The sequence below is a fragment of the Tetrao urogallus genome (assembly GCF_951394365.1).
Source record: "Tetrao urogallus genome assembly, chromosome: 7".
Taxonomy (NCBI): Eukaryota; Metazoa; Chordata; class Aves; order Galliformes; family Phasianidae; genus Tetrao; species Tetrao urogallus.
The window spans coordinates 17372333-17578507 of NC_136820.1; the positions used below are offsets into that span (position 1 = coordinate 17372333).

The window sequence follows — 206175 nt, forward strand, 5'->3', positions numbered from 1 at the left end:
CTTCTGATTTTTCTGAACCATAGTTATTCTACAAGCGGAGAGAGCTGATGCTGCTCCTAACTCTTCATTGCATTAATAAGTGAAACTCTTAGCCCAAAGATAGCAAAAACCATTCAATTCTTCAAAAATAGTCTACAAGTGGAAATCATATATGCTGCAGAAAAAAAAAACAAAAACAAAAACAAAACAGCTTTTTGCTAAGGGTTTCAGTTTTACAGTTATTGCTCTTCTGATATGGGAAGCATGCTGACTTCAAGTATTTGTCCTTGTCATATATATTTATTTTTCTGAGATCATTAGTTTCATTTGAAAGCTCAATATTTCATATAGATAGTTATAGATATCTAGTTATAGATAGTGTATCTGAAAAACTAATAGTGATGAACTTATTTAATCACTGTATTGTTTTGTGGGAAGATGATTTTTAAGAATCTCTCTGTGTTATTTACATCATTTAACTGTTGATCTAGCATTCTTGTAACAAAAGAATGTAAAAGAACCTATTACTCCTGTTTTCAGAAGTGCAGCGGACACGACTCAGTTGTATTCCCTTATTCTATTGTGAGACTTTGTGATTTTGCACTAACACTCTTGAAAAACCCAATCCTCCTTCTAGCCTTTCTTATCTCGCAGTGCAATACAAGGCATTACAAACTGAGACATTTCATATCAGAAAGCCATCAGTAGAAAAAGGTGGATATTCTTGAAATTTATATTACCTTACTTTCTGTGTTTGGACTATTTCTTTGATGCTTATGAATTAGTGCTAGCTATTCTAATACAGTGCTTCTTCTTTTAAACAAATGTTTCCCAGAGTACATGCTTACTACTTGTCCTGTGTAGCAAATATTCAAAGGTTTCAAGGAATAGCTGTAGCAATTGCAGGAGAATTGTATAAATTACCATCTCTTTTGGTTTTTTTCCTCCTCTCAGTACATCTCTTACTATAATTAGCCAGCATTTAACAGCAAATGTTTGCTTTGGTTAAATTATTCAGAACATTTATTTTACTTGTCAAAGGTTAGATCAGGTTGTTGTTTGAACTGGTAATTAAATGCAGCCTAATACATGGTCGTGTTTATATGTGCTATCAGCCCTGTTTCCACCTTATTCTGTATAATTTTATAATAGTAAAGGCTGACATTTAGACATAAAACTCAAATTCTGTTTGCTTGTAAAGGGAGCTAAGACTTTGCTTCTACATTGCATACATCTGTATGCTGAAGAAAATTAAGACTACCATTGTTTGAAATATCACAGATATGGATTCCCTTTTTGTAAAATTAACATTCCTCCGTGCTGCTTTGTGAAGGCCTTTTATATATTTTAGTCTGTTTATTTATAAAGTCATTACACAGCATCTGGAATGTATTAATTATTTTTCAGAGATGAAGATAAGGTGGATAAGTGCAGAACTGTCTTTTTCTAGGAATCCAGGGGGCCACAAGTATAAACAGAGGGCTGGAGCACCTCTCCTATGAAGATGGGCTGAGTAGTATGGGCTTGTTCAGTCTGGAGAAGAGAATGCTTTGGGGAGATCTCATTGTGACTGTTCAGGGCCTAAAAGGGGTTTATAGGAAAGCTGGAAAGGAATTCTTTATCAGGGAATGTTCTACACAGATAAAAAAGGTAGAGTTAGATTAGACAGTAGGAAGAAATTATTTACTCAGAGGGTGGTGAGGCACTGGCACAGGCTGCCCAGAGAATCTGTGGATGCTCCATCCTTGGAAGATTTCAAAGCCAGGTTGGATGGGGCCCTGGGCAGCCTGAGCTGGTGGGTGGCAGCCCTGCCCATGGCAGGGGATTAAACTATTATTGCTTTAAGAGCCCTTCCAACCCGAACTGTGCTATAATTCTAATAGAATACCAAAAAAAGTCACAGGAACATATAGTATATTTAAATTGCATTACCATATCCTTACCAGAAATATGCATAAAGCTACAGTGCAGAAGAGTTCTTAAAAGTAATTCTGCTTATTGCCTAATAAACAGAATGAAAATAATTATGTAGTTGAATCAGATGAGCAAACAAAGTCTCAAGGTGAAAACTTTTTGTGAACTGTACATTTACATTAGAGCACTGAGACTGCCTGCCTATCCTAATAAAATCAATGGGAGTTTTGAGGAGGACAGAATTTGGTCTATAGTCTTTCATAACAAGTTCACAAACTATTTTTACCACAGTGAAATTACAGTCAATCGAATAGTCATTTATATCATGTATTTGTTTGCTTTTTATTTCAGCAATGTTTATTTTGTTAAGTTTGAAGAAGAGTAAATTACAGAGCTTTTTTAAGTTTTTGAGCTCATATGCTTAATATTGTCCAATACATATGAAAGGTAGAAATATTTTTTTTTTTGGTCCAGATATAAGCACTACAGTGAAAGACTGATTTTTCAGTAACTTCTTTTTCCCTACTTTATGTAGACAAGTATTCCTGCCTTTTTCAGTACATTTTTGTTCCAGCTTTCTCTTTGTGAGACTAACGTAGTGATTTATATACATTTCAAACGACCTTATTTCTGAGCATTTCTAAAACATTTTTGAAAATTCTTAACTGTTGAACTTAATGTACTGAAAGTACAATTTTTGAAAGTCTCATAGTTCTGTCAAATCAGAACAACGCTGATTCATATCTTGTTAAGAAACAATTCAGACTTCATGGTAGTGAAGAAATTCTAATTTATCCACTTGGTGATTCCCAGACTATGTTATGTGCTTGCAAAAGCTGAGATAGTGTCTACATCTTTTTTCTTATTTCTATCTTAGAAAGCCAAAATTGACAACTTAGTTCGTACATATGTGATCTCAGAGTAGCTGAATTTATTATATTTTTCACCTTTCCTTCTCATAATCATATTTTGTAATAAAGCTGGCATAAGCCACCAAGAGCCTCAATATAGAAAGAATAAAGAGTAAAAACAGAGTTATAAGTTGAAGAGTATTCTTGATTATAATTATAGCGTTCCTTGCATGACACTAAAGAAACTCGATCTATGGTGTTCAATTTGTTGATTTACAGCTTGTTAAATTTTTATACTTTATGGCTGTGGGAGGTAGCTAAAAACAAGAAAATATACTGTGCTCTTACAGAAATTATTTTGACCTCTAGGTAAAGTACATTTATTTGTGTATACATCATCTGAACTGTGAGCTATTTTGATTGATGTAATAGATTGCATATACATATGGCATACAAAGGCCCTAGGTTAGGCTAGAGTTCTGGGCTCTTTCAGGAGGGACTAGCTAAATATAAATAGAATCAAAATGATTAAATTGATTTTAAGTTGTACAGAAGTGTCATATGGGTGTAAGTTGTGAGACAGAAATGACAGACTGCATGCCTTTAATTAGGAAAACTGGTCTTAAGTTAAATAATTACCGTACTAAAATCTCAGAAGTATTTCCGTATCACTTTGCACAAGGACTACATGGAGATGTAAACCAGTGTAATTCTTTCTCATGGTGTCTTCGAGATCATTGATAAAATGAGTGTTCACTGATGTATTTTGTGTTTGAACCAAGGAGTTTGGCAAATACATAGTATTTCAATGGCAAAAGAATGAACCAACCAGAACCAAAATCTTTATTCTTTTCTGCACGTCTCTCCTGACCATTCCTGTTGGACTAAAATAAATAAGTAACCTAAATCATTCCTTCTCTTTCCTTATTAAAAGCTTTACCAAACACAAAGGCAATGTTGAATTTAAAGGAGGCAAGTCAATAATACTTCTTGGAAGGCTAAATTTGTAGCTTTGTATGTGGCATTTTTTAGAAAACTGTTGAGAATATTGTATTGTTTACATATTTGAATGGGTAAGGAGAGTCTTACATTGACTTCTGTGGGGAGAAAAAGATGAGGTGGCACAGTGAGGGAGTACTAGTCTATCTTTCTGTATTATTTGCCCTCAGTTACATTTTATGCTGTGGCTCTTATTTCTGATGAAACTCTGGCAAAAATTCAAAGTCAAAAAATGGCAAGTACTGTTAAAGTTGCCTAGTGTTCTTGTATCCAGTGCTCCACTTATAAACGTGGCTGCTAAAACTGAAAGGAATTTACGATTTTCTTTCGCAGCAAAGAACTAGGACTTCCTAAGAACAACTATATGGAGGAGCGATTTTTGTGTGATCCTGTGTGGAGGCAGGAATTGGACTCAATGATCCTTATGAGTCTTTTCCAACTCCAGTTCTATGGTTCTTCCTGAGAAATCTGAGAGATTCAAGCCTTCCTGGAAAAATGTGGAATTGCTGGATTTTTTTGACAGAGAATATTCATCTCAGCTAGGCAATCTGTCATCTGTCCTTTTATGACAGATTTGTTGGTCTGCTTTTTCCTTCCTTTCCATTAGGAAGCTAAGAACACCTTCTACTGTCTCTTAGGAGAAAAAGGAAGATGAGTAGTACAAGGGCTGCTCTGAAAGTAATGACTCCTGATTTATTATTTTGGTCTACAACGTCAGAGGTGGATGTTGGTGGTATGGCAGTAGAAGTTGAACCTTCACACCAATATTCCATTATATGTTGTTGTCAGATGGCAGGTAGCAGCTGAGGAGCACTCTGGCAAAATGGCGGCTGTCATGGGAATGTGGATGAAGCAAAAGTGTGTCATTGAATTCCTCCATGTGGAAAAAAATGGCACCCATTAACATTCATTGACGCTTGCTGAACATTTTTGGAGACCAGACAGCGGATGTGAGTACAGTGAGGCAGTGCATGGTGTGTTTCAGAAGTGGCAACAGCGACATGAAAACCTGTGTTGCATATAAGCAGGCACAGCTATCACACTGCAAAATAGTGTCTCAATCAGCTCATCCACACATACTGGCTTATGGTGGTGACTATGTTGAAAAATAGTGTTGTATAGCTGAGAATTTGCTCTATCAAATAGTGTTATTTTGCTCTTTGTATCTGTTGTATTGTCCATGGAAATAAATAGGAGGCATTACTTTCAGAGCAATCTACCTATACAACAGACCAACATTTAGCTGCTTTAGGATGCGCAGCCTTGCTATTAAGTAAAAGAGTCAAGTGAGAATTGCTCACACCTGTATTCTCTGCATGCTTGTTTTCTTTCCTTCTGGATCCTGTTCAAAATTCTGATTTCACTCTCTTTATTTGTCTAAGTGATTCATAGCCTGGCCTCTGTTACATCACATCTGCATCTAAGCTATTGATAGAAATGCAACCCTGTCGCAAAAAGTACATCCTCCTAGATTTTTGCTGTGACCAGTTTCATGTGACCAGTTTTAAGTATGAGAGTCTGCAGTAGGATAAAAAAATGTGAAAGAAATTTGTTGTTAGTTTACATTTCTTACATTTGGAGATAAAGAAGTTAAGATTTGTCAGAAGACCGAAAAATGAAACAAACAAACCCAAAACCAAAAGAACTGGAAATTATGTGAAAACAACTCTTTTCTCCAGGAGGACTGTCAGTGTTAATGGCTATCACTGTTTATAATTTATACATTAAATATTATTAAAAAGTCATAGTTTTCTTGTCCTTGTGTTAGATGATTATCTGCGAAGGCTTTCTAAAAACAAATAGAAAAATTTAATCAAGGAGGCATCTAACCATATCTTGTTTACATCTGTTATATTCTTTTAATAAAATTGGCTTAAAAGCTTAGCCTCAAAGGTGATGCAAGCTTTCTGTAAAGCATAATGACAGCTGTTGTTCCAGTACAATTCTGCAAATCTGATTGCAGTTTCTTGGGAATTCCATTTCGTTTTTGGTTTGTAATGATATTCAGACAACACAGGGAGATTCAGTCATGTCATAGTGGGTGGTGAATTAGAGAGACCTCTCAACTAAGCTTAGCATGTTTAGGAGTCATCAGTCTATTGTATCACTTATTAAGAATTGAGAAACTTTGAAAAATCCTATCTGTAATTTTGCTCTGCTTCCCCAAAGCAGAACATACACAATTCTCAAGGCAACTCTTAGCCTCCTAATACCTGTGATCTTGTCTAAGGTCTCATCCTGATACTGAGGTGTTGGCAAAAAGTGTTGTGTGAAGTAAGGCTTCTGCTTCTTACTGTGTGGTGTGTGCTTGACCCACTTCTAAGGCAAAGTAGCCCTGGGATTTAGTGTAAAGAGAATAGAACTTGATGGTGGCAGCTGTTTCTGATGAAACAAATTTACTGCCAAACCAAAAAGCCCTTTAACTAATAAACTGTGCCTTGGTTTTATTAATACTGTCCCCTCTGGACTTTATTTCTGAATTAGTTTATATTAAACATGCTTATTTGGTGCCCTGAATTGTAGGGTATATTTCTAACATTCTGCAGAATTAAATATTTCTTTGTAGAGCCAGACTTGTGTTTCTTACAAACTTGCAAAGACTGTTTTCCTACTTGGTGCTTAAGACCTGCATCTGATTCAGGTTTTGAGGCGCTGCTGCCAGCGTGTGTTCAGTGCACCATGCTGCTTGTACTGGTGACTTCTACGCATGTGTTTTATGTGCTGTGGCAACGAGCAAAGACTACACAGAAAATATTTTAGGGGGAATAAATGCCTCCAAACAACAGCATGATTTCTATAATGTGCTACAGCAACCATGTCTGCCTTGCTTCTCTGTGTCTGAAGACTTCGGCAGTACCACTTGTTCCCTTGACAGCTTGATGTGCAGCTACAGAAAAGCATAGAACATATCATCCAACTGCTCAGAAATTTGAATGGAGTGTAAAAGATAGGGAGGGGATAGGAAAATGACTTGTAACTGATAACGCTGTGTTAAGAGATCAAGAATTTAAAGAAGGAAGGGTATTGCACTGTAGTTTTCTGCTATTCATAACAATACTACCCCTGACAGGAGTTAGTTTTGAGTTACTGAACACCAGAAACAGAAAAAATGCTGCACCAAAGTTCTCTGTCTGAAAAAGGAAGAAAAACATTCCTTGTCACCATCTTAGTAACATGGAATGCAATAGTACATTCTTACTAAAACAAGTAAAACAGCAGGAGTGATACCGTGGTACAGTGCTTTCTTGCAGTCAACTGCCAGCATGGTTATCACGGTTCATCTGTACCTTGTGTTTCCAAGTCATAGGGGTTATTTGCTTTTCAAGTCTTTTATTCTGCTCTGCTTTACTTAGGGATTGCTGTGTGAACTGAATTAGATGTCAGCACCTCGTCTTGGCTTTCCATTTCCACCCAGTTTTCCTCTGCAGCTGTGCCCATTTGCATTCAATCACAGAGACTGAATTGTGTACATGAACGTGGCTCATGCTTCTTCACATTATTAACTTTGTTGTAAGATGCAAAATGAATTCTGTCTCTTTTTGCTCCTTTGAAAGCGGCTATGAAATTTTGTCCTTTTTCCTTAGCTAGTGGAGCTTACACTAACTTTCTCTGTACCTCAGTGTGAGGCCACGCTGCTTTAGTATCTGCATATCTAGAAGAGAAATATTTGATGTAAATGCCTCCGTGCGTGCATGAACACGCTGGTGTTTCTATAAAAATTGTCAGCCCCTGTAGAAAACTGTTTTCTAAAAATAGTGAAAGAATAAAAGGCTGAATCCTGGATTAATTGCTTAGTACTCTAAAGCTGTGATATCCTAGAAACTTACTTCATTGAATACACTTTTAGTGTCTAAGCTAGTTACTATCATTTCGGGTAAGGCTGCAGGCTAAGCTGCCATTTTTTACAGCTCACTGTTTTGATGATTTCTTTCAGCCTTGACATTTTTTGGCCTTTTGAGTTACATATGTATTACTAAAACATAAAGTATGTAGCATAGCATGGTGCCTGTGTATTTCTGAAAGTAAAACTCTTAAATAGTTAAAAGCAGTCATTTCCATACTATAAACAACAGTAAACTACTTTAATATCTTAACTGTGTTTGGAAGGACAGTACTTTAATTTCAGTTACATTGAAATGTTTTGTAACCAGGTAAATAAAATGTATTCTGTAATAGAATAAACAAGCAGATTGCTTGGTTTAATGGGTTTCCAATTTGGTATGATACATTTTAATAGGAATAGGGCTTTTAGCACTTCTAGATTACTGTAAGAGGAGGTAGTAGCTTCACAGTTAAGTAATGTAAAGATCTGAAATCTCGTGTATTTCTTGTCCTTCATTTCAGTCTTTCTTCCACTAATGAACAACATTTTGATTTTTCAGTCATGCCATAGGCTGTATTTTGTAGATTCCTACTAGTCTTGTTGTTCCTTTCTATCTACACCAGCCAGATGTCAACCCTCATAGGCTGTCCATATAAAGATGGATACTTTACTGCAGCTTAGATCTTACTGGCATCGTATGATGGGAGATTTACTTCATATACCTGTAAATAAAGCTACATCTTGTTTTTATCAATTTTTTTTTAAAGTAATATGATATTGTTGATTCACCTTCAAATTGTAATCCACTTGTTCATATCCTTTTAATCAAAGAATAACTTTCTTTGTGTTAAGTGCAAGGCCTTCATTACTCCTGGTAAAATTCTGGTTAATCTTGCAATAAGATGGCTTTGACTCAGCAGAGTCAACTGTCCTGTTTCTATGCAGGTACTTTTGCCTGTAGAAAGAAAATAGCACCAATGGTCAGTTAAACTACACACTTTGAGGGCAGTATTCATTTAGTCAAAGCTACTATATGAAATTACTTTAAGCTGAATTGTATCTGATTATTTCAAAAGAACTAATTTATCTTGTCTCTAATCTTTCTTTGAGCTAACCCATATGTATTTTAAATGATGCTGTGTCGGTAATCTGATTTGCAATGGAATCATTTAGCAAAGAGTAAAGCATAAAACACTTCACCTGCCTTTCCGTCTTTGGTAAATCTCCCTTTCCTTTAAATAAGAGATCAAATCTTTCCGTTGTTTTCTTCTTCCAACTAACTTGTGTATATGTGTATATTTACATGATAAATGAAGAATGTTTATTTCTTGTTCCTTGTGTTCCTTATTCATTTTCTTTCTGATTTGACCACATGACTTTGTGCTTCAATATACACAACCTGCATTATTTGATCTTTTTACTTTTAGTGCATTCTGCTCAAGTTTTGGGTCATTCGTGGTTTAGCTAAATTCATGTAATTCTATCTTCTGTCCTTCCTGTGCATTGGGATACACTACATATAATATAAGAGAGCTCTCATAAAGAGTTGGCCAAGTTTCCTGAGTTCCTGTCATCCCTTGGCTTTGTTTCTTTCAAAAAATAATAATAATAATAATAATAAAAATAATAATAAAAAATAAAAAAAAAATTGAAATTTGTTTTGTTGAAATCTTGTTCCTCTTATTGCCATGTTTTTTCACCTTTTTCCTTTCCTAAGAATCATAAACTTTGTCCTTCTAAGATCACTTCTACTAGAAATTTTCATCTTTTTGAGTTAATTTCTACTTGTGGCTTAGAGTCCAGTTCATTTTAATCCAGTGACCTACTCTTCTGCTTTTTCCAACTCCTTTCTCAAAGTATAAACAAGTGAAATTAAAGTTCTCTTTCGTCAGCTTATCCAAGCCATTGTCCAGCCAGTTTCCATTTCCATTATGTCTTCTGTAGTGTTACAGTCTTCCTTCTTCTATTACCCCTATTTTCAACCTTCTCCAGTATTCTAACTTCCAAGTAAATGTAGATGTCTGTTTACAAGGGACTGCTCTCACTCATTTGACTGGTATATTCTTTCAGAGTAAATAATTCTGCTCTTTATTACTATTCTAGTAATGATTTATTTCATTAAATCTTACTTGTTATGCCAATTCAGTTATAATTTTGATCACATGTAAGGATTATCAGCTCCTCTTGTTTATTCCCCATATTACTGTTGTTAGTAAACAGACTTCAGCTGCGCTAAAAAGATTGGCCTCGCACTCCCTCTTCCTCTCCCTCTCCTCCTCCTCTTTTTATTTCCTTTTTTGAGATACATAGTACCACCTACTGAACTGTAGCACTGGGAACTTAACATGGTTGATACTTTTTGTACTTTGTCATCATTTTCAGAGCTGGAGAGAAGCAGTAAATGTCGAATGTTCATAGTGTTAGAGTGTTGTTGACAAGATTGGTAGGGGGATATGTTTATTGTGTACAGTGGTAAACAGTGCATAAGGTTTTCAATCCTCTCTGCTTTATTTACCCTATTTCTTCCTGAATCAAACTAGCATATCTTGCAGTGTCACATAGCCTCAAGAAAACCATAAGCTAGAAACTGCAGGAGCTTGTTCCCATCTTGCTGCAAATACATTGAAGATTCCATGTCTACTAAATTAGGAGAATATAACTTACTTATGATAGCTTTGTGGGTTTACTTAGCGTTTTATATTTTAACTCATAGCATAAAAAAAGCTTTTAACTATCATGTGAATTACCAAGAGAATACATTGTCATGATCCCCAGCTATTTATACTGTTTCTTATCCGTGACATTTTAATTCACTGCTGAATTTATACTTTGCATGTCTAAGTACTGTTAAGACATGAAAGTTGTAGGGTTAAATCTGTAGACAGTGCTTTAAAGCTCCTATGATAATTGTTCTTAGGTATGTATTCCTTTACTGTGGCTCTTGAGACAACTGTTTAATAGACAACATTTGAATAATACAAATGTGCGGTTGGTAAAAATGGATTACGGTTTCAGGGTGGTACCAATGGGTGATATTTAATATTGAATGACATGTATTAAGACAAATGCTTTTATATATAATTTATTTGGCATTGTAAATGCATTTATCTTGTGAGATACAGACCCCCTGTTGCCACATGAAGTATTCTGGAAAGGTTCAGAGTAAATAAATAATAAAACCACTTTGATATACAATCTAACAATATTAAATATTAAGACTTTCACATGATTGATTTTAATACTTAATTAACTTATTTAAAGTCCAATGTAACTCTGTTTTTGTATTAAAGATTAGACAGGCAGAAGTTAAAATGCAGGAAATGTTATTAAATGGGACAAAATTAATTGCATTTCATGATCTTCAGACTCACTGGCTGTTAACCTGTCCATCAGTGCAGTGATCATGTTTGTTTTGTTCCGGATCCCAGCTGATGGTAATGTTAATCAGCTTTACCATGTCAGTCCATTTTTATGTTTGCGTCATTCTATTTTAATGATACATAATCTGATACATTTTATAAAAGAAAACAAACTTGCTTTATGCTAGTCGAAGTTTGTCAAGTTGTGCATTTTTCTTCAGAGTTAGTAAATGTTCCTCCTGAAACGTGTTTCCTCAAAGTGTTAACAACCTGTGGAAGTGCCTGAGTAGCATCCCTGCTGGGTTTCATTGCAGCTGGTTTTAACCTAGGTAGCAGGTTTTCTGTATATAAATAGAGGTGGTGGCAGTGGAGGGTTGTATGTTCTGTAAGAGGTGGGCTCAGATGAGGAAGAGCAGAATCACTCCATGGATGCTCAGCACCCTCTCCCGCTCGGCCTTCTACTGAGAGCAAACCTGGTATCTGGAATTGCTTCTAGATTATTTGCAAGTCATCTGCACTCCATTGCTTTAAATATACACAATGCATGTTTATACTCCTAATATTTAATTTCATATCTACTGTAAAATATTTTTTGTATTCTGTTCTCACTTCAGTGTGCTAACATGCTTGATTACTTCATAAGCTGCAAATGAGGGGCAGAATTATGAACCCTCATAACATGATGCTGTCAAACTCAACAAAACATGCACAAGACCATTACGACATCAGACGCTTTTCGTTGGGTCATTTTAATCAATTTGACTTCAGAGGGCAGCTAATTTATCACTTAGCTAAACAAGTATTTCCTCTACTTGTCATCAATTTAAGTAATTAAAATGGTAAACTTTGCTACATGGCATGAAATAAACGCCCAAAGATAATTTGAAGTAGGTAGATGATACAGTCTAACAGGATGAATGCAAAGTATTGTTTAAATACTTTCCTACACTTCAGTAGTTTGCAGAAATGTCATATTCCAGTAACGCTGCTTGTACTGATATATACCCTTATATACTGATTTTAACCCTTAGCTTATGCAGTGCTTAGTTTCTTCCACTAAGATTGAACATTTGTTTGTTTCCTTTCTTCACACATTAAAGTTTTTACTTTTTTATTTTATTGTTTGGGGATCAGAGGATGACAGAAAACGTGAGTGAGACATGTTCTCAGGAACGTACCTTGTTAGTTCAAGTAAGCCTGCAGACCTCACATTGTATCCTCTCAGCAATCTTAGTTTTCCTAAGAGTGTTTTCAAGTTGTACAGGAAACTGGTTTGGAGACCTCAGTCGGAATTTGTGCAGTTTTCCTACCCCGATGCTATGGACCTCTTCCAGCATGTGGTTTCTCTTCTTTCATTGAACCATAAGGGGAAGGGAAGAGAGAGCAAATGGGCATCAGAAGTGCTTCTGACTTCCCATTTCTGTTTTTCTGTTTGGTTGCACATTCTAAACAACCATTCTTGTTTTGTTCAAACAATATGAATATTCTTCACTAGCTATGAGTTTTTGTATGTTTTGGTTTATCTTGTGCACACAGATTGATTAAATCATTTTAAATTTCTATGCAGAGATAGATGATAAAGGATAACATTTCAGAATTGGTTTAGTTTATTTTGAAATTGAAATCATTCAGTAACTATTTTTGAAACAAAGTGTGTTACCTATATTTGTTTCAATAGTTATTGCAAATAAAGAGGTAAATTAAGGTCTTATGGCTTAAAATAAAATACTATGTTTATGTTCAGATTGAGAACATGATAGTTTTGAATTTATGATATTTTTTTTTACAATGGAGTAGTCTTGTATTTCGCTCATTTGGTAACAAATAGTCTTGCTGCTTTAAAAAACAAACGAACAAACAAAAATACCTCTATGAAGTTTGGTTTTGTTACGAGCATTTCAACTTCTGATTGAATGTTCATTATGATTAGTCTATTACATGAACATTTATTATAATCAAATCACAGAGGACTCTGCTGTTTTGTGCTCTACTGGCTATAGTGATATTCTTCTATGTTTATGTAATACATGCTTTTGCCATGTTTTGCCCAGTTCCTGTCTGGGTGACAAGTGCACCACTGACACTTCAGCTAAAATAGAAGCAAATCTCACAGAGACTTTTGACTTAGTCTTGTATTTCTAGCTAGCAGATAATTAATAGGACAGGTAGTTGATTTCTGTTGTGCAGAAGGAGGTTGTTAGTAAGGTGGAAGTAAATGTTAGTAAAGTTTTTCCTAATGAAAGCAGGCCGATATTTTATGCTGTCTATATATATATATATATATATATTGTCCATATATCTATGCTGGACTGAGGAGGAGACCATGTTGGAGTGTATTATAAGGTGGTATCTCCACAGGTTTTTTTATATCCAGAAGATTTCCATGTTTGTGTCTTTAAGCCAATTTCATGGGATTTTGGGTTGTTTCTGTTGAGAACCTGCACTGACAAGTCACAGGTTTACCAACAAGGTGCCTTTTCTACTGTTGAAAACCAGACTGGGTTCATTCAACGTGGTCAGTGAGGAGTTGACATGTGGTGCTGCCATAGGTGGAGGCATCTGAGCTCTGGGCCATGTGCTGGATGCATCCAAAAGTACTGCAGGGCTTTCTCTGCTCTCACACTTAGAGAGAGGAGCCAAACACAACACTTATCTGCCTTGGGCTCACGGGTGGGTTCATGTCTCCTTTCATTCCCCTAAACGAGGTAAATGTTTCTTATGCAGCCCTAATTATGTTTCCATGTATATTAAAGAATAGTAGAACTCCCAGTGCTGGGAAGGGTGTCTGCTCTTCGTCTTTTTTAGGCCATCATGTTTGAAGAAAATTAGTAGGAATAGATAATAAAGTCACTGTTAGCTCTGACTGAGAGTCTATGTAGGCAGTATCAAGTCTTGTAAGCTAATTGAATTTCAGAGGATTTTAATAACATTTTTATTGTTTCACATTGAAAATGCTTTTAACTTACATCTTAGTTAATATGAGCAATATGTTATAGGCCATTACGAATCAACCACAAACCTGTAAAGAATTAATCTTTCTCAGAGTAAGATCCCGAGAGTAATCATAATTATTTAATAGTTTGCTTTGTTCTTTCTTAGAAGAGCTGAAAAGAACTTAAGTATGGAACTATAAAGGAAATTGCTTGGACTATCACTAAAGCTAATAGTGATACTTTTTTTAAACACTAATCAAATGTATCCATAAACAAACACAAGTAACTGATTAAATCACCATTTGAGTATCAATAGTAAATCTCTTTAGCTTTAAAATTGCTGTAACTGTCTGTAAAGTAAATTATGGCTCTTACATGTTGTAAAGGTATGGTATTTGGGGAGTATTAAAAAAATAAATAAATAAAAATGAGAGAGAGAGAGAAAGAGAGAAGGTACAAACAGAAAAGAGGACAAAGGAGAAACTTATCAGAGCCGATTTCTTACTGTATTACTCATACGAATGAAAGAAAATGTAAGTCCAAAGCAGATTTTTTTCTTAAAGTGGTGGCTGGTAATAAGGAGATTTTGAGCCTGATTCTCGATCTGAAAAGCTAGTAGCATTGTGCCTTACTTAGATATGTCGTGAAGGACCATGACAACAAAAAGTTAAACTGTAGCAGAATGGTGTAAATGAACCTTTAAAGGTCATGCGTTAGAAAGGCACCAGCAGTGATACAGCAAAGACAACAGGAGAAGCCACAAGAATTCCAATAGGAGAAAAGTGTAAACATATCTTTCTACAATTTTTTCTTTAAATAAATAATCAACTTTTAATTGTTACAAGTTTTTCATTTATTTATTTAAAATATCAAGTAATTCTAAACATCTGCCAGTATTATGTAGTCATAGGACTGCAGGCAAGCATTGAGATATTGTTTAAATAACTAGTAAGTTTTCAAATGCTTCTCTTGAAGTTATTATTCATGAATTTTCTGTGATTATGGTTAATAAATCACATACAAAGCATATGAAGTGTACTTGCATTCGTAATGTGTTTTTTGAGATCAACCAAAGACTTGTTAAAGGCCTTTCTGTATTTGTGGTGCTTTTTCTCTGAGGCCATGATTTAGGTTTAGTTTGTGTAGCAGTGGTAATGAGAAGATGGTTGGGCTGGATGATCTTACAGGTTGTTTCCAACCTTGTGATTCTATGATTCTATGATTATTTGATTGTAAAATTTGCCATAAATATGTACCACTGCAAATGCAGGCAGTCCTGCCTTCCCTCAGTTCCAAGCACCATCAGATAATGTTTTAGCTAGAAAGTAGCAACAGATGATCATTTGTTTATTGTTAGTAAACTGAAGTCATTAAGCGTACGTGGTCAGTGCCTTATAGGAACCATAGGAAAAGCATAATTAAAGTGATTTTTGAATTGGTAATATACCAATCCTGAAACTATAGGACCATACCTCTTTGTATATTTCTTCTTAAATATGATTTTCTTGGAGTTAGAACTTTAAATATTGTAAACTAAGCAGCTACAGGAGATGATACTTAAAACTAAAGTGGCAGCAACAGGCCAATGTTAGCTCCGTCTCTCTCAAGCTGTTAATAAATTGCTGTGTACTGACCAAAAAGCTGTCTCAAAAAATGTATTCCTGCATTGTGATAATGCACTTGAAAGGTCATTTCTCTGTCTTACCTCTCTGACCATAACACCATCTGCTTCTCCCTTTTTATTGGCATCCTGTTTTTCATTGCAGCAAATATTAGCTTAAAATGTACTTCACATGAGCTTCTAACATCGTTCTTGGTCATTTGTGTGTTACTGATTTGTATTCCATTCAGGCTGTGATGATGAACTTGTATAACCCTCTTGTTGGGTTTTCACTGACCTGCTTTATCTCCTTTTGTTCTTAATTTTGGGAAGAACTTCTTTATAAATATTAACTAATTAGCTGATTAAGTTTCTTCAAATGTTTCCTTAACATCACCTTACTACAAAGCTAATAGAAATCTTGATTAAACTGAAATCATCATACCAATCATTATCTGAGGTTTCTAAAATATAAATACGGTTAAAAGAAAAATGTTTTTCTAGGATGAGGTGTTCTGAATCCAGAAGGATGTGATGATGGCTGTTACCTCAGCTTTGCTCTACAACCTTCATTGTTCCCACAGCCTAGCATCAATTGTTTTTGTAAGGAGATGGAAAGGGGAGCTGAGAAAGCTAGAAAAGGAAGGAGAGACTCCTGCCGCAACTCACTGTCCCTCTAAACAATATATGCGTTTTATTTGCATGTGATTGTTGAGAGCTACTATAACAATTCTTTTGGACTTTAAGTAACAAAATATTTGAAGGGAAATGCCATTATTCTTCTATTTAGCATCTAATGATGATTTTCTACCTGGAAAGTAAGGAAAGATTTTTAAGTATTTTAAATTGTGAATTGTGTTATGGCAAAGTAGTTAAAGAAACACTGTTTGTTTCTTCTTTTCCTCCAGATAAATATCCTTCAGTGGAAATTATTGCCAGTATGTATCAATCTGTATCTGAAACCAGACACCCTTTGCAAACAGAGGAACAAGAAGTAGGCATTGATCCCTTGCAGAGTTACTTGAACAAAACAGAGGAAGGTGAGTTTTGTATTTCTGTGGGGATGTTTTATTTTAACTTTATACCTACAAACATAATGTGTCGTGATGACTATACCTGTCATAATTTCTTTAATTTTCCCAATGAAGTTGACAAGAAAACTTAAAGAACATTTCACAGTTTGTGTAGTACACTCTGTACTAAGTACTAAGGAAAACCACGAAAAGTCAACTTTCAATTTCAGACAGAAACATTAGCCAAATGTTTAATGCTCTGTCATCCTTTTTTAATCATAAACCAAACACTGATTTCAGCATAAGAATATTGAAATAAAGCATGGCTTTGAGTTACTTTTTGAAAGATGGGCTCTTTCACAATTGCTCTGGTTCCAGGGTTTTTTACCTCTTTGTTTATTCAAACTGTGATAAAGTGAAATGCATTATTTTGGAAGAGTTTATAGAAATAAAAAGGGTGATTTTCATATTTTTTTGTTTGACCTTCTTTTGATAAGAATATTGTCATATATACTTATTTTTTAAAATGCTGAAAGTTGAGGTAGAATGAATAGACTCTTAACAGCAGAAGCTACTTTGTAACCCGAAATAAATTTTAAAATGCAATGTAATGAACAGTGAGAGCAAAATACTTGCATAACGCAATGCATGCCTGCCCCGCTTTTCTTTTCTACTTATTTGCTAGTGGTGACAGTATAGTTGGTTCGAAGAAAGTGATAAGCTTAACAAGAAGCCAAGATCCTTGTCATGAAAACATTCCTCAAGTACTCAGTTAGACACAATGGCACCTTAACTACCTGCAATTTTCCAGTCATTGAGCACATGTACCAGGAGGGCAAACTAAAAAATGTGTTTTAAATTACTGAGTTGAAACAACTTTGTCACATTTCTTAAGTCCCTCACCCACATCAACCATTCTTTGTAGGTGTATCTGTCTATAAATCTTCTGTTTATTAGTGCTTAATAAGAAAGCTATGTCAAGATTTGCTTAGTCAGTTTTACTACTTCAGTTTAGAAGAAGCCAGTGCGTTGCTTTAAAATACGTGGGTAAAACTTCATTGCTCCTTTGAGGGTTTTTTTGTTGTTGTTGTTTGTTTGCTTTTTCTTCATGGCTTTATAAAGCTTTTTGAGTATCAAAAAGTTAGAATGAACATCTAGGGGACAGTATTTTAAAACCTGATGATTAAATGAAATAGCTTTTTCACGTCAGTGTTCTTCCTCTGTTATATTTGACATCTTAACAGTATAAAGCCACGTTGGTCTGACAAACTAAAAGCAATTTTATAAGTATTTCTAGATACTTGAAAATAATCCGTTGCAATAACCTAAAATAAAAACCGTTTTCCTGAGGAAGTATAGTTTGCTTCTACTTTACACCAATCAAGAAAGATGAGCTTTTTCTTCTGATTTTTTTCCCTGAAAATATTGGAAATTTTCTCAACTCCACTTCAAGGAAAACCAAAATTTTTATCCTGTGAAAAAAACTCGGTAAATTAATTTTAGCCTTTATTGTGCCAGAAATGATTAGTTACCTTGACTGAAAAGGTTTCTCGTTTTTATCCCAACCTTAACATCTCTATGACATACAAAGTTATTGGTATTGAATTGATGTTTAAAAGTGCCATTAATTCATTTACCCCAAATGTTCATTAACAATGTAAATGTATGCTGATGTTCTATGAGACAAGGAAGTGACTAATGACTCTTCGCACTAACAACACTTAAAATGAATAGAAACTTTAGATAGCTAATCTTGAAGTAATCAAGACCCTCATTCAGCCTGGCATCTCTGTATGCTCTAAAACAGCTGTCAACTGTTAAAAATATATACACAACACCACATACGCACATGCAAAGATAAAGATATGTAAATACATGGTTCCCCAAGTCATAAAGGTTACCAACTATGGTACATTTTTGATGTTCTATCTATGTAAATATTTTATATAAAGCATCCATTTCATCTTCATTTTTGTGATTTTTTTTTTATTTTTTTTTTACTGTGAGACACATACTGCATTTTAATTTGAAACTTTATATATCCAAACTAAATATTTGAAGTTTTAATATTTGATTTTAAATAAAACATATATTTATGCCGTGTTACGTCTTTGAGCATCAAGGTATGGCATCATTTTTGTCCATCTGGCCTGGTTACAAGTTCACAATAAGGAAGTAATCAGTGTTTTGCAAATGATGTATCTAACTGTTGAAACAAAATAATTAATACTTAGGGGGTGGATGGAGAATTGTCTCAATTCATATTGTGATATATATGCACAGCCTTTCTTCCTTTTGCATATGCATTTTCTAACAGTAGCTCTGCAGCGTATTAGAAAATTGTATGAATCCTTATCTCATTGAAGCAAAATGTGAAGTCCCACTTAAAAATACCGTAGTATACTATGAGGATGGGGAAGATGCAGCCATTTCTTTAATACAAAAAAGACCTTGCATAGTTGAAGTTGCTTGAATTTAGCAAAGGGATTCTAATGTGTGAAAGCTGTGTTTAAGTAAACGCATTATTGCTTTAGTAGGAAAAATTGATCAATGTTCTATATAATATTCTGAAATACCAGGACATGTTTGAAGCTGAGCTGAGTGCTTGAAGGATTACCGTGGAGACAAAGTTATAGAAGTCTTCACTGGGATGAGGTAATAAAGCACACCACTATTAAGTACACTGAAAATAAGTACATAATAATAGAGCTAGTCTGATTTGCTAATGTATGCGGAGGACTGTGTTAAGTGTTTGTAGCTGATACTGAAATGTAGAAATGGGAGATATAATGTCCAGTTGAAATTGTCTCCTAAGGCACTCATAGAAAAGAAACCTTGGAAATTTGTGGATTGTTGTTAAGTATAACTGGCTGTTAATATACATAGATTAGGTTTTTTTCATTTACGGTCAGTGAGGAAGAATGTGGTGGATGGGGTTCCAGAAGGATGTTTATTTAGTGTAGCAGTACTTATTGCTTTTATTAAAATTTCTGTGAAGTTACAGAAGGAAAACGTGTTTTATTAAAGATATGGCTGTTAGCACAGTGAAGGGCTAACACTGAATTCAAAGCATTTTTGAGATTTTAGATAAGTGCCCTGTGAATAATAAGATTTCAGTAGGAGGATTTAATGTTGCAAATGCAACATTGATAGATAGACAGATTGTCTATCTCAACAAATAAAACTAGAACACAATAGATGAGGTAAATTTAGAGAAAGATCGAGGTATTCATATAAAGGTTTGTTTAACTGTGGTTCTTTGAATGTTGATTTACGACAAATCATGAGAATGTGCTTGTTTGCAATTTTACAAAGTCAGGTTTCTAGTTAACAGTTTACAAACTGTTAACTAGGCTACAAACTAGCTTTCTACTTAGCAGTCAAGAGTTTTCTTATTCTCCTGCAATACTTAAATATTAAAAAGAATAGGATATATTATTTCATTTTTTTTTTATTTTTTTCAATATAAACGAATGCATGTTCATTGCATATATTCAATCATATATGCTTTTAAATTGCAGTTTTAATAACTAGCAAAAATTATGAGAATGGGATTCTCATTTTTGCAGCCTTTCAATTCAAATGGTATTTTTTAATAATTTTAGGAACGTTATATTTGGGTTTATAACTTTTGGATCTTAGTGTATTGTCATTTGTGTGCTTGTACCTATAACTTTTTCCTTACTTTTGACTATAATAAGTAGGTGTTATCTTAATACTTCTTGTGTTCAAAAAGTTTCCATGGTGTTGTTCATTTTATTCATTTCATTTTGTATGAATCTAGTTATCTTCATCAGAATAATATGGTGAATCTTTTTGGTCTCCAGATGACACTACAAACAATGAATATAGGATGGGAAATTTCAGAAGCTTTACTCTTCTACTTTATCCTTCTGTGCTACATCTAACAAACACTTTGTTCATTTCCAAATGCTTCAGGTTTATATTACATTTGAACAGATTAATTAGGGTAACTTTCTGAGCTGCAGTAAATTTTTACTCAAAGTTATAGAACTCTCCACATTCTGACACAAGTTTTGAAGAATGTAGTTGGTAGTATTCCCATTTCATTCATGTAATAAGAAAGTTGATCCTCTAAGGACAGACTGGAACAATGCGTTTAACACTCTTCAATTTAATTTGCTCAATATCACAATTAATACAATTAAGGTCACTTGAAACTATTAACGAATTGGGTAATTTACTTTAACAATGTCAGTGTGTTCTCACAATTACATTTGCTTTAATTAGTGTACAAGCTATTATTTAATAGCATACTTCAGATAGAAAAATGTAATGTGTTCTTTGTTCTTAGTAGAAGAAAAGGGGAAACCTTTAATGGGTACAGTGTTTTGGATTTCCTATTTGGGGGGTATATTTCTTGTCTAACAGCTTTAACTGGTGGTGAGAACAGAGAAGGATGGCATAGCTGGAAGGATAAAGATAACTATTAAAGTGTACGATTGATATTAATCTAGTTAAAATAGATCAGTTGCTCACCTCACACTTACCATTGCATCCCTTGTGATTTTCAAGGCTGTCATGAAAAAAAAGTGAGATAGTAGAACATTCATGTTTCCATTTTGACCTTATTCTGTGAGTTTCCATTTTTCCTTTTGGAAGAATTTTGCTGTTCTGGTATAAACCTCATTACCTTGATCACTACGGAGTCTTGCTGTATAAAACCATACCTTACATCATAGTTTGAACAACTTGATTTTTGCCATATTATACAGAAAACATGCAAAAAGCAGAGGGAAACAAAGTAACAAAATAAATGTTCACCTTCAGAGAACCAAATAAGGGGCACATGCTGTCAAATAATTTCCCCAAATTTTAAGTATGATTCACATGGGGACTATTTTGATCTCAGATACATCCTTTTACAATCATTCTGGTGTTAAGAGAGTTACTGGTGGCAGAAAATTATTGTCTCCTATTCAGTCAATAGCTATTCAGTCTTATTATTTTCTACCCTTGAAATCCTCCTCAGTTTGCCCTGTATGGCATTCATCCACATCTGTGTTTTGAGAGATCACCTCAGTGGTTACACGTATAAGAAACAACCACAGAGGTCCAGACCTCTCTGTGTGAGAAGTACTTTCGTAGGTGAAAGCAACTGAGAAAACAAATACAGTGAGTATTTGAGGCTCTATTAGTTTTATATTAATATTTTTCTACAGTGTGTTGTATGACATCATGTGTGTCACATAGTGTATGTTCTTTCATCTTCTCTCCAGAGAAGGAAAAGTATGTGGGGTACAGCATTGTTTTTAAGAGGCCTCACTGTGTCCCAGCAGCACAGCTCTTTCTAGGGCTCATCGTTCAGAGCTGCTGGGGCTTCTCTGCCCAGGCTCTGCTTCTCCATCACAGGCACAGGTGTAAAGATTGGAGGTATGCTAGAGAGAAAAGTACCGTCTTTGATTTGCTTTGTATTTTATGAATTAAAACAGGAAGGTTGTTACATCTTCGAGCACCATATGCTAACATAACAAGCATTTTAATATTAATTTACTAATAACAACTACTGTTTAGTTTGCTTTTAATTGAGCTGCAACAGGATTGTAGTGACAAAGGCTATTGAAGCTACACGGTACATCCTGAGTTAACTCAGTCTGTCACTAGCTCCTTCTTAAAGATCTTGGTTTTCTCTTCAGGATTTAGTTATACTGCAGAGTTCTCACTAATCAGATGCAGACTGTGTGTGTGCCCGAGGTGGTGTGTGTCAAACACAGCTTCAGAGTAGAAGTCCTTGAACTGAAGTTCTTTCAATGCCTGTTGGTCCAGAGTGGTCCAGCTACATGAATTCCAGTTTTGAGATAATGTGTTACAGATAATCAGTACAAGAACTATGTAGGAAACCTGTATTCAGTGGCTTATACGATATATGAAAAGACCTTTTGGTTGGCAGTGTCTGTAGAAGCAGAATAAATCTAAACTGATCATTTTGAAAGTTCTCCTCAGCATCACTGCACAGAAGGTAAGGCCTGCCTCACAAGTAACACTGGGAATCCTCCTCTATTCGGTCTTGTCAGCTGGGAGCTTCCAGTTCTTTCCAGATGCCGGCCTGCCCAAATACTGGCATAAATTACTTATCAGTCTCATCATTCTCTTAACTCCTCATGTCCTTACTTAGGGAAATGCTGGTTTCAGTGTTTCTTTTTCCTAGCTTCTCCCAAATCCAGGTTAAACCTCATCTAGCTAGCTCTCATCTTGTTTCCTATTATATCTGTAATATAACATATGTGCTGTAAAAACAAATGGTGCAATTTGAATGAAAAAGAAAGATTTTTTTAACTAAATTTGATATGCTGATAGAAGCTTAAAATACCAAGCTGAAAATTCCATTTTAACTGTAGTAACCTCTTGACATCCATACAGAAGAATCTTTTTAATAAATACTTTATAAATTTAATGTCAAAACTACTTCATTATTAAAAGTTATACAGAAGTCAGTGCAATCATTCTTTGAATGTTTTACTCAGATTTGATGTAAAAATGTAGTATGAAGGCTAGTATATGTAAACACTTCAAATATTAAGTGTTTGATGCAATGATCAGATTATGTTAAATGGCTATATCTCTTACGCATGCAAAAGGCAGGTTTTCTCAATTTAAAAAAATTGAACTGTACAAGCTTGATTTTCTTTGTGTATGTATAAAAAAAGACTAGTAAATCAGAATTCTAGCTGAGGCCAGCATGATTGGTACAGGATAATAATTAAATGTTTGTGTTCCCTTCTGTCCTTTCATACACAAAACTGTAATTTACAAAGCTGTTTGTAAATTGTATGCAGCTAGCTGATATTACATACCCCTGCACCTGAGATTAAGTGTATGTTTAAACATTTTGAAAGAGTTAAACTGCCACAGATTTGATTATATTAGAAATTGATTGCTCTATATAGCAGAAATCTGTCAGCATAGACAGAATCTTTCCTACCTTTTGTATTTGTGGATGTTTGTAAAAATCTGGAATTCCTTATTTTAAAAATTAAAAAGTTTGACATGCTTTTATTTAAGTGATATTACCAAGTGATACTGCACAGCTTCAATTTTAGGCTTCTCATTAGCTTGTAAGCCTTATTCTTCAGCCACCTTGAATGCCCCTGTCGTCCTTTGTGCACATGCAGAGCTCAGAGGTGTGGGAGAGGAATAAAAGTGCCATCATACCAAATAATTTTGTACTACTTAAAATAAGTTAAATGTGTATTAGTTATTGACAATCTGGCCTTTTAACAAAGAAAAATAAGCCTACGGTTAGGTTGCCACTGCTACAAACTAAACAGCTGATACTTTAATGAACAACATACTGAGGGCCATCCAGGACATAAGGCAAATTAAGCAGGTTACAAACTGCATATCTTCTGTTTAGATATAGGAGATCTCCCCAGCTCTGACAATTAGCTCTACTGATCAGGCAAGCAGACAGACAGAAACAGAAGGAGGCCATTTGTATCAATTTGAGGAACAGAGCTAGTAATGAAGTAAAATATTCCTACCAGATATTTTCAACTCTGCTTTGGAACTGATATTTCTAATTGCTGGTTTCATCTTAAGAATAACAAACAAATAAATATGTGCTGCTTAACAAAAGCATATTTTCTCTTGTTTACAAATTGAGAGCAAAGGAATAATAATACTTCTTACCCACAGGGTTTTTAAAAAAGGAGAAAACATTTTCTGGACATACAAACAAATATGGATCTTGGTAACCTGACAGCTTTGTTTAAACGTTGAATTTGAGTTTCCTTTCATGAAAATCTTTTCAAAGTACAGCAATTCAGCTGTGAAAACCTGAATACATTAATGATGACAAAGAACCTCTGGAATGAGCCAACATTTGTTGTTGTTCTTTTACAACATTTCCTGATGAATTGCACATACAAAAAGTGTTGCAGGTTATTTTAATTTTCCTTTCTTACTTTGATAATAAATGTCTCCACTGTTTACCTTTTCAGTTAAAGTACCTTATTATTACTAATCAGCTTTAATTATTTATAATAAAATGACTGTGAAAGATTTTTCTTTGATGTAGAGAAAGTCAGGGACCTGATCCTGATCCTATTAAAATTAATGGCAGGGTTCCAAATGACGGTAAAGGCAATGAGCCTGAGTGCCCTTATTGCTTAGGTGAAGCAATAATTCAGCCCATGATACTGAATTTAGATTCAGTATTTGGATTTCCTTAATTTTGGAAGTGTCCAGATTTCAAGTATTTGGTCTCATGATTTGACTGCTCAGAAGCAAGAGTACATATAACTGTTAAAGCCCCGGTCTTCATTTTGCACATCAGATATGAAGAAAAAGAAAAAAAAAAAGAAAAAAAAAAGAAAAAAAAAAGGGTAAATATACAGGATTGTTGGAGACTATCATATCTCTAAACAAAAATAAAGGCTAAAACAGAGGGAATGAAATGTGTAGAGACTTACTATTTTTTTTTTATTTCTTCCCAGTCAACAAAATAGCAAACCAAGCTACTGTAAAACAATAAAACCATGTAGATGTGGCATTGAGAGTCATGGTTTGGTGGGCATAGTGGGCTTTGGTTGGATTTAGTGATCATAGAGGTCTTTTCCAACCTTTGTGATTCTATGATTCTATGATTTTAAATTGTACTGAATACGAAGTGAGATGTATCAGATGCCTGTAGGTGAGCTGATGTTTAAATCATTTTATATAAGTGAACTAATTCTGGGATTTGTTTCTAAATATTTGAAGCCTAAGATTTATATCTGTGTATATACATATACACACACACATTCTGAAAAAATATTGAACACTCTGTCAGAGTCTAGAATACATTTTAGTTATTCACGACTATCCCTGTTCAGCTTTTTAATCATGTCAGAAGTTTGGGTCATTGCAACAGTAATCATGTGACTATAATGTTTCAAGTGCAACACAGATGACACAAAAGGATATAGCAAAATAAGTTTATTTTTACTATTTGTGACAATCACACAATCTTATGATGTAATTTATGCCCCATAGCTTGATCTGTTTATAAAGAGCAGTGGGATTTTAGGTTTTCTTTTGCATCTCTGTGCTTACTTCATCTTGTTAGAAGCCATCTCATTCCAGAGAAGCTAAGAAATGAATTATCATATCCATATGTACAATAATAACACTCTATATTCTCATACAATCAGAAATCTGAAACAGGCAAAATGATAGGCCTGATTCATACATGAAGTCAGGTTCAGAAACTGAACCCAGATCATTCAAAGTTCAGAGAGCTACTTCAGTGACCATGCTGTTCTTTGTTTCATGCTTCTTTGAGTCAGGTAGCTAATTCACTGAAAAAAATCATAAATTTGGTACATATCAGAGTACACCCACGACATTTTCATGTTTTGTATACAAACTCACAATAAATATGTACCTGTCAGTCTTCATGAATTTCAGCTAAAAGTATTTTTGGTAACTGTCATGTAGAAAATATTTTCAAAGAAATAGATCAGTGTCACCTTTTCAGTATTATAAGTTATCACATAAAGTTAAAATGTTTTAAACGTGTTAAAGTATTCTCTAAACTTTGCTAAACCATAGCAAAATATGGAGGTATACATGTGAGTGTTACTATTAAAACATGTTGTGGCCACAAGTTTAAGGAATGCTGCTCTAACTTGGTGACATATTTACCAAGGTTGATTTAGTTTTATATCATGATTTTCTACCTTGGCACTGCTAGCTCCTGTCTTTAAAAGAGTCAAAATAGTAGAATTTCCTAAGAGAATTTCCAATGTTAGCACTGCATTCTGCTCTTACTGTTTCGTTCTGCCATTAGGTACTGTGGGCATTGACATACTGTGTTGGCTTGACGTACTGCTCAGTGTCATTTGTGAATCAGTTAACACAGTGCTAGCTTCGTGTTTCCCCTCCAACTCCTCTTGAGGTACATGGAATACCTATGTCTTTGATATTTATTGGAACATAGGTGGGAAGGTTAAAAATCAAATTCAACTTCTGTAAAATATAATGGCCACTTAAATTTTTTCAAAAATTTCTCTAATTTTCTTCTTTTAAATATCTTAAGTCTGTACAAACAGTTTGTAGTTAAATTCTTCTGCTTGAATACTGGAGTGAAATGCAATAATATATAAACTGGGACAGGAGGTCTGCACTCAAATTTTTTACCAAGTCCCAGCCCGTTAAGTGCAAATGGGACCACATAAACAAAATGCTATCAGTAGCCCTGTGTGATAAGTTTATCCACTAAAATTTGGATATTCCATTACAAATTAATGTTTTTGATCTTCCTAGAAGTTAAAAGGCACAGACTTCATCCAGATAAAGCTTTTGTGGTGGTGATAATTCTTTTCTTCTGAAAAACTGGATTTATAATGGAATCAATGATTTAAACTTAGGAAATATGAACTGTATGGTGTTTCAGTTCTAAGTGCAATTGAAGGAATAGAGTTCTCATGTAAGACAATTAATGCTATAATTTTGATGATGTGAAAACATCTGAGTTTCATTATGCATACTTTCTGTGTGTAAGCCATAGTATTTCAAGGCACCGTCATTGCTTTTGTTTACTTTTCATCTGAAATATTTAAAGGGTGGAGCAATGGAACATAAATCTGTCCATTAGTGGACATTTCTACTTTGCACTCAAATGAATTTTCATCAAATTTGATTTGATGACTGGTGGCCAGAGCACATGCTATCTTAATGGAAAAGGAAAGCAAATTGAGAAACAGGACTACCTCCAAACTTCTGTTACCCAGTATTAACTCATTCTTTATGAAGTACAAAAGGAAATACTGCTTTGCAAATGCATACAAAACTCCATTCTGAATTATCACATCAATATGTCCACAAAATTATCACAGAAGGGTTAGAAGGAACCTTGAGAGATCAAGTCCAACCCCCCCTGCTAAAGCAGGTTTTCTGCAGTAGGTTGCACAGGTAGTCATCAAGACAGGTCTTGAATATCTCCATAGGCAGAGACTCCACAACTTCTCTGAGCAATCCAAATCAGCTACAGTAAGAGATTTCATTGCCACTTCATTGGGATTTCCCATATCATTGGGAAATTTTGAAGTATTGATTGTTGGTATTCTAAAAATAATGCTCATGAAGATTAGTTTGGTTCTTTTACTTATTTGAATAGAAAAATGTGATGTAAGTCAGATATTGTATGGTAGAAGATTCAGTTCTGTTTTGGGATTCTTGTGACTAACCAGTCAGAACTTTTATTTTCAGTATTCTGGAATTAAAATTGAAGGTTTTCAGTATGATTAATGTATTTTATAAATTTGGATTTAAGATGAAGACATGACAGTTTCAGCTTTGGCATTTGCATAAACTAAAGTTACACCATTGTAGCTGCTTCATCAAGAGAATGTTTCTTTAAATAAGTTGCTTTGTAGTGTACTTTTATCAGAAGTAAATTTCTATTTTGGGAAAGTACCATATAAAGCCTGTATTAAGTGCTCCATTACTCCCTCTCATTTACTTAATTTCTGCAGGAAAAAAAATGTTATTTCTGTGGGGGAAAAAAATAAAAATAAAAATGGTCTGCAGCAGATTTTTCATTCCAGAATTAATACCTTTGTGATTCTCTAAGCCCTCTAGACACAGCAAATTTGGGAAGATACTTGCAAGTTTTCTTCTATTTCTTGTTCATAACTGTCAGTTTAAATTTCAGAATCATATGGAAAAGTAATCCTGCATTTGGTTTCTGACTTTAACATTACTTATCTAAGTACAATTTTCTGGTTTTGCATATTAATCTATTCCTTGCTAAAACTGTAGCTCAGAGGAACAGCTTTGAAACTTTTGAACCTACAATTTTATTTTTTATTGTAAAGTAATATATAAAGTTGAATTTAAGTTGGATATTCTACTAACTGTGACAAACTGCTAACTATAAAATACATAAAAGTTTGAGGATGTTGAGTTGATTGTCAACTGATAATATATATACAGAAGTTACTCTAAAAGTAACGCCTCCTATTTATTTCCATGGAAACTTCAACATATTCGAAGGGGGTAATGGCATTATTTGATTGTGCAAATTCTCAGCTACTGATCAGTGTTCTCACACTGATCCATAAACATTCACCAAATGTTGGTGAATATCAGTGGGTGCTATTTTTTCCACATGAAGGAATTCAGTTCCACACCTTTGCTTCATGTGCACTTTCACATCAGATGCCATTCTGTTCAGCTGCCCCTCTGCTGCCATCTGGCGCATGTCAACAACATGTAACAGAACATTGGTGGGAACGTTCAACCTCTACTGCCGTACCACCAACATCCACATCATGGGCCAATGTAATAAAATGGGAGGCATTACTTTTAGAGCAGCCCTCTTGTATAAGAAAGCGACAGTAAATATTTACAACAGTACTGAATCTTAAGACAGAAAGTGTTGACATCTGAAAATCATGTAATAAATTACGTGTACAGAGGTGGTTTATTCTAGCATAAGGGACCTCTCACAGTATGGATCCTACAGCAGCACAAATAGTGTCAAATTTCCTGAAATTTTGATGTTTTTTGATTTGGGAGCTTACTGTAATGACACTGAGTCTTTGCTGCAAGAGAAGAGAAGAGCAGTTACATTCGTTCTTTATTAATTTGATTCTGCCATGCTACAATCTTCCTTGGAAAATAGGCATAATTAGTAATGATTAGAAATATTATTAAACCCACTTTTAAAGTATAATTGAAACTTGGAAGGTTAGTTGAGACACCAGAGGTCTGCCGTGAATCATTGCAAAGAGAACAGAATTGTACCAATGCCATGTTTAGATACCTGCCAGAGCCCCTCCTGGCTTATCACCTTATTTACTCTTGATGACTCAGCCCAAGCTGCTAGAAGAAAGTTTGCCCAGCTTGTTAATTCTTCCTCTGTTTAAGTCTTTGACCCTTAAGTTTATAAATTGACACCATTTTGCACCAAAAATGATGAATACATTTTGGGACATGTTAACTTGTTTTAGTGGTTCTCATTACCAGCCTGTATTGAGTCCAAATCTTGTTACTGTTTTAATGAAGTTAAAGAAAAGCAAAATTTGAGAGTGTCAGATTGGGTTTGATTTTTTCCTTTTTCAGACCATATATATCAGTGCTCCAAAGGCCTGTCTTGTGGCTGGTTCAAACAAAATAGAAACACATGTAAAAGATCCCATTCTGAGAAATATTGACTAATTTCAGGCAAAATTCTTTTCATTTGATGTTTACAAATAGCACTTTTTAAACTTTGCCTAGAGGTAGGGAGGGAGGAGCATTTCAAAAATGAGATGTTTAAGTAAAATGACTACAAAAGGATGTAATCTTCCATTTTAGTGTATTTCTTCTGAATAAGTTATGCTCTAATAAAAATTAAAGAGCAAGTTACATTTCGAAGATCAGGTCATCGTAATTCATTGACATTAGGCCACATAACTGAATAATGTCTTACTTCAGTGAAATACATCAAATGAGATCAACAATTATGACTCATAAACATGCCTCGCAGGCATAAAGCAGCAGGGAATTAGCATGTGAGGCTGATAAATATGCATGTAAATAAGCTCCCAAAGGAATAACATGGGTTTGATTGATAGGTTTAGAATTGGAACATATGTAAACCCCTTTATTCCTCATTCTGGTGTAGCTAAGTAAAGATGCGTTTTACTTGTTAAAAGTTTCAATAACTTTGTAAATCTTAATGCCACATCTGCTTTTGTGTGTGCAGGCACGTGTGGGTGTCACTTGTGAGATTGATTGAATTGTCTACAGGGTAGATGCCCTCACTTGAATTGTAGTGTTTGTGTATGTATACTGTAGTGCTTGTGTATGTGAATGCACATATATGAGTATTTGAATACTACGTACTAGGAGGAGTGGAGCAAAACATTATTTGAGGATTATGATCAGAACGTTTAACTTTTGAAGCTTGTTTTATAAGTAAAAAATTGAGTTGTGAGTTTTGGCATATTCACCGGTATATTTATTTTTGCAAATCCTTTCTGCATTGAAGGTAATTACTGTTTATATCACAGAAAGTTCTAGTGCTGCCGTGTTTAAAAGTCTGGCAGGGATTCTTTATTTACTTCCATTTTTGTTGGCGTCTTGCAGCTTGAACTCTTATCTACAACTTCAAAGTACCTATCACAGCAGTATCTTTATGTTTGATCAGCTCAAGTGTTTATGCTGTGCAGAGATTTACATCTGTATTGTTAGAAGTGTATATAACATACTTTGTGTTTATAAAACATTAATACTTTGGTTTGCCAAATATAGACCAATTGGTTGCCATGTCATGTGACCTAGCATACATCTGCTTTATTACCATTCCCTGCTATTAGGCAGTAGAAACTTTTCCAACTGATGCACTCACACCGATGTTACATCATAATATAATTATGCTAAAGTAATCTTAGAGCAATGGCATGTGATATGCAAATACATTTTCAATATTATGAGGTATGTACCGACTGTAGATTTTAGTTGGGTATGTTTTATAGCTAAAATAGTCATTCTGAGAAATTTAAGATGGGGTTGGTACCAGAGATTATCATTGTTCACATGTGAAAAACTCTGTTCTCTAATACTTGTCTTTTGCTTACATGTACCTTTCTGTGGAAATAAAGGTTGAGCAAAAAGACTTTCAGCTGTTCACATTTATAGAGTAGTAGGGAATATATTTTCCAGTTCCGATCAGTAAATTCAGGAGCTACTGTTTAGTTCTGAAAACTGGCTCATTTTGCTGCTTAAAAAGAAAAATAAAAAATAAAATTGTAGCACTTAGAGACATCAGAATCGATTCTAGTGTGGGTTCTCATGAAGCAATTTATAGCTACCCTGTACAATTTATATAGAAATACTCCAACACCATAAACTGCTTAACTCAGAATGTTAACAGGCTGTGACATCAAGAAAAAATGAGCACTGTATATAGCCATGGGGAGGGGGGCAGCAGAGAGGGATTTCGTGCAACAGAGATGAATAAGCAGATTGCTGTCTGGAACTCTGATGGACCATGTTTCTAGCTGTGTAGCACTGTCCTATTTCACAGAGCATGCCTAGATATCTCTTGAGCCAACAGAAATAAAAAATATAACACTTTTTTTTTCTTTTTTCTTTTTTTTTTTCCCTAACAATGTGCCCTTTTTACACTCAGGACCTTGACAGACTGTCATTCAGTTTCCACTCCCCATGAGGAATGTCCTTGAATGGCTCAAGAGAAGCCATAAAATTGTTACTACGTATTTTTCATTCACCTCTAGAATTTTCCACATTTTATCCAACATGTGTGAAGCCACTGGGAAATATGGTTAAATGAGTTAAGCAGACATCACCCATCTGTGCATCTTAGGGAAAATAAAAACAGTGCTGTCCCTTGGAAATCTTTCTTGGTACATAACCAAAATCCAACAAAAAGCCACCAGTTTGAAGCTAAACCTAGGCAAGGCTCTTGTAGAAAGGAAGGGAGAAGCACTTTGAAAAAAGTTTGCTTCTTCTACCTCACCCCCAGTCTTCCTGGTGTGTTGCCTTTCATAATGCAAGGTGGTCCTGGCAACTGGGCTCTTTTGGAATTCCTGAAGGCTATTGGGCACACAAGAAAACACACCTACAGATCCTACCTACTTCAGCCAGTGTTAAAAACCTGGCATTCAGCCTCAGCTCTGAATTTTAGTTAATGCACAAGCAAAAAATACCTTTTTGTAGGCTTTGCCCTGTTTGTGCAAGTGTTATATAATTCTAGATAGAGGGCATCTTAATAACTATACATTTCCAAAAGTCTTGAGCCACCCATTTATATTGTTCATTGTTATCCTTTCTACTACTAAAGTGACTGGTAATTTGTATCTCTCAAACAGTTCCCGCTTGGATTTCTCATGTACTGAAAAGTCAGATGCCTGACATTACTGTGTAAAGTTAAGTGCTTGGGGTTAATGAATGGCATTAAATTTTATGAGGTCATGTCCAGTAGATGTTAAAAGAAGCTTAAGGGAACTTTATCACTGATAGAAATTAACAGTTGGCATGAAAGAATGCCTGAGGGAATTCAGTTCTAAGCAAAAATAAAATTAGTGGTATAAAAACTAAAATATAGAGTCATTGTGATTAATGTAAACACTTTTGTTAGGTAATTGGTTACGTGTTGCAGTAAAAGAAATGAGACCTCACAGTTTGAAAGGAAATAATATTATTGTATTTAGAAAGCAATTAATGCTTGTAGTCAAATAAGAAAAATCTACATCACCTACAATATTTATATTCTTTCAGTACACAAATAACCTTTGGGGCTGTATTTATCAAATACCACTTATTTACATTAGGTTTTTCTTTGGGCAAAATGTGTTTTCCCTAGTGGAGTATGTTATTTTGTTTCATTAAACCTTTATTTCTACTCACATGCGTTGCTTATATTACAGACCAAATGAGTACATACTGTGTGCTGAAGTCATCTAAGGTTTGTGTTTTGGAGTGACTGATGGATGGCATGAAAATTCTGTTTAAAAAAGAAAATGGCTACATTAACTTATGGATAGATCTGTTTTGCATAATTATGTGGGGAACTATTCAGTAATTACACTAGTATTCACATGCTGTAATTTTCGTCTTCTTTATTCGCTGTCATTCCAATGAGTGGAAATGGAAAACTTATTCAGACATACATCCTTTCTTACTCTGCCTTACAACCTGCAGTCACGGTGTGTAGTACTTTCAGACAGCATCTGTACAGCTCAGGTAAGACAACGATTGTCTTAAATTTGATGTTCACTGCGTGTAAATTCTGCACTCGATCTTCCAAGTCTAAGGACCCTTTGGATACGCCTGAGTGACTTGTTAGTTTCACATCAGTTGAGGTCTCTGCTTTCTGGACACTTGGAGGTAACAGTGTCAACCATGATGAGAACATAGGGCTTTATGATTAAGAGTCAGTTTTTGTACGAGAGCTTCTTGTCTCTGTGGTTGTACAGAAAGGTACCTACTCTGTTATCCAATATAGCAAATCACCACCAAATCCCTAATTTGGAAAGGGAAAGCTGAAGAAAAAGTAAAACTAATTTAGAATGTGTTGTCCCTCAGGACTGTGCTGTTGCTCTCTTCTGTTGCTTTTATGACTTAGTATGAAGTAAATACCTGAATCACATCTTGTCTCATTTTCCTTATTTGGTGCTTGGTCAAAAAATCCAGTGTCAGATAGTTAGTGTGACCATCTGCTTGGTGACGTGTTCATTTTGCACTCAGGCTGTTATCACTTTGGCTAATAGACGTGGTGTGTTTTCTGTCTTAGTGAGCTGGTATGACTATCTAGAAAAACTGACTGCTCCTAAACATTTGTCCTATTATTGTGTAAAATAATCATCAACCTTTTAGAAAACTTGAGTAAAATTGTAGTCAACAAGAAAAATCCAGTTATACTGATCTAATTTTGAAGTCTTGTAATGCTTGTATCTCCGAATACTTTGTACTTGCATCCTTGGTTCCACTTTGAAGCCCTCCCCCGGGGCTTTACCTAGTCATTGGCCTCACAGGAGGGTAAGAAAGAAGAATGGAAATCTGTCCCATGATGTGTTTTATACTTCTGCCTGGAAAAGTTTTATGGGGAATTTTTCTCAATACCTACAGCAGTGGGACTGTTATTCTACAGCCTACCCTACATTATAGTGAATAGAAACGTTTTGTCATTCTGCTTGTCACTGAGATGTATTTTTATATTCTGACGTTGCTGTGGACTTTCATCTGTTAGACATCTAGAGCTTGCTGCTAATGCATATATATCTTTGCTCTTCAAGTTTCTCCGGATCTGTCATTTACAAAATGCATCTGCTTTTGCACCAGCAAAGTACACAGTTGGTGCTCTCCAATTAACTAAGGCATGATTTAAAAGAATTTTGATTAACATCTAGTGTTTTCATTATGTTTTGGCATATTTTGATTTGACAGTTTAAAAGCTCTAGCTCAGTACTTCCTTTATACAGTTCTGTGGTATTTTTCTCCACTAGCAAAATTTATAAAAAATGTAGAGTCCTGTTTCATTTTAGAGTCTCCTGAAGTATGTGTCTACTGGACACATAATGTATTCTGAGTATTAGCAACCTTACTTAGATAGCCTTGTATTAGGAGCCAAGAGCTTCCTGACATCATCTTATGCAGCCATGTTATACAAAGCCAGGTGGTTTTAGGCTCAGATGTCCTTTTTTGGTGCAGGTTCCTCCTACACAGCTGATTGGATTGGGTTAAAGGCTATTCCATCCGGAATGTCTCTTTCAGGGTTGAATATTTAAAGCTGTGAGGCAGTGTTTTTTGTCTGCAGTTTGCTGGCTTTCTTCAGGCTGTTTTCCTCAAGTGTGCCTTGTATTGATGCTATGATAGGGTGAAAGTATCCTAATATTTTTATTTTTATTTTTCTAACTGTGAACTACAAGTGTCTTATGTCTACAGTTTGTTATTGATGGAACATCTCCTTTAAGTTTTGCCCACATAACATTAAACTTTAACTAAAGACTGTGTTGCTTCTTCAAAATCATTTGCACAATAGGTTTCTAAAAAGGTGAAAAAAATGTGCTTTCTGTTATGTTACAAATGATAGGTAGGTAATGAAGTAAAAACCATATGAATTTCCAAGGTGTCACATTCATCTTCGAATTAAACCATTGGTAATCCCTTTACTTTTTTTTATGTGTGTAAGAAATCCATATTAGCCTGTTGGGCCTACTGAAGTGACTGAAGCAATTGTGTGGGAGCCTTGAGAAGAGTGCAACAGCTGGTATCAGAGTCCTGGAGCCCTCCTGCTGCTTCAAGCAGTGCAAAATGGAGCTGTGTTAGAGAGAAGGCAGCAGAGCAGTGCCTCAGTGCCTCCGTGTGGCTCTAGGTGGCTTTGGAACTGGCTGTTTCCACCATGGGCCTTTCCCCACTTCATATGGAGTATTCATAAGATCGCAGCGTTTGAGAAATGTTAACGCATTGCCTGCATCTCTCTGACAACTTCCTAATGTCAAATTTCAGATCTGTTTTCTCTTCCTCAGAGCTGAAACCAAAAGCTGAAATGCTGACTCTTGGGGATAGTGCCAGTCCCTCCATGGATGCTAAGCAGCTCCTCTGATTTTAATTCCTCGTATACCTGAATTTTCCAAGCTGTTATACCGTAGCTTCCTTTAATAGGAAGCTGCAGAGAAACAAGAATTCTTCCTGTTTTTTTTTTTTTAACCTCTGGTCCTGTCCATCATGAAAGCCTCTGATCAAGTGCAGGAGGTGAGGCTGCATGTTACTGCCATGTGGCTTCCTAGCCAGACTGGCTTTCCTCCTGATAAACGTATTCTTTTCAGATGAAAAGCTGGCTTCTGGTTGAAAGGGCAATTCTGTTTCAATAAAAGAGCACTTAATCCCTTCTCGTTTGTCTTATGCTATCATTTAATCTTGGCAAAACAGCAGTGTTCAGAAACTTCTACTCCATCTTTCTCAGCTCTGTTTTTTTCCTAGACTCACTGGATTATGCATTTCGCTTTTGAGTATGAAAATCAAACTATGCTTGCTTATTATCCTAAACAGACAGATTACATTTATCTATAAGATACAAACAGGGTTAAAAATAGGATGTAATTGAAGTAAATTAAGGACAATAGTAGCCTTCAAACATATAAAGAGGTGGTATGTTTTTCTTATTGTCAGTTTAAATGGTCTCTGGAGACCACCTTTTTACACTGATTGTGCATGTCTAAGATTAAGCAAAGCTGTATGACCAGTGCTATCTCAGGAGGATGCTGAGTCATTAACTCATGTTTATTGCCTCTTGCCATCTTTAGATTATTGCAATTTATAGCTCAAAGGCCTTTTAGGCTGTTTATAAGTTAAAATTAGCTAAATTCTTCTGGATGCAAGTGATAAGTCACTCTGCACTTATATATCATGGATTATAAGTTCCTAGCAATGATTCCAGACTACTTCTAAGATTTTTCTTTCTGTGCAAAGTCTAATTGTGGTACTTGTCTCTACTTGTATATATTACTCTATCGTCTGTTTTGCTAGATCTGCTGTTTGCTATTTTGTTTTCGGTATATGCTCATAAAGAATTTATTGAAGTTAGACATTATATTATTTATTAAGGCATCCACTTCAACCACACATTTAACACACTGCATTATAGTATTTGTCACATTTGATGGTGACCTAGGAGCTTGTTTGGGTTATATATTGTAAATGATCAGCAACATTAGGTAGCAGATACAGACTGCAGTACAGAGCCTGTGAATAGAATTGAGCATAATAATTGGGCGCTTAGACCAAGGACAGGTCTGCACTGCAAAAAACGAAAGACTGAAAAAATGTTAGAAGAATCATGTTCTACCTTATCCTGTGGATTATTTTTTTTTTCTTTAACCAGTCTAATTGCTGCTGGTAACAAATTCAGTTCAGGCATTACTGGGCTAAATGCTTATTGACTGCAGTGGAAGTTGCATTTGCTTATATAAGCTAGTATTTTGTATTTCCTATTGAATGGGAAGTAAAGCTCTTTTTCCCTGCTACGTGCATTTCCTGAAGAGTTTGTATCACACTTAGATTTGCCCTTCCCATTGTGCTTAAAGAGATTATGTTAAAGCACCTCTGGATGTAAATTGTTTAAGGTATTAGTACTTAACAATCACCTGACAACTCTTATCAGGCATTCTTATGAATTACTTCAGTGGTATTAGAGTAAAATTCCCTTTTCTATGTATTTTACTGTTCTAGTTTAGAATGCAGTGGATAGTTCAGCCTATTTTAGTAATTACAGAAGCTTAGACACTTAATCAGGAAACAAAATGTAATAAATAAGTGTTTTGAACATATTTATTGCTATTTTAAATTGAGCTGCAAGGAACTACATTCCTTAAACACCGATGCTACACTCTGATTTTGAAATCAGTCAACTGGAGGTTTATATACACTTTCCCATCCACTCTTTTTCACACACACATTTTGCATTTGAAAAAGGGGTATGCAAACGTGGAGGCTAACCTAATGACAGGGCTGGTATCAAGATTTGTGAACACTCGGAATCAGTTTCATTTAGAATGGAAACCCTCTTATTTTTGCATGTCTTAATTTGGACTGAAGTGCGTTGATAAAATTATTTCAAATAGAGCTTTTGCCTGGAGAATACGCAAAGTTCACTTGTGTAAGCGTATACGCATAGGCAATTGTGATTTGATATGCAGAGATCATAGTAGATGCCACTTGATTGTCGTAAATCGTAAATCAGCGATTCAAAAGACACCAGAATTGACTGGGCTGGAGCAACATGCAATACAACATATTCTTCTTATCTCTGTAAGTTTTTGTTCGTAACAGCAAACCAGTGTGTCTGCCTATCATATTGTTCAACAGCTCTGCTGCCTTTCTGTAGGGCTAAAACAGGCTTTGATTTTGCACCTTTGTGTCAGCGTTGTGTGCTTACTTTCAAATGTCACCAGCTTTCACTATTGCAAAATTAGCATATGCGCGGGTACTCCATTGTGTTTTGTGTTTGTGTTCCTTTCCTAACTTGCATAAGCTTGGAGAGGGAAAAAACACTGTTAATGCTAAGTGTATGTTTTTCATACTTATATCTAAGGGTAATCAAATGAAATATTTCCCCATGTAAGACATTTAGACATTTGTACTTCTGATCATAAAGTCCTGCAGCTGATTATCAGCAAGATCTGCTAACTAGCACAGTGTATCATTTTTTTATTCAATTCCTAGCAAATATTTTAGGGCACATTAGTTAGAACTGAAATGGTAACAAAAAAAAAAAAATTATGTAGCAGGCACCGTGCACATTGGAAGTTTTTACGTATTGCTAAATGAATTTGAAAGAAGGGGCAGAGAGTCAAGTTTGCATCTGAAAGGCTACTCACCAAATTGCGTTGTGTTTGTTTTGCAAAACTTCAGGAACTTGCTCAGACTGAAATGTTCTTCAACTTTCCAACCTAATAATTATTTTATAAATATCAGAAGTGCAGTGCACTTAATTCTTTAGCTGAAGGCATTATTTTCAGTTTCTGTGCACTGCTTCAAGCTTGCTCCATTTAATCATTTTAAAAGCTTATTTGGTGCAAATTGAGTTTAACACTGTAGTTGCAGGGGTGTTATGTAAAAAGTCCGGAAGATCGCTGCTGTGCAGGGTTTGTCGTACAAGCGATTGAGCTCCGGAGTTCAGCGGAGACTGAATCATCCTAAACTCTGCAGCACCCTCTATTGACGCCATGCAGCAATGCCGTGTGCGTCGCTTCTTTATTGCCAGGAGATCTATCAAAAGACGGGACAGAGAAATCAATAGCTTCGCTACATTTTACTTTTCAAAGAGCGAGTTTATGTAGCTAAATCTTAATTTACCTTATGTTTGGGGTATTACTTCCCTTTTTCTTTTTATTTCTTCTACTGCCATTCTGGTCTCTCCAATGGACCTGAATCAGAAAGCTTCAGTCTTACTTATCTTGTATTTATTTTATTTTATTTTATTTCGCTGCGGAGATCCTGAAGACTTTACAAACTGCAGATTTGGTGCAGTCGAAATGCAAATTGTCTCTTCTTTTGTAAACCCTTCAATTGTCAGACTGCTCTCTTTCAAAATAATAGAGGAGCCTGGAATCGCCCGTGCTAAAATTAAGAATTTATAACTGTATGGAACAGATGTTTTCATAAACATTTGCTATAATTAATTTCAACTAGGGGATTGAAGGAACAAAGCAGTTTTTCCCTCTTCAAAACTTTATTGCCTTTTCCCCATACAGCAAACTCAGAAATCTTTGCTTTAATATTGTTAATGAAACAAATTTACTCTTCTGTTTGGTTTTCATTGTGAAAAAGGAAGGCTTAAATTGAAGAAGATAGTGACCTTTGGAACAATGGACAGTTATGTTGAATTTGAGACACTGCATATAAAGAATTAAAATACAGTGTATTTCTTTAGGTGCTCGTTTCTGAGACTAAAACTCTGTGTTGTCAATTGTCAAAGCTTCCTACATATTAGAATAAATTTTATGCAGATCACTTTGATGAATATGTATCTGTGGAGTAAATAGTACGAAGGAATTTTATGTTTGTAGAGTTGTGAACCTTGATGTTACAAAAAGGAAAAGGAGTCTCGTGGCATTATATATAGTTTTAATGCATAGTAAAATGCTTATTGTATGTTGATTACCCCTTTATACTCACAATAAAGGTCTGCAATCTGTTAAGCAATTTTTTTTTTTTGTTTGCATTATGTGAGAAACACATTTTGACTAAAATTATTCTTCCATATTTGTATTGTCACTAGTTTTTCAGGGATATTGCTTGAAATTTATATAGATTAGGATTCGAATTTTGGTGCTTTCGTGAAGAAGTAAAAAATACCCATACATTATTCTTCTGTTTTTACTAGTTTCTATATATCACATAAACATCATCTAGGGAGAAAAAAAAATGTTTAAAGTTTTAAAATAAGCACAGCTTAATTGTTTTGCACCTGAAAGAAGCGGTGCAGCTGCAAGGATTTTTTGAGCAAAGTAGAATTCCTGACTGATCTGTCATCTATAAAGTGTGCAAAGAAAAATAGGTAGCTGTCATTAAAATTACATTTCAGCTTTCAATAACCATTTAATGAGTAGCGTAATTATATAAGTATGGTACCTCAAGTACTTCACTCAATAATTAAAAATAATCTCATCTTTAAAGTGAAAGCGCTATAATTATTATTTGACTTAACCAGGACCACTGTTATGATCTCCAGTGGCACCTCAGATTGTTCAAAGTGGTTTTGAAAGTATAAATTAAAATTGGATAAATCATTAAATTATTAAGCTTTAAATATCTGAAAATGAATATAGAGTGGAATTTGGAAGTCATGTTGTAAGAACTGACAACCTTAGACTGCAAGCATGTATTTGTGTTAAAATTTTCCTTGTCTTTAATCATGAAACACCACATTAATGATTGGGTATTTTATATCAACTAGAACTTGAATTTTCACAATTATTAAATACCATTTTTAAAGAAGACCTTAGATTAGAATACAAAGAAAATATTAAGCAGAGTGCAAACGTGTCAGCAAAGTGATCTATATCCATTTTGATACTTGTGAGCAGGGGAATGCACAGTTTGATTTCCTAAGTGGGATCACTTTTATCACCAATTCCTAAGCTGACAGCCATAAAACCCTTTCATAGTTGACATAAGATTAGTAAATAGTTTATTGCTATATAAATAGAAACATGCTGTATACCCACAAGTAGTCGTGCATGTGTGTACACACCGATACATATAGAGAAAAGACATTTTTTTCATATCAAAAAATGATACATAGTTTAAAAAGACAAGAATTTGGATTCTGATTCTTTTTTAAATGTTAAAAGTACATCCGTGGAGTAAAGGAATTTCAGTTAAGCTTCTTGTCTTGGACCTTTGGTTGTTATCTGTTTCCATGGTCTTCTCTATGAGGAATCCTGTACTGGATTTTTGTATCTTATGTAAGACAGCTGTTTTCAGAGCTGATTCCTTATTGAAGGAGATGATTGAGCAACTTGTGATCCCCAATGGTTCTTCACATGCTTTTCCACTCACTGAGCACTAGTGTAAGCTTAAGGTGCTCATTGTGCCTGCTATATACCCATTGCCTCTTCCTGCTCTCAAAATTAGTGGCTCTACAATGCTTCTTATTGCCAGAAGCAGAAACTATGTGCAGCACCTTAACAAAGGTTTTTTTTTGGAGTGAGGTTATATTACAGTTTGTTAAAGATAAAAATACAAAATAGTATGCTACATCTATAGTATGTTTCATCTATTTTATGTCTACAGTCTCAAATGTTCTTAGAGAAGAAGTTACTGCAGGTGACAAACCGATGTGTTCTGCGTGAATCTAGTACTGTAATAAACATATAATTTACAACTCCTTATCCGTGCATCTCTGAAATCCAAAGAAGATTACTTTTGAAATGTTCTTTTTTATTAAAAGCATCAATTTCTAGTTATGCTAATTTCTTTTGAAACAGCTTCCAGCTGTGTCCAGTAGTTTCAGCTCCTAGCCACCTAAGTACCAACTCCCTTTAGCCCTGAGTCTCCATCTAAAAGCAAAGTCAACTAAAATACAGCAATAGAATTGATTTTTTTCCAGCAGAAAGAGTATTCGTTTCCAGGGAAAGGAGTTTCTCCAGTTAGATCAGCAGTAAGAAAGATACTCAGAATGTATTCAGTCCCTTTGAAGGAACTGCCTTGTTTCATTATCGCAGTAAAGCCCAATGACTTGGGTTGGAAAGCTGGGCACTGTAGCCTTCCTTACTTTGATACAAGTGCTGCCTATAAAACTGGATATTTCCACTCCCTTTCTTCTGTAAGTGCAATAAGATTTAATTTAGTTTGTTGGGATTGGTTTTTTTGGGTTGGTTGTTTTTTTTTTGTTGTTGTTTTGTTTTGTTTTGTTTTGTTTTGTTTTGTTTTGTTTTGTTTCTCCAGCTATTGCATTTGAGTTCAGAATCCTTCTTGGGATGTTTGGGACAGGATTGGTAGAGAGCATCTTTTTTTGTTTTTTTCAGTCTAGCCTTTTCCATTTTTGAGGCTTGGGATCTAAAGATTAATATGATCCAGAATCAATTAATGTTTCTAAAGGAGACCACAAATTCAGTTATGAGAATCATGAACCTTGTATTCATAACTCTTAAGTATATACCCTAATTTGACTAGAAAGTTGAATCATTATCACTGCAGATGCACATGACCTCTGAATTCCATCCGGAGTCTACCAGACCTTTCAAACACTAGGATAACTGGAACTTTCCTGAGGAGAGGTGATCTAGGGCATGGACTCCCACAGCTTATTGTCATTAGTGAAATACGTGTCCAATTGCTCTTATTAATTGTTGACTAAACGCTTACCAGGATTTGCTGGAAAGTCTTTCAGATACCAGTAGGTGAAATTTAAGAAATCTTTTTAAGTTAATGAGTACTTTCCACTTTGTGTTATCATTTTTAGCAGTTTTAACAAAAGGCATTGAATCATCTGTCAAGATATTATTAACAGAAATATTTCTCTTAAAGAGAATGAAATAAGGGGGGGGGGAAGGCCATTTCACTAATTCATGTTTCTGAGAGTGCTGGAAGTACATAGTCCTGGACAGTTTTGATAGCTGCTACTAATGACAGTATGGAACAGCAAATGTGGCTCTCAGAAAAAAAACAACAGTAACTTGTATGAATGATATTTATTAATGCCAGGTGTACCATTAAGAATGCTGAAGTATTGAAGTGGTCATTTACAGAAGGGAAATTATTGGGGTTTTTTTCTGAAAGAATGTTTCAGAATAAAGAATGATACATATAGAGTTGTTTGTGAAGGACAGCTGACTGCAGCCATGTCTTTTAAGTCTTAGTAGATATCAGACCACAGATGTTGTTGCGTCCTGTTGCGTCCTGATGAAAGAAAATATTTTTTACTGAAAATCTACTTTTCTTCACTAGTTGATCCTTTGGGCAGGACAAATGGTATTGCAGAAAGATGATAAAGGCCTTGAATTTTTTGTGATAGTATTGAAGTAGGAAGAAGATCTTGTTGCCATTCTTATGTTCAAAAAGATCTTTTTTAGCATATAAACATAGCATTGTGAATGAGCTTCCTTTTCAGTCTGATTTTTCCCTTTTGAATTTTGAACCTTCCAGAACTATAATCTGAATAACAGAGCACGAGAATGTAGCCAAACTCCCAGAAATAAATGTATGTGTTCTTATCAGTTCCATAGATGAATTTCCCAGGCTCTTCTCTGTTTCTCTTCTGGACCTCATGTCATAAAATATTCTTTTCTCATCATAGCAGAGTATGTTTTGTAACAATAGTGGAAGAAGATTTTTTTTTCCAATGGTTTGTTGATTCAAAATGAGTGAAGAGTGAAGGGAGGAATTGGCACTTCATACTTTATAAAATGCTAGATGTTAAGTTTCTGAATGGTCATTCTTGAATTACTAATTACAAATCTGGATCCAAGTAATCATTTCCTATTTCACACTTAAACAAACAAACACTTTCACACAACCCTGCCACTAAAATACAGAAATCTGAGATTTCACTGGGGACACGTTCTTTTGAGGGACATATTTTCATGGCACATGGGTTTTTACTTTGATTTTGAAAGTTGATCATCAAAAACAAACTGAGTAATTTTGATTTTCACAACTTAACTGTTTTTATTGGAAAATTTGCCACAATAGGTACCATCTCTGTACACTACATTCTTTGCCAAGGTAGAATCAGGCCATAAGCATAAAGAGAACATAAAGACAGTTATTTTCATAGACTAAGCAGGTCAAACTATCAACCTGACCTAACAAGACTCATCACTAAACATTAGTTCCACATTCACATATCTCTTAAATAACTCCGGGGACAGGAATTCACTGGTCAGCCCCTTCCAGCCCTCTCTCTGAAAAAATTCTTCCTAAGGTCCAGTGTAAACTTCCCCTGGTGCAACCTGAGACCATTTATTGTGTTCCACCACTTGTCACCTGAGAAAAGGGTCCATATGCTTTTCTTTCCATCTTGTCCTAGGAATCTAATTCTGCTTTATCCACCAAGTTCTGTCACTCTCCAAAGACTTAGGAGAGGTGAAACAAGACTTGTTCACAGTTCTTGTGATGGTTCTTAATGGCTTTTATTATTTATCCACTCAAGTCTCTGCCTCATCTACAAACAGAAGCATCATACTGAATATAATTCTCTTTCTGGACTTGCGGCTGATAGTTTTGCAGTTTGGTCTGCTAGAAATACAGCGTCTTATTGTATCCATTTTGCTTTGAAGGAAAAGACAGAAAGAAGTTGGTATCAGTAAGCAGAACAGAGCCTGTAAAGGTGCCTGATGCTATCTATAAATGCATTAAGGAAATACACAAAGACATAGAAGAATTATTAAGCTGCATGACAAGTTATGCAACAGTAAATAGTATGAAACAGAGCATGAATAAATTTTATTTGAAAAATAGAAGATTTCTTCTGGCTTTTAATAATCCTTCAGTAGAAGCACTTATCACATAGAAGAAGGACTCCTAGTGCTTGCTTTCTCTGTTTCACTCTGCTATGTATGCTTTTATGTCTCAAGACATAAAACCAGATGTTTTACAGACATATTACTTAGGTAATTTCAGAGAAACTTTGAACATCTGCTATGAAAAAAAAAATACTGCTGTTACACAGTCAGCTCAACATTTTTCACAATATAGATGAACTTTTACATTCTTTGTAAAATCATAGTCATCTATTTATATGGTATAGTTCTTTGGCTTTATTCTAGTAAAATTGTATTTAGTAAGTTGAGAAGGGCCTCGAATGAAACTTGCAGTAATATTAAGTCTTAGATTGCCAGAACAGTCAGGCTCCAAATTGAATATACTGGCCAGTTGTTTCAGTTGCCAGCTGTAAGAATTTGAAGGTGCAAAACTGAGCTTTGACTAAGTAAGTTTTGTCATAAACTAAAATTAGCATGTGCAGTAAAATCGATTGTAACACTTATTGTATTATTTATTATCATGATCTGTGTTATAACAAAGGCTTCTCACTTCTATTTTGTATTAGGAGGATCGAATGAGAATGGAAGCACACAGCACACCTCAGATTCTGCTGGAACATTTATTTCTTACAGGTTGGTAATTTGTTATACTAATTTTCTAATTTTAATAAGCTTGAATGTAATAAGCAACATAACCTATTTAAAGCAAAAAAGCAGGTCTGTATCTTTCAAGATTATTGTACAACCTAAATTGCAACAGTTAGTAGACTGAAGATGAAGGATTTAATTAAGAATTATCTGAAAAACTTGTTTTCTAGATTATTATTTTTTGAGACTTTTTTTCAAAATATTCAACTGAGGAAAATTTTGGACATCTGAAAGCCTAAATACTTTTTTCTCTAAGGTATGCAGTAAAGTAGAAATTCTCACCTAAGTTAATAGAAGCTAAATGCTGAAATTTTTAAGTGATCAGGGTCACCTTTCTGATTTTCTCAAAAGTAACTGCATTTGCAGGCAAAATGGAACTCTATTTGTTGGTTACTACAATTAAAATATAAAACAAAACCATAAGATTTCTTAAATTCTGGGACTAATCTTTCAATTCCGTTAGTAGTAAATACCAGTTAAAGAAGTATAGTACTGAGCAGCTTTGCACAGCACTGTCAGTAAGCTTGAGTCTTGCTTGGATAAGTACTGGAGGATGTCTTGTACTTGAAAGCAAAGCAACGTAATTGGCAGATCTGTAGTTTCATCTTTCAGCCAGCAAAATACTGCCTCTGCTACAAATGCTAAATCTTTGTCCTTGTGACTGATAATTAATAGTAAGATTTGTGCTAACTAGAATTACTGCATCTGATTTCAATGCTGAAGCATGGGAAAATAAAGCAAGCCTACCATCATATTATTTTGTATTCACTGAAGTAAACTGTGATGATTGGCCTCTATTTATTTCTCTGTTTGTAGTCTGTTGTAACTTGTACTTCAAGGGGATGGGGCAGGCAGGGGGAACTTGCCTGTTTGCCTTGTCCTGGCTATGGCTAGATAGGAATATAGCATGCTCCTAGGCCACCAAGCTGTGCTCAGTATGAGCAGTCCTCAGGTTGGGATGACCAGTGGGGACAGAAGTTGAGAACTTGTTGCAGACTGGTGACAGATTGCTGACAAAGCAGGGAGAAAGCAGGCTTTCATTGAGGATGTTAAAAAGAAAGAATTCTCATGATGACCCAGATGGAACGCAAAGAGCTTGCTGCAATTCAGACACCCAGACAAAACTTCTGGGCTGAGAGCAAGGTTAGACAAAAGGATGTGCCTGCAGGGATGCTTTTGGCCAGTGGAACCAAATCCTTGCAATTTTCTGTATGCTAGTAAGTCCGTGGTTCTGTTTTCTGTTCTGATGAAACCTAGTTTGTATGATAAAAACCCTTTGGGGACCGTTAGGATGTCCATTTTAAGAATATTGTGTTAGCAGATCCATTTCAGGGTTCTGCCTTACTCAGTTTTGTCTTGTATTGTATTCTCTAACTTATGCAGCATACAATTTAATTTAAAAAGTGGGGTCAAAAATTCCACTGACAATATTTCTGTGCTCTTCAGATCCAAAGCCTATACACATACAGCGACCATGTGCTGGTTTTGACTAGGAGAGAGTTAATTTTCTTTATGTCTCAAACATTGCTGTGTTCTGGATTTGTGATGAAAACAGTGCTGATTACACTGGGATGTTTTAGTTGTTGCTGAGCAGTGCTTTCATAGAGCCAAGGACTTTTCTGTTTCTCATGCTGCCCTGCCAGCAAGGATCTGGGTGTGCACGAGGATCTGGGAGGGTACACAGCCAGGACAGCTGACCCAAGCTGACCAAAGGGATATTTCACACCATATGGCATCATACTGAGCAATAAAACTGGGAGAAAAGAGGAAAAGTCGAGGACGTTTGCAGTTATGGTGTTTATCTTCCCAAGTAACCATTAGATGCAATGAAGCCCTGCTTTCCTGGAAATGGCTGAACATCTGCCTGCCGATGGGAAGAAGTGAATGAATTCCATATTTTCTTTCCTTGCAGGCACAGCTTTTGCTTTGCGTATTGAGCTGTCTTTATTTCAACCCAAGTGTTTTCTCAGTTTATCTATCCAGTTCTTTCCCCCATCTCTGTGGGGTGGAATGAGCAAGTGACTGTGGGGCACTCATATGCCTGATGGTGTTAAATGTCGACAGGCCACGAAGCAGCCTCTCAAAAGGAGGCAGGACAGAATTTAGTCAGATCAACAAAAGGAAAAGGTTGAGAGCTCTTCTCTGCCATTAATTCCAGGACACTTATAACTGAAAGCTGTTAACTCCAGAGACCAGCTGTTGTGCCTGCCAAAATTAAGTTTGGGAAAGAAACTGCAGCTAGACTCTGGTTCCATGAGTTATGCTGTGGGGCTGGGTTCCTAAACCCTCTCATCCTACCCCTGGCACTCACCAGTCATTGAGCTGGTCCAGTGGATTTGAACGAGCCCATCTGGGGTGAGTTTAGTGGTGATTTAGTTCATGCTGTCATCCTCATGAAAGTTTGAGTGAGTACCAGTGTCAGGGGAAGGAAAGCAGCTAGAAATAAGTGGTTGGATGGAGAGTGGCATCATTTCCTTTGGTCAGCCTAAACCATAGCAAATCGTCCAGTTGAGTCAGTCTGTGGTTCACTGATGGAGTGCAACCCAAGACATTATTGGTGCAGAATCCCATGGATTGATCAGGCATAAGACACCCAGATTGTACACTGTGCAGCATCTTCTTTGCATTGATTCAGTCAGATAGCTAATGGGCAATTGTTCCAGAGCTGGAGAATTTGATGTTTAGCACTTACTTGTTGGTCTCAGGACTTACACTTATATGCTTATGGATCTTATGCATGTACCTTTTCAGTACTTTAGGAATTTTATGCCTTGTAAAAATTAATTAGGACAGTTCTTACAGTGTTCTAAACCTATTCCAGTGTTTTAAAACATCTTCAATGCTCCACAAATAAGCAGAGGATAAAGCTGGCTGTTGTATCTTCGTATTCCTTAGTCCAAAGTGAATATAATAAATAAACATGACGTTGACGATGAATTCCACTGGAAAATGATCATATTCTGTCAGAGAAGATTACAACACAACTTGCAAAACTGAAGTCAATTAACATTTTAAAAGGAGCTCCATATATCACTGCCAGAGTATTATTGTTGCAATTAGAGGCAAGATGATAAAGCAAGATAGTACAGTATGTATATGTGTATGTGCATATATAAATAAAAGAAACATCTAGCTTTTAATAGTTACCAGGCTAGCACCATTTTTAAGTAATTTTACAGTGTTTTAGTTATGAAATGAATGTTTCCTGCTCAGTGGCAAGTAACAGCCATCATACTATGAGACAGGCTGTAAATTTGCTGGTTGAGTTGAATATTGTATTGATAGTTACAGTTCTGGGCTGCACATTACGTAAAAATGAGCAGCTAATACCTTATGAAAGATTAAAAGTGAATCTTAAACTACCTTGAAAGTTAACGATGGTAAATGTAACGAAGAAATGTTATTTCTTTAAGGACTCATTAGAGATTTTGATTTAGCTGTCAACAAGTATTGTTTCAGTAAATTACTCATTTGATAAAACTGATGATAGTCTAGTTTATCCAATGTGTTTCAGTCTACTCGACTTAAAAGAAATTGGCTAGTGGATTTTGCTGTAAAAGAGACAAGGTCTTCTGTGGATCTTGATAGATGTCATGATTGCAGAAGGCTAACAGATACAAATTCTATGAGAAATTTTCACTACTAAAGCTGTTTTAAGTTTTTTCAGTTTATTTAGGTGAAGAGGGACGTTTTAATATGGTGGTGTCATCTTAGAGTGTGTGGTTCTTGCTTGCATTGGTCACAGCACAGAGTTAATGCTGCTTATGTTCAGATAGTAAGCATTTCCCTCCAGGTCATAAAGTTTCTAAGTAATGTAAGTGAAAAGCATGCGTGAGTGGCACATATTCCTAAATATTCTGCAAGTTTGAATGTATCCTGACTGGTCACAGAATTTTCTAATTGGTCTTCAGGTCCTGATGGAAAAGTTTGTACTCTTGAGAAGATGCCTTACTAATAAGATGCTATGGAAATTCTTTCCTAGAACTATGTTATCAAAATTTGAAGTTCAGCATTAGAAAAAAAAAAATAAAATTAAAATAGACATTTCATAATCTCTAAGATACTTGGGAAATTTTGAGCTTCAGTGTGCTGTAATATTTCATTGCTATGGATGAAGCCTTGTCTGGATGTGCAAATTGGCTGGACTTTGCCAAAAGGAAAAGAAAAATAGGTGTGGATCTCTAGTTTCAGTATCTGCAATGCAGTGCCACTGGAAAGTAGAAATACTGTCTTTCTCTTGCCTTCCCAAGGGCAGCTGACCTTCTCCTCGCCAAAGAGGTGAACCCCTTGCCAGCACATATGACTACAGACTATTACATTAATCTGTTTAGCCTCAGTACCAGCTGCTTGCATGTTTTTAATTATCTTATTAGATGGTATAACAGTGACCTATGAAATAAAATGAAGGTGAGTATTTTTTAACTTTATTTTACAGGCTATTTTTCTAAATATATTTTAATGACCTAATTATGACTTTTAGGGAGAGCCATTGATGCAGACATTCAATTTGGCTGATAGAATCTAACATCCCAAGGACACTTACTTTCTTCCAAGGTGGATTTGTACATTAATACTGCTTCTAATAAATATATTGCCTAAGAAAAGCTCTCTTTTCATACTTGCATTGTTAACTTACTGTATGATTCAGAGACCCCTGACTACTATGCTGGATAATTTCTTACTACATCTCTGCACTTTTATATAGATTTAATTTCTACCCCACGTATCAGGATTAAGTTAATTCATGTGTGGCTTAATTCCATGCTTAAACATGTAAAGATTGCACAAAGTTGTGGGATATATAGTCAATATATATTCTTCCTTCCGCTGATATTTAACCTAGGCAGCAGATTTAAGAAATACTTTGTTGTTCCATTTTCTTACCCTGACTTCTTACAGATATTGCTTGCCAGATGTTTTCTCTCTTACTGCAAAAAGGCAATGTGGTCCTGCTGGCTGAGGCATGTTTCTTGTGCACCAGCCAACAACTACAGGACTGATTTTGAGCACACAGAAGAAAGACAGCAAAGGGTGCAAGCTGTTTCTCCCTGTTTCCACTCCTTTCCAAAATTGGGTAGTGAAAGTAGTTTGACTCCTGTTTGACCTATGGCTTTTCTTGGCAGCTGAGTGAGAAATCACTACATAGACTCTGTCCGTATATGCAAAGGGGTAGGCAACATATTCCTCCACCTTGCAGAAAATTCTTGTTTTAATCTGATAGGAAACAACTTTTTCCGTCTACACGCACCTATTAGTCTTGTTACTACAAAGGTGTGTTCCTTTACTGTTTTACCTGTAAGATATCCTCATGCTTATATAACCTATTTTTCCTGACTTTATACACTGTGTGACCACACGTAATCAAGAGCTGGAAAAGGCAAGCTCTTTTTTCCCTTTGGGATTTAAAATATTTTAAGATTCGAAAATCATAGAGTAAAAAGTAAGACGCTTCTGTTCTGTAAGGACAATTCTCAGCACTTATGTCTTTCCACTCTTTCCACAGTGCAGTAGTAAATCTGGCATCCATGTTTGTTTTGTCTCACAAAGCATCTTGGTTGATGCCGTTTATTTGCAAAGAGGCGTTTTCACTACAAGTCTATTTTGTCTGAGCCTCTGAAACTCATAATTATTATATTCTGAATGTGCTTATAATCTTTTCCTGGATGTAATGGTTTGTGCCAGTAGTCTCATTTTTTCCCTGTTGGTGAAGAAGTTTGCAATTCCATCTTGCAGATTTCTTATTTCCAGCAAGAGAAAGTGACTTCTTGCTCTGATAACAGTTTTGCTCCAGAAGCCTTTTTTTTTTCCAATCCAAGAAGACCACTTTAGCACCTACCGGGAGCTTGGAAAATTTCCATTTTCCTCTGAATTCTTCCAAAATTATTTTAATTACTTTTCCTGCTCAAGGGCCCTTACACAACTTCTTGTCAGGCCTCTTCTATTGGATCCTGCTATCCAAAGGAATTTGTTAAGAAGTTACTAAGACAAGTAAGAAGAAATTGTCGCTGAGGAATTCAGTCCCTACAAGGAATACGTGTTCTCTAAGATCCAGACATTTTGGGAAATATAAATTGTGTATTTTTTGAGCTTGTGTGTGTGTGTTCATATAACAAGGCTGCATGCACATGAACTAAAAAAAACTTGTGGAGATGTGGTTAGCTGCATGTCTAGAAGGGAGAAGCAACAAGGGAGAATTAACACTAGAAATATGAGTTAGACCGAAGCAGCACAAGTAGTCTATCTTTAGCTGAACAGTTACTAGCAAGGTAGGTGAATTATCAGTGAAATGTTTAAAAATTGATTGGATGCTTCACCTTCCCATGCTTGCATCTCTCCCTTTGCTCTAGTGAAGGTTAGCAACCTTGCTTCAACCAGGTGCCTGGATGTTAGCGGACAGACTTTGAGTGACATGGTGAGGACTGCCATGCCCAGAGCAGGAGATAGAATTCTACTCAGGAGACTTAGAAAGTGAAAAAAAAAAGAAAAAAAAAAGAAGTCCTATCTATGTATACAAGGAACTTCAAAGGTCCTGGTGGCATAACTACAACGGTTAAACTACAAGGCCTGGAATGTACAACTGACAGATCAGTAACAATACATATTAAAAATAGAATAATAAAATGACCACTGTGCAGTTCCTGCCACTGAACATGATGTCTAAATTTTGTTTTGTGGTTCTGGTGAAATTGAGACTTCCAGCTGGCTGTAAGAGTTCTTGCCAGATCATAGAATCATAGAATCATAGAACCCTTAGAGTTGGAAGGGACCTTTAAAGGTCATCTAGTCTAACTCCCCTGCAATGAACAAGGACATCCACAGCTACATCAGGTTGCGCTGGACTTGATTCAAACTCACTTTGAAAGTTTCCAAGGATGGGGCATCAACCACATCACTGGGCAACCTGTTCCATTGCCTCATCTCCTTCACTGTAAAAGGATCACCTGCCTTGACCTGCTGACCACAATGCTTTTGATGCAACCCACAATACAGTTGCCTTTTTGAACTGTAAGGGCACATTGGTGACACATGTCTAGCTTGCTATCCACTAGTACTCCCAAGTCTTTTTTGGCAGGGCTGTGCTCAATTCTTTCATTCTCCAGCCTGTATTCATTCTGGGATTTGCCTCAACCTAGGTTTAAGACTTTGCATTTGGTTATGTTGAACCTCATGAGGTTCACCTGGGCCCAATGCTCAAGCCTGTCTAGGTCCCTCTGAAAATGACATCCTATTCCTCTGGTGTGACACCACACCCCACAGCTTGGTACAACAGCAAGCTTGCTGAGGGTGTACTCTACCCCACTGTCAATGTCACTGATGAATATATGAGAGGATCGGCCCCAGCACTGACCTCTGGGGAACACCATTCATCACTGATCTCCATCCAGACATTGAGCCACTGACCACCAGTCTCTGGAATCAATTGTGCAGCCAGTTCTTCATCCACTGAACAGTCCACCCATCAAATTCATATATTTCCACTTAGGAGAGGAGGATGTGGGGTACCATGTCAAAGGACTACTGAAGTCCAGACGACATCAGTGGCTCTTCCTTTGTCCATTGATGCAGTGACACCATCATAAAAGGCCACTGGGCTGGTCAAACAGGATTTGCTCTTGGTAAAACCGTGCTTTGTTCTCCCGTACCACATCCCAGTCTTCCATATGCCTTAGCACTGCTTCTACGAAAGCTAAAGAAGACCAGGGTTAGAAGGAAAGTGAATGGATTCATGATCCATTACAGAGATGAAAGAAAATAAAGTTTTGAGTACAGAGTTCTGTACCCGATGAAATGCTGTTGCAGGTAGAGATTTGCTGACCACAAAGACTTTTGTTTCCTCTCCGGTCTACACTTGCACGCATGCTATCAGCTTCAATAATGTTAGGTTTTTGCTTATGTTAAGGAAATGATTTTACATTTATTCATCCAAACCTTTTTAACTCTATGTCAGCCAAAACTAAGTGAAACCCTAAAAGCTTAGAAAACCTGGCCTTCGAATTGTGAGCCTCCTAGTAGTGCAGCTATGAGGAACAACATCAAAAAAGACATATATTTTCCAAGAAGAGCAATAAGCTTTCACATGAAAGCATTCAAGTAGATTTTCAGGATATCAAATATAAATCTGTGTATTTTGGAAATGTTTATGTTTTAGAAACTTTCTGCTTATTGCTTGATACTACATTTCAATTGCTTTTTTTTCAGGTTTTTATAGAAAAAATTCTGTTTTCATTACACTCCTGGCTTTTGCTTCACTTCTTTCTCAAATGTTCTTTTTATGGCCTAATAAATAATACAAACTATGCATGCTTCTTGGATATATGCATCACATTTGAACAGAGCTCTTGCATTTGAATGTAAATACTTTATTCACTTACTGATGTTCCTATCGATAAAGACCTCATATTGCAAAACATATCACATGATAATCAGTGGACTTTTCTTCTTTCTGATGGACTGTTAGCCTGTTGCTTCGTTGGGTGCCTCCCAGGAACTGAGTTTGGGTCTCAGCACTTTAAAAGGTACATTCAGAAGAAAAATACATGAGACAAAATAACTATACACACTGTATAATAAGTTGTCAGGTACAGGTTTCTTCATTATCTGTTGTTTGAAATGAAATTTCAGTAATCATGGATAGTAACATTAGCCAGTAGGTCCTAGCCCTTGCAGTCCCAGAACATAATCTTCAGTGACGTAGATTTTAGTTCACTGTGCTTGTTCCTCATTTACATTTCTACATTTTTATGAGTTTTTGTGCCTTCCCTGGTGTTTGATGTTGTTTGAACATCATGGTACAAAAATATTTTTTATACTATTGTTAAACTTCGGAAGACTGCATTTGTATGCATCAGCAGCAGTATTTCATAAATCAGTATGTATAGAAGTTAGCTGGCATTGTTTGCCAGAATATCTGTGCTGTATCACTTTTTCTCTTTTGTCTTCTTTCTGTTTTTGAAAAGGGTATTTATTTTGTAATGAGCTTAGGTAGGCTAAGGTGTTATTCTGCATATCTGTTATTGGTGTATATGATTTACCATTGTGATGCAGATTAAAATTAAGCAAAAGACCTTGAGGCTGATACTCCACTATAGGCTCTCAGTGGAAGAATGTCTTTGTTACCTATACACCAAAACTCCCACAGCTCAGCATTGCCTCAGTAAAACTCCAGGAACTGTTATTCCAGAATTATTTTCTAGGCTTCTCGTTCCTTTCCTTACAGTGTATTGTCAGACAGTGACTCTTCTCTTTGAAAACTTCAGATTTTTTTCTCTCAAAACCTAATGTTGTGTCCTCAAAACCTAAGATGTGTCCTGTTGGAAAGAAAGAATAAATATATATGGTTTGCTGAGAGATCAACCTCATTTTATATAAGAAAAAAAGTATGTGTGCCAGAGCAGGCCCCAACATAAAATTAATTCAGAGACAGACTCAAACTCTGCCATGCTTATGGTAGAAATACGTGTTTCAAGAGATGAGAATTAAGAAAAAAACCTTGCAGAACAGATCTGCAGCCTTCATCCCCTCCATTTTGCTTGGTTTTTCATCTAAATAATCCAACTGTCTCAACGAATATTTTACATTGAACCTTCACTGCGTAGATACACCATATGAAATTAAGTTTTTTAAAGGAACATTAATCTAATTACTTTTTCCCCATAGGTTTTACATTATTAAAAGTTTACAGTATGTACCACAACCTATTAGACTGCGTGTTTAAACAAGTGAGAATATAAAATAAAAATGTGTACAAAGTAACCAGAAAACACTAACATTTATATTTACCTATATTTTAATTGTACGACTTAAAAGTGCTACTATAACACATTATTATGCATTTAATTTTCTACTTTGATTAGAAGCAATTGCATGTTCTTATTCACAGTTTAAGTCACTCCAACTGGCCGTAGAAGCAAATGGGATGCAACTTCAGTGAAGCAAATGGGATGTGGTAGACTTGATCTGTGATCTTTATTGCTCATTTCCCTTTGACCGATGAGATTTCTACAAGCCTGGGTTAACAAGGCTCAGATATATTAGTTTTACAGAGCGGGGCCATATCATTTCTGAAATTATTCTTTTAGAATTGAAAGTTTGTTGATATTGCATGGTGTTGCCATTACTGAAACAGTCTCTACAATTGCGAGGTTTCATTTATTACCTTTAATTCAAAATATCTGAGAAACAAATTAGTGGATGCTCTTCAGAAAGGATTTTAGATATCATTTAGCTTTCCTAAAACTGTGACAGATTCCAACTTCTATTTACACAAAAGTCTTTTTTTCTGTCACATATAACTTTCCGTTTTAGTTATCCCAGCAGCCAAGGCAGGATGGAGAGGAGATATAATCTTGCCAAATTTCTTTTGGCTGTTTTAAATGCAATTTTGTTCAAAATATGTTTGGAATTGCATTATAAGTTTCTTTTAAAAAGCATAATGTCATCTGCACTAATACAATTTGAGAAGTGTTGAAATTACTGCATAGCAATCACTCTCGACAGTTAGTGAAAAAAATAACCTTTTGAGGTTTCTTCCTCTTTATTCCTTCTATTTGCAGTTGCACAGGTTCGAACCTTTTACTGACTCAGCTGACATCTCAGTATTTTGAATGACTCTGTAGAATGTGGTCCACTTTTAGAACAATGTGAATAGCTTCAGAATTTGACCTGTTTTGTGCACAGGGGAAAGCATCACTCTCAAAGCACTGCTACCTTAGGGAGGCAGCTTGGCAGAAGTTATAATGGCCAATGATGCTACAAAATTTACAATGGCAAATGAAGAATATTATGCATGATAGAAACAGGAGGGTTATTTAGATAGGCATAATATACTGTAGTTACTGAAGTATAAATGACTATCAAAGAAAAGGCCAGATTTTTCTCAAGCTGTGTCTGCTATATACCATACGCTGTATTTAGAGGAGGTAGAATTGTGGTAAACAATCAGGCAGCTCGCTGCAGAAGATTGGGATGTAGAGGAGATACAGAAGCAGTGAAATGAGTAGATAGGCTTTCTGACTTATAGACCAGGGGATGTGGCAACAAGGAAGGAAGTTTCCCCACACTACTGTAGTTACTAGTGCTATTTTAGTCACTTGGGAATATTGGTAGCAGAAGCTAAAAGTCAGCTTCAGTCATCATTGTTCTTATCCCAAGTACATTTGCTTTTCAGTGAATTAATAATGAAGTTCTGGGAACGAACAACCATTTTTTAGAAAACTGTGAAATCGTAGAATCACCAAGGTTGGAAAAGACCTCCAAGGTCATCCAGTCCAGCCCATGTTGGTCCTGGCTGAAAGGTGATGGTGCATTTGTAAGCACAAGTCTAGTCCTAGCGTGGATGATGAGTTTCCTCCTATCTCAGAGGAGCAGAACTATAATGGTATGATCCATTCCCAGCAACTGTATCTTATAATTCTTTTTCAGAAACTGCACAAGTTCTATCTAAACCAAAGTTTAAAAAAAGTCCTTCTCGCAACTCAGCTTATAAGACTGAAAACTGTCTAAATTTAGCTTGCATATATTTAGGGCAGTTTTTAAAGCAAGAATTTGTTACTATTTAGTATAACCTATTCTGTGACTTTAACTGCTGAAGAAAGTCTGGTGAGATCTTACCCTGGAGTCACAATAATAGTTTCCCTCTTTCTGGTTTCATTTGGTCTCCCAGGGAGAAGTAATAGTCTCCCTTGTGACAGTCAGAGAAGGAGATGTTCACCTTAAGGACATGCAATGAAAATAAATCAGAAACACATTTCCTTGCACATAGCCCAGCTCTTTGCATTGCAGTTGCCATTAGAATTTTAGAGAGGATGGAGAATGTCTGTCAGGAAGTCTAGGGCCACTAGGACCATCACTTGAGCTTATGCTGTTCTTGAGATTCGTTTCAGTAGAAGGTGCAGGAAATATAGATTTAATTCTTTTATTCAAACTCAGTAGATGGTTTGGGACAATTAATTTCCAATTGTTTCCCAGTAGAACAGATTTACTTGTATATTAATGAGGCACAGGTGTTAGGCCCCTGGTGCCTGCATGCCTGGGAGGCATATTTAGGTTGTTTATCTAGTCAGCCATAGGTACTGCAAGGTACTCAAGCTTGCCTTTAACAGTTTATACAGTGAAGCTTTTTAATTTTTTGATGTTTTTTTAAATTTGCTAGCACCTGTTAAAATTTTAAAACTGATCATGTAGAAAGAAGTAGGAGTGATTTCAATAGTAAATAGCACTAAATGTTAAAGAAAGTCATCTTCTATTATGCTTAACTGCCCAGCTTGACATTAAGAAGAAAAGAAGGTTCATTTAAGCAAATATGTCATGTGAGGAGCTAATACAGTCAACAGTATACTTTTCTATTGCATATTTTTGGAATAGGTACTTCTTTGTCTAGAGCTGAAACATGAATGCGCTTATATTAATATTCATTTTTCTTGTTTATTCACTGAACTGCAGTACCAACATTTTAGAGGAAATGGAATAGCCTCCATAGACATTATGAATTTCAGTAGCTGGCATAATTATAGCGATCTACATATTCATTAAATCCAAAGAAGAAATGTGTCCAAAAAGACAGCCATGCGTTTAGAAATGGCACACAACTAAATATATACATTTTAAAAGAGTTGCTTTTCTCTCCTTATCCAAAATTGTGTAGTGTCATATCGTCCTTAAATCAGCTGTGGCTTTTTTTTTCCTTTTTTTCTTTTTTTCTTTTTTTTGCATAAATGTTCATTCCTTTTGCTTTTGAACACAGTAAAGAATGGGAAGAACTATTTGTAAACAACAATTACTTGGCAACTATACGGCTGAAGGGGATTAATGGGCAGCTGAGAAGCAGCAGGTTCCGTAGTGTTTGCTGGAAGGTAAGAAGAGAAAATATTTATTTACAGTTTGTGGTTGCAATATATCAACACATTACCTGATGCGCTAGAAGATTATTGATGCAAAGAATCATGAATTTTCCAGCAGACTTCATCCCAATGTTTTCCTCCTCGGTTTTGTAATTCATAGGACATTTGCTAATCATATTGAGTTGCCTTAAAGCTGAATTGTGAGTGATAGCAAATGATTCCTTGGAAAGACTATCTTTGTGTTGGGTGTTACGTTTAAAATTGAGTACAATACAGCAGTTTCTCCTGTCAGCGTCTGCACATTTAAACCATGCAATGGAAGTAGAAAAGTTTCTCTGAATTCATGTTTCATGGTATGGAAATTTAAACTCCTTTAAAATCAGTTGGATGCTTCTCCTAAAACTTCTTCCCAGAGAAATGAGAAAATGAGGACCAACCCCTTTTATCATGACTGGAGAAAAAAGGCAGGAACACAAAAGATGCTTAGAGGTTCCTCACTACATTTTTCAATAGTTGCAGAGAAAGGCAGGGAGAAAAAGTACAGTTGCACTGAGGTGCTATATAATGTCCAGAAGAGCTGTGTTGCACTGGCATCTGATGTAGCTTTGATAATAGAGAACATTTTTCCTGGTAGAATTGCTCTGTGTTAGCATCAATAATTTAAATGACCTCACTTGGAATCTCAACCTTGACTTTTGAAAAGAACATTGAAATACACTTTGTCCATTAAATAAACAAATTTCAAAAAAAAGCTTCATGTATATGGATGGCATTGAACAAATTTAAAGATAATAAAGATAATGAATAATTCTAGAAATTAGACTGGTTTTATTTGCATGTCCTGAAATGGGTTAGGACTCTGTTTCAAATTGTTTATTTTGAAGATGCTATCAGTGCTTTCGTTAACTTCTAAAATACATCTTTTTAGCAATTTGAGAATGTTGGGTTTTTTTTGTCAATATTTGCTGTTTCATAATCCTTTATAATATGTACACGAAAGCATATTTTAAAAATGAAGAAAACACTTATTTTGCTTTATTTTAGATGCAATTAAATAGCATTTTCCAATAGATGTTTCTTTCTAGCCTCATTTAAACAGAAATCTGAAAGAACTGAGATGTAGATATTCTCAAGGATTTTTTGCACAATTAAATCTTTTGAGTTTTTCACAGAATTTTAGAATGTACTTCTTTTATATAGACTAAGATTTACCCTTTCCTCATTTCTTAGGCAGAGTCTCTTTCTGAGTGGTTAGTTTCTGCTCAGCACTCATACTTGGTTTTGGCATGTTACAGCAACTCCTCAATGTCATGTAAATAGCTCTAAGATTTATATATTCATTTTTATCCCTTCTTTGCATTTTGTTTCTGCCTTGGAAGTCACAGTCAACTCTACTAGAGCTGCTACAGCTTACAAACTTGAGTTTGTGGTATCAATAGGATCTAATAATTTCTCTTGTATAATAGAACTGTAATTGTTTCTAGCTTGTTTGTTTATTGACTGGAAAGTCCTAAAGTCAGGATTATTCTATAGGTCTTTACTTCCTTTTCCCTAATTGTAGAATATTTGTGCGTCCTTCCTTCAGTCTTCAGATTATGCTATCTGGTGGGATTTATATGAAAAGCTGTATTACATTGATTAAATTAATTGTTTTTATTTTGATTTGTTAATAGTTGTTTCTGGAGGTGCTACCCCAAGACAGAAGTCAATGGATTAAAAACACTTCAGAATTAAGAACTTCATATAATAAGATAAAAGAAATCGTAAGTTGGTATAAAATAGATTCTCATGATTTCATGTAGGTACAAATGCTTGTAGTATAGTATGGAAAGATTTAATTTTTTTCTGTTCTTATCCAGCACATTACAAACCCTCGAAAAGCAGGACAGCAAGATCTGATAATCAACAATCCGCTCTCTCAGGATGAGGGGGTAAGTTAACCCTTTGTTCTATAAATGTATTTCCTACAATTATCATCATCATCATCCTGACATCTCTAATAAGAAAGCAGAAAGTATTTTCAAAGTTGTGACACTTCACTGAGAGTTTAATTTTAGGCAACTTTATTTTTATACATTGCTTTTTTACTCCATTTTATTATATGTAGAAGGATATTCAGTATGTTATACCTCATATCTTCAAGCATGTCTGCTAATGACATTTTTTTAGCTTCTTACCATTTTTGAAAGTTCATTTTTTTGGGGGGGAATGGGGAGGGCAAGTTTTCTTAAAAATCTTCATGTGATTAAAATAATTTGTTTGGCAGTATTTAAGATATTTACACCTGGAAAGACTTTCACAGATCTCTCTGATGGAGGGGTCCTACGTTGTTCACAAGCAGAAGCCCATATTTGTTTGTATTTAGAGTAGTTTTCTGTTTCGTATTTAATACAGAAGGAGAGATGTTTGAATAGGTTTGCTGAAACGTGGAAGCATTGATCATAGGCACCTTTGTGGTTCTGCAGCCAGTATGACTGTATATGCCATCAAACCTTTGTTGAACGCAGTTGTACAGAAAGTTGTATCACATGCAAAAGATTTAAAGTGGTCTTGTAGTTTATGATAATACTCAGCAACACAACCTTCTTTCTGCCTGTGATTATCTTTTGAGGAGAGAAAACAAAGGTTGACATGTCAGGGACACAGTCTGTAAAACAAAGCCACAGGACAAATCAGACATAGGGATAAAGAGCTGAGTGCCTTTCAGTCTCTAAACATTTTACCTTTTGTGTTCTGGGTTTTCCTTTCTTTTTAGCAATCAAGATTCTGTTTCCTTTGCATTTTGGTTTGATGAACCATTTGGATAGGGGAAGGAAAGAGAGTTTCAAAATGTGATCTAGGTCCAATTAATAAGATACTGTCAAGGATACATAATAGTTTTAAATATTTTTGTTTTCTTCACATTTTGTGATGCAAATATAGATGCTAATTAACATTTTACTTTGTTATTTTATCTTTCTTCTGCGAGCTAGCACTGGTATACTTTCCCTTTTCTTTCTGTGCAACCTAAGCATCATTGAATGCAATACTGCACAAGCAGAGTGGTTACAATCGTTAACAGAGAAGGAAGAAATTCTGAGAGTATTGTAACACTCTGCTTGTACAGTATTGCATTCAGTGATGCTGCTTCTGCTGCTATCTGAGAGCTATCCTAAATGAAAATACTGCTATAGATTCTGTTCCTTCTATACTTAGATCAGTATGGCCAGGCTACCAATTCTACAATAGGATAGGCTCCTACACTACGCTTTCTCAGGCATACAAACAACATTTGCTGACACCTGGCAGGTTAGCTTTTGCAAAATATTGCTAAGCAAGCCGCGGAAACAAAAAAGAGATAATGGAAATGATTATAAAAACAGATACAGAAGAAACTAAATGTGCTCCAGACATATAAATAACTATAAATTATATATAAATTATAAATTAATAATAAATTAATATATATATAATAAATATATATATAATATAATAATATATAATATATAAATTATAAATTAAATTATAAAATTACATATATAAACTATAAACAAAATATAAATATTTTATAATATTTATGTTGACAATGAGCTTCAAAGATTCTGATTTTAAATAAAAAAGCCTTTCTAGAATAGCCAGTTTTGTTCTGCTCTATTTGTACAATTAGAATGGTATCATTTTCATTATAGGTGTTTAATCATATACATTCCTTATTTGATTTTTCCTTCACTAAGACAAAGTAGCTTGGTTGCAAACAATTTTTTAGCATGGAAATTATTGCAGCTTCTAATTAGAGTCCATATACTCATAGGAGAAATGTAGCACAATGAACTGGACCTTCTTCAGTTCAGCTATTGGTTCTTGTGAGTTTGAATTTACTCCACTTTACTACATATTCTTACAAGTAACTCAAAAAACCTGCAGCCTTCCACCAAATTAATACAGTAAGCAAAGAAGTAGGATCCATAAACTTACATGTTTTCATCCTGATATAAACTGACTTTTTAGGATACTACAGACAAGTCACTAACATTCTTTTTCACCCCCCAAAAATTAATGTGCGTTTCCAGGATTGGTGAGGATTAATTAGTTAATATTTGTACAGTATTTTGTTGTACAAAGCAAAGCCTCATATATTAGTACAAGCCTTTGTTTCATATAATTATTTTTCCTTATTTCAGAGTCTTTGGAATAAATTTTTCCAGGATAAAGAGCTTCGAGCAATGATTGAACAAGATGTAACAAGAACGTATGTAGATCTTTAAAGAAATTTCTAAATATAAATGTAGATTCTGTATTTTTATGTGGTATATATTATATAGTGTTTTCTTGACTTAAGATAGTGTAAATGTCAGGACTGTTGAACATGAATGTGTAGAAACATACATTAAATGTATAAAAATACAGCTTTCTTGGAGTGAAGAGTGAGAAAATTGAGTTAAACATTAAACCCTGGAGATTTATTGGTATCATTGAAGAAAAGCTCTTCTAAATTAAGATATTAGGAAATGTATTACTATATGAAATCTAAAATAGAGTTTTCCATGTGAAGCAGAGAAAAGGAAAGAGAAAAAGGAAGGTCTTTTAACTCAGTTATTATCATAATAAAAGATTGAACAGATGAGTTTCTGTAATTCTTAACACTTATTCAATCAATAATAAGAAAAACTGTGAAATTAGTAAGGAAAATGTCAATGATATAGAGAAGTTAAGCATTTCTATTTTAATTATCACTTTTCTATTGTCATTTGTCGCATATGCCTTTTGTCCTGTGTCTGTCTTTCCGTCTTCCTGGCCCTTAAGTTATTCCTATTTGGTAACCTTTCTTCAGATGGAACACTGTTCCTGAAAGCATTTCTTTTTAGAGTTGTAGCATTGACTGATATCTAAATCTAATTACGTTCAATTACTGTTTTGGTACCATAGAAAATTTTACTGTATGCAAACACTTTATTGTAACTTGAAAAAAGCAGTGATAGTCTCAGACTGTTCAAATCCCAAGCTCACACGTTTTCATTTACAGAAACAAAGTCAGCCAGAAGAAATCACTGCTCTCTGGTTTTCAGAGATTTTACATGTCTGTCCCTAGACCCGCTCTTGAATGCATTTTTGCCATGAGATGTGTAATTAAAATCTGAATATGTTTTCATGTACGTTCTCACAGATGGCATTTTTTGTTTGTTAAAGGGAACAGTTCAGGATGTTCTAAGATTAAAATATATACATATCTAAAACGTAATTGTAGAATGAAAAGTTGTGTGAAGGGTATGTTTCATGTAGGATCATTTTTAAAAATGCATATACGAAGTCCAGGCTATCTCTCTGACAAATAGTAGAGCGAGTAATGTTCAGCAATGCCAGTAATAGACACCAATAAGATGATTATTTATTAATATTAAATATTGTACTTAACACTTGTATGAAACAATAGCAGAATGTGTCATAAATATTGACGTAAGTCAAACCAGAAGCAAAATTTATTAGTAGCATGATATTATTTTGCAGAGCATGTGCATTTATGTGTACACTATATAACCTATATCTTTTATATTTATATGCTAATCATAAAACATTTTATGTTTTTATATATATATGGATGTAAACTAGTATTGTTGTAAGAAGTGATAACCTTGGCTCTGTTCCTTGTCTTCAATGTTGTACTTTACATTTCTGTTCTCTGAACAAATTTATGGAGTTATAATATAAAGATCTGGCAATAAATTTCAGTGCTGTTGATTATAGTTTTAAATACTTATTATATTCAATTATCAACATCAATACCTTCTAAATTTTATTTCTTATTTAAAGTATAGCTTTTTATTCTTTGTCAGTGAGTTCAATACTCCATCTAACGGCATTAACTTAACAATGCTGAATAGTGTGATGATGACTATTCACACAGTATCGAATCACAGAGTTCTGTCTTTGGTTGAGAGCCTCTTTTCTGTCTGCACCCAAATTTCTTTTACAAAGTATTTGTGTGTCCTTTTATTTTGTTGCCAACCTAAGTTTCTTCATTGTCAAAGTTTGGCTGACACCCATGGAAGGGGCTCCTAAGTGGATAAAACTAATGTTTTAAAAAATAACTAACTCACACTGATCTTCTCTTTCAAAAAGCAAGGATTTGAAATTTGAACACACTTTTTTTTTTTTTTTTTTTTTTTTTTTTTTTTTTTTTTTTTAACTAGCAATTAGGGTGAAACATTTTAGTAAAATTCCCGTTCCCTTGTGCTGTCTTTCTCAGAGTTATAATTAAATGTAATATTCTGGTATTCATAGAAAGTTGTATTCTTGCCTTGCCTGGCTTGAGGACACTGTATTTCTAAAACAGTGCTTTAGTCATAAAATGACATTCTCCATAAAAATCCGTCCTGAACTAAGAGTTCCCTCATGATCTCTTGTATTTACATTTACCATAATTAATATTTCAGCCAGCTTATTCATGAGTTTTTTTATTATCCTTTCTGTCACAATCTCTGGTATTACTAGATCCTCACAGATATCTCTGTGTATTTTTGAGTTTTCTTTGTTAGTCTTCTCTTTCTAAAACTCATAGGGCAGGACTGAATAACAGTCCTTCAGAAATAATCTCTTCAAACCCCTAAATTATGTCGATTGCCATCTGCTGTAATGCACCTTTTTGGTCTCAGCTGTGTCCTTCCTCTACAGTAATGTGATTAGTACAAGTACATACAAGTATCCAAATGTTGGTCTACCATTACCCCCACCAGGTGCCAGGAAAATGTTACACTATTCATCCCAATGCCTTTCTCAGTACTTCCATGTTCTGTGTTCAAACCGTAATGTCTTCTGTGCCTTGGCTCTTGCATCAGATCTTTCATCCAAGGATTTCAAAGCACCTTTCTAGCTATTTCTATCATTCCTTGTTATTACCTCTGTGAGATGACCACAGTATTTGTTAAAACTCGTAGTTTTATTGCATGTAATCTTTTGTAATTACTTGTTTTTTCTCTGTGATAAGCTTTACAAGAGTCAATAAAACTGGTCTAAAGTTTAGCACTGTAGCTAAGACCTTGGAAACAGGCAAGGCAAATGTTTCTTGAAGAAAACTTTCCTCCAGTCCATGTGACTTCATTTTGAAATTGACAATATTATAACCTTTATATCAGAAGTCTATTCTGAATCCTAACGTCATTGTCTTCCATTTTCCCTTCTCCAACTTTACCTTTTCTTTTGTCGTTCTACCTTTCCAGATTTATTTTTTTAATTTGCTATTATTCCACATAGTTGGATGTGGTTTGGGGTGTTTGCTTCGTAAAATATTTTTGCCATCTAGTTACCTCTTCAGTAAGCATAGAAACACTTTTATTTGTGCACTTACTCATTAAAGTGCATCCTGCATAATCAGTTTCTTTCCTGCTTCCAGCAGTCAGTGAACAGAATGCTTTGTGAAAGTAGCTTCAGAATAGTTACAGGTTACAAAAGCATGCATTTTCCCGAATAACAGGATTTTCCCATAAGCTTTTTCCCCCTTTCCTCACATTAAAACTACGTCATACCATGCCAAAGTATCCAGTGTTTTTGTAATTTTATTAGAGAAAGCTCCTAAAGACAGTGAAATGCCACATAACCAAAGATGCCAGTAAGATATGTTGGAGCTTTTACTGGAGCTGAAGAAAATTAGGCTGTCAGTTTTCATGTCAACTGTAAGATATTTCATTAATCTTGCCTTTAATATGCTTTTAATTTCTCAGATATGCATGAAATACTCGAATTTTATGTGTATGCTCCTTCTGGCACACTCCAATTTTATTCCAGCGTAGAACTGGAAATTCTATGAATTTCTTTAACATATTGTAGCTTTTGTACTCTTCTGCACAGCATTGATCTTAAGAGGAATGAAGAACTGTTCTTGAAACTGCAGGACAGACTGATGATCCAGTTACAGCTAACAGCCCAACATAGAAGAAAAAATATGAGAATTTCATATGAGCTGTGATAGTGTCTGTGGAGATTTGTTCTTCGGTGCTTAGATTTTCAGTACCTGAATCAAGTTAATCACCAGTTTTGGGAGGGAGGTGGTGTTTGGGAGTTGGGCTTTGCTGATCACACATCCACAAGTTTTAGTTTTGGTAGTGTGAGACTGACAGCCAGTCGAGCACTATCTTGGTGCTTAACTTAAGTTAGTTTTGGGATGCTGTGCTGCCTGAGACCGGAGCCATCTGATCTATTGGGTTTAACAGTACACATTCACGATCTTTACTTCAGGATCATTTCAGCATACTCTTGTTCTGTCTCCTTTCATTTTGTTTCAAGCCAGCTTGTGTTCATGACATGGAATTTGAGAAGCAAAGGATCTTGATTGTCCAGGCACCTCAGAATGGACTCACACAGGACACTGTTTTATTTGGATTAAATTCTTCAAGTTGTTCATATTTTTAGTGGATTGGTGATTAGAGAAACCTGACTATTAAAGCAACCTGTCATTTCATTTCATTCCAGCATCTATCTAGTTTTCAAAATGATGAAAAACATTGCACATTTGAATATAACCACTGATATCATCATGTAATAAACTGATGTATATTAAACACTGATCAGAAATTTAGTTGAAGAACAAATAAAATAAGTCCTTCCAAGTATTCGTATTCCAGCAGCACCAACAATTTAAAGAGAGATGGGAAAACAGACAGGAGAGATGTCTTACTTCTGTCTTACCTAAAAATATTTGTGGAACACCAGTGGCTGCGATTTTCTGGGCTATACTGCTTACTGTTGTTGTATTTCTTCATTTTCAGTTTTCCTGAAATGCAGTATTTCCAGCAAGAGAATGTGAGGAAAATTCTTACAGATGTTCTGTTCTGCTATGCCAGAGAAAATGAGCAGTTGCTCTATAAACAGGTAATGAAAATATAGTACAGGTGGCATTCATTTACTCAACATTTTCTGTATGGTTTGACAATAATGTAGTTCTGTTGTATCTGAAGTTGTATCCTAATGCTATAGTAATCAAAGAGCTGCTTGTCAGCTGTACAGTAAGAAAAGTAACATTGAATAACATATGCTTTCTCCTCATAAGGCAGTCCCTCAAATTGTTTTCTTTAAGGTTTCTTAGTCATCTAACTTCAAAACCCTTTATAAACAACATCCTCTACTTCAATGCTGGTAAAATAAAAAGAATAAAAAGAAGCTTTCTTGGTATGCAGCGGCATTAAAAATGGCACTGAATAAACAAACAAAACAAAAAAAAAACTTCTGAAAATTTACTGCTTTTTTATATAGTGTTTTATATACTTTATATACTTTATATACTTTTTTATATAGTATTTTAAGTTCTTCCTCAAAGTGATAGTGCTATGCTACATAAAAGATAGCCATGCAGCAACCAAATGCGGTGCAGCTGATAAATGTCTATTGACTGAAGAAGGGTGCTGACACATACCACTTTTATGGCACTGCCACAAGATACTGCTCACACCATTTTTGTCAAAATGGCAAAGGTAGCCTTTAAAACCACTGAATATACATCCAGATGAGAAGAAATTTAATGTTTCTTCTGAATGTTTGGAAGTGAATATGAGCTTGATACTGAATTAATGTAGCAAGACCAATATGCAAAATTATAGATGTAAGTATATTTGTATTTGTTTCCTCAGGCTATTAACTGTGGGGAGAGTATGGACTGTCAAACTGAGGGATACTGTGTGCATGGACAAAGGCTAAACTGTAGAGCAGCAAGCTTTAGGTAGGACAAAATCTTAAGTAAATGTGAAGACTTTTATAACACACTATGTGCTCTCTGGCATGGTCTGCGACCATCCTGTCCCTAGCCAGGAAATTTGTTGTGGTTCATGACATGACCTACGCATACAAATTCAAGAACCAGATACTTATATCAAAAATCAAATATATAGTGATCAAACATGTAAAATCTCCATGAACCAGTTACTTTTTATGTTTCACAGACTCTGAGCAAGGAAAAGTCATGCATAATAGTAAGAAAAATAAGATTAGTGAACTGTGTTTTAAAGGGCACTGCTACAGGAAATATTTCAGCAGTATTCAGCCTCCTCTTTCTAGTGAATATAGGCCAGAGTACTGATGATGGGAAAATGGAAGAATATATTCTCGCTAATGTAGTCTATCATTTATTGAACAAGAAGTATTATTTTACTCTTTGATACGACTTAAAAGGACTTAATTACCCTCTGTTCATATTTAAAATCCTCTTGATTCCTCACCAAGAAATAATACCTTCCTACATAAGGATGGAATATTTAGCCAGATCAAATTTTAAAAAAAGAAAGCCCTGAGTTTCATCACAAGCTGTTAAAGCTATTATTTTCTACTAGGTGACACCCTGTTTAACATAGACCATATTGTTAATAGTTATGGGATTTTATTGAATTAATGAGACTGTTATCATGTAGTAGAATGTCTTGCTGAGTTAATTGAAACTGCAGAGATTATATAAATGGTATTAATGAACTTTGACTGCCTGATGCCTCAGCTTTAATAAAGACTGCTTGGTGGGCTAAATGAACATAGGCAGATAAAAGAACAGGTTCAATTTTCTGAGCCTACAGGCTGTTGACAAAGAAAACTTCTTTACCTCTGTTTTCAACTGGTGTTCATTGCATCAGTAATGCAGTAATTTCAGGATGGTGTTGCTACAGGACAACTACACTTTACCATCTTTAAATTGCATAAACTGAAATAAATTTGAATTATGAAAAATGGTGTATTTATTATCTCCGAAGTGATTCATTGTATCATCCAAGTCTTATGGTGCTGTGCCACGTCCACAAAATAGCAGATGATTGTGGTTTTCCTCTTTTTATGAAGATGTCACTTTTGTCACATGCTATCTCTTTTTCTTTCTTCATTCTAAAAGACCCTTTCTTTTACAATTGCTGAGCTTGTGTTGGTAACAATCCTGCTTTTTTGTCCACAAGTTCTTCTCTTTTAGATATCATTTATTTTACGATCATCAGTTCTCTTCTGAGAATTAGCTAGTAGTAAACAGAATTTGTGGTGGTAACAGGACATATCTTTTTCTCTTTTATCAAATATCTATGCAGTAGTCAGCCTTCCTGTCCTACAAGTTTGCTTGGTTGTTTTTACCATTTACTCACCATGATGAGGTTAATTAAATCAAAGCATAGTGTATTTTCTTGAAGATAACAAAAGTTCATCAGTAAATAATCTCTTTCAAGATGCTTTCTCTGCAGTAGCCAGAATGCAAAGCCCAAATTCTGAATTTTGCCTTCGTATTCAGTACCCATCACAGGACTGGTCCTGTTGTTCTCTTGCACTTGTATGACCACATGCTAGAGCTATATTTGCTATCATCATTATGATAGTTGACAATAAATGACAAGTTATTTCTGTTAACAACTGTTTCTCTTCCAAATATTTGGAAAAAGTTCTTATTCCTAGAGAATTTGCATTCCTACAAAGCATTTGCATTTATTTGCAATTCCTAAATACATTTGCATTCCTAAAATATTTACAATATTTTATAGAAATAAATACATAGCACCAGTATATATTCTAAGAAGAATCAGTGTTTGCTTAATTTGCATATATGCATGAAAGTTGTCTTTGTAGTAGGCTTTGTTGTTTTTTGACAATCATGGAGTAGAATTTTATTTGGTGGAGAAAGAAGCATTTCTGTCTCTACTCAAATAGAACATAATGTTGGGAAACTGTATTAGAGATTTTTAAAGACAGAATCGTCACTGGGATCATTGAATTTTTAAATAGCAGCTGTAAATGCAACATTTAAAGAGAACAGTATATTGTACTTGAAAATGAGTAAAACTTACTGTTAACACTCTTCTGTAAGACTGGTGCCAAAATTCTGGTCATAGGTACTCTGAAAAGAAATAGGGACAATTAAGCTAAATCACTAGGCTGACCATTATTCACTCATGATTTTATTAACCTTAGAGAAGCCAATATAATTTTGAAATGCATCAATTCACTTTTCATAGTAGAAGTGCTGTATTTCTGGTTTTCTTTCTAAACCACAGACTGCACTATGAAATCAATATTTTGTTGCAGCTGGGAAGTGTCATAAAATTATCTGAGCTCTGTCAACTTATTTATTAACACTAAAGAGTTTTAGTAAAATGCAGCATTGAAAAAAATATGTATATGCATATTACATTGGTGGCTTTTCTTGCCAAGTTAAAAATCTCTAAACATTTGAAGTATTCTTGTAACTGAAAGATCAGAGGTATCTTTTTGAAATCCTGATATTTCATCATCTGTTTGTTTTGTTTTTGTTGTATGTGGGCAGCCACATTAGGATTCTGCTTTATTATATAGTTGATACATTATTATGTTGGAAGAATGTATGATGTGCTTTTATCTTTTATAACTAATTCTTATTTTATGTCCTCTTTCTTTTTCTTCTACTTCTGTGTTTACAGCTTAGGTGATATTAGATAGTCAAGTTTTTGGCATTTCCATTTCTCTTATTTCATGTTAGTACGTGAAGGTGAATAAAAGAGTAGACGTGGAGCTGTTAATTATCTGAGGTCTGTGAATATGTGTGGAAGTACAGCTCATGTTATCAACAGTTTATTTAAGTATTTTGCCATTTCTATTTATCTTTCAATTGTGGACCTCTCTCCCTGTCTCTCCTATTTATTTCTTGGTACGACCATACGACTTTCAGAAATATGAAGCTCTCAGTTTGTTATTTTAACTATATTGTTGTGTTTGGGAATTTTTTATATTCTCTCCCGAAATCAAGTGGCTACATGAGAATCTTGGATTTCACCCTTTTTTGGTTGTTTGTTTGTTTTGTTTCAATTGAATTTCTGTTTAGCCTTCATTTTTTGAAGATTCTGAAATCAGAAGGGAAAGAAAAACTTCAGTCATCAGTAGACTTGCTGATTTTAGCTTTGCCTAGTGGCTATTGTGGCAGCCCTACAGCCACTTGGCTGTGGCCATTTGAGCAATGTCAGTCCTAAGAAATGGAAATTTTCCCAGGGTTTCAGCTGACAGCACACAAAGACATTTACATCACCACCACCACCTGTTTTTTTCCTCATTACTGCCAAATATTGGAATTTCCTCCTACGAATAAATGAGATTCATTAGCATGTAGTAGAGATAGATGGATTGATAGGATAGACAATTGTCTTCCACATCTGTCTGAGTCATCTTCTCTCAGCTCGGTTTGAACTGCTTAAGGAAAATCTCCAGTATTTCCAATAAAAGTCAAAGGGTATTTTTCTGGTACTGGATCTGCCTAATATGTATGATGCTGGCTTTAAATGCTACATATAAAATCACAGTTCTACAGCTGAGACCTGTTGGGAGAGTATTCCTAGAATTCAAATCATAATCTCTTTGACTGAGATCTTAATAATATGCAAAGATACTGCCCAGAGAATCCCAACAAACCAAAACAGTGAGATTTGCTAAGATTCTGACTGTGGTAAAGGCACAAACCAAGACCATAGCAAGCAGAGGAAGAGCCAGTTTTGGAATCCAAAAGCTCCAGACAATGTGCAAGATTTTGGAGGCTTGAATGCCTCTAGGAATGGGGTATCCACAGCTTCTGTGGGCAACGTGTTCCAAAGCCTCACAGCCCATTGTGTACATAAATACAGGTCTGTAATGGAACAGTTCCAGATCTCCTATACGTTCCTTTAATAGCGAGCTTATTTTTAATATTAACATAATGACTTTTTAAGTGCTATATTAAAAAAAAGGTAAAAAAGACTGTTTTTCATGTCCATAGCAATGGAATTTTAATTTTTTAATTACCCAAATAGCTGCCCTAATCTCTTCTACTGCTGTGCTGGTTTTGGAACATTATCAAGTAAAGCACAATTATAAATTTTTGTAATTTGTCCTTATTGCAGATCTTTGTACTATACATCATTATTATAATTAACATAAATAAAATTTATATTTATGAATATAGATCTTGGAGCAAATTGCCAGGTGCAGGGTTGCCTACCACTGCCAATTTGTTGTCTGTCGTGTTAGAAAAAGGGAGAATAACTTGTCTTCTCATATTTTAGCAGAATAAACACTTGTATTTAATCAGAATTTAGAATAAAAATCATTGCATATAAAACCATTTTTTTAAAAAGAAAATAAATGGTCATGTGTTCACCTGTGCCTGGTGTTACTGGCTGCTTGATGCTGTGCATGAACATGAATGAAAACTCTTACTATACTTTGCATCTTTTTATGTTTAGGGTATGCATGAACTCTTAGCTCCCATTGTCTTTATCCTGCATTGTGACCACCAAGCTTTTTCACATGCCAGTGAAGCTGCACAACCAAGGCAAGCATACTGTTTTATTCTTAAAGTATTTAAATATTTTTCTTCTTTTAATAAAATATATAAAGTTTGCTGGACTAGAACATATAAATATGTGTTTTTTGATTATTATTTATAATTAAGAAATGGACCTAAAAAAACTGTTACATCTTTGTGCTTTTAGGGGAATGCTTTTATTTCATTTTCCGTACCATAGCTTCTGAAAGGGGTTTTTAAAGTGTAGACAGTGGTTGGTTCACAGCTGTTAGCCAGGGAACCCAACAAACCCAAAGGAAAACCTTAATCAAAAAGGTTATGTACATACTGTTTTTCCTCATGGTTTCTTATTGCCAGGAAAAGCTTAGTGTTGTCATTGCAGATAGAAAGTGGAGTACCAAAATGGTCTTAGAATGCACACATTAACAACTGTCTTTCCTTAAATCTTAAAAGACAAAATCAACGATGTAGATAAGTTGCTGTGATTGATATTTCTTTCAGTATCTGCAGTACTGTAGCTGCAATACCTGACTATGGTTTGTCATGGTAGTAACAGTAAGTTTAAGTATTGTTTCTCCATTTCAATCAAGCAGTGTGTGCACATATTTATTCACTTATATATAAAGTGCTACATCACATATGCTTGTCTGCTAACCGAGTTCAGATGCTTTTTTTCTTCCTTTATATGTAAACCTTTAAAGAAAACCAACAAAGCACTGGTTTCCTGCTTGAATCATTTGTGATATTTGATCAATTTCTTTGTCTTTTTTTATCATTACCTAAGGAGTCTACTGTTGAAGAAAAAACAGTTTAATTACGTATGCCATATAATATTGTACTCCACAATATGATTGTCCAAACGTAGTATTAGTGTAAGGATGGAATTTATTTACAAGTATGTATTTTATTCAGTGTATGTCTTCAGATATCCTGAAATTCCCTAGAAAATGCTCTTCACTGCAAAGTAACTCAAAATTACCATATGTTACGCAGAGCATTCTGTTCCACTGCCACTGAAAAAGTAGACCTACACAGCAAAGTAGATGGAAAAGAGGTGCTGTCACTGATTAATTGCTGTTAAAGTACAATAAAATACAGGCTATTAAAACAAAATAAATTAATGTTTTGATACTGCATATTTGACCAGTAACCATATTTTTTTGTTGTTGTTTTGGACAAACAGTGATAGATTGTGCAGCAATCAATTATTCTAGATCAAGCATACTCAAATAATACATTGTGACATTCAGTAATTTGTTATTTGGAATAATTAGATGGTTACTTCATTGTAGTGTAGACAAGGCAGCTAATTTGTTTTTGATCTTTATAAAAAGGAAAGACTTCATTTGTTCAATGGAGTCGCTCTTTTTAATTAAAAAGGCTAGTTTTCTCATCTGCTCTTTATATGAAAGTTAGCTTATAAATACATAATATTACATACAGAACACTGACCAAAAATAAACATTCACATTTAGATTGTTCACTGTTGATTTTTGCAGTGAGGAAATGAAAGTTCTTTTGAATCCTGAATATCTGGAACATGATGCCTAGTAAGTCTAAACAACTTCCTTTACATTTAATTTACTCTTATTATTAAATAATGTAATACATTATTTAACACCATGTTTCTGGATTTTCCCCTTTCAGTGCAATGTTCACACGTCTTATGAAGACTGCAGAGCATTGGTTTTCAACTTTTGAGCATGACAGTCAGAAGGTAAATATTACCTTAAAAAGTACTGTTTTTATTCTTAAGCAAATGTGGTTTTTAATAGGATTGAAGTAATTTGAAGACGATAATATATTTTCTCTTAAAGCAACTTTTTTTCTCTTAACCATCTCTTTTTGTCAACGATTTTCTTTTCCTTCCTTTTTTTCTTCTTGGCCTGAGCATGTTCTAAGGCAATGTCTGTGCCCTTTGATCACATGTGTAGCTTTTCACTGCAGCTAGTATGCTTCTTCTTTTCATGGAAAACCTTTTTCTATGTATAGTTCTACAGAGCTTTTTGTTTTCTATTATTTTTCCTGTCCTCTTTGAACTCTTTGCAGAGCTATCTAGTCCTTGCCTGTAATAACCATTTTTCATGCACGGCAGATTTAACAATTCCTTATGTCCATTTTGCCTCAGTCAGGTGCTTGAAATTTTCTTCAATTACATTTTTTCTGTCGTCACATCACACCAGCGAGAGGAAGGAAGAGGTGACAAGATTCTCAAAGATTCTCTTTCCCTTTTTATACCTCTCTTCTTTAATGCTGAAAAATGTTTTTTTGCTAAAGTGTAGATAGAAGACTCTAGCAAAACATCTGTGTTGCAGGTGTCCAAAAATTTCAGTGTGTTATATACTAAAAGAATTAGGCTCTAGACTCAGTTCCAGCTTGATGTACTTCATCGTTTTTCACTGAAACCATGGGGCAAGTAAAGTTAATGAAAAAAGCAGTAAGAATTTGGTCATTTTTTGATACCTATTTTTTGTGCACCTATCAGTGCACAAAAAACTATACTCGCAAACTTTAATTAGCGTGTACTAGTTTTGCAGATGGTTGGTCTGTCAGTTGAAGTAAAAGATAGTTGTCCAAGTGCTATTTAAAGGCTTCTTTTGTATTTAAATTTTTAAATGTATTTATGTATATATTTTACACAACATGGAGCGTTGGTATCTTAAGTCCCAGAAGGTATACCTGCCATAGTGAGTAATGCAGGCAGGCTTGTTGGTAACAGTGGACAAGGAAAAGTCTGAAATACCCAGCCTCAGTCTTTATTGGCAACTGCTTTTTACACATCTTGAGCAGATGGATTGGAAGGTGTATGGGAACTGTTGAGTCACTGCCTGAACCACTGATTGATCACCTGAGGCAAGGACTGAGTCAGCCATGGGAGCACAGGTGAAAGCAATTCAGCTGTGTGACTGGAAAGGGTGGAGCCTGGCTGCATCTCTCCTAGACCTCATTTAAGGGTGACTGCCACTGGGAAGGATCTCTTTCTGGAGATTCCTCTTCTGTGGTGTTTTCTTTGTGAACCTAGATCTTTAGATACAGGTGAGTATTGCTTCCCTGTTTGGTTGGTTTTCTATTTTTGCCATGATAATTTTTCCAGTTGTAACATCAACTGTAACAGCAGATAAGAAAGGCTGGGGGAGCAATGTTCTTATCACTGTCAGTGAAGATCAGGTTTGCGACCACCTGAGGAAACTGAACATCTGCTAAGTCCATGGGTCCCAGAGTCCTGAGGGACCCGTATTGGCTGACATACTCGCTAAGTCACTCTCAATGATATTAGAAAAGTCATGGCAGCCAGTTGAAGTCCCTGGTGACAGGAAAAAGCCAATATAGCACCCACTTTTAAGAAGGGTAGCAAGTACGATCCAGGGAACTACAGCCTGTCAGTCTCTGTGTTAGTGAAGGTCATGGAACTGATCTTCCTGGAAGCTATGCTAAGGCACATGGATTGTGAGAGACCACCACCAGAGAGTGGTGGTCAGTGACTCAGTGTCTGAATGGAGATTAGTGGTGAGTTGTGCCCTTCAGGTGTTAGTGCAGGGAGTGGTGCTCTTCAGCATCTTCATCAGTGACATCAGCAATGGAATTGAGTGTGCTCTCTGCAAGTTTGCAGATGACACCAAGCTGTGAAGTGCAGTTGGCGCATCTGAGAGATAAGATGCCATTTAGAGAGATCTAGATAGGCTCAAGAACTGGACCCATGTGAGTCTCATGAAGGTCAATAAATCCAAATGCAAAAATTTGCATCTGGACCAAGGCAAATCCTGCTGTCTTACAAGCTAGGACATGTAAGGATAGATCATAGTCCAGCCAAAAGGGACCTGGGGATACTAGTGGATGGCAGCTGGACATGAACCAGCAGTGTGCCCTCAGAGCCCAGAAAGCCAACCATATCCTGAGCTGCATCAAAAGAAGTGTGGCCAGTATGTCAGGGGAGGTGACCCCCCACCTCTCCACTGCCCTGACATCCCTGTTCATTGCAGGGGAGTTGGACCAGATGACCTTTAAAGCTCCCTTCCAGCTCAAACAATTCTGATTTCATTATTCTCTATCTACAGTTATAAATTACCATTTGGATTTAGGTTTTACATAATTTTCAGTAACTGCAGATAAAGCATATGAGATACAAATTTTATGAACTTATTACATAGTCACTTTTATTCTAACAATAAAGCTGTGAGACACTTCTCTGTGCATAGCTTTTCAGAATTCAGTGTATTCAAACATATTTGTTCCAATTTCTGTCACAAATGTGGTGAAGTTTGAGGTTGAATTTTCTTCCAGGAAATAACTAGGTCGGCTTACAGATTTACAGTGCCTGGGTAGAAGGTGAAAGTTTACATTGCCCTTTCTAGTTCTTTCATGGCATAAAAAATTAATAATGCAAAGCACATGGATTAATATCTAATTGTTTGTTCTTGTTCTTTGCAAACATGTATAATCTTTAATAATCCTTTCTTGTACGTATTCTTTTTACAATCATGACTGTGGATTGGCTACATAATGAAGTCTGGATCTTCACAAATGAAGCAATGAAAGCATGTGCTCTGAGATACGTGTTACATTTTATAGCCTCTAACAGTTGGTTCCATTACTCCCAATTGCCATTAGAGGAGCTTCTCCAGCTATGGCATTCCCTAGTGGTTAATGAGAGAAATCTGTCCGTGTTTTATACTTGCGCTATGTCCTAGCCTCTCTTTACAACTGTAGCATTTGTTTCCTAAATGCATGAATATATAAGTTGTATTAATATCAGATACCAGCCATTCCAATATGTGTTCTGTTAGGTAATGTTCTGTGGCAGGATTTAGTGATTCTGTTCCTAATACTTAAAGTTTTCAGTTGCATTTCACAGATATCCATATTTAAACTGTCAGAAGTGAATCTGATGCTGTCTTGTTAATAGCATAGCAAATATCTGAGCTGTCCTTTTTGTCTTTTTATTGTGAACTGCATTCCTTTGGGATTGATAATTTCTATTTCAAGGTAGCAGTAGATGGCTAACCCTGTGTAAGGTTTGCCAAGACTTAGGAGCTCATAAAAAAAGAAGAGCTTTGTCCCTTGTGGCATGGTAATAAGTAGTGAGTATGAGTGTGGGCACACAGATTCTGAATTTTAGGCAGAGACACTGCAAGTCATTTCTACTTAAGCATTTTAATGGATTAGTTGTCTTAGTTCATTTGAGCATCTTTCTGTTTGGGAGATGTCTTTCATGTTTGATGTGATTTTTTTTTTATTTTTCTATTTATTTTTTTTTTAGCAATTTCAATTGACTGAATTTACCTTTTTTTTTTTTTTTTTTTTTTTTTTTTTTTCCAAACAAACTGCATGAAAGGAGGTAACAAACTTCTCTTACAGACTTTAGTCGTTCACCAGATATCTTCATGCCCCAAATCATGAGGCACAGACAGTCTGTACATTGACTATTATTATCTTCCTGCCCACAGAGGTTGTCATGCTTTGAAGATTTCTGTTAATGGAGTTAATTTCTGTGGTTCTGATGAACTGCATTTTGATGGACACCATTTACTTACCCTGTGATTTTAAAAATGGCAAGGCAGCATATATTATTTGATGCTCTTAACCGTGCTGATTTTCACGGTCAGCAGTGCGTCCATGCTGAATTATGCACAAATGTTGTGAGATACAAGTAACTTCTTTTGGGCACTCATCCTTAGGAGGAAGTTTGCATTAGTTTTGGTAATCTGAATCTTCTGACACTTGAGTTTGTCTTGTAATTTTGTAAAGATGGCTATAAACCCACAGACAACTAATGGTGTAAAGGCTGATTTAGGCAACTACCTAGTCTTGCTTTAAAACATCTGATAGTTTGAAAGAGTCTAATGTTGAGATTTCTAGATAAGAATTTATGCCTATAAAAATTTTTTGCTTCTGTCTGTGTTCAGAGGAGAGTATTGCTGGCCTCTTCTCCTTAGTGGCTAGTACCACTAGTTTCTGATTATCTTTCATGAGTCAACACTCTTCTTACTTTTTTCACTTCTTAGGAAAGGAAATAGGAATCTTTTTTTTCCAAGTCACAGATTTATTTAATTATCATCACAGGCTTGTTGCTTCATCTGCATGTTTTTTTTGACTTATGTGCTAAATTTGGTGAATGTCTTTTTTTAATATGAGATTGCTCTTTTGTGAAGGTCATTCTTTCAGTATTTCTTGAAGCATTTATTCAAATATGGTTACTTCACTTGCATCCATGATTCACATATTCTACATAGCTGTTATGCTTTCCATGATATAACTGTTCAGCTTGAATATTCTTCTCTTCTTTTAATTAACAAATATTAAAAAAAAAAGTTTACTCATTAAGGAAGTTAGTAATAAACAATAGGTAGGAGAAATGCCCTTTCACAAAATACATTTGACTATAAAGAACATTAGTATTTAAATAATAAACAGCATTTCCAATTGACCCTTAAGATACTAGAAGTTTTATTTTAAATTTCTCTTTGGCAGAACACAAAAGTTTTTGAATGAAACAATCCCATTTCAGTGAACCTTGTTTGACAGACTGTGAGGGAGCTTTGGTCAAGTGATTTGCTAGGACACCTGAGTTGAACGTCTCTTGCTACTACAATAGCGTTGCAAAACCACTGCATTATAGTAGACAGATCATTCCCTTTGCTGAAGTTGTCATAGCAAAGCAATAATGATGCAGATTTTAAGATGCAATTTATAATTTATCAGATCCTTAAATAAAAGCATTTTACCTGAAATCAGCATTCAGCATCACATTCTATTTTCTACAGTACAGAAATGGAATAATTAAGAGCAAAAATTTCAAGCAAAGGAGATCAACAAAAGCCTGTTTTTGTAAGCTATTTGATAGAGATTATTAGATGTTAAGTGTCCACTTGAATATTAAACCATGTTATAAGTAATTGTGAAATATGCAGACTGCTCTTTTTCCTCTTAAATTGCTGATGGAGAGAGAAGAGGATTGAAGAGGGGACAATACCATAGGAAACAACCTTGGAGATAGTTTATACAACAGAAAAAAAAAAACACCTTTCTTTGTTATCAAGTGTTAGAAATAATGTACTCTTCACTGAACTGAACCAAGTGAAGCTGTCTTTCAACAGTTATAGCAGTAATTAAGTTGTCTTAAAATATTAACCCTTTGACCTTGATAATGCTTCTCTGTCAATACAATGAACAAAAGTACATAAAAATAAGAACCATTTTTTAAATAAAGCTTTCAGTTCTGAGAGCCATGATTACAAATTGAAACAAAATCTTCGTGGAATCTTCTTACTATTCCAATCTTCTTTCTAATTTTCTAACATTTTCTAATAACTTTAGCATTGCTCCTAACAGGTTAATTCTTCATTTCCCTTTCCCCTATCTTTCTCTTGAAATGTCTGATTTATTCTTTTTTGTTTCTTATCCTCCTTTCCATGGGTTTCTGATTTAGGATGCCTATGCTCCAGTAGTTTTCTTCCTCTGTTTTCACCTGCGTGTGTCATCTTACAGATTGTGACATAATTAACACAACCTTTGAGTCCAGCCAGCTGCATTTTTATCCTTAAGTTCATCTTACTGCTCTATTTCTTTGTGGCTTTAAAGATTTTTCTAATCTTTTATTAAAGATTTTTATATATTGAGGTACCACCACATGATTTTCTGAGTAAGGAAAGCCTGTTTAGAAAGGTTATTTAAAAATAAGTTATTTGCTGTTTGGAATGCAGCTTACTGTCCTGTGAGGGCATATATTCTCTACAAAGTTACTATTCATCTGTATTTTTTTTTGGTCTGACAAGTACTGCTTATATTAAAGCTGATTATTCTAGCTGTCAACACTTTATCAGCATGTGGAAAGTAAAGCACGTACATAGATTTGACTTGGAGAACAAGGGAATGAAATGCCTGGGGAAGGGAAACCCACAATAGGTGCCACAGAAGTGGTTACTTGAAATTGCTCTTTTTTTGGAAAAGGAAAAGACTATTGATATTTTTAAGTTTATTTTGACACCAGAGATTTTAAGTCAAAAAATTTCTGTAGCATAGGTAAACAGCAAGGGGTGTTCAATTTTTTTTTTTCCTGTTTTCTGTGCTTGCAGGAGAAAGATGTGATGATTACACCTATGCCATTTGCAAGGCCACAGGACTTAGGCCCGTCTATTGCTATTGTAACTAAAGTAAACCAAATTCAGGATCAGCTGCTGAAGAAACATGATATTGAGCTGTATATGCATCTGAACCGACTGGAAATTGCTCCACAGATCTACGGACTGTAAGTGTTTGTATCACTTTACTTAATTCCTTCTAGTTTTATTTCATTGTGAAGGATGATTTTGTCCTGAAATTTATAATTAGAGGAATGAGGGTAAGAAGTACTTAACTCTTAGACCTTATTTAATTGGCAGCATTACAGTGAATAAACCACACAGATATTTGTGACAATGATGTTCCCTCTGCAGATTGAGTCCCTGCAGTTCTATACTGGGGGACTTGTAAAAGATTCTCGTTGCAGTTATGAAGTATATATTCAGTTGTGAATATTATCACATATTCTACCTGTGATTTTCCTGTAAAAAGTAATAGAGCAACAGGAGACAAGGGATGGAGGAGGACAAAAATTACCAGCATTGAGTAGTTTGCTTAATTTTTTTTTTTTTTTTTTTTTACCAATTCACTCACTGTCAGTGAACTTTCCCCTGTCGCAGTAATGGAGGTTTGGATACTGGTATTGCAGGTTTTGTGGGGAATGTTAAAAGATGTGACATAATGATGATAAACTGTACACAGAGTTAGCTCAGGTAGTCCTTGTTCCATTAAAGTGGCTCAGGTCTGTTCAGCTAGCTTTGTCCTGTGTGACCCCATTCTTGGGGGGGGGGGGGGGGGGGGTTAAGGTCAGCTGTGACTTTAGAGGTTTAGAGGCTTTGTCAATGTATGTTTTCAGTGTGGTGTACAAACCACACATGGCTGCTATTTAGGTGAATCTAAAGCATACAACTTGCACGAACTATGAGGTATTGTGAGTTGACTGTGATTTTGAGAAAGAATTTTGCCTTCGTAATCTGGAATTATAGACAGATTATTCATTTTGATCATTCCTTAAGGGGCAAGTTGTATTTATAGTTGCAGTGACAGAAAAGTAAACTTTTTCCAACTTTTTGCAATGACTTAAAATTAACATGAAGTTTGCCTTGAATCACAAAACAAAAACTTTCATACGTAGGACAGAATTGCCAAAAGTAATTGTGAATTACATTTAACAACTTGATAGAAAATGTGAAAAGGAAGAGAAAAGGAGTCTTATTGCAGAACATAACTGCAATACTTACAAATAAAGTCTAATTTGATGTTATCATAAACTGAAATACTGCTGAGACATAATATGCCTTCAAGATAAGAGTTGAACTGCAGATTAGTCACAGACTTGCAAAGAGCATAGGAAGGCAAATTTAATTCTACAAAACTCGCCTCAATGGTTTTGATATCACTGGGCTACAGGGAGAGGAAGAATAAACTAAAGAAACTCAAGGTATTAAGAGCACAAAGAGGATAGTTTGTCTTATTAAAGCATTTTTTTTGCATAATGTGGAATTTTGTGGTTTTTTAGTATGCTTACTAGTCTGGAAGAGAAAGCAGGCATTGCTGATAAACTTCAGGGATAGCAATGAGTAGGTGGGTGGTGTAAATAACTAGGAAAACAAAAAAGCCAGGGTGACTCTGTTTTCTGAAGGCTTATGAAAACACACAAAATAAGATAAACCTCAGAAATTTGCAAACATATTTTGGGGCAAAAGTAATTTGTACTGTGGATGTTCAGTTTAATATTTTGCCTTTCAGTGAGAAATAATTGAAAGAAAAAAATTAGGCTTAGCTCAAAAATGTGACATTACAATTGCAGAAGAACGGTGCAGTCTGGTGTGGCATAAATAGAACTGAATCTGAATAAAGAAACTTACAGTTAAGGGAATGAATTATGAGAGAGAGCTTCAGGCTGACTATCAGGAAAACCTTACTAACGGGGAACTGTTAGACTGTAAAAAAAAAAAAAAAAAAAAAAAAAAAAAAAAATTTCAAAATTAACAATGGGAAAAACCATCAGAATATTTTAAACACAGGCTTTTGAAATGCTCTCAGAAGTTGATAGTATTGTAAAGAACAAATCTGTGTTGGCAAAAAAGGAAAGTAGGTTGCAAGTGAGGTCACATCCTTCTCTGATTTCTGATTTAATATAGAGGACAAGATATTAATATGCTGCTGGAGGAAAGTATCATCACAAAAGGCTTTCATTTAGTGGCAGTCTGCCCTAGCCTGAGCAAGTTATACAGTCTACTTATTTAAAAATGCAGTCATTTCTACTTTGGATCTTCTTGTAAACTTCTGTGGTAAGATAGAAATTCTTGCTTACTCTTTCTATTTTCATGAAGTTGGTTTTTAACCTTTAATTTTCCCAAGTAGTCATTTCTTTATCAAACAGCATGGCCAGGACATCAGGTACCCCAGTCTGTTCTGTAATTCCATGTTCGGAAATGTTCCTTTAAAATAAAGTGTAGCTACCCACTTCTTGAAAGTATGCTCGCTTGCTAACAAGAGCAGTTTTAACTGACATTTCTGTACTTGGAGTATGACTCATTAAATATCATTACTGTCCAGTGGTGCAAAGGTGTGATGCCATTTTTATGTACAGTACATATTACAGTGTTTATTAGAGCTAGTCCTCTGTTAACCATTGCGTCATTAGCTGTGTGGAAAGGCTGAACAGCCTGAGTCTATTCAGCCTGGGGAAGAGAAGACTGAGAGGGGATCTGATAAATGGTTATAAATATCTAAAGAGAGGTGGGGGGCAAATGGGTGAAACCAGACTCTTCTCAGTGGTGTGTAGTAGATCAGACAAGGAGTAAAGGCCTAAAACTTGAAGATAGGAAGTTGCGTGCTAACATGTGGAAGAACTTCTACACAGTAAGGGTGATGGAGCACTGGAGCAGGTTGTCCGGTGATGTTGTGGAGTCTCCTTCTGTGGAGATAAGACCCATCTGAACGCCAAACTGTGCAACCTGTTGTGGGGTACATGCTTTCCAAGGGAGTTGGACTCGATGATCTCTTGAGGTTCCGACCAAGCCCTGTGATTCTGTGAAAATGAAACTTCTCTGATACTTGCTGTTTTGCGAAGTTCTTGCTTATGAGAGTGGATTGCTTTATCTTCTGGAAGGCAGTATTGAGCAGACTTCGCATTACCTAGCTATCTCATTTCATTGCTGAACAGAAAGAAAACTGTGGTAGGTCAAGTAAGATGTATTATTGCTCTGGCTATGCCATATTTTTGTTCTGTGGTGATGCACATTGATGTTATGTGCAGTAGCATTAAGACAGGTATTTTTTTTAAGTAGAAATTTTATGAGATAGCAGATTAATTCACTTGCAGTCAACCACAGCATGTCCCAGTGATAATTATTCAGCTGTTATTAATATCAGCTAAAATGGAACCAGCAATACACAGATAAAGGCTTTTGTCCTATCATTCTTCAGTCTTCTTTATTTGCTATGGAGTTTTTTGACCTTAAGATAATGTTTTGCAGAATAACATTGTTTAACGTGCCTGGTATCACTGCAAATTGCATGCATTCTAACCAAACTATAATAATTATCTAATCACATCTAATTTTCTACTTTGTAAAGTAAAGTACAAGAATAGTTGGGAAGTAAAATTGAATTGATTACATTAACAGCTCACTGCCACGCTTTCTGATAATAAACTTTTCTCTAAATAAAAACAAAAAAGCTGAAATTGAACAGAAAGATTAGATACTCTGAAGGGCTGACAGTTTCAATATTTAGTTTAATTACAAAATTAGATGAGTTAGAAAAGATTAATGTACTAGATGATATGGTATTCTAATGTTAATTTCCTTGACCCTTACATCTAATTCATGTTAAAGTAAAAAATAATTATTGCAACACCATTCTGCAGCTTCTGCAGTGGGCAGTGTTTGCAGTGACAAATTAAGCAGGTCACCTTCCCAGAGCGAGACAGAAACAAAGGCTGAAGAAGTCCTAAAACGCGGATATATGAAGACATTTTCCTCCATTCTCAATTTGTAGTAGAGGATTTCTTTTAGACTTCATTTAAAAGATTAATCAATTGGGAGAGCCCCTCATAATATCATTATAACTACTTTATTTTATGTAGTGGGAGTTTCAAAGTGAATTATATTCATATTACATCACATGAAATTCATATAGAACTGCATGCAATAAGTACAACCAGCTCATGAAAATATATATGACACACACACAACGGTAATGACAAGGCATAAATATGAAGTCCTTTATTTAAGAACAGAAATTAACTGATGGCATAAACTCACTAGCTTCTGCATCAAAACTCTGATGGCAGATTATATGCTGATGGTATACTGGTTGAGGAAACTCTTAAGCACACATCCATCTAACAAAAAAGCACTTGCAGAAATAAGTGTAAATATTTCATGATAGCTTAATCTCAGTACAAAAGAGGCCTTCTCAGAACATTCAGTGTCAATGACTTTGCCTCCCACTGCCACTGTACTTTCCGATGATCAGATAGTCGTACTGCATACTGCACTTTGAGATTCAGTTTCAGCCCTTTAGGCTGATACCGCAGTTATACCTCAGAAGAAAACTCTCATGAAGCAAAGGGGGGAAAAAAAAAAATGAAGAGAAGGTTACAAACCAAGTCACAAGGTACATTTGAAGCTAGCATTAGAAAGGTTATGTTACAGCAAAATCAAAGCAGGTGTGCTGCTCCACTATTACTATTCTTAGTTGCTTTGCTGTGAGCACTGCTATGGGGCGTCCACCTGTTTTAGTTTCTCTCCCATTCCATTATGGTACCAGGCAGTATTCTTTTCTGTAACTGTATTGGTCTCTGGAGAGAGAATTTAAAGGATTTAAACAGCAGCAGCAAAGAACCATAAATCATATTCATTTTATCCAGGGGAAAAAAAAAAAAAAATGCTCATCAGATTGAGTAAAAATCTTCATGATCTTCAGTTAAAGTTGAATTGCCAGTCTTTCAAAACAAAACAAAAAAAAAAAAAAAAAAAAAAACCAACTTTTTGAAGATCATCTAGGGTGCCTGGATTTGTTTTTGACATTTCACAAAGGGGGAAAAAAAAAAGTATAAAAGGAAACAGAAATAGTATATAGCATGGCCAAAACCGATTCCAGTTTCTCTGTGATTTTTAATCCAATGTCATCAATTAATTGGACAGCGATTACGATGTAACCAACTTCAATATACTGTGCTTGCAGGAAGAGAGCCACCAAAATCTGGCCCTACTATTAAAATAAATGAATATTTAGTATCAGTGATGACTGAGACTAAGTAAATACAAAATCTTGATGAACGAAGAACTAATTCTCATTTAAATTACATGAAATGAATTGGGAAATTAGTACCAGTTACTGGTATTTCTGGTTGAATTCCAGTAATTATGTAGATCGCTCCAAAAGCAATGCCTCCTGTTTATTTCCATGGAAACTACAACAGATACGAAAAGGACAATAATAATACTTAATAAAGCAAATTCTCATCTATACAGCACTATTTTTCAACAGTCACCACCATAAACTATCCATTTTTTGCCAGCAATTGGCATGAGCCTGCATGCTGCGCTCATAAAAATTCTTTATTGCTATCTGGAATGCGGCTTGCCTTTCATGTTGCTGTCACCAATGCTGAAACACCCACCCACCACCTCACTGTGCTCATATCCACTGTTTGGTCTCCATAAACATCCAGCAAGCATCAATGAATGTCAGCTGACGCCATTTTTCCTTCATCAAGGAATTTGGTCACACACTTTTGCTTCATCTGCACTTCCTTGTCAAATGCCATTTTTTCAGAGTGCCTCTCTTCTATGATCTGTTGCACAGCAACAACATGTGATGGAATACTGGCAGGAAGTTTCAGCCTCTACTGCCATACCACCAAAATTTGCCTCTGAAATTGTGGGACAACATAATAAAACAGGAGGCTTCTGAAGCAGCCCTCATATATTTTCTTCTTGAATTGAAGCATTACATATAAAAAAGATTTTAATGTCGTTTATGTCCTATTCTGTCTGTCAGTAGAATGCTTGAAAGGGCTTAATGTCAGATGTAAAGGGTTTTTTAAGAAAGGTTACAATCCACTGTCAGTTCCACAAATTAAAAAAAGATACAGTCTACTGGATTTTTAAATGAAATTTTTGGGAAGTGATACAGAGGTCTGAAGACTTTAGTATGATTTTTATCTTGTGTAGTGACATAAACATTTTCTTACAATAATTAAGTTGAAAATAAAGTGACAGAGGAAAATAAATCTGAAGCTATTTTAGGAAGTCTCAGTATATTTTCATGGAGACAGGAGTTGCTTCATCTGTTGATGTCTCAGTTGTGTTGCAGTGGTTTACTATATATCAAAGGGTTTGCTTTATGCAAGTAAACTTTGGGTATTTCTTGAAGTATCAAGGTAGATATCTCACTTTCAGGAAACAAGCAAATGGTCCGTACCTCTGGGTGTTGCTTTTCTTCTGTTTTAAAATGTGACTACCCATCTTTTGTTTTCTAATATGATGGATAAGTTTCCCCAGGAAGCTTTCTGATTTGTTGACTGAAATATTTTCATCATTGCTTTTTTGTGTCACTTGGTTTTTCCATTCTTGTTGTGTATTAGGTTGAAAATTATAGAGTATAGTATATCCTATTTCCCCACTCTCACAAGTAGTACTGTAGATTTACTTTAGACTTAAGATTTGAGCATATAATATACATAATGTGAATGCCTACTCTATAAACGGAATGAGGGACTGGCTGAGGTGTCAAAAGTGTTCATTGGACTTTTAGTCACCTGCCACCTAATTATGTGCTGAGAAGATAATGAGTAGTACTGGATAGCTGTGAGGATAGAATGAAGATTTGTCATCGTGTTGTTCCTTGATGCAGGTGATGAGCTTCTCATATGAAGCACGGAAAGCTGTCTTTATGTGGGAAAGAAGCAAGCAAGAGGGCCTCCGTTTTTACTTTCATCGTACAGCCATAAAAAAAATCTGGTCACGTATAACATAAGTAGTCTTCCAGACCAGTGGATTTGAATAGGGTATCTTCTGAAGCCTGTGATGAAATTGGGAGAAATATATAGAGGTGTTTGGAAGTCTGCCTTTGTCTTTCTAGTCAATAGCTATAAAGCAGAAATTTAAGGTGCCCTGTATCAAGTATGGACTTCTCCTTTGCTTTTCTTATACCTAAATCACATCAGCAATTCAAGTTAATCAGTGCTGTTTAATTTAGTGCATCATTTTGTTTCCTTCAAGGACACAAATCTTACTCAAAGGTAGTGGAACAGAGGTTAAGTAGCTGTTGCAGGAAACAATTACCTCAGGCGTATGCCTAGAAATGGTATTGAGCTAACATGTCCATGTTAACTTGGTGCAGCAGTTTGGAATTAAGCATTTGCTAGCAACCAGAGCATTTTGCATAGAATCCATTCTGCGGATAATTCATGGTTTGATTTACCAGTGCTTCATTCTGACTAATTCATAACTTTCTATCTGATTCAAGTTAGAACGGACATGCATATATATATTATTAGCACATCCTTTATTTTCCTGTGGAGACATATTATTACAGCTGATAATGAAGTAATGAATAGTTCCATGTGCACCATACAGGAAGGGAAGATCATCTTGTCATCAGTCTCTAAGATAAAAGCTGATCCTCGAGAGTCATGATAACCTAAAGGCTAATGCACAGAGAAAGGAGATGTACAAGGATGAATTTCTACTAGAATGCAGAGAAAAGCCTCATCATCAGTAATGGCAAGATGCCGAAGACAAAACTTGGCAACAGTTTTAAATTGTAAAATTTAAAAACTATTATTTGTTCTTTAAGAACAGCTAGGATCAAATGAATGGTGCAGATAAGAGGAATTTTAATAAAAATCCTTGAACAAGTGAGCATGAAATACTTAATGCATGACCTAGGTCTGCTGGAAGCGCAGGAGATAAATTTCATTTGGAGAAAAAAAATAAAAAGACATTTTGAGTAGTTATCTTTTTCTTCCATGTTAGAACAAACTAAGCCATTTTTTATTTTCATGGAAGAGTGGGGAGAGGAATGACACAGAACTGCATTTGAGAAAAGTGGTAGGGTACTGCCTACAGATGTGGGATGACTACTTCAGGGAAGGCATGGCCTTCAATGTATCTCCATTGATCTAGGAGGACATGTTGGTATGCAAGCTCTTGATGATTTTCGTCTGAATCCTTAGTTTTAATGGAAAATTATATCCTGAAAGCACAATGAAAATCTTATCAAAAATTAATAAACCATAATTTTGTAGTAATACAGCCAGTCTGCATTGTCTCTAGAAGCCTGCATTTGCTAAGTGGAATGCAGATAACTGGGGGGGATGTCTCTACAATGTCAGCAATTAAAAAGAATGCTCTTTTTCTGCTTTTTCTCCCCACTAAAGTAGTAGCTTGCCAGCTAATCAAGTCATCCTGTCTGCCTGTGATCTGAGAATAGTTCTTGAGCAGTGATTTCTATCCCTATGGACAATTCTTCCTCTCTCCAGTCTAACCAAATGTTACAGGCTGAGGTGAGGGAATTAAGGGAGGGGGGAAAAAAAAAAAGTGAGGGAGATGGGATGAATTCTGCATGGAACCTATATAACATGGATTTTTTTTTTTTCATTCTGAATCTTCTCTGACATACCTATTTTACTGGGAGTTCTTCATCTGGATAAACATATGTCAGTTTTGGAAATGTATTCAATCTAAAAAGATCCTGCTTGGAAAATAATACCATAAACTGTACTAAATTCTAAAATGAGCAAACTCAATAATAGTTCTCCATGACCTTGTGAACCTCTTTCCAACATTTGCTTTAGTTGTAGAAGCTTCAGCAATTTAGAAAAAAAAAAAAAGCTTGCTCCAAATACGTGCGTGCCTTGAGTATCTTTTAAGGTTCCAGTGTGCCAATGTGTTTTTGAGCAAGAAGTATCCTATGAAATATTAAAGCAGGCTAGCTATATCTGAAGAATAAAATCCATTAACACAGGTTACAGGAACAGGTTGCTCAGGAGTACTGCTGTTAATTAGGGAGCACAATTTTGTGTAACTTTTGCATATTATGAATTTGCAATCCTACTCTAGGTAAAGGATGAGAAATGATGATTGGCAAAATTTCTAAAAATAGTATTATGTTACCATACTAACACCATAAAGATCATTACAGTATTTCATCGCGTTGCTTAGTGAATGTGACAGCATGAGGCCTTAAATGGTTGAGTTATAAAATTTAGCATGAAAATCCCAAAATTTCTGCAGAAAGAGGAAATCTGTACACAACACTGCAAAATAGAATTGCTCAGTATGGAAGAATGAAAACAAACAAGAGCAGGAGCTGGTTTCAGACACATTTTGAGATCAATGACTGAATCATACTTGAATTTTTAGAAAAAGTCAAGGGTATTGTTCTATTTTCTTCCTCTGAAAATACTCTTAAAATATCATTTCCAGCTTGATATTAACTCCTTATGGTACCTTCCTTGAATTTCCAGAGTAATGTTAATAAGGAATGAAGCCAGTGCATGCACCTAGGCCTTATTATTCAGCACTGAATGTATTGACAGCTGTACATTAGATCTTCACAGACTTCATAGAAGCAATCCTATATAATATCAGGAAATTACCAACACCACCTAGGAAAGTATACAAGAGAGTGTCTCTTTTCACAGGCCTTACGCTGGCATCTGTAATTTTTATTTATCTGCTTCTCTTTACTTCTCATCACTTCATTTGAAACTAGGACCATGATAGCGTGCTTTCTATGATTAGCTTTGTACAAATATTTTTCTTCTTGAAATCTGACCTGTCTACAATGATCTTTGAATGCCACACAAGCAAGGTATGCTGTTACTGAAAAGAGGGAGAAAGAACAGAAATTTGTTATTGTATTTGTTGTCCATTAAGCTTATAATTGAACAGAACACAAAATAACATCCTATATGGGATAACTCAAATCAAGCCATTTTGCCCATTGTCTCTCTTACTTCTGAGCAAAATCACAATAGTAACTGGACAACAGAAGAAAAGAATTCCCACAGTTTGTAACATTTCAAGGTACTTTATACACAGAAGCATAAATGAGGACACATTTACGTGTATAGACTGAACAGATGAAAAGACAATAGCTTCTGTGATCTTAACAATTCTATGTATTAGTATTAACGGTTTTGACAGATTAATATATTGAAAACTTGCTTAAAATTAATTGAAATAAAATTAATTGAAATATTTCATTTTCCTTTTTCAATAACTATAATCAGAAAAACCTTTTTTAATAGTGTATTCACAAATCCAGCCAAAGTAGTTAGCACTACATCTTGCTTTACTGTACTTTTATCTGAGCTATGGGACTTTCCCACTGAAATATATCCTCTGATTTATCTTCTGTCTAAACTACTTTTTACGTTATGACTGTGCTGCAGTCTTTTATATTCCCTGTGACATCATGAGACAGCTGTGTTACATTGTGTTTAAGCAGTACTAAACCTTTAAACTTTAAACGAATATTTTTCTTCTTGGAGGTATAAATAGAATATGTAATAAGGATCTGTGGGATATGCAATTAATGTCACTTGTGAGGAGAGGCCTTCATGATGCACTTGGGTTTTGGCACTCTTAAATTATGAGCTCTTTACTAGACTCATGGGATAAATTCCATATCCCCCAGATGCTTATTATGTATCTTCCATGTCCCTTAATTCCTATTAGCTGGATTAGGAGTTGTTGTGATGTTGAGGTTTATGGTAATTTAACTGGGATGTTTCTTGGTTATCAATAAATAAACTTCAAAAGTTTAGTAATTTTTATTTTCTAGCAATTCCAATGTGAATAGCTGTAACAATTTACATAAGATGCTAGTTGGATGTACTAAAAAATTTGGTCAGTTGTGCACATTAGTGTATCCATTATCTAAATTTTTAAAAACATGCAAATGAATAAAAGTGAAAGATTTCAATAGGAAAGAATGAGCCAAAGTGTAAGGTTTTAGGGTAACCAAGATGGTATTTCCTTTTGCTTCCAAAAAACTATTTGCCTAGAGAATAAATATTTTGTTGCTCAATGATGATGTTATTAATGTTGTAGTCTCAATCATTACCTGGGGAGTTTGTCAAACTGGTACAGAATGGCCTAGATTAGTTATCAACTCAAGAGCGAATAAGATTTTTAAAAGACTCAATAAAGTCCAGTGATTAATTGTTATATACTCTAATTCATGCCTATCCCATTTTATCTAATTTAATAAAAGTCTGAAATGATGATTAATCCTTTAACACCAGCAGTTGCTGGTACATCCATTATATGTCCAATCTGAATTCCTCTGCCAAGGAGTTAACTACTATTTTGAACTTGGTGTGAAAAATATCATTATAAATTTCATTAACCTGATCATCAAATTTAAAAAAGTCAACTCATAAAATCCATTACTACATATCATGCATCGAAGATTAAAAACTGGTCCTCAGTGGGCAGGAATAGCCAGGATTTAATTCCCATAGCATATGTTTAAAGTGCTCATATGACATTATTGTATCTGTAATTATCAGAATTTTATGTTTATTAACCCAAGTGAATTAAGAGTCTTGTTTTGAGTAAAATTTAGCATGCGTGTTAAATTGACCATTAATTCTGAGCAAATCAATGTATACGTATTTACAACAAATTAAAAATATTTGTTTAGGATATTGTAATAATTTTTGTGTTTAGAGAATTGCGTTCCTGTAATTTTTCATTCTTGGATGAAATAATTTACTTCTTCAGTGTTTCCAGTTGGCTGTCTTGGTGTAAATTCCCATGCCTGACATTGATTTAAGTCTTCTGGGGGAAACTTGAAATATTTCATGTTTGCACTGTATCTCAACTACAAATGAGTCTTCATCTTCAATTAGGTGTTTTTTTCCAAATAGGTAATATAGCACTGTTCTTCACTGCTGCTTGGCCCTCTGTGAGAGAGACTTCCCTATCCTGTGCATTAAATATGCCTGAGGAGAGGAAATAGGCACAGAAATTCACACCTCTCCACAGTGTTCATAGGTTTGTAAGTGTAAGGGTACGATAGACGTTCTGTTAAGGCATGAAAGATATGATACCTGAATTAAACAGTTTAGAAAAAAGCTAACAGTACAAATAGGAAAATGTTATGAAAGCCTTTGTAGAAGTCACCTGTGACCTAGATGCAAGTTCTTTCAAAAATAACCTACTGCAAAGTTCAGTTCACCAATATAATTCAAATTCTCTTGTATTCATAGCATTCATAACTCCCCCATTTCAACCAGTTCAATGCACTGTTTAAAATGTGGTTGGACTTCCCAGTCTGGCTCCTACAGGTGCCTTTGCTGAACCAACTCTGGTTTCTGCTGTCTGTACTGGGCACAGATGTAACTTCAGATATTTAGAACTGTTACAACTGTCACTGCACACTGCAGGAAGACATGCAGCTTTACTGCTTGGTGTAGTTTCACCTTACACATCCTTTCATGACCTGTCCCAATCATTGCATCTATTTCACTTGTTCTCTGGACAGAAAATGATGAAGTCAGAAGGATTAAAGAGACCCCTTTTCATCCCCAACCTACCTGCCTGGTGAAACACCTTTTTACAGACACCTAGTATCACATCAGCTGCTGATCACAGCAGTACAGAAGTGTTTCAGAACAGCCAAAGAGACTCCTAAGAGATCTTTATTATGTACTTGGATTTGGGGGCGTTGGATTTGGAAGTGCATATTTGCACTGTAAAGTTTAGGTTCCCTTGGCGTAAAGAAAGGAGGAAAACGCCCAGATGATTTTATTCTTGGATGGACCAAATCTTCTTTCTAAAGTTCATCTTCAAATCAAAAAAGTTTGTCCATTGTGAAATCCTTGCCTTTGCAACCTTGTTGATTGAATTATCTTTGATCTATTTTTTGATGTTATCTTTGATCTAAATTATCTTTTGATCTATTAAATGCCAGGCTTAGAGCAGCTCTTTCTTCTAACAAATGTTTTAAATGTCTGCAGTACCTCACATAACCTCTACCACCCTGAGGGAAAAAAAAAATTCTCCATAGAGGTTGCAGTGGATATGAAGAAGTAGCATCTCCCAAGAATTTATCTCTGTGGACTTTAATAATACCCAGCAATCTTTCATGGGATCCTAAAAGATTTTGTAACTTTTTTGAGTGTTTGAACATTACAGAAAATTACTTTCCCTGGGCTTTTTAGAGGAGTTAATTATCACATTTGGGAAAAGAAGAGCAGTGCTACATTTCCTTAAGAGAGAGTTAAGAGGTTAAAGTTAAGGTTACTGATAAAGAGAAATGAATATTTGCTTTACTTTGGTTTTAGTCTCAGATATCGTTCGTATGTCCATTTCAAGAAAGAAAAGTGCAGTATTTTTTTTCTTGAGGTGCTATCAATACATGGCTTTCAGGCAGAGGTAACTGCTCTTTGGCTGCTGAATCGCATCAGAAGTGAAACAGTGCAAAAAAAAAAAAAAAAAATTCACAGATACATCTGAATCATCCAAGTGCCCATTCATTTGATTATTTTTTTCTTAAATTTCAGAACTGGTAAAAATTACATGATTTTCACAAAAGGCACAGAAGTTTGGGAGCAAATCAAGCTCTCATCAGAATGCTTCACTATGAGAGTGGTGAGGTGCTGGAACAGGCTGCCCAGAGAAGTTGCGGATGCCCCGTGGCATCCTGGAGTTGTTCAAGGCCAGTTTGGATGGGGCCCTGGGCAACTTGCTCAGTATTAAAGGGGGAGGTTGGTGGCCCTGCCTGTGGTCAGGCTTGATCCTTGAGGTCCCTTCCAACAGGGGCCATTCTGTTACTGTTACTCACACATTGAGTGAAGATTTGGGTCAAGACAAGGAGACGAATGAGGGAGAAATGAGATATAGGGGAAGTCCTACGTGTAAGGCCAGAATTGCTGAATCTGGAGGATATAAGTTGCATTTTCAGAGTAGTTCAGACATTAAATAATGCTGGAGGTCCAGTTGCAGCAATCATATGGTAATCAAAGGAGTGAAATTAATACCCAATTTTAAACCTGAACATGGATGTTGTATTTAAGTTAAATAGATAAAGAGTAGCCTAAAACACATACTACTTCAGTCTTTGTGTATTTGCAGGTGTGGGTGAAGCATTACAAAAGCATATACTATTTAAAAAAAAAATATATATATATTTCTTTAGCTAACTCCTTGGTAACATTCGAGTGGAAGAAAAGAAAATAAAGATGTAGTTTAACTGATTTTGATGTGTGTGTGTGTGAGGGGGGAACGAAGGTTCTTCCTTTTTTCCCTGTTTCCTCCAGTTATAAAAATTACACTGATTACACATCATAAAGCCTATCTGTAATAAAACGCATCAGCTGGCCAAGGTTTTCATCGCTCACTCAATAATCCATTAATACAGCAACGCTGCCCAGGCATCTTTATAATACCAACTCGGAGGTAATTTTAATCAGCTAGACCAGCTGGTATTTAACAGCAGCTGCTGGAGATGCCACAAATATACTCAATAGCTGACATCTTTATTTGCAGTTTTTCAAGGGGAGAAGAGATCCTCCTGTGGTTACTTATATTGAGCTTTTTTTTTTTATTATTACATATATAAGTGTTGGTACTGGAGGATAATACCTGAATAAAGGAGTGAATAGAGTTAAAAAATAAAATTATACTCTTGGAATCAGAGGGCTTTTTCATGAAATCTTCATAAATGAACAGAAAAATAAAGAGTAGATGCTGGCTTTGTTGGAGTGTAGAGCCTTTTCCTGGTACAGTTACACTAAGCTCAGACATTGCTTGCAGCATAAAATGTGCTTTGTGGTGCTGCACTGCCCTGTCTTACTGAAGATTTTCTGTCTCTCTATGCCAAAAATAAGTGAAAAATAATGCTTTTGATAGAATAAAGTGATTCCTGCTCACACGTGTTCAATTTCAACTGACACGTGCTTCTTTTGTCCTCAGTTTTGGTTTAAAGTGCATGCAGGAGTATATATGTGTATATATCTATGCTTAAGTACACGGATGTTTGTGTATAAATAATACACGGTATGTTTATTTGTACTTCTCATCTCTTATAAAGCTGAGTAAAGTGCTGCTTTCTGCAGCAGTAAACGTGGAATACAATTTCTCACTGGGTTGAGGGGGGACTAGCAGAGGCAACACGAAGTTAACAGTCACAAACACATTATAAATAAAAATTTAATTACACTTGGGGGAGCTCAGCTTACAAAGCTCACAAATCCATAATGGAGCTTTCTGGTAATAAAGGCCTGATCTGTTTGTTAAACTACAATATCCCTGTCCTTCTGTATCTCTTCTTTTGTATAAAACTTTAATTTCTCCATTGCTTACCAATTGCAAAAAGGACTGACTTCACTGGTAAACAGTTTTTTTCTGTCAGATACCAAATGTTATCTTTCTTTATTAAGCAAATAGTTGTAGCTCTTAGGTAGGGCAGGGGAGGTGCAATAAGAAGTGTGAGGATATCTATTTTTTGTTGACTATAATGTGGCAGAGTGGATGGAGATACATTTAATATCAATTTGACTTGCTGGAGGTAGGCTTTTGCTAATGTATGAACAAATTCTAATGTAGCAGTTTCTTTGTTATGAAGATAGCAGTCATGAATGAGGAAGAAAATGTGCTCTTATTAAACTTGTTGAAGATGTAAGTGCTCCTAGAACAGTAAAATGAAAAGTACTAGGCAGTTTTATTTCTTTCTTTTAGACTCAGAATCTCATAGGTGAACACGGGGAGGGAGACAAAAGAAACTAACTTGAGTACATGGATATTAATCCTTAAAAAAAAATTAGAGGTTATACTAGTCATTTGTAGGTAACTCATTTATAATTCTCAGTGAGGTACTTTTCTGATCAAATACAGATGTGTCTGAGGCTGTGACTGACTGCTTCAACTTCAAATCCAGCAGTAGAATGAATTACTGCAGTTGTGATTTGACTAAAAAATACTTAGCAAACATGTTTTCTCTTATTTATTCTGAAAACAGTCTGTTTAAGTTTGTTTAGTGTGTTTGACAACAGACAGTTTGATATATTGCCGGGCACAGCAGTAGGTTGGACTTGAGTAGTATTAGCTTTCAGTGTTTTGATTAATGGTAATCGTTTCAATGAAAAGGCATGTTTTACGTACATCTCGTAGTTCTGAAAAACAGAAGTTAACTTGCAAGATCTGTAATTACTGTTCTGAGTTAGCATATAAAAAAAGCTTCAAGAGCATGCAGGCAAATCACAGTAGGGCTTTTGTACGTCTGTTTATTTCGTACTGTATTACATTTTGCATTTTGTAGCTTTTAAACAGTAATTTTTGTCTAAGAAAATAAATCTTAGTTTTCATCTCTTGTTGAATGCTGCAATGTGTTTAAGACATATTTCTGAATTCCACATTGTAATTCAAATCTTAGTACGGTGAAATTTTTTCTTTCCAATCATCAATAACAATAAAAGAAGGTCAACTTGGAGACTCACCTGTCTCCTCTAATCCCAGCAGTCCTATAGGGAAGAAAAAGCTATCTGTACACCTTGAAAGACTGTTTTCTCTGGTTAGAAAAATACTTACTTATCCCACTCGCAGAATGCATTTCTAGTTTTCTTAAGATGCTTTTTTGTGTGAAAAATAAATATTTCATTTTCAGTGTATATTCAGGAAAAAGGGGAAAACTGATTATTTTTGTATTTAGGTAAATAAAGGATTGTAATGATATGTTTAGATGTAAGGGATATAGTACAGGATGTCAACTATTATTACTAATGCCATCTTTCATTTATATAGAACTTTCATCCTAAAAGACTGTAGTTTCTAGAAAATGTAGATTTAAGCCAAAAACACAATTAAAAATATATTTCCTTGTCCCGGCATGTTAGCTTCAAAGTATTGTGTGTCACTTTAACAGACAGTACCAAAATATCTTTCTTCTGCTTTGCAGATGCAAAAATGTACCTTGAAATGGGTATGCTGAAAATACTGTTAAACCATCTCTAGAAGAAGAGGAAATTGGTTTTATAGGTTCCTCGTTTTATGGCATGCTTTCTTCTCAGATTTTAATATTTTGCAACACGTTCTGAAAGAAGAAATGAATAGATAGTGCTTTTCTACATCTGAAACATGTAGGGGCATCACAACCTACCTGAATTGTTCCCTAGGCAGTATTAAAAAGAAAGCAGTAATATCTAAATTGTAGAGGGAGGCAACTAGATTTCTAAGTGTGGCGCCAATGTTTGTAGTCAACAATGAGACATAAAAAAATTGTAGCCTGTGTTGATAACTGCAGGGTTTGAGGCTTGTATTATTAGAGCTCGCCTAAAAGTATTAACACACAACTCATGTATAGCCTTTGTATAAGCTATGTTCTATTATATATTTGGGGGGGAAATAAAAATCTGTAAAGCATGAAATTGTGGTGTTTCAAAATGATTATTTCTAAAAGTGAATTATCTCATCTCATAGTAGTACTAGCTTGGATTTCCATGTTAGATGTCAGGTGGTTTATTTCTGAGCAAAATACAAATTAATAAGTGTACATTTTAATACTTACCTAAACCAGTGACAAGAAAATAAATACTACTTTTTATTTACCTTGCAGTTAACAACCATGTGTCATTGTGGCATCTTTTATTGAAAGGAACTTTATTTAAGTAGCATAAACTTGTTGGATGGGCTTCAATTAAATGATGATTTGTTAATGCAAATGTGTAGCGAATGACTGGTAGTACATCTGTCTCTTCATCCATAGGCCATTACTGTGCAGCATTAGCACATGATTGTAAAAAACTGGAAATCATTATATGCAGGTAGTACATATTCAATCAATTCTGACCTTATGTCTCCGACGAAATAAAAAAAAAAGTATGCAATGTAAATGATATTTAATCTGAACACACACAAAAAAAAAAAGAGAGAGAGAGAGACAGAGAGAATCCTTGAATATCTGTGATTCAAGCTGTTAGATGATGTGAGGTGACTGCTGTTTGGGATTGATTGTTATTGGTGGCCCCAGTGGGGAACAGCCAGCACATTAATCCTGTGTTACTCCTCCCTCATGCTCCTCCAATCCAAATAGTATTTTTGTTTATATTAGGAAATAAATACTGTTCTGTTTATTTTAAAATTCCTCTCTTTTGGAGATTGAAAGGAAAAAGCTCTGTGTTGATGACCAATGTTAACCAGTTAAGCAGGCAGGGACAATTAATACAACAAAAAATTGTACAATTAGCTTCAGCTCCATAAGTGTCTAATGAGCCATTTGTCAGTCTTTTGGTGAAATAAACTACTCTATCTTAATTCTCCACTCTTGCAGCAAATAAATAGAAGTTATGAAACACCCGGGCACCAATAAAATATAATTTATTTTGCAGGGCATGGCAGAACTCCTTACATATCTAAAATGAGCATGTTATTTACAAACGACTTGTAATACTCATATAAAAAAAGAGGATTTCATTCTACAGTAGATATGTTTCCTTCCTGATTTGTTCAATCATTTAAATATATAATTGCTCCTAAAGGCATGTGAGTTAAAATGACTTCTCCTGATGTGATTAACTCATAAAGCCAAAAAGAAGCTCAGAAAGGAACCTGTGAAATGCTACGGATCGGCAGTCTGCAACACAAAACATTGCAAACATTAGGAAGGACAAATTATTTCCTTTTTAGAATACTTCTTTTCTGCTGTTCCATTCCTGCCCTTCCTGGACTTTTCAGATGTACAGATACTATGTCATTAAAAAAAACCACAGTGGCAATTGCTGTTCAAATACCTTGGTTGGTTTTGATGAAAACGGGGGCTGCAGGAAGGCTGTCTGCAATATGATTAGCTGTGAAGAGCAAGGTTATTCTGCTTTCCTTTCCCATTCAGAGTAGCCTCTTTCCAACAGAAATTGGTGTAAATATTTCCGGCCACTTAAGTCTTTCTCACTCGTAATTTTAAAGGAACGTCGTCTATGATTTAGTTCAGTTGTGTGATGTCTTTCTGACCAAATATCTTGCTATGCTGTATTAAAACTGTGGTCAATAAGTATTTAAACAAAAGACATAAAAAAAAGAGGATAGACCAGAAAATGGATAGAGCTCTGTTACTCAATTTCATTCAGAATGAAGATCCTCTGTTCAGAAGGAGGGAATTTTTCAAAGAGCAGAAGCCGAAGGGACACAAGTCCTCCTGAGAGACCAGGAGAGAGGAGCAAGATGGCTGGTGTTGTGTGGATAGAGGAGGAGAGAATAGGGAGGGAATATCAGTGTGAGTGGAGGTGGGATTTACTTTGTGGAACGAGGCTTGAAGAAGCCTCAGATGTTTTTGGCAGATGAAATGTTTATGTGCATAGATGCATATGTATAGCCAGTTCCATTGCTTTCAGGTGGAGATGTTTTGCACATAGGAAAGCAATTAGTTTAGGCATCTAGAAAAGTGATTAGGGAAATCCATATGGAGACTTTCAAAGCTATATATGATGTTTAGATATAATGGTAATTTCAAGATGGAACAGCAGTGGGTTTTTGTATTCATTTTTATGAAGGTAACAAGCCAGGTTCAGAGAAATGTTGAATAAAAAGAATCATGACCAACAAAAACTAATCCCAGAAAATTGTGGACAGTTTTAATTCAGATAGAAACTATATTGGTAATAGAAGGCCCACCATACAAAAATGGGGCAGACCATTTACGAAATTGCTGTAAGTGGGAAGTCAGCATTTCTGTGGGATCAACTGAGATAATTGAAAAGGTTATTGTACAAGAGTATTGGGAGAACGCTGTCCTTGGGTAAAACACCTTGCTGTAGACAAGGTAGACAACATCTATTGCTCTCCCCCCCATTTAGCCAGTCTGTGATGACATCATAGAATGCTAAGAGGTTGGTCATGATTTCTCCTTGGTGAAACCATGTCGACTACTCCTGATAACCTTCTCTTCCAATTGCTTGGAGATGGCATCCAGAACAAGTTGTTCCATCACCTTTCCAGGGATGGAGGTGAGGCTGACTGGCCTGTAGTTCCCAGTAGATCCTGATAAATATGTATATGGTGTTTGTAGGTGTTTGTTTTTCCCTTTTGCTTAATTCCCTCAGTATATAGGTTACTTTTATAACAATAATTAGCAAATGATAATTGAAAAGATTTTAATTGATGCCTACTGTAAATGTTTTCCATAACAAAATATTTTCCATAAAAAATAGTGTAGTTGAGATTAAAATTCAACTTCTGTTACAAAGTACTGTTTTCACTGGTCCTTAACTCCAAGTCATCTCCTTTGGAATTTCTCTTGTTTTTGAACCAAATCATTCATTTTGAAGGAAAGCTGCAACTAGTGTTAAGTGAATATCAAACAGCTATAGTGTATTTGCAGAATAAAATGAAATAAGATGAAATAAAAAATCAAATGAAATATAACAAAATATATATTTAAAGGTGTTTTATTTTGATATTTACATAAAACAAATTCTACCAACCATCGCTCCTCAAATAGACTTGAAGGACCAATTCCATTATTCTTGTAAGGTCTTAGAATTTATGGTTTATTGATGTTTAAAAAACTACGTCTGAGGAATTTTTACAGATGCTTGAACATGAAAAACGGAAAAATAATTTGATCTCTTTATTTATGTACTGCCACTAGGTGGCAATATTAGTGATACCTGTCCACCAGCCAGATGAGATGTAACTGGTAAAATACAAGTTGATAGAGCAGGAGAAATGGTGATGTTTTTGCTTTTCCAGGTGTCTGATAATAGATTGAAAGTGAGTTCATGCTAGGAGCAACTAAATTGATTAGCTGTGTGAAGGACATGTTATCAGGCTTCCAGTACTTCCAGAAAAGATAGAAAAGAGTTAATGCCATTATAATAAGTACTTTTAAGACCTCATCTGAAGTGCCTATGCATTTCTGGTAAACTGTTCAAGAAAGATCAACCCAAACTGCTTAAGTGTGGCTGCTAGCTCTGAGTTTTCCCTTTCTTCTGATCAGCATCACTTTACAAGGGGAGCATAACTGAGTTTGACTTACCTAGCCAATTGCAGCAGAAGGTGAGAGGACGTGATTGGTCTTTAGAAATGTGTCAGGGAATAAATACAGAGTAAGTTGGACAGTGTTACCAAAAGTAAAATGATGGAAACGGTATCAGATTTATATACTGAATATCTGAAGGTTGCTAACTATTGTAGGAGTGAGATTTATGCGTGTGTGATGACAAGCATAAGAAGAACAAGAAATGTCATTACAGGATCAATCTTAATAAAAACCAACCCTATAACACATTGACCACAACAACAGGGAAGTGGACTAAATGAGATGGAGCTATCTTCCAATCCTAGAAGGTTGGTCAGTGAATTTTTGTGTCTGTCTCCTAATCGCAGACATCCAGTGTTAATCCAGATGTGGCATTTTCAACTGCTAGTCTTATAAAAGGATCTTAATGTTTATACCCGTATGTTGTAGCATTTGCTTCATGATGGCTTGTTTATAGAGGTTCAATACAGTCTGTACTGGTTACTTGGTGAAGCTTTTTCTCTTAGTTTGAAAGGTGTTATTGCTGGTGTTTTCCCCAGAAAAATTCCTTTACTGGGGAAATCTGCAATTTTTCAGTTCTGAATGATAATATTTATTATTTACACTTAAGTCAGAAACAGGCATGTGTTGTGTGAAGTGCTTATTTTCAAGAATTCCCACAGTATTTGGGAGCTTTTTGTGTTTTCCTTTCTGTAAGCAGTGAAGTTATCATGGGGTTAAAAGATCACAGTGATTCTGTGCTAAGGCATCTGCAAAAACTTTCTAGCAGAGCCTAATAAAGCCCTGCCCCATTTGTGACATACCAAATCACATTCTCCTTGCCTGGTCTGACAACCACAGCTCTTAAACAGCTGCTGGGGTAATTTGCATAAAGGAGATTGTAAATGTCTCATTGGAACGCATGCAGCGCAATCCACCCAAAAACCACTGCCTGAACACCAGGAAAAGAAGATTGTAGTCATAAAAATTGTGGCTCTCATGATTTTAGATTATGGTCTCCACAGTCTTACAGCTTTTGCAAATACCAAGCTTTTGTTCAAAAAAAAAAGTTTCATTTACCGATACAGAACAATACAAACAGATGCCATGTTGCTCTCTTGACTCAGTCTAGCAGAAAATTGACTTCTGCAGAAAAGGTAGATGTTGACCCCTCCTCAGATTTTCACCCTAGTGATGAGTGAATTGGTCCAATTTAAACTATCTATAATAAAACTGGTTAAAAAAAACTTTATGGTAGCGAAAGGGAAACAAAGGAAATGCAGAATGAAGTTAATTTAATAAGAGGATTCAATAAAGAGTAAACAATGCATAAGTTGATACAATATGTTAATTGTCTGCCTACATCTGCTATGTTTTATGATGCATATTTTCATAGAAATTAATATTAAAGCGGTACATATTTTCATGAAAATCAGAATTAAAAGGGATATACTTGCAGAACTAGGGATTTTACAACATGGTAGGAATTGTCTTAATGCATTTCCTTAGTTTTAATGGTATACGTTTAAATTGGAGCATTGAAGCATTGTTCTCTTTGTCTTGAAAGAACTTGAATGGAGTAGTTTGGCACGATGATGAAACTGTTGGTGTTATATACCTAACTATACAATAGGAAACCCTCTGCAGAGGTAGTGCCTGCTTCTGTTAAAGCCACTAGTTCATTGATATTGTATTCTCAACCAGAGCTCTGCCCAATTTCTAGTGCAAGTTGAGACTTTTTAGGTGGTGCCTCCTCTTTTTGAACACTTCCTCCAGTCTCAGTTCCTGGAAACACATTTCATGCAGTTACACCAGTCTCAGTTGCATCACCATCATAAGTAGAAAACGACTAGTAGCGATAGAGTAAGTTGTCATTCTCCTTTTACTCCAGTTTTTAATCATCCAGAGTGCATAAGTTTATTAACACCCAAGTCACCTATATCTTTGCAATTAAAAGTTTACTTACTATCTCAGTTTCCTATAATCAAAAGTTTGGTATATATCTGTGCAATGACACAGTGGACAGCAATTGTTTCAATGCTGTTGAGTTTTAAAATTCATTATAAACACTGAATTAATTTTATAGTCAAAAGATTATACAAGAGGGATATGTTTGAAAAAAACTAACAAAGTGAACACTTTCGCCTTGTGTAAATTCCAAGTGGTTTAGAAAAAGTTTATCAAATCACTTGAAAGATTTGACAAGTCTCTTTGTTTAGCAAGATATTTAAGACAATGATAGTACATCAGTAGTGCAAGTTCAACATTGGTAGACATCTTGTCTGACTTCAACAATAAAAATGTATTTTAAAATAAATTTAACATTGGACTTTAATAAGATTCGCCATTGGTACCTCATGAATTTTTCTGAGATCCTACTACTACACATACTTTCATCACTTGCTTGTGGTTACTGAAAAATGCAGGAAATATGTAACTGAAGATACATGCTTCGTTTACTCAGACCGCTACGGACTCATATATTACAGCTCATAATGATGTAACTGGCTAATGACGTAGCAAAACAAGATGTGTAAATAGTAACAAAATCCTTACAGAAGTAACTATTATGATTGAAGAGGTATGCAGGTTTTCATGAGCACAAGCCTTTTTTCAGTTCTAAAGTAGAACTACCGTATTGAAAAGCCAGTTTTTAGATAAGGTTATTGCTCTGAGTTAAAGTAGTATCAGCTAATCAATCTGAAAAGTATTTGAATACAATACATCTCAAGTGTGAAGCTTGTAACAGGAAACAAATAAACATATAAATAAAAGATAATGCTGCAAGGATAGCCCACATCTGGAAAATTATTTTTAAATTCCTTGATCCAAGTTAGAGCTCTTGCTGAGTCAGCCTGCTTTGGGCAACAAAAGTTTGCTAAACTCTTCATGAACAGATCCTTTTCTGTATGAAAGTAAAATCCATAAATGATTTATTGGTAACAGCAACCCTTTAAAAGCAGGCATGGAATCATATCACTAAGACTGTGGAATATTATCTGAGACAGTAAGAAAGTTGCTAATGATAGTTGGCAAGTGTTGTCACAACCTGGTTTAGCTGACAGAGATGGATGCTACCCCTCAGAATATGCATTCTACCTGTCACAGCCAACTAAATACTCAATAGCATAATTTCCTTCAAATAAAATATCACATCCCAAGCAATCAGGAGCAAGAATCCAGTAGAGAAGGTGTGCCTAGAGGAAATGTTGAAATTATCAAGATTCAGTGAGTTCAGCTGTAAGATTACCTCTCTGTTCCCATTAACTGAAGGAAATTGTCAGTCTGGAGGCTGGTTTCCAGTGCTAGATGTTGTGTTGCATGGGATGATCCTTTGTTTAACAGACAAATGCATTTGGCTCCACTAGAATGGTTGTAGCACCAGGCATGTTTCTGGCTTCCTACCTTCCAGTCATGTTGTGCTTCATTGTTTTGGAACATAGAAGAGCATGGTCAGATAAATTAGCCTTTAGATACAACTAACTTCCAGCCCTTTCTTTTCATACCTTGACTTAGGGATCATTTATTGTGCTTCTGATCACATCCCTCCTTTCTGTCTGTTTCTCTTTCGAAACTCAGCAGCAGTCTGCTGAAGAGCCTACCTCCATTCATGGAAATCCTTTCTATGAGCAGGTGTTCACCTCTTACCCTATGAGATGGACACCTCTCCTGTCTGCATCTGCCAATCATAGGAAAAGACAGAGGATTAGGATGTCAGGTCCATTTAATGGACCAAGAAACAATTCTGAAATGTCCCTTGTATGCCTCTTTCATCAGCACTGAGTATTTGTAGCTTCAGAAAAATGTTTCTCTTCAGAAATAAGTTAAAATATAGTTTTAAGAAAAAAATTTCAAAGAATAAAGAGAGCAACAGAGTTCAAATTAGCACAGTTTTGAGAAGACTATTTCAACTGTGTAAATGTGCAGCAGATTTTCTGTTTCTGAAGCTGTGGACCATTGTAATAAAATAAGTGGCATTACTTTTGGAGCAGCATTCTTATATATTCTTATATATATATAACATATATAATATATAGCATTCTTATAAATTCTTATATAGCCTCCCTCTGCACCAGATGCTAATTCTATAGTGCTTCCTACTCTTTTTAATAAGAACTAACTTGTTGCATCCCAGCTGTGGACAAGCTCGAAGTTGTCTTTGATTGCAAACGTTTTGATTCTGAGTGGCCACATATTCTGGCCACAAAACAAAAGAACCATTAAAATAAGCATTGTTTTTAACAAACATTTTGTACTGTGAGAAGGCGGCTCATGAAATTGCTAGCTTATGTACCTGTCAGTTCAGCTGACCAGAGTGTCAGCAATGCTGCCCTGCAGTCCCTCTGCTGCTAGCTATACATTTCAAGCATGCAGTAATATGTAACTCATAGGTGTATAAAATCATAATAGAACATTTCATCATGTCTAAATAAGGACAGGTGCGTGCTCTCTGAATGGTTAACCATTGAAAACATTCAATACAAGGCATTTGACACTAATTTTACTGGTCAAATCTTCCTCTGAAAGAAGCCTGCGTTGACAAGCCATTTGCTAGGAGCCTTCTGCAGAGTGAGCCTGGCTTGATGGGTCGTCGCATAAGCTACTTGACATTTGTCCCCAGTCAGACCCATGCCACATGAAAAATTTACTCAGGCGAGGGGCTCCCAGGAATAAACAGTTCTCTAGTGTTGCTCACAGGGGACTCGGCAAGGTGAGCGGAACTTCAACTTGTCACGGATGCACTGTTCTGACAAACATAAGTAGATGCTAATGGCTAAATCGTGACAGAATAAAGTCCCTCAACCATATGGCTAATTGCCACAACAATATCTTCAGTGTTATTAATCAAGTTTTCATAGTGTGCCATGATAATTGGAATAATTAGAAACAGCGTAGGCATTGCTTGCCTCCGCCACACATACTGCAGACGGGGACGTGGAACAACCACAATTGCACTTTCTGTGCAGCGTTGTTTAATGCTTTCCTTTCCAGCAAATACTATAGTTAATTAATGAATTAGCAGTTTGCTACCAGAGTGTTTTACTGCTAGCAATCCTTCCATAGGGTCACATAGGTAGCTAAATGAGACCACTAAGCCCCTTGTGCACCTCTTAAAAGATGCAGTGTTCCCATACGAATACAACTACACAGCACAGAACTCCACCAGATATAAGTACTTCATTTCACAAATATTGGAATTCTTACTCTTGTAGCTAATACGTAAAATTACTTGTTTGGAGCATGTATAAAAAGGATAAAATAACCTGAAATATGTTGTGGATTTTTTAACTGTTTACATGAAAGAAAGTGTTTGATAATGTCACCATAAACTTAAAGGAAAAAGAATTTAGCAAATGTCAATATACATGCATAAAATGAAAACTTCTACTTTTTTTTTTTTAAAGTGGGAAAAACTGAAACTCTGGTTTAGTTGTATCTGTGTCTTAACATATCAATATTGCTAGATGTAAACAGTTACACCAATTATAAGTACCATACTGTTACTTGCCTTGATAATGGGATCAGCCTCCAACTTACATTCTGCCTTAGATCTAAATTTATAAGTAAAGTGTCGATTCTAATTCTTTTGTTTATGTTAAGCAGCTAGATCAACATTTTTTATGCTGCCTCTTGGAATAGCCTCACTCAATTCTTACATTCAGAGGTATGACAGCAGGGAAAAATGCTTGGTTTTCCTCAGTGCGTGCATCAACATGTAGTTGACTGGTCACTAAAACTGGCAGATTGATGATGATGACTCCCTTTGTTGGATATATGAAGGCATTTAGCTAGACTAATAGATTGAAATGGACTGCTGCATGTATGGCCTCTGAACAGCTTCATAATTCAGTTTTAGAGTATACAATAGATATAATATTGTATTCAGTAATGATATAAATCTTCTCTCCTCATTTCAAAAACTAAATAAATTTCTTCTCTGCAGTGGAAAGCCACCAAGAGATTTGGAAATGTCCTGTGCTTAATTGTAAAGAAATCTGCAGAAGTAACTTCTCAATTTGGGTAGGAAGTGAGAATTCCATCAATTTTAGGTGTATTTTTGAGTCTCAAAGGGAAAGGGTCTCTGAAATGTGTCTCACATCATGATGAGAATAAGAAGAAAAACCCAAATTCTCTCTGCGCTGAGGGCTGCCATTGAGGTGATCCTGGCCACAGCAGGCATTAGCTCCAAATGTGAAATTTCTAATAGAGTTACTTCATCTACAGAGCTGCTATAAAGCTGGGTGCTCCAGTCATTCATGAAAAATACCCAAGAAAATTCTGGATGCGCAGCAAAGATTTAAATAAGTGGAATTAGAAGGAAAAAAAGACTCAAGTGAATTGATAAACTGGTGGCGGTCTGAGGTATGTTGCCTAATTAACTTGAGTACAACATGTTTTTATAGGCAGATAGCTTCTGAAGAATTAAAATAAGTTTTATCTCCTGAAAGTTTTATTGTAATTTTTACTTAGCATACCAGAAAAAAATTTATCTGTTACAACATTGCAATGCAGAGTTACAGAAAGGTGATTCAGTTGCAGATTTCATTTTTTAATGGACAAAAAGGCATTTTATTTAATAATCTCAGAGGTAGAAAATAAAAACAGAGGCTTGATAATATTTTATCACTACTTTCTTGTTTGCTTTAAAGTTCTTGAAAAATTCTCCCTCTTCCTCGTATGTTAAAATAGACAGTTTTTAGATGACATCTTGTTCAAGTAGATTCTACAGAGACAAATAATAACTCTGGGAGATTTAATATTATGGATCAATGAAACATTGTAGGATTCCTATTCTAAAGAGACTGTACAAAAGGATTCGTGTATCTTTTAAAGCTACTGCATGCATCTTGAATCAATGGATAAAGCTATTAGCAAATTTATTTTATCATCTTAAGAACTGTGCTTCAATTACAACACTGAGAGTTGTTTTTCTAATATAATTTCTCCACTTTAAAACCAAATTTAATCATTGCTGTTTAAAGATGGAAAACTTGGGGGTTGGAGTTCCTAATTGCTAATAGCTGATAGCAGTAGGAACTTCACTAATTTAGAAGTGCCTCTTTTGTTTCAATAGCTTTATTGCAGCAAATAGTGTTTAAAATCATTCACGTGTAATTATTTTTGTTAAAAAAAAGAAAATGTTTTTGCTACTCTGCGGTGATTTTCCAAACAAACTGTACATGTATCATTAGTATTTAGTACTGTAGGTTTGAATTACACAGATACAAGAGCAGTAAGAATTCAGTAGTCGCATCTTCGTGTTCTTATATTTTTTTCTTCTGAATGCATATTAGTCATTAAATTATGTCTTTATCAGGGACGAAGTCCCCGTGTCCTTGCACTTCATACTTTGTTGCTGACTTCAAAAGATTTTTTTATTGCAGATTATAACACTCCCCTTTGGTCATTCTAGTTTATCACAACTTTATCATACTAAACTTTGCGTTTTAAATCTGGGTATTGCCCAAGCTGTAAAAAATTTAGTCAGTTTGCAGAAACACAGCAGTGTTCTTCAGTATCTTTCCATTGAATAAAAGCACAGGTTAACCCAGATAATTTTTAAATGAATCATAGTGTAGCAGCTGGATCCCTAGTGTTGTTACAACAGTATTTTGCCCAACGTTTGAAAAATGGATGAGTAACCTTGTTCTTTGATATGTGTTGTAAACTTGACAAAAACTTGACCAAAGAATCCTAACAAGTGTCTAGCTCTAATGTCTTTTTAAAAAATTAATAATGGCAGAAACTACTATTATTATTATGGTCACTGGACTACTGCACAATGAGAGGTCCTTGAGAGCAGTCCTGTGAAGAAGGACCTGGAGGTCTTGATAGATGAAAAACTTAACATGAGCCAGCAGTGTGCCCTTGTGGCTCGGAAGGCATCTGGTATCTTGGGCTCCATCAGCAGAGGGGTGGCCAGCAGGGACAGGGAGGTGATTGTACCCCTCTACTCTGCTCTTGTGAGGTCCCATCTGGAGTACTGTGTCGAAGAGCGTAGCCACCAGTACAAAAAAGACAGGGAGACAGGGAGTTGGAGAGGGTCCAGAGGAGGGCCACGAATATGATCAGGGGACTGGAGCACCTCCCCTATGAAGACAGGCTGAGGGAGCTGGGCTTGTTCAGACTGGAGAAAAGAAGGCTGCGGGGTGACCTCATTGCATTTCAATACCTAAAGGGAGCCTACAAAGAGAAAGGGTTGATAACAGCTGGACAAGGTTTTAAATTGAGGGAGGGGAGATTCAGGTTGGATGTCGGGGAGAAATTCTTTACAGAGAGAGTGGTGAGGTGCTGGAACAGGCTGCTCAGAGAGGCTGTGGATGCCCCATCCATGGAGGTGTTCAAGGCCAGATTGGATGGGGCCCTGGGCAGCCTGGTCTAGTATTAAATGTGGAGTTTGGTGGCCCTGCCTGTGGCAGGGGGGTTAGAGATTCATGATCCTTGAGGTCCCTTCCAAACCTTGATTCTGTGATTGTGTTATTCTGTTGCTGCAGATAACAATAGGAATAGAACAGTTTTATTCGTCCTCCCCAGTAATGACTGGTCAGTAAATTGTTATATCCCAGTAACTTGATGTGATGTCTTTCACGCTTATACAAACATAGGTGTTGTGTATGTGAAATACTGAAATTGTTTTACGTTGAATTTAGGAGAAATGGAAAAGAAACTAAGCAATGTTCTCTCTTCCCACTGCAAAGAGTTCTGTTAAATGCTACCTTAATGCAAATCATCCATTTTTCTCTCTGAGGAAGTGGATAACTTGTTTCTGTTTTTTCTTTTCACATTCAAGTTCTTAGCTCTGTTTCTGAAGTTTCTAGTGTTATGGAAAGTCCATTGCAGACTTCTCTCTGATCCTAATCAAAACATTTTTAAAATCAGTTAACAAGCTAATGAGAAAGATTATTTTTACTTTTCTGTTCCACTGACCTTCAGTCTGGTGGTATCTAAAAACAAATAGCCTCTTAAACTGTGGAAAGAACTGTCTGTAACCTAACCAACACCTTATAACAAGCTAAAACTGATAGAGGTTAGAACTGATAATTAAAGCAGTCGTGTTCTTAAAATGTATTATTGCATAATTACTGTTACAAATAAGTTTAGATTCAAGCTTTACCAGAAATTGACCGCTGTAAATTTTATGTGGGAACCATCAACAAAACCTGAAAATAGAACTACCTCTTTAAAAACAGTTTGAGTATGCAGAGAAACTAGAACTGTTCTAGAGAAAAAAATCAAAAGAAAGTTGTCCATTTAATAAAGAGAAGGTGAGCCATTTTACATACAAGCTAAAAGCTTGTTTGAGTCAGTCATATTTACTGGAGCTTTAGACCAAGATCAGTCAACTACATTTCAAAATCATGACAGCAACCCAAGATTTTAAAGTTCATTGTTCTGAATTCCTACCTTTATCAAACAATCACTGAAACAAAATTATATTATATATATCCAGAATTTTGGAGTAACATGCAACCAAGATTCAAATGTAGCAAATAACCAGATATCCGGGTTTCTCCAGTGGTTTACTAGTAACTGTGGGGTTTTTATTTTTGCTTATGGGGTCACTGGGGCCTAGCAAGGAGCGGCTGGCTGCTTATGACAATCTTTTGGTGTATATTATGAATGCATTTTTGGTGTATGATTTTATATATTACTAGCCTAACACTGCTCAGCAAGACTGAAAATAGTTGTATTAGAGAGGTAATGTACATAAAGATGAGATAGCAATCCTGCTGGCATAATTCTTAACTAGGATTGCTTTTTTTTAGTATTAGTTCTTTCCATTTATACTGTTTCCATTTACTCAGTTGCCATTCAGTAACTGTGGAGTAGGAACATTCAGCGGAAGTTTAAAACCTGCAATACATTTTAGTGAGTACAGTCATTGATACTTTGTAAAAATGCTTGCTTTAAGTTCCTTCTCACTGAGGCATCATTGGAGAATGACATGACACTTGACATGGAGAAACATACGCTTTGGGATGGCTGTGTGAAGGAGCAAAATGTATAATTCTTGTCATCATTAAGTGGATTTCCAAACAGCAAAATAGAACTGTAACCATTCATAATGATACAACAGGCTGTAACTGCATAAAAGAGGAAAACCATAGCACAAACGTGAAGGGAGATTGGTGTCTCCCTGTCAGGGGCACTACGATGGCAGGTGCTACTCCAGGAGGTGGCTGCAGGTTGGCAGCAGCCATATGTGACAGCAGCAGTCAAAGAAAGTCTGCAGCCAAGGGCAGCACTGGTGAACAGGTCACCTAAAGTTAGTTAGGTACTGGAGCAGAAAGCTACCCAAAGCAGGCTAGTACATTCAGTGTTTTTATCGTAATGTATTTCTAGCAATTTTAAGCAGTACTGCTTAAAGATACAAAGGCATATTTTTCATTAAGTGCATCACCTGATTACCCTGCCCTAACCCAATCACTTGATATTTTCAAAATTTCACCTTTTGATTGAACTCATCCCTCTCCCTTCGGGCTCACATTGGCAACCAGCAAACCAGGGACCATTTCTGGTACTGAATGTCCCTCTGTTGAGGGCGCTTTTGCTGTGCATTTGTAGCTGTGATTGTGTTCTCATCCATACAAGTGCTCCAAGCCCCACTGCAGCAGTGGAATCCCTGTGGCAGGAGATGGCCAGCCTGTTGCTAACAGCCTGCCCAGCATCCCACGCAGGAGTCCTAAGGTGGGAAATGCAGGTGTTTGAGCACAGAGCACAGGCACTGGCTCTGCCCAGAGTAGTACTCGCTGCTTGGCGCTGAACTGTTAAATTCTTGATTCACCATAGAGCTTTAAATTCTTTAGAATGTTGTTGTTCCGCGTCCTTTTTCCATATCTTATTTTTATAAAAGCAGATCACAGCTGAAGTCTGTGCTGCTACCCTTTCTCCTAAATTATTGACCATGACTTTCCATAGTAAATTGTGATGGCTACAAATGTTTGCTTGAACATAATTCATGGCAGAGCTTAAAGAGACAGAGCCTACGTGTAATTTTCTCAGTCAGTAAACAACTGATGTTAATTTTGGCATTTCTCAGCTTTTGAGTGCTTAGTTTTGATAAGATGGTGTTTCTTTCAATACTTGATCCATTGAATTAATTTTCTTATTTAAAGAAAGCAACAAAACTTTTACTGAAAAAGAAGATTTCCTGCAAAATACTACTGACCCTCTCCTTCTCCAGAGGACTTCCCCTCCTGAGCCCTGCAGGCAATGGAAACCAGATTGCAGCATCCTCCTCCAGTGCAGCATTGAGTGGTGCCAGCCATGGCAAGGGGTGGCGCTGCAGGGGGCAGCACACATCAGTGCCAGTTCCTACACAGGGCATTGGGGTGAGAAGGGTGGGAGGGTGAATTCTGCACAGGCATGGCAGTGGTGTGAGTTAGGAAGAGAACATGCTTGTGGAAACCTGCATTCTACTAAGCTTGCATCAACTGAGGAGGCATCGAATGTGGGCATTTTTATTTGTTTTTAATATGCACAGAAAAAGGAAATACCAGAAACCTTATTATTTTCACTTCAGATCTTAGCAAACTGTTTGGGGGAAAAAAAAATCAGCACGGGCAGAATTATTTTTTTTACTGAATTAAAAAAATCAAGCCATGAGTAGAGGCTTAGGTTGCGAATCGTACTGAATACTAAATTTAACAAAAGCATATCTGGCTGAAAACAGACTCTTACAGTAGAAGGTTTTAGGCAACTTATTGACAAACACTGGTTTCTGCACAAAATCATTCACAAGTATCTGCAGAATGGACGCGGAGCAGCTGCATGTCCCAGGCCATGCCTGGCCTCTCCTGGCATGGTGGTTTATCAGACTCCTGCTGATTTCCTGGTGCTGCTTTGTTCTTATAAAAGGACAAACTAAGCCCCTACTAAGCTCTCTGAAATGCTTTGTGTGGAACCATTTCTTACTTATTTTTTTTTAAGAATTTTCTCCGAAAAGACAGAGAAGGTAACCGGCTACATATATGCAACAGAAAAGCTGTCTGTAGTTAAAGTAAGTTAATTTTATCAAGGCTTGGAGAATAGTCTGGTAAGTCCCAGTCAGTATGGTTGTGATTTTAGTTAAAACTGGTGAAGCTGGATCATTGCCTTGTTTAATGGCTTTACTAGAGCACAGTTTTCTCCTGCTTTCTCTGTATGTAAGGCCATTAATGAATCATTATCTATTGTCAGCAATTACTGATGTCTTGAGAATATTGTTTTAATTATATAGAAATTAAAAGTAGAAAATACAGTTACATATGCTACAGTGTAGGTGGTAGTACCTTGCTATATTATGGCTTTAAAGAATCTGTGCTTTTGCAGATTTTAATGGCTGAGGGTGTCTGGTAAAATATGAATTATTGTATGATAGCACGCGATAAAAGATATACTAGTGTGAGCCTCACAGTCTGCAGGTGTAACAGATGTAAGGCAAGATTAACAGGACAGAACAATAATTAAACCACAGACAGCAATCTCAGAAAAAAAAAAAAAAGCTTTCCGTGTCCAATGCAATTATTAAGTGTTTCTGAAATTCTCTGCAAATATTTGTAAAAGCAATAGAAATGTGTTCATTTGAAAGAGAGCTTTTCAGTACAGACACTTACTTTAAGGAATTAAGAACCTTTTTTTGGAATATAAAAGCTGACTGAAGTCCTGTGACAGCATGGTTCATAAGCAATACAGTCCTTGGTTTATTGATGCTAAGAGCTAAACACTGCTAAAGAAAATGAGAGAGCAATTAGTATATATGCATTTAGAACAGTGAGTTGCATACTCCCTTTAGGACAGGAGCATTCAAATAATTAACGATAATATTATGGTTGCAAAAGGAAGTCCAGTTGTTCTTTGGCAGCCTACATCTGTGAAACATGATACCTCTGGGGACTGAGAATTAATTTTCCCAGGAGAAAGTGTAAAAGCAGGAGGAAAAAAAAAAGAATGACTTCTGCTTGAGCAGAATAAACCTGCATCTACAAACGATTAACACTGCATAATGAAGTAGTAAAGAAGCAAAAGAGATTTCTAATAAAAGACTAATAACAAATCCCATTACACTGCGGTGTATTTTTTCCCTTGAAGTGTATTAGATGGCTAGCAAAGCTTCTGCGTGAGAACTGGTTAGTTGCAGGCAAAGTCAGCTAGAATGCTTCAAGCTTAGCTCTAATTCTGTTCCTAACAGTTTGTTTAACATTTAAAGTTGTGGTTTTACAGGTGGGAGAGGTTGTTAATGGAAGCAATAGGCTTCACACAGAGTTTGGGTAATGTTTGTGTCACTGTAGGGTAATAGTCTCCTGTGGGCTAGACACTGTAGGGTAACATGCTGCTATGTGGTAAAGGCCCCTACCTGCAGCTGACATGGTATTAAATGTACACAGATCACTCCAAAAGTAATGCCTCTATTTATTCCCATGGAAAATACAGCAGATACAAAGAGTACAGTAGCACTCTTTTATAGAACTAATTATCAGCTACAAAAGACTATTTTTCAACACAGTCACCACCATTATCTGTACATTTTCATCAGCAACAGACAAGAGGCTGCTTGCCGTGCTTTACAAGAATTTGCACCAGCAGCAGTGGCTCGCTGTTGCCTCTGCTGAAACACAACCCCACAACCCAGTGCTTTGCTGTGCTCGCATCCACTGTTTGATCTGCGTAAATATGAAGCAAGCATCGATGAATGTCAACGGGTGCCATTTTTTCTGCATGGAGGCATTCAGTTCCACACCTTTGCTTCATGCACACTTCCATGTCAGACGCTGCTCTGTCACACTGCCCCTCTGCTGCCATCTGTTGCACAGCAACAAAATGCAAGGGAATATTGGTGGGAAGATTCAGCCTCTACTGCAGCACTTCCAACGTCCTCTGATGTTGTGGGCCAACGTGGTTAAATAAGATGCATCACTTTCAGAGCAGCCCTTGTAATAGATAAGTCCTGCATTTTGTTAACTGGTCTTCTGACTTTGCATTCTGCAGCCTGAAAATATGTCCTTCTAGGGAAAGGGTTCGATCAGAGAAGCAAATACCAGAGTTTTGGTTTTGTCGTAGCTAATATTGTGGCTGTTATAATTACTATGCTAAAAGAAGTTACAAGAGCTTAGAACGTAAATGTTGGATGTGAAGATAATAAGAATTAGATAAGACTGTTTTTTGAAATCGCTTATTTTCAATTTTAAGAGGGAACGTTCTTGCTGGGAATAATACTCTGTGCAGTGATCTCTATGTCTGTAACATGGACATTTTTATGGGTTATATACACAATGGCAGAGCATACAATAGTTTGAATGAACAAAACTTCAATTAACAAAACAGTAGCTTTCAGTCTCTATTGAAAGAGAGTACAGATTGTCACTCACCTGACATGCTGAGATCCATTTATGCAGCAGTGAACTTTTATTACCAGAAAAAAAAATTTTTTAATAATTAAAAAAAAAATTTTTTTTAAAACCATAGATGCCTTGAAACAACAAGTTCTGGTACAAAAGTGGTTAAACACAAATCCTCAAAAGTGAAACTAATCTTCATGAAATTTCCAGTTACCTTTTTGGAAAGTTTTGTGAATTTTATAGAATGACTCAATTTGCTAAGCAGAAATTCACAATCAGTCTGTTTTTTGTCACTGAGTAAACAGATTCTGCATGAGTAGAAATTTGCATATCCCAGCTATGAACGTAATTCATTATTTTTAAGTCCATTTTATAATAATTATTCTGGGATTGATGTACTAACTCCTTCGCAGCTTTTACAATTGCAACCTTAGATGATTCTTGCTAGCTAAAAAGGTACCAAAGTAATGGTTCTGTTTTGGAATAGGAAAGGGAAGTGCCTGTCTCGAGGTCAGCAAGTAGGCCAGTGTAAGAGCCAGAACTGCATATGAGAAAGCTTGAGAAATTTTCTTCTGCATCTCAGTCTTCTAGTCTCAAGCAAATGTTGCCTTAGTCAGACAGATTTTCCCCTTTTTCTATGAAAACAGCAGAGGTATGATCAGGACTTAATGCTGTAGTCTACTTGCAGATTATCACTAAATCTGGTAAAGATTTAAATGATGTTTAGTCAAAAAAGAATCTGTTGCATATTTATCATGGATCTGCAGACACTGCTTTCGAAAAGGGAGCAAGGCTCTTCAGAGCAAGTGTGGGCTGATCCATTTTCACTGTTGTTTATCATCTGCCTTCAATTGGCTCTCACTTGCCGGAGGTTTTCAGGGCTTTTAGAAACCACTGGCTTCACACAGCTTCCCTGTTCCAGGCCATTCTTGCATGACATGGTCTTACTTCCATCTTCAAAGAATATCACATCAATTGCTCAAAAATACAGTACGTGGAATTGGTGTGATATTTCTTTTAAGGTTGACCTATGTAATAGTAATCAGTGAACCACTACAGTCAGTACCGTATTGCTTCCCTTAATGTAAATACAATAATATTTCCAAAAACACGAGTAAGTAATTCTCATATACCTTCCGAATTTGCAAAATTTGCTGGTAAAACACTTTGTATTGTAGCTGATCCTGTGGTATATATACTGCCTTCCCAATATTTGTCAAAATGCAAGGGTGCAACTCACGTCTTTTCTTTTTTTCAGACGGTGGGTAAGGCTGCTCTTTGGACGTGAATTCCCACTCCAAGACCTTCTTGTTGTCTGGGACGCTCTATTTGCTGACAGTATCACCCTGAATTTAGTTGACTACATTTTTGTAGCCATGTTGTTATATATTAGAGATGCCTGTGAGTATCACTTTTCTCATGATCTTTTAAGAATGCCAACCTATTTTTCGCAGAAAAAATTTCATTGTGATTTTTTTAACAAACTGAAAATCCTTTTAGATGCCATGAGAGGAGCCATTTGTTTTCAGATGCAGTCTGCTGTGTTTACGAAATAAATTGTATCTGAGAGTTAAATGCAGGTTTGTTTTCTGGGTAGTTCTGTGTTTTTCTATGGAGTTGCAGACTGTGTGTGGGAAGTGACTCAGGTATGTATAGAGCTCCACCTTCTGACAAAGCTGATGAATTGAGTAAAGCCTCTGATGCTGGAGATGCATCTTTTGCTGTTCTGCGAAAATGCATAAGACAATGACTCATAATTTTCCAGGTTATATCTTGGATATATCTGGTTATATCTGTGTAAAAAGATGAGTAACAATTACAAAATACTTGTATTTTATCCTAGAGTGGTGTCTTCAAAAAACTGATTATTTCGTTTTATTGTATTTAATCATACATGAAATTATGTGCTAAGGTGAGTTCTTAAAGGCTGCTGATGAGCAAAAAATACATGAAGGTGAGCTAAAGGAAATCCCAAAAATGTCACTAGTGTATGTAACTGTGAATGAGAGGAAGAAGATATATTATTTAAAAGATTTGTACTTATGCCTCATCATATTTTGCAGAGAATTCTATGTATAAGTTTGCCGCAGCAAAGTATGTGTTTTGCAGTCAGATGCATGTCTGTCATTAAATATATGAATTCTTTAGCATGCTGTTCAGTGTTAATTATATACAATCTGTAAATTTTAGCTTCTAACAAGGTCACATATTTGACACAATTTTGTATTCTAGGACACATAAAGTTTTCAGCTTCTGTGGTTCCTATTTTAGGGTCCAATCTTGAAAATATAACATGCATTTACTTTACACATACTGTCATTTCATTGCCTGCCATAGAACTTCATGTGGGTTTTTTTTTTGTTGCCTTTTAATAAACATTTAGCATATAGAGCTGCTTTACATTCTTCTAAAAGAAGTGGATGCTTAATTCAGCAAAGAGATTTCAAAATAAATAGTTCTGTTTCAGGATTATCTAATTCCAAATCTTTGTCTGAAATTTCAGTCTCCTTTATGCAGTAAACTGAAATAATCCTTAAAATTTTGGTATAGTTATATGGTGCAGATACATGTAAAAATATTTCTTAACATCAGCATTTTATTTTGTGCCATCATTTCTCTTTAAAAACACTTTAGAAATATATTTGTAAGCACTCTGTCTCTCCTAGAGGAGAGAAGATTGTTTTGGAGTTGTTTTGTTTTGCTTTCTCGTGCTGACACACAAGTATCGGTATGAGGTAACTAAAAAAGTAAGCTAAAAATGTATTACAGGCATCGGTATGAAATCGGTCTCCCTCTTTTCTCTGAAATCCCAGCTTTAATAAATAAAGTAGCAAATGGCTTTAACAGTGAGTACATTTGCTTGGATGATAGGCAAAGATATCTCATCAAGACAGCTAATATTGTTTCTTTCCATAGTTGGATTAAATCAGTTACTCTAAGCTTAGTAGGTTGGGGAAACAAAAAATACCCTATCAGAAGTGTTGTAAAGTTGAATATATTTTTAACTTCAAACTCAGAGATTTCTTGACTTTATAAAAGTCAACTTTCCTTACCTATCTGTAAAGATTTTTGTTTCTGTTTTCCCTTTTATTTATATTAATATTTGAGCTGAGTTCAAAGTTCTGTTGTGACATTTTTAAAAACATTCTCAAATAAGTTTCTAAAAACTTCATTCGCTGAAAGGAAATGTTAGCTCAAAATCCACCATGATATTGATCTTCTATAAATAAACCATCTGTAAACTTTCAGTTTAAAGACACTGAAACAATGAAAATAGGAATGTAAATCTTAAGAAATTACGTTACAAAAAATATCAAACATAAGCCATAATAATGATAAATTACTGAAAGCATTTGAGAGTTTAAAAGTGATGCAGATGCTTTTATACCAGCACAATGGGGAATGGGGAAGAAGTAGCTAATTTAGGAATTGCTGGATCTTTTTTGGTTTTCTTATTGTATTGACAAGGACATGGTTTTAAGAAAGTAGCTTATCTGCTATATATTTCTTTTTATTATTATGATATTTTAAAATTCTGTTACACAAGTTATGTCTTATTTAATGAGAGTGTAACGTTTTGATTGCTTGATTACTGTGCATACACAAAACATAGTTGAAATGACTTGATTGTTTTAAAGACTGCTGATATGTAGTGATGTGTACAGCCATTCTGTGAACAGCTCTGTTCTGTTTAACATCTGTATCCATGCAGAGCTTTATTCTTGCAGTGGTAATCCTCACAAACCAAGTGTCCAGTCATGTACCAAGCTACTGGTGAGTTTTAATAAATTATTTCCTTGGATTCTTTGGAAGAAAAACACCTTTGTTTAAAAGTGTGTCAAATCTAAATGGGTGTGTTACTAATTTTTCACTGATATGGACTGAACGTGAGCAGTTAGTTGTTCATGAAATCAGAATGGAAAGGAGAGCTCAGTGCAAAGAATGTGTATGTATTTTATATACTTACCTTCCCTTCAGGAATCTAATTTTGACTGATGAGTGTTTGAATAAGTATACTTTTATCACGTTCCCACTCGATAAGAAAGACTAGTTATGAGCATTATTAGCATATACTTTTTCTTACCTAAAAGCACCCTGAATATTTTAAGAGAAATAAAGGAACCATAGCCTCTTCTTAGAGGAGTTGATTTGTTATTTTTGTTATAGTGCAAGATGTTCACATAATCTATGTTTAACTCAATTTAGGTCTACTAAATAGAACATAGCAATGCGTGAAGCAGCAGGGGAAAGTAGTCACACCATTCCTGGGTTAGGAAGTCATCTTCATACAGGATTGGCAGCATCAGACGTGAAACTCTGAACAAATGACAGGTGGCAGTAAATTAGGGCTTGATTGAGGACAAGTACAGTTAGTTTTCCACTTTTTTGACTGGTGCTTGCATCCAATAATGGTTATTGGACCAATAGAGAAAAGTCAGTCTTTATAAAGCAGAAGAGAAAGCAACTTAATGTTCCTCTGGGCACTGCGTAGCAAATATTAATCAAAAGGCAATAAGGTTGCTTTTTTTATCACAGGAGTTTCTATGCTGCTTTCCCTAGAAATACCAATCACATTTTTCTCTGGCAAAGTGATAACTGGTTTTCACAGTGTGAGTTGAATCCAGATGTGACTCTTGCAAAGATGTTGAGTGAAGGACAAGCACAGAGTGGCAACCATCAAGCTTATATGACAAAGCAGTAGATGGTCTTTCACCCTGTGCAGTAGCACCATCCAGCTATGGCTGAGACAGGAGAAATTGGTATTGTAGAGTCTTCCTCCAGAAACTTCGTCCTGGGTTTGATTCTCAGAAATCCTTTTAACTCTTCATTTACAGAAAAGGAGAGGGTTGGATTTTTTTATCTGCTATTTTCTGCATCATTTTTAAGAACATTGCCACTTTCTTTGATAATATCAAACGTTTCGTCCTTAAAAGCCAAAGATAGTTCACTCTTGAAATGAAGAAGGATACCAATAGGTGTTTCAGCAAAGTAATCCCTTTAACCCAATATTATCCAGCAAATAGAGCACTAGCAGTGATATTCTTTTCTGCAACAATTTCTACACGAAAAAGGAAGAGCTGAATGTATGAGAAAATCCCTAACAATAAAATAGAAGTTAGCAGGCCTTCCTCATTAAGGTCCAAGTTTTTTAAACATATCAGTGGTGGCAAGGATTCATTTTAAAACTGATCTTTTAGGGAGCATAGGGGACTAAGTTGGTGACATAAAAGTTGTTGTTTTTTTTTTTTAAATTGTTCGATTGTTTCTCTATTCTACATTTCAAAAAATTAATAGAGTAAGTGCCTTCTGTTTGAAAATATCAGTTTTTGTCAGGGTTCAAGTCTGTGCCATTAAAAAAAATCAGATTTTTTAATATTTAGTTTTCTCTGTATCAGTGCGACAGCAAATAACTCTTCCAGGACAAATAAAGGAAGAATAATTTAATCAATTTTCCGTTGCAAAATAGAACATGTACTGACGTCCTCAAAACAGAAATGTATTGGTTTTAATACCTGTCATTTATAAGAGTACACATAATGTGCTATCCATTGTCAGTATTTTTATTTGCTTTGGTAAAAAGGTATAATCATAACTGTAGTACAGTATCTGAAATTTGATTTACACGGGAGAATTGGATTGGTTGTGTAATATGTGTTGCTGGTATTATGCTCCTCTGAAAGATCTCTGACTGAGACCATTGTATTGTGTTCATTATGCCACTCTGTGACTTCAAGAAGAAAAAAACAGGTACCTGAATATGAACAAGAAAAACAAAGGATAGGAAAAGAACAGGCAGAACAGATAAAGAATGAGTAGGATAAGTGAGTGCTTTACAAATGAAAGCAGATGTATGAAATTACAAGCTGTCGGATCAGCAACGGAAATGAAGATGATAAAGTGGTTCCCTACACAGATTATAATTATTCATTTTGCCCAGTCCTGCATCTTTTCCCCGTAATCCTCTTGTTGAGGGAGGAAAGGTATGGGAGGATATGAGGCTTATTCACATGAAAGAAAAGAATGTAAAGCATTTAAATCTCTCTGTCCACAGAACAATCATTTATTTTGCCTTTTATTGATTCAAAATAAGTCTATGTTTGCAGGATCTTTTCTGGTGTGGAAGCCTGATTAGAAGTATTTCTTGTTACAACTAAAGTTCTCAGAATAGTAGTCTGTTAAAAATTTCATTATAATTATTAGCGTTTGAGTCTGTCTTTATATTGCACAGTGCAAGCACCAGTAACAGGCATTGCTTTGACAGCTGTGGCAGATGGATTGCCTGGATTTAGATGGTGCAAAAGAAATGAAGTAGTTTACACAGACCTGCCTGAAAAGATGTCTTTAATAATTGCACTCATAATGAGATTGATTTGGAAAAAAAAAAAAAAAAAAAGAAAGAAAGAAACAGAAGATGACAGTGACAAGCAAAGAACTGTATAGAATATACTTAGCTTCATATAAAATCAACTTCCTAAAAATTTCCAAATAAGTAAAAAATTCTTCTTAATGTTAGCAGTGTATTTTCGTTCTAAGTATTTCTGAAATGCAAATCTAACCTTTTCCCTTTGTACTTAACATTCCATAAAAAGTTTTTTGATTTACTAGAAAACAGGGAGTTGTTTACCTCAGTTTATATTTGCATATGAATGTGCGATTACATGTGTGAGTGCGTATATCTGTCTATGTGCATAAGAATACGATAAAATATATTTCAGCAAAGAATTATCAGAACGGGGAAAAGTTACCATATAAGCAGGACCTCACATATTAACACCTCTGGATATAACATCCACAAGTGAGTGGTTGAAAAGCCAGTGTCCACTTTTGGTTTTGTACCTCCACTGACAGTATTTCCCCCACCTCCACTGGCTCTGGCTGAGTTTCCATGCACACCTTACAAAGAAGTGTCTAAATTTTTAGGCACCTAAATCTGGAAGTGAATCCTAATATAAAGGTCTATGAAATACAGTCAATGGTAGATGTAACGATAATGCCATTTTTTTTTACCCTAATGATATTGGATCAAGTGTAAGTCAAAGGACGTGGTAATACAGTATCAACTTTTAGTCTGAGCTCTGCTTGAATTTGGAGTCTTCATGAGGGAAAAGGCAGCTACATTTGAACTGTCATAAATTTGCAGGGAATAACATAATAAAATTTTGTTTTTTCACTTTCATTGTAGTGATATCAAGTAATTATCAGACCTGTCTGGGACTTCTGATGCATTACCCTCCTATTGGAGACGTTCACTCCCTTATCCTAAGAGCACTTTTCCTTCGAGATCCAAAGGTGAGAGGCTGGATCTGTAAACATGGGAAATGAATCTCTTTAATAGAATGTTCTGAATGCTATGACATTAATAACAACTTATATTTTGATGGGTAGACTATAGTTTTATGTTTCTTTTTCCTTGACAAGCTGAAGAAGGGGGCTGATAAACAAGAATGAAATAAAGTTTCTTTACTCTTAAAAGAATTCCATCCTATTAATGCATTAAACTTCTACAGGAACTCAGGTAAGTGCAGGTGTTTATGCTCCTTTGCTTGGTATTCTGCACAGACGTATTTCATCAGAGTACACTTTTGAGGGAAACTGGTATTTTATATATTAATCCTAGTAACTAAAAACTTTTTTTTGAGATGTCTACAGATGAATCACTGTTAATCCTTAAAACACTGCCCACGTACAATATATAATATGTTATGTGATGACTTTCAATTAAAAATGAGTATCATTTGTTAACAACCTGAAAAGATTCACAGAAATAAAAAATATAAATTTATAAATTTAAAGTTTGTGATACACTCAGCTATATTACAAAATTGATTAACTATTTGCTGATTTAGAAGGGCATGCATATGTATATGGTTATTATACATGTTCAGTATCCACAATATAGTAGATAAAGTGTGTGAGGCAAAGTCGCACTTGATATTCTTTTCAATATTCAGATTTTTGGCAGACAGCAGAATTTGTGCTACTGGTTTTGAACTGTCTTTGAGCACGTCCCATTAGTAAGCTGCCAGTGTAAAGTTTGATTCCCCTCATCTCCTGATTCAAGTCACCTTTGAAAGTGAAAAATTCAGCACTTCTGCACTCTGACTGTTTTCTGCAAAATTTCATTCAGTACCAATGTTTACACTTTTGTGGATTAAGAAAAAAATTGTCTCTTTGTTTCTGTATCAGTTTTTTGCAGAAATCAGCTTTCTTTACAGCTGCTTTCTTTACAGCTGTTTTCTTCATTCCTCTCGGGCACAAAGATTTCTTTCATGACGAGAAATATATCATCTTTTAAGTGTGTAAGAAAGTTTTTAATGTTAGAACTCAAGAATTTTTCTTAAGATTTAGACAGCAGTCTGTGAAATCAAACTGCCAGCATTTATTTAAGTACTCCATGAGCAAAACAAGATAGAACTATTTTTTAGAGGAAAGACATAGAGGGAGGGAAATTGTGCTGAGATATTGTGCTCAATCCGTACGTAATCTGCTGTTTAGCAAAGGAATATGTTAAAAGGAAGAAAAATTACTAATTATTCAACTGTGTTCCAAAGTATCCTAGGCAGTATACAAACTATACAACCAGCAAAATGGACCAAAGTAAGCCTCCAGTATCCTATGAAAGAAGTTTGATCACTGTTCTGCTTCTCACTCTCTTGTCTGAAGCAGAGTGAAATTGTCAGGCTCATAAGGCCTTGGCATCCTAATAATTCACATTCTCAGATGTGCCTAAAATCACTTTCAGAGAAATGATGGGTGTAGGACCTTATTGTGTCTTTCAGATAGTTCTCCCTTCAGTCAGGTGAATAAGCCGTTAACACTCTTTTGTGCAAATGTTCCTCCTTTCTGAGCTCTACTTAGCTGTTTGGGAAATACTCTAAAGATTAGAAAGCTAGGATTTCCGCAGAATAGAGAGCCCAAAGGAATTCATAGCTGCTTCTCATTTTACATTGGGTTTTTGGGTTGAGACTATATTAACAAGTTTGGACTTCCTTTAATAAGGAAGGAAGGTTTTCTATTCAAAAGGATTTCTCTAAATGAAAAATTACCTTCTGGTCAGAGAGGGAAGTATATATCCAATGCAGTAACAAGTACCTGTGGTTTTTTTTTTAATCTTTCTCGAGATGTAATTTAAAGTTTCACTTATGTGTCTCTAAGCATATACTGGTTTAACCCAACATATTTCTAAAATGGGAGTCTGTCTACTGTGGCTTGTTATTCTGTGTGGTCCAAGAACTACTTATAAACATTTTCCCAGTCTGTCAAAATTTTTCATTAGTGAGAATGAAAGGGAAGACTCAACAAGACATCATGGGTGCTGCAGGAGTTAAAAATCAGTACACAGATTATGTACCAATGTAAGTGGGAAAATTAGAATACCTTTTTTTTGTTTTCTGCATAAAGATAATTCAGTTTGCCTTTATTCCCTGAGCAGATAAAAGGAGATTGCAAAAAAAGACAAGGAGATTTTAGTCAGTAGTGTAACTTGCAAGCGATGATTAGCAAATTCATTGCTTAATGATTTTTCTTCCTCCTTTGATGTTTTCCTGCGCATTTCTCCATCAACCACTTCTAGCTTCTAATGGGAAATTACATTTAGTTTGGTGCAATTTCCATCTTTTGAGCCAGAACTGAATTGTTCTGTATTGTATATCTTCCAGGATTTTGCTTGATTTTTAATGTGTGAAGTGGGATATTGTTGCATAGTCCAGTGGCTTAATTCATTATTTGTTGAACATAACAAGTATGTTAAGTGTCATTCCAAATATCTGAGGCAAGTTTGCTCTCTGCACCTTGGAGCTTGGATTCGCGGCTAGGCAGGAAATGCAGTAGAGAAATTATGGATAGGTGTAAATAGCAATCTGCCTTTTAAAGGTTTGTTAGTAAATGTTATCTTTGGGTGATGGCACGAACATAAAACTGAGAGGTTTTTTTGAGAAGTAGGTCTCTCATAGGTTGTAAAGTAGTCCATGTGGACTTCTTCATGTGGCATTCCTGTCCATAGCTTCTGATTCTGGAGATAATCAGAAATTGCTCCTCTGATACAGTCTTATTTATTACAGTGTTATTTCTGCTTCTGTTTTCTTCATCTATCATAACCGATAACTTCATCTTACTTATTTGCCTTGTAGATTATCAGGAAAGGTAAACTGTGGCTTGATGGACCCAGCATTTTTTGTTTGCTGCATTGCAATGCAGACCTCGCTAGGAGAAAACCTAATTATCAGAAGAAAATGAGACCATTTTTTTTCTTACAGATGAACAAATAACATTTCCTGACCTTCTGTGGAATCAAACTTCACCAGAAATGTTAGCAAAATCCAGTAATAACTGTAGTATGAAATGTTTTGTACTTGCCCTTACAGCAGCTCTGCTTTTGACTTAGTGGACCCTTGTTGGCAGTTGGGCTAGGAGGACATTCCCAGTTCTACATCCCCAATCTATTCCAGTACCATTGAAAGGAAATACAGAGTTATATAATAGCTGGAACCAAGTAAACACACCTGTCTCTGATAGGTGGGCTGAAAGACTGATTTTATAGCTTTGAGTATGGGTCAGTGTACAACAATTGAATTTAATCTCAATTAATGAAAATCTCAAATCAGAATTGTTGTCTTCAGATAGGGTGATATTGTTAACCTGCTTAGCAGAGTGTTTGTTTCACATCTCTACTCTTTGAACAGGTCATTACCTCAATTATTTATATGAATAGTAATATTGAATGAATTAAAGTTAGTTCTGTGAAATTACAGTCCTTTCAAATCTTGAAGTCGAGCTCCTCATGAAGGAATGGAGTTTTGTAAGTATGCTTATGTGAAATGAGAAAATAAAGCTAGGTTTTTTTCTGAAGGTGTATATCTCTGTATTTAATATTCCATTATATATTTTCAATTTTTTTGCACATATCTAAACCATTGAGTACTGCTAATTTTCTTTTAAGACTGAATTTTAAGTACTGTTAAGTACTTGTTAATTTTCAAAGCAAAATCTGCAAAATTAAGAAGTAGATAGACAGAGATAGGGCAGCAGAAAAATATAAAGTGATTAAAAAACATAGTTCTAACTAAAGTTGTTCAAATAAAAAAAAATTAAAAAACCCAATTAGAAACAAAAGTCATAGAAAATGTGAACATATTGTGTTCCTTAAATAACCAGATGTTCTTTCCTTCCTGAAGGCAGCCAGGGCTAGGAATAAAAGGTTTAAAACTATTGTTTTAAGTTAACTGTGAATTTTGCAAATCTGTTTTCACCCTTTAGCAAATAAAATTCTAATACAGCAACATAAGCAAAGTAATTTTCATCTTTGGGTGTGCTTATTTCTATGTTGTTCTGTGTTGAAGTGTTAACCTTATCACAATGACTTATTACAAATCTAAAGCACAACGCAGAATATTTCCATTTCACATTACATACTAAGAGCCTGACAACCATCCTTTGTCTGAAAGTGTACTGTATTCTTAGTATTTTGTCAAATATGTTTGCTTTCAGATATTTTAACATAGTGAATTACACTGTCAAACAAGCTTGTTAGGAGTTTTATTCAATGGACACACTGCTTATCATAAGCCATTGATTTTAAAAAGAGAGAAAGAAAGGGGCTGTATTTGGTCAGTGGAAATTGTTACTTATGCTAATAATATTATTATTACTGCTGCTGCTATTTTTTCAACACTGTATTTTGAGGTATTTGCTGACATTGAAAATGGTGACAGAAGTTTTACAGACTATTAAATTCTAAGTAAATCCATGACATTTAAAATAAGTTGTATTACCTCATCATGACTGAAGTTACAGGGACTGACAGAAAACTTAAGCAACAATTTATGGTTATGATCATTCTATAATGATCAGTCAGAGAAATTTACATTCCAGTTTTTAACACTTCAGAATCTGAGCAGTAAATGACAAGGGGGAAACATATTACTGAAATTTTGAACTGAACTCTTTCTTTGTGCATGAATTTTCAGCTGAATTTTCTTCTTAAGTAGCTGCCACCGTCTCAGAGTTTTCTCCAAGCTAGTTTCATGTGCCTGAAAGGCTGTTGAGTTTCACTTTCTTCTTCAGATGGATCCTTTTCTATACACTCATTAACTGAGGTGCTGCTGCAGAGCTGCAACTGGCCTTTGAAAGCTGCCGTTATGTCAGTGTTGTTTGTTTCGCTGTTTGTGGCAGGAGAAAAACAGGTTTGAGGTTGTTTTGTTTGTTTGTTAGCATTGTCTATGCAATCTGGCATTAATTACCTCTCTTTAATGACCAGATTTCAGCCAATCAGAAGTTAGAATCTGGCAGGTTTTGGACATTAGCAGCTCATTAATTCCTACCAACTCAGAAAGGTACTGCATGGGGTGGTTAGTCCATTTTGTCAGAGTACCAAAAGAAGAAGGGAGGGCTGAACAAATGATTTATTTTCCCTTTTTCTTTTTTTTTTCTTTTTTTTTTCTTTCTTTTTTTTTTTTTCCTATCATAAAGAACGTGACTTATTTTTCAGGAGATTCACAACAATACATCAGGAGTTTGAGGAGGTTGAGTCAGCCTGGGATGATGAGTATCTCAAAGTAATGTGAGGTGCTGATATGAGTAAGGTCAGCTGTGCTTTTAATGAGAGTCACTTTCACAGGGACGGTGACTGGTAAAGGAAATGATGTGTTGCAGTACAGTTTAATACGTGTCTTTTCATTTTGGAGAAGAGAATTAGGAGAAACAGACAAATGCATTTTCTTTTAGTGATTCAGTGGCATTACACAGTGAACTTCTGTTTCCCTTAATGTCTGAAAGATTAAAGTCTCGGATGTTTAATAGATAGATCTTAATGAAAATGTGTCAGGATCTGGTTTTACAACCACATTATGTTCCTTGTGGTGAACCTAAGTATTCTGATGGTCTTATTTCCCAATTTGCAGCTACAAGGTTAAATATAATTTAAACACTTCCTTTTGAATAAATGGAGATTTTTTCTTTAACTGCATGGTAGGCTTTCTAATGAAGGCCTATACAACTTCAGTACTGCATATATTTTATATATTTATTAACTTATTCTTTCTGCTCTTGAATTCAGAAAGTTTTGCTTTCCATTTGAAAAGTTATTTTGTTTCATTAAGAGAATAAAATATGACAAGCAGCTATGAGTTTAATGATAAATTACTTGGTATAACTGTTGCTATAGTACCACATAAAAATAGTTTACTGTGGATTAAAAATCCTCTTTGTTTTTGTACAGTTGTTTGAAAACCTGTTCCCATTGTACCTATGTTTTTTAAAATACAAAAAAAAAAAAATCTTTTGTGTTCAGTACTCATAGTACAGTAACTTTTTCATCTGTCTCAATGTCAATTCATAGAGTCATAGAATCATTAGGGTTGGGAAAGACCTCTGTGATCATCTAGGCAGACTCTTCACCTATCTTCAATATTGCCCACTAAACTATGTCCGTAAGTACTACGTCTACCCTTTCCTTGAACACCTCCAGGGGCCATGTCTCCACCACTTCCCTGGGCAGCCTATTGCAGTAACTCACTGCTCTTTCAGATAATAATTTTTTCCTAATATCCAACTTCAACGTCCCATGACATAACTTGTGAGTACTCCTTCCAGCCTCCTTTCAGGGAGTTGTAGAGAGCAATAAAGTATTTCCTGAGTCTCTTCCAGACTGAACAATCCCAGTTCCTTCAGCCTCTCCCCATAAAATTTGTGTTCCAGACCACTTACCAGCTTTGTTGCCCTTCTCAGGCAATCTCTCCAAAAAAGTTAACCATTTAATCAACCCACTATGAAATAGTCACTATCTTCAAAGTATCTTGTGTGTCATAAGTAATGCTTTCAGAAAAAAATTCCTGGAAAGTAAGTAGTTAATTAGTCATTTGTGCATGAGAAATCCTTCAAAGTCTTCCTTATTCTTCAATTTCATACATAACATAGTAGTCATCACTCTAAGGAGAAAGCTGGTATTTTCAATTGCCAAAGACATTGCTGGTTAAAGCATCACTCTCTTGTTAGTGTTGTATACAGAGGCCAGTTATATAGATAAGAACGCACAAGTATTATATTAATTCAAGTTAAACAACCATTGCTCTTAAATGTATGGAAAAAATTGAGGGAAATAATGCAAGATAAAGCTAAGTTTCGTTACAGTGACATGTCTCGTAGTTGAGCTGTGTTGCAGATAAGATGATGCAGAAATAAAGCACTCATCCCAGCTATACATAGGGCCAAGTGAACACCACTGCAATCTACTTCTGAAAATGGAAAGATATTCAGCAAGGAGGGCATGTTCATGTAGTTGTTTTCACTGCTGATGCAAGCTGCTGGTCTGGAGGACAGTGAGGTTGATGGTGGTATGCTTGGCGATTTCTGTGCCCATAGGAAGTGTATAATCTTTCACAGGAGACACCAAAAGGTGAGTCAGAAACTACTGTTTCTGCCATTGACTGGAATTCAAGCAAATATACGATCATGCTGTATAGAATAGCAAGTAACAGCCATTATTCTATAAATAGTCATGGCAGTTGCTGGTCAGTCAGCACGACCAAGAATTGCAAACATGAGGGGGAAAAAAGTGTATTTTTTAACCTTCTTTTCAGATTTCATAAATAGCTCTTTTATGAAGGAGTCTTCTCTATTAGCAACAGAAAGCAAGAGCTGCGGCAACATCATGTTCATCCAGAGGGCTGACGGAGGAAAAATTCGGAAATGGGAAAGGAATTGTTCTTCTGTGTTGATAAGTGTTACTGTTAATTTCATTGGGAATTCATAAGCTCAGTCATGTAGTATAACAATCTTTTCAAAAGACAGGTTGGAAGAGAAAGTTCTATTTGGAAGCTGAAACTTCAAATAGTTCCTTCTCTTTGAGCAAAGCAATACCCTTAGTAGCAAAGTAAAAGCAATTCCGATTATATTTTATGTTAAAGTAAGGAATAGAAGCGTTTTAAGCTCTTAATTACTCTTGTTACCAATAAAACTTACTGCACGTGAATTTCTTGGGGCTGCTTCTTTCAGATGATTGGTTTGCTTCTGTTTAAAAAGTCATATGAAGCTACTGACCCTCTCCTAAAGAGTAATGATATATCTATAAAATTACCACATTAAAATGTATTTAACAGTGTTAGAGAGAGGTGATTATGGTTCTTGTGTGCAAACTGACAATTCAATTAATCACTTCTAGTTTGCAAGGTAGTTTGTCAAAAGGAAGCACTTAAAGCACTCTGACTCTACCTAATCAAAAGTTCTCTGTATCATAATTTGTTTCTTTGACTAAAATTGCAAAACACAAACTGTGAGTTATATAAAAATAGATTCATAATCTTCCAATAATCTATGGAAGATTAGCTACTGAGTCATATCTAGTCAAGTAGGATGGAATTTAAGTTCAATCTCTTCTGATATAAATATGGATATATTGATGGTGTATTGACACAGCTTATGTTATTAATTGTCCTATACAAAAGTTATTTGATTGAATCTGTTTGTATTGTAAAACGCTTCTAAAAGAACAAAATATTTTCAAGATAGAAGTGCAAATGGTGTAGACTCTCCTTTGCCAACAGTTTTTATGGAAAATTAGATTTAGAGAATTAGGGTAAGTTTCTTGGTCTTTCTTAGGAAGCAGAGTGGTAAAAATGGCTCTCCCGTGCCCCCTCATTGCTGGAATCACAAAATGAAACAAATTGCTTATCCCACAGCACCAGGAACTTAGCAAGTCCCTTCTGTTTTAGAGGAAAGGACACCAATGTTGTATTCCTTCTATGGTGTTGTGTGCATGAGGCTCTTTGAAAAAGCCTTCTTCACTCCCTAGGGACTGGTTTCAAGTGCTTTACTTGGCATATTATGCATAGAACATAAATTATTCAGTTTCTTTTCCATGTGGCAGTCGTAACCAAAGAAACTTTTTTCTTTTTTTTCAGGTGTGTGAGATTTGTGTACAAGCATGTGTCTGGAGAAGTCATAATACTGAAAGTGTGGTTAACAAGGGTTTTATCGGTATAAACCTAGGATAACTGCATTCCTCACAAAACCATCAGTGAGTTACGCAGGTTGTCCAAAACGAGTGCCAATAAAACCATAATATGGTAGCTTTTCTGTACATAAAGATGTCATATTTTAAATATCATAATTTGGAACATTCCAGGGTTTAAAGCAAGGCTCTTGAAAAGCCTGGATCTTTCCTCCACAGTTGTAAAACTCTTGTTCTAACCACACGGGGCTGCAAGATGCCAGTGTGTAAATCTGTCATGGGGTAGGGCTGAGCGCTGTCAGATTTATATCTCACTATTTAGTTAATTTATTTCTTAAAACCTAGGGTTCGGTTGAAAAGTAGATGATGATTAAGAGGCAGATTTAAAAGGTACTTAAGTGATTCTGTTTATGCAAGACAGGGATTTTACGCAGGTTATGAACTTGAGCATTGGCAAGTTGGAGTCTTTTTGTATGGAATATCAATAAAAGCTGATATGGATTGATTTGGTCTACCAAATGCAATACAGTGTAAAATGATAAATCGAAAAAAAAAAAAAAAAACAGGCTTTTGAGTGAGTTAGGACAAGGATCTTAAACAGGCAACTAGAAATTTCTTTCAGTCAAGTCACTGAAGTATTTTTAAATCTCGCTTGTCATTTCTTCATTTCTATATCTCTTGTCATAGAATGCCCATGTGAGAGAAAGCATGTGTACGTGATGTTAAAAACAGACCATAATGCAGAGTATTTACAATATCATCCTGGTATTTGAATTTTCTAGTTGCCCGGGGGATGAAGGGCTGTCACGGAACAAAACTGGAGATAATTTATTTCAGATTGATCAGAGTTCGGGGGTTTCTTCCTGCCTTGACTCAATTAGCAGAATTTTTTCCTTCTCAGTTCTTTCTGCGATTTTTTCTTATTTCAGAAATTTCTCCCTAATTTTTCTTCATAAGCAATTAAATATGATAATTCTTCATGCTGTTATTGCATTGTAAATAACAAGTTCTGCGACTGAGACCCACAGCATCTTTCTGAAAAATGTAAACAGGAAGTATTATTCCCAGTTTGAGAATTATGGTGTTTCTGTGCCAAAGTCAGTATTAGTGTACAGATCTCCTGACTCCTGTGATTAGAGAAAGTTCTTTATTATTTCTGTGCATGATATTTTCCATGCTGTTCTACTATCATATCTAGGGCTGATAGATGCAGACTGTCAGCCTATGTCTTGGATAATATTTAACCATTGGCATTGAACCACTTTAAAATTGGCACATTATGTCCTCTAATGCCTCAGTTGTTTGGTTCTTTCTAGTAAGTACTTAACTCTGTGGTTTGTAGGTGGGTGATGGAGTACCTTTTGTGCTTCAACAAATTGTTCATTCCAGAGAATGAATATCTAGGAGGAGAAAGATGAGAGTTTTGTTTTGGGAGTGGCATATGCTTTGGGTGCTCTAGAGTTTGGGATGGCTTTACAGTTAGTATACGAAATATTTTGTCCTGTTTATGTAATGTGAAGCTATTGCTTATACCCTGTAAGTCAAGTCTTCAAGTGGAGTCAGATTCTTGGATAACTGACAAACAAATAAAAAGAGGAAAAGTTAAATTCTCACTGCAGCTAGGCTATTAAGTAATCATTAGTATGCAGTTCATATTAATTATCAGTGAATTATCAGTGAAAAACTGCTGCAGAACTGAACAAAATGCAAAGATGCTTATCCATGTCTGAGTTGCTGTATTCTACCTCTGTTCCCTGACCAATTTTTCCCTTCTTTTTGTCTCTTTTATTTAAGAAACAAGTACAGGTGATGTAAGTGGAAAAGGTATAGCTTTGCAGACCCCTTCATCGTTACTGAATGTAGGCTCAGGTGTTCCTCCAAATTCAATTAGAAACAAATGAAAGGGGAAAAAAATAATTTTAATACAGAAATATTTAGCCTTTGTGAGGATTATAAAAAAAATAATATTCTACTATAAGTAAAGAAGAGAAAAAGGAACAAAGTGTCTCCTTAAAAATATATTTTAAATAAAAAAGGCAACATTGGATCTTTCTCTTTTTTGTATATGTTTAGTTCAGTTTGTTCTTTGTTCTAGGCTTAAAATATTATTCATTTAGAAGAAAAAAAAAAGAAAAGATGTGTAAGCATTTGTTTAATATACTGAGAGAAACTGCTTAAAAAAAAAAAAGAAAGAAAAGTCCCGTTTGGCTCTGGTGAGATAATTATTTCAGCGAGACTATTGCTGTGCGGATGTGTAATTCACCGTTGCTGTTCTGTTTGTTTTTTCCTCTGTTACATTTAGGTTATCTGGTTTCAGATACAATCTATTAAGTGGAGTATTTTTCAGTAGTTGAGGTTTTCCCACCTGTCTACCCTAAAACACCTGCAACATATGTTTGTGTAACCCTGCGATGCTCTGTGTTTTGGGCCCCGGGAAATTCCCCCAGAGCTTTCTGCTTATAAACAGCTGAGCAATTCATTTCTCTAATGACAAGTGCTTTTCCCTCGGCATTGAGGCAATAGCATGTTCAACTGAAATAAGCTTCATTTTTCATCAGACATATTGAAAATCTTTTTTCATTGTCTCTCTTATTCCGGGCCTTCCGATTTTGTGCAGAATTAGATTAGATTTTTTTTTTTTTTTCTGTTAATATGCAAGAAAGGGTGAAAAGGAAACACCTAGACAAAGAAAATAATGTTGAATACAATCCTCCGCTGGCACCTGCATGGAAGCTTCTGCAAATAACGTGTATTCAAATGGTTAAATGTTACGATACAGCATAATGTGGTTTCCCCAATGCACTGCAAGAGCAGTGTGCCCATGAATGGTTTCGCACAGCTCTGTGGACAATCTTATGCAGTATGTCCCTGGAGGCCCATAATGGAAGGGGCAATACTGGAGATTTTAAGTGTACAAAGCACAGCCCCTCACAGATGGGAGTTTTGAGAGTTTTTCAGCAGTTTCTGCGAGTTTAAGGAATTCCTCCTGCATTCCGTGGGATTCTGACCCCATCCTCAGCTCCTTCACCTGGGAGAAGAGTGGGTATGGGTATGGGTATGGGTATGGGTATGGGTATGGGTATGGGTATGGGTATGGGTATGGGTATGGGTATGGGTATGGGTATGGGTATGGGTATGGGTATGGGTATGGGTATGGGTATGGGTATGGGTATGGGTATGGGTATGGGTATGGGTATGGGTGAACTCCAGCCCTTCTCCCATAAAGCAATGCAGAAGGTCCCCAGCAACTCCCCACTAGCTTTATGTGTGTTTGGAGAAGTACATTTACAACCTCTAAATAAAGCTCTGTATTCTAATATTAGGATGGAGTCCGGTGTACCTAAAATACCTGAAACATACTTAGATATCTTTTCAATTGGAGCTGTGGCTAATACATGCTTAAAAGACATACAAAAAAACTATACATGTATGTTGTTTTGAAAACTTTGAAGTCCAAAACTGCACTTGTGCCTACATGCGCTTCTGTATCTGTATTTAGTGTGTGATTCCTCTAAAAGTATGAACGTGGCTGTTTCCACCACTTTAAGCTTACTTTAGGTAGAAATGTAAGAACAGAAGAATTATAAAGCCAGCAGACTGCTACCAAAGATGGGTGTGGGAAGAGGGATTTGTAGTACTGGCACAGGCAGCTTTTCTCTAGTATTTCTGCACTGTTTCCCTTAGAAAGGAAAAAAAAACTGAATGTGTTAATCTGTTTAATGCCCTCACACAATTTATTAGGAGATTTCAACAATTTAGTAATTCGAAGGGTTGATTTCACTGTCATTTAAACAAGACTTTCCTCTTAAGGAAAAATATTTCATCTGAGGAATTTGTCAAAATAATTACATAAATTGGGGAATAAAAAGGAAAAGTTTACTAGCCTAAGTAATTAAAAATATAAATAGTATCATTCTAAATTGCAGTATGTAAGGAAAAGGATGCAGTTTCTGTGAATATTTTAGACAACAAAGCTATGTTTTGCAGTAAATAAATTTGTTTAATCTTCTTTTCTAATATATGGCATGTAATGTAGAGGGTAGCTGAAACTGCATGTTTAGATGGGAATTAATGGAAAATTCATAAGGAAGAGATGTAACTGCAGGTTTTTGTTTCTTATGTTTAACCTAATGACTTGATTAAAATATACAATTTAAAGGTTAATAACAATAATAACATAATATATACTAATTTATATTATTAATAATATATAGTAATGCAATAATATAATAATATAAATATCATAAACCTCATAAAGTCATATTTTTTTGCTCCCTAAGGTGCTAGTTTCAGAACTTTTAACATTTCTGTGGTAGTACTGAGCAGATACTGATCTGCTAACATGTATGTCAGATATTTGTGTTGATTTGTTTTTAATACTGTACTTTCCTATATGGATAACTTCACTGTGTTACAAAATGGTTTTCAGCAGCAGCTTGGTATTCACTGCCTTGCATTTCTAATGTTTTTCCAGTATCATTTTTTTTTTGACGGCATTTTTTTCACTGCATGTAATAGTAATTTAAACTGCCTCTTCCTTTGAAATCTTTAAACCTCATAGGAATTTAAATAGTCCCTTGTGAAAGTAATGCTTGAGCCTCATTCATATATTCGAGTTAGCTCATTATTCCTATTAATGTCTTTAAATGCTTAGATAGTAGATCAGCCTTTCGTGTCTTGAATTACTCATCATTTCTGCATAAATATGTTTCAAGAAACTGTTCATATGATCTTTTCCTCTTTTAAACAGTTTTCTGTTTATTTGTTTGTTTGTTTGTGGGGTGGCAGATAGCAAATTCCACCAGTTTTGCCAAGTTTAGAATAAATATTGAGTTTCTGGTCACATTGCAAAACAAAGTAGCAACTGGTAATGTGAGTTTTTCAAAGGGCTTCCCTTGGAATTAGAAGTACTAACTATTCTATTGATCTTGTGTTCATGCACCTTGTGGAAATGGGCATCAAGTCACATGAAGGAAAGTTATTTAATTCACAGGAGAAAAGTTACACTGATTGCTTGCAGAGTAGTCACAGAACCATCAGTTATCCTCCTCACGTCAGTTTGGATTTGATTATCATAGAAATGCATTGAATTACCAAAGTAGAGCAATAGTAACTAAAGCTGATTCATTGTTATTGCTGTCAGTTGATGAGGACTGACTTACAAGCCATATGAATGGGTAGAGTTATGCAAATATTGTTTTTATATCAAGGGAAGAAAAATGTACAGCACCCATTACAATGTGGGTGGTAGAATAGATGAGAATGTTTTTAATGCTTGTCTAATAGCTTTTAGTTTTTGTTTCGTTTTGAACATTACAAACAGGATATATTTTTAAATTGTTTAATGTGTTTCCAAATAAAGGAAACGAGACCTGTCATACAAGATTAAGTCTGGCTACTTGAAGGAATCTGGAAATTCCCAGCTTTAAGTTTGACCCCAGAAATTACCCTGGCCTTTGATACCTACCACCTCCTTACATACTCCTGTCTCCTATTGTGCACATGCAGTAGTTTGGTCTTTAAAATGCAACTATACCTCTTCCAAAAATAAGAAGGCTTTTGAGGAAAGAAGTTTATCTGGAGTTCCATGGGGAAAGGAGGGAGATGGATACTACAGCATAAAATGAAATTAGGAGATTTAGGACACAGTGTGTGAATAACTCCATGAAGAATGTAATGTGCTTTCAACTGTGAACAACTATTTCAGACAGGTCATTGCATAGTTCATTAAAACTATATTTACTATTAACAAGAGTTAAGAAGGCAGATCAGAATGTAAGGCAACAGCCTACGGATGATCAAATCTTTGAAGCAAATAATCAGAAAGTGTTTACATGTGTTTTAGGCAGTATATTTGATCATTGCAGTGAATTTCTCCTCTAATTCATGCTTGCGTGTGCAGGGACTCTGTAAGTCTCTGCTGGTTTTGGGTTGAACCATATGCATGTAATTTTTACTTTAAAATATTTCCATTAAAATAATAACTTCCAAATAACATCCTTCAGGTTGCACTAGTTCAGTCAGAACTCTTTATGCACGTACTGCATTCACGCCTCTTCACGTAGTCATCGAAATACCATCTCCAGAGGTGTTTTCACAAGTACTGGAGGCAGTGGGCTCCAGTTTTATTGTGACAGACACTTTTGAATAGCTTCTGCTTTCAGTATCAATTACAAAAATGTTGTTACAGGAGAACTGTGCTTTCTTTGTGGCCTCAGTTTTGGGTAGGGAGAAATTTAGAGAGAGAAAGTCTCCGCGTGCCATCTAGTGGCAGTGCTCGGCCAGTCTTGCTTCTTCGCTTAAGATTCGCACTTGTATGCAGTTATTGCAATATGTAAGCGCTGCTTTGTCCTTACTGTTATCATTTTCTTTAAAATCACATCATTTTAGCCTAGAGATGGTAGCATTCTGCACCTGAGATAAAGGAATAAATTACATCTGTGTCTGAACTTTGCCCTACAGTACTTCTGCTTTACTTAGAAGTGCTATCATAGCAACCAGCAGTGCCTTCCTCATGTGAAACTGATTTCTGTTAGTGAGGAGAGGGCTTGCCACTAACATTAGGTATTATTCTAAGGATTTTAAGGCTGAATTTTATGTAACTACCATTACTGCCCTTAGAAAACAAGATCTTGAGAAAATAAATTATGCTTTAAATTTGTAATCTTTAATAAACAAATTTCTTGTCTCGACTTTAAATCTTTCAGAAAAAAAAGATCCATTACAGTATGCTTTCTTTGAAGGATACATAATGCTATTATTTTTTTTAAATTTTTTTTAGAAAAATCCAAGACCAGTGACTCACCAGTTCCAACAAAATTTAGATTATTACAAAGCGCGTGGAGCAGACTTGATGAATAAAACTCGGTAAGCTATTTCTGAAGATGTTTTCACTGAACTAATATCTTACATAAATAAAATGTTTCGTAAGTCACTCATCCCAAATGAGAGTTACATAAGCAGTGCTAAAATTGTGTGTTCAGTTCATGACATTTATTTTGTATCTTTCCCTTTCTTTTAAGAAAAATTAAGGTTACGTGATAATTGGTCAGCTCACTGGCTTTTTGTTTTAAGGCTAAGTTGCACAGTGGCACATTTTACTAAAAGCAGGGGGTAAAGCATTCAGCCAACATGAATTCTGTAGCTGAGCTACTTCCAACAGCGCATCTAATTCCAATCTGTAGTATCAATATAACAGAAGCTATATGAGTTAACTAAATGTAAATCCAGCTTGAATTAATTTTTACTGAACCCTTTTGCAGCATCCCTTCCTCACTTTTTTTTTCAGAAATGGCTTCTATCAATATACAATTCTGTCTGTTGATGAATAGTCTAGTGGTACCCAGAGTGATGGCCAAAGAGGCAGTGCTGGTGGCTGACACCTTGTCCTTGGTTGACAAAAAGTATTGCACTCTATCACATTTATTTAGTTTTTAATGGTTTCAAGACTTTACAAAAAGAAAAAAAAAAAAAAAGAAAAAAAAAAGGAAAAAAGGAAAAATTAATAATTTGGAAATATCTAAAGAAAACACTTCAAAGATTTTTGGGGGAATAAAATCACAAATCCCAACCTGGAATGACACTTGTTGGAAACTTAAATTCTAAGGAAAGAAATGACCATTACATCTGTTGATTGTGCACAGGAGAAATTGCTTGGAATAGTTCACATAGGGGAGTAACTCAGAGAAATCTATCTCAACACAGAACTATTTAGACTAGGTCAGACATGGTAAATCTGGTCAAGATTGGACTAAAGAGAAAATGGGAAGACTTGACCTTAGGAGATGTTTCATCAGTGAGCAGAGAAATGGGTTACATAAGCTGACAGGTCTTTTTAATCTTTAATTCCACAGATTCAGTAATATATTTAAAGTATCTTTACAACTCTCTAGCATGTATTGTTTATTTTATCATATATAAGACCTTTTAATCTGTCATATTCATAAATTTTTTCTCTCATCACTCATAATGGCTACTCTCTGAAGATAGAAATGCCTTTGCATAAGGCTTGCTTAAAACAAAACATTTTTGTCTTAGCAAAAAACTGCAGAGATTGAATCATCTTCCCACTGCTAGTTTAAAAATACACCATTCATAGTCAAGGTCAATGATGTTTATTGTGATGGAACAAAATTGTTTGCTTTGTAGATGGAATTCACTCTCCTTGATATTCATATTTTTAAACTGAGGCCTTACTTTTAAATGCATCTGCTGATAACTCTACAACATAATCAATCAGCATTTTTCTTGTAATTGTTGTGCACGTCTGGTACATTCAGATGGCTAAAATGTAGACATTGATCCATGTTTAATGGCTGTAATCATCCTTTGTGTTAATATATCAGACATTTAAACAGTAAGAATACATTGTTCTTCTTTTCCTGAACTTCACTGTATATTTATATACCTTTTCCAGAGCTCTAACACCTTGCTATTGTTCATTTTCTGAAGCTGCAATTCAGAGAAATCACACACTGAATTTTACTTACGGATACTTTTGTCAAGACCACATCTCAACAAGTACTACATACAGCACCACTGTTCATTTTTCACTTACGTGTATGTGTTCTGAGCTGCTCTTTTAGCAGGTGTCTCAAATCAGAGCTCAGTCACATGCAGGTATTAGGAACTGCAGTGGCTATACTTTCTAATTTTGAAACAATCATAAAACATTATTGCATATTGTTGTTGAAAACATTTTTTTTTTTTAATTCATATTTTGACCATAATGGCTTAGATAAGATGTTTGGTGTTTATTGTTATTGTTTAGTGCATTATCTTGAGAAATCTCTTTGAAACTATTTGAGAAATCCTATTAAACTCCCTTCTTATCTACACGTATGTCAAAGCAGCAAGTTAAACAGCTTAGAAGGAAAACGTATTTTTTATTAAGGAATTTTTTTTTTTTTTTTAAAGCAACAAGCTGATGGACACAAATACACAAGGAGACAGACCTTAAAGTCTTCATAATCTCAGCATTTTATTATAGTCTATTTGCTTCTTTACAAAAGCTTTGTCTCATGCATCCGTGGACCATCAGGATTCCAATGATGCAGTTAACTCAAAGCATCCAGTGGCTTTGCTGCTTTAGTAGCTTCTCAGAGAAAAAGATTTTCTTCTATTAAATACCAGGCTTTTTGCTGTCAGCATTTTTTCTTTTTTTACTGATTGTCTGTGCTCCACACTTGCAGGCAAAAGAAACCTAGGACTCACTGTACAAGTCATTATTTTCTTTCTAAGGTGATAGTTCAGGTGAATTAGTGATATATAGCTCCTTAATTTGGCAGACAGTTTGAACAGACCAAAGGGGAAAACTGCTAGATATACTGATGCTAGGGTTCAGAATCTCAACAAATTTATTACTGGCATGGCCCCTAAAATCAGTGATGTAATTCAATTAATTGTGGACTATTCATATTTGCTGGGTATCTGCTAAAGCAACGTTCGATCTTTCTTCTTCCACCTTCTCAGCTACAGCCTGTTTTCTTTCTGGAATGAAGAAATCATTAAACAAAAATCCCTGTGCTGACAATTCTGATGCCACGTGTATGTCAAGGAATTAGAAAATCCATTGTCACTTCTTTAAGCATCCCTGCCTAGTTACGTGCAAGTGGTGGAACGTCCCTGCAGGTGTTCAGGAAACACGTAGATGTGACACTGAGGGGCATGGTTTGGTGGGCATGCTGTTATGGGGTTGATGGTTGTACTTGATCTTAGAGGTCTTTTTCAACCTGAATCTTCCATATTCTGATTAATAACCAATTCTGCTAGGTAGTATCAGAGAAAAAAAGTTGTAGTAATAAACAGAATAGCATTTTTTAAAAATCATTAAAAATATTCAGTTTGCTTTTGAAACCATTTGGGACTCCTGCAGGGCCATTTTATAACTGCAAATACTTTTTTAATTTAATTTATCAGTCACTCTGAGACGACTACAGAAAGTCTTTTTGTAATATTAGCAACAGTAAAATGGGGGCATACACGGACATCTGCAATCAGTAGCCAGAAATCGTTCCAGCTTCCATAAATTGGGAAGCAGCACCAGGAAGGGTTGAAGAGATACAGGAGACAAACTTTGGTCCCCTTTTTGTTTCACTGCTACTCCTGAAAACAGTAACACGTTTTTTCTTCATCACTAGTCTAGAAGAGGATGCCCCCATCTCTTGATTCTGCGAACTCGCATACTTTCTCCTCTTTTCTCTCATTTTAATTTTTATCTATTCTTAGTCTAAAGAATGCAGCTGTTCCTATTTTCGAGTTATGTTCAGTATGTGTGTGTGTGATCATATTGTGTATCTGAAAAATACATATATATGAAGACAAATAGGGAAATGATATGAAAAGAAAAAGCAAAATTACTTTTTCAGGTGTGTGCACAAGTTACAAATCAACTATATTAATTTATCTATAATTTGTTTTTAATTAAACTTCCCCAAAACATTCTGAGCTGCTTTTTTTTCCCAGTACAATGTTTGCAGAGTCCTTAATTGAATGTATTTCTTCAACTATTTTAAAAACAGCTATTTATATCACCGGTGTGTAGCTCAGTAAAATAAAACTTCAGGAGTGGAAAGGTCTCTTTTGGCTGATATATTTCTGTACAGGGTATTTCAAGCATTAATAATATAAAACAGAAAAATACTGCATGAACGAATAGCAGTGGCATTACTGATCTCTGGGTTATGTGAACACCTCTACTGGGAATTAGAAGCTGCTTTGCCTCTTTATTTCAGATAGATTAAATGGTTTAGTAATTTCCTCATTCTTAATGTTGCATATAACTGAAGTGAATTAAGTATCCACTGTAGTTTCAAATAAAAGGTAGCAGTGATAAGGATCGTGACCCAGTACATGTTATATTCTGAAGCCATTCTTCAGCCAAAACCACTTTTGCAATCAGGATTCCCTTTACAAAGCACTTGTCTAGAAATGGCTGGCATGGACAGAGGGTGACATTGGAGCAAAATTCAGCTAGCTTTGCCAACCTAAAATGCAGTCTGGTGGTTTTGTTTGTTTGAAGAATTGATTAAGTTTTAGTTATTTTAAACGTTTAAGAAAATTTAATCCAACAGAAATAAATATTATAGTAGTCTTGGAATAACAAGTGAAAAAGTCTTAATAATAAATTTTATAATGTTTCTGATACTTCAGAGCATGGATCGCTTGTTGACACTTTTTCATATCCTTTTTCATTTAAGAAGCCAAATTAAGGAAAGTGGAATAACTTGCCTGTGTTTTTCAGGAAGAAATGACCAAAAGAATTTGTCTGCCATTGGTTGGAAAAAACCCTCACTGTGTTGTCCCTGTGACTCCTGTGTATGTTTCATGGTAAAACACACTGTTTGTGATGCTCAACACTTGGATTACCTTGGCTCCATTTTGGAAAACAGTGTGTGCATTCCTACACAGAGTCATAGAATCAGAAAATTGCTTGGTTGGAAAAGACCTTAAAGATCATCAAGTCCAACCGCGATCTAACCATTTGTCTTGTTCTCCTTTCAGTGCCAGTGCTAAGGCTGCCCCACTGAACATCAACAAAGTCTCCAACAGCTTACTGAACTTTGGCCGAAAGCTGATAGCTCCAGCCATGGCTTCAGGTAGCACTGCAGGCCCCACTGCTGGGGCAGGCAGCTTCCCTCCAACAACAGTGCCTACCCGTGGGACAGCGGATGGCCCCCAGTACCACCAGCACCAGGCACAGCAGCAAAGAATGATGAAGTCAGAAAGCATGCCAGTCCAGCTGGGCAAAGGTAACAGCAAAAAATGCGGCAGTGCTACAGCAGGAGAAGTCCTTTTATTGATGCAATAAGTTTGTATCTGGAGGGATTAGAAGAGACAGAATTTTGTTAAACAGGATGTTTGCAATGTAACATAGAATTAAATATAATGACAAGAAGGTGAAAATACTAGGAAGTTTTGAACCTTTTTAAAATATTAACAAATGACTTAAGACATACCAGCAAACTCTAGTATTATTGTAAACATCTTCTTATACATTAATTTTCCAGTCTTTTAAATGCACTATAATTTAACTGCAAGACTAATTTCGTATCGTTTTTTTTTCAGGTTATTGGCAAAAATCCCATGCATAACAGTATTAGCTGACTATGAGTGCAGGATGTTAGATCAATTACAGAGTAATTCTTAACAAACAAAATCTTATTCCCTTTAGGAGTTGGAGAGCTTATTTCCGAAGCTACTTGACCAATAACATCTATTTGCCTTTTAATAATTTGTGATGCCCCCATGCACGTTCTCAGTTTGGTAAATACTACTTTTTGGAGCCTTTTTTTTGTATTTCTCAAGGACATTTTATTTGAACAGCAAAGTCAGCGAGCTCGGCTTCGGTATATATTTCCTACGGTCTGCTAGGCTCAAGGCATATTTCTGCTTTTCATCTTCAAATGCCTATGACAGCCTATGACAGCATGGTCTTTGAAACGAATGTGTAGCACTCTACTTATGTGTGTATTGTTTCTAGTTGTACATCATAATAAGTAATGGTTAAAAGTTTGAGGGCTGCCTGAGTTGCTGATTGCCCTGAACCATTGCGCCATATTTTTCACCAGATTTGGAAGTGTACAAGGAAGAAAATAACATTTCCATGGCTCAGGCTGATGTTCTTTCTCTATCCCATGCCACCCTTTTTATCCAAAGTCAGTCCTTCCATGATGCATCACATTCCCAGGAGGTACTGCGAGAACAGCATTTGGAGGTACAACTTTCCTCACAAAGCAAAGAGGTGCAAGCAGTTTTGTAAAGGCTACTACAGCAGCTTGGCAAAATGCAGATTTGTAGCTTTTCTCAGAATCATAGAAACATTTTAAAAATTGCTCCAGCACAGGTTTTGAAAGTCCCCATCACTGTGCAAATATGAAACCAAAGTGTGGTAATTTCTCTGCTGTGCAGTGACCTCATTTGATTTGTATTTACAAATGTTGTGTATGCTCCTGTTTGAATCCTTGATGCAAACCCTGCTTGTATCAAAGAAGGAAAGTTAGGTCTAGAAAGAAATTGTTTCCATAGTTCTGGATGGGCTCTTTGGTTTGCTTAAAAAAAAAAAAAAAAGGCCACAGTAAAGTTGTCAGGTGCCCGACTTTATACCACTTCAGTTGAAAATTGATCAGGTGGTGATTTGCTTTTGCTTGCTTAATATGAAAAAACAGTAAAATTTGAAGCAGCTTATAGTAGTAGAATCATTTGTATCTTAATACTGAGCTAGCTGATAATGGGTGGCCTTGTTTATGCTTGTATACAGTAGCTACTTTGCTAAGTAGTCAAGAAACTGACTTGCCAGTTTACATATAACAATCAGAATAAAAATTGTAGTTAGACTTTGGTGATCGTCATGCACAGAGTGCGCACTTATTTCTGCATAGACAGAATATCCATATTTGCTGCAACATGTCATATGTAATTTAAAGGCAACAAGTATATTGCCTGTAGCTGGACACAAATTTGGAATGGTGGCAGCCAACTACAAGTGCCGACACACAGCACATAGTGTCTTCTGTATCGTGTCTTAAAAGTCAGTTTTAAAGTAAGATGATGGTATCTGTGCACCCAAGAAAGTGCTGTGGGCAGTGGGTCCACAGTGGGTGAGAGCACTTCTCAGCAGCTCTAAGCAAAGTGCTTCAGGGGACAGGGATTAGGACAGAAAAGCCCTTATTCTGCTCCTTCTGTTTGTGCTGAAGTACCTTCTGACTTTGTGCATTGGCATCTATCAAACTGAATTCTGCTCTAGCTTTTGGATTTCTCAAAGCTGGTTGATGTGGTTTGTAACTATGAGGCTCCTAAGTTACAGACAAACTGTATCTAACTTTCACATGTTCCCATTCATCATGTTTTCAGCTCATCTTAGCCTTCAGGAGCTTAGTCATTTAGCTGAGGTAGGCAGATGCAAGCATTTTGCATTTAAATTGATAGTCATTTGCACTTCCAGTCAATGTACTACTTATAGACGCTTAGTTGGACAATGTAACCTAAAGACCAAAGTAGTCTGACAGGGATCGAGTCAGTAGAGGAAATTATCAGTTTTTTCTCATTATATTAGTCCTTTCAGGTTTTAAATGTTCAAGTAGTGTTGATAATTTCAATTAATACATAAAGTACTGTGAAATCTGAAGAGATTAAGTTCAGTGACTAATCTACTTTGAATTGTGAAGAAGTCATCGGTGGCAAAATGTCTTGAAGGGTGGCAAAATAATCCTATCCCAGCTTTTACAGCTGTGCTTTGGCACTGATAACACTCACTTCTGTCACAAAGCTGCAGCAGTGAGGGATGTCGCTCATGCATTCATAAGTGCTGTGCTCAGTACATGGGTGTACTGGATGGGTACAGTACATGGATGGGTGTTTTATATCAATAAGAATTGTTTCCCTTTTCAAAGTTTTTGCACTTGTTGAGTTTCTTTAAGAAAAACATGCATATGATTTAGAGAATGTACATGGAAAAAAACTAGACAGACAAAAAGTATCCTAATTGCAAGCCTGTTAATTCCAGATGAGTCTTCAACATTACAAATCACAGTTGAATGAAATATCCAGACACCTAATTGGAAAATCAGTTCCTTCTAATAATATATTAATCCCATTCAGTCTGTCCTCAGCACAGAAGGCCGGGTGTCATTGCTGATTACTTCTGTGAGGCAGCCTGCTAGTACAAAAGGGATTAAAATATTCCTTTGATCCTACACAGTGAAAGAATTCATAGGCACAAAGGTTAAATTAAAATCTAGAGTCCACTGGATTGTCAGCTGAGTTTGTGGTCATAAGAGACAAAACCAATGATAATGAAAAAAGCTGGGAAGAAAAAAAAGCAGAATTGTTGCCTTTAGTGTTTCACCAGATTCTTGAGCGTTCAGAAACTGTGCAGTCTTTGCCTACCAAACAGTAATGTGCTGCCAGAAAAAAAAAAAAAAAAAAAAAAAGGAAAAAAAAAAAAGAAAAAAACAAGAAAGAAAGAAAGAAAGAAAAATAGTCTTTCACTTCATCCCTCACCGTGATACAGTTTTCCTTCCAGGTCCTTTCTCTGTGAAACCCAAAAGGCTTTTCATTTGTGTGTCACTTTATCACAAGGACACATTAGAGGACTAATCTGAAGATGTTCTGCCAAAACTGTGATCGGCTATTTAAAGGATTTCCAGACTTTTTCTGTTTGTTTTTAAGAGTTGGTACTTCTGTTGTAGCATGAGTAGAATTTCCACAGTCACCTGATTTGCCCTAAAGAAATGATCTCCATCTTTAGAATTACTAACAAACCAGAAAAATGATTGTTTTTTTCTGAAGGAAAAAAAAAGAGAGGTTGTCTGTATTGATAGCAGAATTCTAAATAAATAAATAAATAAAAATGAAATGAGATGCTGCATTAAAAAACGCTTGGAAAAAAAAAAAAACCAGAAACAATTGCATATCCTTAGGTAATGATAACATTTTTCTGACAGCATGAATATGATACTCCCCAATCAGCTTTTGCACAGGCAGTGCATAATGCAGCAATTGTTCAAATGTCTCCGTGGGATTTTGCCATAACGTCCCATCAGACGCTGCCAAGCCACGACTCAGACCAGAGTCTCACACTAACGTGTCTCTTTACTTGGCAGGCGATGCCCCCGGTGGCGATGCTGCACTTCCCAGCCCTGCGCAGAACCCAACTGCGCTCCCAGGTACGGACCTGCAGCAGCATCCCAGGCTGAATCCTGTAGGATCCCTGGGATGCTCCATCCGTGGCGTCTCCATCCGCCTTCACTGCCATTGTCCATCCACCGAGCGGCACTGTTGTGTAGAAATTAAAACAGCAGCTCTGCTTCATCGGTCTCTCAGTGCTGTGTGTGGCTCACATTCCCCATACAAATCTGCACTTGCTTTGTATTTTGTTGTCCATCCCGCACTTGGTCATGGGGGGCAATGTGGCTATCAGTTTTTTCTTTTAGCTGTGTCAGTTCCCTGTTGTTGTGTTTGAGGCGGTAATTTGAGCCAAACACTGATATTAATGCCATTAACCAAAGAGAAGCTTACTGGGCTTGCTGAGAAATAATAGCCCCACACATGTGTGTGATGAGGTGGTTTGAGTGAATGTTAAAAATGCTGGAAGCCTTTGTTCCCATTTTACTGTTTAAAAAAAAAAAAAGAGAGAGAGTGAGAGAGAAAAAGAAAACTAAAAAAAAAAAAGAAAACTAATTTATCTGAAGTTAGAAGTTTTATAGAACTCATTATTTTTGCAAATTTTCATATTTTACATCCTGACTGTGGCAAACGCAGAGTAATAGATGAGCAGTTCTGAATAGTTTTGAATTATGGATTTTGCCTTATTCTGTTCTTGGTAACTTTGTCCTTCATTCTCCTTATAACTATGAAAGTGATTCTTTTCCTCTTTCCACATAGAGAGCCATTGGTTTTGTATGTCATTCTTGCATGTCTTCTTTGATTCTTCTTATATTTTCCTATACCTATGGAGGCAGAGGCCTACAAAGTTCATGGTTATCTCCCTTCTAACTAAACTAAAACTTAGCAAGCTTGCTTTTCTTTCATTGTAAGTCTTCCCCACTCCTTTTGTCAACTCGTTTCCACTTTATTACAGATACTTATAATAGATCTCATTATATTTAAACTTTCTCTCTCCTTTTCAACATACTGCACTTCTACACATCCTCTGCCCTGCTGACAGTACAACACCACTACATCTGTGTATTTTAGAAATGGTTGTGAGTCAGTGTGTTTGTGACCCTAGTGTCAGCCACAGTAATCTTCAGCAACAGACAAGTAGAGAGCTGGTTTGAAGACAGCACATGGAGGTTGCAGTGCTCCTTTTTGCTCCTAGAAGGGTGTGAATTTTTAGTGCAAGAGGCCCTGTGCATCATTACAGTGAAGTATTTATGGACTTTTGCAGACATATACGTATTTTAAGACGTGTTATGCAATAATGTGTTCTGACCACTGCTATCAAGGGTCCTTAGCTTTTGATTCTGTATACCTCATAAGCATTTCTTTGATTTTCAATCTTGTGGTTTCTTCAACCTGATTCATTTTGGCTTTATGATCTTCTGGTATATGTTTATGTAGTCAGAAATTAGTTTAAGAACTCTTCTAATCTTTTAAGGAGGCATAATGCATTTATCTGTGATCATTAGAATAAGCATAAGAAAATGAGAGGTATGATGAAGTGATGATCTCAGTTTGCTGACTGAGCTGCTAAAGAAGAATGAGATGTGTTTAGCTGGTTACTAAATGAAGTTTCTTGTATCACATTATATATTTGGTTGTATACTGAGGGTAAGTGTTCTGCTCTGTTTTAGCTTTTTTTACTGAAGAGTACTCCAAAACTCTCCCAGATAATGGTGAGGTGGTGGCACAGGTTGACGTTATATTGTACTTTCAAACTTACACAAAGGCTGCTAGTACCTTAAGAATTGGTGAATGCATAATACATCTTCAGAAGGGTTGTGGTGACTTCAGCCAGCTGTCCTTGCTGTAGCTCCACTAAGATTCAGTGTTGGGAGAATCATAGGCAGTTTTCTTTTTGCACTAAGGAAAGTAGTTGCAATTGGTATGAATTGTCTTTCAGCCATCTTCTTATTTCTTAATCTTGATTACTCCTCTGAATTTTAGAAAAGCCTATTACAACACAAGAAGTCTGCTTTATGACTGGCGACACACTCTAATTCTTCATACATGCTGTTCTTTCTCTTGTGAAATTACTAATTGCATCCCCTGAATGATCCATGACACAGTGTAGTTCACATGGTTGGAGTCAGCATAAAAATTACATTTCCTGATTATCTGCTTCATTGCATCTAGTGTTACATTTATTTTTATAATTTTTATATTTTATAATCTATAAAAACTCTTGGTATTATATAAACAAATTCCCTCCTACAACAGTTTTTTCCTCCACAAAATCTCAACCATATATATTTTTTCTCTTATTTGGTTATGCAAATAGGTGCATACTCCATTTCTCAAAACTGTGATCCATTCTTGAAATGAAGCTTTTTAATAAACAGTATTTACCACAAGAATAGTTCTCTGCCTTTAAAATGTGGACCTTTTTCACTTAGAACTCAAAGACTGAATATAAAAAAAATTCTTACAAACCATTTTTTCCATCATTTTACCAAGTTGCATTGTATCTTGTGAGTGAGTTCCTCAAATGTATTTAAAGCACCCGTCTCTTGATGATATCTGTGAAATTTTACTGCATCATCTGCTTATTGCACACGAAGTGGGTTAAGCACAGGCCAAGAAATGGAGATGTATATTAAATACTTATATTGCTCTTTTTCTTCATTTTTAATCATTCTTCATTTTTAATCTTAATTTTATGTGAAAGCTGTCTTCTTATTAACAGGATAGTAAAAAGAGCCCATTTTATATGTAATATTTTTTTATTGTTCTTTATAGATTTTCTGGGGTTTCTGGTACATGATACATGACTAGAAGAGGTCTGAGAAGCAGCAGGAAAATGCTATTGAAAGAAGAATAAAGAACGAAAAAAGTTGGAAAAAGGAAGTCCTACATTACCTAAAGTGAGGCTATAAGAAAGAGGGGGATAGACTCTTTAGCAGAGTCTGTTGTGAAAGGGCAAGGAATATGGTTTCAAACAAAAAGAGGGAAGATTTAGATTGGATATGAGGAAGAAGTTTTTAGCAGTGAGGGTGGTGAGGCACTAGAACAGGTTGCCCAGAGAGGTGGCAGAAGTCCCATCCATGGGGGAATTCGAGGTCAGGCTGGATGGGGCTCTGATCAAGCTGTAGATGTCCCTGTTCAGTGCAGGGGAATTGGACTAGATGGCCTTTAAAGATCCCTTCCAACTCAAATGATTCTTTGATTCTATGAAGTCACAGAAGTAGAAAAGACAAAGTAAAAGGGTCTGAAGAGGAGGAAGGGGCAATCAGAGCAAGTGTCTTCAGGAGAAGCAGAACATAAAATGTGGAGAGTCACGGGAGAGAAGAGCAAAATAAGGCAATCAAGAATGAGGGAAAAAATAAGAAACAGTTTATATGTCAGTTTTCTTCAAGAAAGCTTGAAGAATATTGAATTCAGGTCCCTTCTTTTTTTGTCCTTTCTGGTCTGTTTTGTCATGTAGGATATTTTCTTCTTTGCAAGTTCAATCTGTTAGTCTCCTTGCTAGGATGACATTTTAAATAGATCTGTATTTATTCCCTTTAGAAAATGTGAATTGCTGGTTTCATGTGGCTGTGGCTGTGCAATATGTGTCACGCAGGGCAAATGCTGCAGATAGCTTGGCTCAGACTCCACCCTGCAGGTGGCTCTGGCACTGCTGGCATGCACACCACTTTGAGGGCAGCCACTGTTCTAAAGCTTAAGTAACTGAATAATGTTAATATGTATGAGTAGTTCTTCCTAGTTGTTACCCTTAATTTAAAAGGTCTGAACTCAACATACCTGGTTTCCTTTTGTTTCTAAAACTGAATTTGTGTGTTTTCTACATCCTTTTTTTCATTTCTTTGTCTTTAGTGTTCTTTTATTTCTTCAGAAACCTGTATCATGGGAGAAGAGCATAGTGCATACTGAGGGGGAGACTTTTCACTCATTCCATAAAGGGAATTAGCGTTGCATTTTCAGAATGAATCATGTACCTACCACGACAAAAAGTGTACTAAAATATACACCGAATATATTGGGAGGTCTCTGCATTAATACTTGGCGTCTCTGAGAGTAAAACTGGTTTGAGTGGAAGCAAATCAGTAAGGAAGGATGGAACTCTTCAGAATTTGATTGTGGTCTGGCAGAGGAGATCAGTTTGCACCTCTAACATCTGAATGATTTCTTGGAGGATTGTTTTTGAGGCTATAAAAGGAAGCATGAAAAACACACAAATTTGAAAACTCTTTGCGGGCTTCAACTGGAAGGAATGGTCTTTTGTCATAAACTGCTTGATTACATACAGCAATACAGCATCGTGGTGAAATAGCACAGCCGTGTACCCAAGTGTCCTCACTATGACAGTGGATAACACTAGATTCTTTAGAAAGCGAGCTTCATCAGAATCTATCACATGAAAATGACCTTAAAATTTGAGGCAGGAGAATTTATATTCTTTCTCAAACACAACTTACAATTTTCTGTTGCAAGCCTAGAAATTGTCATCTAGTTACTAAATGTTAAACCCATTCTTGTAATCCAGTGTTCTTGTTCTCAGTTTTCTTTGTCAAGTTTTATAATGTGTTTGTTAAAACAAAAAGGTTTTCCTTTGCAGTTTTGATGAGGTGAGATTTTTTTTATTATGATGTATACTTTTAGTCGTTATGCATCATATGGAATCTCCTGCTGAAAGATGCTGAAAGATAATACCTTCTATTTTATTATGATGGCCCAAAACGTCAGAGGCAAATCGTGGTGGTATAGCAGCAAAGAATGAACCTTCCTACCAATGTAATGCATGTTGCCATGCAACAGATGGCATTAGAGGGGCAGTCTGACTGAGTGGCATCTGACATGGAAATGTGTAAGGAATAAAAGTGTGTTACTAAATTCCTCCATGCGGAAAAATTTGTACCCATTGACATTCATTGATGCTTGCTGAACATTTCTGGACACCAAACAGAGGACATGAGCACAATCAGGTGGTGGTGCATTTCAGCAGTGGCGACAGCAACAGTGCGTCTCTTATACTGGTGCATATTTTTACAAGTACAGCACACAAGCTTTTGTTCATCTCTGGCAAAAATGCAGTGATAATGGTGGACAATATGTTGAAAAATAGTGCGTTGTAACTGAAAATTTGCTCTATCGAATGGCATTAACGTGCTCTTTGTATGTGTTGTCGTTTCCATGGATATAAATAGGAGGCGTTACTTTCAGAGCAACCTGTGTATGTACTATGTAGTTTGTGTATGTATATATACCTATATATACATTAAGATTTGTGTTTTTCTCTCATACAAAAATCAAGTCCTGTGTATGTCAGAATAGTTCTTCAATTTCAATGCATGCTCACACACTTCAACATTTCATTGATGTGTATTTACAGGGAAAAGAAACAGCCCACTGATTAATTCTCATCTTACTTTATGCTTCTTTTATAGGTCAAAGTTCAAAAATCAGCTCATCTCCAAGCATAGAGAGCTTGCCTGGGGGACGCGAATTTACAGGATCTCCACCTTTGTCTGCTTCAAAAAAGGATTCATTTTTTAGCACCATCTCTCGTTCTCGTTCCCAAAGCAAGACTATAAGCAGAAAAGAGTCTGTGAGTTCCTTAACATTTTTAAGCTATTTTAATTGTCACACAGCATTACATGTTACAGCCATCATTTCTCTCGTTCATTAAGCTCATACTTGAAAATGTTTCCCTCGGCTCATATTAATGGCAAAAGCAGAAATAAGCTATTTAAACTGTTTCTGTTGAGTAACACCTCCATTATGGATTCCATCCCATAATCCTACTGGAAATGAAACTGAAACAGTCCAAAACCTCTAAAAAGAAAGGAAGAACTCCTCTTTGCTTTGCTTTGTTAGACTTTTGGTGTAGTCCTGAAGTTAATAAACAGTTCAGTGAGGAGCACGAATGCACAGCAGATCCAAACATGTCCATCTGTTGTCCCTGAAATTCTTTAATACATCAGAGATTTCGCAGTGTCTGTAGCATTTGTAGTCACAGTCTTATTTTTTGTACAGCCCTCTGATCTTTCATTTGGCCACAAGACAGAATGTTTTCAGCTAAGAAGAAGAGTACAAATTTTTCATAGGTGTGTTCCAAATAAATTCTCATCTAATAAGAGATATTAAGATATTATAGGAGCACTAATTTAATAAACCTTATATGTCTTGGAGCCAGAGGATTCTTGTTTGTTTTGCATACCAGTTCCCCACTGACTTTCTGCTGATTAAAATCCAGCTATGTAGTTGGAAAAAAAGTTGTGTTTTTTGGGAGATGAAGCCAGTTCTCCGTTCCATTTTGCCAGTGTATGTTCATATAATTACTCATTGATTTGAATAAAAAAAGAAATTGTAATAGCAATACTTCTATGTTAGAGCATTCTTTGGATATTCAGAAATCTTAGAAATGGATCTAAATGTAGCACAGAAATCTAATCTGAACGTCTCAGCAGTTTCCTCTCCAAATAGCAGAATCTTTCACGTTTTGTTTGATATTTGAAACGTTTTGATGAAATGCCTACTTTTCAATAACATTTTTCAGCTTTTGTTCACTGAAACTGTTGTTTCACATACTTCAGTGACACCTAAAGAAAAGCTGCACTTTGTGGTTAGTTGAGAAGAAGCTTTATGTTTGCTTTGTATCCATTTAAGACATACCAAACTGAGTTTAAAGCTAAATGAACAGTATCTTTCTGCTTATCCTCATGAGTTGAAAAAAAATAAAAATACCAATATTCAAATTCCATTTTACTCAGTTTAACAAGATCTACATCCAAATTTTGCTTACAACTTTTATCCCAGCCAGAACTTGGGTTTTTTGCACCAAGAGTTCTCTAATAGAATACACAGAAAAATTTTCCATGATAATGCTCAGTCAATTTTCGATTTTCAGGTAGATGGTCTCTCTTATTTGTGAAATTTTATTGATCTCTTCTCGTGGATTTTTAACAAAATTGTTGATTGCAACAGATTTCTAGTCATTATATATTTTTCAATAGATTTGTAATCATGATAATATACAATGAGCATTACTTTTCCAAAACATTCTTTGAACTGCAGTAATTTACATTATTGCATTATATGATTTGACAGTTAGAAAAGGTTTTAGGGTGGCAAAATCTATTTCCTTATGTTCAATTTCTTACTGACTTTTAATATAGAAATAAGAAATTTACCATAACTCTTAGAGGAAAGGTTTGTTTAAATCTGTTTTTGATTCCTCAAGATTATGTTTGGTTTTTATTTTCCTGTAAGTTTCATGTTATCCAGTGTTCCATTTAAAGAAAACTCCCAGTTCGTCCTGAGGTCCCAAAATATGTGCCTCAGAATTGTCCAGTGGTATAGTTGTTTCCTTTACAGCTGTTCTCTGGGGGCCCAAAAAAAAAAAAAAAAAAAGCACAATGGGCTCAATCTTTGTTTTATTTATAAAAACTTAACATTTTTACATTTGTGTCCAATAATCACAGAGATTATGTTATTAAGCACCAGGAAAATTATCATTGTTGGAACATGCCATGCATCAATCACTTTATAAAAAGATTATTTTAAATGCAGACATTCTATGGATGAAGGAGAATCCAATTCTCCTTCATCTGTGTGCTTTTAATTAATGAATTAATGCCCTTCTCAAGGAAAAAGTGAGAACAGAATACATAAATAAAAATATGTCCTTCAATATGGAATTTTAATAGGTGATTTTCACAGACCAAAGGACATATACTGTAGCATTGTGAGAGGATGAACAGGAACATCATCATCACAAGGCACTCCAGAAGTGTGACCTGTATCAGGTCCAGATCTGGGCTGCCCCATACAGGAGAGACATGACGCACTGGAGGTAATTCAGCAAAGGGCCACAAAGATTATGAAGAGAGTGGAGCATCCTTCCCAAGAGGAAAGGCTGAGAGAGCTGAAACTGTTCAGCCTAAAGAGAAGACTCAGGGGATGTCTTCTTAGTATACGTGCAGAAGGGATACAAAGAAGATTGAGTCAGTCTCTTTGCAGTAGTGTACAGTGTAAGGGCCCCCTGAGCACCAGGAAGCACTTTACTGTGTGGGTGACTGAGCACTGACACAGACTGCCCAGAGATTGGAGTATGCTCCTTGGAGATACTCCAGGCATTCCTGGAGATAGGCCTGGGCAGCCTGCTCCACATGTCACTGCTTGGAGCAGGGGTTGGACAGATGGACTCTGAGGTCCCTGCCAACTTTAACCAGTCTGTGATTCTAAGACAGCATGAACTGGAATATGACTTATTTAAATTCTTTCTTTCCTAAAGTCTGTCCAACAAGCGAGACTTTCTTTGGAATAATTATGATCAAAATTGATACACGGTTCATTGCCTCCAGGAATGAGATAACTCCATTTCTTATAAGAGACTCTTATTTAAGATAAAAACATTTGTCTTATATCTGGTCTTCTGTTTTGCCTTTTTTTTTTTTTTTTTTTTCCTTTTTAAATACAAAGATCAATGGAATGACTTTTATACTACTGTTGACAGAAATAGGTGTCCTCCATTTTATTTAAAGATGTGAATCTATAGCCTCAGGCCTGAATCATAGAAGGAAAGCTTGGGTTGAAAAGGACCCCAAAGATATCTAGTTTCAACCCCCCTTCTATGTACAGGGTCAGCAACCACTAAACCAGGCTACCCAGAGCCTGGCTTTGAGTGCCTCCAGGGATGGGGCATCCCCAACATCCTTGGGCAAGTATGTCTAGTGTGTCACCACCACGTGTGTGAAAAACTTCCTCCTAATTTCTAACCTAAACCTCTCCTTTGTTGGTTTAAAACCATTCTCCCTTGTCCTATCACTATAAACCCATGTAAACAATCATTCCTCCTCCTGTTTATATGCTCCCTTAAGTATGGGAAGGTACTGAAAGGTACTGTGAATGCACCATACCAGATCATGTTTTGGCAGCCTATGGAAGCCTGATGTGATTCACATTATTATTGAGTGGCATTAAGCTGAGTGCTAATGTGAGGCCCACTAAAAGTGTTCGGAAGTCTGTTTTGTGCTCAGCAGTGAAATGCCTCTCTACCTCTTAAGACAGCTTACTGCTTTCTGACACATCACAGTTCCTGAAACCATTTTGCCATAAACAAAAACAGGAACATATAGTGCCCATTATCTTCAGGCTGGGTTGGTCTTGCTGGAATAAAGTCCTAGAAAATTTCCTCTCGTAACCTGCTTACTGCCACCTCCTCTTCAGCAGAGGAAACTGGGTACATTTGTGGTCCATTTACTTCTCTGATTATGTTACATTTTCTTATCCAGCAAATATGAAGGAGAGTCTCTTTTCAGCAAAGAGCAAAGCTGATTAGACCTTGATTTAGCAAATATGGTTGGTAGTCTCACATTCTGGCAGAAAATTCTGTAAATGGCTACAGAGATGTGCCAGAGAGGGATCTTTGAATCAAACAGTGTAAACTTTTTACAACTTTCACAGAAAAAAAGCAGGATAAATATATTTGTGACTGAAAAGAAGGTTTTGATCTAGATAAATATGTTTTAATAAATAAATTTATATGTAAAGTGTTTCAAGTTAACAAAAAACAAATGATCCATTTGGAAAATGTTTTGATTAAAATATTCCTTAAAAAAAAAATACTTCAAAGAAAAATCTGGAGAAGTTTATTTTCTTTACTAAAATAATTTGTAAACTTGGTCAATCAGAATCCCCATTTCTTAGCAAAGAAATATTCCGGAATAAAAATATCTGTGTCATGCTGGTTCTGATTGCATAGACTTTTTAATTAAGTCAAATTTGACAGCATACGCTATTGTCCTTACAAGCAGGTAGAAGCAACTGTTACAGTCTGTGATTTACTTTGCCAGTTTGACTGATTTGGCGTTGTTAAGAATACCCCTGCAGATTAGAAAATTAACTTATGGCATAATTTTCAATTAAGTAGGCATCTGCTTTGCTGATTTTGAAGCTTGATTTAAACATATAAGTTTGACATTTCTGCTCAAGTAGAGATAGCATAAGAAAATAAAAGGGATTAAAGAGGATAGGTTTAGATTGGGTATAAGGAAAAAGTCTTTTACAGTGAGTGTGGTGAGGCTCTGGGACAGATTACTGAGTGTTGTGGTTGATGCCCATTCCTGGAGACTTTCAAGGTGAAGCTGGATATGGCCCTGGGCAACCTGATGTAGCTGTGCATGTCCCTGTTCATTGCAGGGGAGTTGGACTGGATGGCCTTCAGAAGTCCCCTCCAACTCTAAGGATTCTTTGATTCTATTATATGATAATCAAACTAACACTAGACAACTACACGTAAAAATTCATGCATACAAAAGTTCCTTTGAAGAAAAGCATGCCTTTTGTGCATAATGGCATATCATGAAGACCCTGGATTTCTGTGTATCTTCTCCCTCACATTTTTTAAATCTCTTTAAAAGGCTTCAAGCAAAATATTTGTCTCAGTCCATACTTAATCATGCTGAATGTTTGTTTGGAAATATAAATGCTATGAGTAAAGGATCCTTTTCAGTTACACAACATAATGTGTGGCCAGAATAAATTAGTGCCTGTGTTCAACAGCTAATTGCTTGATCAGTGTGTATCAAGCCTAAAGTTAAAGACTGTGATGATTGTTTTTCAGGGCCTAAAGTTTAATGAACTTCAGTACCTTAAAATTTAACTAAGCAATTAACGCTTTAGGGCAGTTGCTTTTGTTATTTTGGTGTGACAGGGCAATCAGACACCTGAAAACTGTAATTCATTTAGTACTTCAGCTTGTCTAATTTTAGAGGCACATGAAAAGAATAGTGAATCGGTGGTGCTGCCAGGTGTCACGTGAGCACAGTTCATAGGAAAACCTCTGAAATGCTTAGGAAGTGTGATGTTTTTCTCTGTTTCCTTCCTCAGGCACTCACAACATGCTGTGTGACTCAAAAGAGCTGAAAACAATGTGAGGAAAAATAAGCTGCCTTTTTAAGTTTTTATTAGAAATACTTGCATGTTTCATATAATTTTGTGAAAAGACAGCTGTATACATAAGTGGCAGCTTTGAATTCTAATGCTCCTTATCTTTTCTGGAGTGATTCATTTCAGGGAAAATAAACTGTACTGTGATAAAAGCAGGAAGTTAATTGTTTAGAAAAAAAAATACGATGAATAAAAATCCAATTGGCTTGGCAATGCTTTTTGTGTCATAATTTGTCTTTTCCTGGTACAAGCAATTCAGATATGTGCAGCCGTATTAGAGTTTCCAGTGACTTCTGTGTGGAAGCAAATTAGAATTATGCAATTCGAAAGATGGTAGTAAGAGCTTTTTTAATTATTGGAGTGCCCTTTGTAACACTGAAGGAAAATTTGAAAAATGTCCACATCTGGACTTATTGAGACTACAGGCAATGTTTATAGGAGGATCAAAGTGACTTAGGAGCCAAGAAGCATAATAATTTACTCCTTTGCAATCATGTTATCAGCAGCTCAGCAGGTACAGGAACTGGCTCTGTGCATGCTCTTTCCTCCCATTAATCATGAAGTCAATGTTTTAGCATCCCAGTAGCAAAGAGAAATGTATCTGGGAATTCTCTGGTAGTTTGAGCTGCCCTTTTTTCCTTTTAAATAGAAATCTCTTCCCTTCATCCCACTCTTTAAAGATAACACCACAAAATTACTGTCCATTTCTGTGAAGATCTCAGTACAGAGTACAGAGACCTGTGCTGAATTCTCAACAAAAGCATTTCCATCTCTCTATATCAGGCTTTTCTTGGTGTTTTTGTTTGTTTGTTTGTTAGTTTTGACTGGAAATGGTTTCTGTGTTTGGGGAATTTATTTTTTTCCCATTGTGCAATGGATTATAGGTGTGCAGTTAGATTTAAAGTTGTTGGATTCTTATTTTGTCTGTTTGGTTAAACCTTTCCATACAGAAAGAACAGAATTTGTACTTCTTTTAACAAGATTGTATAAATGTTTTCATTTGTATCTATTTATTATCACTGCATGATCACTATACTTAAGTTTTACCTCCTTAAAGTCAGAGTTTCTAAATAATAATATCCTAATCTGGCCTGTATTCTGACTCATGGTAGAAGGCATATCAAAGGTCAAATGCATCTAGTCTAGATAAAGAGGAGTTCAGCAGAACTCTTCTGTAACTGATGCCTAAAACAAGTTTAACTGAAGATAAGTTGAACAAAAAGTATATTGTAAGAGTCCTTCATAAAGGTCTTTATATATGTTAAACTGTGTATATTTACATACTTACTGAGACAGCAAAATTAAGAAGCATAATTCCATATGTGTATCCTTCTTAACTGGCTCTTTAATTAGCCAAATACTTCAGTAGCCTAATACTGAAACATGGAACATGAATTTTATTCAAAGTAGAATAATAGTGTATTTATCATTCCATATCCGTTCAAGAATAGTTACAGCATTATTTCAGAGAGCTCTAAATTCAGAAAATGTTTTTGTTTTTTTTTCCCTCTGCTCACATTTTTCTTACATTTGCCCTAGTCGTCTGTGTGGTCTTAGCATCAGTCAGATGTGATGCCAACCAATAACAGAGGAACTCATTCATGTGTGTGTCTATTTATAGGCATTTCCAAGTACTAACTAAATAAATATCTCAATTTTATTATTTATACTGCAAAAATACTGCAATATGGTTAAGTCAACAGTTTCAACAGCAGCTCTGACAGAAACCTTTTATCAGTATTTATATTCTAAGGGATAATTTCTATTTTCTTACAGCTCTTTCTGTTGCCCTAACTATTCACTTACCAAGTGAAACACTACAGATTTTCTTGGTACCTATCCTTCCACAGTCAGTTGTGCATGATTTGTTGCATTCCATAGATCTTCCAGCATTTAGTGGATTTTGTTCTTAAAGTGTCTCACTGCGGTCCCATGGGGCAGTGCCAGCAGTTGCAAGTCCCTCATGTCCTGTGTTTGCTTGAAAAAAATTTTCTTTCCATCACCAGTTCATCCCAGGTGAACGTCATCAAGTAAAAGAAACTGTGCTCACATCTAATCATTTCATAGCCTCTTCTTCATGCAGAAGCTTTCTCTGAACATCAGCAAAGCAAATGCCTTATGATTCTTCAGAGCACTCCAAAAACTTCCTGCTTTCCATTGGCAACAGTTTGGTTGGTAACATACTGAAGCCATGTCTATAAGACTGACTAATATCACCGTATTGTTTTCATGTCCGCTCCATATGTGTTTCTGTAGCCATCTGTTCTCTCTTGGCTTACACTGAAAAGTCCTTCAGAATAAGGGTTTTTTATTTATGTTTGTATGGCACCAAGCAGGATAAGATCTTGTTCCTGATGATGGTCTGGATGTGATGCAATTAAATAATACATAAATTAATATATAATTTCTTTAAAGTATTTCATTGTTCAGAAATGGTGATTTCAGGTTTAACTGTCAGCATATGCTATAAAGTGTTCTGTGGCTGGCATAGATCATAAATTCTGTGGGTGTCAACCAACATCCAACTATGAGTGGTTCAATATTAGTAAGTTAAATCTTGTATTTAATTATATTTAGTCATTAGATTGAAAAAATAAAATGAAGTAAATTTTCACAAAATGGAAACAGTAACCAGTACTTGTTTTCTCGAGGGAAATTTGAATCAAATTAAATGAGAAAGCAATTTATGCCATGCATCTGAATTTTATTTGACATGCAAAATTCTACCAATATCCTAAGGGTATACCTTGTGTATGTTTTATGAATAAGCACTTAAGTACTGGTAAGACTCTGAACAAGTCCCTGGCTTTAGAATTTCCCTGACTCAATGTCATTTTTGCAGTTACTTTCCTCTAAATGTTTCAATACTTCATCAGAATTATTTTCTAATTTGCCCTGTCAATTTGCCAAGTGCTGAGGGGCTTGCTCTTTAGTGCTTTTACTATGAATACTGAGACCGTGGAAAATATGATGGAGCGAGTTAATATAGGAAAAATCTAGAGGCTACAAACTTAAAAAAAATAAAAACTACCTTTCCTTTGCAAATATTTACAGTCTGGAAGGGTACTCTGGGAGAGTATTCTGGGCAGTACCGCTAATGATTATATTCTTACATACTTTTTCACTGCAGTTCACCCTACCCGTCACTGAGTACCACCAAATCAGTAAAATTAGACTTCTGTTCCAACACAACTCTGTCACTTCTTGCATTCCATTTTTGATTGCAACACTCTTGCTTGAGCATCTTACATATCTTGAAATAGACTTAAAGACAGTTTATATTCCATCGCACTTACCGCTTGGTAGTGCTGCTAGGCTGATCGACTTCAAGAGCCGCTGAGTTCTCACCCGAATGGAATTTCGCCTGAATATTCAGGAATGAGAAATTGGGACATATGTAATTGTAAGCCATTGATAACAAAATTGCTTTTTCTTGGGTTTCTACATGAATAGATGGACAAAACTAATTTTTCTTTCAATTCCTGAATAGTAAGACTGAAAACTTACTGTTAGCATGAAGGAAAGGCATTACAGACCTGAATTCATGAATTGATATTCCCAGTTTTCTAGTTCTGTGTTAAGCTGCATGTCATGTATCTGGCAGAAAGCTTGCTTAAACTGATAAAAGCAAGGATGAAAAAGAATGGCTTCTGCCAAAACAATTTTTCTTCAGACCTTGGCTTGTGTAAGATGATAAATTCCAGTGACCTTAATCATTTTTGCAAACCTTATTGCTGCTTGTAAAGTGACGAACTGTAAAAGAATAGTATTACTCTGTCACAACTGTAAAACTTGCTGTAATCTGTTCTTGAAGGTGATGACCATTGTCAGTTAGTTAGTTATACGTGTTTTTCAGAAATAGTAAAATTTGTTGAAAAAATGAGTTGTGGTGGAAGATCTCATTTGAGTCCACATAGCTCAGGAAAAAGGAAAGGTATAAAAATTTTATTTCCTGAGCTGTCTTCATAAAGGTGAGAAGATAGATGAAAGGAAAGGTAATAAAAAGGAAAGAATGAGCTTTGGACAAAATGGAGGCACTAGAACTGTATAGATTTTTTTAAAAATAGGGTAGAAATGGCAAATGATTCATCACAGAGAAATCAGTTTTTGGGGAAAAAGTGAAAAGGAGATGTAGCAATGTAGGCAAGGTTCTGGGTACAGAGAAGGAGAAAGACAAATATGAGAAACATGTATGTAAATCAGTTTTTTGTTGTTTTTTTGTTTGTTTGTTTGTTTTGCAGATTCAGTCTAACCACAAGAAAAATAGTTGGAGATGTGTATATGGAGTTATTCAAATAAATTCTTTCTTTGATTAGAGATGTAAATGCTTCCCTACACTACCCTAACTTAGATGGTTCGTGAAATATAAATCAATGAGGCATCACAAATAGCATAGTTCCTTTTCATTCTCCTGTTAAATTAATAACTGATCATCTGTAAGGTTCTAAATCATCAGTAATGTTGAAAGTGTGGTAAGGTTTTTGAAATTCCAGGACTACATTTTCAGAAAATATTGTTAATATGTTTTACTGTAAAATAACATCATTTAATTTGCACATCTGATGCAGTGATCCCTTTTGTTTTTTATTTGCTGTTTGATTTAGTTTTCTTCCTCATCATACAGCTCGTAATACTTACATGCTTTGTAGGACACTGTTCTCAATAATTTGGCAATGATTTTTTGTCCCAATAGTTATTTAGATTATTTTTTAATTTTGTGGTCAACTAGTTAATCTTCGAGAGCTGTGACTGAGAGGGTTTAAGTCACTGTTCATGTTTCTGATACTGCATCTGTCAGATTAGCTGAAAGGTCAGTTTCTTAAGGAAGGATGAACCATGTTTTCCTTTTAACTTCCATTTGGTCAGTTCAAAGAATGTATGGGTCTTTGCTCATGTGTAAAAGGGATCAAATTCCCAAAGTGTCTTTGTACACAAAATAAAAATGGTATCTAGGGAACTTACAGACTCCACACAGTGTAACACAAAAGTTGGCACTTACAGGAAGGAGCAGCAAATACTTCTAGACACGAATTGACAGCATCTACACAATAGCAGCTATAAATCAGTTGTTTCATTTATTACTGCCAAAGAATTTGTCTTTAGAGTATTGGAAAAAAGGTGTACTTCCTCTGGAGTGCTTTTTGATTTTGCTTCTTACATTTACAAAGCTGTAAAACATTCATAATTTGCAGAACAATTTTTGAAAGATACTGTAAGTAGATTGGTGTTAGAAATGTTGATTGAAAGTGACTTTTGCTCTAACTGCTACTTGGAAAAGTACAGTCACTGACATTGGATCAAGTCAGTGGCTTTGAATAGGAACTCTTCCAGTGCTGCACTGCTCTCCTAATGGAGAATATTCTCCTAATGAGCATTTTGAACCTCATAAGAGGCAATTTTTGGCCTTCTGTATCATCTGCCACTACTGAGAATTTATGTACATCTTCTTTGTAATTCCACATTGTTGCAGCTCCCAGTATAAATTTTAGTCTCCTGTTTGCCAAAATAAACAAGCCCAAGACTATTCTCTAGACCCATAACAATCACAGTAGCCCATATTGGACCTATTCCAGTTTCTCAGCATCCTTCTTGAACTGATGCTCTCAGTGAGGCCTGAAGAGCACTCAATAAAGAAGAGTATTGACTTTCCTGGGTCTGCTGCCCACATTCCTCCTAATGTAGCTGAGAGCACTGTTTGCACTAGTTGTGATGTGAGCACTTTGTTAGTTCTCACTGAGCCCAGCAGATACTGCTGCCTCCATATTCTTTTCAACAGGCCTGAAGCACAGCTAGTTCTTTTCCTATCTTTATAAGTGCATTGTTTGTTTGCTTGTTTTTTTCCCAGGTGCAGAATTTTGCATCTGTTAAAGGTTCTTGAACAGAAACCTCAAAAGCATGTATTTTGCTTAGGCCTCCAATGTCTCATGGTCTTTCTGAATTGAAGTTCTGACTGAGTGGCAACCACACCTCCCTGTCTGAATCTTCCTCCCATCATTTGAAAACCCACTGGGATCACCTTCTGTTTCCTCACACGGGCTGCCAATGAAGATATTCACCAGTATCTCCATAACAGCCCCTGAGGTTACTGTGCTCATTTCCAACCTCCAACTGGATGTCGTGCCATTTACTCAACTATTTGAGCTTGATGGGTCTGACCAGTTTTCAGCCCACGTATAATCTTTTGGTTCAGCGCATACCTCCTCACCTAGCAAATGATAGAGCTTTTGGAAATGTGTCATGATGTATGATATTGAATCCGCTTTTCTCCATTCATCTGCATGGCCAGTCATTTCATCACACCAGGCAATCAGATGGGCCAAGCATGATTTGCTCTTAGTAAATCCTTGTCAACCTTTCTTGATTCTTGTCTTGTCCTTTTACATGTTGGAAATTGTTTCCAAGAGGACATACTCCACGATTTTTCCAAGGACTAAGGTGAGGCCAACTATTACGCAGTTTCTTAGATCCTCCTTTCTATTTTCTTTAATATGAGCGTAAAATTAACCTTTCTTCAGTCATCAAGATTATTCTATAATAGCAGTGATTTTTCATGAATCAGCCATGGGTATTACAGCCACTCCATCAGCTCTCTCAGCACCCATGAGTTAACTCACAATATCTCAAGTATTTGAGCACATTTGACTTCTTAAGGTACTCACTAACCTGTCCATGCTGTACATGCAAAGGTCTAGGAGTAGATATTATGTAAAATGCTGTAGGCAGAAATGTTGTTGCTGCAGACTTTTCCATATTGTCCATAATTTTGTTATCTCCCCTAATAAGCAATAGGCCTATATTTTCTTCAAACCTCTTTTGTTTCTCTCATACTTTCAAAATTCCTTCTTGTTACCCTTTCATGTCCTGCATTAATTTTAGCTCCAGTTGGGCTTTGTCCTTCCAAATGTTGTTGCTGTGCCCAAACAGTGTTTGTGTGCTTGTCTTTTGTTCCCTGTCATTGTTTCCACATGTGTGTTCTCCATTTCCATTTCAATATATGCATTTATCATTTTAGTTCATCAAGAAATTCCTTGCCCAGCCAACTGGGCCTTCAGCACATCTTCACCGTAAATACTGCTATCCAGACTTTTTCCTTTCTGCCATAGGGCTAAAGGGAAACAATACAAGGATTCCTGTCCCCTTCACCCTTGCTCAAGAGCCCTACAGTTACTTTTGAGGTAAAATGATTTCATATCACCATGTAACTGGTGTCTGCATGAAAAAGCAGAAAGCAGTCAGAACACTAGGTGATCCCAAGTAGTCTCTCTGCAACATGGGCCTTGCATCATACAGTAGTCTTCCTGCTACCAGGAGCCACAAAGTGCAAGTTTCTATCCTTAGGAGTGCATGTCTTCTTCCCACTCTGTCAAGTCTCAGTTGCAACTTCCCTGTCCAGGGGATAAACTTTTACGCTTTGAAAGATCCTGACAGTCTCCTGTTAGTTATCAATGCACACTGGCCACTACTCAACTGCAACTCTAGCAGAGCAAACCACCTACTCAAATGGTCACCCTCATGGGACAATCACCTGCCACAGTACTGAAGGTGACTCTCCCGGAAGGGCACTGTCTCATAGCACATAATCACCATTTGGATGTTGTCTTCTTATGCAGTACATCTGGGTCTCTTGTGTATCAAATGCAAAGTTAACTGTCTTGCTATTTGTTCATCCTGCTGTCAGTGCTCCTTGGTGCTTTTTCTGAGGGTGCCAGATAAACAATAAGCTCAAAGTGCATTCGTTCATTCAGCCCTTTGCAAGATTTCATACTTGGCAGGAAACCTCTTGCACTGTCTGTGAGTTCCTGGCCACATTACCCTCCTTTGTGAGCACTGGGTATGCTGAATGCTTCTGCTGCCCATGTTAGATGCCAGCTGAGCTGAAGGAGCAATGTACTAAGCATCTGTCTCACATGCCAGATGACGAAGAACTTTTGTGCCATTGAAAAGGTTAGTTATATAATCTGAACAAGTGGATAGAGCTGTCCAAAAGTATTTAAAAATCAATTTACTGCTGTTGTGATCTGTGAATAAGAAGAAATAGTGTGGGAAAAATATAAATTACCAGATGTTAAATTTTCATATTCCATTCAAGATAAACTGTGCTTCAATTACTACTATTTTTTATAAAGTTGAAAATGTTATTTTATATTAAGATACTTGAATACTGCTGCCTCTCCCCATCTTATAGCTAGATCTGAAGTGCACTGGCAATCTAAAACTGATGGTAGATTATTTCTTGCAGTCATTAGCTATACACACAAGGTCTTCTGCGGAGACTAATCGAGAAGCAATGCAGATATGCATGTGTAGGTTGTGACAGAACTGCAGGCTTTGAATGAGGTTAACCTTTCAGAAACAATAAATTGCCAACATCAACTCAATCCCTTTGAGGCTTAAGTTCTCAAAAGCATGTGGGATGAGTAAAATAAGGTGAGGGCTTAATAACAAGAAAATAGTAGTGAAAAATTATTTCATATCTATAGATTGTAGATGTGATGAAAAGGTGCATAGCCAGAAAATGATATTGCTGGATCTTGCAAAATGCTACCGTTAAATTTCTCTTTATTCATCAGTTGCGTTTGGATATATGTTGCGTACTCTTCTGTTTCCTTTACTTACGTCTGTGTCACAGTTTGTGGTGGAGATCAAAATCATTTGTATGTGTAAAACAAGATTGTTTCATTTTCTTTATTCTTACTGAGCAGTTTTGCATTTATTTCATTTGAAATGTAATTCACACTCTTACATTCAGCAATCTCCATCAAAAAGAGTATGACAAAACTGTAAAACTCTAAGAAAAACAGGATGCTCACAAGTTACTTTGCCTTCATCTTCTTCAATTTAATTGTGTTCTTAAATAAACAAACAAAAAACTGTTTAATATTGAGTATGTCTAAGCTTTAAAGGTATTCTTCTAAAGAAGTGCTGAACTTTTTCCCAGAATCATCTTCGAAGTTGAGACTGGATGCATTTGTAAATAGCAAACAAAGTTCAAAGTTCAGAGTTCAAAGAGAAATTGTTGGTTGATGTAGTTTCTATTGTGGATATGGATCATATGGCTTAACACTGGGCCTTAAAATGATTTTTTTAATGGTATTTTAAATTGTACTTGGTGCATTTTTATTAAATAACTTGATAATGTAGAGTCACTGTATTACAGTGAGTTAAATTAGTTTTCACCTAAACGCTACATGATAGGTTTTGTGGAATTCCAGTTGCCTTGGCAGGTTTTGCATACATATAGAGCATATGTGACACAAATAAATATCCCAAAATATATGATGATAGTGCATCATTGAGATATAACATTAGGTCTCATTAAGTATGTCTTGAAATAGAAAAGTAATTTTTCTGAGCTTTTAAAGAAATTGCTGTAAAAATTACTCTAACAGAAGTGTGAATTTTTCTCTTTGATGAGTTTTTCAGCCATTACTGTTGTGCTGTGTACAAGCAGAAACAAATAGGTAACCTGGAAAATAAATGTGAATTCTTAACCTTTCCTGGATAATGTATGGGAATGTAGGCAGGGGTTTGTTGGACTCTTTAGATGAAAAAATAATATTAAAAAAAACTGAAGCATTAATACTAAGCCCTATATCCATGAAATCACGAAAGAATTTACAAGTCTTTTAATAAATACGTCCATAAAGTGATTCTCCTCATTTCCAAAATTTTCTCAAAAGCAAAGAAGTAGGAAAAATTAGAAGACACCAAAACATTTCAAAAGTTGTATAACCAATTTTACTGTATGTCATATAAAGATGTTGGTTTTTTTAATGCTTATTGTAGGAGGAGGAATTGGAGGCCCAAATTTCATTCCTACAAGGGCAGCTAAACGACTTGGAAGCCATGTGCAAATATTGTGCAAAGATGATGAACACACATCTTGGTAAGTGCCATACCCTATATTAACCTAATAATCTTTGCAAAGGCTCTTCTCATGTTTGGATTAGAACAAAAATAATATTTATGTAGTACTCTGCATATCATTTTAGATGTCACAAAAAAAAAATTGAATTAATGTATGCAATTATTCAAAAAAGACAGAGATCTCCTAGAAGGAGTGCCTTGGAGGGCCACAGAGATGATAAAGGATCTGGACCATCTCCCATATGAGGAAAGGCTGAGTAACCTGGGTCTGTTCAGGCTGGGGAAAAGAAGACTGAGCGGGAATCTGATGAATGTTTATAAATATGTAAAGGAAGATGTGTTGCAAGTGGATAAGGCCAGGCTCATCTCGGTGGTGTGTACTGATGGGACAAGGAGTAATGGTGTAAAATTTGAACGTAAGAGGTTCCATACTAACATGCTAAAGAACTTCTTTATGGTAAGGGTGATGAAGCACTGGAACAGGCTGCCCAGACAGGCTGTGGAGTATCCATCTCTGGAGATATTCAAGACGCACCTGAATGCCTACTTGTGTGAAGGGAAACTGCTTAAGTAGTGGGGCTGGACTCGATGATCTCTTGAGGTCCTTTCCTGAGGTTGTCCTGAGCCCTGAGGTTCTGTGATTCGGTATCATACTGTCATACCATTAAACTTGAGAGTATATTAGCTGCTGACAGTGCTAAGAAAAAATTAGTCATTTTAGCACAGATAGTCTTTGTTCTAAAGATTTTGTGGTTTGTTAGAGGTGTGCTAGAACTCACATCTCATTCTGTGAGCTTGTCTGCAGTTCAGCAGTCCCAGAATCATACTTGGTGCATGTAGTGATAGTTGTATAAAATCCAAATACTTTCTTTAAATATAACATCTGCACAGTGTACACTGGTCAATTTCATTTTGTAAAAATGTGTTACTGTAGGCTGGCTACTTTGTAGTGTTTTGCTTAGACCAGAAGAAATATGTTAAAATGAAAGCTACCTTGGGAAGAAAATCAACAAATATTGCATTCTATATTTTGATTTATATATTGCCAAGACTAATCAGAAAAAAAAAAAATAAATAAACAAAAAGCTTCAGTCGATTCAGGTATTAAATATACTTAGCTAGACTTTGATAAAAGCAGTATTTTTAAACTGTGTTGAACCAAAGTCCAAAGGTTACTATATTTAGTTATGTGCAAAAAGCACCGTTATTAAGAAATCAGAGCACAAGTGCAATGATTTCAAAGTTTGTTTATATCCTGCAACATCACAGTCGAAGCAAAATAATTTCAAATTGAGTGTTTCAGTGGGTAGAGCTAAATATACATTACCTAAATTTACAGGTCAAAAAGATGTGAAAGCCAAGTTGTACTTGCATTTTCATTTTCTTTTATGTGTGTCCATATAATTTTAGTAGCCACTGTTACGATCCTAGGAAAAGCTATAAATACTGTGTTATTTGAAAGTTTGGAATCACAGCCTTCAAAAGCCAAGTGTAAACCTCTAAGCACAGCTGTTTTATTCTGCTGTAGTGTATTCCTTCTGCAAGGGCATCTGGGCAACGGGTTAAACAAATGCACATAAATCCTTTAGCAATTAACAGTTAATTACAATAAATAGAACACAAAAGAGTCCGAGATGCCACCAACCTTACCAGTTCCTGCTTGGAACTGGAGTTTCAGTTTGCAGTTGCAAACTGAAGAGCTTAGCTGTCTGCAGGTTAGCTAGCAGATGATCCATGGGAAGCCAGGAATAAAACCACCAAGACTCTTGCCAGTATGACCTGTGCAAAAATCTGTGAGGCAATCTGAGCAGCACACATCAGCAAGCTGATCAAGAAAACTCTCAATAGTTCCAGCGAGCAACCCCCAAGGATTGTTTGCAGAGTCCATCCATTACTCATTGCTTCAAGAAATGACAGTAAAATAAAATTCAGAAAATACCTGGTCGTTTCTAGGTCAGAGGAAAGGTTAGTAAGGGCTGCTATTGTAACTAGTCTAATACTGCCTCAGGTATCTCTTACCGATGAAAATTACTGTATTTCAGGATCCAAGAGCAGATAACAATGAATTATATACACATAGTGATCAAAATCTCTCAACAGTCTTTGCTAGCTGGGACACTTTTTGATTCTCTTAAATAGGTTACTTTTTACAGCAGAACATTTTTATTGTCTTCCTTTGAATTTTTTAGGGCTTTCAATATGCTTTTTCTGGTGGGTTAATCAGGTCAGGATATGCTATATTAGCAACTGCAAAGCAAAGTGGTAATTTAACAAAGGGAAGGTCATTTCTTTACTTCCACGTGATAATTCCTCTTTTTTGACATGTGTAGTGCAGCATGACATTAGTACACTTTGATGGGTTCAGGTGATAATCCACTATGATCTTTAAAATTTTGTGACGCACAGCTTTTTAAACACAGGATTTTATCATCCAGGTGCAATCAGGAAATGTTTACATCTATGTTCCTTGTATTTGATTATGTTGAAATTCACTTGCTGTCATTCGGCTTTTTAGCTGAATAAGTCGGGTTATTCTGCAATATACTCTGTTACCTGCTAGGAAATGCAGACTCTGCTGTCATGCATTTAATAGTTGGCTAAATTATTAATAAAAACATGGATATGCAAAACTTGAGGAGTCACCCAAAATAAGTTCCTTCTAAGTTCTGCCTAAGGTCTGTTTTTTAAATCCTGTTCTAAATAGTTTGTGCAAACTTTGTTACTCAATTATTAGCTTTTTTTCTGCATTGTATTTGCAGCTTGCTTTTTAACGATGTAGTGTTAATTCCAGCTTACAGAGATGTATATCCACTGTGCAGCACAGAACTACTCAATTGGCACTATGAACTGAGAGTATCAAACAATTGTAGGATGTGCTTTCTCTTACAGGGGGGATCCTGAATACCGTCAGGACAGTTATGTTATGATGTGATAGAGATGTCATGTTATAGCTCAGAAATGATTGAGATAATCAGAAGTCATCTGTTCTGTTTTTCTAGTAATTTACATCTAGCAATTTACATCTGTGCATGAAATACAATTATATTACTATTTTATATTATATACTATACCTTTATATGATATCTTTTTAGGAAATTAATTTTTTTTAATTAAAATCTCAGTCAGAACTTTTTGCCACATAAAGTCACCAGATTTCTTTTTACCAAGAACTTTGCCTTTCTATAGGTTTCAGCAAATACCTTTAATTAGTGCTTTTTTTTTTTTTTTTTTTTTTTTGCATAGAACATGAGGAATGACCACAAGGGATAGAAAAGCAGTTTTTATTTTGTTCGTGTATTCAAAGATGCTTTTATTAAATGTTTATCTACTTCTGCAAATAACACACACGGTGAACCACACAGCAACGACATAATTAACTGCTTGTAATATCAAGGGATGTTACCATGGTAATGAATGTTGATTCTGCAATATTACTACTGATTGCTATGTGTAGAAATTAGAAATAGGCTTTTGATCATGAAAACAGAGGAAAGTCATTGTGTGGTTTTTGTCTCCTTCTTAGAGCTGTGCAGCAGAAAGGGCTTTAATTTTCATCCCCCCTTCACCGCTGAAGCATTGCTGGGGTGGAATGCCTTTTAATGCCTCCAAGGATAATTGTTGAAATTTGTGTATGTAGAACTGACAGACAGGAAGGCAGATTTTGCTTCTGTTACCACCCTTTTCCACCAGCTTGTCATAGCTTTCAAAAGAAAGAATTCCGTATGTTCCATTTTTCCATTAATGAAATGAAAATGCATCCAATCTTGTAAGCCTGTCCTGCGGCTTTGTTTGTAATATAAATGCAGAATAGTACTCAGCTGACAGTGAAAGAATATATTTGCCACAGCTATTACTGCTTCAGCATTATCACAGATATATTTTTTCTGATGTTTCGTTTTTACACCACTGGCCTTTTTCAAGGAGTAATATCCCCTGTGCCTTCACTAATACAGTAATTTTCTTCAGCTTTTTTTTTGTGAGGTACTTTTCTGTAGTGTTCATAAACTCCTCAGGGCTCAGTGATTCAGAAAGCTGTAATGTACTGGTTAAATATTGCAGTATTGTAACCTAACATAAAGTTACTTATTTCTTGAATAATTTTAATTGCTTCTTCTTTTTCTTTAACTGTGTCAGAAGAAAGGGATTGAGGTAGCAGATGCCATCGGATGTCATATTTCTCCTGTTCAATGTGACCTCTGTCTGATGTCTTAGAGCAGATCATGAATAATTTCTGTGAGAAATTTACACCCCAGTATCACTCCAAACGTCGCACAGTATCTGCTGGTGGGCTCCTCTCTTCACATTTGACATGAGTTGAGTTTGAAGTGTTGGTGAAGTCAGTCCTGAGGTTCTCAGACAGCCAAGCTTCATTACATCTCAGGCCTGAGACCACACAGTGTTGTTATGTGGCAGTTCAAATGACTGCAGTTAACAATAGTGCCATCTGCTTTTCTGGTATCCTTAGGGTTTGGTTTTTGTCAGTACCCACCCAGGATTAAAGCACAAACTTTTAGCAAAAGGTCAATAGAAATTCTGGAGAAGCATAAACCCTCCAATGGCCTGTAATAACATGAGAGGTTGTGAAAGATGTTTATGAGTTGGACAGTTTTGCTCCAGAGAGAAAAGTGATGAATTTTAAAATGTCATCTGTTTATAAGAGACAGGAACCAATCCGTCATCACTGCTCTTAAAACTGAAGTACCTAATATTTGTTTCCAGCAGAGATGCGGCTTCAGACCTCCAAGAATGTGAAAATGCAAGTGCAGCAAGTCCTTTTCATGAGAGAAAATTTTCAGCTATGTGGATCTTTATGTAGAAACTATTCCTTTCTGATAGGTAATTGATCAGGTTGTGAAAGTGTAGGAACTAAGATCATTCCACTCTTGCTTTTGCTTAAGGGCAGGACTGGATAAATACAGGCAGGTTGCTTCCACAGTGAGCTGGGGTCCAGGTGCAATTTAGCTACTTTCTCACAGCACAGACCTCTGCTAATAAGCCCTGTATACTCACATCAGCTCTGCAAAGAGTAAGTTCACGTGGTTCTGCACAACGCCCTAGAAATATGTGCAAAGGTACCCAACAAAGATATAACCATGTTTATGCAGAATAAATATGTCTGCCTGCTTTTATGAGCTTCATCTTCTTACTGGCACTACTACTGCTAGAGAATAGTCCAACCTTTTGCCTTTCCTGGGCCACACTGAGTGAAGAAGAATTGTCTTGGGCCATATATGCATAGGTTGCTCCAAAAGTAATGCCTTCTATTTATTTCCATGGAAACTATAACAGATACAAAGAGCACATAATAAAATAGGAAGCATTACTTTCGGAGCAGCCCTCATAATGTATATATAATATAGTTAAAGTATATAAGGAACAAAACTTTTTTTTTTTTTTTTTTAATTAAAACATAAGCAAAGAAGAGCAACAAAACCATAAAACTAGTGGGATATCTTACCAGTTTTTTGCGGAACCGATACATCGGGCTGGTTCAACGGAAGTGATTGCCATTCTTTGTGAGCTCCCAAGGTTGGAGATTTTAATTACATTTTGCTCTTCTTGAACTTCACCCTTGAAAACTGCTGTTCACAAATGTACGTGCTGCCAAAAAGCAGTAACATGTAAGGTATGATTGTGAAACGAGGGTTATTTCTCTCTGGTAAGATTGGACTTGATCGTGTCACATTTTTATCCTGACAGTCTGATTGCAACTCTACACATTCCATTTCAAAATTCACAGCTGTTGTGTTTATGTTAACTGAAAATGGAGTTGCAAATATACCAAAAAGTTCATGATTTTTTTTGCAATCTGGAAACCTATTCTCAAATTTCTTTATCAAAGCAGAAAGCAAGGTGCGTATTTTTCACTGTTCACAGAACTGTGTTTAGCCAATGTATGATAATGCATGCAATTAATAACTGCAGTTAGCCTTGCACTGTGCTCTCCATGTGTCTTGATTTCAGTCCAAACAGTACCTATTGCACATCAATACATCAACACATGGTCGTTGTGAGCGATGGGCCAAATTGGGCTGCTCAGTGTGGAAGAACCACCACCATGATGGTGTAGGGCAGGAGGTGGCCACAAGTCAGGCTGGGCTGGGCCACGTACAGCCCACAGGCTGTGGATTGGACATGAGTGAGCTAGAAGGACATTCAGATGGGTCTCTGAAAAAAGTTGTTCCATACTGGGCTTACCCTGTACAGGGTTATCCTGAGAATGCATTTTCTAATTTGACTTCTGCTATCTGTAATATGTTCCTATGTCCTTCATAGTATTCCAGTGCATCTCTGCTCCTCGAGCACAGCTTATAAAAGGGAAGCAGAAAGGGAAGTTCATCCCCCCTCCTAAACATCACCAGCATTGTGCCACTGCAATGCCTGCTCTAAGCTTTCTTATGTAGAGTGTAGGTAATTGCTTGCTTACAAAATGCCTGGAAGTTATGGCATCACAGTTAAATAAAATAAAATAAAATAAAATAAAATAAAATAAAATAAAATAAAATAAAATAAAATAAAGTAAGTCTTTTACCTTTTAACTAGGTGGCTTACTGTTCACAGAGAGCATCTTTGGTAAGATAACAGGACACGTCCCTGCCACAGGCATCAGGAAATGCTGGCAACTGTAAGACTCACTTAGAGTTATACTACCTGACATCTCCCAGACAAACATTACTCAGAAGACTCATTAAACATAGTTCAAAGCCACCTTTTCACTGCAATTATTGCAAACATGGTGAGCACGAAAGGAAAAATAAAAATACAGAACAGAAACTTACAGGATATAGTTGCTAGTATAATTTCAGTCATTGTGTGCAATAGCACCTTTAAAACCTTAATTACATTGGCTTAATCCACCCCTCTTACAATAGTCAACGGCATTGTTGCAGTGATGTGTTTTATTATGAACATCTCTTGCAGTGGGGGAGGGAGAGGAGGAAAAAGTTGACTTAATTGCTCATTATTTGGAGGCTGATACATCACTCAGTATAGATCTTGGTACACTACTTGTAAAATGTACACAATATAATACTCAATTCTTGTTTTATCATGCGATAAGATGAAAGGTTTTGAAATTTTTGTAAGGATAGAATGAGATTGGAATGGAAACTATTCTGGTGCCTTGAGTTGAAATGAAATATTTTATCTTTTTTTTTTTTTTTTTTTTTTTAAGATTATTAGTGCATTAAGTGAGTTTCCTCATGCTCAGCACATAAATAAAACTATCCATACTTCATAAACCCGGAGTGTTTAGAAATGCTGTAAGTTAAAAAGACTGCAACAAACACAGCCCTTTGAGTCTAAGTGGGTTTCTTCTTGGTTAAATATAAAGATATAAAATATCCAATAAATGAAGAGCACTAATGGATTTATTTAACAATACAGAAGTAGTTACTGTGAAACAAATGTTTATTATATAAATTTGTTTTCAGGCTTTCCCTTCTGGTCATACTCTATTTTTATGTCTAGATACAGATATACATGTGTGTGTCCAGGAAGAATAAAAGTATAATTTTTAGTGCTCCATGAAATTAAAACACCTTTTTGTCTCATGAAGGTGACTCTTAAGGTCAAATACATACAGTTAACAACTGTGCTAATCCTGAAAGTCCAGCTGTGATAGACACCTACAAACCCTTTCATCTCAGCAGTCCTGATAAAAATGGGAAGATTAAAATAATGGCGCTTACATACTCCATAATTACCTACATTAAGACCTTTCCTTGCAAGTTTCAGCAAATTCCTGTCACGGTATTTACTTCCATCATTTGTTGTTTCTTTAACTTTGTAGGATGAGCATCTCCCTTCTGCTGACTGCTATTGACCGTGCACCCTTTCCTTCACAGCATCTCTTAGGCTTTGATCTGTCTTGTGATGTCAGCTTTAGAGGACTAAAACCTTGATAGAACTAAATTCCAGCATGACTGAATTGTTAACTTACCTATTATTTCCATAAAGATCTTTGGTATTCTTATAACTGAACCATACTGTTGTCATTGTTTTGCTTGTTATTTTCCTCAAGATCTACATTTCATTTAATCAGGCAGCTGAGCAGGGACATATATAATATATTTCCTTCACTTCTCATGTTTTGTTTAGCCATTTATGGTTGTCCATCATGTTGAGAACACTTGTCATCGTTAGGAGAAGAGCATAGAAGCTACTTGAATGATGCTAGAAACTGTTTTCACTGAAGAGGACTGCAGATAGTAAATGAACCAGGTCACATGGAAAAGTCCCTATATTCAGAACAGAGCAGCAGCAGGACCAAAACTTACAGAAAGAGCAGACAGGAAGTCAGTTCGCGCAGATTTATCAAATCTATATAAGACATTCAAAAAGGCAGAGGAAAAATAAGGCAAACAGGAAAATGGCTTTCCTTTAACATGTTTCTAATTATTTTTATTAATGGAAATGTAACTGCACTTCACAGCTGAGATTGATGTGCTTTTCTGTTTTAATCTGGGCACAAATTCAGCACTACTGTCAATAATGTACTCCCAAGGACTTCTGAGTAAGTGAGACAAATATGACTCAGAGCTTACAAGATCTTTCTTTTTTTTAAGTCAAAGCTAATGTAAATTGCAGTCTCTTCTACTAGATGAAACAGTTTCATGGGAAGCTATCATGCTACTGAATGGACTCACTGTAGAATTCAGTCATTTCTGAGATCAAACATCTAAGGAACAATACAACAGAACATGTAGTCATCTTAGTCAAAACCCGTATATACTCTTTGGATATCTAGAAAGTCTTGAAGAGCACAACATTGGTTTTAGGAGTAGCACCCACCTTCTCATGGCACATATAACACTAATGTCTTCTTTTACAGAAATGCCACAGATGTAAAGATTTAGAAACAACAGTCTGCAGTGAACATAGACTAGATTTAATAGCTGACTGATATTTCTTAAATGAAGCAATAGCTATGAGGCAAACAAAAAAGTCTCAAAAAATCACCAAAAAATAGTTTAAAAATACGTATGAGTAACTAAAACAAAATAGTTCAAGTTAGTATCTGTGCTGTATCAGACTCTACCCATAAGGAGAACAGAAGGTCCTGTAGTTGTTAAGATCCATAATTTCTCTATTTATGCTACTTGAAAATGGAAAGCACCTGTATCAGAATGAGTATTCCTTCTTAATAAAGAAGTCTTTAGTTTAGATGCTTTAGCTTTCCTTCCAGGTTGACATATTTCTTTACTGATGACACACATCATAGAAAATGTCCTTAAGTATGTTTTAAATAGAACTTCAGGCTTTTATGGATGTTTGCTGTCAAAACTCTCAATCTATCCATGTTTTCATGTGGCATTTACCACAGTGGTATTTGAGTAAATCATTCTGCTTGTAAAATCAAAAGCAGTTTCAATTAATTCAGCCATACAAAGAGTAGACAACTTTGCATTTTAGAAATCTCTATGTGATCTACAAAAACTGCCTTTTGCACAACCATAGCAATTTTTTAGTGTATTGTTTGCAATCCATTGCAATTTAAATCATTTAGATTGTGAGGAAATGAAATAGTACAGTTTTCCCTTAGGATAGGCTGCAATTTCTTATGGCTATTAAGATTGTCACTTATGCAGAACAAATTGTCATTTGCTTGTCACTTCACACTATGGTTGTGGTTTTTTTTTATTTCTAGTGAATGTAAACAGCAATAGGAAGACAACCATTCCACAGAAGGAAGGAGAAGAAAAAAATCGCCTTGAACTTTCAGAAAAAAACATTGCTCAAAAAAATTCAGAGGGTAGTAGTCCTAGTAGGTATTTGTAGTCATAGGTAAAGAAGGATGCATATGAGACGTGCAGATGTCATTTGTCTCAAGACAATCAGTGATCAAGAATGTAAGCAGTGTGGGATAGAACACGGTCTCACCACCATCAGGGCCAAAATTTATTAAAAAAATCATTTCTGTATATCAACAGCATGCTCTGACGCCTGTCATGGGAGGCACACATCTATCCTTTTTATGTGTTCTCTTTGGAATCACAGAGTGTCTGTGTATACACTGTTGTCATTGAACACCTTAGCACTGGCATAAAAACAATGTATACGTTAAACAAGATTTGAAGGAACAGATTTTCCTCCCGGAAGTCCATAACACTTCTAGTAGAAATAAAGTATTTGCAGTAAAAACAGAGAAAAAATTATTATCAGAAGCGAAATGTCAGTCCATCCTTAAAGCTTTCTAATGGTAATGAAAAAAGATGTCTTGCTATTACTAGTATAATGTTGGAAATTTTGGAAATATTTCATTGCAAAAATGATAAAAAAGAACTGGAACACAAGATTTCTTTGAAGGCTTTGATATCTGTGTGAATTTGGGTGTTTTTTGTTTTTTCATTAGGAATATAGCAGTGCTGAAGTGGCACACATCTCTTCCCTTACGGCTGATGACATTTGCAATGAGAATGCCTTTTTGCATTGAGACTTTGAATCAAGGATGAAAAACAGAGGCTTAACATTATTCTAGCACAATTGGTTGTTCACAAATCACTAATCATGTACTACTAATAGAAAGGTATCATTCATAATGTAATTTGCAGCTCTTTGTAGTTAGCTCCTCTCAGCAGAAGGCACCTTCCTGAGAAGGTCCTGGGAAGAGATGGGGTTAAACTGGAAATTTGGAGAGAAATGCACTGCAGAAAGACAGTGGAATAGGAGAAAGGAAAGAACCTAAGAGTGATGGTAATAAGGTCATTGCCAGATTCAGTCTTCTCCTACACATGATCTGTGTCAGTAGAAAGTTAAGTCCAGGTTATGCTTTGATCCTGCAGGACTATAGGCCTGCGTAATTTCCACCTCCCTGGTGGAAATGAAGAGGTGCAGATTTGTCTTTCACACGAATAGCCATGAGATGGCTGAGACAGATGCATTCAGTAGACTAGTTTTCCCACCGGTGCTACTATCTGTCCTCATTTAGCACCGCTCTGTGTAGGTTTCTAGTATCTGTTTTGAAGCCATGCTTATTTTTCAGTGACTGTTAGTTTACTTAATGAGTACCTAAAATAATTAGGCCAAACATACCAGCTTTTCCACCTTCAAAGAGAAAATTTGGTCTGTAAATGTAATAGCTTTTGAACAGCCCCTTTCCCTAGATGAGAAGCTCAGCAGTTACTGTACTCACCATCATGCAATATGTAGCAGTTCAGTCATCAAAGAGCATAAGCCTTCTTTAATTTTACTGCTAGGGGCTGATGTGGATTATCTTCCTCCTTTCAACTTGGTACAGCAAATTATAGTGTATATACAGTTTAAATTTTAGAATTTAGGGAGAGGAAATCTTGCTTCTCAAAAGAAGTACTTCTACAGTGAGTTTTCATATGAAGTTATTTACAAGTTGAATAAAATGTAAGAGCAGGAAATGGAAACTATTTCATCGTAACTCTTCAGTTGTTTCAGCTAGCCTTTTGCCACCTTAACACTGAATACTCTCTTTTCCTATATTTTGTAGAAAAGGACAAAAATGCAATCATCTGCATATTATTCCTCTGTAGTTACAATTGTCTTTAATATATATCAAGGTGTAATCTCCCTAAGGAAGTGGTTATTAGCTGGTCAGTTATCTATCAAACTGCAATGAATCTTCTGATTTGATAATAAGTTTTCAAAATGTATTCTCGTGAATTACATAAAAAAGCATTTCTTAGCTTATGAGTCTTGATTGAGGACCACCATTACAGTGTGTAATGTTGCTGACTTCTGAGGAGAAGAGCAATATCATAACAAATGTCATGCTTCCTGGCACTCATAGAGTGCTTCAACCAAACTGGATTGCAAGGGAGGAGAACGTGACTGAAGAGGCACTCATTCATGCAGAGTCACATTGCCTTTATGCTTCTTTCCTCTAAAGATTTTATATTATACTCCTTTACTGATTATCCAGGAAAAATGAGCGAGCTCTGATCAATTTGGTCTCCATACTTAGCACTTATTTGGTAAATAATAAGCTATGCATTCAAAAGGGATGAGTGTATTAAATAGGAAGCTGTGTGCAGTACAAGGACATATTCAGAAGAAGAAAAATTCATTGCCAGTTCCACAGGGAAACCTTCATTCTTTTTCACTGTAGTAGAAAAGGACATTCTGATTTATGATCTTCTGTCACTACGATTACCGGGGGAAAAAATGGCTGATTACAGTGATTTGCACATTTGGACTTTTCTCTGTGCTAAGTAGAAGAGTGTCCAGAACTGTGCTTCAACAAATTCACAATGGGCATTCTTCCAAAATATATTCTAATGTTTTTAACTGGTTAAAAAATGATGATAGTAATAATAATAATAATGATAATAATAATAGGCCCTCTTTATCCAAAACATATGTCATCTTGTACTTGAAAATTCAAGGGAAAATGTTTGAAATGCAACAATTCTTTATTAGACAACTTTGAAATGTTTTCAACCTTTTCTCTCAATCTTTTTTTCTTTGACACTAATACTAAAATCTGGTATTAATCTTTCTAAAGTAAATATGTAATTATACGAACATTTGTATTGATTTTTACTGCTGACATTCATCATTCCATTCATAAATTCTTAAAAATCTCAATACATTTCTTCACAGTAAAAACTGATTATGGCTGCAATTATAGATTTTTTATTATTATTATTATTTTTAATGCTGACTTATAAACATCTGTAAAGAACAGAAATAATAATAGATAATTTCCACATCATGAGGAAGGTCAACATTTACTCTCACTCCTTTATTTTCCCCATTGTTTTTAGATCTCCCATGTTTATCTTTAGCAGGTTTGATGCCTGTCTTGAACTATTTTCCTTGTGCATCTGCTTAGTCATTATGCATACCTTAATTGCATGTCTGTAATTTATGTGCGGGATCAGTCACTACAGATATATTTTTATTTCTAATGCTGAGAAATGGAAAAGATGGTTGAATTCGGGTTGTGATTATGTATTATTTTCCTGCCTATGAAGACTTCGACTTTGGACTTCTGATTTTTAAAGATCTGAATCTTTTAAAAGTAGAAAATTGTTACTGTTTATTAAACAGTGGAAAATCACTATCTGAAGTATAATTTTATAAGTAAATGTTTACGTATTTTATTTACCAAGTTGAAGGATAGGACTAAGTATGTGTAAGAGATATTAAAAGAGAAAGCAATGTTGTTTTTTTTATCCTTTCTCTCAATTCACAATGCTATCTATTTGAGGAAAGATCTAATTTCACATTATTTCTAGCCTTGATAATGCAATCTTTCTGGTGTAAGATTCATGCCAGACTTTGTTCAATTGCACTGTTTGATTTCATTGCTGCTGGAATCTTCTCTTGTTGTATGATAAATAATAAGTGCTAAATAGTGTAAACTTGGATCTCGTTGTTCAGATGCGCTCTATGCAAGGCTGAGTCATCCTACTACCCCATCATTGCTCTTGACCTTGATCATACTGCCTTTCAGAACTCGTCTGCTGTTGCCTTCCACAGCTCTTTTATTCCCCCTTCTTCACAGATAGCTTCTCTACAGGTTCATTTATAGTTTAGGTCTGGATCCTTTCCCTTCATTGTCCTTCCTGTTCATCATTTATACCTACTACTAATTTCTGTCCCGCACACAATTTCGAACTTATTTATAGGCGAGTTTTAAATCCACATTTCTACCTTTACATTCTCATCTAGTCCAGTCTCCACATCTCATTCTTTCACTGTTCCTTCTGTAAACACGAAACTTAAGCCATATTGCACAATGTTTTTAACATGAAACCTCACGCGCTAAGTTGTCATTGTCTTCATATTTATCCTTGTCAGTGTTCTTTTTTTTGGCCTTTCACTGATTGGGGCCCTAAATCTGTAAGACAGTTTTAACAACAAACAAATGAAATATGTCTACGTAATGGTACAAAGCTCTAGTTGTTTAGCACCTAGGTTACAGATATTTATGAGCAGCAAATCTTTGTTCCCAGATGGACATCACTGAAGGATTTGGGCTTAGCTCTATGTGTGTAAGGCACCAGTGGCACAAAAGAGTGTCCTTTAATTTTCAATTGAAAGATACTATCTCGCATTGTAAATGGATTGTTAAGATTGACTGGTGTTTAAGGCTTGAGGAGGAAAGGAGCAGTTAGGAGGCTGGGGAATGACCTGCCGTAGATAAAGATTTTGCACAGTTCTTGAGGCTGGTTTAGACTGCAAGTCAGGATTGTGTAGAACTTCCCTGGTGTAGGGAAAACCACTGCAGCTCCATCTCTGGTGTGTATGGCATGTACCATACACCAGCTTCTTGAAATACGTCCTTGGAGGACCACTGTAGGAACAGAAGACAGGTGTCTTCTGAAATGGCAGTATTGCACATCTCCTTCTGCCTCATAAATTTTGCTCAGCCCTGAGTTTTTCATCTAAAGGAAGGGACTGAAAAGGCGGTGAGTCGTGTTATAGAGAAAAAGAGTATTCCAGTGTTTGCAATGGCCGGGATCTAAATGAAAATTGCTGACCTCCTGCTCAAAGATGGAAGTAATTCCATTGGCCACAGAGGCCAATGTTTTATTCTAGAGCCCATAAGCAATGAGCCCTCAGTACCTTGGGGCAGTAGAGGTCTAGCAGTGCAGGAGCCAGCAGGAGCCTGTCAGCACTGATGTGTTTTGCTGGCCCCACTTCTAGAGCTAATAAGGTTGTCAGCCTCCAGGTCTGTCTGAAATTGTGTTTGCAGGTCACAAGGTTTCATTATGAGGATGTAAATCAGTGGTAAGTTGGCAGCACATTAGAGGTTATTTAGGGAATGTTCTCTCTTTACCTTTTTTTTTGTTTTGGTGTTGCAGGAAATATTCAGGAAGTCATATTACAAGAACATTTGGAAAAAGAAGATGAAATTCTGGTTTCCTTGGCTGGTTTGAAGCAGGTATAATGATTGCTTAACTTAACCTTTTTGTATCCCTCTGCACTATTAATCCTCTTTTTTCCCCTTTTTTAATTGCCTTTGTATACTGCTGTTTTATTTTCTGTTATAGCTGTTTTACTAATACTAATGCATCGAGCATTGCAGAGCACTTTTATTTAGAAAGCAAAACTGAGCTATAAGGAGTTCAAATGACTTGCACAGTGTCTGCTGCCTGAATTGTTCTGGAGAGGCCTTGAAAAAGAGCTGAGGCAACACAGTTCCAACTTCAGCATTTTTCTTAGTGCAACATGTGCATGCTGTGTAATAATCGTATTTATGTCCCCATTATTTTATTGAGTTGCCACTTGAGTGTCATTCAACCTAAAGAAAAAATGCTACATATATAAAATGAGAATGCTAATGAGCATCTGAAGCTCTGATTTTACTATATTCTACTCCCTGGAAATTCATTTTATCAGGAATGATGTGACATGCTAAATCTATAAGTGGAAACATCAGCAGTTTCGTTCTTTTTAGATTTGTTTTCCAGACTCTGTAACAACAACATTGCAATTATATTTACATCTTTACATCTTTAGCCTATATAGATATTAAGACTGGCTTATTTCCTATCATCAAAGAGATGGTTATGGGGAAATAGTGTTTGAAAGCACTGTGCATGGAGCTTTAAAAAATTCAGAATTCCCCCAGACTTCTAACTTAGAGTTTTTCCTCTCCCATTCAACAACAGATCAAAGATATTCTGAAGGGTTCCCTGCGTTTCAACCAGAGCCAACTGGAAGCTGAAGAAAATGAGCAAATCACGATAGCAGATGACCATTACTGCTCCAACAGTCAGAACAAAGGGACTGGTGATATCCTGAAGGGACCTGTTATGACAAAGCAACAGTTGATCTCAGGACGACAGGTAAGATAGAGTATTTCGAACAGTCTGCTGATGGAATTAGTCTTGCATTTCTCTTTGGCATGGCTGACACTGCATGAGGCACACCATTTACAGCACACTCACCCTGTAAAAAAAGATGAGTTCTGTCAGAAACACAACTTATTTCTTGCTGAGATGGTCTGGCCTTAAGCAGTGAGACCCAAGTTTTCTGGTTCATATGGAACCATGATTATTTGCATCAATTCTTCTATTGTAGCGTTATACTCCACATACAGATATTGAAGTCAAAATGTTTGCATTGTTTGCAGAGAGTAGTTCTTCTTTCAGATTTTTAAATCTACTTCTGAGGTTAATTTCCTACAAACATCTCAAAACTGGAGGCGAATAATCCCATATCAATTGATTGCTCTTATTGTCCTTCCAGTATGTAAGAGCTGATTGTCTGCATTGCAGTGTGTGCCGAAAAGGAAATAGAAAGGAGGTTAGTTTTACCTTCTACTTCATTGTATTGACTTTCTCCTGGAATCAGTAAATATTTTCACATACAAAGCATTCAGTAACAGGACACATTCACACACACAGTTATTTTTCTCTAAAGGTAAAACTTCCATCTTTATCTAAAACTCAGTCTGACTCAAATGTGATCTTCAAAGCAATTGTTTTTTTATATGCATATTTCTATATCCTTTTCCATCTTAGACTCATCTGCCAGGCCACAGCTGACACTCGCAGCTGTAAATGAGTGGCACCACTGTCACCGCAGTCTAGCTCAGTCTGCGATCAAGTTAACTCCTGACAAGTCGACCTAGGAACTCATTTTGAATTATTTATTCTCAAATAATAGCACAGGTGCTTTGATTTATGATACACAATCCTGCTGATTTAGATCATTTTAGGAATAAACAAATATAAATAATATTTTACTTATATTTTGATACTGGAAATATCTTTTTTTTTTACCTAGTACTGGCAGATTGGCTGAAAAAAAAAACTGATGGTAGCAAGTTGGAGCATAATGATGTCCTAATTTTACATTTTATTTCCTAGCTTTTTTACTAAAAAGTATTTTTTACTTCCACACAGAAATGGCAGATAGTTTTTTTTACTATTTTTATTTGGATTTATTATAGAAACTGGAAGATAGAATGCCATATGAGCTAACAGCGTGCAATGTTACTGTGTGCTGGAGAAGCCCTAACTCAGACACCTATCACTCAGCAGAAGTGCTTGGGCATTGCATTCTGAGCACTGGCAGTGGGCAGCTGAAGCTTGCTCTGTGAAGGTTTCTTTCCAATGGAAACTTTGAGGGCTCATCCCAGTGTGTAGTCAGGATACGTGCCTCTAAACTGAGCAACACTAACTCAGAGTTAACTGTTGGCCTAAACTAGGCCACATCACTGCCTTTTAGTTCTGGTGAAGAAAATGGACTGCCGTAGGTCTATCTGGGAGCAATTATGGAGAGCTGCAGGGGGCTTAAGAATTCCAACCATCTCTAGTTCTCTTAATGCATTTCTTTCTAAAGAAAATTTACTGTATTTGCAGTTTTTTTGACTTTGATTATGTTTAATGTGACTTGCCGTAGAGATTTTTCTCTAGTGAAATTATAGGGACAATTCTGGAACAGCAGGAAAAGGTACAGGTGTAGCTATCATGTAATGGAGTCTTTTGTGCGTGGTTGTAACATAGGTATAAGTTTTCATCTTCTAAATCTTCTTTTTTGCCTCAAGCTCTTTTCTGGAAAGTGAAGATAAGGATACAGCCCTTCTTTGGAAATGAAAGCTGCAAAATTAAAAATGCGAAAAATGAAGATAAAAGGCTCAGAGAAGTAGAGCATTTGTTGGAATGTTTGGCTTTGGTAGCAGTGTGCGGTTGACAAACAGAAGGCTTCTGTTGCTAAATAATGAATGATAATTAACACATTATCTTGCCTTTATGTCGATTCAGAGAAGGAGGCAAAATGAGCTGCCGTTCTTCTCAGCTTTCTTGAATTGTGTTCTTATGGTTAGTTTTAACTCATTCACAGTATGAAGGAGATTGAAATAAGCCCAGTGCTAGGAGCTGATATTCATCAGGAAAAAATTTTTGGAGAAGCCATATGGCAATGGGTGTAAGGTTGTTAACTTTCAAAGCTACCGGAAGTATAATTCTGTCATTTTTCATTTATTCAGTAGTGGCAGCAGATGGGAGAAAACATGGTTCACGTCAGCATGAGTTTCCTGAAATAGGCAGAACAAGGAGGGAGGAGGTATTTTACCTCTGGAAAAAGTACCAAAATACCACTGTGATGTAGGGGTAAGCAGACGTTTACAGGAGGTCCTTTTTATATCATTTTTGAGTCAATATATGTAGTCTGCTGCTTGTCTGATACTTCAGTGATCTGTTGATCTCTTTAACTCAAACAGGAAGTATTGTTAGAATGAAAAATAGTGTTGCAAAGCCCAACACTGACAAAAAGAATTTAGGATAAGTGGTTCTTTTTCTTTTCCCTTCATTAGGGAACAGGATGCTTTGCAAAATTTTGCTATGCAAAACCAATTTTTTTTTAAGCAGAACTTGTGAATTTACAGCACCAGCACAAAGTGCTTCTAATCAGGCGTCCTTGCTGGAGTTCACTGCCATAAGGTAGACAGCCTGTTAGCCAACCTTGGAGATGCCAAGCAGAGAAAAGAAAATATTGATCTTGCTGGGCAATTGTGTCATAATTCCTGTGGCAGAATCACAGAGTGATTGAGATTGGCAGAGACTTCTGGGCCCATCTGCTCCAACTCAGAGCAGGCTGCCAGGCCCATGTCCAGGAATGCTTTAAAGATCTCCAAGGAGACCCCACAGCCTCTCTGAGCAACCTGTGCCAGTGCCCACCTAGTCAAGAAGCATTTCTTGATGTTCAAAGAGAACCTCATGTGTGCCAGATTTTGCCCATTGCCTCTTGTCCTGGCACTGTACACCACTGAAAAGAGTTTGGCTCTGCCCTCTTGTACTCTTCCTGCTGGTCTCTGTACACATTGATGAGATCCCTCTGAGTCTTCTTCAGGCTGAGCAGTTGCAGCTCTCACAGCCTCTCATAGCAGGGATGCTGCAGCCCCTTCATTATCTTTGCGGCCATTTGCTGGACTCTTTCCAGTACGTCCATGTCACCCTACATGAGATGGAGCCATCCTGATGTGAGGGCTGTGAGAACTGAAATAACGTGATTCTGATAGCTTAGAATAATAATGTATAATTTTGTAAATGAGGCTATACTTATAGCCTCATTTATATAATTTTTATTTTATAATTTTGTAAAATGAAGCTATACTGCATTGACTGGAAGGTATTAAATAGAAATGTGGAAAGAAGCCAGGTGAGTTATGCAAGAGTCGCTGTTTAAAGGAACGTGTGTTTCTTTTGTAGAGAGGCAAAAATGCAAAATTTTAACATGGTATTTAGGATTCCCAGAACAGCTCCACCTGGACCTGTCTTGTGGCTGTGGTGGCTGCCTACAAAATCAGGTAAATGTCAGCACAAGACTGGAGCAGAGCAGCAACACTGGGTAGCCTGTGGCCCCAGCCCTGGAGATGGCAGCTGACCAACAGCATCACAGACCAAAGGAGAGTAAATGCTAATAACAAATGATGTCTCACATGACAAGAGTCTAGGTAAAGATGTATCTCTCCTTCTAGATCTCTTTAATTTCATGGAATGTATTTGGGAAGTTTTTTATTCACATTTTGACTACTCTGGTTCTGCACAGTGTAGCAGCTGTCTTATGTTGAGACCATTAAAGCTGAGCTTAAGACATTTCCATTTGAATGATAAAGCACTGAAACGGTTATTTACAAAACATAGTAATTGACATAATTGTACCTAGATACTAACCAGATAACAAAACAGATTATTTGCTACAAAGGGAAATGTGTATTTCAACTCTCATTCATACAAGTTTTGTAAGGAAACAGGTCATAATTATGCATTTGTATTTCAGCTAATACTAAATTTGTGACTTTTAACAGTTTGAAATTAATTCCTTCTCAATTATTGGTGGGTGTTTGCTCTCTGAGCTACTGTACAGATCCTTTTCAAGAATATTCTACTCTATAATTACTAATCAGAGCAATGCAAAATTGTTTTCAGCTGTAATAATAAATTTGGCAAAGCAAGTTTTGCTCGAGGCCATAAAAATCTAATATTCAAGTTGTGGCTTGGTGATACTTGTGACGACCTCTGTTCTCCAATTTTATGTACTGTGCCTACTTTTATCTCATTCCGGTTTTTTCTGTTTGTCTTTTTTGTTATTGATTTATTTTTTCTCTAATACCTGCTACCTGTATTTTACCCTAAAGTGAATTCACATTCAGTCATAATTAAAGAACGTTTGGCACACACATTTCCATACTTCTCCTTTCCCTTGATCTTGCATTACTGAAGTCAGTGTACTGTTTTCAATATCACACCACTTCTGGATACTTGTCCCACCCAGGCCACTTGGTAGGTTGTGTTATGGTGCTGGTACATTGGCAACTAAGAAATCAATTATATAACTATTGGGGGAATATAGTGCTGGATAGGAGTTGAATCCAACTCTTGCAGAAGAAACTAGAAGCTATTGTCCATTTACTTTGCAACCACGCTAATATGTTGCCAGTTTTGTCAACGTGGGAGAAATCCCACTGTGCTGTATATGGCAGACTTCCCTTCTGATTGCATGGAGCAAATTGTCTTTTGAAAAGCTGAATACATCCAGTTGGAATATAACATTGCGAGATCATAGCGATTTTTCTGGTACATCAACATTATTCATCATCCACTATTGCAATGCTTTGGGACATCTAACAAGATAGATTAGGGATTCCCACATCCAGATTTTCTGGTAAAGTGAGACAGTGCATAGTTCTTCAGCCCACAACATCAAGCCTTGAAGACCTGGGAGTACAAATCTGCCTTGAACTGCTGCACACTAAAATATGATGTACAGCTCAGATTCCACTGATCAGAATTTTATCAGGAAATTTTCTGTCAAACCTCTCTCTTGAAGAGCTGCAAGGTACCATTGTACATGCAGGTCTGCAAAAAATTCCTCAGTTTGTCTTTATGAACTTCAGTAGAAAAATAACAGCAGTGTGAATAGAATTGCCTAAAATCTTCACAACTGTGATTTATGCCCAGCTATTATGCCCAGCTACTGTGAGCATGGCACAGATGCACTGTGATAAGGAAACATATAAGAATTGTATATCTGATGGTGCTGATGATTTTACAGCTTTTGTACTGTTGTCATTAGTAATTTAATCCATAATACATGTTGTTGATTTTTTTACTTTTTGATATGGGCGTTGCAACTTTTGAATAATGATAATTCCTCTATCCCATTCCTGAATCACTGTTGTGTGTCAGAAAACTCTTTCAAATAGTAAAATGGGTACTGACTTACAGTTCTTTCTGTGCTGTTGTCTTACAGACTACCACTGATTCAAGCACTAGAGAGAGTAAGGGTGCTGATGACTGTATTTTGGTTTCCAAAGAAGAAGGAAGCAGAAGTGCTGTCCCAGAGCCAGCACAGTTGCTTCAGACATTCAAGGAGTCAGCGGTGAAGCCAGAAGCACCATCTCGTCCTTTGGTATTCTCTGACCCTCTGATGGGCTCCATCTCAGCCTCCTCCAGCAACCTGAGTTCCAGCCCTGATGACAACAGTAGTAATAACAGCAAAGATTCTGACTTTGCTATTGTAAGCCCACTGGACATCTAACCAAACTGACTGGGAGAAATTAGAAGGCCAGCTGGTACACCTCAGCTCGGCTTCCAGTGGTTCCACAGGCTGGGCGGTTCTTTGGATTAGAAGGACAGAAAATAGGTGAAGGTAACGCATCCAGCTGCCAAAAGCCTAGGTTAAAAAAAATACATTTTTTGTTGCGACTCTTCAAAAAGAATATACATCTTGTGATGACTGCCTTAAGTAAAAATTCAGTAAACCTGGTTCTAATATACAGTTATTCTTAGTTATAGATCTGTCTTACTTAGGAGCTTTGTTACTATAGAACTGTTGCTTTCTTGAAACATAGAATAGTATGTGCTAAGTACCATAATGGATTAGGAAATGCATAGGTACTTGACATCAGACCTGAAGAGGCAAAGACAAACTAGGTTTAATATCGTCCTTCTGCAAAATATACTAGACTGGGTTTTCTGAATAGGCAAGGATACTGTTTCTTCAGAGTCTGTGACTAGAGAAGTAGAGAATGTAAATCAGAAAAATTAAAAGCATCATCCTGGCACTTGTTCTCAGTTGAGGAATCCTAGTTTCTTTCTTTTCATCCAGCAGTAGCCTAAGGTGTGTTAAAGGCACTGGTTTGTGTAATAGTTCCTCAGCACTGTGTTAAAGTGAATGTGTTACAAATTCCTTGAGAAGGGGGACCTATACAACAGAGCCTTACTTCCCTTTGCCTACTATTTTTCCCCTTGAGAATTCTCAGCTCACCTCTTTCCCTCTTAGTATCTGTGTGCTTTTATTCCCCTGGCATGAATTAATTTTGATTTTACAGAGATCGCTACCATCAAAGAGTAGGGAAATTACATTATTTCATAGTGTATACCTGAGCCAGTTGATCTAAAATTATTTTGAGTATGGTAATTTAGCAGGGAAGGGTGCAAAGTAGATATAAAATGTTCATAATTAAAAGCACTTTATGTCTCCTTGCTATTATCTTCCATATCTCCTTGCTATTATCTTCTATATATTCTGTTTACATATATGCATATATGATTTCCACATTACTAGTCAGAAAAAAAAATGCATAATGGTGCAGCAGCATTAACCAACAGAAAGTTTTTAATTAACCCTAAAACTTGTTCTTCTATGGAAAAGTGTATTTCTTTGCCATCAAGTACATACTGCATCTAATAACAGTTCTTTTCAAATAGGTAAGATGGGTGTTCTTTGTACTCACTGATTCCTTTAAACTCTTCTGGAATTTGCAAAAAGAAACTGTTAGTCAGAGGAAGCCTTCTGCTCATGCAGGACCTGTGCAGTTATAGCCAGAGGAAGTAGTGCTAGAAAATTTCTCCATTTCTAACAACAGTACAAAATCTGAATTATTTTTTTTCAAGATACTTATCAAGTACACTGTGCAAGAGCATTGTAGCTGTATGGTGAAGCTTCTGTTGGTATAGTCTTTTAAATGGTAGTTATTTGCTGATTAGTCTGTGATTGTCAGTGGAGTTAAGTACAATATCCCAAAGATGAGGCGATATGGCTTGCTGGTTTTAGATGGTCTGTGTTAATGACTGACATTAAGAGAAAGCTGTCATGGAATCACATGGGAGCTGCCATATCCTTACACATTCAGAAGCCGCTGTGTAGTTCTTCTGAGATTCTCTGTGCCTTGTAAAATGTTAAAACACTGGAATGTTGTGAGCAGACATAGCATCACACATCTCTGTGGCAGTGGTGTGAACAGTCAGATGGCTTTGTTTAGATGAGAGACCTTAAGCGAGTAACATTTCAGATAGGTGTTTATTTTGGTTTAGTTTTAAGCTTCATAGAAAATCACTTGGGAAATAAACACACATGCCTACCTTCAGGTTTATTTTATTTCCCTGATTTTGTGTGAATGCCAGGGGATTAGGTGCCTGTTGGGTTTTTTTAAGTCTTTACAACTCTTCTAGCCTTAACCCATTCAGCAAGGCTTGTGCCACACTACCAACAAAGGGGAATCTGTTCAACCAGTACTTGTGGAAAGAGGAAAGAAATATTCTGGGGGCAGAGAGACAATTTTTATATTCTGTGATACATAAGCCTTCAGTGATTCTAGAACTTTGGCAGGGGAAAATGTTTTTACTTTTTTTTATTATTTTAGGAATCATTCTTTTCATTTCTGTTCCGGTTGTTTGTTTCAGGGATCACATTGCTGTTTTCTTGAGCGGTCTTTTTGCCATTTGAAGAGTGTGATTTGTACAGTCCTTTTATTTTTGTAAGTTAGTTGTATCTTCAATACAGCATATTTTAAAGCAGCGCTGAAAGTATATACAGATTTTTGGAGTTTCTAACAAGTTTTCTCTAAGCAGTGGATACCACTGAGCTGGATGCCTGTCATGCCAAGGGATATAATAAGATCCTTAGAAGCAGAGAGTTGATTATGCAAGTAAGATTAGAGCAAGTTCCAGTAAACGAATCTGCTTTGGTTACACCATGTTCTTCCATGTCACAAATTTGCTGTCTCATACTTAATCATGGTACAGAGACAGTTAAAATTTTATATATTCTTTAAATCAGATGAGCCTGTAAGCTAGACAGAATATCAAACCATCACCCTGTCTTGCTTTATGTTAGGAATATACTGAGAAATAAATAGTCGTAAATAAAATAAAATAAAAAATAAAATGCAAGATTATTCTTTTTCCCCAGAAAAGACCCACTCATAATGTTCATGATTACCAGTAACAAGATAGAAAATGATATGCATTGAAAACTTGTGATAATAACTAATATGGGATGAAGATATGTATTTGAAATTGTTGTACTGTATCTTACATCTGTAATTTATGGCTGTTTGAAGTCTTTTGCATGTCATATCAGTTATATATACTGCAGAGAGGCAGTATGGTATTTTGACTGGGTATTCACTTAGTTGTGGAACTTTGTGTCTTTATCCCAGAAGAATATCTAGCCCACTTTATTAAAGAAAGAATTAACTACTTTCCTGAGTTGTGCTTGTGCTGTTTTCACAGAAGGAAAAGCTTTTTTACTAGAATTTTTGAAGTATGATTTCTCAAAACAAAGGTTATTAGAAACTATTCCATTATCTATATAAGCAGATATATTATTAATATTTTAATCAGATTTTATGTATTTCATCCAGGGAATCAAATTGTTCATTACTCATCTTACTCAAGTGGCGCAGAACATTTACTATTTTGCCATATTTATTGTATCTGATAATGCTGTACAATATTTAAAGTGGTATAACCTTTCTGCTGCTTCAGTAAACTTGTTATGATCTCATCATCTCATCTCAGTTCCCATCTCAGTATCTGTACAGTACCTTTCTGAACCTCAATAGTTCATTGCACATTCTTAAATGGTTCCCTTTATTCTACAATGTGCTTTCCTCATTAGAGGATAATGAAGCAGCATTGACAAAGATTAAATTTCAGGTTTAATATCTGTGGGACACTTGTGCCTGGCAGTGACAATGTCATCTGTTCAAATGTGGACACAACAATCCTTAAAAGATTTCCATGTTCTGAGTGTCAGCCCTTGAATAATACTTCTGATTTTGTGCTGCATGTGTTGGTCTGGACTGAATGTCTGTAATGGTTTATTAGACTTGAAAAGGTGCAGTTTCATAAAATAAACTTAATTTGGCTACAGAATAGCGATTACACCGTCTCATAATCTGTGCTGTTCTTTTAAGAGTGATTACATACAGTCTGCATTAGTATTTCCTGTGTCGCTAGATTCACTTCAGTAGCTAGCTAAATTTAGAGATGAAAGAGCATGAAAGAAGGTCATTGGAGAAACAGCAACTTGAAACGTGCACACAGGCAACTTGTTTGCCCACTGCTTGAAATATATTTAACCACGAAAAAAAGTGTCAGAGGTATCAGGAGGACTCTGCAAGAGGTGAAATGTGTTGTTACTCTAGAAACAGAAGACAAGTAGCAAGGTGTGAACCGTGAGGCTTTTAAACTACAAATTCTTTTGGGCAGGATCCATCTTCTCTGAATTTGAACAGAACTTCTAAGACTGTTGTAATCACAAAAACTGTCAAAATGGGGTTAATAATAGTACATTTATCAGTTCAGCAGGTTTGCTCTTTCAAACAGTGAGCCAGATGAAATCCAATAGTAATAGCTCAGCTGACACCAGCAGGATCATATCAGAGAAGAATTTGCTTCCACATTGCTGAAATGCAATTGTAGAGCATTACATAATTAAATGTAAGAAAACAATATACCACAAAAATGAGACAATAATGTTGCTGAATACAAAAAGTTGTATTTACCTCAAGGCATGCATGAGATATGGTAACAGTGTGCTACAGTGTGCTGCATGTCTTTATGCACCTGGTTCGACTATGGTTCGACCTGGTTCGCCAGCAGAGTTTGGTACAAACCTGTCTTTGCTTCTAAGTTGCAAAATCATAGCTGATGCTTAGCTGCAGGATGAGCTAAAGACATTTCAACTTCATAGGGAAGGCACTGCCATTCCTCTTGCTATGAATGATAAGAATTTGATCCTTCAAATCCCACTGCTTTAGCACTTCTGCTGTCTTTTGTGGTGACAACATGAAAAATCCTGTAAGCACTATCCAAGCTCTGCTGCTTAAATTGTCACGTGCAGTTACAGAGCTTAGGGCTGAGAAAATTTTCTCAGCTTTGCCTTTCACTGTGGGTTTCAGGGACTGCAGTGAGATGAGATAGTTCTGAATTTTTAACTAGTACAAAGAAGCACCCAGAAAAGCTCTAAATTATCGTGTCAGCCTTTTGGAATATAAATTGCTGCATAGTTTTGAGAGAAAGAATAGTTGTCACAATATCTTCATCTACCTGCTTTTCTAATTGAATGCAAGGGACAGGGAGAATATAGTAGCAGTTTCAGATCAGCATTAAATTTCTCTTTAAAACAAGAGAAAATATGAAGCACATGGATACTCAAAGGCAGATAGTCAAAGATGTTTTATAGCTTGCTGGATAATAAATACCTCTGTGCAATACTCAGGAATGTGCCATATTTTTATCCATGAGTAGCCTGGAACACATGGCAGAAAATGTACATGAATAAGAGCCTGTCCTCAAAAACCCTTTTAAAAATACGATTGAAATAACATCAAAATGTTTAAAAAATATATTTTTATACGCAAAGAGCTTATTTAGGTTTGCAAAAATTATCAGAACTTGGTAAAGATTCACTTGGTTTATAGAATTTTTCTTTAAAGTCTGAATACTTTTGGTTCTGCCATGTAGAATTCCCATTACCACTGGCCCTGCTGTCTGAGTTGCTGCAGTACTTGCACCCACATCCAAGTGTAATGCCCAGCCCACCAGCAGCCCACAGCTGGACAGAATTAGGGTATGTCTTCATGGGAGTGCTCCAGATGTTGCTTTCTCCAGTTATTGCCTTGCTCATTGATTAGCGCCTTGCAGTCCCTACCTATGCTTTCTCTGAAGGTTTTTTTTAATCTTTGTATTGTCTTCAAGACCTTTGGCACCACACATGCATTGCAGATACAGCACTGAGACTCCAGCCTCCAGGTGGTACCACAGGACAAAGTATAAAGGAACCTAAGGGTAAGTGTCCTGGGCCAAGATCAACTCCTTGTGTTTCAGAATTGTGCTTCAGGACAATAACTTTCGAAGTCTGGAGAAGATTAATTCCAGTATGATGAACAATGAATTGCACATGTTTACTAAGTTGTGAAGAAGTTGCGATGGGGGAACATCCCAGCAGACCTTCTTTCTAAATGCCTTTTATTTTAATTTCCCACAGTCTAGCCCATCTGGCAGCTTTGTGATACCGGACATAACTCATAAAAGCTTGAGCTGTTTAATTTTCTGAATAAATGAGTTCTCAGTCGCTGTGATCAAAGTTCAGTGTTCTTCATCTGAGGACTCCAATCCCCTCTGCCTGGTGCCTGGCCACCAGCCCAGCCAGGGTGCTCCTTGTTCCAGTGAAAATCTGCAATCTTGCACAGATCTCACAATACTCGTACAGCAGGTGGTGTCCATATTCACTCCTCATAATTTTCCTGTGGTAAGCTTTATTGTAAGTTTACTAGCTAATATGTTTTTTCTATCCACACTTTCTTACAAATAGAAAGAAAAAAAAAGATATATATATTTGCTTGACTGAGAAATGCTTTGCCTTTCTTTTTTCTCATACTTCTCCCCCTCTTTGAGAATGGAATTTCATAGCTAAGGATTAGGGGTTCTTTTACCTGGAAAACAGCCAAGGTGTATTAAGACTGACTATGAAGTAGAATTCTGACCTATTTTGTCTTAAAATGCTGAAGCAATACGTTGATAGCTTCAGAACTTTACTCACTGAGTGGAGTTTGTGTCAAGCACTGACATTACAAACCCATAATGGGGAATGGTGTCTCTTTTCCTTTAGCTGCTCTGCACAGGTATGTGCCTTGTTATGTGGGGATGGGAGGACTCTTCCTTGTTGTGAGGGCCACAGCACTGCTAGCAAGGTTAGAGGGTCCAAAGGCAGAAATTACCAGTTGTTGCCTTTTGTATATCTCTAAGTTTCAGCATAAATTAAAAAAAAAAAAATAAAAGAAGAAGGAAAAGGAAGGCAGTTGTCAAGTGCCATTAACCTTGTCAGCATTGCAGTCACTACAATGTGGTTTCCTCGATTTTTTCTTTCTGTGGGATGCAAAGTCTACACTTTAGAGTTGCTTAAGAAGGAAGAAAAATCTTTTTCACATTTTGGCATTTTGCTGTGTGTGAAAATTTTTGAGAAATGTTTGTGTAAGTCTTCAGAAGCATCAGCTTCTCTCCTCCATCTCCATATCAGTTATGTTGAAGTAGAAGAAAGGAAGAGAGAGAGGAAAAGACTTCAAAATGCTTGTAATCTAATTGTTGTTGCTTTTAGATGGCAGGATTTGTGTGGTCATTAGTTTGCACGGAGTGAAACACCAATGTCTATTAGGACAGCTGAAGAGAGGTAAAATGCCTGCTGTTCTTCAGTGTATTTGTATTCTGTATTGTTATCTGTGTATTTTTTCAGAGCCTATTTAGGTACTGCTGGCCTCACCAGAGAAGTTTGATGATGAATATGGCTTGGACAGATTTTTTTAAAGAAAGAAAATCAGAACATGCTTTTTGTTTATAAAGAATGGTTTTGTTTTCTGAAATACTTGGGTCTTTTTAAATACGCACTTTGTGGTGCTTCTCTACAGCATGATGTTTTCTTCCCCTGGCATCCCCTGCCAGCATGACCTGCATACCCATCTGATCCTTTCACACCTTCACATAAATGTCATGGTTTATGGGAGTTTCAGTTATAAATCATTTGAGGAAAGCCACAACAAAGGACATGAGAGAGCTACTTACCATAGTTAGAAGAAATTTGCCATCAAAATGAGAAACCATGAGCCTGTCTTCTAGACTCCTTAAGTACAGACAAGCATCCCCAAATCTTCTCATTTTAAAAAATGTAGGGAGAGCCTGTCTTTGGTAAGGAATGAAATTGCCACCAAGATGTTGGACCTGGCTGTGTAATGTGGCAGGGATCAATCCAAGCCAGATCAGATGGAGGGCAGCCTTCATGCTCACTGCTGTTTTGTGGTAGGGAAAGTCCCTTCTTCAGATGAGGAGAAGTCAGGACTGGTTCACAAACTAAGTCCAAGGTTAATTTTTTGTAAATGTTCATCCATATGTATGTAAAACAGAGGATACTGCACTAATATCAAAATTATTAGCCCTAAGGTTGGCATTCACTGTATTTCAAGCACAAGAGTGTTGGTTTAATCAGAGGTTTTCATCGATCTCTTCAGCCTGACCTCCTAAATCCATGGAGCCAGCAGATCCACCTGCCTGGGTTACACTGCCACAGATGTGGAGCAGCACTTCCTCCGGCTCCAAGGATCACATCAGTGTATTCAGACTGAGGTGTGTTTCTCCTGGTGCTGGCTTCCGTGTGTGACAACCCTCCCAGCTGCTTCAAAATAGCACTGTCTTAGCACCTGTTGATCCTGTATGTTGCTGTGGTTTAGGACACTTGGATGAAAATATGTGTCTTTGTCCTATCTAGAATCACTGCTCCTTGCAGCCCCTCAGCAATTGGTCTCACAGTGTTCTGTCTGCACTTTCAATTTGTGAGTCAGGAGGTTTGTGTATGAAACAGAAGCATCAGTATGCGTTAAAACTGGTTTACACCTCCACTGTGAGTTGCTTGCTGCAGATACTCCCCTTTCAGATCTCACCTCGGCTGTCAGCAATGCTAAATCATGTAGCAAAACCTAGCGAGGCTGGTGGCAGCAGTGGTGGTGGTGGCTTCTTGGAAGTCAGTTCCTCAGTTCAGGGAGGATGTGTAGCAGAAGAACTGCAAGCCCTGGGGACTGACAAACACTTGGGCTCCGTGTTAGCAGGGCTTCTAAGAGGCTGACAGTGCAGGGTCAGCACACACCCAGTCTGGAGCAGCTGCTCCCTCTGTGCTGGCAGATCAATGCTGTGCTTCCTGTTACGTGTCTGCCTCACTCACCTCACCCCAGTTGTATGGCGAGGAATATTGCTTTTAAGGGGCTGCTGCCCTTGTAATGGGAAGTTTATACAGGATTTCAGAGGGAGAAGGCACTGGGCTTCTTCCATGTTGCTGCCTATTAATTGTCATGAATGCATAAATTCTGCAACCAGACTGGGCAGAGAAGGTTTCCATTTTGGCTGCAATTGGTTTCTTGCTGAACAATCTTCATAGAGTTATTTTGGAGATGTGCTCTGAAAGACATTTTTGCCTTTTCTTCTCTCTCTGTTCACTGTTTCGGAGTCAGGACGTGTATCCCACTATGAAATATTCTCCACAGAAAGGCACTGGGACCATGCGCTCTGCCCTGCCTGGAAATGCCTGAAGCCAGGATAAATCAGTGCTGCATCAGAGTGAGGTGACCTGAGTCAACAGTGAAACAGACCTTGAGATACAAGATTGTGGAAAGGGGAAAAACTTTGTATCAGTGCTGACTGTTGTGTTCTGAACAGATTTTCATCAGTAGATAAGTGTTTAAACACAAAGTTATCTGATCAGATTGTTCGTATGGAGTCTGGGTTTTAACACCATAATTACTGTTGTACTTAGAGTTTTCCTGAATTTTCTTCTGTTGCTTTTCATATCACCTATTGAAAGTGGCAAAGAAATTTCTCCATGTGTGCAATGCTTGTTATAGGAGGATAATTTCAGGGATGGTTGGTAACTGAAGCACATTTTATGTTTTCTAAAAAATACTTCTTTTCTAAAAAATTCACATAGTGACTTGTGATTCTGTGACCTAAGGGTGTTTTTCTAAAGAAAAGGACGTGGGAGGGAAAAAGAGAAACTAACTGTACCATGATAATTAAGGGAGAGTGTGAGAGCAATGTGAAGACTGTTAACTCCAAGTACCTCAAAATAGATTTACAAGCAGATCAAAGAATAAATTTATATGCACATGAATAACAAATGCATTAGTCATATTAGGGTTTAATGAACTGTTTGTGAAACAGCAGCTCCATAGCACTATCCCTTCAAGAGTAATTCACTAAGGTATAGCTGATGGCACATCTTTATTTTTATTTGTCCAGTGTATAAGCTGTGCAGGAAGGGCAATGAGAATAGGATGATCATTATTGCTGTAGGATTAGCTACCAACTGGAGAGAGAAGTTCTGTGGTATTGGTGCCTTGCCATGTGCTACTTTACCTGCAGTAAACCTATAGAGGCCATTAAAATCAACCATAGAACCTTCACTGAGCTCAGACTTTCAGACTGCTCTTGATAAGAACAGTGCAAGGAATGGGGGTTGACCAGGGCATTCAGTTCATAAGGAGGCTGCCAAACAGTTATTGTTTAATCTCCTAAATGTAAAGCAATGTGTTGCCTCTACTGCCCCATTTTGGACACTTATCCATGTTGTTTGTCTTCCTTAAATGAGCTGTGACAGGAATCTGTGATTCTCCAAGGACAAACACTGCACATTCTAGTACAGTCCGTATGGGCATGATGGAAAATAAGAACATGCTGTATTCCCAGCTCCACCAAGGTCTACACTACACTGCCACTGGAGAGAAGACCAATGTAAAAGCTCAATCAGACATCCAGAAGTCTTGATGAGCAGCCAGTGGGCAGAGCTGCACTGAGGAAGAGCAGGATCTGTTTGCTCCTAGGTTTGATTGTGATGATGTATAATCCTCTGGGGCAGGCTAACGGGTGAGGTGCTGTCAGGGGACCAGACAGAGTCAGCATCTGAATGAATCTGGTGCCTAAATATCATTGAAATGCATATTTGGATTTAACAGAAGACATGCTTTGTTGCTTCTGAATATAGTTCTGGCAACTTTGAACATCTTGTCATTGTTTTTTCTGTACGGCATGTTCTGAGTTCAGGAAGGTGGCATCATATCTGTTCCCTAGAATTGCATAAGAAATGTTGGAAAAATTGTATCCTCTGCTGCTAAGGTAATGGGAAGAGCCTGCTTTACTTCTTTTTGATAGTTGGAGTGGGTATATTGATTATGGCTTTTCTGATGACTATAAACTTAGAAATGAAAGAAAATGAGTTTGCTGCAGAAGTAGTGTTTAAAGGCACTGTACATATATCATTAGTGTCATATACTTGCCAGACTCTTAGATCAGCTCTGCAAAGAAAGCTGCAATGGCCTGAATGCTGACAACATGCCTGCTACTCTCTGCTTTGGTTATTTACAGAATTCAAAATTAAGGCCATATTTGAACAACATATCATAGGTGCATGCAATAAAAGTAATTGGATGAGCCTATGTTTGCTACATATAAATAAAGTTTCTGCCCTGACGGATCATTCTATGACAGCAGTAACTCTCTAGGCGTAGAAATACTGACTGCTAGATGCATGACTTCTGAATTATCACCTGCCTACATGTAATAATGCAGAGAATGTCGACAGTGCCCATTGTTTGCCAATGACTGGAAAAGTAATTCGTGCTGTAGGTTACCTTTGTGGTTTTCAACAATAAAGGCTGGACTGGCTTTCTGCATTCATTAAGGAATAAATCCAGCACAGCCAAAAAAGGGTGTTGGATACGTCAGCCTCTGCACTGTTACGTGCCAATTTAGCCAATATCATGCAATGCAATCTCTCTGCAGCATGAGAGAATGAAAGAATTTAGAGCAGGTTCTTTCTCAGAGTCTTTCAGAGAATCTCACCAAACCAGAGCTCCAAATCTCTGCAATTCAGCCTATTTTGCAAAAAGGAAGAAGGAATTTTGTGTTTATGTTTGGTTTGTTATTTTGGCAATTTTTTGTTATTTTTATGTAAAAGTGCTGAATTTTCCTTAAATTCATTAGAATATTTACTTCTTTAGACAATATTTTTTGCAGAAAAAAAAAGATGTAGAAGTCTGTGCAGAATAAATACGCTATGCTTCAGTATATAAAGCTGGAAACAAAGATTTGTCATCTCAGAAAATCTGAGAGAGAATATATTTGAGCTCTAGCGTACTCAATGTCTTCATGCCATCTCCCTTAGCTTAGAAAGCTCTAACATTAACAGAGAACCTAGTATGTATGGGGAGTGTAAGCAAGCCTTTATGCAATGATGAAGGATTTTTGGATAAGGACAACCTGTCCAAGATCAAAAACCAGCCTACTCCCAGTTGGACTGAGAGATTTAGGCAGTTGCTATATTTTAATTTGTTCCCATCGTATGTAAAGAAAACCCTCACTTTAGAGCAATGTTTATATAGCCTTAAGTAAGATATTAGCATCATGTTATTTGACAGTCATCATAATCACAAGGAAAACAGTACCTTGGGCTATTAACTATTTTTAAATGCAAATGCCTCAGTGTGTGTTTGATACAGTAAGATTTTTAGGATGCCCAGCACCTACTGCCAGATGTCTAACATGGTCAAACTGGTCTTTGGCTATGCCTTTTTCTTGCCAGTTGTAATGTTATAACTGGCTACTCATCCTTTCATATCTGAAAGATATGATATCTTTCCTCGTAAAAAGAAATGGACCTCCATTTCTTTTAAGGGACCTCCCAATCTCCATTTTATTTGTTTTCTCATAGATAAAGCCAGAACTCAGCATAGGGCACAAATATTATTTTGCTGGTCTTGATTTTCACTTCTTTTGGGGAAGGCAAGAAATGAGGGGGTTCTGGAGAACACAAGGCATGAGAGGACTATCTTTGTGATGGTGCGTTGTTCTTACAGCAGAGCTCTGTCCAAAAGCATTCCCTAAAGCTGCAGTGTACCTCACTCCTGAAAACCTGTTCTGGAGCACAGAATAAATGGAACAACAATTCACATGACATTTTACCCAGTTCTTTCCTTCTAATTTTTTGTTTGTTTGTTACTATTGTGTTTCTTACAAAATGCCTTCCCCTTTTGGATAGTATTGCAGACTATCCAAAAGGCTATCCAAGATGAGGGTACTTTTAACAGAGAAAAGATCACCTGGTGAGAATGTCCTTGATGATGCACTATCAAGTGTGTCCTTCAGGAAGCAGGGAGATGTTGTCCTCGCATGTTATCTTTCTGGGTTTCCTGTAAACCTCAGCCTGTTGGTTGGAGTAAATAAGGGTACGCCCAGATCACTGCTGCAGGTTACTACAAGATTAAATAACAGGTAGCTCATGTTTTTGGTGTACAAAGTTTCAGTTCCCTAATAGAGTACCAAGTCTTTAAACTTAGGCTTAGATATGTCTCTGCTACTTGAGTACAACCTGTGTTTCTCTAGGAAAGATTTCTTAAGTATCTTTATGCTTTGACTGTAAATTCTGCACACTGAGTGATGTTTGTTGATGAGGAGTTTCAAGTAAAATCAGTGAAAACACAAAAAATACTTGTTCCTTTTCATAAAAAAAAAGATTTTAAGGCCGTTAAAATGATTTGTTAAAGGACCCACCTCAACTAGCGGACCTCTAGAAATTAGGGCACTGAACTGTAGACATGACATCCATTCTTTTTCATTTGTTACCATCAAGGGAAAATAATAGAATCTATGCTTTACTGACTTTCCATGGATCATAAGCTCAAGCAGAAGAGCCATCTCTTGCTTTGTTGCGTTGAGAATGTCATCATTCGTGTGCAGCCTGAACCTTGCATTGATCTCTGCACTCTTCTGGCTTTACTTCTAAAGCAATAGTACTGATTTACCACTGTGTGTGATTCGAGGTCCCAGATGCCCAGGGCAGCCCTGATGTATGTGTTCCCATGCAGCAGCTGTGTCTCACCTCAAAGCTCAGTGAAAGATGCTCCACTTGCTCACTGCCCCAGTGGGCAACTCTGGCTCTGGATTTCTTCTTCCAAATTGTTGCAGCTTCATCAATATCACCCATTTGTTTTTTTTAGATCCTTCATAAATTTCACATATTATATTTTCAAATAAGGATCCTCTAGGCTCTCCTCATCTCTCTGATGTACACAAGCCAGCTCTGTGATGCAGTTGTTGCAGCCCTGGTGCAGGAGGAGGAGCCCGATTGCTGCTCTTTTTGCAACAAAGGAGCCAGATGTTGCAGAGAGGAAGCAGCCCTCCTGTCGGCATGGTTACCTCATTCTTCACTCTTCTGAAAAGAAAATGAACTTTTAAGACTTCCAAATGCAGCGCTGGTATAGTTCACAATTTCCACCTTGGCATGTGTTTCCAGATGATAACCACGAAGGACTTCTGAGTTGTTTTTTTTTTTAACAATTAATGTTACTGGAATAACATTAATAGAGTTTGAGTTTTTGTTTGCTCATTAAGCAGCCAGCAGGAGCTCACTTAATGGAGCACAAACTCACAATTATTACATTATCACTTAATTATTCGCCGCTGACATCACTGCATCTTCACAGCAGGCACCTTCCCAGCTCAGAAAGGGGTGTGCTTCCCCTCAGCTCTGCACATCACTCTGAGCATCGGGTAGCAGGAGCAGCTGGAGGTAACACTGGGGCAGGCTGGTCCTGCTGTAGGCATGCAGCCCTGTATGCAGAAACAGCCCTCAGCACAGAGCGTGAGCCACGGGAAGTAATTGTGAAATAGGGCAGCTACAGAGAAGGGTAATCAGGGGAAAGTAGCAGTAAAAATATCACATTGCTGTGCAACTGCACTCACCGAGATATTTTTAGGTTGTTTAATAGATAGAGAGGGAGGGAGGGATGGGAGATTTTGCAGTGGCAAAAAAAAATGTTGTTCAGGTGAATTTACTGAAATCTCAAATATTTTGTTGATCCATGAGTAAAACACCATCAATCTGCTGCTTTCCAGTGAGCCTGTTTCTAGTGCAACCTTCTGCAGAGCTCTTGGGGAGTGAGCTGCTTCTGGAGCCTTTTCCAAACAAAAAAAAACACACAACGGGTGGGCAACACCCATCTCTGCAAAGCAATACTACAGGAGAACGCTGCTTTCTAAACAAATCTCTAAGTTTTTATTCTTACAGTGGAGTTTTAATTACCCTTCTGTCAAACAGCAGAAATAATGAGGTCCAGAGGCCATGAAGTGTAAGAACGGACCAAAGTCCCTTTGTGTTTCGCACCTGCCAACAACTGTGCTACCGAAGCCAGTTGTTGCCCTGGTGGTGACACTGAGCTCCTCATGAATTAGTGTGATTCAACAGCATCCAGCCCTGCAGAATATGTTCTCTTAGTACTTTCTAATGGGAAAGGGAAAGTCACTTTGGACAGCTTTGTCCTTTATGGATGTGGCTGGCAGATTCAGCTCCGGTTTTACTCAGCAGCACGACTGCAACTAAGAGATGGCTTTTATTGTAAACAAACAACTCTTGCAGAAAGTCCTGAATGTAGATTTGTCAGGCATCTTAGCACGTCAGTGTTAAGAATACATCATGATTGGGGAATTTGTACTCACCATGGTGAAAGGGAGGAGAGGGAGACCTGTGAAGTCTCTGGCTATGACTTTCAGACTACATTTGTTGCTGTGAGACAATGACATTTAAAGGTGATTTTAAAGCGTGATGTGCAAAGGGAGAAACAGCTTTGTTCCATTAATGTTATCAAGGTGCCCCACACTGGCTTTCTTTACAGGGATGGCTTTGCTGGAAGTTTAGCCTAGCTGTTTGGCATTTGGATGTAAGCCCTGGGAGTAGGTGGATTCAGGTGTAAGGAACTGCACTTTAAAACTGGAGTTCACAGTGTTCTTGTATTCATCCCTTGGGAGTTTAAGGCATTCTGCAGCATCGCTTTACCATCAAATGTCTTCATGTCGTGTTTTGACTTCCTTTTCTGCCCTGCTTTTTTTTTTTTTTTTACTATAAAGTTCTCCAGCCACATAGGAACACATGATCTTAAGTCATTTATTCAATAAACCATTTCTGGATTTCTGTCTACAGATTTGTTCCAGTGGAGAAAAAAAAAAAAAAAACAACAAAAAAACTATAAACAGCCAAGGATGGTAATGGCCTGTACTAGCAGCTGACATAAAGACAGACCTATTTTTGAGAAAAGGAGGAGGCGGCTGATAAACCCAAGACATACTTGGGCATTCCCCGAGGCCAGATGCCCATTGCCTTGAGAGGACTGTGGAGATAGAGCAGCTTGCGAATAGGCTTCTGCAAGGAGGCCAGCTTTCTCCAATAGCAGGTAGCTCTGTGCCACAGCAGGATGCAGACAGGGGCCGTGCCTGCATGCAGGAGGACAGGACAATGCCTATTCTGGGTTGTTTGGCTCCTCTCCAGGTACTAGCGGAGATCAATTCAGATCTTAATAAGTGTCACCAGGGGGAACTTGCTGTGCAGCTGTCCCTGCGGCTGCTCTTCTTGTGGTGGGGATAGCTGAGCTCTACAAGAAAGGGTATTCCAGAGCCTGTTGCCATTGGGAGACTCAACCAATAGGTCTGCCTCCACCCCTCCAAGTGCTCCTGTCTATCCCATAAAGAGATCATTCACAGGAGAAAGGCTGTTAAGTAGCACATATCAGAATGGTGCCAAAGCACACAGAGATGCATCACCGGGTTTTTGTCATTCCCATCTATGTGAATATTGCTTTCTTTTTTTTTTTTTCCTTTTTGCAGCTGCAAGTTCAGAAGTTAACGTGCGTTATCTGTGGATGGGGAAAACCACTAAGTGGAGAACAATCTTTAATAATGAAAGTGCAAAAGAGGGACCAGCACTGGTGTTTTTAAGACTTTTGACTTTCCCATGATGTTGAGAATCCATCCCCTCCACATTTTGTGCTTTGTTTTGTGCCATCGCTTTGCCTCTCACCTAAAAACTGCACCTGTTGTGTTCTTTGTTCATTCTGCTCTGATGTCAGCCAAAATTGTGACTTGTGGCCTCTTGTCAGCTGTGGTCAGTGTTTCCTAAAAGTGCACTAGTCCAAACTATTTTCTGCATTATTTCACCACAGTGAGATGAAACAATTAACAGATTGCAAATATGACAACACTACCACATAAGTGCTCTTCTTTGGGAATTCATCTCCTGCCTTAACTCAGTGCAGAGAGAGACGTGTCTTCGCTGCCTACATCTGTGCAGAGATGCCTAATTGAGTTCCTGCTGTCTTTGCTGCTAATGAAACTTCTGCATTCAGGAGGTGTAGTCTCAAAGGCACTACTAATCATTCTAAAGCCTCCCATTTGCCACAAGCCCCAAGTCAGGTAGATGGATCTACAGACTGAGAAGTGCACCTGACAGATATGCCTACGGTGACTAAATAAAGGAGGGAGATCATCTTGCTTTCTGTAAACTTAGTGCTAGCAAATGCTTAGACCCTAAAAGAACTAGTGAATTCAACTGCTTAAAATGCACAAATGGCAACACTTGCCCTCACAGAGAGGAACTTCCTATAAACCATTGGTGATTTCAAGCTGGAACCTTCAGGAGGGTGCCCCCCCTCTTCCTCTCCCCTGCAAAAGGAGATGCAGCCTCACACCAATCCTCTTGCAGCTGCTTTCTACTTTATTCCTTTAATTTATTCCTTTG

General features: G+C 36.2%; 1 protein-coding gene across 1 annotated transcript; it reads left to right on the plus strand.

Moving 5' to 3' along the window:
- Positions 1 to 16398: 16398 nt before the first annotated feature.
- Positions 16399 to 189324, plus strand: TBC1D5 (TBC1 domain family member 5; the record flags this gene model as incomplete). The annotated part of the gene is made up of 20 exons (XM_079538284.1): positions 16399 to 16498; positions 44979 to 45045; positions 57803 to 57911; positions 59573 to 59662; positions 59759 to 59830; positions 62060 to 62127; positions 66638 to 66740; positions 72065 to 72153; positions 73626 to 73676; positions 73774 to 73843; positions 80199 to 80371; positions 116746 to 116888; positions 122671 to 122777; positions 138215 to 138300; positions 142936 to 143183; positions 152481 to 152641; positions 167773 to 167872; positions 182637 to 182716; positions 183447 to 183623; positions 189037 to 189324. 20 exons carry the CDS (start codon positions 16399 to 16401, stop codon positions 189322 to 189324), a joined length of 2382 nt encoding a protein of 793 aa, XP_079394410.1.
- Between the last annotated feature and the right edge of the window lie 16851 nt (positions 189325 to 206175).